At 42.5% G+C, this 242,038-nt stretch overlaps 6 protein-coding genes across 13 annotated transcripts; 3 read left to right on the top strand and 3 right to left on the bottom strand.

Annotated features, from left to right (window-relative positions):
- Positions 1-15,305: 15,305 nt before the first annotated feature.
- Positions 15,306-29,041, top strand: WNT2B (Wnt family member 2B). Its single transcript, XM_068965898.1, has 5 exons — positions 15,306-15,496; positions 21,393-21,613; positions 22,652-22,929; positions 23,605-23,869; positions 28,812-29,041. Exons 1-5 carry the CDS (start codon positions 15,306-15,308, stop codon positions 29,039-29,041), a joined length of 1,185 nt encoding a protein of 394 aa, XP_068821999.1.
- Positions 29,042-47,360: 18,319 nt separating this feature from the next.
- On the bottom strand, positions 47,361-113,088 carry ST7L (suppression of tumorigenicity 7 like). 4 transcript variants are annotated; one of them, XM_068963594.1, is made up of 15 exons: positions 112,881-113,088; positions 111,176-111,258; positions 107,266-107,428; positions 102,413-102,467; positions 98,187-98,302; positions 92,172-92,250; positions 83,906-84,060; positions 82,295-82,392; positions 81,797-81,911; positions 79,188-79,260; positions 78,174-78,276; positions 59,132-59,282; positions 55,647-55,739; positions 49,583-49,722; positions 47,361-47,482 (listed from the first exon to the last, which is right to left on the bottom strand). In XM_068963594.1, exons 1-15 carry the CDS (start codon positions 113,086-113,088, stop codon positions 47,453-47,455), a joined length of 1,662 nt encoding a protein of 553 aa, XP_068819695.1. In that variant the 3' UTR covers positions 47,361-47,452. The 4 variants fall into 4 exon arrangements, with proteins under 4 accessions (XP_068819695.1, XP_068819694.1, XP_068819696.1 ...); XM_068963593.1 differs by lacking the exon at positions 47,361-47,482 and having other exon boundaries at positions 49,234-49,722; XM_068963595.1 differs by lacking the exon at positions 47,361-47,482 and having other exon boundaries at positions 49,234-49,722; positions 111,176-111,207.
- Positions 113,089-113,847: 759 nt separating this feature from the next.
- CAPZA1 (capping actin protein of muscle Z-line subunit alpha 1) lies at positions 113,848-156,100 on the top strand. Its single transcript, XM_068963862.1, has 10 exons — positions 113,848-113,892; positions 135,957-136,020; positions 138,493-138,544; positions 139,728-139,791; positions 144,740-144,946; positions 148,146-148,225; positions 148,809-148,887; positions 151,625-151,696; positions 153,528-153,590; positions 154,518-156,100. Exons 1-10 carry the CDS (start codon positions 113,854-113,856, stop codon positions 154,656-154,658), a joined length of 861 nt encoding a protein of 286 aa, XP_068819963.1. The 5' UTR covers positions 113,848-113,853; the 3' UTR covers positions 154,659-156,100.
- Positions 156,101-161,786: 5,686 nt separating this feature from the next.
- On the top strand, positions 161,787-188,353 carry MOV10 (Mov10 RNA helicase). Of its 4 annotated transcripts, XM_068964405.1 has the most exons (21): positions 161,983-161,993; positions 174,800-174,883; positions 177,607-177,810; positions 178,093-178,328; positions 178,516-178,774; positions 180,063-180,197; positions 180,816-180,984; positions 181,967-182,121; positions 182,387-182,563; positions 182,671-182,818; positions 183,481-183,639; positions 183,885-183,988; positions 184,132-184,229; positions 184,319-184,535; positions 185,656-185,773; positions 185,979-186,170; positions 186,388-186,462; positions 187,318-187,443; positions 187,524-187,612; positions 187,991-188,112; positions 188,202-188,353. In XM_068964405.1, exons 2-21 carry the CDS (start codon positions 174,825-174,827, stop codon positions 188,291-188,293), a joined length of 2,934 nt encoding a protein of 977 aa, XP_068820506.1. In that variant the 5' UTR covers positions 161,983-161,993; positions 174,800-174,824; the 3' UTR covers positions 188,294-188,353. The 4 variants fall into 4 exon arrangements, with proteins under 4 accessions (XP_068820505.1, XP_068820504.1, XP_068820507.1 ...); XM_068964404.1 differs by lacking the exon at positions 174,800-174,883 and having other exon boundaries at positions 161,787-161,993; positions 177,607-177,780; XM_068964403.1 differs by lacking the exon at positions 174,800-174,883 and having other exon boundaries at positions 161,787-161,993.
- A 455-nt stretch (positions 188,354-188,808) lies between these two features.
- Positions 188,809-195,014, bottom strand: RHOC (ras homolog family member C). Of its 2 annotated transcripts, none has more exons than XM_068964056.1 (5): positions 194,943-195,014; positions 191,403-191,566; positions 190,738-190,858; positions 190,280-190,410; positions 188,809-189,402 (listed from the first exon to the last, which is right to left on the bottom strand). In XM_068964056.1, exons 2-5 carry the CDS (start codon positions 191,556-191,558, stop codon positions 189,229-189,231), a joined length of 582 nt encoding a protein of 193 aa, XP_068820157.1. In that variant the 5' UTR covers positions 191,559-191,566; positions 194,943-195,014; the 3' UTR covers positions 188,809-189,228. The 2 variants fall into 2 exon arrangements, with proteins under 2 accessions (XP_068820157.1, XP_068820158.1); XM_068964057.1 differs by lacking the exon at positions 194,943-195,014 and adding an exon at positions 194,382-194,720.
- Positions 195,015-198,036: 3,022 nt separating this feature from the next.
- PPM1J (protein phosphatase, Mg2+/Mn2+ dependent 1J) lies at positions 198,037-203,609 on the bottom strand. Its single transcript, XM_068966174.1, has 10 exons — positions 203,284-203,609; positions 201,570-201,684; positions 200,776-201,063; positions 200,374-200,486; positions 200,015-200,099; positions 199,126-199,244; positions 198,858-198,921; positions 198,595-198,702; positions 198,327-198,478; positions 198,037-198,184 (listed from the first exon to the last, which is right to left on the bottom strand). The coding sequence occupies exons 1-10, from the start codon at positions 203,607-203,609 to the stop codon at positions 198,037-198,039; spliced, it is 1,518 nt and encodes a 505-aa protein (XP_068822275.1).
- Positions 203,610-242,038: the final 38,429 nt, after the last annotated feature.

Below are 242,038 nucleotides of genomic sequence, written 5' to 3'. Positions count from 1 at the left end.
AGCGTATGGCACATCAGAACCAGGCAAGCCCTAGACTTCCGTTACCAATGGTCTCAGTCCCGAGGGGTCAGAAAATTTCCACCCCAGCGAGGATGTCATCCAGAACTTTGGGCCTTTGGAAAGAGAGAACAGGCTGAAGAGGAAGGATAAATCCAAACCAAGACTAAAGAACAACTGACAGCCTTGAAGAACACCATGAAGATGAGCTCACTCACCATATGAAGGAGACTGAGCACCTGCAGAGAGATGCTGAGCAGCACAAGCAAGGAACAGAGCAACTAAACATGATGAGATGATGAACCATACACAGTTCCCCACAAAACAGCTGCATACCACTGCCCACTTCTATGCAGACGTTCTGGTCTCATTAATATCTTTCTCTGTGCTGCCAACAGATTATAATGCCTTGTCATCAGTGAAAAAAAGGGTAATTATAAAAAGTAATCCAAAAAGAAAAAAGGGAGAGGAGAGAGAAGAGATGATAGACAAATAGTAAGATTGTTGATTGAAAACCAACCATCTCAATCACCACATGAAATGTAAATGATCTAAACACTCTAATTAAAGGAAGAGATTGCCTATAAAAAAGCAAGACCCAAATATGTGCTGCCTACAAGAAATCCGCTTTAAATATAAAGACACAAACAAGGTAAATTGTTACAGAAGTCTCCAACCAAATGGAGCAGAATCCATGTTTTATTTTTAGTGCACATAGAACATGTATTATGATAGACCATTAAAATGTCTCAATGTGTTTAAAAGAATTTAAATCATACAAAGCATATTTTCTGACTATGATGGAATTAAATTAGAAGTTAATAACAGAGGGAGCTCCTTGGTGACCTAGTGGTTAGGCTTCTGGGATTTCATTGCCATGCCTGGGTTCAGTCCCTGGTTGGGGAACTGAGATCCCACATGCCAGGCAGCATGGCAAAAAGAATAATAATGATAATAACAGAAAGATCTCTGGAGAATCCCAAAATATTTGGAAAATAACACAATTCTAAATAACCCATGGGTCAATAAGGAAATCAGAGAAAATTAGAAAATATTTGTAAATAAATGAAAATACAACATATCAATTCTTGCAGGATACAGATAAGGCAGTACATAGAGAGAAATTTATAACATTAAATGTCTACATTTAAAAAAAGGATTAAAGTCAGTTAAGTAGAAATACATGAGCAGAGGAAAAGGAACTGCAGAAATCAATGAAATGGAAAGCAAAAACAATAAAGAAAAATCAATGAAACCAAAAGCTGGTTCTTTAAGATCAATAAAATTGACAAACCTCTAACCAGAGTAATTAGGAATAGAATAGAAAAGACACAAATGGCTAACATCAGAAAAGAGAGGTGCCATTCATTACAGACTGCACAGATTTTAAAAGGAGAATAAGGAATATTATAAATTTTATATCAATAAATTTAATAACATATGAAATGACCAACTCCTTGAAAGACACGAATTAGACACAAATTACCTAAAGAAGAAATAGGTAACCAGAACAGCTCCACACCTATGAAAGAAACTGATTTCTTAGTTTAAAGCTTTTCTTCAAAAGGCCCAGATAGTTTCATTTATGAATCCTATAAGCATTTAAAGAGACAAAATACTAATTGTACAGAAATTTCTCCACTTTCCAACTCATTCTATGAGACCAAGCAATAACATGACAAAGAAAGGTACAAACCCAACTTCCCTCATGAACAAACATTCAAAACAAATCTTAGTAAAATTTTATCAAATCAAATCTAATAGTGTATAAAAATATAATACATAATAACCAAACAACCATAATGAGGTTTATCTCAGGAATGTAAGATTGGTTTAACATTTGAAAACCAAGCAATGTAATTCACCATATTAACAGTTCAAAAAATAAAAACTATATGATCAATGTCAATATTCCCAGGTGATACAACTCTGGTGATAACTGATTCCACCAATGAAAGAATTTCCTGATCAACATCATTGAAGATTACTTAAAATTTTCAAAGGCTTATGAGCCCAAGTTTGTTGCTGAATATATTTATTGAATGTATCTTCAGGAAAAGTAAGTTTAATACAGTTTACTCTCAATGAAAAAAAAAACAGATTTTTTAAAATGTATCTATTGTATTGAATAATTATAAATAAAGAAATCCAATGTCTGATGCAATTGGTTAGTCTTTAAATGTAATCATGTCAAAGCATTTGGTTTTGAGGAAAATAAATGCAGATTTTTAGTGAAAAATAGATTCAGAAAAAAACATCTAACAAAATCCAACCTCCATTTCAGATAAAAACATAGCAAACTAGAAATAGAAGGGAACTCCCTTAATCTAATAGTGGACATCAAAGAAAAAACCTACAACTTACATCAAATTTAATCATAAAAGACTAAATAATTTTCCCTAAGATTAGGAATATGTCTAGCTCTTTAGGCTCAGGTGGTGAAGAATCTGGCTGTGATGCGGGAGACCTGGGTTTGATCCCTGGGTAAGAAAGATCCCCTGGAGAAGGAATAGGCTACCCACTCCAGTATTCTTGCTTGGAGCCTGGTGGGCTGCAGTCCATGCGGTCACAAAGAGTCACACACAACTGACTAACACTTTAACTTTCACTTTTTCAAGATTAGGAAAAGGGCAATAGGGCCTCCTTTTACCACTTTCCTATTCAACTATTATATTGGAGGTATTAGCCAGTGCAGTAAAGCAAGAAAAAGACATAAATGCATTCAGCTTAGAAAGGGAGGAGTAAAACTGTATCTATTTGTAGAAAACATAATTGTCTAAGTAGAAAATGTAACTGATTCTATTTTTCTTTAAAAAGTTACCAGAGGGACTTTCCTGCTGGTCCAGTAGTTAAGACTCTGGGCTTCCACTGAAGCAGGTATGAGTTCCATCCCTGGTCAGGGAACTAAGATCCCACATGCCGTGCAATTCCACCCCCTAAAAGGCTACCTGGTGGCTCAGACAGTAAAGCGTCTGCCTGCAATGCGGGAGACCCAGGTTCGATCCCTGGTCTGGGAAGATCCCCTGGAGAAGGAAATGGCAACCCACTCCAGCACTCTTGCCTGGAAAATTCCATGGACAGAGGAGCCTTGTAGGCTACAAGAGTCAGACACGGCTGAGCGACTTCACTCACTCACTCAAAAAGCTACCAGAACTAATAAGTGAATTTAGCAAGATTACAAAATAGATCATTTGTCTTTATGCTAGCAATGGAGATAGTAATGAATAAATAGTACCATTTATAATAGCATCAACCATATGAAATACTTAAGGATAAAGCTGACCAAAAAATGTGCAAGACTCACACACTGAAAATGACAAAACATTGCTGGGAGAAACTGAAAAAGAAATCGAAGACTTATGATTCCCTGTATTTGTTGCAGCATTACTTACAATAGCCAAATACTGTGATCTCACTTATATGCGGAATCTAAAATCAAAACTAATGAACAAGCACAAGAAAACTGAAACAGAGTCACTGGCACAGAGAACAAATGGGTGGTTGGCAGAGGGGAGAGGAATGGGGGACGGGAAGAGCTAGGTGAGGGAGATTTAGAGGCACCAGCTTTCAGTTACAACATCAACAAGTGTGGCTATGAAACGTACAGTTGGGAATATAGTAAATAATTATGCCATATCTTTATACGGTGACAGATGCTAACTAGACTTATCATGGTAACTATTTTCCAATGCATAGAAATACTGAATCACTATGTTATGCACCAGGAACTTATACGGTATTGTAGGTCAACTGTACTTCAAAAACAAACAAACAAATCCATAGAAAGAGATCAGACTTGTGGCTACCAGAGGTGGATGGTGGAAGGAATTAGATCAGATGGTAAAAAGGTACAAACTTCCAAAGGTACAAACTTCCAATAAATACTAGGGATGTAATATACAACATAAAAATTAATGCTGTGATATGTTATATATGAAAGTTGTTTACAGAGTAAGTACTAAGAGGTCTCATCACTAGGAAAAAAATTTTTTTTCTCTATTTCTTTAATTTGGTGTCTGTATGAGATGATGGATTTCCATTAAACTTACTATGGTAATCATTTCAGGATGTACGTAAGTCAAATCATTATGCTGTACACCTTAAACTCAATGCTACATGCCAATTATATCTCAATAAAACTGGAATTTTTATATATGGTGTGAAGTCTGGATCAAATTTGGGGCTTCCCAGGTGGCACTAGTGGTAAAGAACCCGCCTGCCAATGCAGGACATGTAAGAGACGCAGGTTCGATCCCTGGGTCGGGAAGATCCCCTGGAGGAGGGCATGGCGACCCACGCCAGTATTCTTGCCTGGAAAATCCCATGGACAGAGGAGCCTGGTGGGCTATAGTCCATGGGGTCACAAAGAATCAGACATGACTGAGTGGCTAACACTTTCACTTATTTTTCATCCAAGTCTGGAGCCAACAGGCTGTTGGGTGGGGGCAGGTCCCAGCACTAATAAGCTAGAAGGAGGATTCCAAAATGGTGCTTGCCAGCTCCAGTGTCCTTGGAGTAGAATGAGCTCCCCCAAACGCCTGCCACAGTGTCTACGTCCCCAGAGTGAGCTCCAGTTCCCTCCTGCCTCTCCAAGAGGGAGGCTCAGCAGGAGGCTCTTCGAGACCAGCAAGTGTGTCTAACTCAGGCTTCTTTCAAATGACCACTTCCGCTCTTGGTCTCCGAGTGTGTGAGACATCATATGTGCTCTTTAAGAGAGAGTTCTCTGTTACCCGCTGGCTCTCCCCAAAGCAAGCCCCACTGACGTTAAAAGCCAAATGATCTGCAGGGTTCATCTTCCCAGTGCAGGACCCCCAGGCTGAGGAGCCTGATACAGTGCTTGAACCCCTCATTCCTTAGAGAGAAACTCTGCAGTTGTGATTATCTTCCTACTTGTGGGTCGCCAGCCTGGGTGTGTGGGTCTCGACTATACTGTGTCTCTGCCCCCTCTACCCATCTGGTTGTGGTTCCTTCTTCATACCTTTAGTTGCAGAAGATCTTTTTTTGCCAGTCTTCAGGTCATTCTTATCGACAGTTGTTCTGCAAACAGTTTTAATTTTGGTGTGCCCAGAGGAGGAGGTGAGCTTAGGGTCTTCCTACTTTACCATCTGGTTTACACCCCTCAGAGCATTTTTTAACATCGCCTGTCCTGAGGAGAAACTAATTTGCTTGAGCCTAAACTATTGGTGTTTCTTCAAAGCCTAACTGAACAGGGGAAAAGGAAATATGCATGCAGAAAAAATGGATAGAACTGCAAAGAGAAACAGACGGAGATGGATCCACCATTACAGAAGACTTCAAACACCTCTCTACCAGAAAATGGCTAAATCTAGCAGGCGGAAAATCAGTAAGAATATAACTGAACTCAGTCTGCAGTCAGACTCTTCTCCTCAGATGTCTGCCTTTATCACACTGCTCCATCATTAATAACCTTCATTAGTTTCCCACTGTCTGAATGGTGACACAGAAATTCCTGAGCATATCCAGTGGAGGTTTCTCCGATAGCTCAGGGAAGAGGGTCTAAGGACTGCTAGAGGGCAGAAGCTCTGGGAACAGAACAGCGTATGGGAGAGACATTGAAAGAATACCACATAATAAAATCTGAGGCACAAAAGCATGCAAGATGACTTAAAAAATGACGGTGGTATCTGGGTCATTTGGGAGACTGAAACCCAAAAGCTATTTGTCAAGTGGACTAACAATGCTCATTATTTGGGTGAGAGGACGGCAGCCTTTGTGGTTTGTATAACATTCTGTGGATGGAAACATCTCTGCTGAAACTGAATGCCCCAAACCTAATTTCTGAAGTCAGGAATCTGCCCTCAAGGTGTATCCCTTGTCCAAATTGGGTATTTTGGCCTGGCTATGGCAATGAGAGAAATTAATCTTTGCTAAATCAAAGTGGACATCAAACTTACTAAATCGCAGACTGTTATCGTCCACAGTGGAAACTCGGGCTGATATGCAGGGGCAAGAGGGAGACTTCATCAGAAGGAAAGAGCTCTGATTCTGGAATCATCTACAGTCATCCAACAATCACTTATTATGCGTTTGGTATTTTAGGGTTTGTGACACTTAGCTGTCTGGGAAAAACGAGAGAGGCAGCTGTCCCATCACTCAGTGATTTTGCACCACGGGATGGGAGCCGTGTTTTGCACATTGACTTCACAGAGCTACAGTGACCAGAGGGATGATGTGATCATGCTGACATGGACTGTGAAGTGTCTAAAGGGCAGATAATTGAGGGAGAGGGGAAGGCAAGGGTATAGAGACAAATGTGACCAGAGAACTCAACAGAGCTGTTTCGAAGCTGGGGATTCTGAACTGGGAATCTAGAGTCACAGGAATGGATGAAATCACTAAGGCGGCAGTTCTCAGGGAGGTTCATAATAATACTAAGATGTTACTTGACCTTTCCTGAGTGTACAGTGGAGTTTTCCAGACGCTATAAGACATGCAGTATCACAACTGGTCGAATGTAGAAGCAAATATGAGAATCCTGCTATTAAGCCAGATCTTAAAGATAGTTGCAAAAATGTTACATAATACCATTCTTCTGTTTTTTGTTTCGAAAATTATATTGGGTTGGCCCCAAAGTTCACTTGGGTTTTTCCATAACATCTTACGGAAAATCCCAAATGAAATTTTTGGCCAACCCAATAGTTATTTTTCATAAAAACATGACATTAATATTAGCAAGTATTGGGTTTATTATTAATTTTAAATTAATTAAAATATATAAATATTATAATCATTTAAAATAAACTATTTTTAGAAGTTTTATAGTTGTAGAAAAATTACAAAGATAGTAGAGTGCCCGTTTCCTCACATCCCCCTATTATTAACGTCTCACATTACAAATGTGTGATGCATTTGTCAAAATTAATTAACTAATATTGACACATTATTATTATTTACTCAAATCCATACCTTATACCTTATTCAAATTTCCTCAGTTTTCCCCTAATGTCCTTTATCTTTTCCAGGATCCCAACCAGGATACAACAGTATACGTGGTTGTCATGACTTCTTAGGTACCTCTTGGCCATGACAGTTTCTCAGATGTTTCTTAGTTTTTGTTTGTTTACATTTTTTGGCCATGAGACATGTGGAATTTTAGTTCCCCTTCAACAGATGGAACTTCCCCGCCCCCTGCATCGGAAGCACAAAGTCTTAACCACTGGCCACCAGGGAAGTCCGGGAGACTTTCCCTGTTTCTGAATGACCTTGACCGTTGAGGAGTACTTCCTGGTCAGGTATGTTGTAGAATGTCCCTCTGATGGAATTGGTCTGATGTGTTTCCTAGAAAGCGTGGGGACTTCCCTGGTGGTCCAGTGGCTAAGACTCTGCGCTCCCAATGCAGGGGGCCTGGGTTCCTTCCCTGGTCAGAGAACTAGATCTCACACCACTTGCTGCAACTAAAGATCCCACATGCCAAATAAATAAACAAGAAAGTGTGGGTTAAGGGGAGGAAAACCACAGAGGTGGTGTCATTTTCATCACATGTATCCAGGATACAACTAACAACACAACTTATCACTGTTGACGCTGATCTTGATACATGACTGAGGTTTGTCAGGTTTCTCCACTGTAAAGTTACTCCCTCCTCCACTCCCTGTCCCCTAACGCCCACACACCCTCTTTTTTTGTTCCGTACTCTGGAAGGAAGTCACAACCTGCAGCCCACACGTAGAAATGGGGAGTTGTACTTTACCTCCTTAAAGTGAAAAGAGTGAAGGTGTTAGTCACTCAGTCCTATTCCAGTCTTTGCCACCCCATGGACTGTAGCCCGTCAGGCTCCCCTCTCCATGGGAATTCTCTAGGCAAAAATACTGGAGTGTGTTGCTATTTCCTTCTCCAGGGGATCTTCCCAACCCAGGGATGGAACCTGTGTCTCCTGCATTGCAGGCAGATTCTTTACCATCTGAGCCACCAGGGACACCACCTCCCTTAAGGAAGCAAAGTAAATTATTTGGAATTCTGTATGGGAGATCCGTCTCTTCTCCCAATATATTTATTCAATCATTTATTTAGATCAGTATGGACTCATGCATATTTTATACTTTGGGTTACAATCTAAAACTATTCTGTTGCTCAAATTGTCCTGCTTTGGCCACTGGTGAAAGTCACTCAGTCGTGTCCATGGACCATATACAGTCCACGGAATTCTCCATGCCATACCACTGGAGTGGGTAGCTGCTCCCTTCTCCAGGGGAATCTTCCTGGGAACCCAGGGATCAAAACCGTGTCTCCCTCATTGCAGGCGGACTCTTTACCAGCTGAGCCACAAGGGAAACCCTTGGCCACTGGGACCACTTTCAACTTGGCGCTTGCGTTCATTTTAATTTTTAATATGAATAGATAGAATTCATATAAATAAAAGCTCTTTGGGGTCCTGGATAATTTTGAAGTTATCAAGAAGTATCAAAAGTTTCAAAGAAACACTTTTCTAAGAGACCCTCACCTGACCCCAGCACCGGGGTGTGGGCATGGTTCTTCTTTAGGAAGAGGCTGCAGACGGGGCCAAGGGAAAGCAGGCCACGCTCCCCGCACCCATGGGGCACCACTTCTCCGTGCCACCCATCCCCTCCTAAGGTTTTCTTCCAGTTTTAAACGCACGAGTCTCCACGGAGGCGAAACTCACGCCACCACGCCTTTCCAGAAAACGCCACTGCGGGGCGCACGGCTCACAGAATGAGTCGCCCACCCGAGAGTCAGGAAGGGGCCTGCATCTTGGCTCCCGCTCAGCGTTTTCCTCCGCGGACCCCGCGCCCTGGTCTGGCCTGGTGGCTCTCATCCCCGCGCCAGGCTGTGCTGGCGCGTCCTTCTGGGCCACATCGGGCGTGCAGGTGTGGCGCCCGCGGGAAAGAGCGCGCCTGCGGCACTGGCTGGGCGCGCAAGAAGGAGCTGGCCGGATCTCCAAACCTCAAAAGCGCACCCGCTAGGTTCTCCACCTACCCCTTCCCTGCCGAAAGAAGCCGGACAGCTCCCGGGGCCGCGGCCCTAGCCCTCCCCTCCCCGGCCTGGCTGGCTGCGCGGGGCTGGGCAGACCCTTTCTTCGGCAAGCGCACCACGAGAGACAGAGATAAACGGCTGCAGCTGGAGACCAGACTAATTGATACAATAAGTTCTATAATTGCCTCGAAAATAAGGTAATGATTTGGCAGAGGGAATGCTTTGATCTTATCAGCCAAGAAAGACCTCTCCAAATGAAATTTCAGAGAGGGGGCTGGAGGCCTCTGACTTCAAGTGTGAAATCCAAGGACTACCTACTTGCCTCCCCTCCTCCCCCATACACCCTGCTCCCTGACCAGACACCCAGACTCTTACAGAAGGGATGGAAAGACCCTTCTCAGACAATGACTAGAGAAGAATATATATGTGTAGAAGGGGTGGGGTTCTGGGCTGTTTAGGAAAAAGGGGATGGCTGGGATGATTTCTTGAGCCCTAAAGAGGCCGTAAAAGAAAAAAGAGATGAGGGCAGGGAAGGAGAGGAACCGACTGGGATTATGAAAGCCCTGATTTGGTTCAAGCCAGATGAGGTTTCTTATACAAGAGGGCTTAATTTGGGCTTTTCAGGCAGGAGGGAGTAACAGAAGGAAGAGAACCTTGGTTCTGCCTTCTCCAAGAATCTGCGCGTATGCAAGAACACACACACACACACACACACACACACACACAGAGTTGCTCTTCGCTGTGGGTGTCCCTGCCTGGCAGAGGCCCCAGCACAAAGAGGATTAGAGAGATGAGCTAATCTGGTTTGTATCCCAGACATGGCCCCAGAAAGGGACCTTGTCTACCCTGATGTTCAAGAGGGTGAAGAAGTGAGGGATCCTCCTCTGGGGGCCTGCTGGCTGACAGGATCTGAGGAGGCTGAAGTCCTAACTTCAGGGCGAAGTTTAGATAGCAGAGAAGCAGAACCCTCAGAAGACAGGATGGGCTGTGCTGCAAGAAACCAGAGACAAAGGCAGAAAGATAAAGACTGACAGAGGGGAACTAGATATCTGCCATATGTGTTTCACCAGTGAGGAAACTGAGGCCAGGAGTGGCAAAGTGCCTTACAGAGTCATGCATATTCTTGCGGGGGGGGGGGGGGGGGGCTGGGGGGCTGATTTCTTTCAGTGCTCTTGGTACTTACTGTGTTGGATGGACTGCAGAAGAAGGTGTGAAGCAGAGGGCAGGAGAGAGACAGACACAAAGAGAAATAAAGATACACACCGAGAAAAATAGGAACACAGACACAGCGCGAGAGAGAGAGTCAGAAAAGACACAGAAAGAGGGATGAGGCAAGTGAACGGAGCTTCAGAAGGAGACAGTTATACAGATTCTTAGAGAGAAAGATGGAGAGACAGAGATATCAAGAGATGAGTGACAGAGATGGATAGGGAGACAGCTTCCGACAGAAGAGGGAAGACTGCTGATATAGACACACAGACAAATGAAGACAAACACCAAGAGGAACAGACACAGAATGACAGAAATATGAGCCGGAGAGAGACAGACCCAGAGAGATGGAGACTCGGAAGAGAGACTGGGAAGCAGAGGCACAGTGAACCAAGGAAGGCAGAGAGGGAGGGAGGCAGACAGCAGGCTCTGCAAATTGTTCTACTGGAAGCAAACCTCACTTCCAGATTGTTCTGGGGCCCAGGACAGGTGGTGGGGAGAGAAAGAGAGCTCAGCGTAGCCTATCTGATACAGGGCGATGGGGGCGGGCGGCGCTGGGGGCAATGTGGGACCACCCTCCCTTGGGGTTAGGCTGGTCAGTGACCACCCAGGATCCCAGCAGCACACCCAGTGGCCTCACACAGAACCTGGGCCACCCGCCCAGGATGGCTGTCAGCCCGCCCACCGCCTGGCTCCAGTCTGATTACAGCCAAAGTGCTAAAAGGCTCCAGCCAACCCCCCCATGCCCCGCCCCATGGCCCCGCCTCCCCAGGCCTCCTCTTCCCCCATCTCCCTTGGCTCTCTTTTCCTCTCTCCAGGCCCCCTAGGGGAGCTGTCTACTCCCCTATTTGATCACCGGCTGGGAAGAAAAGGGTCTCAAGCCCTGCCCCACCAAGCCCCCTTCCCTGGTTTGGGGCTGGATGCTCCTTCCTCCAAAGCCCTCTTGGCCTGGCCTCTTTGAGACACGTTCCATGCCTCGCCTGGGAGCTCATAAATACCAAGGAGAGGCCGGGTCAGGCTGTGTACAAAGCATAGATCCCCACCCCACACCCCTTAATAGCCCCTGGGTTCTTCCCAAGTTCCCCACTCTTCCCCAGACACCTGCCTGGGGTGGCTGGAGAGGAAGAAATAGGAGGGGGGCGGGGGTTGGCGCTAGGGGCCTGGGTGAACCTGGCCCCATTTCAAATGAGATTTGCCTAGGTTTGCAAAGAAATCTCAGGAAAGGCGTCTCAGGGCCCCTTGTGCAAGCAGCAGGCTCAGGAATTCCTTGACTCCTATCCAAACCTCCCCCCAGCCCCTTCTCGGCCTTTCTCTCTGCTCGTTACCATCCACACCACCTCCCACCCACGGGGAAAGAGAGAAGGTCATCGCCAAAGGGGCCCAGGGAAGGGGGGCCTTTAAGGGGGGCAGGCCTGGGTGGAGAAAGAGCTGTTTACTCACACCCGAGCTCCCCTTAGCTCATCTCCTCTCCCATCCAAGGGCCAGTCAAAATTTAAAATCATTCAGCCACACACAGCTGAAAATCAAGTGGCTACTCACCGTTCTGAGTGGCCCCCTGGGGGAAGTGGAGCAGGGCGTAGGGTACAGGGGAGAGGGAGACCCTTTTCTATGGGGCACCCACTTTAGAGAGGGCAGGAGGCTCTGGTGCATCTTGAGGGAGGAGGAAAGTTTGGCTTTGCCAGCCTGGTGGAAGCAGTCCTGTTGGAGGCCCCAGGGAATCTAGAGGCCTGGGGCAAGGGGAGGTCAGCAGTGAAAGCCCAGCCTCCGAGGCCTCAGATGACTTTATTATTGTATTTGCGTGAAGATACCCTGGGGGTAAGACCCTTTCACTCCTTCGGTGTCATTTAGGAGGCCCTGGCCAGGCTGGGCACTCAGCACAGCAGGACCTCAGTGAGTGACCTGACTCCAGGCAGGACCCTGCAGAGCAGAACTTGACTCCCAAGCCGGTGACTCCTCCCCTGGCTCCCACTGTGGGGGAGTAGGGGTGGCGGTGGGAGGGAGGAGCAGGTCAGGCGCTAGCCTGAGCCTCTGGCCTTGACCCTCTGCCTGGAAGCCCCACAGCAGGCCCTTGCGTGAGGAGCTGAGCTCTCCAGTAGAGTCTAGGACCTTGAGACTGGAAGTTTATTTTGAGATTTGAACTCCAAAGTGGCAGATCCCAGAAAACCTCTTCTCTGACTCCGTATTTGTTCTCTAGTTAAGTGGCTGAGTGCAGCTCTTGCAGTCAGCTGGCTCCTGCAGCCTGGGGTTCCTCCTGGGGAACTAGGGGCTCAGAGGTGAGGGGGGAGAAGGAGAGAAGCCCCATCCTGGTTGTCCACTCTAGGGCAGAGGTAGCCTGTAAGCACTGGGGGAAAGTCTTGTCCCCTCACCCACTTCCCTCCCTCTTGGAGTTGCTGATGTTTCTGGGGCCCCCCTCAGTTCAGCAATATGCTTTAATAGTTGAGCATCTATGTTGTGCCAAGACACGGTCCCACTTGACTATGAGGACAGCTGAAGCCAAAGAAGGGGCCTCGTAAGTGAGTTTGGGGCCCATGTGGGCGAGTCCACCCAAGGTTAGGGTTGATGTGGTCATCTCCAGTTCCCCACCCCACAACCTCAGGCCCATATGTAGAAATAAATACAGGGCCAGAGTCACACCCAGGCCTCCGCACACAGGGGAGTCTAGGAGAGGCTGCCAGAGCTTGCAGACTGCTGCCCAGCATCAGGGTGGGGCTGGGCTGGGAGGAGGTGAAAGAAGGGTGGAAGGAAAGGGGTCTCGACAGGAAAGAGCCTGGGCCTACTCCTCTTTCACCTGCCCCTCTTAAGGAAGCTCAGGATAGAGTTGGCTTCTTTTCGGGGAAACAGAAGGATGGACTGGAGCTTCCCAGACTGACAGAGAGAAGAGAGGGGATGGGTCGGTTGGCAGGGAAGAATGTGGCTAGCATGCGGACCCTGCCTGGTCTCTGTATTCACCGTCAATCACTCCCATCCAATTCCTGTCCAGCCCCCATTTCCTACGTTCCCCCAGGGGTGGGCACCTTCTCTGTTGCATGAGGCTTTGAATGTCCCCTTAATGGGGCCTACCCTGAACAACTCTTGTTTCCCTACTTACCACTTTCTAACATGCTATATGTTTTACTTATAATGTTCACTGGTTATTGTCGATCTTCTTCCAATATAAGTGAAACTCCATACAGGCTGACATTGTTCGTTTTGCTTTGTTTCACTGATGTGCCTAGCACAGTCTGGCACATGGTAGGGAATAAATATTTGTTGAATTAATGAACTCACTCCGCCCCCTGCCGCAGAAAGTGAGGTGAAGGGGTGAGAGATGGCGAGAGGGGATAAAGGTCTCCCTGAGCCCTTCTCCCTCATGTCTGCCTCTGGGATGTCTGCAGCCTCTCTGCAGCCAGCTGCGCCCTGTCCGCTCACACTCCGGAGTCTCTAACACCGACTCCCCTTCCCCCCCAACCAAGAACTGACAATGAGTTTGCGGTTGAAGGGGCTGGGCAGTTTCCAGCGCGTTGTTTACACCAGGGCTTTATAGTTTAGATAAATCAAGGGGAGAGGCAGGAAAGACACCTGGGAATGAGGGGCTAGGCAGGAGAAACTGAGGCTGGAGAAGCGGTTGGGGCCAGACCCCAGGTGTACTCTGGAAGTTGAAGATCCAGGATTTTTCAAAAAGAATTTTTAGGTCTCAGTAAGGGCACCCTGTCTCCAGAAGCTCTACCTGCCAACCTAAGAAGTGTGGAGGGAAGGAGGGGGTCAGTTTCTACAGCTGCCAGCCCCCCAAGCCCTTCACAATTTACCACGCCTCCAGGCTGCTGGGGGGCTGGCGGGGGGCGGAGGAGGGAGGAAGGAAGGGAGCAGTGGGGAGGAGGAAGGGTGGAAAGGCGAAGGAGAGAAATGGCTCAGGGGCTCCCACTCTCTCAGCAGGACCCCCACCCTGGCCTCTGGTTCGGGAAAGCCGCCCAGCTGTTTCTGATTCTCTTGTACTCGCAGCCCCGCCCGAAGGGGTGGGGGACCGAAGCTTCGGGAGAGCTGGGAGCGACTGAGCTGTGCTGAACCCGGGCAGCAAAGGGCTGGGCGTTCGCGTCCGGCCCGCAGGTGTGCTTCTCGGCTTTGGTCATCGCCGGCCGGCAGGCGGGACCTGTGTCTAAACGGGGTGTGAGGGTGTGGGTGTGTGTGGGGGACCTATGTCTAAACGCTGTGTGTGTGTGTGTGTATACCAGGGGCAGCGGGTCGTCGACGAGAGAAGCCCCTACCTGAAGTCGGCTGTGTGTGTGTGTGTGAGAGATAGAGAGAGAGAACCAGGGGCAGCGGGTGGTCGATGAGAGAAGCCCTACCTGAGGTCGGCAGCCGGTGGCGCCCGCGTTGGCGGCGTTGGAAAGGGAATCAAGATTCTCCCGCAACTCCCCGCGGCCGAGCTTCTACCCATTTCACAGAAGCGCAAGACCCGAGGGAGAGAGAGCCCGAGGAAATGACCAAGTCCTCTGTGGCTCCCTCCAGTGTCACTGTAGGTTAGATGACTGTAGGGGAAAGCGTCTGCAGCTCCCCTCACCCGGCCCCCCTGGCCGTCACCCACGGAGGCTGGCGTTGCCGAATGCAGGGCGCTAGGACCCGGTGGCGGGGCGTGGGCAGAGACTGGGCGCTCCGGGCGCAGAAGGGCGCCGCTGCGCCCCGTCAGTCCCGGGCAGGTGGGGGCGCGGCGCGGTGCTAGGGGCGCCGAGGGGCGGAGGCGGCCGCCACACCTAGGGCGCCGCGGAGCGCCGGGAGCTGGCGCGGGCGGAGCCGCCCTGAGGGCCGCGCGTGTCCGGGGCTTCGGCCCCGCCCCGCGCCGTCCAATGAGAGCCCGCGGCCGGAGGGGCTGTCCGCACACTCTGTCCGCAGCCCCACTCCGCGCCGCCGACCCCCTGACACTGCAACCCTGCCTGGGCAGCTCGCCCCACATCCCGAGTTCGGCGCGGTGTCGTCGGCTTCCAGACACGGCTCCCTGTGCCCCTCTCCGGGACCTGGCGCCCCGGCTCCTGGACTCTAGGTGCCCTTGGGTCCCCGGCCGGCGGCGAGCCTTATGGCCCCCCAGGGGGGTGAAGTAGGAGCAGCCTGAGTACCCTCAGCCGGTGCCCCGTCCACGCCCCTCCGGGCCGCGTGGCGGGAGTCTTCGGGGAGCTATGCTGAGGCCGGGTGGTGCGGAGGAATCCGCGCAGCTACCCCCTCGACGCGTTCGCTCCCCTGTCCGCGAGTCGGCTGCCAGACCCACGGCCCCCGACGGCTCTCGGGCTTCGGCCCGCCTGAGTCTTGCCTGCCTTCTGTTGCTGCTACTGCTGCTGACGCTGCCGGCCCGCGTAGACACGTCCTGGTGGTGAGTGTGGCTCTCGGGGTTGGGAGGGTGAGGTCCTGGGTGAAAGAGGCCAGACGCGCCCAAAGGGAATATACAGCTCCCGGCACCCGCTGCTCAGGAGACCAGGTTGTCGCTGTAACGGGAATTAGAGACGATCCGGGCTCAACTGTCACTGAAGTCGCCAAGGGGCGCAGGGGCATGGGGAGGGGGTAAGGTGGCGTCGCTCCTTCCCCGTCCGGTGATGAGGGCGCTAGGTACTCGGAGCAGGGACGCGGGGTAATCGAGGCTTCTCAGACCTCCTCTATTTCAGCTCCGTTCTCGTAGGGCAAAAGCTACCTTACGAGTTTCTCTTAGGATGGATTCAAGGAACCAGTCGCCCATCTGGGGCCGCGGTGGCCGTCCAAGAGAACTCTCCGATCCCCTGAGGTTGTCCCCGCCTGCCCTCGGGAGGTGGGGAAAGAGGCAGCTGGCAAGCTTGGACAAGCCTCTCGTTGGTCGACCCTCACCCCACCACGCAGTAAGGCGCGGGTGAGGCAGCGGTACCCAGCGCAAGGTTTAGAAATGGAATTAAGGCAAAAACTACCCCATTAACTCCCACAACTAAAACAGATTACTTGGGTTTGCATACTTTAGACATTTTGTCTTCAGCCTGTTTTGCGGATCTCACTTCGAACCTTTATCTCCTTCTCTGCTTCCTTTTTCTTCTCTAGATGAGCCCATCTCCCATCTTTTCCCCTCTAAGAACTAGAGGCTTCTAGTCTCAAAGCATTAAAAGATCTTCTCCTCAGATTTCTTGCAGGCCTTAGACACCAGGCATTTCACATGAGGGCAAATGAGGCAGAAGGAATTACGAATCCACTGGGTATCTGTTCTTCTCTCCGCCCCCCCTCCCCCCTCCCCGGGTCTAGATAGCACCCATCTTTTTCTCACAGAACTGAGCTGCCCTCTCTCCTCCCCTACCTCCTAGGGGCTGAGCAGGGGGAGAGTGGGACTGAGAAATGACTTAGTAGTCTTGTCTTTCCTCTTCACCCCCCAATTAAACTGGCCTCTTTGACTAGGCTGTTACCCCTCTCTACCCATGCAATGCCCGCCTTCCTCTCCTTACTCTGCCCCTCCCCCCAGACCTCCACCTCCTCCACAGAGTGTGGTCTCTTTCCCCCTTGTACCCTGTGGCTTCTCTCTGGATTTGGAATCTTGGCTGAAGAAAGGTGAGGGGTAGCTGGCTGAAGGGCCAGCGAGCTTGGGCCGCAGATTCCTATCATTTCAAGATGCGTCTTTCTCCATCCCCATCTTCCCCCCGCCCTGCCCCCCTCCCTGCTTTCCTGTTTCAGAAAAATCTCTTCTTGGGATCTTTTTTATCTCTGCAGTGTTGGGGAAGGCAAGGAGGGGGGTTCTGGATGGGGGAGCAGGGAGGCCCATATCTTACATCTGGCTTGAAACATTCTTTTAGAAAAGGAAAAGGAAGAAGGGGATGAGGAGAAAAGCCCTTCAAAGTTCTGTGTGAGATCAAAGCTACCCTTTACTTTCATGGGCTCAGTTTTGGCTGGAGACTTGTGCCTTCGGTGGCCTTGTAGACGGAGAATGAAATGATCACTGTGCATCTTTATCCATCCCGGATAACAGTTTGCTTTTAGGGACTCTTGATTGCTTCTTACCAATTTGGGAGGCAGCCTTGGTCCACCTGCTGTTTAGGTGAGGAAGTGTCACTCTGGTAATTTCAGCATCCTGGTTAAGCAGCTCCTAAAGGCCTAACTGGGGCTCTTCCGAGCCTCCATTTTGTCCCCTTGGCTACCCTCTCTTTTCCTTTCTCCCTCTATTACTCTCCCCCCATGTGGTTCATATTAAAGATTTTGGAAAAACTCCTGGGTGAAAGAGCTAGCTAGGGAGGGAGGGAAGCAGATGAGTGGGTGATACGGAGGGATTCAGCAGTCCCTGTGAACTGGAGGAAGGCAGCAACAGGGCCAGGATGGGCAGTGAGTGTGAGGCCATTTCAGTCTGCTTGCCTCATAAGGGTCATAGCTGCAGGCCCCAGATGCCTGCCTCAGTAGTCATCACTTCTGGGATAAAGTAGAAAGCTGCTTTCCAAAGGCAGGTTAGGCCCCCAAGGTGATTCTCTTTCTCTTAGGAAACAAACAAAAAAATCAGCTAGATTGATATTCTGTACAACCCTCTGAAGAGACAGATGCCTGTTGACTCTGTGTGTATCCATGTTCCACTCAGGAGCAGAATGTCATCACTATCACTAGTTAACAATCTGATCTTCCTCACAGCCCTTCCCCTTACTCTCCAACCACTCCCTTCCTCTTCTGATCTTTAAGTGGAGGAGGAAACGGATGGTCTCTTCTAAGCAAGAAAAATAGAACAAGAAATGGGGGTCTCCTGGCATGTGCCTCCCTGTACTAGTCTGTATTCTGCAGGGGCTTGGATGTCAGGAATCACAAGAGCAGGACTGTATTCAGGACTGTGGTTCACAGAAAGAGGAACAAAGTGGTATCGCGACATTAATATTATTGGGTGTGTTTTTGGGGGCCTTGCCACCAGGCTTCTGGGATCTCAGTTCCCCAACCTGCACCCTCCCCACCCCTGGGGAATTCCTCAATATTAACATTAGTTATCAACAACTGCTATTTAATGAGCCCTTCCTAAGTTCCTGATACTATGGCCAAATGCTTATAAGCACAATCTTCTTCAATTCCTAAAATAATACAGCAAGACAGATAATATTATCCCCATTTCACACACGAAGAAACTGAAGGATAGGAGGGGCATAATAAGTAATTCAAGTTCACACCAATTTTGGAGCCTGATTGGTCTACGACTGGTTAAGCATTGTGTGCTTCTCTTATGGTTGGAATTGAAAATAAGCTTGGACTTTGGAGTCCGATGTCCTTGGTTCACCCCAGTTCTCCTTTGACTAGCCCTGATGGACAGCGCTGAGTATTGTTAATCTCCCAGACCTCAGTTTCTTCACCTGTAAAATGGAGCTCTCTCTCATAGGATTTTTGTGTAGACAAATGTTTTGTGAACTGTCAAGTATCATATAAATGATACTGTCTTAAGATATTCAGGGAGGATAATAGTTTTATCCTTGTGTTCAACGTCCAATATGGGCTGGGCTAAACCATGTACATACACTAAGGACTGTAAAAGAAAGGAAGTGAACAAAAAGAGGATCCCTGGCCTTATTCAAAAGATACAAACTTAAAACACCTGCAGTGTCAACAAGGAGTAAAGCTGTAGTTGAAATGATGCTTATGGCTAGCTAGGAGGAGTATGGAGTTGGGGAATAAATCAGAGCAGTCAGGTTTTGTTTTATTCAACAAATAGTTACTGAGTACCTGTTTTGTGCCAGACATTGTTCAAGGTACTGGAGATACTGAACAAAATAAATACAAATCCCTGCCTTCAAAGAGCAGCATGTCCTAATCATCTGGGGATGTTGGTAAAATGTCAGTTCAGTAGGCCTGGAATGGGGCCTGAGGCACTGAATTTCTAACAGGTTCCCAGGAGATGCTGATGCTGCTGTTCTGGGGAGCACACTTTGAGTAGCAAGGAGCTAGAGTAGGGTATGAGTCACTTTGTCAGAGGAAGGGATAGGAACTGGTCAAAGGCAGGCAAAGAGAGCATTCTGGAGCAGGAAGCTGAGAAGAAAGTAAAAACTTCTGGAAGGGGAACAGAGCTAGAGAGTCAGGGGCATTTCTACTGGCCCATCAGCTGGGAGATGCCTTAAATATCTTTCTGCCCCTAACAGCTGAACTCAGTGCTTAGCACATGGTTGGCATCTTTGTAGGCACATGCTGAATTTAGAGGAACATAGGGGTGGGTGGACCTCAAGCTGCTTTATTGGAGGCCCCCACACTGACTACAAGGTGTTGACCATTGGAAGTCCTCGTCTGCATATTCTCAAAGCAGCATATGCAGTGGGTTAAGAGTGGTAGTAGAGGAAATTATCTTCCCATAGGAGATACTGAGCAGATATTCCCACGCTCAGTGAGGATGTAACGAGGAAGAACCGATGTGGGCTGCAGCAGAATGGAGTTAAGTTAGACCACAGGAAGGACTTTTTACCAGAGTTTGGCCTGCCCTACTCCAGACTGTCTCATGAGGGCTGGATTACTGGTCTCCCATTCCCGTCCAACCCCCCTCTTCCCAAGCCCCAGTTAAAAAAACAAACACCCATTGCCTAGAGCAGTACTCAGGGCTGAACTGGGAAAGCAGAATGGTGGTGAGACAGGGACAGGCTCCAACTCCAACGGTCCTGATTCTCCAAACAAAGCACCGCGGCAGTGGGTGTAACTCCCGGCTGTGCGTCAGGCAGCCCTTTCCGGCCTGGCCCAGACCAGGGTGTTTATTTTGTTTGTTCCTGGAAGCTGTTGCCCTGATGGACAGTGCTGGGGACGCTGATTCCATGGGATTTGCTAGTGGTGGACCAGCCCTCTCACCCCTCCCCGGGACAGATGGGCCCCATCAGCCCTGCTGAGTTCCAGAAGAGGCAAGCATCAGCCCTCCTTGTGTTTGTTTGAGTTGGTGTCACCAGTGGTGATCCAGTCTGTGGGTGAGGGCTGGGTTTGCGAGTGCAGGGGGAGGGGGGAGTGTTGCAGAGGACACAGAGCCCAGGGCAGTCCAGCTTTTCCCTCTCCCCTCTGGCTGCCCTCCCTTCTCCTCACCCACTTCTAGGCCCATTCTGGGGCCTTTCCCAAACCACAGGCTCATTCACAGCTCAAATCGAATCTTTTCTGTCTGTAGCAGCAACAACCCTCCAGGGCCTCCACCTGTGCAGAAAAGGGGCATGAAGGCATCCCTTGATGTGTTAGGACAGGAGAATAAAGAATTCCCAGCAAATCAAGGGCGGTGCTGGAAACAGAGAAAGGGGGTGGGGAATGAGTGTATGGGTCAGATCTCATTTGATGGCCTTGTGGGGAGAAAAGGTGATGATGAACTCCTGCCTTCTCTCTGAAATGTTCTTCCTGAGGCTTGTGGTGGAGTCCAGGGCTAACTGTGTTTGAATGAAGAAAAAACACTTCCTAAGAAAATTAATAATGACTGTAGCAACCCACATATCTTTTAGTAGCTCTCCTAATCTAATTGATCTTCTTATAATTGTTCACCTAGGCAGACTGGGGACTGGAATATGGGGAGTGTCACTCTGTTGCTTAATCTTGGCCTTTGGTTTCCCACGGCAAACAGCCCCCTGCCCATGCACATTCATCCAGGACATTATGCCCTATAAATTGGGAAGGATGATTTTGAAAGACTCATTAGTTAAGAAAGGTCATGGGACATAGAAGTAAAGGGTATGGGGAAGAGAGTGGCATGGGGGTCTTCCTTCCCAGATCTCACCATTGGGAATGAGGACTTTTAGCTATATGGGTCTGACTGGAGCTGTAAACATCACTCAGAATTGCCCACTTATTTGTCTTCCCACTGGCCCCTCCCCACCTCCATCCTTCTTCCCCCAAACCATGCTATATGAACCAGTTTATGTAGGACATGCCTCTGACATGTGGGTGTAACAATGCTGTCTCAGACACTTAATTCTGCTATTTTTCCATGAGGCTCTTAACATTGATTAGGTAAACAGGCAATGGGGTTTGTGTGACATGCCCATAGCTTCTGTGTACGTGACACATGCCTGGCCTGTGTTTTGGGAGTGTGTGTCCCTTTGGTTTTTGGCTGGGGAACTGGTGATGGTGGGAGACCACTCAGTTACTCTCTCTGAAACAGAATGTTTCTTGAAGGCTTGTGGGGATTGGTTCTTCCCTGAGGCCTTGGGGAATATGGGTTGGAGGAGGGGGAAGGAACCTCTAAAGGTCTGAGTGCCAAGCCTTTCCCCTAGTTACTCCCCCCCACCCCGCCCCCTGCCCCTGGATTGCAGAATAAAGCCAGATGCTCTGACAGGGCCCTCTCCACCTTGCAGGTACATCGGGGCACTAGGGGCCCGTGTGATCTGTGACAATATCCCGGGGCTGGTGAGCCGGCAGCGGCAGCTGTGCCAGCGTTACCCAGACATCATGCGCTCCGTGGGCGAGGGTGCCCGAGAGTGGATCCGAGAGTGTCAGCACCAGTTCCGCCACCATCGCTGGAACTGCACCACCCTGGACCGGGACCACACTGTCTTTGGCCGTGTCATGCTCAGAAGTAGGGGCTTCTTCCAGTTCCTTCTCTTTCTGTGCTTGGTTGGGGTGGTGAGTGGGTAGTGGGTGGAGTGCCTCTTTCCTACATTCTGCCTCATAATTAAGAGTAAAAACTGTGGGCAGAGCCCAGGATACAGTTGGAAACAGACCCTCAGTACCTTTGATATGTAGTCAGTGGCCCTTCTAAATCCCAGGGTTCCAGGATGATGGGTCAGAGCAACAGCATTCCCTGGTAACCTCCATCCTTCATCCTCCCTTTTCCTTCCCTCCCCAACCCCCCAGCCTTCAGACTGCCATCCATGAACTGTAAGACTGAGGACTGGAAATGGCTGCTCTGTTCTTACCAACACCATCACTACCCTCAGCCCAACACTCCCAACATTATAGTAATGGGAGGGAGAGATAAACAGAAAGGTGATATGTAAATATTTGGGAAGTCAGCGGCTTGGACTTGGCTCAGCAGAAGAGCTAAGCCGAGCTAAACAGTAAACTAGGAGAAAGGGAATGAGACGAGATTCTGGAGGTGTCAGAGGGACAAGAGTGATGATTCATCAATCCCCAAGAGGAGAGAAGGAAGAAAGCTGGCTGGAGAAAGTAGCCTGTCTCTTCAAATAGGATGACCCCTGGGCTGGGGGCTCCACTGCAGGGGAACTGTCCAGCAGAGTGGGCCTGAAAAGGCCTGGAATGTGGACTGAGGCTGAGTTGGCTAAGCAGGGGTTGGCACTCAGTGGGAGGGAAAGATTCACTGTGAAAGTTTTCAATGGCTGGACCCAGGGAGTTTGGAAGGAAGCAGGAGTACAGGTCAGCCCAAGAGGTCAGATGTACAAAGAAGTAGATAGAGAGTTGTGAGGGCTGAGGGGAAGGGGGTAGACACTCTGGGGAACGTTCTCGGAAGGGAAGCGTACTCTGAATAAAGGAAGCATAGGGGTTTCCCTGGGAAAGAAAAGGAAAAGAGGTTTTAGAGTTGGAGGTTGTGTGGGCTGAAGAAGGAGACAGACGTGGGGCTCTTTCCTGAAACATGCTTCTCCTTTTCTCTCTCTAGGTAGCCGGGAGGCAGCATTTGTATATGCCATCTCATCAGCAGGGGTGGTCCATGCTATCACTCGTGCCTGTAGCCAGGGTGAACTGAGTGTGTGCAGCTGTGACCCCTATACCCGTGGCCGACACCATGACCAACGTGGGGACTTTGACTGGGGTGGCTGCAGTGACAACATCCACTATGGTGTTCGCTTTGCCAAAGCCTTCGTGGATGCCAAGGAGAAGAGGCTTAAGGATGCCCGGGCTCTCATGAACTTACATAACAATCGCTGTGGTCGCACGGTCAGTACTCATGTGTGTGCATGTACATGCGTATTTGCTGGGGATGGCCAGTACCTATGATCATGGAGTGAATGTGAAGGGAGAAGGGCTGAAGGCTTCTGGATTACTTCCAAAAGCCCCAACCCTTGGAAGAGGAGCAGGAAATGCAAGGGACCTTTGGGAATGCCAAGGTTCAACCTGGAGCATAAAGAGTCTTCACATAGGTGGGATTAAGGAAAGGTGGAGAAAAGAAGGGAAATAACTTTTAAAGAAATCACCTCCTAAAGTCTGAGGAGGATTAGAGCTTATTCCAGTCAGTGCACTGGCCTTTGAGCACCACCTATATGCCTAGCACTGTGCTGGAAAATGACATGCCACAAAAGCAGAAGGCATGGTACCTTGAACTCTGAGACATAAGAAAAACAGAGGATGTGCCATAGCTATGAACAGAATCCTGGGGCTTGAAAATTCAAATGGGCTTTCATGAAAATAAAAGCACTGTTGGTCTAGGAAGGTTTCCTGGAAGAATCTGGTCAGGAACAATGGGTGCGATCTGACTGGGGAGAGAACAGAAGAACCAGTGGCTCCACCAGCTGACCAGGGCCAGCAGACCTCAGGGCACTCATGCTTTTAGTCCTAGGGATGACCACAAAGTACCCTGACTGCTTTTCCCTTTGCTGCGTCCCCACCTTTCAGGCTGTGCGGCGGTTTCTGAAGCTGGAGTGTAAGTGCCATGGCGTGAGTGGCTCCTGTACTCTGCGCACCTGCTGGCGTGCGCTCTCAGATTTTCGCCGCACAGGTGATTACCTGCGGCGGCGCTATGACGGGGCTGTGCAAGTAACAGCCACCCAGGATGGCGCAAACTTCACGGCAGCTCGCCAAGGCTATCGCCGTGCTACCCGGACTGACCTGGTCTACTTTGACAACTCCCCAGACTACTGTGTCTTGGACAAGGCTGCAGGTGAGTAAGGAAAGCAGGTAGGGACATGGAGCCCCAGGTCTCAGTGCAGGCACCTCTAGTTAATCATGGTCCATTCAGCATCAGGAGTTAGGGATGGAAGTTGGAGGAGTCAGTCAGATGTGAGAATAATCTTGTAATAAGATTACTGATTTATGCCTCAGTCTGCCAGGCCCAAAGCTGCCTAGAGAGGAGAGGAGAGGTCTCCCTGAGACCTGAGGTCATCTAGCACTCCTTTACATTCCCAGCATCTGGGATACAGTAGTTACTGCTTGGTGAATGTTCAAATGATTCACCCATTTCAGTACCAAGCTAATGTATGGGCTATGCAGAGGCATAGGATGCAGACCGAGTTTTGGCTCTTTACAATCTAGCTAAATAAATGAGAGATAACAGGCAGATAATGCAACTGCAAAAGACAGCAAAAAAAGGTTTATTTGAAAATGTCGCCTTTTAAGTTGTTTCTTGAAATGTGGAGATTATCTGGATAGCTAGAGAGGACAATAGGTAGATATTCTCTACACGAGTAGAATGGTAGGTAGAAAAGCACGTGATCTGTTCCACAAGCAGAATGCAGGTTAACCTGACTGAGTAAGGTTTGGGGCAGGGGAGATGAAAGGTAGAAAGATAGGTGGGAAATAGACCATGAGTGACCCCGAGAGAGCTTATCCAATGTGCTGTCACTGAAAATTCTAAAATGGAATTGGGGAAGCAAGGAGAGAGGAGATCCCTAGCAGTGGCTGACCATCAGCAAATCATTTTTGAATCTGTCCCATGTATTTGTGGTGGAATTCTTGGGAATGCTGGAAGGTGATGTAGTATTCCCCTAGAAAAGTGGAAGTCACCATCATGGCTTGTATTTCAGCTTCAGATGAGTTAAACTAAACACAACCTGCAGTGGAACAGAACTGCTCTTCCCCTGGTTATTCTTACGGCTCTCAGGCTCATCTCTGCAGTATCAGCAGTCAGGACTTCAGTAAGGGGAAGCCAAAACCTTAGCTGTCTTCCACACTATTTGTTTTCACCTATCACTGTCATTCCCCGACAGGCAACTGGCTAGGAGCAAAACTGGGCACAGAAACAGGGTGGAGCTCTACCCAAGTCACAGAGAAAAGTAGCCTGTGTACTTTGAAGGGTGCTAGAGGCTTCCCTGTTGACTCAGACTGTAAAGAATCTGCCTGCAATGTAGGAGACCCAGGTTTGATCCCTGGGTTGGGAACATCTACTGGAGAAGGGAGTGGCTATCTACTCCAGTATTCTTGCCTGGAGAATCCCTTGGACAGAGGAGCCTGGCAGGCTATAGTCCATGGGGTTGCAAAGCATCAGAAATGACTTGAGTGACTAACACTTTCACTTGCAGGAGAAAAAAGGTCGAGGAAGCACTTCTGATTCTCCTAGTGATTTCCTGTCAGTTCAGTTCAGTTCAGTTACTCAGTCGTGTCCAACTCTTTGTGACCTCATGGACTACAGCATGCCAGGCTTCCTTGTCCATCACCAACTCCTGGAGCTTGCTCAAACTCATGTCCATCGAGTTGGTGATGCCATCCAACCATCTTATACTCTGTCGTCCCCTTCTCCTCCTGCCTTCTGTCTTTTCCAGCATCAGGGTCTTTTCCAAGGAGTCAGTTCTTCGCATCAGGTGGCCAAAGTATTGGAGTTTCAGCTTCAACATCAGCCCTTCCAGTGAATATTCAGGACTGATCTCCTTTAGGACTGACTGGTTGGATCTCCTTGTAGTCCAAGGGACTCTCAAGAGTCTTCTCCAACACCACAGTTCAAAAGCATCAATTCTTTGGTGCTCAGCTTTCTTTATAGTCCAACTCTCACATCCATACATGACCACTGGAACAATCATAGCCTTGACTGCTGCTGCTGCTAAGTTGCTTCAGTCGTGTCCGACTCTGTGCGACCCCATAGATAGCAGCCCACCAGGCTCCGCCGTCCCTGGGATTCTCCAGGCAAGAACACTGGAGTGGGTTGCCATTTCCTTCTCCAATGCACGAAAGTGAAAAGTGAAAGTGAAGTTGCTCAGTTGTGTCCAACTCTTAGCGACCCCATGGACTGCAGCCCACCAGGTTCCTCTGTCCATGGGATCTTCCAGGCAAGAGTATTGGAGTGGGGTGCCATTGCCTTCTCCAATAGCCTTGACTAGATGGACCTTTTTTGGCAAAGTAACATCTCTGCTTTTTAATACAATGTCTAGGTTGGTCATAGCTTTTCTTCAAAGGAGTAAGTCTTTTAATTTCATGGCTGCAGTCACCATCTGCAGTGATTTTGGAGTCCCCAAAAATAAAGTCTGTCACTGTTTCCATTGTTTCTCCATCTATTTGCCGTGAAGTGATGGGACCATATGCCATGACCTTAGTTTTATTAAAGTTGAGTTTTAAGCCAACTTTTTCACTCTCATCATCCTAAAATGCACCTTTGGAGAAGGATCTTTGGAGTCAGGAGGGAAGGTGACTCAAATGTATGTGGGGTGTTCTCAGAGGCATAAAATTAAATCTCATAAAACCCAGAGTGGGGCCTGGAATTTAAAGGGTATGAGTCATCCCAGAAGGGAGTATGGATCCAGGATTTCCCTCTAAAGCAGTACAGTCCTATTGAACTTTCTGTGATGATAGAAATACTCGACATCTGTGCTCTTCAATACAGTAACCATTTAGTTATGTGTGATTACTGAGCACGTGAAATATAGCTAGTGTGACTGAGGAACTAAATATTAAAATTTATGTGCTTTTAATTGTGGTTTAGTTACTATGTTGTGTCCCAACTCTTTGTGACCCCATGAACTTAGCCCGCTAGGCTCCTCTGTCCATGGAATTTTCCAGATAAGAATACTGGAGTGGATTGCCGTTTCCTTCTTCAGGGCACCTTCTTGACCCAGGGATCGAACCCAGGTCTCCTGAATTGCAGGCAGATTCTTTACTGACTGAGTCACCAGGGAAGCCCTAATTTTTTTTTTTTTTGTAGTTCCATGAGTTTTTTTTAAAATCTTAATTGGAAGCTAATTACTTTACAGTATTGTGGTGGTTTCTGCCATACATTGACATGAACCAGCCAAGGGTGTACATGTGTTCCCCATCCTGACCCTCCCTCCCACCTCCCTCCCCATCCCATCCCTCAGGGTCATCCCAGTGCACCAGCTCTGAGCACCCTGTCTCATGCATCGAACTTGGACTAGCAATCTATTTCACATATGATAATATACATGTTTCAATGCTATTCCCTCAAATCATCCCACCCTCGCCTTCTCCCACAGAGTCCAAAAGGCTGTTCTATACATCTGTGTCTCTTTCGCTGTCTCGCATATAAGGTCATCATTACCATCTTTCTAAATTCCAAATATATGTGTTTTTCTTTCTGGCTTACTTCACTCTGTATAATAGGCTCCAATTTCATCCACCTCATTAGAACCGAATCAAATGCATTCTTTTTAATGGCTGAGTAATATTCCATTGTGTACATGTACCACAGCTTTCTTATCCATTCATCTGCAGATGGACATCTAGGTTGGGGAAGCCCTAATTTTAATTAACTTAAATCTAAATGATCACAATTGGCTAATGGCTACTACATAGGCCAGCTCAGCTCCAGAGTATTGAAGAGGCTTCTGGTGTACAAGAGAGTTAGGACCTAACTCCTAGTCACTCCACACTCTAGAGCAGTGGTCCCTAATGTTTTGGTTTGTATACTCCTATGGTTAAAAAAAATTTGAGCATGTACATCCAATACATGTATATTTACTTATGAATTATGTCTATGTTTCACTGTACTAACATGTACACCATAAAACATACAAAGCAGATATTTTAAATTGATGAGATTAAAAAATATAGAAGTAAGAGTATTTTCTATCCATATTTAATGGCATGTGGAGACTACTAATAGAAACCAGTTAAGTTATTATACGTTTTTTGAACCCCCAGGCTAGTCACTTTCCCATCTCCAGGAAAGGGCTAAAGTAGATATTCTCTAGGATCCATCCTATCCAAAATTCTAGGATTTTGTGATCTGTTGGCAGGATCTCTTTGGCAAAAATCAGTCAGAATGAGGTTGTGAGCATTCTCTGGAAGGGGAGTAACACCATCCATACCCTTCAAGAGTACCTACCATAGGGGGTAAAGCAAGGGATATTCTTTAGGAATTCCTTAGGGAGAAGCCTCCTGCCAGAAATGCTTATCAGTTTGTCCCTTCAGATGATTAGATATTCTTGGGCTTCCCTTGTGGCTCAGCTGGTAAAGAATCTGCCTGCAATGCAGGAGACCTGGGTTTGATTCCTAGGTTGGGAAGATCCCCTGGAGAGGGGAAAGGCTACCCACTCCAGTGTTCTGGCCTAGAGAATTCCATGGACTATACAGTCCATGGGGTCACAAAGAGTTGGACACAACTGAGCAACTTTTACACACACACTTCATCTACTGAGTTAGGTGCTATTAACTAACTTGCTAGACCTCATAGCTAAGAAGTGTAGAATTGGGTTTTAATCCTAGATAATTTGACATTGGGCCTATGCTTTTAATTTTACTTTCTCATATAGTACAACTTAATGAAATATAAACCAAGTTGTAGCCAGACTTCTTAGAAAAGATAAATTATTGGCTAAGTTTTTTATTTTAACTTTTTATTATATAAAATTTCACACATCAAGTAGAGAACCTTCACCCAGCTTTAAGTTATGACATTTTCAGGCTAAGTCTTGAAGGGAATATGGAGATATGTATTGGTAGGGAGTGCACTGCAGGAAAAGTCAGTGGTCTTTGGGGAGCCTTGATGGTGGGAGGAAATAGGCCTGGTGCAGAGGGCAATGAGATGGTCATTTTGGCTAGTGGGTATATTTTCAGGAAATGAGATTCTTTATGGTTTCCTCATGAGGATGTGGGTAAGGGAACCCAGAGCAGCTGAAGGAAGAGGTAACTTGGTTCTCACTCTCTCTTCCCCAACCCAGGTTCCCTAGGCACTGCAGGCCGAGTCTGTAGCAAGACATCTAAAGGGACAGACGGTTGTGAAATCATGTGCTGCGGCCGAGGGTATGACACAACTCGAGTTACCCGTGTCACCCAGTGTGAGTGCAAATTCCACTGGTGCTGTGCTGTGCGGTGCAAGGAGTGCAGAAACACTGTGGACGTCCATACTTGCAAGGCCCCCAAGAAGGCAGAGTGGCTGGATCAGACCTGAACATAAAAATACCTCACTCATCCCTCCACTTCAAACCTCCTGATTCAAAAGCACAAGATCTTTGCATGCACACCTTCCTCCACCCTCAACCCTGGGCTGCGACAGCCTCTATTTAAGGACTTGGAGAACACTCCAGAGGGACCCTGGTGTCCTAGCTGGTTCCTTAGCCCTGGGAAGGAGTTGACAGGGGATGTATTATAAAAACAAAACAAAACAAAACCGAGCAGCTCCCTGACTCCCCACTCTGTGGAGGCTAGAAGGGAGAGTGGAAGAGGTAGGAGTCTTCAGAGCGATATGAGTTGCACTAAAGCACATGGTCAAGGCTCATTCTTCCCTTCCCTTGCATTGGCTTCCTGATACTTCTTGTGTGTGCAAGAGAAAGGGTACCTGGAGAGAACTTCTTTTCCTACCTGGCCGAGGGTAGATGACAGAGATGAAACCACGTATCTTTTCCCTGGGTTAGTGTTAGCTAACTGCCTGGTATCCCAAAAGAAATTCTGCAACATTCTTTCACTATCAAGAGCCTGGGATTGCTAGATATGAGTTAGCATAGTGGACAAGGTTCCATTTTCATGCTCATATGTTTGTAAACTGCTGTGTTTTGTAGGAGAAAAAAAAATTATACAACTATACAAACATACATTCTCTTCCAATCTTTCCTTTTTAACCTGTATCAGCCAGCACTGCCTCTTTTGCTCCCTTGCTGCCTGTATAAACTGAATGGCATGCAGTGTCAGCCTAACAGATCATTAGAACACTCCTAAGAAAAAGTAATTTGGTTACTCTTGGGATTTGTACTTTTTTAAAACTTTCCATGCATTATTCTGGTGGTCATCCAGGTTTCAGTTCAGTTCAGATCAGTCGCTCAGTCATGTCCGACTCTTTGCAACCCCATGAATTGCAGCACGCCAGGCCTCCCTGTCCATCACCAACTCCCAGAGTTCACTCAGACTCGCGTCCATCGAGTCAGTGATGCCATCCAGCCATCTCATCCTCTGTTGTCCCCTTCTCCTGCCCCCAATCCCTCCCAGCATCAAAGTCTTTTCCAATGAGTCAACTCTTCTCATTTGGGAAACACTAAATAAAAGATAACGTGACTCATCGAGGGTGGGAGAGGGTAACAAGACTGATCTCAAGGGCCACATGAGGCATCAGTGTAAACTAGGCAGGTAAACATCTCTGGCTTTAGCAATTTTTAGGAGAAGATCCTAGCCTTTGAAGCTGGGAGCAAAAACCAGTGGTTACAGAGGGAAGGAGAGCTGGGGTTTGGGGCCAAACAGCTTAGAAAGCAGCCTTTCCTCATTTATTCAACAAATCTTTATTTAGTGACTCTCCAAGTCTTGGTGATTATTATCCTTCAATCCACATTTGGCCTAAATAGCACAGTTCCTTCTAAGCTACTACCCACTGCCTAACTAAGCTTGCAGTAGTGGCATCTCCAGAGATAGCAGGCTTAGTAAGCCAGAGGAGGGTAGGACACCGAGTCCCCAAAATCACGATGTCCTATTTTTATGTGACTTGGACAGTGGTTGTCTCTTGCCTGTTGATATTTTAAGGGAGCAGAGTGGTGTAGAAATTTGGATTTATGATATACCTAGGCTAAAATCTCAGTTGTACCAGTTACGATATTTTGAGCAAGATTCCCAAATTCCTTGAGCCTCTATCTTCTCATCTCTAAAATGAGAGTGTAAACTTACCTCAGATACTGAGTTTTAATTCTGCCCCCAAATCCAGCTAATAGACCCTCTTACCAAAGCCCCTAGCTGGTCTAGCCCATCCTGACTCTCAGAATCTTCAGTTCAGTACTGTAAGGTACTGACAGCAGGCTGCAGATTAAGGAGACTGCACAGGGAATTCGGAATGCAGCACACACACACCCCTTTCCCTAATTCCTCTCTGGCACCCCTTGGGGTCCTCACATGTTTGTGGAGCAGCTTTCTCTGCACAGGCAGCAAGAGGATGGGGGAGCCATAGCTTTGGGCCGTGGGGGCAGATTTATTTGGATGATAGGACTAATATTTGTGTAACCTGCTGAGACCTGTGTGGGAGAGTTGAGGGTGGTTTTTCTTTTGGTGAGGGGGTTTGCTCCGGTTTCACATCCATTAACACAAAACATGAGCTAGTCAGGGCCCTTGTGGTCTGTGGTGAGGGGATTCCTGTGGAGAAATAGGACTGAGTGAGTCAGGCCAGGGGAATGTCTTCCTTGCAGAATGGAGTCAACTGGATAACTGATGAGCCAATGGTGGGATTAGGGAGGGGGAAGAAGGAGGGGAAAAGAAGAGCTTCTGACATCTTGAGCTGGGATTAAGAGGAAGAAAGCTTTAAGGTAGTGGAAAGGTAAGGGTCACAGACAGGCTGGACTCAAGAACAGAGCTGAATGAATTACAGAGGGAGGCTATCTGGTCTGCTGGGCCACTGGGAAGAGCTCTCAGGTCCCAGTCAGCTTCAGCTCTTGTAAGAATATCCAGGTTACCATATAAATGACAGCCTAGGCCTTCCATGGGAAACTAACCTGAGCTAAATCTACCTGTGCTCTGTTATCTTATCCTCTCTTTGCTTCTTACCCTGGGAGAGGAAGTGGACCTCTTCTGGCATCTCATACTGCTGTGTGCTTTTCCCTGGGCTCCAAGTTCTAGTTCATAAAGACCAAGTTTTGCTATTTCCTATAAATGGTTGAGAAGAGCAAGCTCTCCAGACAGTGAGGGGGCTGAAAAGTGTGGTGGATAGTGAGGGGGAAAAGGCCCATGTAGGCCCTATTACAGAGGCTAATGTGGCTCCAGAAAGGAATGATGCCCAAGCAATTAATTTCTCCTCTTATTCCTTAGCTTGCCTCTACATCCTGACTGACTTTACACAACTGGCGTCCATTCTGCACTATACAAACAAACTAATTTATTTGGAACAAGCAGCAAAATGAGAACTTGATTTGATGCAGTCAGAGCCTCTGTTAGTCCTGCTGGTACTCACTCACTGCCTTTAATCCCATCCCCCACCGCCACCCGCCACCCCCTGCCCATCTCTCTTCTGTTTAATAGGGGCCTGTCCCTCAGATCAGCAGCCTCTTAGCCTGCCTCCTGTCTTTCAGTCCTTCCTGTTGGTCTTCATTTCTTTTGACTTTTAATATTTAGGTATAATGCATTGTAGAAAACACTATTTGGATACAAAGTTAACTTAAAAGATATTATCCTTTAAGGACCTTAGAATCTTTTAGAGAAGGCACATGACTTAACACCTTACCTGCACAGCCTGTGGCCAGTTTCTCTTATGTAAAAGTAAGAATGCCAGCCTTAACATAGTCCTGCAGATAAAAGCCAAGGTGTATTATTGCTGGGCTTGATTAATAGCATGAATCCATACTCTATATGAGAGTATTCATATAGAAAAATGAAATCACGGACTTCAGATTATTTCAAAGAATCAAACATATCCTGGCCCTGAGGATCTGCTTGCAAAGTCATGACCACTCATGGCCTCATTTCTCCTCCTCCCTGTTACAGAGAGTACTTTCTTCTCAGTTCTTTCACCTCCCCTTAGTAAGCACATCAGCCACTAAGTTCTTCGCCAAATTCTCAGACCCACTCAGGACCTTATTATAAGAAAGATAACAAGGAATTTTTTTTTTCTCAGCCTTTCTGAGGTTTTATTTAAATGCCCTCAGTGGTCATAGGGCAGAAGCCCAAGGGAGGAAGCCGGAGAGAGTATGTTTCTCATCCCTGGGAGGCCTAGCTCCAGCAGCCAAATTACAGCACCAGTGAACAATGTAGTACATTCCTGGACAGGTCGGTGGGACCCTGGGCGCCTGGGCCTTGTGGAGAGAGGTGCCAGACACAGAGCTCTCCGTAAGCAATCCTGCAGAGCTGCTCCCTGGGTGCAGAAATGAAATACGGGAGAGCTTCACATTACACAGAGACCTGTAGCTCACACCTGGTTATTGATGGCCTTGGTGAGGCCTCTGCCTCCGCCCTCCACTTGGGAACTGCCTGCTACTATGGGGGTTGGGCGTCTTTGAAGCAGTGGTGGAAAACAAGAAAGAGATGTTTCCTTTTCTCTCTTTGCCCTATCAGCCTGCATACAATCATGAAGGTAAATACACACAAAATGCACAACTACAGCACATACACATAGCTTTTCTTAGGCTACATTCAGGTGTTCATCATCCTCCTTCTCCCCGACAATAAAAAAAAAAAAAAAAGCAACTAGATTTCAATCAAACACTTCAAAAATTATATCAACAACAGGGTGTTCAGCTGTAACCAAGAACATTTTTTAAATTATCAACATGCAAGCAGCTGTTGGCTTGGGACTGGTACCCCTCTAGGAGATGGCAGGGGAAGGATACAGAAAGGGCATGGAAAGAAGAGATCAACAGTGGGCAATTCCCACCCAGGCACTATGCCTGAGACTGTAGAACTTCCCATGGCTGTTCCACACTGCAGAGAGTGCAATTTGTATCCTCTGTGCTATGCTTGAGAGGGCAGTCTTCTATGACTGCTTGAGGTATGATTACTAAGCCTGCTGCTCATGAGCTTTTGTTGTCATTGTTTGTAATTCTTCCTGGATTAGAAAACAGGATAACTTTGGGTTCCAGAGATGATTTCCACAAGAGAAAGGCACTAGAGGGGAGCAAGCTGTGGCTTTACTAGGGTAAATATGTCACAGGTGCTGTACTAGACTGAGCTTTCCCAGAAGCTAGTGATTGGCTGGTTTCAGGCAGAGGCCAGTGAAGTGTCAGTAATATTCCTGTCCCTGCCCCCAAGGTCAAAGGGATAGAAGAGAGGAAGTCTATCGGTGTGTTTTCCCACTTTTCATTTATGGCTTAGGGCTTCCCAGATGGCACAGTGGTGAAGAATCCGCCTGCTAATGCAGGAGACGTGGGTTCAATCCCTGGGTCAGGAAGATCCCCTGGAAAAGGGAATGGCAACCCACTCCAGTATTCTTGCCTGGGAAATCCCATGGACAGAAGCCCGTCGGTCTACAGTCCATGAAGTCACAAACAGTCAGACACAACTGAGCACATATTTATGGCTTAAATGATCTCTGAACATCACTGGTTATTCCTCAGTTACTTGAGATGTTTTAGTCATCCTGAATTTGAGAAAGCAAGGTAAGCACTCTCCCTTTTGTCCTCTAACTCTGAACTGTTCTGTCTTAAAATTTGCCTTTGCTCACTTTTATTCCGCCTACGAGTTTACAGATGGATCATCTAGGCATTGGAGTCCTCTTTCTTTGGCCAGAACAAGCAGAAATAGGATGACTTTACATCAACCCCAGTAAGCAGACTTGACCAAACAGAAAAGCTCAACTGAGTGAATAAAAAGAAAGAGTTTAATCCACAGCTGTTCTTTTTTTGACAACTTTCAAGGTGAGGCTTCCCCAAGAATAACTGATAAAGGTTTCTTATGTATAAACGCTTTTGCTTATATGTAATTGTCTCACCAACCCTGTGATAGGAATTATGCTCATTGTGCAGGTGCTGTTCAGAGAGGCTCTGTGATTTGTCCAAAGTCCTGTGGATATTGAGTAGCTCAGCCAGAACTCAGACCAAGGGCTTCTGACTTCAAATCTTGTGTGTTCTGCTCAGAAACTGAGGGTGCCTATGCTGGAGGCAGGAGAATCCTAGCACCTTTAGGACAGAAATTGACACAAAATATCCTAGGAGAGTACACATGAGCAGAATTTACAAAAGCAACAGCTTAGGCCTTCCTTAATCTCATCAATGAATCCCTTTTTTGCCATTTCTATCACTAACACAACCACCACCGAATGATCACTATACTACATTTAGGCGGCCCATGTATAATCAGCTCTGGTTTCCAATTCTTTCTGTTCTCCTTTTTCCTTTTACAGATTAACAGTTCATCTTTTGTTTTAGTTTTATCTAGTCCTTTTAAAGATGCTAAATGTGTAGACGGAGCAGTAGTCACAAGAAGCCATGAGAGGAAGTTATTAAGGCTTTGGGCTTCTAAAGTATGTATTAGAATTTCCTTTAAGACTTCAATCTTTTTTAAACTACTGTCAACTCCTGGGCTAGGTAAGTAAGAACAGTGAATGAGAGTGCTAAACAAACAAAAACAAACAAACAAAAAAACCACACACACACACAAATGGTCTTATCCCAGATCAGATGCCTACTCACAGCCTAGTAAAAATCCTGAGACCTTGAACCAAGACAAGCTATTTATCTATACCAAGGTAAGGAGTATCTACCCTGCAGAGAAACCCTTAAAAGACGAGGCAGAAAAAAGATTTTCACTTGATCAAAAACTTTTGCTGCTGCCCTCAATCCCTCCTCCCACACTTATTCAAAATCAGACTTCTGTTTAGGTCCGAGACTGTGAGACAAAGCAGCTCTAAGAGATAATGTGTGCAAGAGGAACCCTTCCCTGCTCAACCCTGGAATGCATTCCATTAGAGACAGCATAAGCCCTTACATACCCTACCTATCCTACTCCTGTACCCCAACTGTGAAGGCAGAAGGGAAAACTGCAGGAATACAACATTCATCATTCATAGATCTGGGATGCTGCAGCTCCCTGACCCGGGCCCCAACTTGAGCTAGGGGAAGAACACCTCATGAAAACAATCTACCTATAGTTAAGATTCCTTTCAGGGCAAATCTTACTTTTTGGTCCATCGATCTTGGCGCTCTCTGCTTCCCACCCCCACTGCCTCTGCATGTGGGCTCAGAAGTCATCATCTAAAGAATTCCATTGCTCACCTCCTGCATAGCAGCACAGCCCCATGAGGCCACACACCAGATGGAGGGGATAAAAGTACGAGGTCATGGCTTCTAGCAAGAGGCTTTTTCTTAAACTAACCCTGACTCCTGGAAAAGAGGCAGAGCAGGAGAGTGTCGAGTGAGCTGCTGACGACAGCAGCTTCAGAAGTCTTGTATAAAGAGCTAACTTAGCTTTCAGTGGAAATTTCTCTACTTCTGGTCTCACATCTACGTTTTGAATGTGTTTGAATAGAATGCAGGGACTGTCAAACCAAAGGGTTAAATCTTGCCCAACTGTAGGAACCTATTCAACAGGTTGCCACACACATGGTAAGGTGGAGGCCAAACCCTGAACACGTACCCCGTTTCTCTAGGACTAACTATGAAGAAAGGGAAAGGGTATGGAAAGTGGACTAGAACTCAGGAGAAATTGAAAGGTTGTCAATAGGCCTTCAAAGTCTCTATGTATTAATATAATGTACACAAGGATGGGGATGCAGGAGGCACATCGTTCCTAGAACCATTAGGCTTACTGAGTGACAATGTATGGAATCAATAACTACAAAGAAACAAAACAGTTTAAGCAACAGACTGAGAGACAGAATTCTCAGAATAAAGGAATCAAGTGAATGAGATTAATCAGTCTTTCTACAGGAGGTGGCTTTTGAGCAGGACTTTTAAAAGATACAGTATGTTTTGGTTGAGAACAGACAGAGGAAAGCATTCTAAGTAGAAGGAATTGGTTTATGCTGAAACTTAGAAGCAAGAATGTGCAAGCAATATATAAGGAATTTCAAGCAAGTACATAGTATATACACTGGGGAATACAGAGAAATTAGAATGCTGAGATCAGGGCTTAAATAATGTGAGGTGACTACATGTGCCCAGATTGTCAAATGGCTCAGAGTTCCCTACAGAGCCACACAGCATCTTGATCTATGTCAGCAAACACCAGGGCAGCTATGGGAAAACACAAGGATGAGTCCATTTGTTACAGACAGAGGGACTAGAAGAGAGCTACACTGTGAAGCCCAACAAAATGCTAAATATTGTTCACTCTAGCTCCCTATCATTTGAGATTCTGGGCTAAATAAGAGCTATCAAATATCCTATCCAGAACTGTGATGCATTAATGTAGGCTTACAGGCCTAGAACTTGGTGTAAATCAAGCCAAACACTTATGAAATTAGAATATAAAAAAGAAATTCTTTAAAAATAGAAAATACATGCTTCTTTCCCTGACTCTCAAATTTGACTGGTCTCCTATACTGCATTTGGCATACTGGACTTTTGAGGCTAGCACATTCATCAGAGCTGAGTGAGCTGAGGCCATACTGGAAAGGAGGAGAGCTATGAAAGAGTTTTAGGGACTACAAAATCAATTCACTGAGTGACAGGATGGTTCTGGTGAGAGTTGGACCATAAAGAATGCTGAGTGCTGAAGAACTGAGGCTTTCATATTGTGGTGCTAGAGAAGACTCTTGCGAGTCCCTTGGACTGAAAGGTATTAAACCAGTCAATCCTAAAGGAGATCAACCCTGAATATTCACTGGAAGGACTGATGCTGAAGATCTAATACTTTGGCCACCTAATAAGAAGAGCTGACTCACTGGAAAAGACCTTGTTGCTGGGAAAGACTGAGGACAGGAGGAGAAGGGGGTGATAGAGGATGAGATGGTTGTATGGCATCACTGATTCAATGGACGTGAATTTGAGCCAACTCCAGAAAACAGTGGAGGACAGAGGAGCCTGGCATGCTGCACTCCAGGGGGTCACAAAGAGTCATACACAACTTAGCAACTGAACAACAGCAACAGGCTGCTAGAGCAACAACCAAAGATAAGATACAAATTCTCATTTCATAATCTTCAAATTAGGTCTCTGGCTTCTTGCACTTGTTGAAGGTAAAAACAGAGCTATTTATTGGGCTTCTGCCATTTTTTAACTGAACTTTGCTAAACTCTGAGGATAAAAACCGTAACGGCAACCCTGTTCTTCCATAGCACTTTTCTGGTGCCACTTTCAAAAACAGAATATTGAAATGTGTGTGTGTATACATATATACATTTGTGTGTGTGTGTGTGTGTGTGTGTGTGTGTATATATATATATATATATATATTTATGAACACTGAATAAGCCAAAAGGTGAGCAATGTATTAACTTTCTGCTTTACTTAACTGGCACAATTTAGTGCTGGAAGGGAAGCAACCACTTAACAGTGATAGCATTTGTTGGTATCATCTTAGTTTTTCCCTCCTCCCCTAAACAGTTTATTTATTGTGAAATTCTTCACAATAGAAAAGCTCAAGGGTTTACGTTCAACTGTGACACCACTATGAATTCATTAAGAAGCGTGTTTCAGGTTGCACTATAATTTCCCTATGTAACATAAACCCATGGAATCTGACATAAGCTGATTGCTCATGCTGGTTATTTTATTTACAGTTCTGAATGGAAGGGATTTCAATACCCATAAAATATCTAACTTATTATTTTTCATCTGTTCTCCCAGAGCAGCTATTATAAAACAGGCATAGAAACAGAAGTCTCAACTTGTATGACTGGCTAAGCAACCAGGGAAAAGTTACTGCTCAAAAGCAATGTTTAAAAAAAATAATTCAATATGGAACTTGAGACCAAATGTGATATTATTACTCTAAATACTATGAAAAGGATAAAAGTTTTTTGTTGTTGTTGTAAGTGTTCATTATGTTTGTTGAAGTCCTATAGGAGTAGGAGGTAGTCCATAGGAATTCAGGGGGCCTTAAGTCTACTTAAGTCTTTCTCTAGAGACCTAATGTGTTAGCAGACACAGCCTAATATAAATGGGAACACAGATGAATGGATAAGAGTGGGCTCCTTACAACCCAGAAACATGAATACACCTCCTTACCAGCAGGTTACAAATTAGACTTCTGAACTGGAAAATGCCATGAGGGATTTAACTCATTATTTGGAGATGTATGTTTTGTTCACCTACCCAAAGAATAATAATTTCCTCTTATTCCAGCAGATATAGCAAACTCAGATAAATTACTAGAGAAGTAATAATTACAAGTAAACACCAAAGCTGGATCTTCAGTCTTCTGCCTTTAAGTCTGTTCAAATCATTCCACTTTCTCCTGCTGCCTCACTGAGTTAAGTCAGTATACTCCTCGACCCTCCAGTACAACCTTAGGTCTCCTCTTCTACTCAAAAGACTGTCATCATTTTACCACATCTAATGATTACATGCCTAACAGTATAAATTCCCCAAGGACAGGTTCTGTGTCTGTTTTTAAAAATATTTTAATATGTATTCCAGGGTTATACCTCCAATTATCCAGTTAGCACATATACTGACTGAACCCAATAAATACAGGAAATCTTTTTCAGTTGCTTAGAAAATCTTGACAGTTCCGCTTATTAAAAGGTAGAATCATCCAGGATTCAGAATTGATCAGTAAAATTTAGCTTGGAAGAAAGGGAAAAGGCAGCTTATCTTAGTACCTTGACTCAATATCCTTTTATTTTTCTTAATTAACCTGATATATTTTGAGAATCAGTCACTGCAGGGTGCAGCTTTGACATGAACAGTGGGCTCTGGGAAATTCTGAGTGGTTCTTTTCCCTTCTTTCTCAAATGTCCACAGAGGCACATAATTTTAGTACTGACTCTTCGCTGTCCTATTCTGTTTCACAATGGCATCATACTGTTTCATTTTCTAAATCAGGATGGTCCTTAGCTCTTATTAATCTGTCATTATTAGGAATGAGAGGATATAGAAAACAAAGATAAAAATTAATGAGTATGGTAGGCTTTCAACAGTATGTGAACCATGAACTTCCAGATGTTCAAGCTGGTTTTAGAAAAGGCAGAGAAACCAGAGATCAAATTGCCAACATCCGTTGGATCATCGAAAAACAAGAGAGTTCCAGAAAAACATCTATTTCTGTTTTATTGACTATGCCAAAGTCTTTGAATGTGTGAATCACCACAGACTGTGGAAAATTCTGAAAGAAATAGGAATACCAGACCACCTGACCTACCTCTTCAGAAATCTGTATGCAGATCAGGAAGCAACAGTTAGAACTGGACATGGAACAACAGACTGGTTCCAAACTGGGAAAGGAGTACGTCAAGGCTGTATGTTGTCACCCTACTTATTTAAACTTATATGGCAGAGTATATCATGAGAAACGCTGGGCTAGATGAAGCACAAGCTGGAATCAAGACTGCCGAGAGAAATATCAATAACCTCAGATATGCAGATGACACCACCCTTATGGCAGAAAGCAAAGAAGAACTAGAGCCTCTTGATGAAAGTTAAAGAAGAGAGTGAAAAAGTTGGCTTAAAGCTCTACATTCAGAAAAGTAAGATCATGGCATCTGGTCCCATCACTTCATGGCAAATAGATGGGGAAACAGTGGAAACAGTGTCAGACTTTATTTTGGGGGGCTCCAAAATCACTGCAGATGGTGACTGCAGCCATGAAATTAAAAGACGCTCATTCCTTGGAAGAAAAGTTATGACCAACCTGGACAGCATATTAGAAAGCAGAGACATTACTTTGCAAACAAAAGTCCATCAAACTAGACAAAGGTCTAGTCAAAGCTATGGTTTTTCCAGTAATCATGTATGGATGTGAGAGTTGGACTATAAAGAAAGCTGAGCGCCAAAGAATTGATGCTTTTGAACTGTGGTGTTAGAGAAGACTCTTGAGAGTCCCTTGGACTGCAAGGAGGTCCAACCAGTCCATCCTAAAGGAAATCAGTCCTGAATATTCATTGGAAGGGCTGATGTTGAAGCTGAAACTCCAATACTTTGGCCACCTGATGTGAAGAACTGACTCATTTGAAAAAACCCTGATGCTGGGAAAGATTGAAGGCAGGAAGAGAAGGGAACAACAGAGGTTTAGATGGTTGGATGACATCGCTGACTCAATGGACATGAGTTTGAGTAAACACTGGGAGTTGGTGATGGACAGGGAGGCCTATCGTGCTGCAGTCCATAGGGTCGCAAAGAGTCGGACACAACTGAACAACTGAACTGAACTGATAATAGGCTTAATCTTACTGCAGCCACTATACATGAATCTGAGGGGTGACATTTCTTATTTCAATCTTGAGTTGTGGAGCACTTCATTTTTTAATAAATTCTAAACCTGGCGTGCTGCGATTCATGGGGTTGCAAAGAGTCGGACACGACTGAGCGACTGAACTGAACTGAAACTGTTTAAATGAACGTAATGAATACCACAGTTTACAAAAACATGAACTTCATCAGTTGGGTGTAATGACGAGTCTTTCATGTCTGATATTTGAAAAATAATAAAATAGAGAGACCTCTTTCTATTTACTCTTGTTTGACTGAAAGGAATCCTAACCAAATAAATTCTTCTAAAAGGAAAAAGCCTCTATCAGTCTAGATTGACTTTTTGGGTCACTAAACCTTATGTGAGGCATGTGAAAATATTAATAACTCATCAGTCACTTCCAGCCAAATGAATGAACCTGCAAGGATAAACTAATTTACTTATGCAGCAGAAGCCTCTGTCTTTTACATCTCTTGCCTACCTCAAACTCCCACCACTAGACTATGAGTTACTTGTGAACATGGGTTGCATTTTATATTTCAAAAAGGTATCCAATAAATATCTGCTCATTGAATGAATGAACAAATTTATTATTAGTAACATCTTAGTACAATGAATTCAACACTGAAAACTTATGGTATGTTACAGGATAATCATTACCATATTATAGTATGTTAAAGAGCAATAGTTAACATATTTTTACATGCTGAGACTCTTTAAAAACTAAACTTTGAAAACAAATTAAGATAAGCTCTATTGGAATCTTTTCATCCAATAAGCCAATACTGAAAGAAGAATCTTTTCAGGGTATCCAGGACACTGAACTGCATGTTCTAGTGCCATTTTTTGTTTTTTGTGAGTCAGTACTACAAAGCTAAAATACACCAAGAGTAAATTAATAAGAAAAATCTACACAGCTAGAGCTTTGTTGAATTAGAATTCCTGGGCTCCCAATAAGGGCTAAATCCCAAAGGGATCAGAGTCAAGTAAATAAAAAATCCATCTGAATTTTATCAGAGGGCAAAGTTTCAACTTTGAATACCCCAGCAACCAAGGATGAATTATGTATAAGATTAGTAAAGTGCCTTCATCCACGCCCCAGCCAGAGAACATTCTTCTATCTCACTGTGACTGAAGGAAAAGCAGCAGTGTATTCGCCTGCCAAAAATAGTTGTGGCTATACTCTAGATAGAAGTTTAACAACACTGAGGGATTAAAATTTAATAGTAGAGCTGCTGCTACCTGGGAGTAAAAGCTTGAACTCTGGCATCAGAAAGAAATAGGGACTTCAGCATGCTGAACAGATGAAAACAAGAGCTGGCAAGTGCCTAACAAAGACTATAAGAGTATGTTCCCTTCTTAAATTCTTCCCCAAACTGCTTCTTTCTCTGCATATCCTATTTATAATATGCAAGAGTGCTCAATGGGAATATAGCCCTTTTCTACACTTTGAATAGTACATATACATTTCATTTCCAGAATGCTTGAAATTACAGGATGAGATTAAAGGGTGATTATGTGGTCTGAATTCTCTGAATATCAGTTCTCTTAGTTTTGTTGAACATCACCTGAAGCCCAAATAATTTCTTTTCTTGAAGCTGGCAGTCAAGACAGACATAATGCAATCTTAATATTAATTAGAGAACTAACAGAGATTATTTTTTCCTCAAATTCAGACAGAATACCATTAATAGCTAATCTTTCACTGAGGCCTTATCAGCATTAAGGAACACATTGAAGTTTCCAATGTATTGTTACGACTGCTAGAAGTACATCTATTACCTAAAAATCTCACTTTAGAAAAACAAAACAAAAAAGCCCCATGAGTTATGTTATTTTAGACCAAAAGTTTATTCTGTTCAATTAAACTTCCCCTCACAATCCTTGACAAACTTCACCTTTGATTTTGAAAACAGATTGATGCTGGAACATAATATACAGCTTTTAGTTTATATTAAGCAATGAAATTAAAAGATGCTTACTCCTTGGAAGGAAAGTTATGACCAACCTAGACAGCATATTAAACAGCAGAGACATTACTTTGCCAATAAAAGTCTGTCTAGTCAAGGCTATGGTTTTTCCAGTGGTCATGTATGGATGTGAGAGTTGGACTATAAAGAAAGCTGAGCACCAAAGAATTGATGCTTTTGAACTGTGGTGTTGGAGAAGACTCTTGGACTGCAAGGAGGTCCAACCAGTCCATCCTAAAGGAAATCAGTCCTGGGTGTTCACTGGAAGGACTGATGTTGAGGCTGAAACTCCAATACTTTGGCCACCTGATGCGAAGAGCTGACTCATTGGAAAAGACCCTGATGCTGGGAAAGATTGACAGCAGGAGGAGAGGGGGACGACAGAGGATGAGATGGTTGGATAGCATCATGGTTGACTTGATGGACACGGGTTTGAGTGGACAAGGAGGCCTGGTGTCCTGCGGTTCATGGGGTCGCAAAGAGTTGGACATGACTGAGCGACTGAACTGAACTGAACTGAAGCTTTTCTTTTTCTTTTGTTTACTGTTTCAAAGAGTTAATTAAATTCCCTCTGAATCACTACAAATGAGTGCCTACTGTTTATTCAGTATTACTGCACATTTTAGACAATCAGAAAGGATGAAGTTCTTTTTACGGTTGTACGAGTATGTGATATAAATGATCAGTGTACTTTAAGTGATTTACTAACCAGAATAGGAATGAAATTAAAGTGAACCAGTTTAAAGACAAAAAAGCAAATGGGCATTCTTTATTCTAAAAGAGCAGACTTCATTAAATAGGCTTATACAATGAAGAACATTTCCAGGTAGTTTATTTGTCTACTTAGATCTTTTCAGTAAGCACTTCTGCAATCTAAGGGCCCTTTCTACTTTCTGACAATCCACACTGGCCTCTTTATTTAAAACTCTTCTCCAAATTCATCTCCTATAGGAAGACATTAATAAGACCACTTTACTGTCATCACTCTGTCAGTCTATAATTCCTTCAGGATTACTATATTTGGTTTGAAATTTATTCTTCTGTACTTGTTTTGGTATAAGTTGAGAGGTGACATATTTTTGAAACCAAATATATATGTGACTAAAGGACTATCTGTTGTGTGATTTCAAGGAACTCTTAACTTGACTGGCTCAAACTTCCTCATCTATTACATTGGAAGATCACAATCTGTCCTCCAATGTCTCTGGTAAGAACTAATGAGTGTAAGTATAAACTTTTAAAACAGAAAACTAATGAAGTCCACATTACTCCTTGTTTAGAATTATAATAAATTAATTAGTTGTACTAATTTAGTTCTTTTGAGCATTAAAAATTTGATTGGTGGGGGAAGGAGCAAAATTCCATTCAAGAAAAAAGCTAAAATAACTATTCCTCAAGATTTTAATTTTCCTCTGTACCCCATTATTCTTTCCATTTAGAGGACTATGCTAGGTCTGCAAAAACCTTTTCTAAAACAAAAATCAGCAGGTTTCCTAATATGAATTCTAATACCACTAGTGTTACAAATTTGGAATGAGTGATTTACATCAATATCCGGGCACAACTCTTCTACGTGCTATGCAGTCCATTTGCCTCAAGTGCTAATGAATAATAATAAATATATTCACAGCAGTTAGTGATAGAGTAACTTAGACTTTGGCACTGAGGCTTTCACTTTGAGGGGGGGCGAAGATGATTAAATATTCTGCCGAATGAATTCAGGGAGAGCTTTTATGAATTTCATATTTGTTAAGCACGTGTTATTAGGGAAAGAGGGTGCTTTCCACAAACTTCAAAACTGAATTAAATCCTGGGGAAAGGATATAGACATGCGTTAAAAAGTACACTGCCCTAGCTTTTATTCTTTCTCTTTCGTCTTTGAAGAGTTCAGTACTTAGAACATTTGGATGAAGAAGAACATTAGCAATTCCATAAATTTCTCATTCTGGTTCTTTTTGAAGGAGAACAATGAGGATGAAGTATGAGAAATTACCCTTATAAAAAGCGGAGAACAACTTTTCTCTTGCTACAAATATCCCAGTTTATTAAGAGAAAATCAAAATCGGAATATGCCAGACTGCCCAAATAAACTTTAGCGGCACTAACAATGGAACAAAAGTGTAAACATTTAAAATTTTTGACCTATTACAATAGATTCATTTTATTATCAGGATATTCTCTGGGAAATACCTCAGATATATTACTGTGGAAACAGCATGTTATAGAAGAGTATTTTCCCAGAATTTATGCTTAGTTACAATTCAAGATGTTTTTAAAACTGTATTAGTTCTTGAAAATAATTCATTTTCAAAGTGAAGAAACATTTTAATTTCAGTTTAATTTCTGGATGGGGTACTAGGTATTTAGAATGCAACTTCAGGGTTTTAGTAAAGTCAGATGAAGAATACAAAAAGCCTTTCACCTGTAGACAGATTTCATGTCACTGGCTGTGACAACAGTAAACTAGGAATCTTTAAACTGATGTATATCAATACATGGTTATAATTGTCTATCAACTCTCCTAGTTACGAAGACAATCTTTGTCCTGGAAAAAATTATAATAATGGACAAACCTTCTCAAAAGTTCTCGTTACTATTCAGTAAAAGACATTTGGCATTTATATCTGCTTATTACTTTTTAAAATGTAATTTAGGGACAGAAATGTTAATTATTTGGGGGAAGGGACTGAAGAAATCCCAGTGAGACATTCTGTAGAGAGGTCTTTTGTTAGTGTAACATCTGACCTTCTATATCTTTGGAAATCATGCAACTTGGCTAATGTAGTCCTTAAAGAATTAATCAAGCAGATTGTTAGGCCCTAGTTACAGTGAAGCCAGCCAATTATGAGTTGCTCAGAAATTCATCACTGGCATGTCCAACCACATTTTCCCACATAAAGATTAGTAGAAATATGTGGAAACGGGGCCCATTCCCACCCTAGCACAGCTACAATATGTGTTCAGTGAAACAAATTTTAACCAAGTTTTGCCTTAGTGAAACAAATAATTTATCTGGAAATCTTTTTAATTTCTGTCTTTACCCATAACATCTTATCTGCCAACATTGCAAATGCTGCCCCATTTAGTTAAAACCCAACTAGGGATTTTTATATTCAAACACAAAAGCACATGCCATAAGCCTGAATTTATCTGTAAGTTAATGAAATTTCCAAACACCATCTTCAGTCTTTTCACTGTTGTAATAACGCCCTCCCAAGGCTTACTAAGAAGAAAGCTTTTCTTGCAAGAGAGGAATGAAAGGAGTCAGAGTAGATGAAGATTGGTTCTCTAAGGAGAGGGCAGTGCTGCTCTTAAATAAAGAAGCGCCTTTCAGATAAGCAGAATCAGATTCCAGTTCATTGGTTTGCTGGCTACCCTTACTTTGAACTCTTATATTTAACCCAGCAGGCTTCAAAGCAGGTGAGAAAATGACCTACCACTTAAAAGCAATTTTTCCTTTTTCAGGAATTCTGGCCTTAAGAGACTATCAGCTCTGATATCAGCACATTCCACATCTCCAGGGATTTATGCAATTTTTTTTCCATTGCTCTATGTCTACTGTCAGGCTGTTTTCATCTCAGCCAGGAGAAAAATCAGGAGAAAGAGTCCTAATGTGCTGAAGATGAAATCTTTTTCCATATCTTTATATCATGCAAAAGAAGGGGTACTAAAACACTAACCATTCTAGTTCATTCCATTTATCTAAATCTGATGTTCAGTGAGGATCACTACAAATTACTAATCCCTAGCGCCTTGCTTCATGAAAAAGCAATTTTTGTAACAAATGCATTTTAACAAATTCAGACTGAATTTACTCTAGCATGAGAAATAATACAAGAGGTTATTAGATGAAGAAGAGACAATGGCAACAATGGAAGGAACTAGGAGATTTTCTTAAACCGCTTTGCCTTAGAAGAATAAATATGTTTCAAAGATTCTTCATTGATTTCTATATTTCATTGATACTGTAGTTGGCTATCAAATATCTGACTAAAAATTTTTAACACATGCAGTTTGCAACTTACCAATGGGTTCTGCTCCATAAGGCAATTTGCTAGTGCCTAGAATTTGAAACATTTCTTCACTTTCTGGTGCACATAATGTACCAGAAGTATAGTACTAAAAGTATTGTTTAAATGATACCTAACAGCCATTTCTACTACTATTTCTATGGAAAAATGCATTTTTGGTTTATTAGTAGGACATAGCTCTTCCAAACATGAAGGGGGTAGGGTTTCTCACTACAGCTGCACTTCCGTGATGATAATGACAATGACGATGACAACAACAGCTAACACCTACATTTTACTGTGGGCAGACACAATTCTAAATTCTTGATAAACTTTAAACTCATTTAGCCCTCACAAAAATCCAAGAGGTAGTACTATTCTCATTTTACAACTGGGGGGTGGGGAAGGTTAAGCAACTTACCCAAGGTTGCACAGCCAATAAGTATCACAGCTGAAATCCAAAGCGAAACAGTCTGGCTCCAGAGCCTCTGCTCATAACGACTCTACAATCTTGTCCCTTCTCCACTTTGATAAGGTGGCACCATCCAGGAATTCTAAATTCCTCTATTGGGGGTAGAGTAGAGCAAGGGCTTCTTAAGCTTTAAATGTATATAGAATCCTCTGAGGATCTTGCTTCTAACAAGGTCCTGGGTGATGGTAATGCTCCTGAGGCAGAGACCACAAAATATTAAGTGGTAAAAAGAATGTGAACCTCTAGTTCTCTTGCTGTCTGTCTACTAGGGTAATTGTTTATTGAGTTTATAAACTGGAGTCTGCCTATATTTTCATTTCCCATTAATTCTTAAATGGAAATAGCCCTTGGAACTGCTACATACCGTATATTGATCTGCAGGTACTTTGAGTAAATACTTAACTTTTAGGAATTTAAACTGTACATGTAAAGGCCATGGGGATAAAATCTAGCTGTAGTTGCTGTCAGGCACATTTTAAACACTACATACCAGCAACACATACCAAAAGACAGTAAACAAATGTCTGTTTATTGTTCATCAAATAGAATCACAGTAAATTAATAACTTTTGATCTAAAAAAGAAGATTCAACTTTCAAATGGATAATTATTTATTCTCAGACACTGCTAGGAGCTTGTGTTATGTAATCCTAAAGGCTCTTTTGGTGCATCAGAGATCTCTTAGGTAAAGGCAGACACTATATACTAACACTGATGGGTACAGCAGACAGTGAGTACACTCCACATTAATTTTAGCCAGTACTTCATGGAAGGACACTGCTAACAATTACTATATCTCTACTCCAGATTCTAGATCTCCCTCCTCTCTCTATTTTACCTCCTTCCCAATGCCCTGAGAGACCATCTCTCCCACTGCTTTTCTATGATCTCAAATACACAGCTGCCTATTTTTTTCTGCTTGTTAAATGGACGGGATTCTCTGTTTAGTCCATTTTTTTCCATGCCAGATTACACAGTGAGGTCATTTCAGTTTGAGACACACACACTCGCCAATCAGCACCACTGCGAGCAACAGAGTTATGGTGTGATCAGTAAGCTTTCTTTTTATACTAAAAGGAAGTAGAAGAGTCAGTTTCCAACCCAAATATCTATACTCCCTGAACAACAGTAAAAAGTCATCCTTCTTGAAGCCTGACCCAGAATCAACTGTAGTCTCAAACTCTTAGGCCTACAGCCAGTGGCAACTTAACACATTATAATAGTTGACCTTAAGGGAAAAAGAGAAACCAGTGCTCTCACTACTGGTGCCAGAAGAAAACCAGCTAATCTTGAAGGCACAAAATAAACTATTCTTAAGGCAGGAAAAGAAACTGTGAGGACACAGGGAGTTATAAAGGAGGCACATAGAGAAAAATATAGAAACTGCATTACTATAAAGGCTAATATTTCTATGGTTCTCAGTGCTTTTCTATTTGGGAGTATAATGAATTAACATTTTATTTTTGGGTTTGAACTCATTACTTGGTAAAAATGCAAAGATGTACAAGACATGTCTTTTTTATTAGGCTTAGAGACTTAAAGGGACTTCTCTTTGGTAATTTTGCTTTCAGTCAGTGACATTAATTAATAAGTTTATGTAGAAAAGTTAATAATCACAGGATATACTCTCTTTAAAATCAGTCCTCAAGTACTTTCTGGGCCTGGGTCTGGAAATAGGGAAGCAATTCAAAGCTAAAGGGTAAAAATGAAAATAAAGGTCTGTAGATGGTTTTACATCCAAGGTTGGGAAGATCAGTAAGAATATGCACATATAATAACAAGGAGGACTTTTGAGTGAAGGGGTACATTCTGAACCCAGGACAAATGTCTCAACTGTCCTATCTTACCTACTTATTCCCTAGCCTAGCTGCACTCTTGAATATAACATTCAGCAAATCCTTAGAACTAATGATTTCATTTAAACGGAAAAACCAAAAGGCTTTTGTACAAAACAAGGAATTTTTTTTTAAATGCCAAAGAAAATGCATTTAAAAGGGCTGGATTATTCTTTAACTAGTAACAAGGGTTAAGTTTACCACCAAAAGTGATCTACAAAGACCAGCTTTATAATTTATGACACTGTATTTTCAAAACTTCTAAGCAACAAAAATATAGCTCAAATCACCAAAAACTTATGTTTGACATATTTATGGCAGCAACTTTACAAATCAATTCCTGTAATTTACTTTATAACAAATATCTTCCACTGCTCAACTGGTTTAGCACAAAGAGATCAGAGATGGTTTCTTGTGTGTTTTACAAATATTCTACACAAGTCCTTGAGATCATACTTACAGCTTTAGCAAAAACACCCATGATTTCAGGAAACTGGTGTGTAAGAAAAGCTATCATTGCTGTAGAAGAACATAGTCCTGCTGTGAAATGGATGAAAAAAGGAATCTCCTTCTTTGGGTAAACAGAAACATGATGAAACGCTGGAAGATAGAAAAGATGGAAATGGATTTTATTTCAGAATATAGTGTAAGCCAGTTTTTATATTTTCACGTGAAATCATTTCTAAAAACTAAAAAGGAAAAATTAAAAGAAAAAACACAAGAAGTCTCTGGTCAAGCAAGGTAAAAGGAAGTTATCCATTATTTATAGCATCAAGAGCACATAGATGACTATTGGGAACTGGGAAAAGGATGGCACTGTGGGAAAGACCAGTAATTGTAGTCATGCTGAGGTGGTTTTGAAAAAGAGCTTTGTCACTTATAGGCTGTGTGATCTTGAATAAGCTGCTAAACCCTCTAGCAGTTGCCATGGAGTTGTTATGATGAACACTGTAAGCACTTTATGAAGGTGTTGTTTTAATTTTTGATCTTTGGGAGCTGAGACATGAGTACAGAGATCAAGAAATAGACGTGTGGTTGGAGATTTCCTAGAACAATCAGTTAATAATTTTACCCACTTATTAATAAGTGTCCTATATGTGGCATTTCATTGAGCACTGTAAAAATCTAACCAGAACATCAAAGTCCTAGATTCTGAACATAAATGGAGTCTATTGTCTTATTTTTACATTTACACATTTACAAAGGTTATTATTTTTCTAGTGATTAGATATTTAATTACCAATAGTATTCAAGTATTTTTATCTTATTTGAAATGTGAAAACACTTGAATAACAATGATGACCAGAGCCTATTACAATGATTGGTACACAGTAGGTGCTCAATAAACGTCTGTTAAACTGAGAGCTATTCTGGGACTTCAGTTGGCTGCTCACAGGGTTGGACACAGACCTAGGAATTCCTGATGTAATATCCTGCATAAGTAAAGAATGACTAATTCAGTGTTGAATCAAGGTCAACTATAAATTTAACGTTTTAAAACATAATGATTCACAGAGAAGATTACACCTAAGTTTCCTTCAGTAGCCAGGTTATTTTTTATGTATTATATACTATCTTCAGAAAGTACATACCAAAAAGCAAACTCATTAAAAATGCAGAAAATTTCCAGAGCCTTGTGTCATGTTTAAAGTAAAAGCACACCAAATCTGAAATTTTTTTAAGTTAGAAACATTAGAAGCTGTGAACAATACTGTGCTTTCAGTATCCCAAAAAAATCAGTCCCCTTTGCTCTGTCCTTCAGCCATGACAGGCCAACTTCTAGCAAATCAAAAGATAAAAACCATGGTATTTGCAAAGATAGGGAACAAATACTTACATATGCCAATGTTACTATAGTTGCTTTTGCATAAGACAGCAAAATTAATAATATTAACTAAACTATAGCATTCTGTGGCTTACAAAGTGCTTTTATTTATATTATTTTTTCAATAATCCTAGGAGATAGATAGTATTATTCCTACTTTATGAGGTAGAAAACTGTATAGCTTTAATAGGATAATTTTCTAAAATATGAAATTTTTATACTATAGGAGAGATTCAATTGTTTCTTTTTGGATTGCTTTCTGTAGATTCATTTGTCAGTCAATGTTTGGCTAATACATCAAAATAATGGATGACTAGTACAGAAACACTCCCTTAGAAGTAAAGTTCAAATTTCATCACTGACTTGTAGAGAAAAATTTATCAGGAGGCATAAAAGACAACTAAACAGCTATGTGAACTAAGGGAATAGTTCAAGTCTGAACTTATGAGGTTCATAAGCAAATTCCAGAATGCCTTAAGCCATATCAAGGTTGAAGGAGAATTGAAAGCAAAAAACCTTAAGTACTCTTGGGTATTACAGTTCCACATTAATAAAAATTTGTTCATTTTATCATAAAGACAGAAAAAATACTCTAAGGATATAATCAAACTAACCCCCCCAGAACATCCCTCCTCTCATAGCTCCTAGAATTTGCAAATGAGTAAACCCCTAGAAATAACAAAGTCCTGCCATTACACAAATTCTCTGTCTTATAGCCTGTGGCTCTGATAATACAAAATAATGACTTGATGATTTTATTCACACTGCAATGAAAGCTTGCCTTATATTATCAGGCAACTTCTGTAATGATTTGGGGGGCATTATTTTAGGTTAAATGTATTAGCCTAATGTAATACACTCTTGCATATTGATGTTCCACAATTAAAGATTCATTCCTCTGCCTCAAATATCCTTGTTCCCATTAAAATAGAAAAACAACACCTACTACCACCACCCTCTCCTGAGGAAGGAAAATATTTCTAACACTAATGACCTTCTAATTGCCAAAGTCAATGGATTCTTCTCAGTAATTACCTTACTTAATACTGTGGATACTCCTCCTCACTTGGAATTTCTTTTCTCCTTTTAGTTTCTAGGATATCTAGTTCTGGTTCTTGTCCTGTCTCAGACCACTCCTTCACTGAATCTTCTGACTCCTTATCGGCAACCCATTCCTTAGAAATTTTCACCATGGTTCACCCTTAATTTACATCTCACACCCTATACAGTCTCCCTTAGTGATCTCATTCACTCCCAGAAAATAACGACCCCTAAATCAGTTTTGTGATGTAGAGGGAAAGAGAGATTTTGGTAATTTTGTTTACACAACCTGATCCTGTTACTAGGCCTAGGCCGTAGAAGATTGGATTAGGGATGAACACCTGGGTAAATCTGATTTACTCTCCCAGAAGTTTTAGAAGCAGGATTGAGATATTCTTCATTCTATATTATCCTCCTGAATTGATGACATGTAAATTCAGAGCTGCACCGGAGAATCAAGCCTGGCTACATGTGTCTAAGAAAGGGAGAGCCAAACTGCAAAGAGAAAGATAAAAATGAAGCAGATACACTGAGAGAAGCAGAAATGAAAGTTCATACAAAGAAAAGATGGAGTTGAGGAATGAAAAAGGAAAGTAAGAATAGGAGAGACTGAAAAAGGCAGTCAGAGACAGAGATACACAGAGAACTGACTCCTGATAGAAATCCTGATAGCCTTCTGGTTCTGGTCTCTTCCAAGGTGCAACTATAATTGTTGCCTTTGTGTTTTTTGAGATAATTCAGGCTTCTTCCAACAAATTCTCTTTATTTTTAAGCTAACATGAAGTGGCTCTCTTATACCCAAAGAGTGCTTACAACATTTACTACTTATAAAACATATCTTTAATAATATACATATTATATAACTTACAAAGATATCTTAACCCCATGTATGTAGAGATATAAAATATAAAGGCTATGTATGCATATGTTAAAGATTACATAATGAAATATTTAAACATATAACACACACATGGATGTGTATATATGGTTGACATGTCACATATGCAACATACTCAAAAATTAAAATTGTGGGAGAAAAATATCAGCATACTCAACTTCCATAAGCTCTCCTAAGTTTTTATCTATCTGTTTGAACTTTTCAGCTCTTAAGTCTGATGGCTGTAAAACTGCAACTTTCCTTCCTAGACTTTAGTTCTAATGGACCCAGAAATGTAAAAACTGTGGTACAGATTTATATTATAAGAGGAAACTAGTGTTTATAACTGTTAGCATCCTTACGTATCAGTTAAATCATAGAAAGGATCAGTTCAATTCAGTTCAGTCGCTCAGTTGTGTCCAACTCTTTGCGACCCCATGAATCGCAGCACGCCAGGCCTCCCTGTCCATCACCATCTCCTGGAGTTCACTCAGATTCACGTCCATTGAGTCAGTGATGCCATCCAGCCATCTCATCCTCAGTCGTCCCCTTCTCCTCCTGCCCCCAATCCCTCCCAGCATCAAAGTCTTTTCTAATGAGTCAAATCTTTGCATTAGGTGGCCAAACTACTGGAATTTCAGCTTTAGCATCATTCCTTCCAAAGAAATCCCAGGGCTGATCTCCTTCAGAATGGACTGGTTGGATCTCCTTGCAGTCCAAGGGACTCTCAAGAGTCTTCTCCAACACCACAGTTCAAAAGCATCAATTCTTCGGCGCTCAGCCTTTTTCACAGTCCAACTCTCACATCCATACATGACTACTGGAAAAACCATAGCCTTGACTAGTCGGACCTTAGCTGGCAAAGTAATGTCTCTGCTTTTGAATATCTAGGTTGGTCATAACTTTTCTTCCAAGGAGTAAGCGTCTTTTAATTTCATGGCTGCAGTCAGCATCTGCAGTGATTTTGGAGCCCCAAAAAATAAAGTCTGACACTGTTTCTACTGTTTCCCCATCTATTTCCCATGAAGTGATGGGACCAGATGCCATGAATGTTGAGCTTGAAGCCAACTTTTTCACTCTCCACTTTCACTTTCATCAAGAGGCTTTTTAGCTCCTCTTCACTTTTCTGCCATAAGGGTAGTGTCATTTGCATATCTGAGGTTATTGATATTTCTCCCGGCAGTCTTGATTCCAGCTTGTGCTTCTTCCAGCCCAGCGTTTCTCATGATGTACTCTGCAACAAATTTACCAGCTCATACAGAAAAAGAGTGAGTGGATGATAAGGCAGCTGAGACAAAAAGCACAGACTATTCTTTTGAAAGTTTAGCTTCCTAAAAGCAGGAACTAGACAAAAACACTTTCCACAATCATAACCCTTATGTATTTCTTGTTCTCCTCTTGACTCTTTGATTATTTCTTTTTTTTTTTTTTTTAATATATTGGGAAGTACAGTCCCTCCGATTTCACTCTACTTTGTAAAGCTTATTTTGACTGTTCTGGGTCCTTTAACATGCCATATACATTTTGGGATCAGCTTATCAATTTGTAAGAACTGTATTGAATTAATAGATCAATTAGAAGAGAACTTTCATAAAAATAATACTGGGGCTTCCAATTCATAAACATGGACTATCTCTCTATTTAATTTTCTTTAATTCTTCTAAGCAGTATTTAGTGGATTTTAAAAATTTCACATTTCTTTTAATTTATTCCTAAATTGTTTGTTCTTTTTGATGCTACTCTCATTGGGTCTGTTTTCTAGTTTTCATTTGGATTATTCATTGCTGGTATATAAATATATGACTGAGTTATATATACATACACACACACACACACACACATACACACATACACATATATATCAATATTATATCCTGCAACCTTGCTAAACTAGTTTATTAGTTGTAATAGTATTTTTATGGAATTCATGAAGATTATGTCATCTGTGAATAAAAAGTTTTACTTCTTTCTTTAGAACATGAATGCCTTTTATTTCTTTTTCGTGCTTGATGGCATTAACTAGAACCTTTACTACAATGCTGAAGAGAAAAGAGCAGACATCCTTGTCTTGTTCCTGATCTTAGAGGGAAAGCATTCAATCTTTCATCATTAAGTAGGATGTTAGCTGTGGGTTTTTCGTAGAAGCTCTTTATCAGGTTGAGGAAGCTCCCTTTAATCCCAGTTTGTTCAGAATTCTTATCATCAATGGGTATAGGATTTTTGTCAAATGCTATTCTCCATCTATTGTCCTTTATTCTATTACATTTTCAGATGTTAAAGCAACCTCACATTTGTGAGGTAAATCCCAATTGGCCATGGAGCATAATTCTTTTTACATGTTGTTGGATTCAGTTTGCTAACATTTTGTTGAAGACATTTGTGTCTATGTTCATGAGAGATATTGTTCTATAGCTTTCTTGTAATGTTTTGTCTGACTGTGTTGTCAGGGTAATACTGGTCTCACAGAATGAGCTGAAGAGTGCTCCTTCTTCATTTTCTGAAAAGAGTTTGTGAAGGATTGGTATTATTTTTTCTTTAAGATGAGTGCTTATAAGAAAAGAAAAACAAAAACTTTCATCTATGTGTCCATCATTGCACCAAGTACAAGGTTTTACCACAAAAATATAAACTAAATTATGCAACTATATCCAAGAACTGGTTAAAATAGTATTTCAACAGTATCCTGAACTTCGACCAGAGGTACTTTTAAAATGGGAGAATACTATGAAAAATAATCTCACAACTAATTTTAAGTTTAGAAAAACTTGAATATTTACTTACGAGGTAAGAGCTCTCTATCAGCAGTCTCTGTGCAGCTGGGATAAGGATAAAATAGATGGCCTTTCTCTAATGGATATGGAATCATTCTAAAAGCTGAGGGAAAAAAATATACATTTGTTGACATGCAATTCAATCTCACTTTCATCATCTACTATAATCAAAGCTATTTTGGAGATGTATTTTTATTAAAATGTCTCACAGCATTTATAAAATTTATTAAAAAAAAATATTTGTTCAGTTGTACCCAGTCTTAGTTGCAGCATACGGGATCTTCAATCTTCAAGGCAGCATGGGGGATCTTTTTTCTTTTTTTGCGGCATGTGGAATCTAGTTCCTGGACTACAGGTGGAACGTGGGCCCCTGGCATTGGGAGCATAGAGTCTTAGACACTGGACCACCAGGGAAGTCCCCCACATAGCATTTTGTTTTCTTTTTTAGAGACACATTTTATAGGAAAGAAACAGAATATGCAGAGGAACAAATAAGAAGAATAAAGCTTATTTAGAGAATAGTGAATGTTCTAACTGAAATAAAACTAAAGGGAGTAGTGGAAGATAAGACTGGCTGTGTCCTTCTTGCCTCAGTCTCCTCATTACAAACACAAAATATTTAACTCTTCACATGTGAATTCCACTTCTAGGGAAATCACACAACTGTTGTAGTCATAACTTCTGTCAACCTAAGAGTTTTCAATGGATCCTAACTTCATATTTGAGCTGATACCACAGTTTTCTGTAAGCAGAGATTAACTTAGATCAGGGATCACCAAAGTACCTAAATTAAGTATCTAAAGGGGTCACCTTTGGTCAGACCTGGACCACTATCTGTTTTTGTAAACAAAATTATATTAGAATATAGCCATGTCTCCTCATTTATATATTATAAAAGGCTGCTTTCATGCTGTAAGAGTTGGGTAATTGTGACAGAGACTATGGCCCACAAAGACTAAATATTTACCAACTAGTCCTTTACAGAAAAAGTTTATGCATCCTTTATCTAGATTATCATCCATTCCTACAGACTTCTTAAAGAAGAAATCTTTATTGATCTACTCAACTATCAAAATTATAAGGTTTTTGTTTTTTCTTTAATGCTTGGATCTATGAACTTTTGTCAAAATACAGATTTTTGTTTTGCTACAATAAAATTCAGTGACTTGTCCAAAGTCACAGAACAAATTAAATCAGTGACACTAGGAGATCATTCATTAAATCACAAAATCAATCATATACTTATGGATAACTTCCTACGTACCAAGCAGGCTAGGCGTTGATGACACGTACAAAGGGATTAAGATAGGCTACATAGTTTTGAGAATCTTGCAAACTATTGGAGAAAAAGCAAAAGAAAATCTAAGTACCCCCAAACATCGAGCTCCTCAGTTTTAGTAGTTCTGCTTTCATTAATCTGTACATTGTCAGTATCAAGCACAGGGCCTAACGCTCAGCAAAAGTTAATACAGAGGTTCCCAAATTTTCTTGATTCAAGGACACATGGTGCCATTCATGTCTCAGTAATTTGCTATGATGCCCCCAGGGTGTAAGAAGTATTTAACAATTCCACTTATTAAGTAGTGGGTCTGATCAATTTCAAAAGCTTTTGCTCCAACAGCTTAGCAGCAAGTTGAAAAAAATACACATAAATTAAAGGAAAAAAGTTATTTCATTTTTAAATAACCATCATTTCTCCCTAATGGGATATATGAGCCTGTGGGACACCACATAATTTCTCAAACCTCAAAATCACTTTGGATAATACCATCCTCATTTCCTGTTCCACACTGAGTTTTGTGTGGTACTTCCTTTAATCATAGCAACTAACAAAAACCCAGCTTTGCAAAGCTATGACAACATTGAAAGAAAACAGAGAGTACTGTTGAAACCTTTAACTATCTAGAGCAACAGTTTGAATGGTGTATTGCTGCATTTCTATGAATAATTTAAAATCTCATGGCACTCTTGTGAATTTACTATAATATCCAAAAGTGCCTCAGTGCAATGTTTGAGAACTGAGGAGGTTAACAAGTTTTAGTTGTTATTTAGAATGTGCACTGAATTTATTTTTGAATTTTCATCTACAGCTAATTTTAAGAAGTTACAAATGAGAGACCTGGTAGTTAGTAGAAAATAATCCAATTTTCCAAAGAAATATACAAATGGCCAATTAACACATAAAAATATGTTCAACATTATTATTAGGGAAATGCAAATCAAAATGAGGTACTATTTCATACCCATTAGGGTGCTATTACCAAAAACCAGAAAATAATAAGTATTGGCAAGGATATACAGAAAGTGAAAGCCCTGTGCATTGCAAGTGGAATGTTAAATGGTTTAGCTACTATAGAAAATAGTACGGTGGTTCCTCAAAGAATTAAACACAAAATTATATGATCTAGCAATTCCACTTCTAGGAGTACACCCAAAAGAATTGAAAGCAAGAACCTGAACAGGTATTTATGTACCCATGTTCACAGCACCATTATCCACAATAGCCAAAAGGTGGAAACAGCCCAAATGTCCACTGATGGATGAATGGATAAACAAAATTTTGTATATACTTACAATGGAATATTATTCATCCTTAAAAAGAATAAAACTCTTACACATACTTCAACAATATGGTAAATGAAATAAGCCACATATCAAAGGACAAATGTATGATTTCACTTATATGAGATACCTAGAATAGTCAAACTCATAGAGACAAAAATAGAATGGTTACCAGGGGGCTGGGAAGGAGGAAAGAATGAGGAGTTATATTTCAGTTGGTACACAATTTCAGTTTGGGATGATGAAAAAACTCAGGATGGATGATGGTGATGGTTGCACAACAATGTACACGTATTTCACAGAACTGAGCATTTTAAAATGTTTAAAATGCTTTTATGTTATATATATTTTACCACAATTAAAAAATTGGGGAGGGATTTCCCTACTGATTCAGTAGTAGCTAAGACTCAAAGCTCTCAAAGCAGGGGGCATGGGTTCAAGCCCTGGTCAGGGAACTAGATTCTACATGCTACAACTAAGACCTGGCACAGTCATCAATTTTTGAAAATAAGTATTTTTATTTTAATTTTTAAAGAATTAAGTTGATTTCAGTAATGAAAAAAAAGTTTCATATTGTACACATCTCAAAACCAAAAAAAGTCCAATTTAAAAAATATTAGAGTAGCAAGCCACATTAAAAAATAAATGGATATAAATTTTAATTTTTTTTCCTTATAAATATTTAATTCAAGTGAACATAGAGCAGAATACCCAAGCAGTTTTTCATCCTGCTTTTCCTAAATGTGGTTTTAATATAAGCACATTACACATTTCTTCTACCAATAAACCAATGAACACCACAGAGTTCACTTTCAAACCAATCTGAACAATAAATCCTTAAGGAAACCCAGACAATCTCATTAAAAAAAGACTGCCTGTGAATGCAATGAATAGTCAGAAAGATTAGCATTGCATTTGGAAAAGAATACTTACTGCCTTCCCATGTGCACTGTAACAGATTAAGAGCACCTTCTATTCTCTTCCAGTGCTGAAGATGAAAGAAAGCATAGGCAATTGCTTCACTATCACCCCGTTTCAGAATGTGTTCTGGAGGTAAAATGAGACTTTTCATCTCTAGTAAATACTAGAAAAATAACATACACACATAGATACACCACACACACAAAAAGAAAAATTATGTTAAATTCAAACATCCACAAAAGTGTAGATTCAAATTTCATTAAGTTAACTTGATTTAAAAAACAAACATTAAGCTAGTTGAAATGACAAGAAGGTCTTACTGATAACGTGTATAAAATGCTTGTATATATGCAAATCCCAAAGATCAGAATACGCCTAAAGGTAAAAATAAGGTAATAAATGACTTATGCGCAACTTTAAATACAAAATGGAAACTAAGCTGAAGAAATAATATATGAGAAAATTATTTATTTTTCCAAAAAAGCATAAATGTAAAAAACTATAAAACACAATTTTGGAACAACATGTTGTGGCAATCTTTTTTTATTTCTCCTTTACAGTGTGTGTGTGTGTGTGTGTGTGTGTGTGTGACTCAGTCGCGTCGTGTGTGTGTGTGTGTGTGTGTGTGTGTGTGACTCAGTCGTGTCCAACTCTCTGTAATCCCATGGACTACAAGCCCACCAGGCTTCTCTGTCCATCGGATTCTCCAGGCAAGAGGATTCTCCAGGCAAGATACGGGAGTGGGTTGCCCTTTTTTTACAGTGAAGGAACTTAATTGTTAAGAAGTTCAATTCTTAAACATAGTGCAAAGCACTATGCTTGTTAGGGAATGCCAAGACACTATTCTCTGGAGCTTCCTAATGTAATGAGAGAGACAGATTTTGGGGTGGGGCAGGGAGGCCATGCTACACAGCTTCTGGGATCTTTGTTCCCTAACCTGGGATCTATTCTGGCCCCCTTGGCAGTTGAAAGCACAGATTCCCAACCAATGGACCACCAGGGAATTCCCAAGAAAGACAGATTTCTTAAATTAATTATAATCAGACTATGTGCTTTACTATAGGTATAGATACATATAGGAATATGGATAGGAGGTATTACTTTTTAATTTAGCTTTTAGTAACACTTCATTGAGATATAATTTATATACTTTACCATTCACCCATTTAAAGTACACAATTCAATAGTTTTTAGTACATTAACAGATATGTGCAACCATCACCACAATTTCAGAATATTTTTATCACTTCAAAAGGAAACCCAAATGTATATTAGGGTAGCCACTACAGAAAACAGGAGGTTCCTCAAAAAACTAAAGATAGAATTACTATATGATCTGGCAATCCTACTCCTAGGCATATATCTGCAGTAAACTATAATTTGAAAAGATTCATACACCTCAGTGTTCATTGTGGCAACATGTACAAAAACCAGTCTAAATGTCCACTGACAGATGAATGGATAAAGCTGTTGTGTATATATATAAAATATATATATATATGTGTATACATATAATGGAATACTACTCAGCCATAAGAAAGAGTGAAATAGTGTAGCAACATGGATGGACCTAGAGATGATCATACTTAAGGAACCAAGTTAGAAAGACAAATATCATATGATCTCACTTATATGTGGACCCTAAAATATGGCACAAATGAACTTTCATGAAACAGAAACAGACTCACAGACACAGAGAACAGACTTATGGAAGCCAGGGGAAGGGAGGTGGGAGAGGGATGAATTGGGAGTTTGAGATCAGCAGATGCAAACGATTATAGAGAGAATGGATAAACAACAAAGTTCGATTTAGCACAGGGAAATATATTTAATATCCTGTGATAAATCATAATGGAAAAGAATATGAAGAAGAATGTATATATATGTATAATGAAATCACTTTGCTCCACAGTAGAAATTAACACAACAATGTAAATGAATTAGACATCAATAAAATAAATTTAAAAAAAAAGAAACACCATACTCTTTAGTTATCACCCTCTCCACTCCCAACCTCCCTCAGCTCTAAGCAACCACTAATATACTTTCTGTCTCTAGATTTGCCCATTCCAGATATTTGATACAAACAGAATCATTTAATATATGGTCTTTTGTGACCGGTTTAATTCACTTAGCATATATCCATGTTGTAGCATGTATCAGGACACCATTCTTTTTGTGGAATAATATTATACAAAATAATATTCCATTGTATAATATAAATAATATTATAGATATAAATAATATTCCATTATATGTATACACTACATTTGTTTGTCCATTCATCATTTGATGGATATTTGGTTTTCACCTTTTGGCTACTGTGAATAGTACTACAATAAACATTGATGCTGTGAAAGTGTTAATATGTCAGCAAATCTGGAAAACTCAGCAGTGGCCACACGACTAGAAAAGGTCAGTTTTCGTTCCAATCCCAAAGAAAGGCAATACCACAGAATGCTCAACTACCACACAATTGCACTCCTCTCACACACGAGTAAAGTAATGCTCAAAATTCTCCAAGCCAGGCTTCAGTGATACATGAACCGTGAACTTCCAGATGTTCAAGCTGGTTTTAGAAAAGGCAGAGGAACCAGAGATCAAATTGCCAACATCCACTGGATCATCAAAAAAGCAAGAGAGTTCCAGAAAAACGTCTATTTCTGCTTTACTGACTATGCCAAAGGCTTTGACTGTGTAGATCACCACTAACTGTGGAAAATTCTGAAAGAGATGGGAATACCAGACCACCTGACCTGCCTCTTGAGAAACCTGTATGCAGGTCAGGAAGCAACAGTTAGAACTGGACATGGAACAACCAACAGACTGGTTCCAAATAGGAAAAGGAGTACGTGAAGGCTGTATATTGTCACCCTGCTTATTTAACTCATATGTAGAGTACATCATGAGAAACGCTGGGCTGGATAAAGCACAAGCTGGAATTAAGACTGCCGGGAGAAATATCAATAACCTCAGATATGCAGATGACACCACCCTTATGGCAGAAAGTGAAGAACTAAAGAGCCTCCTGATGAAAGTTAAAGAAGAAAGTGAAAAAGTTGGCTTAAAGCTCAACATTCAGAAAACTAAGATCATAGCATCCGGTCTCATCACTTCATGGGAAGTAGATGGGGAAACAGTGGCTGACTTTATTTTTGGGGACTCCAAAATCACTGCAGTCATGAAATTAAAAGACACTTAGTCCTTGCAGGAAAGTTATGACCAACCTAGACAGCATATTAAAAAGCAAGAGACATTACTTTGCCAAAAAAGATCCGTCTAATCAAGGCTATGGTTTTTCCAGTGATCATATATGGATGTGAGAGTTGGACTGTAAAGAAAGCTGAGCATTGAATAATTGATGCTTTTGAACTGTGGTGTTGGAGAAGACTCTTAAGAGTCCCTTGGACTGCAAGGAGATCCAACCAGTCCATCCTAAAGGAGATCAGTCCTGGGTGTTCATTCGAAGGACTGATGTTGAAGCTGAAACTCCAATACTTTGGCCACCTGATGCAAAGAGCTGACCCATATGAAAAGACCCTGATTCTGGGAAAGATTGAGGGCAGAAGGAGAAGGGGATGACAGAGGATGAGATGGTTGGATGGCATCACCGACTCTATGGACATGAGTTTGGGTAAACTCCGGGAGTTGGTGATGGACAGGGAGGCCTGGCATGCTGTGGTTCATGGGGTCACAAAGGGTCAGACACAACTGAATGACTGAACTAAACTGAACCATGTGTATGGATTTTTATGTAAACAAAGGTTTTCATCTCTCTTGGGTTACTAGGAGTAGAATTGCTATGTCATATGAAATTCTATGTTTAAGCGGTATTAATTATGTTTTAAACCACTGATGGGCTTCCCTGGTGGCTCAGCTGGTAAAGAATCTGCCTGCAATGTGGGAGACTTGGGTTTGATCCCTGGGTTGGGACGATCCCCTGGAGAAGGGAAAAGCTACCCACTCCAGTATTCTGGCCTGGAGAATTCTATAGATTGTATAGTCCATGGGGTTGCAAAGAGCTGGACTCAACTGAGCAAATTTCACTTTCGCTTTGCAGAAGTGGTGGAAAGGTGGAAAGTGGACAGCAGATTGAGAGGTGTGGTGGGGAGAAGAATAGGAAGACATATTCATTGTATAGGGCCAACTTGAATTCTTGAGCCTAAAGAGCATAGTACAAGATGCATTTAAGTAAGTGAGCATGCCTGTTAAAGTTATAACCTATCAATTCTTATTTACATATGAAATGAAATTCGATCTTAAACTCTTGAAGAAATGCTTCCCTTAATATTACAATCCATATCAAAAGCAGAATAATCACAGTTATTACACTAGTCAAATATACTAATTACATGAAGAAAGATGCAAAATTAACTACTTGTGGTGGGGGTCTTCCCAGGTGGCGCTAGTGAGGGTTCAATCCCTAGGTCGGGAAGATCCCCTGGAGAAGGGCATGGCAATCCACTCCAGTATTCTTGCCTGGAGAATCCCATGGGCAGAGGAGCCTAGTGGGCTACAGTCCATAGGATCGCAAAGAACTGGACACAACTGAAACAACTTAGCACACATGCACAGTGGTGGGTTAGTTGCTAAGTCATGTCCAATTCTTACAACCTCACGGACTATAGCCCTCCAGGCTCCCCGTCCATAGGATTTTCCGAGCAAGAATACTGGAGTGGGTTGCCATTTCCTTCTCCAGTGGATATTCCCATCCAAGGGATCGAACCCCGCTCTCCTGCAATGCAGGCAGATTCTTTACTGACTGAGCTACCAGGGAAGCCAACTTTTACACCATCTTTATTATTAAAGTAGTCAACTTAAAATCTTTTAAAAATAGCTAAAAAAAATAAATAAATAAATAAATAAAAATAGTTAGCTAGCTTCTTCTTCCAATGACTGAGACCACAGTACACCTCCTCAGTTAACTACTTCTTCCAAAGACTGAGGCCAGAGTACATCTCCCCTACTAGAACAGGTTTGAAACTACCTTTTTGGGTCTCAATAATTTGGTACCAAATTATGTGTCATATGGTGCAAACCACATTAATGAATATTATAAAATATAAAAAGAGAGACATTCCAAAGGTGTCTTAAAAGATATATCCTTACATTTCAATGAGATAAACAACATAAATTCAACAGTTGAATTTGTGAAATACTTTGTAAAAGTACTACAAACAGGAAGAATTAGAAAAATAAAAATTAGTAGTGCTTTCAAATTTTAAGACAAATTATTAATACATATGGACTCATGGCATTAATACATATAAAGTAATTTTTCTTTGTTTATGGAATGTGCCTTTCTAACACTTACTGGGCTGAGTGCTCATCTTTAATTACCCTTTATTCCTATAACCCAATAAAGCTGAAATTAAAAAGCAAAAAGATAAAAGAATAATTACTCTTAGTCTTGATGTCTCTGGCCCTCTCCTCAAAGTATAAGAATGCAGTCTGCTCATCAATTTATTTTAGTAGATGTCACAAGCTATGAGATTATTTACTAATCCAGTTTGGGGACTTAACATTTCCCATTCAGTTTCTTAAAGGAATGCAGCAGAGGTTGTGTCCTGGTCAAGCAAAGCCCATTTGCTGCCTGGCTGGGTTCTCTACTCTTAGTGCCTTGGACCTATATTCAGGAGGGTAATATTCTTTCTAATCCTCTTTAATCCTTGCCCATTTTTTTTAAAACACAGTAAAAGATCACTCACACCAGGAGGCTGTGGGAAAATGGACTCAAATACCTGACCTCTGACATGACTCCTTATGCTCTTTGCAAGTGCACCGAGAGCTTCTTCAGTAGGAAGCAAAGAAAATGAGGCAATCACAGTCGAATCTCCATCATAAAAAGAATATCTTATTTTCAGAGAGGTTCAATACTTAACCAAGTCCTTTCCATTAGAATTTTGCTTTATTTTACAGATTAAAACATTTCCAATTATTTTCAATCAGTTTTAGAATTCTGAAGCTTTAGACTAATGCCTATCTTTGCTAAGCCACTCAGCAATTATATTAACAATTATTCAGTAAAACTTATAAAAAGTATCAATTTAATATATATATAAATACTTTTAGCAATTATTAATATATATCTATACTTCTGAGCAATATTCTAGGTGACAATTCAGATAGTAATCAAATAGATATTATTAGAAAATGATACTTTAGGATTTTGTATTAAAAATTTTTATTATTTAATCATGAAAAAATTGTTTCCTTATGCTACCTTATTTTTACTATCATGTCTTACCTACCAGCAAATGTCCTTTACAATTTGACTTTAAAGCAAAGCAATTCTTATCTTTTAGTTTCCAATAGGATACTGAAATAAAATTTCACCCTCAAAATATAAAGAAAATTTTTCAGCTTAAAGAAAATATACTTAAAATAGCCAATTATAGGATTATTACTTATTTTATGTCCTCCACAAAGTACTGCTCAGGAATTTTTGCTACCCAGAAAAAGCTGTAAGTTATTACACAATAGAATCATATCCTTTATATTCTACTTCAGCATCTAGCATACTACACTATCCACCCAAAGCAGGCCTTAAGACAATTATTAACTGACTGGATCTGATATATATATATCAAAAATGTCTTCAAACTCATACCTGTATTTCAGTTTTTACTTAAAGATATTTTCTAACTTTCTGGGCAAACTTAAAACAAAATGAAAATAAATTCAAGACTTTATTTCTGTTTGAAGAATGAAGAATATGAAAGGTTAAAAACTGAGGAGTAATTTGGTTTGGCTGTTTTTTTGTTTTTTGTGTTTTTTTGCTTATGAAAGGACATACAGTACAAAACTGCAAACACTCCAGAGTAACACAGAAAAGAATATATTACAAGATTGGTGATAAAAGAAAATAAAGATAATAATCTGATTTATATTTGTCTGGATTTCTTTTTCTTAAGCATAACATAAAACACTACTTTTCTTAAATATAGTACCAAATTGTTACACAACTCCTTTTTACTTCACAATATGTCTTGTGTATCTTTTTCTGTCTCTATGTAGATCTAACTCATTATTTTAAAATATAGTACACTGTTCCATTAAAAGTTGAGTTCTTTTATAAGTTAAGAAATAAGGTCATGTTGAAATTGTGCTTCTGTCATTAAAAGGCCAAAAGTGACATAATGTAGTAAAATTTACAAAATATCAAATGGCTTAAAAATATGATGGGATCTAAAATTTTATATTCTTTACCTCAGATATAGGTCTTTATAGTAGTGCAAATCTAAATTATAAACATATCCATTTACCAAACATTTACTGAATGCCCATTATGTCCTAAGTAGAATATCAGACATAAAATGATGTTAAGACAAAAGTCCTGCTTTTTTAAAAAGCTCACAAATAACTAAGGGATAGACATATAAACAGACCAAATTATATATATACACATATATATATTTAATCATATACATATATGATTAAGGCACTAAACAAACAGAAGAAAGAACATTATCTCTGCTTGGAAAAAGTGGAAAAGACATCTCTATAAAGGAGGCATCAGATGAGCAGGATCTTGAAGAATGAGTAGACACCTGCCAAGTAGAAAAGAGATTAAGCATATATATAATGGTAGGGAGTCATAATGAGACCTAACTAATCCAGGGAATAGTAACGCTAGAGGTAAGCCACAAAGCAGAAGTGGCAAGGAGAGAGACTGGAGACAGGTACTGGGTCCAGACTATGAAGGGCTTCTATACACCCAATACTAAGGGGTTGGTCCTTATCCTATAGGCAATACAGAGTAAGCAGAGCTCTTTAGCAGAGTAAGGTTTTCTATTTAGATTGATAACTCTGGCAATAGCCAGAGTGGAGAGGGATGGATGGCATGGAGACCACTGAGGAATCTGTTTTAATAGACCAAGCAAAAGGAGGGGATATGCAGATAGATGATTCATTTTGCTGTTCAGTAAAAACTAACACAACATTGTAAAGCAGCTGTAATCCAATAAAAGTTAATTTTAAAAATGCAGAGAATGTCTGGCAACAAATACACCAGACAGAAACAGTGGTTACATGAGAGAAGTATAACTGAGAGAGGAAAAACAGGGGATTATTTTGCTTTATAACCTCTACAGAGTATGGATTAAAAAAAAATTCATTACTTTGATAACAATAATTTTTTAAAAGAACAAGCAGTAAAGGTGCACAATAAGCAGGGATGGAGTATATGACTAGATCTGAAAGACATTTTGAAGGATATGAGTGGGTAATTTGAAAAGGACAGAGTAAAGGTTAATTAGAGAAGAGAATAGTAAAGCCATAAATCAAAATATAGAAATAGAAAGGAGAGGCAAGTTGGAGAAAAAACTAAAAAAAATTTTTTTTAATCTACTTTGAGACACATTGAAATCTCTGAGGTACCTATCAGATATCCAGGTAAAATCTTCCACAACTAGATAGAAATGCAAGTCTCTTAGACAAGGAAGAAAGCCAGAGTTAAAAGAAATACATTTGGAAATTACCAGCAAATAAAACACAGTCAAAGACATAAACCAAAGCTAACATCTAGTATGTGCTACAGGGCCTTCCAGATTACCTTCAAATCACCTTCTCATTATATCGGGAATAAATCAGAAATTGCTGGGGCCAATTTTAACTAGTACTCAACTATGGACAAGATACTCAAATAACCACTCAAGTCTCTTGCTTTTCACTAAAAATAACAAAAATTAAAGCTACTTTGGGAGCCATAGTTAAAAAGACATAATGATGTATGGCCTGATGGTTTCTTTCATAACTCTATACCTATGCTTACACTCAAATTCACTTTAATTTTGAATTGCTTTGATCTTTATAATTTATCTCTAGATTACTTTGTTTCTATTACTTTGCAAATCTTACAACAGCTTTTGACCAAAAGCAATATAATTCTGACCCGAAGTAATGATAATGCTTTATAATCTTCCTCTTAAAAGCAGAGGTTGAAGAAAAATCTCTCTGAAGGCATCTGAAATTAAGGTACTTTGCTCTTGATCAGTCATGCACATCAAGAACCAATTTATCTCTGCAATTAGTTTTCTCAGTGCACATTCTATGAGATTGGACAGGCAGGCTGAATGCAAAGATTCCACATGGAGATGTACTATAGAGAGACTAAGAAAGTCCCTAGATAGAAAGTAAAAACAACTGCTATCTGAATAAACTGAAAAAACATGATACTACCTAACAGCCTCAGGAGCAAAGTGAAAGTGATCTTACATTAAAAATAGAGGGAATGGGGGCTAAACAGCACATCATCCTATGGAGCAACACCTCAAGAAATAAGCATTTGATATCTCATCCCTTCCAACCTGTCTCACAGTATAATATAATGGAAAGCAAAAGGCTCACTGTGCTCTAGGAACGGGTCACAGCCTTTAATACCACTTCCCTTTTCTCTCTGTACTCCTGCTATGCCACTCAGAATCTCAATCAAGTGCCCCTTCCCCTCCTATTTTACACATGCTGCTATAATATAGGCAGTATGGCCAAAGAAATGTAAGTCTGCTGCTAAAGACCCAGTAGCTTCTCTGATGGATGGGACTCATCCTATAGGCTTCAATTTCTGACCAGCCAGAATGGATTTTACCTTTTATGTATTATTTTTAAAATTCCCCTTATACTTACAAAGGCCACCTGGCATGGTCTACTTTCTTAGCAACACAATGCCAAAGCCAGTTTTAATATAAAATAAGAAATAATAACTTTAAAAAGCTACAGATTACATATTCCTAAATATGTACTCAATTTATAAAGATTTACTAAACAAGTTTTTGTCATTGTTTTGTTTTTAAATGTTCTATATCACTCTTCTCTCAAGGGCTTCTTCTGTAAGACAAAATAAATTGTCCTCAGGGTATTGAGTAATTCAAATTAGTTAACTCCTGTCTCACCTAACTATCTTCACCTTCACCTCTTCTCAACAGAGGAATCCCCAAATCTCATACATTCTAAAGTACTAAAATAATATTCAAAAGGAAAGAGGACAAACTGGAACAGCTTAAACAGGAAGAGAAAATGGTTAACAGAGCATAATAAAGCAACGATAGCTGTAATAATCAATACTGTTTTACTCAGACATTGTTAGTAGTAGTAGTAGTATCAGTCACTCAGTCATGTCCAACTCTTGGCGACCCTGACTCCTGGTGACCCCACAGACTGTATAGCTCACCAGGCTCCTCTGTCCGTGGGAGTCTCCAGGCAAGAAAACTAGAGTGGGTTGCCCTTCCTTTCTCCAGAGGATCTTCCCAACCCAGGGATCAAACTTTAAGAACTTCACAAATATCTCATTTTATTAGGAGGCATGATACTTTGACAGTGCTTTCCACATTGAGTCATATCTTTTTTTTTTCTTTATTGAGGTATAATTTAAAAACAGTAAAATGCACAGGCTTTAAGTTTGCAGTTCAATGACTTTTAAAAAAACACAGATAAGCAACACCATCACCCCAGAAAGTTTCCTTTCCAGTTAATACCTCTACGCTGACCACCTGAGGCAAACTACTGTGCTAATTTCTACCACAATAGATCACTTTTACCTTTTCTTGAATAGCACATAAACGGAATCATTCAGAATATAGTCCTTTGCACAATACTGTATGTTTAAGATTCATCCATGTTTTGCTGTATCAGTTGTTCTTTTCTTTTTACTGCTAAATAAATTCTCATTCTCTTGGATACATACCTTGGTGTAAAACTTCTGGGTGACAGGATGAGATATATGTTTAATTTTATAAGAAATTGCCAAAGTAGTTGTATCATTTTATACATTAAGGCAGCAATGTATTAGAGTTCTAAATATTCCACACTCTTGCCCATATTTTATAGTATTTTTAATTATAGCCATTCTGATAGGCATAATACCTTATTGTAATTTTATAATGCATTTTCCTGACAACCAAAGATGGTGAGCACCTCTTTGGGTGTTTATTGGACATTCCAATATCTTTTCTGAAGTATCTGTTCAAGGCTTTTGATTAAAGTTGTCATTTTATATTTATATATTCTGAATATGAGTCCTTTGGCAAATAAGCAAATTGGAGATACTTTTTTCCTGTTTGCAGTTTGCATTTTCATTTAAAAAGAAATGATGGTGAAGCACTTCCCTGGTGGTACAGTGGTAAGAATCTACCTGCCAATGCAGGGGACATGTGTTCACTCTCTGGTCCAGGAAGATTCCACATGCCACAGAGCAACTAAGCCCATGTGCGACAACTACTGAGCCCCCAAGCCACAACCACTGAGCCCGTGTGTTGCAACTACTGAAGCTTGTGTGCCTAGAGCCTGTGCTCTGCAACAAGAGAAGCCATCGCAATGAGAAGCCCATGCACCACAACTAGAGAAAGCAAGCACACAGCAACAAAGACCCAGTGCAACCAAAAATAAATAAATAAATAAATAAATAAATGTTAAGAATGATGGTAAAGATTTTATTTATTTATTTTGGCCACAATGCACAACTTATGGGACCTTAGTTCTCTGACCAGGGATAGAACTTGTACCCTCAGCAGTGAAATCACAGAGTTCTAACCACTTGACCACTGGGGAATTCCCTGCCTTTTCATTTTTAACACTGTCATCAGTGAGAAGAATTTTAAAGTTTTGAAAAGGCCAATATACAATTTTTTTTCTCTTACAGTTCAGTGCCTATACTGTCCTAGGAAATTTTTGTCTACCTGAAAATTTCAAAGATATTCTTAGATGTTTTCTTCTAAATGTATAGTTTTAGCTTTCGGTTCAGTTCAGTTCAGTTGCTCAGTCGTGTCCGACTCTTTGCGACCCCATGAATCGCAGCACGCCAGGCCTCCCTGTCCATCACCAACTCCCAGAATTCACTCAAACTCATGTCCATCAAGTTGGTGATGCCATTCAGCCATCTCATCCTCGACTGTCATCCCCTTCTCCTCCTTCCCCCAATCTCTCCCAGCATCAGTCTTTTCCAATGAGTCAACTCTTCGCATGAGGTGGCCAAAGTGCTGGAGCTTCAGCTTTAGCATCATTCCTTCCAAAGAAATCCCAGGGTTGATCTCCCTCAGAATGGACTGGTTGGATCTCCTTGCAGTCCAAGGGACTCTCAAGAGTATTCTCCAACACCACAGTTCAAAAGCATCAATTCTTCTGTGCTCAGCTTTCTTCACAGTCCAACTCTCACATCCATACATGACTACTGGAAAAACCATAGCCTTGACTAGATGGACCTTTGTTGGCAAAGTAATGTCTCTGATTTTCAATATGCTCTCTAGGTTGGTCATAACTTTCCTTCCAAGGAGTAAGTGTCTTTTAATTTCATGGCTGCAATCACCATCTGCAGTGATTTTGGAGCCCCCCAAAATGAAGTCTGACACTGTTTCCACTGTTTCCCCCATCTATTTCCCATGAAGTGATGGGACAAGATACCATGATCTTTGTTTTCTGAATGTTGAGCTTTAAGCCAACTTTTTCACTCTCCTCTTTCACTTTCATCAAGAGTCTTTTTAGCTCCTCTTCACTTTCTGCCATAAGGGTGGTGTCATCTGCATATCTGAGGTTATTGATATTTCTCTCTGCAATCTTGATTCCAGCTTATGCTTCTTCCAGCTTTACACTTAGGTAAATGGTCCATCTCAAATTATGCATGCTATGAGAATATTTCATGATTTTTTCCCCATTCAGACATCCAGATGTTCCATCACCATTTGTTGAAAAGCATTTCCTTTTCCCCACCGAACTGCACTGGTGCTTTTCTCAAAAATAAAATGATAAAATATATATGGATATATTTCTGGGCTTTTTAAGGCAACTATTTCAAATTTAAATCTAAAATTAATAAAATTTAGAGGAATTTGGTGGTAGTAAGCTAATAAAAACTCTCAATGAAATATTGCAGCAAACTATTGCTACATCCTAAATTAGACAATACTATTCTAACTGATGTGTAAAGTGTCATACTAAGAACTACCACATCTACAGTAAACCACTGATATCTGGGGATTCAATATTTAAGGTTTCAATCATCTGTGGTATCTCTAAATAGCCATGATGTATAAAGCTATAATTTTGTTAAGGCACAATCTGAATCATGTGCTCTGAGGCTTGTTTACACATAAGTAACTTACCAAAGGAATAACCCTAGCTGCCTCTTCGGTATCCACATCTCAGCAAGGTTCATGACCAATCTCATGATTTCATTTCATGGGTAAAATTATGTTACACTGGTATTTCTCAACTATGGAGATTCACAATGGTTTTGGATCATGTTGATCAAGAATGTCAATGGCAGAAAAATGTTAAAGAACACTTTTTATAAATGAGTTAAAAAATGCACAAAGGATTTGAACATTTACCCAAAGAAGATATACAATCCCATTCTTGGGCATATATCTGGAGAAAACCATAATTAGAAAAGATACATGCATCCCAATGTTCACTGCAGTACTAGTTACAATAGCTAAGACATGAAAGCAACCTACATGTTCATTGACATATGACTAGATAAAGAATATGTGGTACACATACACAATGGAATACTATTTAGCCATTAAAAAGAATGAAATAATGCCATTTGCAGCAACATGTCATACTAAGTGAAGTAAGTCAGACTGAGAAGGACAAATGTCATATAATATTACTTATATGTAAAATCGAAAAAGAAATGATACAGATGAACTTATTTGTAAAACAGAAATAGTCACAGGTGTGGAAAACAAATTGATTGTTACTGGGGAAACAGGGAGGAGGGATAAATTCAGAGATTGGGATGAGACATGTACACTACTACATATAAAATAAGTAACTAATAAGGGCCTACTGTATAGAATGGGGTACTCTACTCAATGTTCTGTAATGGCTTGTATGGGAAAATAATCTAAAAAAGAGTGTATATATGTATAACTGATTCACTTTGCTGTACAACTGAAAGTAACGCAACATTGTAAATCAGTTATATTCCAAGAAAGATTATTTTTAAAAATTTTCAAAAACAAACAGCCAATAAGCACATTAAAAGATGTTCAATGTCATTAGTCATTAAGGAAATGCACATTAAAATCACAGTGAGATGCCATTTCATACCTACTAGGACAACTATAGTCAAAAGACAGACAGTAACTGTTGGCACAGATGTATAGAAATTATACGCCATTCTTAACCACTCTGCAGCACGAGAGAGCAGAGCACTTCATAGAAAAGTATTTTTAGACCTCTGTTTCCAGTAATGGAACACTGGGTAACTCAGATAAAATCTACCAGATAACTAGAAAAGCTGTTGATTTTAAAAAATTGAATTAAATACATTAGAGAATTAACAAAAGGTAAAGAATTATGAGGCCACAGTCAAGCGAAGGCAGAAATCAAGATGTAAGCCACACTTAGGGCTTCTTTTACTATACGGACATTTGACAATTCTGGAAAAGATGCTTAGGAGGCTATTCAGCCTTTTTTATCAGTTTCATAAGACTAAAGGAACAAAATTCACAGTTCAAGGCCTGTCAAGAGTGAGGGCCCTGGCAAAACCCTCAGGATTAGTCTGGGGCTCTGAAGGCTACATCTTAGGAGTAAGAATGAACCAGAAACAAACTAAACATTTCATGACTGAAGTCAGTTTAGTCATCCAGGTAGACCATAAAATATCAATCCCTGAAAATGAACTACGGTGATCATGACCTGCCAGTGATTCTTCCAGGCATCTAAGGGCAAAGAAAATTCTCTCTGAAGAAATATAATATTACCTGAAGTTTTACGCTATTTCTACAATTTTTCAAATAGAATATCTGGCACATAGACAAAGAAAATGAGGCACAAGAGAAAAGGCAATATGAGTATGATGCAGCAGAAAAAAAGCAGATAATAAAAACAGATACAGAGAGGTTCTACATAACAGGATTATCAGAGAAAGAATTCAAGATAACTACTTTAAATTATTTTCAAAGAGACAGTAGATTGCATTAAAAATTTTGGCAGAGAATTCAAAACTACAAATAATGTAAGAAATGTGAAAAATAAACAGAAATTCAAGAATCAAAAAATGTTTTAAAGGAGTGAAATCACACAGAGTATATTTTCTGGCCAAAACGCAATTATGCCAGAAATCATTCATAAGAAGATAATCTTCATATGTCTGGAAGTTAAATACATCTCTAAATGGAATAAATATACCTCTAATCAAAGAGGAAGTCATAGAGGAAATTAGAAAATATTTTGAACTAAATTATATAAAAAGTAATGCTATACTATGCAGTTAAAATTATATTAATATTAGAGGCTAAGAGACTTAAATGGATATATTAGAAGAAAGACTAAAAATTAACAAGTTAAGTACCTTTAATAAGATACATGAAATAGAAAAAAATAAGATGGGGCCAAACAAAGTTGAAAGAAGACCATAAAGGGCAGAAATGGATGGACCAGAAAACAAACAGTAGAGAAGATCAACAGAACCAGAGCTTGGTTCTTTGCAAAGACTAATAAAAGTGACAAATCCCTGAGGAATCCAATGCGGGGGTTGGGGGAGGTGGGGGGCGAGTAACCAGTGCTATGAATTAAAAAGTGGATGTTAGAACTGATCCTGCACATATTAACAAGCTAATAAAAGGATTTTATGAAATCTTTACGCCAGTAAATTTAAAAATTTTGCATGAAATAAATTCCTAGAAAAATATATCTTACCAAAAACTAACATAAGAAAAAATTAAAAATGTGAATAGCTATGGAATGGTTAAGTAACTGAATTTGTAATTAATATGAAATTTGTAAAGAAAATCCTTCTAACAAAAATACAGAATCAGATGGCTTTATCAGCAAATTCTACCAATCACTGAAGGCAGAAATAATTCTAATTTTTACACAAATTATTCCTGAGAATGTTAACAAGGACCACTCCTTAACTTGGGGTTCCCTGGTAGGAAGACCTGGGTTTGATCCCTGGGTCGGGAAGATCCCCTGGAGAAGGAAATGGCAACCCACTTCCAGTATTCTTCCCTGGAAAATCCCATGGATGGAGAAGCCTGTAGGCTACAGTCTATGGTAGGCTACAGTCTATGGGGTCGCAAAGAGTCAGACATGACTGAGTGACTTCACTTTCTTCTTTCATTTTCACTACTTAATTTGGTTTATAAAGCCAGCAATAAAGGAAAAGTATTGATCAAAAATATAAGAAAAGAAGGAAGTGAACATAATGTCAGGATGGTGGTCACCCTCGTACACTATTAGTGGGAATGTAAATTGGTACATTTTGATGCCTTTGAACTGAGATGTTGGAGAAGACTCTTGAGAGTCCCTTAGACTGCAAGGAGATCAAACCAGTCAAACCTAAAGGAAATCAATCCTGAATACTGAGTACATTAGAAGGACTGACACTGAAGCTGAAACTTCAATACTTTGGCCACCTGATGCAAAGAGCTGACTCATTGGAAAAGACTCTGATGCCAGGAAAGACTGAAGGCAGGAGGAGGAGGGGACGACAGAGGATGAGATGGCTGGATGGCATCAGCGATGTCCTGGACATGAGTTTGAGCAAGTTCCAGGAGATGGTGAAGGACAAGGAGGCCTGGCATGCTGCAGTCCATGGGGTCACAAACAGTCGGATGTGACTGAGTGACTGAACAGCAACAAACTGGTACAGGCGCTACAGAGAACAGTATGGAGGTTCCTTAAAAAACTAAAAATAGAGATATCATAGGACCCTGCAATCCACTCCTGGGTGTATATGAAGAAAAATATGATCTGATAGGATACATATTTACCACATATATTCACCACCAATATTCACCACAGCACTGTTTACTATAGCCAAGACAAGGAAGCAACCTACATGTCCATTGACAAAGGAATGGATAAAAAAGATGTGGTACACATATATAATAGAATATTACCCAGCCATTAAAAACAATAAAATCATGCCATTTGCAGCAACATGGATGGACCTAGAAATCATCATACTGAGTGAAGCAAGTCAGATAGAGGAGAAATATCGTATGACATCCCTTATGTGAGTAATCTAAAAAGGAATGCTACAGATATACTTACTTACGAAACGGAGAGAGATTCACAGACTTAAGAGAATGAACTTGTGGTTGCAGTAGGAGGAATGGAAGGAAGGGATGGTTAGGGAGTTTGGGATGGACATGGACACTCTGTTACATTTAAAATGGATAACCAACAAGGACCTACTATCATAGCACATGGAACTCTACTCAATGTTATGTGGCAGCCTAGATGAGAGTAAATAGACAGAGAGGGAGAACAGGGGAGAATGGATACATGTATATGCATGGCTGAGTTCCCTCGCTGTTCACCTAAAACTGTCACAACATTGTTGACTGGCTATACCTCAATAACTCACTTCATGGCAAACAGATGGGAAAACAGTGGAAACAGTGACAGACTTTATTTCGGGGGGCTCCAAAATCACTGCAGATGGTAACTGCAGCCATGAAATTAAAAGACACTTACTCCTTGGAAGAAAAGCTATGACCAACCTAGACAGCATATTAAAAAGCAGAGACATTACTTTACCAACAAGGGTCCATCTGGTCAAAGCTATGGTTTTTCCAGTAGTCAGATATGGATGTGAGGGTTGCACTATAAAGAAAGCTAAGTGCCAAAGAATTGATACTTTTGAACTGTGGTGTTGGAGAAGACTCTTGAGAGTCCCTTGGACTGCAAGGCGAGCCAACCAGTCCATCCTAAGGGAAATCAGTCCTGAATATTCATTGGAAGGGCTGATGCTGAAGCTGAAACTCCAATACTCTGGCCACTTGATGTGAAGAACTGACTCATCAGAAAAGACCCTGATGCTGGGAAAGATTGAAGGCGGGAGGAGAAGGGGACGACAGAGGACAAGATAGTCGGATGGTATCACTGACTCAATGGACATGAGTTTGAGTAAGTTCCAGGAGCTGGCGATGGACAGGGAGGCCTGGTTTGCTGCAGTCCATAGGGTCGCAAAGAGTCGGACACAACTGAGCGACTGATATGAATTGAACCTCAACACACGATAAAAAGTTAAAATAAAGAAAAAAGAACAGTTGTTGCCTTTAGGCAGGAGGGAAGAAGCTGTAATTGGAAAAGGGCAGGTGGGTTTCTGGGGAATGACAATGTTGTTTCTTGACCTCAGTGGTAGTTCCCACTTATTTGCTTTATAATAAATCATTAAGATGCACATTCTGTTTTTTTATACTTTGCTTTTTATGTATTACAATTTATACTAAAATTTTTATTTAAATTTATGGAACCAGTTTCACTTAATGAGAGAACGGCATAAATATTGTTGACTTTCATTCTTAGATTTCAGTAATATTCTTGACTCTGTCTTTATTTACTCTAAACAGACTTACAACTCCTATTTCTTAGAGATTATCTTTTAGAGGTTAATCCTTTAATATTTGCTAGTTTCCAAATTCCACGAACACATTATACTGAAATCTACAATTACATTTTTAAATAAAATCATATTCTTGAATACACTATACTTTCTAATTTGAAACATTGTTTTTAAAACCCAAAATTTCACCTTAGGTGATAACACACATAGATTAACCAATAATCCGTATGTTTGCAAGGTATACAAAATAAAGACAAATGAGATGAGCACAGTTTTGTCTGGGACTAAATAAACATCAATTCAGCAGTTTACCGGAAACTTCCACATCTGTTTCCTAACACTGATTATTTTAATCTGTCTTCAATCTTTGTCTACCTAGGCCTCATTTAAAACCCAGGCATCTGCCTAGATATAAGAAGCTTTTAAAGTAACAGGAAATCTGATTTAATGACCTGAAATATGAATCATCTTTCAAAGGGCCAAGTCATTTTATTTCTTCTCTGTAACTATAGTAAAAGGAACAGCTAACTGAACATACTTCAAATTTTATTCTGACAGCGATTATAAAGCCTATAGTGAAATACTGGTCCTATCTACCTTTCTAATTACTTTTTAACATCCCCTTTAAGGCAAACATCAAAACATAGTGGACTAAAACAATTCTGCCTCAAATTATGGAGACCCAAAATTTGGTCTATACACTGTTATGAATCTGATTAACTTAAATAAAAGTAGTATTTTCATCATAAAATGTCTTACTTTTGGAACATGAGGATTAAATTCCACAGCTCTATGAATTGCTTCCACAGCATTAATTTCTGCTGTGCTTAACCCTCTTCTGGAGGCTGTTTCTGGAGAGAATCTATAAGAAAAGAACAAAATGAAGAAATAAATATTTAAATAGATAAATATTTTAATTAATTAATTAAGGTAATCTAGCCCCTGAATCAGAGGTTTCTGGTGACGGCAAATGTCAAAGTCAAATAGCTGCTCTACTTTGGTTCAACATATAAAAGGCGGCAGCATAAGAGATAGAAATCCTCAAAGTGAAGAAAGCCTTTAGAAGTCCATTAAAGTCACACTTTGGGCAAAGTAATGAAATAAGAAATGCTATACAAGGACATCTAGAAAGTCTCATGAAAATAGAAGTATTATATTCTTAGCAAATATTCACTGAGAGGAAAAAGTCTGTGAACATTTCATTCTAATTCACTTTAAGGCATAGTAATCTAAAGTGAAAGAAACATTTGCCATTTGGTTGGTTTCTGAGTATCTTACCTGTGGAACAAAGAGAAATTCATTAATGGCAGCCAAAAATACAAGGAAATCACAATAATTCAGAATTATAATCTTAGAACAGATAACATGAAACCTATTTCCCTATCATACAACCTTATCATTACTATCACAGCTACTATGTACTGAATATACTTTGTCTAGCAATGCTTTCAGCATTTAACACACATAATCTTCACACAACCACCCTATAGTATTATTCTTATTTTATAGATGAGGAAGAAACTCAAGGTAATTAATTTGACCAAAGTTCCACAGCTGGTATGTTGTAGACTTTTAATTTGCACCCAAGTTTATTTAGCTCTAAAAACCTTGCAGTTTCCACTGTTACAGATAGTAAGAATCTTCAAAGCCCCATAAGTTAAAGGTTATTCAACACAAAGTCGGGGGAAAAAAGCATTTTTAAAGTCAGTGAATGAAAAACATAATGTTGATTTTAGCAGTCTTTCTAAACTTGTAGTTTTCATAACTACTTACTTATCTGAAACAGTCCTTGTCTTCAATAGTGCTGCTGTATAACAGATGGCTGCTGACTTTGGAAGGCTTATATCTATAATAATAATTTTTAATTTAGGTAAGAAACACAAAAATATCTTGACAATTTTTAGTAAGAATATTTCATAGTTCAATTCAACAGATATGTTGATAATAAAGCAGTAAAAGCACATGGACATGAAATTGGAAGACCTGAGTTTGAAATCTTGATTCTACTATTTACCAACTATATATCTTTGAATTAGGCATAACTTCTTTAACCTCAGTTTTCTCAAAATGATAATTTTCTAGCAGAGATGTCTGTGAAAGTCCTCATACAATGTTAGAAAGTACTCAACAAATATTTATAATAGGCTGCTTGCTGCTGCTGCTAAGTCGCATCAGTTGTGTCTGACTCTGTATGACCCCATAGACAGCAGCCCACGAGGCTCCTCTGTCCCTGGGATTCTCCAGGCAAGAATACTGGAGTGGGTTGCCATTTCCTTCTCCAATGCATGTATGCATGCATGCAAAGTCACTTCAGTCGTGTCCAACTCTGTGCGAACCCATGGACAGCAGCCCACCAGGCTCCCCTGTCCACGGGATTCTCCAGGCAAGAATACTGGAGTGGGTTGCCATTTCCTTCTCCAAATAGGCTGCTTACAATAATACTATCCATGGAAAAGAGCACTGTATAGATAGAACTACATAAAACCTCCACCTATTCACAAAGAAAAAATAAGATTAAAAAAAATTATCAGTAGTTAAATCTAAGTGATATACCCATGGGTGATTTTCATTTTCTTCTTCCTATGTTTTTGCATTTTCTACATTTTCTTAAGTGATAGTCTTTTATAAAATAAAAAGAAACTGAGAACTATAATGAAATTATCTTAAAGAACGCCCCAAACAATGTTATCAGGAGAGTAAGACTACAGGACTCTCTTTCCAGATTCCAGAGTTACACTAGTAAATGGAGAACCAAAGAAGTAAACTTGCTTTTAACTTTCTCAGAACTCTGGAAGAGCAAAGACTGAGGACTCATAAAAATAACTGAAAACACAGAGGCATATCCAGGTTGCCAGCTTTATTTTATTTTTAATGAATAGGTCCATTCTGATTTTTCATATTCAGTCCTTAAGCTTGTTCATCATACGTATCATAAGCAGGCCATACATCTGATAAGTAACATATGGAAAGAATTTCTCACAAATTTCTCCACGAGCCTATATTAACTAAAGCACTTCCTAAGAATTCCAGATGTTTAAAAGAAATAAACTTCTCTTTCCAAGTGTAATACATTTGAAACTTTCTAAGTCATGGGGATTCCTAAGCTAATGGGTAGGAGCTTACAACAGGACAGTATGAATAAGTGACTTATATGTGTTCTGATATAGTGAAAGATATGACAAGAAATATTATGCTAGTTAGGATGTTCTCAGTTTCAGGTTAAAAGCCGATGCCTCACTTAGAATGAGGAGAAAGACTATGCTTCTTAAAAATTATCTCAACTCCATTTGTGATAAACTGGCACTGTTATAGTACAATAATAAAAACAGCCAACATATATTGACTTCTTACTTTGGGGAAACTAGTAAAGAAATCGAATACCTAAATTTAAGTTCAGGCTTGTCACGTACTGGCTAGGAGACCTTACCCAATTACTTAGCCTTCTTCAACTCCAGTTTCCTTATTTATTAACTGGAAACAGTAAAATACTTGTCCTACCATCTCTCAAAATTGTTGTAAGCATCAGATGAGATAATAAATTACACTTTTTAACTAAAAAGCATCGTAAAATGTTGTTCTGAGTTACTCATATACACTGCTAAGCAACTTCCGTTAGCTTTCTCCATCACTCCAAAAGAAATGAAGTGTATAACGCTCCATACTTTCCCAATTACCTCACCTAACATACTATGCTTCAATATAACTACTATTCATTTGTCTGTATGTTCTGCCAAACTGCAAATCCTATAAGGGTTAAGTCCACGTTTTCTTGTTTACCACTGTATCCCAAGTGCCTCACACAGGCACTAAAACAAATGAATATACTTTGACAGAAGGAAAATTTCTCCTTGCAGACTTTTGCTATCAAAAGTATTGATAAAGAAGATACTTAGGGGCTTCCCTGGTGGTCCAGTGGTTAAGAATCTGCCTTGCAATTCAAGGGGACGTGGGTTCAACCCCTGGTCAGGGAACTAAGATTCCACATGCTACAGAGCAACTAAACCTGCGTGCCACAACTACTGAGCCCTCCCACCACAACTAGAGAGTCTCTGCACAGCAACAAAAGGTCTGCACGATGCAGCAAAGATCCTGCACACAGCAACAAACACGACCATGCGGCAACAAAGACCTGATGTGGCCAAATAAGTAAACATTTACAAAAAGAAGAAGAAACCTAATAGTAATTTGTGTCCACAGATTCTAAATACTGACTGGAAAGAATGCAAAGAGAAAGTCACAGAAATACCAGAGTAGGATACCATTTGTGATCACTTTATATTGAAAAAAAGAAAAAAAAAAAACACTTTAACTATGCTATCAACTAAGAGGGGCTTCCCTGGTAGCTCAGCTGTAAAGAATCAACTAAGAAAATTATCACTCACCATCATATTTTGCTAGAACTGCTTGGACATCTGCATAGGCCTGTAATTCTAAAAGTGATTCTAGGAGATTTTCATGGATGTTCAACATGGTAAGAGGAGGACATTCTTTCATTAACTGTATATTAAAAGGAGAAAAAGATTAAAATTATCGCAAATGAACTCAATACAGAAGTAGAAATTCTTTATTAAAATTTTGGAGACTCAGCCTCTAAGAAATTTGTGTATATTAAGTATCTTGTTACAAAACTATCAATTAAAAAAAAAAGATTCTGGGGAATTCCCTAGTAGTCCAGTGGTTGGCACTTCCTCTGCCAGGGCCTGAAGTTTGATCCCTGGTTGGGGAGCTAAGATGCAACAAGACGCATGGTACCGCCAATAAATAAATGTTACAAAATAAAAAGCCACACAGTGATTATGCATTAACTTAACCAGCAACTTAAAACATATTTTCAGTTTTGAAAGAATAAAGGTAAAGGCTAAGTCATCAAATTTACTTACATCTCTCATTATCTTTACTGCCTCTCTTATTCTTCCCAATTTTCTTGCACACATTGCCAGTCTTCTTTTAATATACACCAGTACATTGGTATCTCTCCCTATTTGAAAAAAATAACAAATGACCCAAAGCTATCACTTTTATATTATGACCAGCTATTTCCTTAATATATTTATCTATCAATTTTATTTGCCTGGAAGGCAAATAATTTTATATACCCTGGAAGGTTCAATTAAAATTAAATTGTGTCAGAATGGAAGAATATTAATAATTACTGAATTTGCGTAATGAACAATGAATGAAAGTTAATTATATTGCTCTATTTTTATAGATGTTTGAAGTTTTTATATTAAAAGCTTAAAATATATATATGTATATATATACATATAGGATTACTTTTGACTCTAAGTAATCTGAGTACAGTATATATAAAGTAATTTGTATACACTAGGCAAGTAGATTTTACTATTAAAATAAAAGACATACATTAATAGGAAGAAATAACATGAATCTATTAAGTTTCTGTATAAACAATCTACTATTTTAATATTATCTATTATCTTAACTGACAAAAGATATTCAAAACAAAATTTATATACTAGTGTAAATTTTTGCTCAAGGGCAAAATTACTTCTACAAAGGGATAACAAATATTTCTGAACCTATCCCATAACTAAATTTGAGATTATACAAGGACAAATGGCATGACTTTTTTACAGATGAAACAGATGAAACTGTTTCATTAGTTCCAGACTTCAAGATTATATATTCCCACAGTTATGTGTTATAACAACATGCATTAATGAAACATCCTATATACATCAATATTTAGTTTAGAGAGAAAACATCCAAATTTTAATTTCCACAAACAAAAGATTTAAAACTTATCTCCCAACAGATAATGTATTATATAAACATATTTCAATTTATTGCCCACTCTCTGCCAAAATCACGAAATTAAACCCTCTGGCCACACAATATAGCAGGAAGCAACAACATTACAGATTCTAACATCTTTGGTAAGTGTCTCAATCACAACTGGGAGAGTATGCCTAAGAGTGGAAAGAAAGGATGTCAGTTGCTATGGCCCATGTGATCTCAAACATACTGTAGAGAAAAAACCACCAGAGAAAGAGTCAATACCAAGTGTAAGGCTGGTTTCTGTGCTAAAGAGCCACTCCCTGGCACTATATGGAGATGTTTTTACAGCCTGAAGAGCAAACCAAATGATATATATACCTCTACTACTGCTTAGGTAAGGGTGGATAAAAGTAACAGCTGTTTATCATTATTAGAAGCTTCTCTTGAATCTTGAATATTTTTGAGTTGTGTTTCTCCAATGACCAGCCCAATTCTTGCATGAAATAAATTACTGTTAAGTTTCAGAGCAGCACACCTCTCAATAACCAGAACAGATCCATTCTCTTCCACAAACATTCTCTAGCTAATACACATTTCTGTCTTGCTGACTTGAACAGATTTGTTGTATCTCATGCAAAGCAGCTAACTTTTAAGTATTAAGTTTTTTAGAATTTATTGTTTTGTGTTTTGCACATAAAGGAGGCAACTGCAGGAACTAAAAGACAGGTGAAAATTAGTTCATAGTCACTTACTCAGTTGAGCTTCATGCTGAGGACTTTGGTGCTGGCACTGTTGTGACCGCTTATAAATTGTTTCTCCTGCCTTGAGTGCCTGTTTAAATAACCTTTCAGCATCTACAATAGTTGTTGCTTCTTCCTCAGCCAGTAGAACATATGCAGTGGCACAGCTTTAAAGAAAGCAAGCAAGACAATTTTAAGGAAAATGGTAAAGCAAGTAGTTTCTTTCAGTTCAGTTCAGTCGCTCAGTCATGTCCAACTCTGCAACCCCATGAACTGTAGCATGCCAGGCCTCCCTGTCCATCACCAACTCCCCAAACCCATGTCCATTGAATCGGTGATGCCATCCAACCATCTCACCCTCTGTCATCCCCTTCTCCTCCTGCCTTCAATCTTTCCCAGCATCAGGGTCTTTTCCAATGAGTCAGCTCTTCGCATCAGGTGGCCAAAGTATTGGTGTTTGAGCTTCAACATTTGTCCTTCCAAGGAACATCCAGGACACATCTCCCTTAGTATGGAGTGGTTGGATCTCCTTGTAGTCCAAGGGACTCTCAAGAGTCTTCTCCAACACCACAGTTCAACAGCATCAATTCTTTGGCGCTCAGCGTTCCTTATAGTCCAACTCTCACATCTATACATGACCCCTGGAAAAACCATAGAGTTGACTAGACGGACCTTTGTCTGTAGTTTTTTTTGGGTATGTCTATTTACATAACATTTCCCTATCTTTACCTAAACTTTCTGTAATAGGGAAGAAAATTTTCTATTCTACTACAAGTTAATCACTAAAGGGATGTTGCCTATAAACTTAAATTATACATAATAATACAACTCTCAGAATTCTGCCTCCCAGGATATGAGCATTATGCTAAAAGACTTTTATTTAGCTCACAGGAAATATCTTGGCCAGGCCCACCTGGGAGGAAGAAATTAACACACTCCTCCAGAGGTGGATGGGAACCAGGAAATATTTGACTTCACTCCTTCCCCTTTTAGTATAAAAGAAGATTGAATTCTAACTCAGGTAAGAGAGTTCTTTGTAAGCATAAATGCACAATCTTCTCGATTTTCTGGCTTTCAGAATAAAGCTGTTACTCCTTGCCCCAACAACTCATCGCTCAATTATTGGCCTGTCATATGGCAAGCACTCACTACGAGGTCGGATTTGGTAATAAATTTCAGTTATTCATAAACACTTGCTATTTTTTGTTTCTGTTCTATTACTGTTGTTATACCCCTCTTGTAAAGAGGTATTAAATTGTGTTTTTCATTTTTATTTCTCTTATGATGAGTGACATTGAGCACCTTTTTATGTACTTTTTGGTCATTTATATATCTTCCTTGAAAAAAATGTCTATTCAAATCCTTTGCCCATTTTTAATTGGGTTGTCTTTGTTACTGAGTTGTAAGAGTTCTTTCTATGTTCCGAATACTAGGCCCTTATTAAATATGACTTGCAAATATTTTCTCTCAACCTGTGGTTTGCATTTTCACTTTTTGGACAATATCCTTTGATTGCACAAAAGCTTTTAATTTTGATGAAATCTAATTTATCAAACCATCCCCAAGAAAAAGAAATGCAAAAGGCAAAACAGTTGTCTGCGGAAGCCTTAAAAATTAGTTGAGAAAAGAAGAGAAGTTAAAGACAAAGGAGAAAAGGAAAGATATACCCATTTGAATACAAAGTTCCAAAGAATAGCAAGAAGAGATAAGAAAGCCTTCCTCAGTGATCAATGCAAAGAAATAGAGGAAAACAATAGAATGGGAAAGACTAGAGATTTCTTCAAGAAAATTAGAGATATCAAGGGAACATTTCATGCAAAGATGGGCAAAATAAAGGACAAAAATGGTATGGACCTAACAGAAGCAGAAGATATTAAGAAGGGGTGGCAAGAATACACAGAAGAACTATACAAAAAAGATCTTCACGACCCAGATAACCACGATGGTGTGATCACTCACCTAGAGCCAGACATCCTGGAATGTGAAGTCAAGTGGGCCTTGATGCTTAGAAAGCATCACTGTGAATAAAGCAACTGGAAGTGATGGAGTTCCAGTTGAGCTATTTCAAATCCTAAAAGATGATGCTGTGAAAGTGCTGCACTCAATATGCCAACAAATTTGGAAAACTCAGCAGTGGCCATGGGACTGGAAAAGGTCAGTTTTCATTTCAATCCCAAAGAAGACAATGCCAAAGAATGCTCAAACTACCATACAATTCCACTCATCTCACATGCTAGCAAAGTACTGCTCAAAATTCTCCAAGTCAGGCTTCAATAGTACGTGAACCATGAGCTTCCAGATGTTCAAGCTGGATTTAGAAAAGGCAGAGGAACCAGAGATCAAATTGCCACCAGTTGGAAAAAGCAAGAGAGTTCCAGAAAAACATCTACTTCTGTTTTATTGATTATGCCAAAGCCTTTGACTGTGTAGATCACAACAAACTGGAAAATTCTTCAAGAGATGGAAATACCAGACCGCCTGACCTGCCTCCTGAGAAGTCTGTATGCAGGCAAGAAGCAACAGTTAGAACTGGACATGGAACAACAGACTGGTTCCAAATTGGGAAAGGAGTATGTCAAGGCTGTATATTGTCACCCTGCTTATTCAACTTATATGCAGAGTACATCATGCAAAATGCCAGGCTGGATAAAGCACAAGCTGGGATCAAGATTGCTGGGAGAAATATCAATAACCTCAGATACACAGATGACACCACGCTTATGGCAGAAAGCAAAGAACTAAACAACCTCTTGATTAAAATGAAAGAGGAGGGTCAAAAAGCTGGCTTAAAACTCGACATTCAAAAAACTAAGATCATGACATCCGTTCCCATCACTTCATGGCAAATAGATGGGGAAACAATGGAAACAGAGAGAGACTATTTTCTTGGGCTCCAAAATCACTGCAGATGGTGACTGCAGCCATGAAATTAAAAAGACGCTTGCTCCTTGGAAGAAAAGCTATGATCAACCTAGACAGCATATTAAAAAGCAGAGACATTACTTTACCAACAAAGGTCCATCTAATCAAAGCAATGGTTTTTCCAGTAGTCATGTATGGATGTGAGAGTTGGACTATAATGAAAGCTGAGTGCTGAAGAATTGATGCTTTTGAACTGTGGTGTTGGAGAAGACTCTTGAGAGTCCCTTGGACTGCAAGATCCAAACAGTCAATCTTAAAGGAAATCAATCCTGAATATTCACTGAAAGAACTGATGCTGAAGCTGAAACTCCAATACTTTGGCCACCTGATGCAAAGAACTGACTCCTTGCAAAAGACCTTGATGCTGGGAAAGATTGAAGGCAGGAGGAAAAGGGGACGACAGAGGATGAGATTGTTGAATGGCATCAGTGACTTGATGGACATCAGTTTGAGCAAGCTCCAGGAGCTGGTGACGGACAGGGAAGCCTGGTATGCTGCAGTCCATGGGGTCGCAGAGTCGGACATGACTGAGCAACTGAAATGAACTGAATCTCTATCACTCCCTCCCTTCTGCCTCGAGTTTAGTTGGCTCTTCATTTTCTAACTCCTTGCTAAGTCCTTGATTTACGATCTTTTTTCTTTATTAATGTAGGTATTTACAGCTATAAATTTTTCTCTGAGCATGTACTGCTTTTGTTGTATTTCACGATTTTTGATATGTTATGTTTTCATTTTCACTCATCCCAAAGCATTTTTCTAATTTATCTTGTGATTTCTCCTTTGACATTATTTGTCTATAGAGTTTGTTGTTTAATTTCCACAGATTCCAATATGGTAAATTTCTGAACTTTCTTCTGTTACTGACTTCTAGTTTCATTTCATGGTAGTGAGGGTAGATAGTTTATATGATTTCAATCATTTTAAGTTTATTGAGAATTATTTATGTCCTAACTACAATATATCCTGGAGAATGTTCCATGTACACTTTGGGTATATGGAAATGTTGGGTAGATATCTGTTAGATACAGTTGGTTTAGAGTATTGTTTTTTCAAGTCTTCTTTGTGTATCTTTTTCTAGTTATTCTATCCATTATTGAAAATGAGGTATTGATGTCTTCAACTATTGTTGTTGAACTCTTTATTTCTCCCTCAATTCTGTCAGTTTTTGGTTCATACACTTTGGGGCTCTCTTATTAGATGTATACAAGTTTATAATTGTAGTATCTTCTTGATAAATTGAACTTTTGTCATTATATAATGTCAAACTTCATCTTGTAAAAATTTTTGTCTTAAAGTCTATTTTGTCTGGTATTAGTTTAACCACTCCATTTTTCTTTGGTTACTATCTGCATGGAATATTTTTTTCTACACTTTCACTTTGTACTTGTGTCTTTGAATCTAAAGAATGAATCTCTTATAGATAGCATATAGTTGGACTACTTTTTTTCCCTATCCATTCTGCTAATCAATGCCTCTTAACTGAAGAACTTAATCTATTTACCTTTAAGTAATTAGTGATAAGGAAAAAATTGTTTCCTCCATTTTCCTATTTGTTTTCTATATAGCCTGTCATTTTTGTTGTTATTGTTCTCATTTCCTGCATCATTGCCTTCTTTTGTGCTAGATATTTTCTAGTATACCATTTTGATTCCCTTATTTCTTTTTATCGTATTTTTTATTTCTTAGTGGTTAACAGTTAACAATTGTATTTAACAACTTACAAAAACCAAGAATGAATTAATAATAATTTAGTTTCAATAGTTTCAAAACTTTGCTCCTATATAGCTCCTCCCCCTTTATGTTGTTATGGTCACAAATTGCAACTATATAAACTGTACATCCATCAACATAGATTTACAAGGACTGTTTTACACAGCTGTCTTTTAAATCATATAGATAAAAAGAACTTCGAACCAAAAAAAAATTAATATTGACTTCATTTCCCTCTGTAGTTACACTTCTGGTGTTCTTTACCACTTTGTGTGGACTCAAGACTGTCTAGTATCATTTTATTTCAGCCTGAAGGCCTCCTTGTAGGTTTCCTGTAGGAGGAGTTCAGGTCTACTAGCACTGAACTCTGTTTTTGTTTACCTGGGAATGTCGTTGTCTTCTTTTTTTTTTTTTTTTGAAGGACAGGGTTGCTGGACACAGAATCCTGAGCTAACAAGCTTTTTCTTCCTGAACTTTATATTATCCCACTGCCTTATATGCTTTCTGATGAGAAATTAGCTGTTAATCGTTTTTAGGATTACTTATACGTGATGAGTTGCTTCTTTCTTGCTGCTTTCAGGTATCTGCCCTTATTTCTGGCTTTTGAAAGCTTGATTATAATGTATCTCATTGTGGATATCTTTGAGTATGTCTTCTGTGGGGTGCATTGAGCTTCTTTGATGTGTAGATTCATACCTTTCATCAAACTTGGGATCCTTTCAGCCAGTATTTCTTCAAATAGTCTTTTTTGCCTCTTTCTATCTTTCTGGGACTCCATTATGCATAGGTAAGTATGTTTAACAGTGTCCCACAGGTTTCTTAGGCTCTGTTCTCTTTGCTTCATTCTTTTATTTTTGACCAAAATCAAGTTTGCTAATTCCTTCTTCTGCCTGTTTAGATCTGCTGCTGAACCCCAATAGGAAAATTTAAATTGCAGTTAAACTTTCAACTCTAGAATTTCTATTTAGCTTTTATTATTTCTACCTCTTTACTGATATTCTCTAATCTGAAACAGATTCTCATGGTTTCCTTTAATTCTTTGTATATGGCTTCCTTTACCTCCTTGAGCATATTTTAAAAAGTTGATTTAAAGTTTTTGTCTAGAAAGTCCAAAGTCTGGGCTTCCTCAAAGGCAGTTTCTATTTATTTCCTTGTCTCTGTGAAAGGCATATTTTGCTGCTTTGTATGTCTTATAATTTTTTTTGTTGAAAACTGGAAATTTAAAATAACATAATCTAGCAACTCTAGAAATCAGATTTCCTATCCTCCCCAGGGATTGTTGTTGCTGTTTATAGTTGTTTGTTTAATAACTTCTGAACTAATTTTGTAGTTTATATTCTCTATCATGAATGACTAATGAAGTCTCTGCTCTTTTAGCATAATGGTTAGTTAGTGACTTGATAGAGATTGCCTAAACCCCTGAAATCACAAACAAAACAAAAAACAAGTCTTTGCAGATGGGTTCTGTTAAACGGGGCATGCCTTCAACATTCAGTCAGGCAGTTTACAACTCTACCTTAGCTTTCACTTTCTGTTTGTGCAGAACCTGAAAGTTAGACAGACATGAGAGCTTAGGGACTTAAGTCTTTTCTGAGCAAGTGCCCAAACTTGGGCATGTGTGTAGCTGTTGAGATTCCTAGGAATACATGGAAGCTTTTAAAAATCTTTATTTCTCAGTTTCTCATTCCTCAGCCTTTCCTCCCAAGCTTTCTAGTTTGTCTATTGTTTGCCTGTTGTTACCCCTTGCTCCTGGCAGCAGGCCCTAATACATTTGCCGTTAAATATTTTCAACAAATGCCAGCCCACTCACCCCACTAACTGCACCGCCTCCCCTAGTATAGCTGTGTCAGTGCTGGGAGAGTTTCAAATTAACCAAAGTAAAAAAGGCAAGCCCTCAGAGCTGGTCCTTCATAGGTTCATCAGGCCAATCAGACCATTTTAGACCACAGTTCTTTGAGAATATGATCCAGTCTGCTTCCATTGATAGACGGAATTATACCCAGAAGGGTGATTGTTATCTTCAAGGCTACCACTGAGCTAGGGGGTGGACGATGGGGTTCAGTTCAGTTCAGTTACTCAGTCGTGTCCGACTCTTTGCGATCCCATGAATCACAGCACACCAGGCCTCCCTGTCCATCACCAACTCCCGGAGTTCACTCACACTCACGTCCATCGAGTCAGCGAGGCCATCCAGCCATCTCATCCTCGGTCGTCCCCTTCTCCTCCTGCCCCCAATCCTTCCCAGCATCAGAGTCCTTTCCCGTGAGTCAACTCTTCGCATGAGGTGGCCAAAGTACTGGAGTTTCAGCTTTAGCATCATTCCTTCCAAAGAAATCCCAGGGCTGATCTCCTTCAGAATGGACTGGTTGGATCTCCTTGCAGCCCAAGGGACTCTCAAGAGTCTTCTCCAACACCACAGTTCAAAAGCATCAATTCTTCGGTGCTCAGCCTTCATCACAGTCCAACTCTCACATCCATACATGACCACAGGAAAAACCATAGCCTTGACTAGACGGACCTTAGTCGGCAAAGTAATGTCTCTGCCTTTGAATATGCTATCTAGGTTGGTCATAACTTTTCTTTCAAGGAGTAAGCGTCTTTTAATTTCATGGCTGCAGTCACCATCTGCAGTGATTTTGGAGCCCCAAAAAATAAAGTCTGACACTGTTTCTACTGTTTCTCCATCAATTTGCCATGAAGTGATGGGACCAGATGCCATGATCTTCATTTTCTGAATGTTGAGGTTTAAGCCAACTTTTTCACTCTCCACTTAAGTTAAAAACATCAAAAATAAATAAATAAATAAGGATCTCTTAAAGAAATTCAGTTATTTCTTAAAATTGATTAAGCATTCTCCAGGTTGCAATAAACTTTTGATTAGTTTTCAGAGTCTCAATAAACTTGATTCACTGCTTGTTGAGTTCCCTACACTGACATTTCTGTTCTACCTTGGGTAAGTCTTCTTAATAAGGATTAATATATCTGTAGTATGGAAGAAAGGAAGAGTATGGGGACAATGCTAAATTCACATTATTCAGGAGGCATTCCTTGATAATCCCAACTGGGCCCATTTTTCACTCTTGGCATTTATTTAATATTAGATCAATATTTATTGATCTGTTTTATTTAAATATTAAGTTCACTTATACTTTTTAAAATATAAAGTTGATAAAAGGAACTTTAAAAAAATAAATGCTGCTAACATTAAAAATAATAATGTTAGAGCCATGTTTTTCTTATTTTGTATTCCCTTCCCAATCCTCCAATCCTACTAGCAACTACAGGTCTTAGGACTGAATGAATGCTTTCAGTGAATGATATAAATGAAAAACAAAATTAAAATGGGTGGCATAAGTATTTTAGTACTCTAACTATCAAGTATTATCATCAACTAGATCAGTATTCTCCTTTTTGAAAAATATTTCTACATAATTTCTATTCAAAAGCATAGAAGATAAGTTTACAATTTCAGAAGCAAAAAACAAATGTGAATGAACACTGCAAATTTTGTCCCTAGTATGCAAAAAGGGAAAGGGGACTATTAATGACTCCAAATGTCTTAAGGATAGAAAAAAGGAAACAAAATCATTTGCCTGGGTTTCCTTCAAAACAAACTTATTTTCCATATATTATATTTCAAACTTACTCATTGTTTAATTCTAAAGCTTGATAGGCTGCTTTGATTCGAGCTGGAGGATTCCTTTCTCTCCATGCCTTCTGCATAACTGTAGGAAAAACATTTCAAAAAGTAGATGAGATGCAAACATAAATTATCATATGCAAAACATACAAAGAATGATTTAGAAAAATAAACAAAGATTTAAATAACATGTTCTTAAACATAAACAACAAACTGGGGTGATGGCTCACATTAACCTTAAGTTTACACTAAATTTGAGAGCTTCACATAATAGAAATTAATTTCTCTGATTTATATGAATAATAACATAGGCGGTACTCAATCAAGTTAACTATATCATTATTATACATGAACATTTATATATCTAAATGTATATTAAAATTGACATCAGATTATAATTAATGAAATATTCTTGTTCTTTTATCCTTTTGGAAAGGTTCTATGGAACTGCTAAAAATACACAAAAACCTTAAAAACCAAAGTTTTTATCTAATCAAAGATTCAGTCCACAAAGAACGCTTGAATTTGTATTTTATATTAAAGGGGGAGAAATGAATTAATTTAGGATATAGTACATTCATGGAAAATATGAGTCTCTACTAAGAGTCAAGAAAAGCCTGAATTAGGATCTCTCTGGAATAACAATATTAGTTTTGTTATCATTTACTATACCAAATTGAAAATTTCACATTAAGCAAAGTTTCTTTAAAATTAAACAAACAAATAAAGAAGATCCATGAAACTATTTGGTCTATTTCAAGTTTGATAAGAAAAATAGAGAATCTATGAATGTTGCTTTTGGAAGGAAACCTACAACTGTCCAGAAAGAATAATGTGGAAAACGTTTGAGTTTTCCTTTGGAAACAAAATATTAGTCTTGGCTTAGAAAAGGAGATAATATATTCTACTTGTGTAACAAAAATACATTTCTCATATCAAATATGTCACTAGCTAGCTGACAGCTAATGCTTCCTGAACTTGACAAACTGATGCAAGTCAGCACCCATATGATAATAACCAGGTAAAGAATAGCATTTTGCTTAAACATTAAAATATTACCTAAAAATCAAATATAATACTTAACTTGCCATTTTTAATGATGAGGCTCTGTTCCATAAGTTACATAATATTTTCAGGTCCAATTTTGACACTGAATTTTTTATTAACAATTTAAATGGTTACCTGGTACTCTAGCATATTAAGTATACATAGTAGTTTATTTAACCAGTTCTCTTCTGATGGATAATTAATTTTTTGCTAATATAAAAATACTATGATAACCATCTTTTAACATCTATCTTTGTATACCTGGCCAAATATTTCATTTTTAGAAGTGGAATGGTTAAAAACGTATGCATCTTTTAAAAGACTTTGGATATATATTCCCAAATTCCTCTCAATGAGATTGTATTAATTCACATTTTTTCAGGCAGTGCAGGAGAGTGACTATTTCCCTACTTCCTTAATAACACTGAGTAGTGTCAATCTTTGCTAATTTAATACGTGAAAACGATCTCAGTTTCATTTGTATTTCTTCTATTCCTAGTAAAGTCATCTAATCTACCATTAAGCATTTATTTTTTGTTATTCATATGTTTTCAAATGCTCTATCCAACCTTATTATCCCTCACAACCAATGCAATTCTAAGCTAAAGAGGAAACAGGAAATAAAGAAGAGGAAGGAAAATATTTACTTCCCTCTAAAATAAGGTTTAGAAATCATTTAGTATTCAAGTTGATTTAGTACTTAACTGCTAATTTATTATAGTCTTCAAAAGTTCTGAACTGTGTTAAGAATTTGTGATATGCTTAAGAAATAACACTAGCCATTAACAATTTAATCAAATTTATCTATTTTTCAAGTTAAATACTATTCTAATACGCTAACAAGCAGAAGGGACTACCATTCAATCTAAGACCAGAGTCAGAAACAGAAATGCCTTGAGACCTTGCAGAACTAAAAGCACACGCATTGTCTAAAAGAAAGAATCACAGTTCAGGTCTAACTGATTACTGCCAAGTGGAAACATGAGTCCATATTTTCCAACTTAAAATTGTAAATCTGGAGTTTAACGTTAAATAGCCTCTTGATTATGTCTGTTCACTACCTAAATAAATCAATAGAGTAAGAACAAAAATCTACTAAGTTAGTAATTACTAATGACAACAGTCCGTCTAGTCCAGTGGTCATGTATGGATGTGAGAGTCGGACTGTGAAGAAGGCTGAGCGCCGAAGAATTGATGCATTTGAACTGTGGTGTTGGAGAAGACTCTTAGAGTCCCTTGGACTGCAAAGGAGGCCTAACCAGTCCATCCTAAAGGAGATCAGCCCTGGGTTTTCATTGGAAGGAGTGATGTTGAAGCTGAAACTCCGATACTTTGGCCACCTCATGTGAAGAGTTGACTCATTGGAAAGGACCCTGATGCTGGGAGGGATTGGGGGCAGGAGAAGAAGGGGATGACAGAGGATGAGATGGCTGGCCGGCATCACCAACTCGATGGACATGAGTTTGAGTGAACTCTGGGAGTTGGTGATGGACAGGGAGGCCTGGCGTGCTGCGATTCATGGGGTCGCAAAGAGTCGGACACGAATGAGTGACTGAACTGAACTGACAATAGTCAAGAAAAATTTCTCACATCACACATACAGACACATTTTTCCTTTTTTAATATAAAACTTTAGACATAAATCATTATATTTATATAAGTATCTGTAAAGATCAATATGGAACCAGTAGTCCATTTCTGGATTACCATTCACGGATAAAGTCTAGTTCAGTCTTTAATGGGGATTTTTCATACCTCTAGAAGTACTACATAAAACTTTGCAATGACCAAAATGGGACACATAATTTTAAGAGAATCAACCTCTAAAGCTTCAACTTTATATGACTCTTTCCTGTGTCTGATCTAATTGAAGAATGTTCCTCTGATTAGTCTATGTGTTACGCTGGTTTCTCTTTCCTACCCAACACAGGCTCCTTGCCTCACCCTCCTCCTTTAAAGATATATTACCTATCCCTACTTCATTAAAAAAAGCTTACTTTTCACCCATCCTGAATCTTTCCAAGGTGCATTGCCCTAGAGTGTAAAAATGTACAGGTGCCTCAGGAACTAGTTTGGGTTTCAGAGCAACTGTTTTTAATCAAGAAACCTATAATAGAGATTTGTGCCATTCACTTATTTAACAGGGAAGCTCAGTATTAGAAATACAAGGGGCTACCCTCATGGCTCAGCTGGTAAAGAACCCACCTGCCAATGCAGAAACCGCGTACTCTGGCTGCTAGAAGTTCTGAATTCAAGTATATTGTAGAGTGGGGAGGGAGTAATAATTTTTACCAGTTCCATTTATCAGCACCCTTTCTCCTCTTACTATCAAGCATGCCCTGTCCCTAAGGGAAGGTTCTCTCATAGTAAGGCAAAGAAAGCATTAGTAAGGGATAATAAAGGCAGCGGAATCTTGTTTTGGCCAAGTGATAAGCTCAAGGCAAGGCTCCAAGACTTACCTATCTTTTCATCTTAGAATCTGAATTCAGAAGAGAGATGGTTGTCATAGGGATGAATGCTAACATGTCTATTTGAATTTAAAAAATGAAGTCAGACTTCTCTGTCAGAAAATATGTCTGATTTGGTTGACAGGAATGACAATGAGAACTCACCCAGCCAAATAAGTTATATGGAGGACCTTTTTCAAAGCTGAAAGAGCCAAATATGGAGCTCTACGAATTTGACAAAAATATAAAGTACAAGATTCCATTTAGAACTATGTGGTCAAAAGAAACTTACATTTTTAACAAAAAAATTACACAAAACTGTTCAGGACTGGGGGAAACAGAGACTCTTGGAGGGCACAAACAAAATCTTGTGTGCACCAGAACCCAGGGGAAAGGAGCACTGACCTCACAAGGCTGAGCCAGACGTGCCTGTCAGTGTTTGAGACTCTCCTGCAGAGGCATAGGTCAGAAGTGGCCTACTGAGGGGATGGGGCACTGGCAGCAGCTAACTGTGGCTCAGATCATCAGCTCCTTACTGAAAAATTCAGGCTTAAATTGAAGAAAATAGGGAAACCATTAGACCATTCAGGTTATGATTAGACAGTGCTCAGTTGTGTCTGACTCTTTGCTACCTCATAGACTGTAGTCTTCCAGGCTCCTCTGTCCATAGGATCTTCCAGGTAAGAATACTGGACTGGATTGCCATTTCCTTCTCCACCTGGATCTTCCCAACCCTGGTGTCAAACCCAGGTCTCCTGTGTGTACTGCACTGCAAATGGATTCTTTACCTCTGAGCCACAGGGGAAGCCCCAGTGAAAGTGACAGAGTCAAGGGATTAGATCTGGTAGACAAGAGTACCTGAAGAACTACGGACAGAGGCTCATAACACTGTACAGAACATAGAGACCAAAACCAACCCCAAGAAAAAGAAATGCAAAAGAAGAGAAGTGGAAAGAGAAAGGAAAAGAGAAAAGGAAGTGGAAAAGTGGAAAAGAGAAAAGGAAAGATATATCCAACTGAATGCAGAGTTCCAGAGAATAGCAAGGAGAGATGAGAAAGCCTTAAGTGAACAATGCAAAGAAATAGAGGAAAATGATAGGATGGGAAAGACTAAAGATCTTTTCATGAAAATTAGAGATAGCAAGGGAACATTTCATGCAAAGATAAGTACAATAAAAGGCAGAAGAGACAAAGAAGTGGCAAGATCTTAATGACCCAGATAACCACGATGGTGTGGTCACTCACCTAGAGCCAGACACTCTGGAGTGTGAAAGTGCCAACTCACTGGAAAAGACCCTGAAGCTGGGAAAGATTCATGGCAAGAAGAGAAGGGGGCAACAAAGAATAAAATGGTTGGACAGCATCACTGACTCAATGGATGTAGTTTGAACAAACTCCAGAAGATAGTAAAGGACGGGGAAGCCTGGCGTGGTGCAGTTTATGGGGTCACAAACAGTCGGACATGACTTAGCAACTGAACAACATAAAGTGACTGGGAAGATTAAATTAGTATCTTTATATAAATTGCTTAGAACAGTGCTTCATATATAATAAGTATTATACAATTGTTGGCTATTATTAATGAAACTGCTTAAGACATCTGCAACATCAAAGCTATTCAATTACTTATATTTCCATCAAAGAACAAATATTAATATTTACAGTACACCAGGCAGTGTGTTAGATGATAAGGATTCAAAGATGACAAGTATAGTCTCTTATTTCCAAAGTTTCACACATTATTAGGGAGGACAAACATTAAAGCAACATCATAATATTAACAGATAAGTGTTTACAATTGAATAAACTAACTAAAATTATTTTACTGAGGTTTGGACCAAGTCCTGTTGAACTGCAGAGAAGATCAGAGAAGGCTTCCCAAAAAATAAGACTTTTAATTTTGAATGATAAAAGTAGAAGCATAGATAAGGTGGAAGAGGGCAAAATAGTTGTGATAAAGATCCCTGTCAATCAGTTGGACATGATTCAGCAACAAAATAACAACTTTAAGCCAAATATTTAAGAGTCTCCATACTCACTTCTACAGAAAAGATTAGAGAGAACTAAACTCAGACACTTCTATGATATTGCACAACTTTACAATGTTTCTCTGAATTATGACTGGAATAAAATATACCCAATTTTTCTCTGCATGCTGTGCCCCAATGTTTAACTCTGCCTTACTCTTTTTTTTTTTTTTAGTGTAGGATTTCAGGTGTTAATTTCCCCAACCAAAACTGGGTACACTATTCTCTGCATAAGCAATTGTTGGATTTGATCTGAAAGGTTTTTTAAGTTGTAAAAGAAGCAACTAAATTTGTATAAAATAATTTAAATTCTGTATAAGACAAAAGAGTATAATAATAACCTAGTTTACAATCATAATTAGTTTCAACTTATTCTGGGTTTCTTATCAATGATACAAACAACTCCAAACCAAATAACTCTGTATAATAAATTACTCTAAAAAACTTTGAAAATAATTTTAATGACTACTATTTACCCCAAAAACAGATATGACACATACCTGTATCTGAAGGACGTAAAAAGTCTGTGTCACAGGTGAAAAAGGTCTGATGGTCCTGAGCTGACAAATTCATGTCATAGTAAGTAAGTGGCTCTTTACCAGTCACCCAAGTGTATCTTTACCAAAACACAAGAAAATATGTAAATTGAACGTGAGAGAGCATCAATCAGCTACAATAGACACTACTTAAAATTCAAAATTTATTACTACAAATTTTATTTAAGGATATTTCAAAAGCTTATTGTAATCAATAAAACAAAAGAGACAACCTACACAAACTACTTAGAGTACAATAATAAAACATCTAAAACCAAAAGGGAAAGGGCTAGATTATTCAACAAACAGTGCTTCAAAATTGAATCTGAATGGATAAAACAATTTGACTGAAACATATACCTCATTAAGTATACTTAAATTCTCAGTGAATTAGAATTAAATATGAGAAGTAAAACTACAAAGAAGCTATAAGAAAACATCCTAAAACCCTCAGGAATTAATAGCAGATAACAACCTGGCTAATAAATTAAAATAACTGATCTTTACTTTTCACCTATAAAATTGGCAAATCTATGTCATCAAGAGTGAAGTGGGATATCGATTCACACATATTCCTGTTATAAATTGGTATATACATTTCTCTTTCCAGAAATCAATTATATAGTATCAAGAGTCTTAGCGCCACAACTACTGAAGCCTGCATGCCTAGAGCCTATGCTCCACAAGAGAAGCGACAGCAATGAACAGCCTGTGCACGGCAAGGAAGAGTGGCCCCCACTTGCCACAATTAGCCTGGACGCAGCTATGAAGACTCAGCGTAACCAAAAACTAATTAATTAATTAGTTTTAAAAGAGGCTTAAAAATAGTCACACCTAGTTAGAGGATGGGCAAATGGAATTCCATTTTACCACTCTACTTTTATTTTTGAAATTTTTCAACATCAAAAGAAGAAAAAATTCAAAGGGAAGAAAAAAACTGTTCACACCTTTCGATTCAGTAATCCTAGTGCTACAAATCAACCCTAAGAAAATAATCATATATGTGAAAAAATATTTGTATCTAAAGATATCCTTCTAGAGTAAGTGTTAACAGTGAACTATATAATCTGTGATCTGGAGAGGGGAGCAGTAGGTAAATTATATATGTTACCTCTACAATAAGATATAGTACAACTGTCAAAATTCATGTTTTGAAGAAATTCTGTGGGAAATTCACATATGGTAAATTTCATATATTATGATGCTCAAGTTCTGTTTCCATATATGCATATATAGAAGAGAGTCTGGATGAAAACACTAATAGCAGTTGTCTCTTCATGGTAGAAAAAGGTGATTTTTTTTTTACTTTCTTTCTATACATCTCTTTATTTTCCAACTTTCTATGAATAGGTATATATTTTGCAATCAGAAAAGGTATTTTAAAAGCACATTATATATACATGATCAAAGATTTTTTAAGTTATTTAATAAGTTGTCTTGCTATTTAAAGTTTTTAGCTATTTTGCAAGAAATTATCATGAAGAAAAAAGAAAAAGCAAGTATTTGTTCACTTAGCAAAGTTTGGTACACATTCTAAAATAATAAAAAATTTTAACAATCTATATTAATCCCAAAATGATTTGAAGCAGTTAAAAAATACATGTATAGTATCAACAACTTAGGGATTCCCTGGTGGCTCAGTGGTAAAGAATCCACTTGTAGTGCAGTATATGGATTCAATCCCTGGGTCAGGAAGATCCCCTGGAGAAGGAAATGGCAACCCAGCCCAGTATTCTTCCCTGGAAAATCTCAGGGACAGAGGAGACTGGCGGGCTACAGTCCATGAGGTCACAAAAATCAGATACAACTTAGCAACTACACAACAAAACAACAAATCAATAATCTAAATTAGAAGCAAATTTTAAAATTCTCAATAAAGTAAAACAAGGATTGGGCCATAAAATGGCCCACAGCAAAGAGTTCTATAAATTTGCTAAAGATGGGCTATAATACAAGTCTAAGGAGTGCATCAAGGCTGTATATTGTCACCCTGCTTATTTAACTTATATGCAGAGTACATCATGAGAAACGCTGGACTGGAAGAAACACAAGCTGGAATCAAGATTGCCCAGAGAAATATCAACAACCTCACATATGCAGATGACACCACCCTTATGGCAGAAAGTGAAGAGGAACTCAAAAGCCTCTTGATGAAAGTGAAAGAGGAGAGTGAAAAAGTTGGCTTAAAGCTCAATATTCAGAAAACAAAGATCATGGCATCCAGTCCCATCACTTCATGGGAAATAGATGGGGAAACAGTGGAAACAGTGTCAGACTTTATTTTGGGGAGCTCCAAAATCACTGCAGATGGTGATTGCAACCATGAAATTAAAAGACGCTTACTCCTTGGAAGAAAAGTTATGACCAACCTAGACAGCATATTCAAAAGCAGAGACATTACTTTGCCGACTAAGGTCCATCTAGTCAAGGCTATGGTTTTTCCTGTGGTCATGTATGGATGTGAGAGTTGGACTGTGATGAAGGCTGAGCACTGAAGAACTGATGCTTTTGAACTGTGGTGTTGGAGAAGACTCTTGAGAGTTCCTTGGACTGCAAGGAGATCCAACCAGTCCATTCTGAAGGAGATAGCTCTGGGATATCTTTGGAAGGAATGATGCTAAAGCTGAAACTCCAGTACTTTGGCCACCTCATGCAAAGAGTTGACTCATTGGAAAAGACTCTGATGCTGGGAGGGATTGGGGGCAGGAGAAGAAGGGGACGACAGAGGATGAGATGGCTGGATGGCATCACTGACTCGATGGACATGAATCTGAGTGAACTCCGGGAGTTGGTGATGGACAGGGAGCCCTGGCATGCTGTGATTCATGGGGTCGCAAAAAGTCGGACACGACTGAGCAACTGAACTGAACTGAAGCTTCCCAGAACCACACAATAATTACCAATGCATTTTAGACTTTCACATTAAGACAAACTAATCATTCAAAAAGAAGCATTAAGAGTTCCTTATCCTGGGCTTCCCTGGTGGTTCACTGGTCAAGAATCCGCCTGCCAATGCAGGCATGGGTTCAATCCCTGATCCGGGAAGATCCCGCAGGCTGCAGAACAACAAAGCCTGTGTACCACAACAGTTGAGCCTTTGTTCTAGATCCCAGGAACCACAGCTACTGAGCCCATGTGCCACAATTATTGAAGCTTGTGCGCCTAGAGCCTGTGTTCCACAACAAGAGAAGCCATGACAATGAGAAGCCAGCACACCACAACTAGAGAAAAGCCCACACAGCAACAAAGACCCAGCACAGCCAAAAATAAACAAATAAGTAAAATTATAAGAAGAGTTCCTTATACTAAGATAAGAAATTTCTCTTTAAGATTTTCATGAAGTAGGTACTATAAGATAACAAGAATAACAGCCTAAAAGCTTTTTAATAAACACAGTGAGAAGTTCAAGGACCTGTTTCTTGCAGAATCCCTTAATATAGGCTAATTGCATCTATCAGAAAAGGCTAGCTTTGGCTTCCCAGGATGTGACTGTCCTACACTATCAAGTACTTAGGCACAGGGATTACTGCTTAATCATTTTGCATCCCCGTCATTTTGTACAATGTCCACATACAGTAGACATAAACTATTCCTTGTTCAATGAATTAAATGACATACCCCATGCTATCCCCAGGTAAAACACAGCCCCTTTCCAAACAAATAAAGTTATCTTTTGTCATAAGTTTCAAAAGTTTTCTCATTTAGAGTAAAAACCAGAAGAACAATGGACACAATAGTGTAACCAGGGAATGGCAATATAAAATACAATATAAAAATGGCATACCCTGTACTGTTGCACAAATGAAATTTATATTCACATTCAGATTGATATCTTCTAGTAAACTGTCAAATAACTGTCAAATTTGAAATTGAGCACATATGCACAGGAATATGCTGACATTTATAATTTTTCTTAACCTCATGAATTCTTTGAAAAGGCTTTCTGTCATAAACCAAGGACCAAATGTACACTTATTATATATCACAAACATGGCTTGAAGCAATGTTTCTCATGATAAAAGTAAACATATTCAAGATGCAGAAACTTAAACTCTGGGCTAATCATTTTACCTTATTATATATCCATAACTCCAACTAGAAGAGCTGATATATCTGTAAAAATAAATGTTTCCATAATACATTTACTCTAAAACCAATGCCATAATTATACTGAAAGCAAAATGTAATACCTTCTATATTCTGCTCCTCTGAAAAGATTTAGAGGATTTCTCCATACTTTACATTCTAAAAAAAACAAAGAGAGAAAGGGGGGAATTAAGACAGTTTAATGTAGTTAAATACTAATTTAGCCAACATGGTAAACACAGTGCTGGCCACATATAACACAAAGAAGAATAAGGCATGGATCATCCCTGCTGTCACACAGCATGTAATCAAATCTAGTTATTCCCTTATTTCTGCCTCCGTGACCTTTGGTCCACAATTCAAGTACAGCGCTTACCATATTACAAAGTGACTGTTTGGTTTACAGTTTCTCCCTTTAAAATATAAGCTTTTAAAACTTTGCTCATTTTTGCATTTCTAGAACCTACCAGAGAATCTGAACTAACTTGTTTAACTGAATTACATGTGGCATGAGAATCAGTTATGTAAAGTATCACCTAAACTGTGTGAAAAGTGCTATGGTAGAGAGCTGTTTTGGTCTAAGAATAAAAAGGAAGTGATTAAGTTTGCTCTAGAGAAATAACAGGAGACTTTAGAAAGGAGATGACAGTTAAACTTGTTTTTGTTGTTGTTTAGTCATTCGATGGACATGAGTCTGAGCAAGCTTCGGGAGCTGGTGAAGGACAGGGAAGCCTGGCATGCTGAGCTCCATGGGGTTGTAAAGAGTCAGACGTGACCGAGCAACTGAACTGAACTTAGTCACTAGGTCATGTCTGATTCCTTGCAACCTCATGGACTGCAGTGCGCCAGGCTTTAAACTTGAACCACTGTAAAAAATGAGTAGATTGTTGCCAGATGAAGAACATTCTAAGCAGAAGTAGTATTAGAAAATCACACACCATAGTTCAATTAGAGTACATGGGGGAAGATTAAAGTACACAGAAGAAGGTGAGAGGGCTTCCGTGATGGCTCAGATGGTAAAGAACCTGCCTGCGATGTGGGAGACCTGAGTTCAATCCCTGGTTTGGGAAGATGCCCTGGAGAATGGAAGGCCAACCCATTTCGGTATTCTTGCTTGGAGAATTCCAGAGACAGAGAAGCCTGGCAAGCTATAGCCCATGGGTTGCAAATAGTCGGAGATGACTGAGTAACACCTAAGAAGGTGAGGAGAGATGTAAATAAGGCTACAGAACAGACTAGGGGAAACTGATGAAGGAGCTTATACACTACATAAAGAGCTTAGATATTATTCTTAGTAAGAAGCCATCAAATGTTTATAAATAGAAAGATAACAAATATCAGGTCTTTGTTTAGATCAGTAGTTGTCAAAGTACCATTCATGGAACTACAAAGTAACAACACATTTCATAATAAATGAGAAGGCATTATTTGCCTTTTTAACTTTTTGAGTGAGTGAAGTCGCTTAGTCATGTCTGACTCTTTGCAACCCCATGTACTGTAGCCTACCAGGCTCCTCTGTCCATGGGATTTTCCAGGCAAGAATATTGGAGTGGGTTGTCATTTCCTTCTCCAGAAGATCTTCCTGACCAGGGATTGAACCCAGGTGTCCCTCATTGTGGGTAGACGCTTTACCGTCTGAGCCACCCTGAGAGCGAGGGCGTCCTTAAATTTTGTGCCCCAAGCATCTGACTTGCCTCACACTAGTGCAAGTCCTGCAAAGTTGGGCTGATGGTACAAAATCAATGGTTTGTAAAACTGCTGGTATTTTTTTTTTTTTAACTGCTGGTATTTTAAACTAGTAGTCATTGGATTCCTCACCCCTAATCTAGTAAACAGGCAAACAAATATGAAAGTTGTCTTCAATATAAGCAATTGTTTTTTGAGCTGAACTAACTTTTTTTTTCTGTGGAGTATCACTTTTATCTGAAAGAATCACCAAGAGACAACTTTATGATTATTCAGATAAATACCTGGCAGACATTTTTCTCAATGAACAAAGTAGGTCTGCCAAATTCAAGGAAGAAAAAACAGTACTTGCTGCTGATGATAAAATTTGAACTTTCAAGTACATATTAGAATTTTGAAAAACTTATATTAGTTACCATGAACTTGACAATTTCCCAATACTTACAGGCTTTTCTGTGAAATTAGTGGAGATATTAATAAATCTCATTTTAAAAAACTAACAATGAATCAATATTTGGAAGACATACATAACTCATTGAATGAGTATTTTCTAAATGAACAATGAAAGACCCATTCAAAATGGGACACCAAGGGATTTTAATGTAACAGAACATGCAGAGTTACTTGGTATAGCATCAGATTCCATACTGCAACTAAACTTTAAGAAAGTATCTCTCAGTAAATTTTGCTGTTGTATTAAAAAAGAATATCCACAACTTTCTGAAAAGGTTATTAAACTATTTTTCCCTTTTCCAACTATGCATCTGTGTGAAAACAGATTTTCTTCATAGATGTCAACCAGAACATTTCACAACAGGCAATGCCAGAAGCAGATATGAGAATAAGCTATTTTTTTTAAATTAAGCTAGATAATAAAGAGATTTAAATGAATGTAAAGCAATGGCAGTCTTCTGATTAAAATTTCCTATTTGGGGAAATGTAATTATTTTTCATGATATGTGTATTAGCTCAGGCTACCATAACTAAATACCATAGATTGGGTATAGTTATATTAGAGGTTAGAGCTTCAACACATGAATTTGAGGTGGGAGAGAGTTCAGTTCATAGAAATATGTTAACATGCAATGGGTTTCTGTTATTTTTAAAATAATTAATATTGTTAAAATTTGTTTCAATTTCTAATATGGTAAATATTGGGCATATAATCACTATTTAAACAAAAGCTCTGTGAGGTACTCAATCATTTTGAAGAGTATAAAGATTCCTAGATCTAAAAAGTTTTTGAGAACCACTTTCTTATAGTAAGGGGAGAGAATGTGCTAAAAGGAGAAGTATCATAGGCAAGGAAACTAGTTAGGATGCACAGCAATAATCCAGGAAAGAGATATTTAAGGCCCAGATATGGGCAATGAATGCTGAACTAAAAGGTAGAACAGAGTCAAGATAATTTTTGAGGGGAAAACAATGAGGATCAATAGTCTGGAGAAGGAAGGGGAAATAAAAGAGATATTATCTAAAACAATTCAAAGGTTTCTCTTATGGAAATTAATAGATTTTAGGATTATGGAGAGTATCTATTGACAGAAAATTAGCGGCTTCACTTTGGACTGTAAGCTTAGGATTGCTGAGGGCCATCAAAGGTGAAGATTTCTAGCAGAGTTAGAAATGTGGGTCTAGAATATAAAAGAGATCTTGAGGGCAGAAATTTAAAATTGGCTCTCCCAATATATACGTCTATGGAAGACAATATTATAGAGTAAAATGCAGATACCCAGGGAGAAAAAGTGGAACCAAAGAACTTTGACTCAGTCTCATAATAGGGTGTAAGATTGTATAATGCATTATTGTTATAATTATTTACAACTGGACCATGAGCTTCCTTATGACAGATCTATGTCATATTCATTTTAACATGCCTTATTCTTGAGAGCTTGTTTGGAGGTTCTAGCAGGGCAGCGCAGCTACTCGTATATCCTTGACCAAAGACTGGTCCTCCTCTCTCGGGGATGGTCATACTCTTCCACCAAGCGCGCAGCTTTGGGAGGGATGCACATGGAGCAGTAAGGGAGGAAGGGGACACCTGCCTAGACAGCCAGATGAGCCGAATCAACCCTGGCAATCAACAGGGTGACAGATGTCACAACCAGATCACCCTCACATCCAATATGCCTTATTCTTAAGAGTTCTATAATTATTTTATGAAAGGGGAGAAAGGAGAAGAGGAAAGAAAATTACCATTGTTCCTTCCCGTACTTCCTGAATGGCTGTCAATCCCATCCCTACTAATCCTGGTTAACTCCCACTCATGCTTTATGGCTCAGTTTAAATGGTTCTTTCTCAGAGAACTTCCCTGACCACACATAAAAAGTGCCATCAATTTCACTCAGGTAGTATTTTTCTACTAAACTAATATAAATTTCATGTCTAGTTTACTGAACAAATGAAACATTATGGCATTCTACAGAATTAACTCATTTGTATTATTACCATATGATTATAACCTATACCAAATGAAAGTGAAAGTGAAGTCACTCAGTCCTGTCCAACTCTTTGAGACCCCATGGACTGTAGCCTACCAGGCTCCTCTGTCCATGGGATTTTCATACCAAATGAAAGGAACAATAATCCAAAAATGTCACTTCTATTTGGCTTCAAAGATTTTACTTTCCTAATTGTATAATTACTAGATACATATAGAAGAATGGTCTACAATTTAAGTATGACAACAGAATATTCATACATTGATAACAGATTTTGATGTCTTTGTAAATATACTGACAAGAAAAAATATTTTTCCTAACTTTGCTCTCTTGGCAGAGATGGCTAATTGTCTCTGTTCTTTCCTTTATCAGTAATAAAATCCCCTTATCACCTGGGCACATGTACACTGAGAAAATGATTACAATTTCTAACCTCCCTTACAGCTAGTTCTAGCCATTTGATAAAGATCTGACCAGTAGAAAGTAAGTCAAAATAGTATGTAATGCTTCTGGGAAGTATCCTTGGCTGCTGTGGGGAAAGTGTCTTTCTCCTGGCCTGTTCTCCTTCCTGCTGACTAGAATGTGGACTTAATGGCTGAAGCCAGAGCAACTGTCTGGGAACACAAGGAAAAACTGCACAGGAGCTGGCAGGCTAATAAAACAGAAGGAGTAAAAAAAAAAAAAAAAAATAGGCCTCTGATGATCATTGCTCTCCATATCAGCCATTAAACCTATATTTAAAGGACAAACTTCTATTGTTAAACGTTTTCTATCTGCCATGGTCAAACACAATCTTAACTATACAGCTCTGAAAACACATTTCATTTCACCTGACAAATTCTGCCTGCTGGTTTCACTCTCTCTGTTGTTGGAAGGAGAACCTGGCTCTGAAATGCTGCTTTCTGTTCCTCCCATCAATGGTCGCAAATGGCTTACAGAAACTTGCTCAATAAAAGATGTGCCATGCTTATGAAAGTACCACCATTCAAATATCTGTGACAAAGAGAAAACATCTTTCATTTAAAACAGAACTGATCAGCAGATATGAGCTCAAGTCAAAACATTCTCTCAAGACATTCCTGTTTAATTCAGTCTTTTAAATGTACTTTCCTTTCAAAAAACAAGCCAAACACAAGATTCCCTGATAACACATACCAAGCTGAGGTAAAATGCCTTTTTATAGCTTTGTCATAAAATTCAGACAAGCTTAGGCAACACTAGAAGAAATAGGCCTGTAAATAAAGCATTTTAAAAACAGTGTCTAAGCTATTAATAATATGTTATGTTACAATGTCATTTTAGTCTATCTGTAGCACAACTAAAAGAAAAATAATTTTGAAACAACTAGTATGATGTGCTTTGGAGAAGGCGATGGCACCCCACTCCAGTACTCTTGCCTGGAAAACCCCATGGATGGAGGAGCCTGGTAGGCTGCGGTCCCTGGGGTCGCAAAGAGTCTGACACAACTGAGCGACTTCCCTTTCACTTTTCACTTTCATGCATTGGAGAAGGAAATGGCAACCCACTCCAGTGTTCTTGCCTGGAGAATCCCAGGGACGGGGAAGCCTGGTGGGCTGCCGTCTATGGGGTCACACAGAGTCAGACACGACTGAAGTGACTCAGCAGCAGCAGCAGCAGTATGATGTGCTTAACCACTCGACTAGGGTTAGAATGCCCACAGTGACTCCCAATTCAGCCATACTTTAGCTGTGTGTTTTGTGTAAGTCACTTAAATTCTCAGAGCCTCAATGTCCTATCGAGCAAATGGGGTTGACAAGAATTAGAAGTTCTTCTGAACAATAAAGTACTAATCCAGTATTTGGCAGTACTATTAATGTAGGTTAAGAGTCAGGTTGTTTCCCATACTGAACTACTTAAAAATCAGGATATTCCTTTCTTTCTGTTTCCACAGTTTATCACTATTATAAGAGGCAATCGAAAGCAGCTCTCTGTGTTGAATTAGCAGAGTGTTTCATATTTGGATATTCCAGCCTTTTCAACTCCCTTTGCTGGCTTCTTTGGGTGTGAGCTTAAACGACATGTCCAAAGGGAATTTTTCCTGATTCCACAGAATGGAAAACTATTTTATGCACTCCCATAGGCTCTTTTTTTCTTTTCAGAGTAATCTTTGTACTCATAATAACTAAACAACTGGCTTTGCTGCTGTTCTTCAAGCTCCCAAGCATACAACCTCTTCAGGTAGAAATAACACAGCACAACTAGCCTCCTCATTTCAGGTGGTAAAAGAAATTATAAATAAACTTTGCTAATAAAAACTCATCAATATTTCAAGGGTAATGACACAGTTCAACCTTTAAAATGTTACTTGAATTCCTAATTTTTATAAATTTAAAACTCTGATTTGAAAAAAGTAACAAATTTTAAAAATTGATTACATATTATGTTATGAATCAATATTATATATATATGTGTGTGTGTGTGTGTGTGTGTCTAAGTTTTCTCCCCTCCTTATAAATGAGAAAATTAGGACTCAATTCATGTTACTTGCCCAAATGGCAGAGTCAAGACTCAAAACTACATGGGCTGGTTCCAAGACCAGTGCTTTTTCCACTATATCAGCTGTTTAAATATAGTTTATCTCCTTTATTTAGATTTTTATCAGTTCAGTTCAGTCACTCAGTCGTGTCCCACTCTTTGCGACCCCATGGACTGCAGCATGCCAGGCCTCCCTGTCCCTCACAAACTTCCAGGGTTTACTCAAACTCATGTACATTGAGTCAGCGATATTATCCAACCATCTCATCCTCTGTCATCCCCTTCTCCTCCCGCCTTCAATCTTTCCTAGCATCAGGGTCTTTTCAAATGAGTCAGTTCTTTCCATCAGGTGGCCAAAGTATTGGAGTTTCAGCTTCAACATCAGTCCTTCCAATGAATATTCAGGACTGATTTCTTTTAGGATGGACTGGTTAGATCTCCTTGCAGTTTATTCTATGGCAAAATATGCTAAATTATGAAAAGGTTTCATCCAGAATTCAACAATTTTTTTTAAGTCAAGAGAAAAGTCTCTTTTTCATCTGGCATTTCTCTTTAACAAAATAGTAAAGTGTCCCTATAGGAAAAAAAAAACAAACCTCCAATACAAATGCTATTATTTTTACATTTCTACTATAGTTACAGAGCACCACCTAGAGATGAGAAAAAATTCAGAAAAATTTCATTCGCCATGCATGCCATAATACTTCCTAAGATTTTTATCTGTAGCAGTATTTTTCCAGAGTTGATAATAGGAAACACTAGCTCCTAAAGATATTAATAAAGATTACAAAATTTTTAAAAATCTTTTTAAATTAAAAATGATACCATGGTTAAATAAAGCAAGAGGATACATTTGAATCAGTTCTGTTGAGATGGATGAAACTGGAGCCGATTATACAGAGTGAAGTAAGCCAGAAAGAAAAACACCAATACAGTATACTAACACATATATATGGAATTTAGAAAGATGGCAATGACGACCCTGTATGCAAGACAGGAAAAAAGACACAGCTGTGTATAATGGACTTTTGGACTCAGAGGGAGAGGGAGAGGGTGGGATGATTTTGGAGAATGGCATTCTATCATGTATACTATCATGTAAGAATTGAATTGCCAGTCTATGTCTGACGCAGGATACAGCATGCTTGGGGTTGGTGCATGGGGATGACTCACTGAGATGTTATGGGGAGGGAGGTGGGAGGGGGGTTCATGTTTGGGAACACATGTAAAAATTAAAGATTTTAAAATTAAAAAAAAAAAAAAGTAAAAATAAAAAAAAATAAAAAAAATAAAAAAATAAAGCAAGAGGAAACTGAATTAAACAGGTTTTTGTGTAACTTCTTAGAATAACATGGCCAAAATTCATCAAGTGCTACTATGTTGTTGCCAGTTTTCACACACATTATCTCATTTAATCCTCATAACTGTGAAACTGATACTATTTTTTTTTTGCCAAGTCAGGCAGCTCATGGGATTTTAAAGGTTCTGGACCCGGGATCCAACCTGGCCTTCAGCAGTCAAACCAGGGAGCCCTAAACCAATGGACCACAAGGGAATTCCCAAGTTGATACTATTATAATCCCCAATGTATAGATGAGGAAATTGGAGCTTTAGAAAAGTTAACTCACTTGCTTGAAGTCACACAACTAAAGTGATGGTTAGTCTAGTTTCCAAACTCTACTCTTAAGGACTCTAGAGAGATAAAACACTCTAGGCAGGTAGACTATAAGCCCAACTCAAGACACATATAAATTTTTAGTCTGCTCAATGTTGCCAGCATTAAAGTACTGGAAGACTTAAGATAAAAACTTTACATCCAGGTTTTCTTGAAATCATTTGAAAAAACTGAAAATTCTAGTAATACGGTCTGCAAATCTACATGGCAACAATTATCTTTAGCCTTTTCTAGAAGGAACATGTCCTGTCCAGATTATCGAGTCTTCAAAGTAAATAAAAATTTTATTTTTTACACTCTGCCCATTTTACTCATTTTTGTTACTAAGCCAAGCTTATGAGCATTTAGTTGGAGAATTTGCCTCCCGCTACACTCCCCACAACATACAGTCTTTTATATACAAATGAATACTACCAATCTCTAAAAGTAGAGAGGAAGTTGCAGTGTTTTTTAAAATGTTTTCACATTTTAAGAATGCTAATCTATAAGTATTTATAATTATTATAACCATTTAAAGAGATTTGATTTTTAGATAAACACCAAAGCATGAAGGAAATGAAACTACTTACAAATATTAGTCCTGATATTAGAGAAGATGTCCCTGTAAGTGCCACATAGAATCTGGGTGTCAATGAATTTAAAAATACTGTCACTGCCAAAAAAAAAAAAAACAAATCAACGTTTAAAAGTATTGAAGTTACAAATATGTAGGTGTCTTTATGAGTGGAGGAATATAAGTAGATTAATATCTAGTATGAGATTCATTTGAAAAAGTTGTAATTTTTTAAAATGCTACTTTGCATTCTCATTGTATCATATCTTAAAAATGCCTTCACACATGTAAGGAGATCATTTAGCTTGCTGTTGAGAATAAAACCAAGAACATCATAATTTAGACAAGAACTTTTGCAGTTCCACCACATATATTACAAAGGATTAAAACTATTTTCTAATTATTTTGGTGACATCCAAATCAGTGTTTCAAATTAGAGAGAAGGAAATAGTGTAGTATTTGACAGGTCACCTAGAGAGGCAAAATAGCCCAAAGAGAACAGCACACTAAATGGTTCCTATATCTGATTCACTGAAAACCTGGACCAGACTCTTCACTTCAAATAACAGTCTCATAAATACTTTGGGTTTTAGAAAGAAATAAAATCTGTAAAGTCATTGACTCTCAGCTGAATGGCATATCTAATTAATATGTAAAAAAAAAAAAGAACTCAATGAGTAACATTTCACTGAGTGTACAAACCACTAGTAAACACTTCATTAACCTGTAACAGAAACACCAAATTAGCTTTTTCAAACAGTCTAGGAAGGTCAATTTATCTAGCTTGTTTTAGTGTGTTAGTTGTATCTGGATTTACATACTCAGTTCTTAAAAAGTCCAAATATTTCAGAATATTATCTCAGTCTTTCATGTTATCTCACAGAATAGAAAACGGAACACTTGCCTCCTCTTTCTACAGAAAAATAAAACAGCACTGACAGGCAAAATCGTCACATAATAAAAATACTTTCATTTTAATCTGAGGTTGCCGATTTGTAATGACATAGTAAGAGGCCCTGGCTCCCATCCACTCTGACCCGGCTACAGCTAAAGGATATTTGCAGAATCCAAGGGATCGTCACCTCTTAGATGTCTTTGGGTCTTCAGCCCACACTACACAGCAAGCTCTCTACGAATGTTGAAAGAAAGAACTAAGGAAAGTACCCACTAGTGTTTGTGGCTCTCTTTCTCTTTACTTCCCGTATTGTTCTATTTTATTACTCAAGATAAAGCCTAAAACAGAAAACGGACAAAAATATATCGGAAACTATTTCTTGACAACGCTATTTTAAAACATAAGAATAGTTGGCTACGATCGTGTTTTCTGTTAGATGTTTTGTTGTCTGGGTGTGGGTTCTCTCAGCTGAGTGGCAGGAGACTCAAAGGGTGTACGTAAATTCTGCATCCAGGTCTGAAATTGCTCTCATCTGCCCTATCACCTGAAGCTTACAGCTTGTCAGGTGGTTTCTCTTAGGGCGCAAGAGGGCACACGAGAGAGGGCGGATCTTAAGAGTTCCGGGAGGAGCCAGCGGCTGCAGCTCAAGTTTGACAATCAGCTGCGGCCTCAGAGAAAAAGAATCCACTGGGTCCCTTAAACTAACTCATTCTCCGAGGCCCTCCAGTGATAAGGAAGTCTCAGCGCTTTGGCCTTTGCCCCCGACACCTCTAACTGCCCCCTACCCGGACCGCCGCCCGTCCCCGGGGAGCTCTGGGCCTCTCACCCGCTGCCAAATTCTCACACAGCCTCAGCGGGACCCTCAGAGCGTAAAGCAGCCCCAGCCCCGCCACGAACCACAGTGAGGCCCCAGTGCCCGCCAGACCAGCCCGCAGCCGCTCCCTCCAGCCCAGCGGCGGGCTTAAGCCGGGAACAGGGGCAGAAGGAGACGCTGCAGCAATCGCTGCTTCACCTAAGCCGTCACTGTCCGCCATCTTGCCGCTCCCGCTGGCGCCGGGAGTTGGGAGGGGAGAAGAGCAGGAAAGCGGGAGTCGGGAATCCTGGGATAGTGGCGGACCTAAAGTTGGTCTCCGTGAAAACTGATAGTCCCAGGGAACGGGGACGAAGACCTGGAAACTGGAGGAGCGCCCCAGGACTGAGCTACCTATTCCTTCCGAGGGAGGGAAAGGGCGGATGGCGGCACCTATTCTGGAGGAACTGAACTGTGACCCCCGGAGTGAAGTGTTTTAGCCTCCAGACGAATGAGGGTCGCCTTCCACCCCATTCCTAGGGTTGAAAAACCCACCAACCGTTCCAGAGTCCGAGCAGCACTAAGCCCTTTGGGCTCGGCTATCATGGAGAGCACTGATACTGGGAAAATCTACAGGAGTAGCGACAGCAATTTGGTCGGCTGGAGCTCGGGCGCCAATACCAGTCAAAACACTCTCCCAACGTCCCATAGATGAATAGAGAAATGGCTGCAGCTCTGGCAATTCCAGTCGAAACACGCTCCCAACGTCCCCAAAATAAGTGGGGAAATGAATGTAACTCAGTGAGAGAGATAGATTTAAAATTAAAGTTAGCCGACTTCCTTGGGCGCCGAGGCCCGGGGCCATCACCCCCGCCCGTAACTGACATGGCGCTCTCGCGGTCGGCGTTTCCGGGCGGGTCCTTCCGACGCCCCTCGCTGTGATTCCATCACTCGGCTTTCTTCCCAGCCTCCCTCGCGCCAGGGCCGGGCTGGGCCAGAGCAGCCCAAGATGGCCGACTTCGAGGATCGGGTGTCGGATGAGGAGAAGGTAAGGGGTTCGCCTCTCTCTCTTGCCTCTTCCCGGGACAGGGCAGGGAGGCCCGACCTGACTGGGGTGGGAACCCCGGCAGTGCACCCAGGAGAAGAAAGCTTCTCGGTCTGTGCCGGCATACGCTCTCCGCAGTCGGGACGCTTCGCTGCCCTTTTAGGGGCTTTCCTCTGCCTCACGGTGGCCCCAGTTCCCCATTCCTCAACTCTCTTTTACTCCTGGGCCTGAGGCACAACCTGGTGACCTTCCTGCGAGAGAAGAGACCTTCCGTTATTGAACTGTGACTGTGGACCTTTTTTGTATTTGAGAAAGGGGGCGATGATGATGTCGCGACGAATCAAGAAGCAATTATTTTACCGCCTTTAGCGGTTGGGGCTCACCCCATCCCCCCATTTTTAGATATGATTGGGGCTAGTTTAGGGCGAGTCACTTCCTGGTCAGGGTGGCCTCTTAACTTCCCTTTTGCTCCTCCTTCCTCAGGAAGTGATTTTGCTGTCACGACTCCTCGACAGGGAGAGGTCTTTAATATATCGGCCACCTATCCTCCTACACCTCTTTTCCCACATACTACCGGCTAAACTAACTCGCGGTAATTAATGTGTAAGGCTCAGGGACATTGGCTTCAGAATCTGAACACGCTTTTCTCTGTAACACTCCTTTGATTGTACGTATACGGCCCCCGCGGTGACTCTGTCCCTTGCGTCTTTTAACGATAATTTTTGAAAAACAGTTTTCGACTTTTTTCTTAACAAGATTAGCCAACGAATTCTTTCTTTTTTAACTCCAGAAAGGTTTTATGTCGCACATAAACAATATTAACACATGCAAGTCTGGACAAAGCTTCCTGCTTTCTTTGGTGCTGCACTGTGATATCTTTGATTATAGTTGAACTTGTCAGTGTGTAATTTGTATGCTTTTTTTTTTTTTCTGTATGCTTATTTCTTTAAGAGTGTCTTAAGTACAAGAGAATATTCCACCTTAGGTGGAATAATTTTTTTCCTGACAACTGCAAACTTTTCATAACAGTTTGTCAGGCTTTTCAGTAAATAGGTTAAAGATTTTAGAACTTGTGAATATTACAGTGATTTCACAACATAATTCGTAGTAGGACAAGGAATTTCCCACAGTGACTCTTAAAAAATGTATACCTCTGAATGCTCTGTAAATGTATCTGGGTTTTCTTGGACTGTTTATGATCCGAGAGTCCTCTGTGTGGAATAACTTGATATATCATATACACCATGCCATTTTGAAATGCTGAAGAAAGCGCTGAACATTCACAAGCCATTGAACACTTCAGAATTAGATTTTCTCTTACTTGGAAATTGATTCTCATAAATGTAAGATATAGCGGGGCAAGGACATTTTATACTGTATGTGAACTTACGCTAGAGAGAAAACTGTTAACATAATAAAGTTTATTCTAAAGGCAAAAAGTTATAATTCAGATGAAGTTAAATTACAGTGGAAATCATGGGATAGCAAAGCATTTGTGAGCCTAACTGATGGCCCTCTTAAGCAAAATTTCACTAGGAATTTAAGATAATAAACTTTGAAGTTTACCAGTGTTGGGTTTTTGTTTTTGACAGGGTTAGAATGCCTTTTTAATTAAACTTGGAGAAAAAATACATACTTCAAAGTGTAAATTAAGATGTCTCTGGATATTGACAGTGTTGAAATTAGTGACATTAAAAAAATAGCCTTAATTTTATAGCAGCAGATGTGTGACCAGTTTTCTCTTATCGCCCAGCATACTTCTTTTGTAGTTTAATTTTAATAATGACATAGGAAACAAATCATAATTAGTAAGGTAAATCTACTGCCCAAAAAATGTTGATGAATTTTATATTCAGTAAACAGGTTTTAGATTAACTGCATTGTCTTCATTGGAGTAGATAACTAAGAATAGCTGATATAAAAAAAAATCTCATATAATAAATCCATATGACTGAGATTACTGAAATTTTGTTAGAGTCTTTATTCCTAGAGATGAACTGATATGTATTTCTCTATTGTGGATCAGTAGGTGAAAATAAAGGGCTTTGACTTCAAAGATTACTTCCATTTTCCTTCAACTTTATATTTGACCTCTTTTCCTCCAGGCCTTTTAACTGAATTCAAGAACTGAAGAAGTATTTTTCTGAAAAGACTTGTTGATATGACTACCTTAGCATTCATAAACAAAAAGTTACCTTTAAGCAAGATGCTTGTTGTACAAAACTTTCACAACCAAGGCACTATTACAAAAAAGATATTTTCAGCCTTAGTTTGTATATTGATTCTTCCTTGAGTGTACTGTAAAATTTTCATTTTTTTCTTTTATTAACTAAGATCTCAACTGCATTTGATTTTATTTTTTGTAGCACACGTGTGTCATGATGCCAAATATATTTTAATACTGCTTTTTATCTTTGTTATATTTTCTGAAAACAGTGAACCCAGAGCTGAATTTGGTGGTGAGGGCCTCTGATTTCCTTGCAAATATTTCTGTAAAAGCTAGTAAGATCAACCATTCTCATAACTAACTGCTGAAGTTTTTGTCACTTTATAAAGAGGAAGTTGGGTTTTTTAACTTCTGCATTGTTACCTGAAATGGTCATGATGAGCTGCCTAAATAAAACAGGAAGTTGAAAGTGTAATAACTTGCAGAAATAAATACTTTTAGTTTTATCCCAGAGTTCAGTTTCTGAGAATGAGCTCTACTTATCTAGTACTTAGAGTCTTCAGTTACATGGTTCCAAATGCTTTACAAGACCAAAATGAAAAGATGCCATAATTAGGACATTTAGGTATGAGATAAACTACTTGTTTGGATTCTTTGCACTGACTGTTTCCTTTAATTCATGATTCAGCATTTTAAACACATAAATGCACACAGAATTTTAGGGTTGAAAAAAGTGCCACTGGTACATTTTTTTCTTCAACCTAACAAGTGTAATGTTTGTGTATAGCTTCAAAAGTACCATAACTGAAAATTGGATTTCTATGCTTTAAGTTTAGATAATACCATCTTTAAGACACTTTTTGAGAAATGGGTTTGTCAAAATTATATAGGAGAGATGTGGAAAATGTTGTAAATAGGTGATGAAATTTGAAGGCTTTGTTAGAGATCATGAAGATACTTACACTTTTAAAGTAGATTTCCTTGATTATGTGTTACCTCCTGAGTGATTATTCTTTAGAGTAAAGTAAACCCTAAAGCTTAATGGCCATGGCTGTTTTGTAACAAGTCATTCATTAGAATTAATACTAGTTTTTAAATCTTATGTTGGCTTTGCTGAGTAGTATTCATATAATCTGTTACAAAATCTTGGACAGGAGCACAAAGCCTAAGCAGGTACAAACTCAGGCACCCATTTTTGGTGAAGAGTGTAGGTTTATTATATTTCTTCAAGAACATCTAGCTATTTTATTAGGGCTAGTCTTAAGGCTAAGCAAAGCATTTGTCAAATAATTGAGACCCCAGGTAAGTCTGATTCAGAAGCCATGCTTTTCTCACTATACTATTTTTAACATATCCATGAATGAAAAAAAATCAGAGTAATTCATTTAATGAATTAGATTCTTTTTTTGGGGGGCGTGGGGTGTGTGTGTTCTGGGTCTTTGTTGCAGCACATAGCCTTCTCTAGTTGTGGCACAGAGGCTTAGTTGCCCTGCAGCATGTGGGATCTTAGTTCCCCAACCAGGGATCCAACCTGAGTTCCCTGCATTGGAAGGCAGATCCTTAACCACTGGACTACCATGGAAGTCCCCTATTTAAAGAACTATAAATGAGGTATTGTGGGGTAGTGGGCAAGAATAAGCCTCAGGATATTTGGTCTCTTCCTGCTGTGCTGTTAGCTACCAATGTGATTTTGGAAAAATCACTTATCTCTGAGCCTTGAAAGTTTTCTTCTAAAATAGGTGGACCTCAAAAGTTTTCTTTTAATACAGGTAAGGGGAATTGGATCAAACTGACTGAACAAAGTTTAATGAACTTTTCAAACTCTTTAAATTAAAACAAACTCTGTTTTAAAAACTGAAATGTTAAAATGTTCCAGGAGTCTCTGTCATTATCTGCTTTGGCACATCTGCCCTGATAACGAAGCTGTGAAATCCTTGGTTACTGCAAATCTAGTGCCTAGCAGAGCACCAGGTACATAGTGTAGGCCCAAGCTATTGGCATGAAAGACACCAATCAATCACAGCTTCATTCATTTTGGTATTTCCCCGGCTCATGCTCCCTCATTCCCCTTCCCCAACTATTTCTGGTAATCTGTAGATATTTCTTGTGTTCAGGAATATGTCCACACTATGGGTGCCTCTTTGGGCATACATAGTGCCTAAGCATCTACTGCAATTACTCTGTCATGGTGCTCTGTCACAGCACTGCTAAGAATCTTTGATCCCCCTGGGAGCATTTTCCTAGTAAACTCAATAAAGTTTTGAAGCCTTATTGCATATCAAAATTAGTATCTATACAGTTGTCCCTAGGTATCTCGGGGAGTAGTTTCAGGGACCGCACGCCGCCCCCCCATGCCAAAACCTGCGGATGTTCAAGTCCCTTATATAAGAAGTAGTAAGGTTAGTTCTCTGTTTCTGCACTCATGGATACAGAGGGCTGACTATGTATACCTTGCAAAACTCCTAATAAAAGTTTTTCCTTCATATGTCCTTTCCTTTAGAGCTCAGAAAAACACATAGAATTAGGTTTCATTACTCTTGTCTGTCTCAAGTGCACAAATTCCTTCATCTTTTTGGAAAAAAAAGTCCTTATGTGGAGCAGTTCCTGAAAGTAAAAACCTTGGACAGAGGAAACTTGTCATGATAATTTTTTGATAAGCCAGTTTTACTACTTGGGGATTTCTGAACTAGGTGATGATTTGAATATATACCTACAGTTATTTCCCCTTCTCCCTTTATCAGAACCTCCTGCCAGCCTCTGCATTTCTGTTCTTTCCACCATTATTCTCGTTTAGTCACATGGACGCAGGACATTGTCATCATCTTTTTCACTCATAACCTCTCCTCTCATGTTCAGTTAGTATTTCAGTCTTGTAAATTCTTATCATTAGACTTTATTCTTCTATTTCCATGAGTCTTTTAAAAATTATTTTGAGTATATAGGAGCTATAATCAGATGCATAAAATTAAAATGGTAGAAAAGGACATGAGTAAAAAGTCCCCTCCCACTCACTTTCCAGCCACCAAGTTCCCCTGAGCGGCAGCCAATATTACCAGTCTCTTTTCTGTTTTATTTATTTATTTCAGTTTTATTTACCAGTGGTTAAGACTCTGTGCTTTCACTACTGTGGGCCCAGGTTCAGTCCCTGGTCTGGGAACTAAGATCCTGCAAGTGTGTGGCACAGCCCAAAAAAAATTACTACCACATTTGCATAGTGCTCTTTTGGGCATCTACAAATACGCCACTAAGAATTTTAGTATTTAAAATGTGTTATAAAACCAAGGTGTTAAAAAAAACCAAGGTGTTGAGAAACATAACTTTAAAAGTTTAAAGATCTTGAAAGTCCTCATGACAAGGCTGAGGGCACTGTCTTCTTCAGAACCTCAACATTATTGTCTACAGCAGCAACGCTTACATGTTTCTTTCAAAAGCAAGATTTCTGGGTTCTTTTCAGACCAGCTGCATCAGAATTTGGAGGGGTAAATTCTTAGGAATCTATTTTTAATAAGCTTCCCAATAATTATTGTGCAACTCCAGAGCTACTCTCCATATCTTAATCCTTTGCCGGATAAGGGAGAAGCTTGATTCATCAGAATAGTAAGGACAAACGTTTATTAGCTAGGCTGATGAAACTAGTGTTTAAGAAGAGGGTAGCAACTAATTTAATAAATACAGGAGGGGCTAGATTATTTTTTAAGTAGATCAGGTACCTAAGAAATCAAATTACCATTTTTTCAGTTTAAGCATGGAATCAAGCCAGAGAAGTTAACTATACAGTCTAACATTTTAATGGCATTTTCTCCTATTGTAGGGATATATACCCAACACCCAGACCATGTCCAATCTTTGTGTAGGGTGCCTTCTGACTTTTAACAGCAGTGGACAGATTGTACGAGACTGGAAGGAAGCCCATGTATATCAAAATTTGGCATATCACAGTTTCTCCTCCAGTTGTAATCCCTTCTTAGTTAATGGCATTTCATTCTTTAGTTGCTCAGGCCAAAAAGTTTAGTGTCTTTGATTCCTGTTTGTGTCACAGTACACATAGGTCCATTAGCAAATCCTTTAGGCTATGCCTTCAAAACATACCTATAACTTGACTGTTTTTTACCATACCCTAATTTCAACCACTCTGGAAGAAAAGTCAAAGTCACTCAGTCGTGTCTGACTGTTTGTGACCCCGTAGACTGTGCAGTCCATGGAATTCTCCAGGCCAGAATACTGGAGTGGGTAGCCTTTCCCTTCTCCAGAGGATCTTCCCAAGCCAAGGATCGAACCCAGGTCTCCCACATTGCAGGCAAACTCTTTACCAGCTGAGCCACAAAGGACACACTGTGATTTCCCAAATAGTTGATTGCACTGGCCTTGTCTCTAGTCTGCTTCTGCTTTTGTCTCTCTGTAGGCAGTCTATCCTCAAGGAACCACTCTGGGTGATCTGGTTAAAAAAATATAAGGGAGAATGTGTCGCTCTTCTGCTCAAAATCCTCCAATTGCTTCCCATGTTCTTCAGAATGAAAGTTACTCTGCCTGCCTGCAGTTTTATCTCTTTAGTGCTTATTTCTCTGACTTTATCTCCTACCTATTCTCATCTGGCCAAACACATCCTGACTTAATACAGCTTTGCATTTGCTGTGTTCTTTGGTGTTCTCTTCCTTCTTTATCCCTCACTTCTTCAGATATTTCATCAAAAGTTACCTTCTTAGTGAAGCCCTCTGTGATCACCCTGTCCAATTCCAATCTACCATTTCATATCCCCTTTCCCTGCTTTATAATTATTTCTTAACATTTATCACTAGCTAGCATACCATGTAGTTTAGTTGTTTAATCTTATCTGTTGTCTCTTTACCCACTAGAATGTAGCTCTGTAAGGATCATGTGCTGTTGAATAACCATTGCCTAAAACAGTGCCTTCATAGTAGTCCTTCAGATATTTGATGAATAAAGAAATGAATGTATCTTGCTTTGATAGTACCTGTCTTAATTTCACAGTTGACGAACTCTTAGAGGACAGACTGATTTCCAAGTTTTGTGAACCCATATTGAGGACTCCTGTACTTCCAGATTAATTTTTGTTAATGGAGCTTCCCACACAGAAGGCTTTGGCAGTTCTCCATCACCTACAGAGTAAAACCAGATTTGATGTTAACTGCTACCATCTGACTCATCTTACTCTTCCTTTCTCTTTTATTATCCACAGATAAATCTGTGTCTGCCAAACTGACAAAACAATTTTTTCTCCTACCCTTTTTCCTTCTTAACCAGTTCCCTTATTTGTAATAGCCTCTTTCTTTCTCCCCCTACTATTTAAAGCACTTTGTAGAGCATAGCTTAGATCCCGCCTTCCCCTTCCTTGTAGTTGTCTTTAACCAACCCAACCCATATCCATCTCCTTCTCAAATTCTGTGTTGTATGTTGTCTGTAATTCTGACTTGGCAGTTTTGCTGCTTTGAATTATAGTTATTTTTAAATGATTGACATCTTTGTTGAGGGCTATTGTTTGTATAAGTTGTTTTGCTAACACTGGTAAAATTTACAAAAATTGAAAAGCTAGGATGCTGACTATGTGCATGTCTTACATTATTTGTGTCCACCATGAAGATGTGCACTTCATATTAGCTAAGGTAGTGGCTTTCAACCTTGACAGGGCCTGAGAATCACCCTAGAATCTTTAAAAAAATTCCGGTGCCCAAGCTGTCCTCCAAATCGATTACATCAGAAGGTCTGTGAGTGGAACCCAGGCGTTAGTCATTTGAACCTACCAGGCTCCACGTTCCATGGCATTTTCCAGGCAAGAATACTGGAGTGGGCTGCCATTTCCTTCTCCAGGGGATCTTCCCAACCCAGGGATCGAACCCGGGTCTCCCGCGTTGCAGACAGACGCTTTACCGTCTGAGCCACTAGGGAAGCCATAAAACTTGCCCAGGTGATTCTAATTGTATAGCTGTTGTTCACAACCAAGGATTAAGGCAAAAGGGAATTTGTTAGCTTACTTCTTTGGCCATTCTCCTTTTTGTCCGAGTGAATGAATTAATTGGTAAACATAAAGACTTGATGATATCTAGGTGTTTGCTTGGAGAAGGCAATGGCAACCCACTCCAGTACTCTTACCTGGAAAATCCCATGGACGGAGGAGCCTGGTAGGCTGCCGTCCATGGGGTCGCGAAGAGTCAGACACGACTGAGCGACTTCACTTTCACTTTTCACTTTCATGCATTGGAGAAGGAAATGGCAACCCACTGCAGCATTCTTGCCTGGAGAATCCCAGGGACGGGAGAGCCTGGTGGGCTGCTGTCTGTGGGGTCGCACAGAGTCAGACACGACTGAAGCGACTTAGCAGCAGTAGCAGCAGCAGCAGCAGGTGTTTGCTTAGGGAAAGAGAGTTAAGTATCTGCTATGTCTGTCTCATGTTACTTCACTGGATTCTTAAAATGCGTGCGTGCTCAGTCACTTAAGTCGTGTCCAACCAACTTTGTGCGACCCATGGACCACGACCCGTCAGGCTCCTCTGTCCATGGGATTCTCCAGGCAAAGTAGTGCTAGATATATGAGCAGGTATTATACTCACAGATGAAGAAACTAAGACCCAAGTAATTAAGTGCTAAAGCCAGCATGTGAAACCATGTCTGACTCCCAGTGATTTAAAAAAAAAAAAAAAAAAAGTTGGTTTAAAAAAAGACACACCTTTAAGATAGAAATACACTAAAATACCAGGTGCACCATCTCTTAAAGGGGAAATGTTTCTTGTTTCTGACTGCATCAGTTTCCAAGCCAGTGTGGTGTCTCACTGCCGAACTCTACCTTTTTGGACTTGGTATTTGCATCATTGCTTTCTGGCGTGTGAAACTCAAGGCATTCAGTGTGGATTTCCCATTATTTCTTAATTTGGTCCTGATTATTTACAAAACAATACTCGTTGTATCTGGCCATTGTACTTGGAAATTTTTACCTGTCTGCCCAGTCACCTCGGGTTGGGGGTTTTAACAAATTTAAGCTCCTCAGCAACATGTTGCTTATGTGATCTTTGCACTCACTTTAATCTTTCTTCCTGACTCATTAGAACATTATATCTCAGACTTCTATATTTCCTCAGTTATTGATCTAGACATTCAGGCAGATTCTCTAATTAGGCCAAGTAGAGTTCTTTCCCTCCTTTCATATATATATATCAATGTTGTTTTGGAGTTTAGATAAGACAGTTTTTTTTAATCTTGACTAAGATTGGGCCAATTCTTTTTTTTTTTTAATGGTGACTTAAGGCTTTATCACTTACAGTGAACTTCTAAATGACCAATTAAGGTATATACTTGGAAATCTTTTTATTGACATCTTGGGTGTTGTTTATTAGGAAAGTCCAGAATGAGGACTAAGGAATAAGGATATCCTTCTAATTTGGTGCATAGAGAAGTTGTAAATTAAAAGGGAATGGATGGGAAAGATAACGAGAAAATAAAATAGCTATTTTTTGGTTTTTAAATGTAAATTTTATGATGAAGTATGTTTTACTTACTATTATACAGTGTAAAATAACAGTGCTGACTTCTGTTAAGGAAAACCAATCTGATACTTGCTAGAATGATACGAGGCCTTAATTTTATACTTTTGTATTAGGGGGAGAGAGATTGAGATCAGCTCCAAATAAGCAAAGACCGATGGAGATTTATAGCCAACAAGCAATTGCGTGGCTGGGGCGGGGCAGGGGGGCATAAATGGAAAAGTACTAAGAGGAGACATCAGAGTAGAAGGATTCTTGCTCACTGGCAGATCGAGGACTTATACATCAGAGATTGGGGGTGTAGAACTTGATCATATATCCAGAGTTGGAGAATTCTCTTTAAACTGACAGCAGGGTTCTTGCTAAGACTGGGCTAGGCAGGCCATAGACAAGAGGGGCCCGAGATAAAGGCCTAGTTGAGAAGAGGGCTCAGAGGAGCCTGACTAAAGTTTGGACAAGGAGGAGCTCTTATGCGTGTTACATTATTACTTTAGTAAATCTTCAAGCAATTTTCCTTAGTGTTGGTAGAATTTTTTTTTAATGAAATTTCTTTAAACGTGTCTGCCTTCCCTACCTATTTGTCTACATATACCCAAACTTATAATTGGTTACTACTAGAACAGTTTCTAAGAAATACTTGAAATGACTTTTTGAAGAGTAAGCATGGAACAAATTATTTGAAAGTGTCTTTTATAATGTTGATTATAATTTAGACATATCTATCCTTTTAAACCTTAGCCTTTATGGATAATGATAAATCAAAATCACTATATATGTCTAAAATTTTCTCTCTTTTTTGTTGGGGGGTATGCCACACAGCTTGTGAGATCGTAGTTGCCCAACCAGGGATCGATCCCAGGCCCCTGATAGTAAGAGCACAGAGTCCTAACCACTTGACTGCCAGGGAATTCCCCTAATCACATTCTGAATCTTTGTAGTATCTCCAGATCTAAACTGGAAAGGTAACATTTAGCTTATTTGGAATTTAGTGAAATCTTTATTCCACTTCCTGGAGATCACTGAAAATGTATTTTTTTTCCCCTCAACTTATACCCCAAATTAAATTCTCACTAGCCTCCGGGGACTCTTAGCTAGCAGGGATTTTGTTTGATAAAGGCAGTGAAACTGGAATTCTGGAGCTAGTTTGATACTGAAATATTTGCGTGTCAGCAGTTTGGAACTTGCATCTATTAAATAATTGACCCAGTGAGTTTATTGTTGATATTCTGAAAACCTTAGAACCAGACCCAGAAAATGAACTACACAAGGTGTATTAAAGAAAAAAACAAAAACATAACATCCTGGGGGAGAGAAATGAATAGGCAAAGCACAGAGGGTTTTTTTGTTTGTTTGTTTTGTTTTGTTTTAAAGCACAGAGGTTTTTTAGGAAATACTCTGTATGATGCTATAATGGTGGATATGTTTTCCATACCCATAGAGTGTGCACCCCAAAGAGTGAACCCTAATGTAGGCTTTGGGTGATAATGATGTGTCAGTGTAGATTCATCAGTTGTAGCAGATGTGCCACTCTGGTGGGGATCTTAATAATGGGGAAGACTGTGGGGGCACAGTATTGGGCTTCCTGGGGGCTCAGGTGATAAAGAGTCTGCCTGCAATGCAGGAGACCTGGGTTCCATCCCTGGGTTGGGAAGATCCCCTGGAGAAGGGAATAACAACCAACTCCAGTATTCTCGCCTGGAGAATTCCATGGACAGAGGAGCCTGGTGGGCTACAGTCCATGGGGTTGCAAGAGTCGGACAGAGTATGCTGGCAGGGGAAGGGGGACAGGGTATATGGGAAATCCCTGTATGTTCCTCTCAGTGTTGCTGTGAACCTGAAACTGTCCTTAGAAAAAACAGTCTTACAATCCAAAATAATGACAACAATAGCAATGACATCCTAAATATCTTCAAATGGGAAAAACTCTCTTAAGAAATAACATTGACTTCTGTACAGATAGACCTTTCTTTCTAGGATAAAATAGAATAGTATCTCTTTCTGGAGGAGGAATGCAGCTACTTATCCTTCAATAGTTCTGGAACGTTGTAGAATAAAAATAAGTAAACATTTACGAAAGCACAATTTACTATTTTTTTGAAGTATAGTCTAATTGAGAACATGAGGAAACTTTGAAAGATGATCAAAGTAAACTTTGAAAGATCAGTTTAAATGGAAGCAGAATAGTCACTTTGAAAAACTTTCGGTCAAGAAAAAGTTGTTTCTGTTTATCAGTACTGATGAAGATTGTAGTGATGGGGAACATTAAATGAGTAAGACCCAAAGAACTTCTGAAAGAGAGGAATGATTTTCTCAGTAATTTGAAGGGTTTGTTCAGTTTGATAACTTAAAGCATAGTTGTCTTGCTAGCAGTCTTGTCTAGCTGATGTTTACTGAGCATCCATGTTGTATTTTAAATGTTTTGCCACAATCTTGACATAGGTGCTGTGATAAATGTTCAAAAGTATGGTAGAAGGAACAGGATTCTTGAGGCTTTAGTAATGGAGAAAATATCTTTGAAAGAAACGGATGGCCCAGCTTTATTTTTATTTTTATTTTTTTCAGGAAAGGCAGAAGACCACCCAAGAGTGGAGATTTTTTTTTCATTTACAATTTTTATTTTATTTTATTTTTTAATTGGTTATATTGTCTATATTTAGTTTTACAATTCATATTTTTTTTGGAGGTTAATTACTTTACAATATTGTATTGGTTGGCCCAGCTTTAAAAAGTAGGACTGATTTAGACAGAGATGGAAAGAGAGGCACAAGGACAGTGTGAGTAAAGGCCCAGAAACAAAGTCGTTAATACACTTAATAGACTAATGAAGGAGACAGAGGTTACTCGCTGACAGTGATTTCATTCCTGAAGTATACAAAATTTGGGCAGTATAAACTGACCTGAGTCTTGTGGATAACTGGAATATGGATATTATCTAGTGAAAAATTTCTTCATTGCCTGTCTGGAATTACTTTCCCAACATTGACAGTTGTTAAATATTCAACTTGATATTCTTTTGTTAAGGAAATTATTTTAAAAGGTGGTTATGAATAGATGGGGGTGGTTATGAATAGTATGGGGTCTGTTATTAAAAGATTGTTTAGGGGAATTCCTCAGCAGTCCAGTGGTTAGGAGTCTGCTTTTACTGCTGAGGGTTTGGGTGCAGTCCCTGGTCAGGGAACTAAGGTCCCACAAACTGTATGGCACAGCCAAGGAAAAAAAAGATTATTTAGTAAGCTAAAATTTTGAGTTTTATAAAAATTTCATAAATTTATTTTTCTAATAATTTTCTAAAGTTTCTTACTAAAACTAGCAGCTTCTGGGAAACAATAGGATATATTACCTTCTTGGTTTGATTGTTAAACTTCAGTACAAATATTAGCAATAAAAAAATGAAATTTTGAATCTTCAAAGTTCGATTGAATATTTTGCTTTATTTTCCTTTTTGGAAAAGTAAGATGTAAGGAAAATGAGAAGAAACTGAAATATAAGAAAACTTATCTTTGATTGATACTTACAGACTTTAAATTCCCCCTGTTTAGGTTAGAAATACAATGCATTCCATGGAATTCACATTATTAGAATCTTTAAATATATGAAGGGATGGAATTGTATATGAGACTTGAGCTTCTCCCCCTTTAAAATACACGCTTTACTGCAGATACTATCATATGAATGTTATGTACAGTGAAACTTACTTTATGAAACAAGGACTTAAATTTGTATTTACTTATTATTGTCTGTGCTGGGTCTTGGTTGCTGCGTGGGCTTTTCTCTAGTTGTGAGTGGGGGCTCCTCCCTAGTTGTGGTGTACAGGCTTCTCGTTGCCGCGGCTTCTCTCGTCGCAGAGCACAGGCTGTGGGCGCATGGGCTCCCGTAGCTGCACCGCGTGTGCTCCTGGGCTCTAGAACACAGGCTCAGTAGTTACGGGGGGCTTAGCTGCCCCACGGCATGTGGGATCTTCCTGGACCAGGGGTCAAACCCATGTTCCCTGCGTTGGCAGGCACATACTTAACCACTGGACCACCAGGGAGGTCCCATCCCTCATCTGTATTGCAGCAAAAATATTTTTGCAGTTACCAGCTGCTCTGCCATTTCTTTTTCTTCTTCTGCTTGTTCCCATGATTTTGTTTATCTCTCTTAAATTTCATCTTGTTAGTTTTGACTCAGTTTTGAGACTGGATGATAAAATTTGGACTTTTAAAGTTGTTTAACATTCTGTTTATCCCTCCCAACTTTGTGACAACTGCAGCTTTCACACACAAAGTTTTGTCTCAATTCTTGGTTTAAAGAAATTCTAAAAGGATTAGGCAAACCCACGAGATCTCACTATATATAAATTCTCAATTTTAATAACCTGTTAGTATTGCATAATATAGTCAGTTGTCTAGTGCATTGCCGCCCCTTTTTTAAGTATGTGACCTTGGACAAGGAACTTCTGAACCTGTTCCTTCATTTACAATGGAGATAATAGTCTCTTCACTGCCTATTTTAACAAACTATTTTAAGATCAAAAGGGAGGTTATGAAAGCGTTTTGTAAACAATAAATAGTATTCATTAATTTACATTCTTTGTATGTGCCAGGTCTTAGTCCTAGGTATACAGTAATTAACAAACAACAAATTCTTATGCTTTATGCCAAGAGGTGGCAAATCTCGCCCATTGCCTGCTTTTTTAAGGCCTAGGGGGAATAAACCAAAAGAATATTTCATGATGTGAAAATTACATGAAATACAAATTGCAGTATCTAAAATAATGTTAGTTAACCCAGTAGGGGTAAACCTTTCACACTATAGATGTGTGTTTGTGTGTGTGTGTATATACGTATATATATATATATATATTACATATATATATATATATATATATCAGAAACATTCACCCTTTAATTATTTTATATCTTTGTCAGTTGAACCTCAGTTAAAAAGTCTTATTGGAACATGGGCTCACTTAGTTTACAGTTGGGACAGAGATCATGTGGTCCACACAGCTCTGAAACATTTATTGTCTGGCCCTTTAGCACTTTGCAGACCTCTGCTCTACGTTCTTGGAATTCTTTTAGAGGTCTTGAGCAATAACCATATGTTCAGTGGCAAATTCTTTGAAGAAATTTAAAGCAAGTAAAGGGACAAGAATTATGAAGGGTATGGAGGGTACATTAGGTAATTTATAGAAGTCAGGAAGTCAGAGAAGGGTACTTTAGTGGGTGATATTTGAATGAAGAGGGAAGTGAACTCTGATAGAAAAGCATTTCTGGCAAAAGAAATGAAAATTGCAATAGCCCTAAGGTGGGAGTGTAGCTGTAGGTCTAGGAACTAAACAGTAGAAGAATGAGAGGAAAAGAGACCCATGGAGCACACTTTAGAGTTCACAGTGATTATATGAATGTGTCATGACTACTTACGTTACACCTGTACCTTCAAGGTGTTTTTATGGTACTGTTACATTGACAGAACAGCTCAATACTTCAAAGCCGTCTTCAGAGACTGTCAGATGTTTATCTAATACTGAGTATGGTCATCTCATGTAGGGGGATTGGTTCAAGGACCCCCATAGATCACAAAATACAAGAATGCTCAAGTTCTCTATGTGAAATGGTGTAGGATTTGTATATAACTTACATCCTGTCATATATTTTAAATCATCTCTAGATTACTTGTAATGTCTAATATAAATACTGTGTAAATAGTTAATAGTGTGTAGCAGATTCAAGCTTTGACTTTTGGAACTTTCTGGAATTTTTTTCCCCAAAATATTTTCAATCCTTGTATGCTGAACCCACAAATACAGAGTTGACTGTAATCTGTCTTTTTTGCTAACTTCCAGAAATAAAAAGGGGGGTCATTTACAATGACAGTGAAAGGACCCCATGTTGGCATCTAATGATAACTACATTTCTTTTAACTGCTCATTTAAAACTTCACCTTACCATAGTATATATATCTTCAAGTCTCCCCAATTTAGTTTAAAAATTAGGAGATGTTTTGTTTTCTTTAATTGGACATTTCTCCTGTTCTTGATATTCTCAGATAATTTTTTAAATTATTTATTGTATAGGAAATGTTGGCATGCCCCTTTTTTGCTTTTTAAAAAATTACTTTTCATACAAATAATTTCTAGTATACGATTTTTTGAACATAGGAATGAGGTTAAAATTGAAAGAAAAAAAGCTTTTGTAATACTACTGTCAGAGGTGGTCCCAGTTACAAGTTAGTAGCCATACATTTATGTAAATATATATACTTCAAAAAAAAGATAGGAATACAACATTTTGCAACCCTTTTCACTCAACAGCATGGTAAGTAATCAACCCATGTTATCAACAGAACACTTCTCAAATGTTTTTGCTTTCAGAACTCATTTACACTCTTAGAAATCAAGTTGTTGTTCCCCCAGTGTTATTGAGATATAATTGACATACAGCACTAGAAGTTTAAGGTGTACAGTGTATGATTTGACTCATATACATCATGAAATGATTATTATAGTAAGTTTCATGAATATCTATCATCTGACAGATACAAAAGTAAAGAATTAGTTTTTTAAAAACTCTGCCTATGATGAGAACTCTTAGGACCTATTCTCTTTAACAGCTTTCATATATAAAATACAGCAGTTAATTATATGTATTATCTTATACATTACATCCCTAGTACTTACTTACCTTGTTAACAAGAAATTTGTACCTTTTGACTATCTTTCCCCACCCCTAAATTCTTTTTCTATGAGTTTGTTTTTGAAGTGTAATTGACATATAACACTGAGTTAGTTCCTGTTATACAACATAGTGATTTGATATTTCTATACATTTCAAAATAATTACCACAGTAAGTCAGTTAAGGTATGTGACAAAGATGCTACATAGTTATTGACTATTATTCCCCACACTGTACGTTTCATACCAGTCACTTAATTTATTTTGCAACTAGAGGTTGTCCTCTTAATTTCCCTTACTTATTTATTTCCTCCATGCAAACCTCTCCCTCTGGCAACTGCCTTTTTGTTCTCTGTCTCCATTATTGATTGTTTTTTAGATTCCACATGTAAGTGAAATTATATAGTATTTGTCTTTTTATGAGTTATTCACTAAACATAATACCCTCTATATCCATTCATGTTGCAAATGGCAGATTTTCATTCTTTTTTTTTTCTCAAGTAGTATATCAATTTGGTTTACGTCTTATATGTTTGTTCAGAGTACCAGAGCTTTGTAATGACTTGAGCATTTGCTTTGTGGCACTTAGTCCTGGTAATTTTTTTTTTAATTGAAGGACTTCCCTTTCACTTTTCACTTTCATGCATTGGAGAAGGAAATGGCAACCCACTCCAGTGTTCTTGCCTGGAGAATCCCAGGGACGGGGGAGCCTGGTGGGCTGCCGTCTATGGGGTCACACAGAGTCAGACATGACTGAAGTGACGCAGCAGCAGCAATTGCTTTACAGAATTTTGTTGTCTGTCAAACTTCAACATAAATCAGCCACAGGTGTACATATGTCCCCTCCTTTTTGAACCTCCCTCCCATCCCCCTCCCCATCCCACTCCTCTAGGTTGATACAGAGCCCCTGTTTGAGTTTTCTTTTACATAGAGCAAATTCCCGTTGGCTATCTATTTTACATATGGTAATGTAAGTTTCCATGTTACTCTCTCCATACATCTCACCCTCCCCTCCCCTCTCCCCATGTCCATAAGTCTAATATTCCCTTGTGTTTATATGTGTACACACATACTCCACATCACTTCTTTATCCGTTCATTTAGATTATTTCCATATTTTGGCTGTTGTAAATAATGCTGGAGTGAATATAGAGGTGCATTTATCTTTTATATTTAGTGTTTACATAGAAATTGAGGGGGTTTTGGTTTGTTTTTTTTTTTTGGTTTGTATTTGACTGCACCATATGGCATGTCAGATCTTACTTCCCTGACCAGGAATCAAACCCTGCCCCATGCAGTGAAATTGAATTTTTACTTATGTGGCTTCTGAGTATTGTGTGTATGTGCTCAGTCGCTTCAGTAGTGTCTGGCTCTTTGCAACACCTATAGTCCAGTGGGCTATGGACTGTAGCCCACTGGCTCATTTGTCCGTGGGATTCTCCAGGTGAGAATGCTGTAGTGGATTGCCATGTCTTCCTCCAGGGGATCTTCCCGACTCAAGGATCCAAGCTGCACCTGCCACGTCTGCTGCATTGCAGGCAGAGTTTTTACTACTGGGCCACTAAGGAAGCCCTGATATGTATTGTATTAGATATTAAAACTTAAAAGGAGTTTTTCAAACAACTCATTTTTATCATAATGATAATAAAAATTTATTGCATTTTGACATAAATGATTAGTATACATATGTATTTTTTAAAACCTTTATTTTTGAAAATGCAAAAAGAATCTGTGGGAAAAAATAGTGTTGTTTTACGTTATGCATATCTTTTAAATATCTCCATTCAGTTTGTCGAGCTATATTGTCTTAGTTTGTACCTACTGTTCGCTCTGCATGGGATGCTCACCTTGGTATCTACTCATCCTCCAATCCGGCTGAAACATCATTGCCTTTGAAAGTCACTCCAAGCCCTCCTTAAATACCTACGTAGAATTGACAGCATCTTCCTTTGTGCTTCACTGTACCTTTTAATGCTTGCTATATTACTATCTGGGTGACAGATCCCTTGAGGACAGCGACAGTGTCTTAACAGTATTTAATCTTTATTTACTGACTCTTCCTGGCTCTTCAGTAAATGTTTGTTGAATAGATAAACCACTGCTTTTTTACATGCACTGTCAGTTTCTCCATTATCCAAATCACTTTTTCAGTTATGGCATTTCCATCAGATTTTGTAACTTTTGAAAATTTGTAGGTAACTTTAGAAATATGAGTAATGTGAATTTTCAGTTTGGTAACTTCTACTTTTATGTATTCAAACATTAATAAGTAATATGTAAAATATAGTGGTAGCTTTATTCTTTTAAAGGAAGTTGCTTTTGGGGTAGTATATGAATATATTTTTGAATTGCACGCACTTAATTTTTCGTGACTGAGGGGAGTTTCTTAATTATGTAAGGATTGTGGGAAATGCACCTTGACAGAAAGACCATAGCTGCTCAACAGACTTACCACAAATAGGCTAAAAAAATAGGTTTGCTTTTCAAAATACATTTTCTAATTTCTTAAATAAGTGCTTGATAACAACAGTTAACAAGTACAGTGATATGATTAAGTGCACTTGGAAAGCACATATACACAATTGGAAATCCATATTAGAACTCTTAGTCCTGTATAGTGTAATTCTCATGAGTTGAGAGGCACTTCTTCCTTATTAGAAACTCTATCTTTTTATTGTTGTTGCTTAGTTAATATAAGAGCTTTATGGAGTATTTCGTCTTAATCTCCACTATTTTTCATTGGAGGGTATCTACAATTACTCCGCAACATCAGAGTTCTGAAACTGTACGTGCCTGCATAAGAATATCTTAAGGTGTTTGTGTTACGGATTCCTCAATCCTGCTTCCAGGTGATCAATATACAAGTTTGTCGTCTAAGTCTTAAAGATACAGAGAGTTTTATAGGTCAGAAAAGTTTTGCAGATCTCCTAATCTCTTTTAGGAGTTGGATTATTATGAGGAAATTCAGAACCAAAAAAAGTTAACAAAGTTTCCAGAATCACAAATCTAGTTAGTTGATGGACCAGCAGATCCAGTCATTAGAATCCAGGGTTTTCATTCTGCCTTGCTGCATGAATCAGTCAGCCTTTCTTGCCTGAACAAATAATTTTAGTTATGGAACAGCTTTTCTTTTACTTTTTTTAGAATAAGAGCAAAGTCATATAAGATCTTCCATATAAACCTAGGGATGCTAAAGTTGTAAACTATTTCCATGTTTTTTAAATTCTCAACCCCAGCTTTATTTTCCAAAGACTTTAGTGTCTTTTTTTCTCTGCCTTAAGAATGGTTTGACTTTCGTAACTTTAATTTTATTTTAGTCAACAGGAATTTAAAGTTGTTTGAAGGAAATGGAAGAAATCAACAGAGCATGCCTAACTGGAAAGTAGAGCTCAGTTTATTGTTAGATATACATGTTCCTCTTTGCCCCTTGTCAGTAAGTTGAATCAGCTTTATATTCATCACATGAGATATTAGGGAATTTTTAGTAGCCTCATAATGTGTTAGAATTATATGAGAGAGCCTTTGCGGTCAGTCCTATTTCATTGCTAACATCATTATTACACACACACTTACACATATATAGATATCACTAAATGTTACTCCAGATTGTTGAGTGGTTTTCTTTCTATTATATAGGATCTTATATTCCTTGTTAAGATTCTCAAACAGCATTTACTTGTTAAGAAATGAGAGGTTGATTTATATACCAGATTAAATACATGGTTTTACCTTACCTTTTATGACAGAACTTTTTAAATGAAAATGTAGGGGAAAAAGGGAATGGGAAGAGACATAAACTAGTAGTAGTTTAAGTTAGTAAGCGTGTCATCAGTGGACCAAAAGTGGTTTTTTTTTGCCAATTAAAAAAATGATACAGCGTTAATTTTTCATTCGTATTATTTTTTAAATTTTGTTTATTTTATTTGGCTGTGCTGGATCTTTGTTGCTGCAAGCGAGATTTCTCTAATTGCAGTAAGCAGGGTAGGGGGCTACTCTCCAATTGAAGTGTGCAGGCTTCACATTGCAGTGGCTTCTCTTAATGCAAACCACAGACTCTAGGGCACAGGCTCAGTAGTTGTGGTGCATAGGCTTAGTTGCCCTGTGGCATGTGGAATCTTTCAGGACCAGGGATTGAACCCTTGTCCCCTACATTGGCAGGCAGATTCTTAACCACTAGACCACCAGAGAGGTCCTTAATCAGTTCTTGAAAAAAGGTGAAATGGTTCAAAAACATGAAAAAAAGTAAGATCAGAGGAAACCCAAAACACATTGAAGAAGAAAACTGTTGTGGAAGTAGGGGCTTTTCTGGAGGACATCAATTTAAGGAGAAAGAAGGGAAGAACTCAGAACAACCTTGGAGTGGATTAGTTGCGGAATTGTTGTCTAAGCTTTCTGGACCACATGACTCCTCTTCTCATTCCCATTTGGGCTAAGTTGCAGACAATAGCATTAGCCCTCAGAATATAGCATTGAGAATGAGCTTTGGGAGCATAGAGTCAGGGCAGTGCCCCAGGTAACCTATGACCATAGGGTGCTCACTCAGAAGAAAATCTGCTCACACAGTCTCAACACCAAGTCTACTGTTTCCCTCCCCTACAATCAAGGAGATAAACTGCAGCTAAACAGAACAGGCAAACTAAAATAAATTCAAAGGGAAGCAACAGTACCATGAAAGAGAAGTACAAAAATCAACAGTATATCTAAATTCTTAGGAAACAGTCCATAGAACAAGACTTTAAAATAAGTATAGTTAATATCCTCAAGGAGACACAAGAGATTATTGCATGCACACACACAAAATATAAGTCTTGGAAGTTAAAATAGAATTGAATAGCAAAATGGACTCAACTGAAGAGCATGCTAATGAGGTGAAAAATGGAGCTGAGGAATTCTCCCTACACAGGCATAAAATGACGGAAAAGATAAAACAGAGAAAAAATTAGATATTCAGGTTAGATCCTAACATTTCAGCATCCATCTCTAATCAGAGTCCCAGTAACAGATTGGCAGTAGTGGGCAGGAGAGAAATTTAAAATGAATAATAGAATAAATATTTTCCACAGCATTCTTTAGGATGTTTAGTATAGTGTTGAATAGTTTAGGTGACAAGAATCATCTTTGTCTTACTTTTAAAATTAGTGACACTGCTTACATTTCATCATTATTGAGTATGCTATGGAATTTTGGTAGATAACCCTTTATAAAGTAAGTTCTATTCCTACTAAAAACTAGTAGTTGTGTTGTTGTATTATATTTGAACGGGTATTGAATTTTGTTTTTTCCAGCATGAGGTAAGATGATCACGGGGTTTTGCTTCTTTAATTTGTAAGTTATATTGATTTATTAGTATTGAATCATCCTTGTATTGGGGTAAACACCATAAACATAAATCGGTATAAACCAATTTGCTAATGTTTTATTTAGTTTTGCTTAAGGGTTTATAAATGAAATAGGATTGTAGCTTTCTATTTTTGTGACTATAGTATATTTTGACCAAAATTGATTTTTCAGCTTTTTAAAAAAGAAAAATTCAGAAGTAGCAGCATGTATATCCCCAAATTAGAAAAAATCTGTATGGATAATAAACACTTTGAGATGTCTTATGAAAGGAGAATCTGAAGGCTGCTAACCAGTAGGATTTAAACAGGAAATTATATTTCAGGGGATGTGATAAAAATTTTGTTGTCTGTTAATTCCTTCCCATCTTATATGCTACTCTTCATAATTCTTTTCCTGTAAATTTTATTTCTCTTTAGGTACGCATAGCTGCTAAATTTATCACTCATGCACCGCCAGGGGAATTCAATGAAGTGTTCAACGGTGAGTAAAGATTAGTACTTAGTTATTTCAGACCCTCTTTAATCACTTACAAGCACTTATTGAGTGTTTGCTATCTCTCTTAATCCTTACAACATTATAGCTATAGCTAAGGAAATCAGAATTCAAAGAGGTTAAAATAACTTATTCAATATTACCCTATTACCCAGCTGGTAAGTGTCAGAGCAGGGATTTAAACCCAGGTCTGCATCAAAAGCATGCTCTTAAGACCCTAGTATATTAGGATACCTATCTTACATGAAAAAGATTTAAAGTAGTTCAGTATTGATCAATGTAGAAACAATATTAAATTTCATAGCTTCATATCTATCATTATAGATCATAGCTTAAATCTCTTCAGTGCTTTTACTCAAGAAGTACCATAGTTTAGGACAGTTTTTAGAGCCATTGGGGCCAAACTGACTGTATCCAGAAAGCTTGTTAAATATACAGATTCCAGTGTTGTCGTCATCCTAAGATTAGTTAGATCTTGGTTGGAATGGGTAATCTGCTTTATCAGGTCCTTCAGGTGATTCTGAGTCACAGCCAATTTGAGAACCACTATTCCAGTATATTTACAACCTTCCATACTGTTTACTGTCTTAACACAGCTTACAGAATAAAAAATGTAAATGAGGCATTATAACTGTGTTAATGTCAATCATCATAATCCCATTTTAAGTTGTAAACTGATTCATCTTAAAATTCCCCTTGAGTAAAACTATCATCTTTGTGCATCTTGGTTCAGTTTCAGTTCAGTTCAGTCGCTCAGTCGTGTCCAACTCTTTGCCACCCCATGAATCGCAGCACGCCAGGCCTCCCTGTCCATCACCAACTCCCAGAGGTCACTCAGACTCGCGTCCATTGAGTCAGTGATGCCATCCAGCCATCTCATTCTGGGTCGTCCCCTTCTCCTCCTGCCCCCAATCCCTCCCAGCATTAGAGTCTTTTCCAATGAGTCAGCTCTTCGCATGAGGTGGCCAAAGTACTGGAGTTTCAGCTTTAGCATCATTCCTTCCAAAGAAATCCCAGGGCCAAACATTTATTTTGAAATTCTACTTTTACATTAAAAGGTTACGTCCTTAGTTAGGGGAACTGTATGATGTTCATTTGCACCTGGCTCAGAGCTCCACAAATTGTGGAACAATCAATAATCTCCACTGGTAAAATTAATGATGCAGAGGAAAAACAACTAAGAGAAATATGAATGTTATTTACAAGGAGTAAAATAACACAAAAGAAGTAAATCAAGACTTTCTTCTTTATGACTTGTTTTGAATATTTGAGCACTAACAAGGAAAACAAATGCAGCCTTTCTTTGCCTAGTCTGTCTTTCCATATTGACCAAGTGTAAATTTTCAACAACAGAGCTTTTAGAAATTCTCCAGCAACTTGAACTTTAACTGATTAACTCAGATAAATTCTTGACTTAAAAATTAGTGGCCTTTATAAAACAAGTACTTTGTTTTACTTCTGACAAATGTACTTTATAGGAATATCATAAGAATAATTGATACCAAAGCATTAGATTAAGAATTGGCAAGCTACTTATGACATGACAGCTGGTTTTTATTGGAATGCTACACATTGACCTCTGCCAGCCCCTTCTTTCAGAAGCTCTAAGAGTCAATTGCCTTTGCCTTATAATTAGCCTTCTCTCTTGGCGGACTACAGTGCATGTTTTTGCAAAGAGTCGAATGTGACTGAGCAACTGAAAACACACACACACACACACTTGGAGTTAATTCTTGGTAGTTTCTTAGTAACAAGAACCCTCCTCTTCCAAAGGAGAAGTGACTGGACTCTTGACACAGAGCTTTTTGAAAAGATTGTAGGCCCTGCATTAGATGCTCCGAGGAAAATATGTTCAGCAGTTTCGCTGCCACTGACTGAATTGTGCCCAGCTCTTTTGGTCTGTTACAGAAAAGCCTACAATTAATCTATTTTAAAAGGATTCTTTAGATATAAATTATCAGTCCTAACTTTAACTTTCTATAAACCATGTTTTTCATTTGCTATAATCAAACTCCACGAGAGTTTATTGTTGGATTATTATATCACAAATCTATGCAAAGCTGTGAACATTATTAACATCTGTTTGTGTGTGTATATTTTTAGAATTTCAACATGTATAGTGATACATACATAAATAGTGAAGTCGCTCAGTCATGTCCGACTCTCTGCGACCCCATGGACAGTAGCCAATCAAGCTCCTCCATTCATGGGATTCTCAAAGCAAGAATACTGGATTGCCATTTCCTTCTCCAGGGGATCTTCCCAACCCAGGGATTGAACCCAATTCTCCTGCATTATAGGCAGACGCTTTACTGTCAGAGCCACCAGGGGGTATCCATAACTAATCTTGCGAAGCCTGATTTTCTGGAAATCTAATCTAGAAATCTGCTAAAATTTCTCAAGTTTGCCTTCTATTGAACATTTGAATTTTAACATCTTTAACATTGTTTTCCTCCTCAGATGTCCGGCTACTACTTAATAATGATAATCTCCTCAGGGAAGGGGCGGCACAGTATGTATCTTTCTAAATCCACTTACTTGTTATTGTAATATTGGGTAAACTATGTTGATAATAAACTAGTACCCTGAAAACAGTTTAAAATACTTCAAAATAAAGCAATTGTTTTATTTTGGTTTTTTTTTTTTTAGTTGTTTTTCTCCCCCTTGGAGAAAACATGTTCCCTCTAAACATTATTTCTTTAAAGTTTATTATGTTTGGTCTTATTTTGATTTTTGCTCAGATATTTTTTCTCTGCTCAACAGAATTTAATGTTAGCTATTACATTTTCTTCTGTAGTTCTTTTTGTTCATGCTGAATTTTTTTTATAACTGCCAGTTGTAGAAAGATTAGGCTGGTACTAAGTGATGTTTCTCACATTGCCAAGAATAGCAGATGCTGAGAAAGTACCTTAATAGAGTTAACCAAAGAATAATTACATGATTATTCTATCCAATCATTGATTTAGAATATCATTTTCATTTTGTCCTTGTCCTCAAAAACATTAAATTTGGTGGTTGGTTGGTTGATTTTCTTGTCTCTTTTAAATCTTAAACACTGTCTAGCTTTTAGGGCCTCCTGTTCTCTGGCTTTATCACTACTCTGCTTTACTCCTCAGTACAGAGTGCTCTTTCAGTTACTGTCTATCCACCTGGCCCACAATTCCTTCGTAAAGAAGAAACCAGAGTTGGATAATGACTGAGCAGAGGTGGGGTGGGGAGATGGAACAAGTGTTTTTTTGATGCAGAGCAACAAATAATTGTCATAAAGACATTTGGTGTGATATATAATTGGTTTAGATTTTAGCTGTAGAAAATATTTTAAGAACTGCTGCTTGGGAAATAATCTGCTCGGTCCAATAATGTTTTTTTTTTTTTAATTCATTTTGGGACCAGATTCTGCAAACCTAAAATTTGCACAGAATCACTATAATTTCCATAATGAATGATAGCCCAGTTACATATTCTCTTTCACTGTTCTGTGAACTACCTTCCCCTCATCCCCCACCCACCCCCGCTGTGCCACATGGCATGCAGGATTGTAGTTCCCCAACTGGGGATCGAACCCATGTCCCCTGCAGTGGAAGCATGGAGTCCTAACCACTGGACTGCCAGGGAATTCCCTGAACTACCTTTTATATTTACTTATGTATAATTGGTTTCTCTCCCTCTTCTTCCTTTTAAAAAAACCAAAACAGTGCATTTGCCCAGTATAACATGGATCAGTTCACGCCTGTGAAGATAGAAGGATATGAAGATCAGGTAACAATTATTTCTGTTAGATAGACTGTGCCGGGAAGGTAGTAGAAATACTGTAAAACAGATGTCTGAAGATAAGATGCTGAGTAAACTCGTCTTAGCTTTTGTAAATATTCTACATATTAGGAAATTCTTCCTCCCTCTGAAAATAGTTTATTTGAAGAGAGAATTGTCCTTAACAAAAGAACAATGCAAGTAAAAGGAATTAAGTTTTACATAAGCTTTCCAGCTGTCCCTAATTCTCCTTGGTAAGAATAACAGAAGACATTATATTTAATAGGAAAACAAGGATTCCTGTTCAGATATAGGAACAAAGTAAAGACATATTCCCCTTTTTTCCCACAGTTATTAACATTACATGACAGGGCTTTTCAGATTCATTAATGTACACTCCAAAGGTAGTATGGCATCAAATGACAGATGCCTTTTCACAGTCTGAATCCCCTTTGAACCCACAAGTCCAAAGAATTTATCTTAGGAAATAAGTATATAAATGTGTAAAAAAGATTATTTGAAGCAAGGTTTATGATAGTGAAAAATTGGGAGCAGTCTAAATGTCCAATATTAAATTAAATATCTGTAGGCCAAAATCCTGTGTAACCATCAAAAACTGATAGAAATACTGAACTGGAAATATGTTTATGATATATAAAGCTAAAACATGAAGCAGCAGGTAGTGTTGTGCTAGTTTATTTTTTAAATAAATATTTAAATGAACAATTGTATTAGAATTTGCATCTTAAATTTTGTGAAAGGTACATCTTACTTTATGTGCCATTAAGAAAGTGAAAATACTGTCAATTAAATTATGACAGTTTTAAGATGCTGTCACTATAAGATACATCCCATTTTATGAAATGTTAAATCATGAGGGGAATGTATACATCTTAAGACTCAGAAATAAAAGTAATAAGAAAGAAAAGAAATAAAGTATTATATAGATGTGCATAGAAATTGAAATGTGGGAAAATACATACCAAAATGTTAACTCTCTACGTTGGGATCACAGGATTACTATAATTTGTTTTGTTTGTTGTTTTTTATTTATTTTGGTTTATATTTGTGCTTATCTTTTTCAGTGAAAATAGATTAATTATAAGTATAAAAGACAAGAAAATACTAGTTTTTTTACTTTACAAGTATACTTTACAACTTTACAAGTTTACAAGTTTTTTTACTTTACAAGTATTTACTTTATACTTTAGAAGTATAAAGACAAGAAAAGACAAGAAAAATAAATGATAAATATTTCTTATAGTTGATATTGTATACTTTACTAATAACGGCAGAATTATTGAAATAATAAATAAGGTCTGTTTGCAGATACATGATATAAGAACAGTCCCATATACATGTGGTAGCCAGCTTAAAAATGTAGTCAAAAAGAGATCACATTCTTAGCCACAACAACACATTACCTAGACATAAAAGGAAAATGTGGAAAGACATTTGAGTTAATAAAGTAGATGCCATCACTGCATATAATAGGAAATCAGCTGCAGTGGGTTAACGTAATAGAGATTTTTTGTCACATAAGAAGACCAGAGGTAATATTTAGAGATGTTATGGCAGCTCCCTCCTGAAGGAGGGCATGGCAACCCACTCCAGTATTCTTGCCTGGAGAATCCTATGGACAGAAGAGCCGGGTGGGCTAGAGTCCATATGGCCACACAGAGTTGGACATGACTGAAGCAACTTAGCATGCATGCAGGCACACACAGCGGCTCCCTATCATCGGAGACCCAAGTTGCTTCTAGCTCTCTATTGTGCCATCCTTATGTATGGTTTTCATTATTGTGGTCTCAAAATAGCTAATCCATCTCTGCTGTCTGAATCCAAGTTCCAGGAAGGAAGAAGGAGGAAGGTGCAAGAGGTGCTGTTTTCTGTTCCAGAAGCAACTTCCACTGATAAATTATTGCCAGAATGCATATCACTTTATCATTTTGAGAAGTGTTGTCTTTTTAGTTGGACACATGGCCTTGAAAAACCTTTAAGATTCTGTTAGTAAGGAAAAGGGAGATGAATGGATATTGGATAGGAACTAGCAAGAGTCTGTCATACGGTTTATATATACCCACCCCCACACATTTTAATCAGAGAAATAAATGGAAAATTAAATAGACTTAAATGCCACATTTCAGAAAAAATATAAAAAGTTTATCTGAATAAGAAAAATAATATGGGAAGCTTTTTCAAATAGATTCCATACAATTCCTATGAAAATTGTTATAGACCATACAGGATTGTTCTGATCAAGAACAACAACGAAGGTAGATTAATGCCAGCAAACATAAAGACATAAAGAAATGATAGTAGAGCCTTAATCTAGGTACTGTAAAACAGAAAAGGAAATAATTGATTAAATGTATAAGATTAACCTTAAGTTTGATTTCCAAAGCCAACTATATACCTAGATTAATTCCAAATGTAGTTTAAAGGTTAACTAATTTTTTTAAAATTATTTATTTATTTATTTTTGGCTGTGATTGGTTGTCATTGCTGTGCCAGGGCTTTCTCTAGTTGTGGAAAGTGGGGGCTTCTGTCTAGTTGCAGTGTGCAGGCTTCTTGTGGTGGCTTCTCTTGTTTTGGAGCACAGGCTCTAGGCACTTGGGCTTCAGTAGTTGTGGCACACAGGCTTAGTTGCCCTGAGGCATGTGGGACCTTCCTGGACCAGGGATCGAACCAGTGTCCCCTGCATTGCAAGGTGGATTCTCAACCACTAGACCTCTGCTGCTGCTAAGTCGCTTCAGTCGTGTCCGACTCTGTGCGACCCCATAGACGGCAGCCCATCAGGCTCCCTCGTCCCTGGGATTCTCCAGGCAAGAACACTGGAGTGGGTTGCCATTTCCTTCTCCAGTGCATAAAAGTGAAAAGTGAAAGTGAAGTTGCTCAGTCATGTCCGACTTTTGGCGACCCCGTGGACTGCAGCCTACCAGGCTCCTCCATCCATGGGATTTTCCAGGCAAGAATACTGGAGTGGGGTGCCATTGCCTTCTCCACTAGGGAATCCTAAAGGTTAACTAATTTTTAAACATAAAAATTTAGTAGGAAATGACAAGAGATTCATAACTTGAATAATGATGAAATATTTTAAAAGTTAGAAAGTATTTTTTACTTCTACAAAATAAAAAGGTTTTAAAAATAAATTTTTAAAGGGAGAAAATACATACCTTAAACATTAATAAAAAGGTTATTCAAGTACCCTAGGATGATGTCAAGAGTTCAGTAGATAAATGAGCAACAAATATGAACCAGCTTAACTCAACTGGAAAATACAAAGCAAACTTTAAAAGTGTTAAATCATCTACTAATAGTAATTAAGGAAGTACAAATTAAAATTTCAGTGTGAATGTGTTTGCCTTTGAGTTACAAAAGTTGTAAAATTGTAATGAGAAAGCTTTATGATGGTAAGACTAAGGAAATTGTCTTATGTATGGTTCCTGCTATTATAAACAAGGTTTTTTAAAGATAGGTTGGTGATAAGGATAGAAATCTCAAGACTAGGAATTATTTTCAAATAATTTTCTTTTTTTAAAGAGACTTTATTTTTAAATAGCAACTGTGTCAGAAGACAAATTAGGGGGAAATATGTGGAATTCAAAACCCAGGCAAAAGGATAATCTCCCTGTAGTTCAACTAGAAAAAGACAAAGACTCGGTAGAAAAGTGGACAAAGGTTAGGTACAAATAGTTCACCAAAGTGGAAATACAAAAGACCTCTTTTTTAAGGGGAAAAGAAATGCAGGTTAAGATTTCTACTGATGATGAGCTTGTAACTTGGTACAGCATTCTGTGATAGAGGGCAGTTTGTCAGTCTCTATCAAAATTATGAATGTGTTTACCCTTGACCCAGTTGTCCTGTTTCAGGGAATTTATAGCACAGGTTTGCTTGGCACATGTACATAACTTGTACATAAAAGGACATTTGTTGCAGTATTGTTCATAACAGCAAAAGATTAGAAACTACCCAAGCTATCCATTAATAGGAGACTAGTTGAATACATTTTTGTATATCTATACAATGGAATCATACATAGCTGTAACAAAAAACAAGGAAGTTCCATAAGCACTAATATGGAAAGATTGCCTAGATACATCAAATTTAAAAAGAGAAAGTACAGTATAGTATTCTAGTTTTGTTTAAAAGAAAGGGGTAGAGAATTAGCATACACTTGTATTCATTAAAAACTGAAAGAAACACCGAAAGAATCATCTAAATCAGAACTTGGCAAATTTTTTCTGTGAAGGGTCAGAGAGTAAATATTTCAGCCTTGCAGGAAAGAGTCAGGCTAGACTACTCAGCACTGCTATTGCGGCAGGAAAGCAGCCATAGATAATACAAAAAAAAAAACAACACAAGCTGGGCTGTACTCAACAAACTTTATTTACAAAAACAAATGGCACCTCATACATAGCTAGCCAAAGAACTCTTGCTCTAAATTAATAAAATCAGTTACCTTTGTGGGGAAGGGGGAATATGTTGGGAATTTGGTGAATGGTAGATAGAGGTGAGAAAAAGATTTCACTTTATATTAATTTTTTTTTCACTTTTGAATCATATGATTGATTGTATTACCTATTTTAAATGCTAAGTGTAATGACCGGAAGAAATTCATGAAATACGTGAAAAACAAATGCAGAAGTGTACTTTTAAGTTATTATTAGTTGTGTGTATGCATAGGTTGTATATTAATTATATAGATTGTATATTATAGAAACCAAAATGTGAAGGATATTGTTAGGATGGGGGAAATGTCAGTTTAGAGTTGACTTACCCCAAAGATCATATTTTTACAAAAATAAAAATACAGGTTGATTGAAAAATTTATGAAAAAGCAATCTGACTAAACGAAGAGTTAATCGCCTCTAGAATTTTTGTTTGTTTTGTAAAGTGTGACAAGAACTGTCTTTTTTTTTTACAGTTACTTAACTTTGTAATTATTCTTTGGAAGGTCTTAATTACAGAACATGGTGACCTGGGTAATAGCAGATTTTTAGATCCAAGAAACAAAATTTCCTTTAAGTTTGATCACTTACGGAAAGAAGCAAGTGACCCCCAGCCAGAAGAAGTAGACGGAGGTCTGAAGTCTTGGAGAGAATCCTGTGACAGTGCTTTAAGGGCCTATGTGAAAGATCATTATTCCAACGGCTTCTGTACTGTTAAGTATCTGCCTGCTTCATTGTTAGAGTTTTATTTCTTATATTTACCTTATCATTTGGAGGCTTTGGCCAGCCACAGACATCTCTTCTTAGTTACAGTCTCTTCTGCATTTTATTCCCTAAATTATTTTTGAAAGGAGTATAAATAGGACATTTTATATGGAAAATTCTTTCTTAAAATCCTAGTGCATAAAAATTTATTTATTTACTTATTTTTAATTTTTTTGGCCATGCCACAATACTTGCAAGATCTTAGTTCTCCCACCAGGGATTGAACCCAGACCACGCCAGTGAAAGCACCAGGTCCTAACCACTGGACCACCAGGGAGTTCCCTAGTGCATAAAAATTTTAAATGTCAGTGAATCCTATTTCACATCTGTCTTATTTAAGAAATAGCCTTACACTCATCAAAAAGAACTTTTTACAAAGCTACTTCTACATAAGTGATTTAATTGGATAGTCAAAACTATTTGAACCAAACAGCTCTTTAGAAATTAAAGGTAATTTTAACTTTCTTTTAATATCTTTTGATGGGGAAAAAAAGATAAATTTTGTTCTAACAATTTTTCCTTTGTAAAATTTTGACATTTTTAAGAAAAATGTTGGTTAGATTATTAATGCATAATGCTGTACATAAATGCTGGTTATCATTATGATTGTTTTTCTTATTTTTTTGTTTTTAAAAAATAGAAAAAACACATTATGATAGATAAGCACAGAACTCAATTTTGGAACCTAGTATGGCAAGGAGAGACATGACACACACACTTTTTTAGAAAATTGGCTTTTCATTCTTAATATACTTTCAACTTATCATTTGTTACCTATTCAAAATTTTTCACTACTCATTTCTTAACTTGGAGAGCTTCCACACTGAGTTAACCCCACCATGTACTTGTCTCACTTCTCTTAGCTAAAAAATGAGCTACAGAAAGTATTCTAACAGTGTGTACTGTTTTATATCCTCAGCTGTTCTGCTTAGAAATTCTTAATTTTATCTCGATAGTCCTTGGTATTTTTCTGTATGCAGCTGACCCTTGAACAGTGCAGTGGTTGGGATAACCAACCTGTTGTGCAGTTGAAAATTTGAGTATAATTTATAGGAGGCCTTCCATGTCCAGGGTCCTTTTGTATCCACAGTTCTTCATCCCACCACAGATTCAACCAATGGTGGATTATGTAACACTGTAGTATTTACTGTTGAATAAAATAGTAGTTCAAACCCATGTTGTTCAAGGATCAGTGGTACTGTGTTCCAAAACTTTCCTGTTGTCCTTAGACAGGCATCTCCTCCCTCACATTTTAAAAGGATTAAGAATTACATGAAATCTTTCTGTTTCTCTTCTTTTCCACATTCAGAAATCTTTCTTTCATGTACTTCCATCTGAGGAAGAAGGATCCGTGTTCTTGATTTCATACAGTCCTGTCTACTTCAAGATGTCTAATTGTAACTTCATTTTCTCTTCTGATAAATAGTTCTCTTTACCTAGAAATATTTTTATTTCTCCTGTGCTTAAGTAGGGTGGGAGGGAGGACATTTCTTTAGTCAAAATAGTAATTCCTGCAAGTTACTTCTCTTCCTTCTCTTTCCACTTTCCCCTTCCTCCCTTTCTTCTATCTCTCCCTTCCCTCATCTCTCTCCCTCTCTGCCGTACAAGCAAACCAGGGAGCATTCTGCTCCGACTAGTGCCATCCTCATTACTTAGCCACTTCCTGACTTTATGAATTTTGACTTCAGTCCCTACTCTACAGAAACTGCTGTCCGAGGTGGACTAATGGTTCCTGAATTACCTGACCCAGTGTCCTTTTCTTGGTCCTTGACTTTTGTATGGCATTTCACACTGAGGCCAGTCAGCTACTTCTAGAAATTATCTTTCCTTAGACTGCTATGTCAGTACCTTCTAATTATTCCTTTTTTTAAAAAGTTTCTATTTATTTATTTTTTGGCTACACTGGGTCCTAGTTGTGGTACGCAGGATCTTCAGTTGCGGCATGTGGAATCTGGTTCCCTGACAAAGGATTGGCCCCAGGCCCCCTGTATTGGGAGCAGAAGTCTTAGCCAGTGGTCCACCAGGGAAGTCTCCCTATAGTTATTCTTATTCTGTCTCTACTTATATCTTGTCCTCCCCCTTACGTTTGTAAATGTAGACGTTCCCCATCACTGTATTTCTCTTTCTCAAAAACTTATAGTTTATTTAATGTAGGGGAGGTTGTAGAATTTGGTGTCAGACAGCCTGTGAATTTGGGTTCTACCTTAGCCACTTTCTGAATGACCTTGGGCAAGAAGCTCTACGAACTTCAGTTTTATCATCTAAACATAACAGTGTGTTCCACTATATTTATTAGAGCAAAAGGAAAATAAATATAAAAATGTTTTGTGAACTGTAAAAAAGGCTTTTATTGTTTCTTTTCCTTGGTGATCACATTTTTGTTCATTTCTCCTACACTAAGGAACAGTTGGTGTTTCCAACTCCTAGCTGGACATCTCCATCTGAACTTTCCAATCTGTTAATGACACCAGTCTTTCTCTAGGCATCCAAGCATACAAATAGTTTGGTACTTTCCTTTCTCTTGCCCTTGATTTGCAATATATTGCCAGAGTTTTGACTTGTGCATCCTTATATTCATTGATAGGACCCTAATTTAATGCCTAAATTAATTCTGTGGCCGCCTAACTTTGAACTTTTCTCAGGTTTTACCCTGTTTGCCAATATTGATTATTCTCCCAAAATAACAGTTCTGGTCATGTTGTTTTGGTTTCTGTCCACTGCATGTAGAATAAAGTCCAGTCTTCTTACCTTACATCTACTACCACATGACTTAAGTCTAATCCTGTATTATCTCCCACAGTTCCACCTCATACACACCCTCTGACCTGATGGAACCAGTTACCATTTAGTCATTCATGGATCAGCCCTGTTTCCTCCCTGAACTGCTTATTCATCTTTATTCTCCGTCTCTCCTTATCATAATCTCATCTGTCTTGTAAGGCCCATTCTAACTGGCACCTCTCTTGTACCCTAAACCAGGAGTAGTATTTCCTTCTGTATTCATTGTATCACTGTCTGCCCTAGACCTTAGCATGTGGTTTGTGTTCCTATTCCATGAATTCTTGTGAGTATGTAAGCTCATTGCTTTTGTATAGTATTTGTTGCTTAAATATGTTTTCAAGAATCTAACTTTTTTTTTAACAATAGGTTTATGCTAAAACTATAGATGGGCAACAGACCATTATTGCATGTATTGAAAGCCACCAGTTTCAGCCTAAAAACTTCTGGTAAGAAAGTAGATATTCTCTTCTTTTTTAATCTGTATGTTTATATAGAAAGGAAACCAAACCAGCAGATGAGACTTGGTTTTATAATCTAACTAGATTAGAATAAGTTATTTGTTCCCTACCGCAGAGTGAGGCATTTGGATGTGATCATTTAGATTTCTTTTAATTCTAAGATTTTATAATTTATCTTTTAAATATTGCTGTTACATTGAGTGAAAATAACTGATTAATAAAGTAGCCTGTGGAAAGTCTGACTTTTACTTGGGTTTGTTTAATAATATTTGAGTTATTGCATAACTCAGTGGCCTATCCATGTGTTTGTGGAAAAGCTTCCCATGAGCAGAATAGGCATGGTTTTCTACTCCCAAGATAAAAAGAATGAAAAGTGAAAGTCAAATAACTTAGGGAAAGCTTATGATCAGGCCACTTGGATACAAAACTTACATTTGAGTGGATAGAGCCTTGGATTTATCAAACTGGAAATGACTTGTTTCTGTTTTTCTTCTTTCCCAAATTCTCTGCCTCAGTGTCAGACCACCTCTTTCTTACTGCTAATTCTACAGTTGTGTGTGTGTTTCCATAGGAATGGTCGCTGGAGATCAGAATGGAAGTTCACCATCACACCACCTACAGCCCAGGTGGTTGGAGTACTTAAGATTCAGGTGAGATCCAAATATGTTAATAGGCCATGTTAAAACATGACGTCTTTAAAACAAACATGGAAGTTGATATTTGCTCTGACATTAGAAATAAGGAACAACTATCGGTAGATGCAAAGGGAGCTCGATGGTAAATAGAAACGGAGGTCTCCTTCCCGGGGAAGTGCTATAGTTAAACAGAGCTCTTCTGGCTTGATAAAGGACAGTCATGTGACATATACTGCTCGCTTGTTTTTTTTGTCTTTCAAAAGTAACCTAAGATCTTCCCAAGAATTATCAAATAGCAGTTCTAGAAAAGAAGAAAATAACTAGTTATTAAGAAATGACTATATAGCAGCTACTGTAACTTACTTAGAGTCTTTTATGTAGCTCTAAATGTCTACATATATTTGCTAACTCTTAGCTCTGAAGAAAGCTTCATAAATGGACTTGTTTTATTTATTTATTTACATTTATAGTTACTATAGGTTTTCAACCAAATAAATAAAACAGGAATAGAGAGAATGGCCAAGTGTGATTAACCAAGCAGAGTAGGGTTCTAATGCTGGTGTCGGGACATGCCCCCAGGTGAAGAAGGAGCTTATTACCTCATTTGATACCTAGCTAGATTGAAGTCTTCTGATCCTAAAAGATTTGACTTTCAGAATTCATGGTGATTTAATTCTTGAGCCTAACTAAAGTCAGATTAAACAGTTACTGATAACTAAGAAAGTCAATACCTAATTTAGCTGTATTACAACTCTTGCTTTAATAACAGTTAGCAGGAGTTGCCTTTTTTAATGGTATAATTTAATCAAAACATACATGGTAGATGTAATCTATAACCACTTTTTTCATACATACCTATTACTTCCTGCTACAAGTAGCTGCACCTCTCTTCTTGGGAGATTTTCATAACTGCAGGACCATGTCCAACTCAGCTAAGGCAAGCTGGAAGTGTTATGCAGCTCTGGCACAGCCCTTAGTGCCATTCAAAAGTTGTCGGGAAATATGCCAGCTTCTTCACCCCTCAGGTGGGACAGCTCTAAAGCATGTTCTGCATAGTCTTCCAAAATCCAGTGCTTGGCAGCTGTGATGTGCTCATTAGTGCACCTGATACTTCCTTGCCTTCTGTATCTCACTTCCTCAGTCCTTACTAGTGCTTCCTGAGACTACCCGAAATAAACTATTAACTCTCAGATCTTTATCCTGGGGTCTGCTGCTGGGGAACCCAACCTAAGATAATACATTGTTCTATATCTGTTGACTGTGTCTATGCTCTAGACTTCTTGTAAGTATGGCATCAGCATTATTAACCTGGCAGCTTACTATAAATTTATACAAGGAAATTTATTTTCCTTCTAGAAGCAAATAAATTACTTGTGTTTCAGTTTTGCCAAGGCAAACCTGTAAACTAAGAGCACACATCACAAAAGTTTCTGATAAAACTTTTACAGTAGGACCCAGTACCCAGACCTGATTTAAGCCTTTTTTTTTCTTTTTCTTTAATGAATGAGTCTGTGCATTTTATTGTATTTATTTTTTGGCCACACCGTGCCACAGGTGGGACTTAGTTCCCTGACCAGGGATCAAACCCATGCCGCCTGTACTAGGAGCATAGAGTCTTAACCACTGGACCACCGGGGCACTCCAGGACTTCATCTATACCTTTTAACCATGAGCTCTCTGATCACACTTTGAGGAAAGGCTTATTACTTCATTTATGTCTTTTAAAAATCAGAGTGAGAGTTATTTGGACATGTCATTAGGATATTTAACCCTTGGTTATTCTATAAGCAAAAGAATAGCTCCGGGAAGACAGTTTCTAAGGATTTAAGTTGATGATAGTCATGTTGACATTTTTATTAGCAGATGAAACCTAGAAAAGGTTTTGTTAATTTTGGTGACTGTGACTGAACCTGTCTTGTAAATTCCTAAAACTTCCCAAGCCATACATCTAGTTGAATTGTTAGTTTGTCTCTTGGATAACCCTCTTTTTTGCTAATTGTTATCATAATTGTAGTATCCACTTTGCCTTACATCCTCAGGACTGCCTTTAAAAAAAAAAAAAAGCTTTTAATTTTATATTGGAGTATAGCTGATTAACAGTGTTGTGATAGTTTCAGGTGTACAACTGAAGGGACTCAGCCATACATATTACATGTATCTATTCCCCCCCAAACTTCCCTTCCATCCAGGCTGCCACATAACACTGAGCAGAGTTCACTGTGCTATACAGTAGGTTCAGGACTGCTTTTGTCTTACTTATTTTTGTAGCCTGATTTACCAATAGAATATTTGTTTTTCAATCCTGTCTTTAATCCTCAGTTTCCTGTACCTGGTCAGATCTGCTTAATCAAAACTGATGATATTATATATGGAGAGATGTGTAAAAGATTAGGACCCATTAAAATTTCTTGGTTTTCACACAAAAAAACTAATGTTAAATGACTTTAATACTTTTCAGAGCATAATCTTATTTATGATCTTTCTATTCACAATGCCAAGCACAGTGTCTGAAATGCAATAAGCACCTAGTAAATGTTTATTAACTAATAATCAGTTTTTCCTGCTAAGTAAAAAGAATTCTTAAATTTAAGTGTTCTGTGAATTTTAAGCACCATTTTAAATTACCATTGGCCATATTAATTGTTTGCTCAGAGTTGGTGAAATTGAGGGTGACTGAAGGCATGGATTTGTGCTCTAAGCAGTAAGTTTCTATGTGCTCTAACCACTTACATTTCTTAACTTTCTTGCACAGGTTCACTATTATGAAGATGGCAATGTTCAGTTGGTTAGTCATAAAGATGTACAGGATTCAGTAACTGTTTCGGTGAGTGTGGAATATTTAATATATGTCTCACTTGTGTCTAGTTTCTCTTTTAGAGCTTTTGATCCTGAGTACTGATTCTGCGACTAGAAATGTAGGTTGTTTTCATTGCTTTGATTTTGGCAGCTTGTTTTTTTTTAAGAACTTTATAAAAGACCTTATTTTCTTGTTTTTAATTTTTATTGAGTATAGTTGATTTACAATGTTGTGTTCAAGTATATAGCAAAGTTATTCATATATATATACACACACACACACATATATATATACACACCTACTTATATTTTTTAGATTCTTTTCCATTATAGATTATTAAAAGATATTGAATACAATTCCCTGTGCTACTCAGTAGGTCCTTATTTTTGGCAGCTTATAATTGTTAGTATATAACCAACCAGTTTTGTTGGTTAGTTGATGATAGTTCACAGACTTTGACTGAGAATAGTGATAATGGCTTTAGAGAATTCATGCTGCTTTTTCATTCTCTCTTGTGAGATTTGCTCAAGGACAGTAATATCTTCAATTGATAAATACCAGGAGGAAAGAAAGTTTGCCAAATTAAACCCTATAGGATTTATCATTCATATCATTAGAGAAACTGAACATTTTTAGAAATGTTCAATAATAGTATTGTGCACTATATCTGGAAAGAAGGGACATAATTTTTCATGCATTTATAGTACTTCTTAATATTCCTAGGAATTACTGAGCTTTTGTTTATGTGTGTTATATCTATCTACCTTAGTAGAAATTAAAATTGAAGAGTATTAAAAATATGTATTTTTTAATTTAAAAATAACAGGGATTTCCCTGGTACTCCAGTGGTTAAGACACCGTGCTTCCACTGCAGGAGGCCTGGGTTCAATCCCCTGATGGTAAACTGAGATCCCTGGTATGGCCAAAAAAAATCTAAAGCAAAATATAGCATTAACAAACCCATTACTTCTTAACTTTACTTTCATGAAAAACAGCTGTATTTTTCTGAGTTAAAAAAAGTTAGTGGAAAGAATATCATTAATTTACATTTTCACAAAGTGTGTAATGTCTAACTAATGAAAGACAGCTGGATATGTGCTTCACACATTAGCTCTCAAAAAGTAATGAAGTAGTCACACATTACATAGCTTCTATGAAACTACATGCACACATTTGAAAGTAAAAACGGCAAGTAACTATGTCTTAGTATTATTATGAATAAAAAGTAGTTTTGACTCTTTTGAAAGAATCTTGGGGCATGGCCCTAGACATTAAATCTCACCCTCTCTAATTCTGTTTACTTAAAATTGCGAAAGGAAGTGTGAGATTAAATTCATTTTGTACCCAAATCATGTAAAGTGAAATGTGATTGGTTGTCTCAACATCATAAGTAGCAAATAGAGGAGCCTATGAACTTAGAAGATATAATTGATATGTCTGAGGTCATTGTTTATATCAATTAAACCAGAGATACTGTCAAGGCATAAAAATTTCAAGACATTGTGTTATCTTTTGGGCATACTGTGGTAGATTGGAAAGAAATGTGGATTGTTTTGATGAGGACCTACCTAGATTTGGATCCCATCTTTATGATTCAAAGGCTGTATAATTTTGGTCATTATTTGAAAGAATTCTGTTTTCTTGTCTGCAAAATGGAGGTGGCAATAATAACGTGTATTTCACAGGGTTGTTTTAAAAATCAAAGAAGATAATGTGCACAGGAAAACTTGAAAAACTAGATTGTTATACAAATGTTAGTTAAGATGGACTTATTCTTTAGTATCTTTTTTATTCACTACTTACTGAATTTTATTCACTGCTTAAGATTTTTTAAAATTCTTATTATGCCCTCCATTAGAATGAAGCCCAGACTGCCAAGGAGTTTATTAAAATCATAGAGCATGCAGAAAATGAGTATCAGGTAAGATAACTTGAAACTGTTATTTATAGATCTATATAGATTTTGCTTTTAACACATTTTGTTGTACTTCTCTATCCTTTGAACATAAATATACATAATTATTCAGTGATACTAAGTATGGAGACTTTGCAGACCTTGCAACTTTACATTCTGCTTACAGTCAAGGTTTTGGCATTGGAAGGTACTGCAGATATATCCCCATTACCCCAAAGTAGAGCATCCCTATGAAACCTTTCCAAGGCCAAATGGTGTAAAGCGGAGAAGCATTTACCTTAGAACACATCTTGCTATCAGATGTACAGAATGATTGAGATACTCCTCAGATCCTCACAGACACAGTTCACAGCTCTGGCTTGCTTGATGGTGAGATGCTGAGTGTAGTTCCCAAGGAAGGAGCTTGGTGGGGCCACTATTACTGCTCAGGGTGCACCCTGTCCCTGTAACAGCTTCACTGCCAAACAAATGCTAAACTCTTATTTATTTTTTGCTTTGGTAAAAGCAAAGTGAAAGTGGTAGTCACTCAGTTGTGACCGACTCTGCGACCCCATGGACTACAGCCTGCCAGGCTCCTTTGTCCATGGAATTCTCCAGGCAAGAATACTGGAGTGGGTTGCCATTCCCTTTTCCAGGGTATCTTTCCAACCCAGGGTTTGAACCCAGGTCTCCTTCACTGCAGGTAGATTTGCTACCTCTCTACCATCTGAGCTACCAGGGAAGCAAAGTGACATACAGCAAACTTTGGAAAAGCAGGGGATTACCTGTATAGCCCTAGTTTTAGAAATAATAGAGGTGGGCTTCTTAACCTGCTTCAAAGATTGGAGAGGTGCTCACTAGAAATCTTCCAGCCTGTAAGTCCTTAGGGGACTGAAGCATGCCCTTTAACTAAATCTAGTTTCTGTTCAACTTATTTTCAATTATCTATTGCAGACAGCAATTAGTGAAAACTATCAAACAATGTCAGACACCACATTCAAAGCCTTGCGCCGGCAACTTCCTGTTACCCGCACCAAAGTCGACTGGAACAAGATACTCAGCTACAAGATTGGCAAAGAAATGCAGAATGCTTAAAGGCTGAATGTAGGATTCTTCAGTACATGGAAAGAAAGGATTCAACGTGTGGTCATATGATAAATAAGTGATTTATAAACAAGAGTGATATTTTGCTAGGGCTTTCAAAAGTTAACAGGTTTTCTAGCCTAATGGAATACTGTTGAACCTAGAGCATTGTCTTGATTCTTTTGTGTTTTCTGCCTTGTAATTTTGTTTTCACTATATCTACTTTTAATTTTTTTTTTTTAATTCTGCCACATTTAATGATGGAGAGAGATATCTACCCTGGAGTCATTTTACTGTTTAGAAAATTTTCCTAGCCATGAAGCCCTGTTACTGACATAGACAGGTAATATATTCAGTACTTTTCCACCCCATCCTTCAAAGTACTTCTGGTGTTCAGTGGTTTTTACTGATTGACCAACAGCTAAAGAGGCTGTGCTGCAAACTGTAGCTGAATGGAAGACACATTCATCCTTCTCCCTCCAGTTGCTTTGATCATCATTTATAACATCTCTTAACTGTAGTTTCGTATGTTTGGATTGGGGCTTTTCGGGTTCATTTTGGAGGCCAAGGAAGTTTTCTGGAAATTCCATCATAGCCAACTTCTCTGGGGAAGTTGTTTTTAAATCCAAAGACTTGAACCACATTCCCTACATCAACATGTTTGCTTTTTCCCTTTCCCTCATTGTCTCCTTCCCACCTAGTACCATTATAGTTACAGATGTGCATTTTTAGAAGAGTGTTATCCATTTTTATTACTGTTTTTTTAATATTCGAAAACTGCTGACATACTAGGGGTATAGTAGAGTATAAAACTTGAAGAAATGCAGATGTTGAAGGAATAATAGGTATCTTGTGCTTTAATACTTTGTGGCAGGATTGTTCTATAAGTGAATGAATCAAACAACTATGTTAATCACAAACAAAAAACTAAAAATGAACCAAAGTGAAAAGGATAACTTTCAGGCAGTATCTTTCTATTGTAACCTGTTACTTAAGGGAATACTAGTGATTTGTTCTAAATAGGATGTAATACTTATTCCAAATTACTCTTCCTCAGTCCTGCCTGCCAACTCAAATAAAACTGTGATATAGCAACCCTTCCCAGGTTTATTGGCAGGTACAGGTGTGATCTCAGAATACACAGGTGACATAGATATGATATGACAACTGGTAATGGTGGATTCATTTACATTGTTTACACTTCTATGACCAGGCCTTAAGGGAAGGTCAGTTTTTTAAAAACCGAGTAGTGTCTTCCTCCAAACACACGTCAAAAAAGAAGGGTGTTTGTGTTTTGGCTTTGTTTCTGCTGAGTAATACAGTCAAGCAAGAGTTTATTTTTAAGTGACCTGTTGATTTGTGTAAGCATTTTTGTTTATTTCAAATAAAATATATTTGTATTACTTGTCATTCATACTATCCATCCATACTACACTATCCTCTGTATCAGGTAGTCCAATAGAAATACACCTGTTTTGTTCTTAAATTGTCTGAGTCTCTCCTTTTTGAGCCATCTCTTCAGCCTTTGTTCTCAGGGTAAGATGTTCTCAGGGAATTGCTCTTATTTGATGATAATGTTCAGGGTTTCAACTACTGTAGATTCAGTGACTATCCGAAAACCAGCTTTTTGTGTGTGTGTGGCCATGACTTGCAAACCTTAGTTCCCCAACCAGGAATTGAACCTGTGTCCACTGTGTTGGGAGCAAGCAGTCTTAACCACTGGGCCACCAGAGAAGTTCCCCACCCCCCACCCCGCCCCCCGCTTTTTTTTTAAGTTTTAGGAATTTCTCTATGGATCATACTGCTTTACCGTCACTGGCTACTGGTGTTTTCAAAGGTTTTGTTTAGGGTTTTCCATTTCTGTCAGAAAAATCTAGTTATCTTCTCTACTTGTCATTCAGAAAGCAAGGCCCAAGTAGTTATAGTTACTAGGTTGTTGTTCAGTTTCTCAGTTGTGTCCAACTCTGCGACCCCATGGACTGCAGCATGCCAGGCTACCCTGTCCTTCATTGTCTCCTGGAGTTTGATCAAATTCATGTCTATTGAATCAGTGATGCCATCCTACCATCTCATCCTTTGTTGTCCCCTTCTCCCCCTGTCTTCAATTTCTCCCGGCATCAAGGTCTTTGCCAGTGAGTCAGCTCTTTGCATCAGGTGGCCAAAGGATTGGAGCTTCAGCTATATTCAGGGTTGATTTCCTTTATGATTGACTGGTTTGATCTTTTTGCTGTCCAAGGGACTCTCAAGAGATTTCCAGCACCACAGTTCGAAAGCATTAATTCTTCAGCGCTCAGCTTCTTTATGATCCAACTCTCACATCTGTACATGACTACTGGAAAAACCATAGCTTTTGACTATACGGACCTTTGTCAACAAAGTGATGTCTCTGCTTTTTAATATGCTGTCTAGGTTTGCCATAGTTTTTAGAAGTGAAAGAATCCCTGTACCATGAACATGGGTACTATTTCACATCAACTGTAAAGACTGCTTTCCTTCGGTATAAGTCTGCCTTACAGACCTATGGAAGGACTTTTATCCTGTTTCCCAGTTGATCTAAGCCCTCAGAGGAGTTTCAATGCTTCATCTTCCATTCATGGCCAGTTCACATTCCCACCCTTCTGAGGGACATTTAGGTATGCTACCCTATGTCCTTATAGTACAGATTCAAGCATTCTGGCCTTTGCCTTTAACTTATTAACCTCATCAGCCTGCCTCATTGATTTCTTTAGCTCATACACTTTTGTAAAGACTTAATTTCTTGGCCATCTAAAGTCCTTGGTTTCTTGTAGAATTGGGCAGAAGTCAACCCTCCTTGCCAAGTCCTGCAGAGACTTCCTTAACCTCCTTCAGCAGAATATTTGCTTGAATTGTGACTCTTATCACACTGCTGAAATCAGCCTATCCTAGGACAATGGTTTCCCAGCCAAAAGGAGTCTCCTCTGAGGCCTCACTCCTGTAGTTGAAATTACACTACTGAAGACTTTTCCATCTATCTGTGCCTGGGCAGTTGTGCTTCTGTTGGCCTAGTTCTAGTGCCTGTTCTGTTGTATAATCTCGAATGTTTGACCCTAGATTCATCTTGGTTCATGAGATACATAGCAAGCCTTGGCACATTCTCTCCAAACTCACAAAAGACTGATACAATTTGAATGCCAATACATGAATTTATAATTTAAATAGAACTACCAAGCCACTTCTTAGAAAGTCAAAGAAAAGACTGGTAAATATAGAAAACTGGCTAGTCCCATACAATAAACTGAGCTAACTAAAATTCTCCCTTGAACAGAGTATATGTTAAAAAACAGGGTAGCGAATTCCCAGGCAGTCCAGCTGTTAGGACTCCTCACTGCCATTGCAGGGGGGCATGCCTGGGTTCATTCCCTGGGTGGGAAACTAAGATCCTGCAAGCTGCACAGCACAGCCAAAAACAAAACAGAGCTGACCTAAGCCCTCTGAGAGCAGAAACCAAATGTATCCAAAAGCATTCTGCTATGGGTGTTAATCCTCATTTACTGTGGTTATGTTCTGTAAAATTGCCAGCAAACATTGAATTAGCACATATTGAAACATTGCTCCAGGGTTAGGTTCCTGCATGCTTCACGTCACAACATTTTTGTCAACTGATCAATACATAATCTTGGTTTATGTATTTTTATTTAAATCACTATTTAATATTCATTTTTTATTCTTTAACGTTGAACTCATAGCTGACAGCAACTCATGCCTAAGTTAACAAAGCTTATCTAACATGGGGATTCTCTCTCTAAGGAACATCAGTCTTAGGAACGCTGCTTAGGAACATCAGACAGCATTTCAGCACTACATAGGTTTGGTGGCCATTTTAAGCAGTGACAAAAAGCACACAAAATGTGACCACAAAATAGACCACAAAAAGGATTTTATTACATGAGCTGAAACAAAGCAGGAAGGACATGGCCTTGTTCTACTTCAGCTGGGAACAGGCACATTGGGCAACCCAAGATTTTTCTTTTTGCCACTCTGTACATCCATGGATGACTACAAAAGTTCTGCAAGTGTTGATTTGGGGGTTACTGATTTTAGTGAGTAGGTGAATTTGCAAATACAGAATCTGCAAATAATGAGGATTAACTCTTACCTGCCACAGCCATTCCTTTGGTCAACAGTAGGCTGACCAATTAAAGCATTTCAGTCAGTTTTAGTGCTGTTGCCTTGGGGAGTACAGTCTTAGTGGAAAACATAAAGTTAGAGACAATTCAGAACTGAATTGTAGACTCCAAGTAACTACGGAGTAATGAGAATTACGGGAAAAAAAAAAAAGGCTCTTAACATTCTTCTCCAAAGCAGTTACCTTAGAAGGCTCTAGGTTTGTTCCAATAATGTCCTTGGCCAGAGTTAACTTTCAGATTGCCTTCAGTGCTATGGGGTCACAAAGAGTCAGACAGGACTGAAACAACTTAGTATGCACGTATGCAAAATCAACCTTATTGGGCTTCCCAAGTGGCACTAGTAAAGAACCTGCCTGGTGCAGGAGACGCCGGAGACCCAGTTTTGTTCCCTGGGTAGGGAAAATACCCTGGAGGAGGGCATGGCAACCCACTCTACAGCCCATAGCGTTGCAAAGAGACAACTGAGAGACAGCGCACACATAAAATCAACCTGATTACTTAGTAGTGAGATTTTTCTAAGTACAGAAGGATTTTGGGAGGAAAGTGAGACCTGAGCTAGTTGTGAAAGGTAGGAAGATCATTCTAGGTATCTAGACAGCCACATGTGAAAATAACTCCTAGGGGAAGAAGAGAGTGAAAAGCCTGGCTTGAAACTCAACATTCAAAAAAGTAAGATCATGGCATCCGGTCCCATCACTTCAAGGGAAATAGATGGGGAAACAATGGAAACAGTGAGACTTAATTTGGGGGGGCTCCAAAATCACTGCAGATGGTGACTGCAGCCGTGAAATTAAAAGACGCTTACTCCTTGGAAGAAAAGCTATGACCAACCTAGACAGCATACTAAAAAGCAGAGACATTAATTACTTTGCCAACAAAGGTCCGTCTAGTCAAAGCTATGGTTTTGCCAGTAGTCATGTATGGATGTGAGAGTTGGACTATAAAAGCTGAGCACCGAAGAACTGACGCTTTTGAACTAGGGTGTTGGAGAAGACTCTTGAGAGTCCCTTGGACAGCAAGGAGATCCAACCAGTCAAAGGAAGTCAGTCCTGAATATTCATTGAAAAGACTGATGCTGAAGCTGAAACTCCAATACTTTGGCCACCTGTTGTGAAGAACTGACTCATTGGAAAAGACCCTGATGCTGGGAAAGTGTGAAGGCAGGAGAAGGGGATGACAGAGGATGAGATGGTTGGATGGCATCACCGACTCACTGGGCATGAGTTTGAGCAAGCTCCAGGAGTTGGTGTTAGACAGGGAAGCCTAGCCGTGCTGCAGTCCATGGGGTCACACAGAGTCAGACACGACTGAGTGACTGAAATGAGCTGAACTAAGGGACATGGATTTTTCCAGATGAAACTGGTTTAGAGGTTTGCTTGTCACAAAAGCCACATAAGATCACATTTTCACCCATGTTTTTACTATACTATAGCTATTTCGTGTATGTTTTGAGAACATCCAGGAAACAGGCATACTTCGAGAAGGGGGAGGTTATGTATCCAGGAATAATGGAGGCTTAGATTTCTGATCAGAATAGAGCCAGATATTCAGTTTGGGTATGGTGGGTGGTAGGTTTTTGAAGTGGTTAAGTAATAGTGCAGTTCTGAGGAGTTCACTCTTTATACTCAGGCCTCACTGGATAATTGGGGGAGAAAAAAGATAAAATCTTTGGCCACATTCCTAGTTTTTCCCCTCCACTTTGCATAAGCAATTTCTAAGAACATATTCCCCTGTTCTGTTCTCCCCCTCTCCCTGTAGCTTTGGTTCCCACTGACACTGAATTTCCTGTTGCTAAAGCCTGTTTTTCTTGGCTTTAGTTGGTTGTTGGCCTCAGAAAAGGTACAGGGTAGCCCAGCTGGAGCATGACCTGGGTTCTGAGCATTCTTCACACTAGGTTAGATAGCGTGTGGCCTCCTACAGGGAATGACTTTGGAGAACACCACCACCTTGGATATATTGGGAACCGGTATTTTTGTTTAAAGATTTTTTAAATGTAACTTTTATGATCTTTGTCCGATCCTAGTCAGTGTGTTTTCCTTACTCCAGGTGATAAGTAGATGATGAGGCTTTTTCTAGGTTTGTTGTACCCCCACCCCCTTTAGTTTGTCTTAACTATCCGTCTTCAGAAGTTTCTTTTATTAATACTTCTCTTCCTGGTACCGATGCTGTAGCTATTAACCATTTATTGCCTAACCTAACAGTCTCTTGCTCTCCAGAAGCTAATATTTTGATGAATGGGGCAACCCTTAGCTAAACACTAGTAACAAGAGTAATCCAGCCTGGGGTGCATTAAGTGCCCAAATATGTGGCTTAAGACTAGGGATCGCGAGCCTTTCCACATAACGAAGGCTTTGTGACAGAAAAAGTAATGAACTGTTCGTCCCGGCAAAGCCCCTTGTTCCTCCCTCCCACGCGTACACACCTTTATCAGAGACACTCGGTCTTCCCCCAAACTTCTTGGCTCTTACGCCTTCCTCCCACCGTCGGCAAGCCGGAGAAGGGAAAATGGGGGAGGGGGCGTGCCTCTCGCTTCCGTACTTGCCTGTGTCCCAGGCTGTCTGGGGGAGGTGTTGGATGAGCTGCCCCAGTCCAGCTGCAGCCGACCCAGGTCCCAGTCCCTGCCCTTTGCTCCCCTGCTTTTCAATAAGTCGCGAAGCCCTGCTAAGTGGGCGTGGGAGTTGTCCAAACTGAGGCTAGGAAGTCCTCCCGGACTGTTCAGGGGGCCCCAGGCGATAGCCACGTTCAGTCTCTGGCTGAAAGCCAGGGGAGGGAGCTTGGGGTAAGGGGAGGGCCCTGAGGGAGGGGTCAGACTCCTTAGCAAAGAGTTAATAGGAAGAGGGGGAGGGGATAGGACGAAGAGACCGAAGGGAAGGCTCAGGTAGGACAAGAACCCAGGAGGGAAACCTGGTCGGGGGAGAAGGGATCCAGCCGGATCTGGGGTCGGAGTTGGGGCTTTCTACCCTACAGCACCCTCACCCTAAAACCGCCAACTTCCAGCCGCGGCGGCGACTTTCAGTTTCATTTCTACGAACCCTCCTGCCTGGGCCGCAGTCGCCGCCGCGATGCCCAGTAAGTTCAGCTGCCGGCAGCTCCGGGAGACGGGCCAGAGATTCGAGAATTTCCTGGTCGATCGGGGACAGGACAGGGAGACAGATCGCGAGCGGCTGAGGACCATTTATAACCAGGACTTCAAGACCAGGTACGGGCCGGCCCACTCCCCGGCCCCGAAACGCGGGCCCAGCTTACCGCCGCTACCCCCGCGGTGGGGCCACCCTTCCCGCCCCGGGGCGCGGGAGAACGGCAGCTCCCCCAGTGGCTCCGGCGGGTCCCAGGGCCGCGCAGCGCCCCCTCCTGCGCGGTGCCCACGCCCCGCCCGCGCCGCCAGCGCCGCCGGCGCCGCCAGCATCCCACCCGCTCTGCCCCTGCCGGGCCCCTGCGCCGAGTCCGGCGGAGAACCTCCCCCACAGCCTGCTCCCCCGGCGGCGGCGCTGGACATGTCTGGGGGAGCCGGGTGCTGCGCCCACGCGCCTCTCGCGGGGGTTGGGGGCTGACGGTGGGAAGCGCTCGGCGTGGGGGAAGGGAGCTCGGGAGGGAGCCCAGGCTTTGCAGAAGAGCGGGGAACGAGCTTCCTGCTGGGGGCTGCCCACCCTGGCGCGAGCTTTGCGAGGACCTCCGCCCCTTCATTGAGAGGCTGCTTCCTCGGGGGTTCACTATTCCACAGAGCTGAAGAGACCCAGTGTAGGAAGGAGAGTCTCAGGGAGCTCGGGGAAGAAGGAAAGGGCACCAACTGCGTACGTACCAAACCTCCATTAGCACCTGTGGCTTCTCCATGGAGACCCGCGGGGGGCCGGTCTCCTCGAGGCCCCTTCTCATCCTGTGGCTGAAGGCTGTTTGGTCCTTCTTTCCTTTTCCCATTCAAGTGAAAAGCAAAGAGACTTCTCCCTGTCAAGCCACGGAATTGTGCTTCAAAAAACACCTCTATCAACAGGCTGCAGTCTTGGGGTCTTGGGCCGAAGACCAAGAAACAGTTTAACAGGGATAAACGTAAAGACTTAAATAAATACTGGGTGGTGGGAATTGAGGCTTACTCACAGAAGTCTTGAAAAAGACCTTGGGTTTCAGTAGACCAAAAGGCGGGTATGGCTGCTTAAAGAGCCGAAGAAGTGTTAGACTGTGTTTATAGAAGTGTGGTTTGGGGTGGGGGGCAGGAGGTAAGTGACTTTCCAGGTTTACCGGATCATTTCTGGAATATTGTTTTCAGTACTGAGTGTCACGTTTTAAGAGGGGCATTTAATGGGTTTGAGTAGCACCTGAAGGAGCAAAGACGCTGACCTGTTTTATGTCCCCACACTGTGCTGGACACTGTGGGGAATATAATAATGCCAGGGGAGCAGGAGAGGCTGTGATAAACATACAGTGTGCTGTAATAAATAGTAAAATAGCATGAGGACTGTAATACAGATAATAAGAAAAATGCTGGAGGAAAAATAAAAAGAGAACAATTACCATTGAGTCACACCATCAATACTGCACATCCATGAATTCACCTGTGTCCAAAAAAAATAGGTACAACGCGACTGAACAAAAGTCGACTACTTCTTTTGGCTCTGTTAAAGAGACTATCATTCTTAATGCTTGTTTAGATGGTGAGGAAGACTGTTGGAGACTATTACAGTAGGTACTGCCATGGGAGGAGCTCTTGCTCAATCTCTCAATATAGCAAAGACAGCTGGGATTTATAGCCAACAGCAGAGTGAGGGGTTCTTAAATGAAGAATCACTCAGAGACAGCATTAAGGGTTTGGGGGTGGGGCAATGTTAAAGCCTAAGGCAGAAGAGGGTTCAGAGGGGCCTGACTGAAGTTTCTTCAAGGAGAGTCTTTGTCATTTCTACATCAAAGTTAGACAATATGTTCCAAAACTGGGGGGGAAACAGGCTTTGTCAGATAGCCACAAACAGGCATATAGGAAACCACATATACCATACATTATGAGTGAATCTAAGGGATTTCAAAATAATTTTTTTAGTATATACTTGTTTTTAGGCAACTAAGATACAACTCCCCTGTAGTTATTAGGGAATTCGATGGAGAGGGTGGCATTGACCTTGTCCTTTGCTTTGAAGGCTAGATAGCATTTTAGTACTTGGAGGAGGAGGAAAGGCTTCTATGTTGATTCATTCTTTTTGTGAAACCCAGTCAACGAAATGGAGAAATGTTGGCCTTGCAAAGAGAAAAATTGGAGAGGACAAGGTAGTTATTGGTGAATATTTTAAAGACTGTCCTGAGGGGAAAGGATTATGCTTTGGTGTCATTCCAGAAGGCAGAGCTGGGTTCACTCAACATGGCCCCTCGGGGAATTCCTTGGTGACCTAGTAGTTAGGATTCCAGGCTTTCACCACACTTGCTCGGTTTTGGTCCCTGGTTGCTTAAGTGAGATGCCACAGACTGAGTGAATTAAGTGACATAGCCAAAAAAAAAAAAACCCACCAGGTGGAAGAGATTTCTGTTCTGATTAGAGGGAACTTTCTTATGCTATGACCTCAACCCTCATCCACCCAATGGAAGTTTATTGCTTCTTCTCTGGGCTCTCATTGCTCCTTCTTCGAAGCCTGGTTATAGCTGGATGACACCCTACCTTGTGTTAGAGCTAGCGTCTCTCCACCAGAGAGACTCTCCACTGTAGAGCCTCTGAACACAGGGACAAGCCTTTCATCATGTTGGAGCTTTCCCTCAGTCTCCAGCGTAGAGCCTTGTATGTATTAGATGCTCAATAAATGCTTCCCAGAATCTAAAAGAGTTAGTAAGTAGAGTTGATCTACAAGGGAAGAGGTTGTAGGGAGCTATAGCAAGTCACCCTGTATCAGGAGTTCTGGGCACTTCCTCCACTGAGAAGAATAGGTCCCTTCAAGCTATTAATCGGTTATTTTATAATTTTATGAAGTACCCTGCTCTCAACTCTTACTAACTTTTCCCACCTCTTGTTATTCATTTGGCAAATATATTTAATGGGGGCTCTACCATTTGCCTGTGCCCTGGTTCCTGCCTCTAAAGAGTGTAGGCTGGTAGGGAGTGGCAGATGTATAGATAAACATGTCATTCTGAGCTTCAGGAGCCTGGATTGTGTTTCCATAGCTGGAGTTCAAATTCTGACTCTGCCACTTACTAGTTGCATTTGATTTAACCACGTATCTAAATTTCCCTAACTGTTAAGTGTGTAAAATACTGCCTTTCTCTCAGTTGTGTGAGGCCAAAATAAAATATCATAGGTAAGCCATTTCCCTTGGGTAACAGAGTGCATGGGCTTTGGAAGTGGCAGCTATCATTAACATTGCTGGTTAGGAGTCCATTATGGAATAAGCATTGGCCTCATGAAAAAGTTTCTGAGAGATGATTCCTGCCTTGGGCAAGAGGCTCATTCTTTTATTTAACAAATATTGACTGAATGCCTTCTATGAGCAAAGCAAAACTGTGAGTTGCTGTAGATACACAGAAGGAACCTAACTAAGGAAGAAGGAGGCAATTAAAGACAAATACTTAAAAAAAAAAAAAAAAAAACACTTATTTAACAACTGTTCTGATAACTGCTTGTGAGAAAAAGCCCAGGATGTTCAAGACTATGACTTGGAGACCTGACGAGTCTAGGAACCAGAAGTTTCTGGAGAAAGTGATGTTTGAGCAGAATCTCGAATGATAAATGGAGTTAGCAGATGTAAGACAAGGGGAGGGCAGTTCAGGCCGTTGGAGGAAGTAGCGCCTCCAAGGCTGGGGGTGAACTCCTGTGAACAGGTGACATGAGGTCAGAGGGAGGCAGGGGCTGGATTGGGTGGGCCATTGTAGGCCATGGGGAGGTGATGTGGGGTTTTTGTTTTTAATCTTAACAGAAACAGGAAAGCACAAAAAGTTGCAAAGTAGGACACTGAGAGAATCAGTGTTTTTAGAAAGCTCATTCTGGACCTCTATCCACAGTAAAAGTTTACATTTTACTTTCAGTCACTTAGTTCAGTTGCTTGGTCATGTCTGACTCTTTGCAACCCCATGGACTGCAGCACGCCAGGCTTCCCTGTCTTTCACTATCTCCCGGAGTTTGTTCAAACTCCTGTCCATTGAGTCGGTGATGCCATCCAACCACCTCATCCTCTGTCGTCCCCTTTTCCTCCTGCTTTCAATCTTTCCCAGCATCAGGGTCTTTCCCAATGAGTCAGCTCTTCACATCTGGTGGCCAAAGTATTGGAGTTCAACATCAGTCCTTCCAATGAATATTCAGGACTGATTTCCTTTACGATTGACTGGGTGGACCTCCTTGCTGTCCAAGGGACTCTCTAGAGTCTTCTGCAACACCACCGTTCAAAAGCATCAATTCTTCATCACTCAGCTTTTATAGTCCAACTCTCACATCCGTATATGACTGCTGGCAAAACCATAGCTTTGACTAGATGGACCTTTGTTGGCACAGTAATGTCTCTGCTTTTTAATATGGGGTCTGGTATATACAGCTTTCACAGAACAGTATGTATCCTTAAAACAAAGCTTAGCCTCATTCCCTACCTTCTGATATTTTTTATTCTAGTTTACTTCAATTGTACAAAAGCCTTGGTCTGGTCTTTACCCATTGAGAGTTGCAATCCAGTTTGTAAAACATAGAACTAGAAGTCCCGTTAAGATCACTTCTTAGGTAGCTAGTCAGACAAGAGCAGGTCCTGCCCCATTCTGGACAGGGCCATCTTTCCCCCTCCCCCCATACCTGGACACTGGTGACCAGAACACACCCAGACATCCTCCCTTTTTTCGTTAGGAACCTCTAAGTTTCCAGCCAGTTTCAGGACCAAGCAAGATGTCAGGAACACAGTAGGGCTTTTCAAACCACCATCACCAGTTGGCTCAGGTGCACCCAGGCCTAAGAGGTGACTCAGTAATCCAAGGTTCATTATGCTATCTTTATAATAAATCAGCATTGCAATTTTTTGTACCTCCCCCTCCCCCCTGTAGGTTTTGCTTGGGTGCTTATGGGTAAGCACCTGCACAGGAGAAAAGTTAAATAACCTAAAGCTGTCAATCAGTTTGTCAGTCAGATAACTCAGGACACCAGGAAGGACTTTCCACCCTTCTACCCTGCCCTCACTGCGGGGCTGCTTCTGGTTCCCAGACAGCCGACTCTCCTCTCTTCTCAAGAGTATACTTTTGCTTCACCTAAAAACTCCTGCTGCTTGAAACTGCTTTGTGTCTCTCAGTTGAATTCTTTGCCTCGAGAGGCCAAGAACTGAGGAATGGCTGTTCTGCCAGTAACAATCTGATATTGTATTTTGAAATACCATTCCTCAGGCTAGTAGGCTTTCCTGAACCAGGTCTAAAAAATTAGTCATCTTCCACCTAACAAACAACGGGGACCAGGGTCAGGGCGTTACACACCCAGGATATCCAACTGTGGCAGAAAAGTCTGGAGGGGGAGTGTGGTGGTACAATAGCTGGGATGGCTGAGCTGCCATTTGGAATGGGTGTGGGGTAGGGACCTGTTCTTCAGTTTCTTCCCTAAAATGGAATGATAATAGTTGCTGCCTCAAAGGGTTGTTGTGAGGAGTAAACGAGATAATGCAAGTAGCTTCTTAGGACAGCACATAGTAAGTGCTTAATAAACGTTTTCTGTTTTTGTTGATGTGTCGTTTTTAATGTTGGAGCGATCAGGAGAGCCATATTAAAGGGTTAGACTTAGTCCTGTAGTCTGTGGAGTCATAAGTTGGGGGAAATGATCTGATTTGTGTTTGGTGATAACTCCTGTGGACTCTAGAGCTTCCCTGGTGGCTCAGATGGTAAAGAATCTGCTTGCAGTGCAGGAGACCCAGGCTTGATCCCTGGGTCACGAAGATACCCTGGAGAAGGGAATGGCAACCCACTGCAGTATTCTTGCCTAAGAAATCCCATGGCTACAGTCCATGGAGTTGCAAAGGAGTTGACATGACTGAGTGACTAACACTTTCACTTTCACTTCCTGCTGACTCCTAAGGGATGGACCATTAGAGAGGTGTGGAGTCAGAAGCAGGAGGAACAGTTCATAGGGCTTGGGAAAATGATGAGATCATCAAGCAGTTCACAGAGGAAATATGAATGACTAATAAACAGAAGGAAAGATACTTGATTATGGTCGTGATCAGGGAAATGAAAATGTAAACAAAGTGCCATTCATTTGAGCAAGCTCCGGGAGCTGGTGGTGGACAGAGAGGCCTGGCTTGCTACAGTTCATGGGGTCGCAAAGAGTCAGACACAGCTGAGCAGCTGAACTGAACTGAACCATTCATTTGCTTATCAGATTGTCAAAAATTTAAAGGATTGAAGGTTTCTGATGTTAGGGTCTAGGAAAGGGATTTTCTCAAATTCTTTTCAGTGAGAATGTAAGTTTGTACAACTTGTTTAGAGGACAATTTGGCAGAACTTATCAAAGTAAAGGGGGCTTCCCAGCTGTCTCAGCGGGAAAGAATCTGCTTGCCAACGCAGGAGCCACAGGAGACCTGGGTCTGATACCTGGGCTCGGAAGATCCTCTGGAGGAGGAAATGGCAATCCACTCTAGTATTCTGACTTGGAAAATTCCATAGATAGAGGAGCCTGGCAGGCTACAGTCCATGGGGTCCCAAAGAGTCAGACACAACTAAGCGACTAATAACATCAATACTGTTTCTTATGTGAATACAAATCTCGAGGACTTTGCTGGTGGTCCAGTGGTTGACCACAGTTTAAATGCAGGGGCGCACACACATCAAAGTAAAGCTTCATTCTCTTTGACCCAGAGGGATGGTTATTGTAACATTTGAAACAGCCAAAAATTGTTGGCAACCTAGCTATCTATTGCTGAACAAATAGTTAAACCCATCACAGTGCATTCATACTGTGCTATCCTTTGCCACCATTCAAAAGAGCTAGGTGGCTTGGTAAAATGTCATGGTGTCCATGATGGTGAAAGAAGCCTGTTGCAGAATAGTATGTGTAGCACACACAAAAAATATGTGTACTTAAAATATATATATATATAATGCAAGGAAAAGAGCCTGGAGAAGTATACATCCAACAGTTAAAGTGAAAGTGTTAGTCGCTGAATCGTGTCTGACTCTTTGACACCCCATGGACAGTAGCTCGCCAGGCTCCTCTGTCCATGAATTCTCCAGGCAAGAATACTGGAGTGGGTAGCCATTCCCTTCTACAGAAGGTCTTCCCAACCCAGGGACCAAACCCAGGTCTCCCGCTTTGCAAGCAGATTCTTTACTGTCAAACAGTTAAGCAGGTAGTTGAGAGTGAAAGAGTGGGAACCCTTAATGTTTTGTCAGGTAATGAAGGCAAAAGGAAAAGGGGTGGCAAAGGACGAGATGATTAGATAGCATCATCAACCCAATGGACATGAATCTGAACAAACTCCAGGAGATAGTGAAGGACAGGGGAGCCTGGCATGCTGCAATCCTTCAGGGTCGCAGAGTCAGACACAACTTTGAAACTGAGCACACAGGTACCCCCCATATCAGCATCCCACCTACATTGCCACATTTTGTTCCACACTAAGGTATCTCAGATCAATTAGGGTATTTTTGTTATTGTTTTATTTTAAAAGGATCATGTTTTATACATTTTCCATCTCCTGATTTTCTTACTCATCAATACATCATGGAAATGACTCCTAATTGTCTGGTATATTCTAATTGCATTATTGGGTTTTTTCCTCAACATCTTATTATGACAAATTTCAAACATAATGAAAAGTTGAAATAATGTGACATTTAACAACCATATACCCTTGTTACTGAACACAAATTGGTGTGCCCCACGCATGCTGCTACTGCTAAGTCGCGTCAGTCGTGTCCAACTCCATGCAACCCCATAGACGGAAGCCCACCAGATTCCCCCGTCCCTGGGATTCTCCAGGCAAGAACACTGGAGTGGGTTGCCATTTCCTTCTCCAATGCATGAAAGTGAGAAGTGCCCCACGCATATATGACACCAAATAGACCAAACTGTCAGTCAGGAGCAGAGAAAGTGTTATTACGGGGCCAAGCAAAGAAAACAGATGATTAAGGCAGCTCCCTGAGGGTTTTCTAGGAAAAGTTGTTATAGGCAAAATTTGGAATGAGGGCTGCAGGGTGTGTGACTTTCTTCTGATTGGTTGGTGGTGAGGTAACAGGGTGGGGCTCCGGGAATATTGTGCTCTGCCTGAAATTACTGTCATCCACCTGGGTGGTGGCCTTAGTTCCTAGCATGCAAAGCTATTGTTATGTGTATTCCTTGAGGAGGAAATAGGACCCTGCCCCAAGGCTGCACTATTGTTTCTTGACTGCAAACCCCCCACATCCCCCTTCCCCACCTTGTTTCTGTATTTCCCTCTGTTCCCTGATTAGCAGCTGTTTGCATCTGCCCCTTGGAACTCTGGGAAGGTCAAGGAGGTGGAATGAAGTCTATTTCTACAAAGAAGCAGTAAGGGACACAGATAGGCTTTTGTGCCCTGGAGGGCCCCCACAGGGTCATGCTTGGTTTCACCTCACCTGGATTTCTTTTTTTTTTTTGAATTGCACTGAATTTTAATTGAAAACATTTAAACAGCCTGGCTACTTATAATGAATTATAAAACTTTGATAGTTAAATTGTACTATCATTTATGAAGCTTCTATCCTTCATTATTTTGTAGACCTGAAAGGAACTTTGCATACTTGTGTTTTCAGTTCTCCATTTCAGAGGAAGTTTGTGAAGACAAGGTCCAAACTATTTATAAATTAAAACCCAACAGAGAAATGAAATAGAGGGAGAACAAAATCTATACACAGCTGAGCATAGGTGTTTTTTAAGCTCGTGTTTTGTATAGGAAAAGGTAAGAACTAAAAAATGTAAAGTGATGCATTTTCAAAAACAGCTAGCTTTGAGTGACAGCTTGTGGGTGTAACAGCCATAAGGAACTGTTAGCCATGCAAAACTGGAAAGCTGACAAACAAAGGGAAGGTGGGATGCCTAGGCTTTCTCACCCAGGGTTCATTCTATTGGTGAATTCAAAACATAAGGGTTTCACGTGGGCTCACCCAATTGGTGAATTCAAAACATAAACGAAACGGAAAGAGGTGCACAGGAAAGGAGGAAACAAGATGTCAGGGAGGGGCCAGCCCATAAAGGGGGAAAGAACAAACCTAGGTGACTTCCGGGAAGATTATTCACCGCATAGTACTCCAGTGAGAAACTGGGAGAGGGGCTTGCATGCTAGGATAACTTTATGTAAGGACTGTGGGTGTGCCTGCTCATCAGACACCTGATTTTGCAAGACCACAAAGCTTCGCTTTCTGCTATACCTCATGTCTCCGAGTGCATTCTTGAGTTTGGCTGGTGAGCATGTTTCTCAAAACAAAAGCAAGTGCAGTAGTAAAAACTGAGTCATGAAGATCCCAATCAGAGGCACTTTTAGCACGCCTCTTTTCTTTCCCCTGGTTTCTTCTATGATTGAGTCTTGAACCAGGTATCCACTTGAGGGGGTGCTGGCGATAAATAGGCCACGGAGGAAGTGTCAGCAAATCTGGCCGTAACTGTAGACAGTCCACCCTAACTGTTCAGCCAGGTACCTGTAGATAAATCCAACTATTGCAGGAAAAAAAGAAAATTCCCTGGAACATCTGTTGGGCTAGCTTCTGGCCCTTGTAATGCATTTGCAGAGGCAGCAAGCACGGATGCTCCAACAAGTCTGGCTCTGAAGGCGGGTGGCAGAGTGAGGGCAGCCAAGACTCAGAGTCGGTAGGGTCCGAGGTCAGCTTCTGAGCACAGCTCTGCGGCCCTGCAGAGCAGGGCGTTGCAATGGCCACTCATCTAGATTTCTTAATTAGTATTTGACACTTGCCTGCCCATCCATCTGTCTTGCTATATTTATCTTGCACCATGTGGGCATGTGAGGATCTTAGTTCCCTGACCAGGGGTGAACTAGTGCCCCCTGCAGTGAAACTGTGGAGTCTTAACCATTGAACCAACAGGGATGTCCCCATCTAGCTATCTTAAATTTTTTTGATGCATTTCATAATAAGTTACAGATACCAGCACAGTTCACCCCTGAACACTTCAGCATGATTGTTGTTATTACAACAATTGATCTAAGAGTTCAAAATTTGTTTACAATGGGGTATTTTTTTTTGGACCACTCCGCACAGCTTGTGGGATCTTAGTGCCCAGAACAGGGACTGAACCCACTCTGTAGGCAGTAAGAAGGCAAAATCCTAACCACTGGACCGCCAGGGAATTCACATGTTTACCTCCTTTTTTTTTTTTAAGTAAAATTTACCTACAGTGAAATAGACAAGATTTCAAGTGTCGCATTCTGTGAGTTTTAATGAATCCATATACCTGTGTGCAACACTCTATCAAGATATAAAACATAACATCACCCCAAAAAGTTCCTTCATCTCCTGTCCTATTTAGTTCTCACCTTTACCCACCCAAAATCCACTGCTCTGATCTATTTTTTTTTTTTTTGAGATACTATCCATTCTAGAACTTTATTTAATGGAATCAGATAGTATGTACTCTTTTATGTAAGGCGTCTTTTGTTCGGCATAACGTGTTTGAGATTCACACATGTTATTCTCTGTATCAGTGGTTTCTTTTTACCGCCAATATTTTACTGCCAACTCTTTTGGTATTCTTTTACCACCAATATTTCTTATGGGCTTTCCTGGTGGCTCAGTGATAAGGAATCAGCCTGCCAAGCAGGAGACTTGAATTCAATCCATGGGTCAGGAAGTTTCCCTGGAGAAGGAAATGGCAACCCATTCCAGTATTCTTGCCTGAAGAATCCCCACGGACAGAGGAGTCTGGCGGGCTACAGTCCATGAGGTTGCAAAGAGTTGGACTTAGCAACTAAACAACAACAACAGTATATCTTATATGAATATAAATCACAGGGACTTCTCTGGCAGTCCAGTGGTTAAGACTCCACACTTGCAATGCAAAGGGCTTGGGTTAGATCCTTGGTCCAGGACCCACATGCAGCTAGCTTGGCCAAGGTGAGGGGGGGTGCGGAATATATATATATATGCACCCATGCATGCTAAGTCGCTTCCATCATGTCTGACTCTTGGTGACCCTATGGACTGTATAGCCTGCCAGGCTCCTCTGTCCATGGGATTCTCCAGGCACGAATACTGGAGTGGGTTGCCGTGCTGACCCAGGAATTAAACCCCATAGCTCATACATTGTAGGCAGATTCTTTACGGCTAAGCCAACATGGAAACATATGTGTGTGTTTGTGTATGTATATATATATATCAGTTTTATTCAAAATAGCCCCAAACTGAAAACAGTGACCTTGAAACCCTGATATATATACATGTCCTAGAAACTGTGATCTTGGGCAGATTGCTTAACCTCTTTTTTGGTAGTTGGCAGCAAAGTCTTCTTTAGACTGGTCTTGTGGTGTGACCTTGCCTGCGGTTGGACTGTCCAAATTTGTGCAATACATATAACCTGACACTTGATATTCCGGGCCATCACACAGCATTGCTGGCAGCCAGAGGTTCAGTGTTTGCATTGTTAACCTGTTTCGTGTATAAAATAACGGTCTGGAATTGCTTGATACTTCTTCACCCATTCTCCCAGCAAGTCCTTATTGAATAATTACCAGTGGTAGGTCTACTCTAGATGTTATAGTCATGTTACATTTTTTATGAATTTTTATTTCATGAACAATATAATAATATTTTTATTAAAAAGTCAGAGTATTATGTTTGGCTTTACAAGAAACCATCAGACCTTTTTCTAAAGTGATTGTACCATTTTATAGTCCATCCAACAATGCACGAGCATTCTGGTGTTTTTGTATCCTTGTCAACATTTGGTGTTGACAACCTTTTACGTTTTAGTCTTTCAAATGGATGTGATGCAATCTTTTAAATAGCTGTCTGATATTCTGTGGTATGAGTGTTTACAGCTTATTCAGCTATCTCCCTTTGGATGGACATTTGTTTTTAATTCTTGGCCAATGTGAAGGACTTTACAATAGGCCTCCTTGCACATATGTTCTTATATGTTGTTATGTTTATTTTCCATGGATACATTCCCATGAGTTAAAGGATACCTCCATATCAAATGTTAGGAGATGTTGCTGGATTGTTTTCCAAATGGCTGTAATATTTCCCCCTTCTACCAGCAATGTATGAGAGTTTTCTTTCCCACATAGTAATACCTGTTGTGACTGTCTTCTTTTTTGTCAGTCTCATGGAAACAAAATGATACTTCATTTTTACTTTAATTTGCATTTCTCTATTTTTGGAGTATCTTTTCATACCCCTGATCAGAGTTTGCTCTTTAAGTTGAATATTCTGTTTTTCTATTGAATTGTTCATCTTTTTTCCTCTTGAAACGCAAATGACTAGATGTATAATGCAAGAATTGGTGCTTTTTTCCAACAAGTATGTACTAAGTTTGTGATTTTAAAAAAAAGTTGTTGTTGTTTTTTTTTAAATTTTTATGAATGTCACCTTAAACCAAGTGAACTTGGATAGTGGTAATAGATATGAAGAATAATTTGAAAGCTGTTGATACTTAGGTGGTAGTACCTTTCTCCTAGAGGAGGGCATGGCAACCTACTCCAGTATTCTTGCCTGGAGGATCCCTTGGAGAGAGGAGCCTGGCAGGCTACAGTCAGTGAGGTTGCAAAGAGTCAGACACATGTAAAGTGACTTAGCACACAGGTATAGCACCTATCATAGACGCTGCAAAGCTTGCAGAGTTCCTCCTGCTGACGTCAATGCAGAAGCTTCCAAAGATGGAAGATTTCACCTTAAAATTGTACTTTGGGTTTCTCTTAAAAGCCAGATCTGGCCATCTTGGGCCTGGTGACCTCTTTCTAGAGATGAGTAGCGTTTCCTCCTTTTAGACGGGATTTGTACTCCTGGCTTTGCTCAGTCCCCTCAGGGTCCTGTTTTCTCTCTACCACTAAGCTGAGAGCTCCAGGGTGTTTCAGGGCACATGAGCTTTTGTTTATTTAGACTTGTTGTTTATTCCCTTAGTCGCATCTGGCTCTTCTGTGACCCCATGGACTGTGACCCACCAGACTCCTCTGTCCACAGGATTTTCCAGGCAAGAATACTGGAGTGGGTTGCCATTTCATTCAGGGGATCTTTCCAACCCAGGGATCAAACCCGTGTTTCCTGCATTGCAGCTGGTTTCTTTACCACTGAGCCACCAGGGAAGCCCCTGGTTAGAGTAGTAGATCATAGAATATTCACGTAAGAAGGATATGGGTAATCCTTCTTATACTAATGACTCAAAAGTAGGACCTGAGATGGCTGCAGGTATCAAATATACCTGTGGAGTCTGGCATCTGTTGGCATTTGAGTGTGTGCCGATTCATGGAACTTAGTGACTCACTGACCAAGTTACCAGGGTTGATTTCAATCCCTTTGCCTCAGCCCCTCAGCAGCAGTTGAGCCTGATACCTGATTGTGAGCCTTCCTCCTGATTCTCTTCCCTCTCCAGGAACTTCCTGCTCTGTTTTCTATTCCTCCCTGGGTTGTGCTAACCTCAGTGGTTCTCAGACGACTCACTCCCTGGGAAGATCCTGAACACTTCCATATTTGTAAATGCTATTGACGTCTCCTTATTATTAGGTTCTGCTTTGCTTTGGCCTGAGTCCTCAGCTTCTGATTCATGGAGCTAGCTGCCTGTGGACCATGGGGGTATCAGATGGACCATGTCCAGATCCATACGTCCCTCCAGCCTCCCCCTCCTCCTGTGTCTCCCTCCTATCTCAGGAATAGTCCCTGAAGCCAAGCCACTGCTTTCGGTATTGTCCTTGACTCCTCCCTCTTCCCAGCCTACGTTTGCTCTCCTGTCCGAAACCAAAATCTGCTAATTTTTTATTCTAAATATCAGATCTGTCTCCTCTTCCATCCTGACCACTGCCTTGTTCGGACCCTTGTCAACTTTGAATTGGACGGTTGCAATGGCCTTCTTCTAACTGGTCTCCCTGCCTACAGTCTTGCCTCCAGCAAATCCATCCTCCATTCCTGATGCCTGGGTGATCTGAAATGCAAATATGATCTTGCCACTCCCCTGCTTAAAACCCACCAACATGGGGTGGTTGTGTAACCACAGTGTAGCCTCTGGTGCAGGCTGGAAGTAAGTTACTACTCTTAACTACTACTGCTGCTACTAGTACTACTATTACTACTAATAGGATACTAATAATAGTAGCTAACATTTCTTGAGCATTTTCTGTTGTGTTTTCACATGATTTAGTATCTTTTTTAAGACAAATGAGAGCCAATTCAAAGTTTTCTGAATGGTATCACTCACTTGCATGGGGGGAGGGAGAGGGGCAGAGTTATAGGCAGAGGGCACCAGGGAAATGTCCATAACCATGAATGATCTTATTTTGTGCTGGTGAGCCTTAATAGTTCAACAGAGATGGCCATGGTTCCTAGGAACTAGGATTTGCTTTCATTCCCCTCAAAGCATGGAGGGAGGGTGGTCAGCTGTCCAGAGCGTGAATGTGTCTGTGACGTGTCACATTTGAGGTTGTCCTCTGGCCCTTAAGTGCCAGTAAAGGAGGAGAGCTGCTGGCCTTCAGGGTCAGGTGCAGGCTTCATGGCTTGGCATGCAAAACTATGCGAGACCTGGTCCCTGCCCACCTCTGCTGCCTCCTGCCAATCCCTCCTTGCACTCTTCACTCTAGTACAACCAGACTGGATGTGATACTAATCATAGTGCACCTTACTGAGATCTTATGTGCCAAGCACTGGGCTAGGTGGACACCACAGTGTCGGTCTCCCTGTGGTCCACACAACCACCCCGGGCGATAGGTCTGCTGTTACCCCCATTTTATAGAGGAGCAAAGTGAGGCTCTGCGAGGTACAGTGACCCAAGGTGACCCAGCTAGTGTCAGAGAGGCTGGTCCCCCCAGCTTCCCCCACTCACGCCCCCACACTTCGGCTCACACTCTGTGCTCCATCCTGCGCCTGAATGACACCCATTCATCCTTCAGGACTCAATTCTGACGCTGTTTCCTGGGGAAGCCGCCAAGTCTGAGCTCCTCCCCTCTGAGCTCCAGGCAGGGGCTGGAATTATGTGTTCCCTCCGTGCTCCTCAAGGCCTCTTTGAACCTCCAGCCTCTAGCACAGTGTCTGGCACATAACAGGTCTCTGTAAGTGTTTGTCGAGTTGACTAAACTGAAATCCAGGCACTGAACCTTGGGGTTATTGTCCTTCTGACCAGTTTTCCCTGTCTTCACCTTCTCTAGGCCCAAACAAGCTATTTGATCTCTGGAGAAGGATCCTTTCCCTTCCTGCTTGGGTTCTACCTGCACCCTCTGACTTCGGGGGGACACTGCTGTCTGATCAGCCACCTTGCCCACATACCCTGGACACCTGCACTCTCTGCCCCCTCTCACTCCACCAGCGGGCTGGACCTGGGATCCACTCCCCACCACCACCCTACCAATCAGCTTCTTCGGCTTCCCCCTCTGCCTTAACTCTTTCTGCTTCAGTGTTTATATCTTTTCTGTCCCAAATTGCCCCCACCCTGCCCTAGCTCTTCATTTCTTACTCTCTTCCCTTAGTCCTCCATCTCAACAGCCCACCATTGGACTTTTCTCCTCAGAAGTGCAACCTCCACCACCTGCTGCTTATTTAAAACAATCGTATTTAGTCTTGGGGAGGGTCCCCTTGCCTTCCCTGAAAACATTAAGAAGTCCTGCCGTCCCGGCCCGAGTCTCTGTCCCCAGCCCCATCCTGTCCCGCACAGAGTGGCTCTCAGACGCCCTCCCCAGCTTGCCACCCCCTGGCCCTCACTCCCCAGTCTCCTCTGCTCCCGGCAGCTTTGGGACCCCTGCCCCTGGCTTCTCCTCCATGCTGTATGGAATGAAGATTGCCAATCTGGCCTACGTCACCAAGACCCGAGTCAGGTTCTTCGGGCTCGACCGCTGGGCCGACGTGTGGTTCCCAGAAAAGAGGAGAATGAAGCCGGGGCTGGAAATGAGCAAACACCACAGGTCACTGCTAGCCACTATCTTTCATGACAGGTGTGCTTGTGTGTGACAGGGTGTGCAAGAGGGGCCTGGGCGTGTGGGAAACCGTGTGACTGGGGCTTGCCTGGGCTTGGCGGGGGTGGGGTGGGGGCTCCCTCCTGCAAGGACTGAGGGAAGGGCAGGGAAGGAGCTAATTGGCTTGAGTTGAGGGGTGGGTTTCCTGAGCATGGCTGGCACTTGGCCATCCTCCCCATTCTGTGACTTTCCCGAGGGCAACCCCCAGTCCTGTCTGCTCCTGCTGCAGCCCTGCCCGCCCTTGACTCCCGCTCTCCCCAGGGCTGAGTATATGCATGGGAAACATGGGGTGAATGTGGAAGTCCAGGGGCCCCACGAAGCCCGAGATGGACAGCTCCTTATCCGCCTGGATTTGAACCGCAAGGAGGTGCTGACCCTCAGGCTTCGGAATGGAGGAACCCAGCCTGTCACCCTCACCCACCTCTTCCCATTCTGCCGGACCCCCCAGTTTTCCTTCTGCAATGGAGACCGGGAGCTGCCCTGCCTCCTGGGCCCAGGTGAGTGGGCTCTCAAAGAGCCTCTGGTGGCCGGAGGCCTGCCCTAGGAGGGTCTGTTGCTTCGAGAATGTGCTGTTGCAGGCTGGTGGGGCTTGCCTTGGGTAGGGGCTATCTGGGGGATGTCAAGGTTGGGATGCTCCTGGGCAGCTCCCTCCCCAACCCGACTCACTTAGCTGTCTTCTCCTAGGTGAATGCTATGAGCTCCATGTTCACTGTAAGACCAGCTTTGTGGGCTACTTCCCAGCCACAGTGCTCTGGGAGCTGCTGGGCCCTGGAGAGCCAGGCTCAGAAGGAGCTGGCACGTTCTACATCGCCCGCTTCTTAGCCGCCGTGGCCCACAGTCCCCTGGCAGCACAGCTGAAACCCACAACTCCCTTCAAGCGGACCCAGGTCGCTCGCAACCCTGTGGTGACCAGCCGGATAGAGGAAGGAGAGAGACCCGACCGGTAAGTCCTCCGTCCGGCCCAGTTCAGGCTGGGGGGCCCTCCCCACATCACCGTGTGGGCCCCTTTCCTGATGGTGAGTTCTTAACTCCTCCAGACCTCAGAGCCCTTTTCTAAGAAGAAAAGCGGATATGAGGACAGTGTGGAAGTTTCAAGTATTTTTGACTGTATGATGGATTATCAGACAGCTGGGGTGGTCGTGTTTCTCTCTCTTCCTCTCCCCCTCTCCATCATAACAGCTTTCATACTACACAATTCATTCCTTTAAAGTGTACAATCTGTGATTTCCTTAGCATATTCACAGTTAGGCCCTACCATCGTCACAATCCATTTTGGAACATTTCATCACCCCCAAAAGGAGCCCATACCCTTTAGTTGTCACCCGTTTTGTGCCCCGGCCCCCTCGCCTCCTAGCCCTCACCAACCACTCATGTACTTCTTTCAATTTCCCTCTTCTGGACATGTCATGTGAATGGAATCATAGGTGTAGACATCTCTTTTTAATATGTCCAGGTGTTCACAAAATACTGAGCTATAAAAGCAAACTGTGAGACCACTGTGCTCTTTCTGCTACAAATATATGTATAGGGGAATTCCTTGAGGGTCCAGTGGTTAGAACTTCAAGCTTTCACTGCAGGGGGCACAAGTTCTATCCCTCATAGGCAACTAAGATCCCACAAACCATGCAGGGCAGCCAAGAAGTTAATTAATTTATTGGCTAATTAATTTAAAATATATTTGTATAATACATATTGACAAAGAAAAATGTCTGGAAGGCTACATATCAAAAAGTTAACAGTGGTTATCCCTGGATGGTAAGCATGTTTGTTTATTTACCCATTTATTTATTAATTACCTATTTTCTGATTTTTTTTTCTCTAATGAACATGTATTGTTTGTATATGTATATGTATATAGATAACCTCACAGCTTGTGGGATCCTAGTTCCCCAACTAGGAATCAAAGACAGACCCCCTCTGCCATGGAAGTATAGGGTCCTAACCACTGGACTGCCAGGGAATTCCATATAGTATATATATATATTTTTTGTTTTTTTTTCTTTTAATGCTTTCAAGTATCATGCTTTCTAAAAATGAAAATGGTCCAGCCTTGGCATGAGCAGCCTCGTGAGACAATGAGTCCTCTCTTCTAGGGCAAAGGCTGCTGACCCCTTTCAGCAATAGTATCGAAGCGGGGCTTTGTGCCTAGCCCAGGGAAGGGCCTTCTCAGAGTCTTTGAAGGCGAAGGGTCTCTGTGTTTGTAATAGCTTTTCTTGTCCCCCCTCCTGCAGTGCTAAGAACTATGACCTGGAGTTCAGTTTGCCACTGGGAACATACTACCCACCCCTCCGCCTCAGACAGCTGCTCCCCATCCTTCTTCGGGGAACAAGTATTTTCACTGCCCCGAAGGAGATTGCTGAGATCAAGTAAGTACCATCCGTCTGCACCCTTCACACTGCTTTATATGTTTCTTCTTTGCTCACTTCTTATTTCTGCCCCATGCCTCTGTCCTCAGCCTCCCATGCTCAGTTCATTCATCCCCTGACTGGCCAACACACCATGTGTCAGGCTGCATTCAAGGTGAATCACTCACATGAAGGCCCTGACATTGTAGCTGGGGAAAGTGAGCATTTCTCATCTTATGTAGTGATGAGGACTATGAAGAACTAACCAACGTTAAAGCAGGGTAAGGGGTGGGCTATGCTGTTCTGCAGAGGACAGCTAGTCCTGGCCTCTTCGAGGAGGTGACATTTGAGCAGAGAATGACATTTGAATGAGGTGAGGGTGCGAGTCATGGGAGGATCTTTGAGAGAGAGTGTTTCCGGCTCCAGGATCCACAATGCAGGTCTGAGGTTGGCGGGCAGGGACTCTCTTCTTAGAGGCTTCTGACCCCCATCTGCTTCTCTGCTCTTCTAGTCTCTCCTGATTCCTGACGTTTTCATAGTCTCAGGGCTGCAGGGGGAGAGGTGCTCCGGGACATGGGGTTTGCCTGACCCATCCTGTTCCTATCCCTCCCCTCCCATCTCCCCACCCGTCACTGCCAGGGCCCAGCTTCAGACAGCCCTGAAGTGGAGGAACTATGAGGTGAAGCTCCGGCTGCTGCTGCACCTGGAGGAGCTGCAGATGGAGCATGACATCCGGCACTATGACCTGGAGTCAGTGCCCATGACCTGGGACCCCATAGACCGGAACCCCCGTCTGCTCACCTTGGAGGTCAGGGCCTGGGTTGGTAGTAGGGAGGATGGACTCAAGTTAGCCATCCCACAGACTGTGGGTAGAACAAAAGGATAACGACGCTGTTCCTGTCCCAGAGGGCTCAGCAAGGAGCAGAATAGGCATCTAGGCCCCCGAAAGAGGCATCAGAGCAGGGTAATAGGGAAGAGGGGGGTTTTAGCCCAGACTTGGCTATCACTTGGCTCTGTAACCTTGGGCAAGTCTTTCGCTATCTCTGGGCCTTAGTTCGCTCACCTGAAAAGCATGGAGCTGAACTAGATGATTCGTGTTCTTTTTTGTTTATCTGTTTGGGGTTTTTTTGGCTGCACTGGATCTTCACTGCAGTGTGCAGGCTTTTCTTGTTGCAGCGTGCAGGCTTAGTTGCCCTGCAGCATGTGAGATCCTCGTTCCCCCCACTGGGGATCGAACCCGAGTCCCCTGCATTGGAAGGTAGATTCTTAACCACTAGACCACCAGGGAAGTCTGGAAGATAATTCTTAGAGACCTCTCCAGCTCTCAGATGTTGAATGTGTATACATAAGTCCAGAATTGCACACGAGAACGGATTCCTGCACCCATGTTCTGAGAAAGGCACCAAGTGAGAAGAGACAGCAAGTAAGGACGATCAGGGAATGTTTCCTGCAGAAACTGAGTTTTGAACAAGGTTTTAAAGGCAGAGTAGAAACTGAACTGGCCAAGAGGGCAGCTGGACTTACTGGGAAGCTGACCCCTGGCTCTTGAAATCGTGCCCTGGAGGGTTGCCAGGACTCCTGGACTCAGCATCTCTGAGCAGCTTGGGCAAACTTGTCCCTTCCCCATCTCCCCTGATTCTTGCCCTGCCTGGTGGAAGAGGAAAGAAGCAAAGCTCCCTGAACCCCAGGGTAGATGTGGCTCGTCAGATCTTGTGTTTCAGGAGGGGGTCTCAGTGGGCCCTCCACTGGTCATCTTGGGCTAGAAGCTTGCTGGTGCTTTTGCTTCCTAGGTTCCTGGGGTAGCTGAGAGCCGCCCCTCAGTGCTGCGGGGTGACCACCTATTTGCCCTTTTGTCCTCTGAGACATATCACGAGGACGCTGTCACCTATAAGGGCTTTGTGCACAAGGTGGAATTGGACCGGGTCAAGCTGAGTTTTTCCACCAGGTAGGTGTTGAGGGAACCCTGAGCTGTAGGAACGTCTACAGATGGCCCAAAGGCCAAGGGAGGAGGGTGTTTCTCACCACAGTGAGTGGGACCCCAGGGACAGACCAGGGGGCGACCCTGAGGTGCCTCAGCAGCTTCCTTTCCTAGAGAATTGCTTGGAGGTCTGGGAAAGGGTGTGGGCTTGGGGTAGATGGAGAGAGTCCTGGCCTTTTATTGCCCACCCCTCCTTATTGGAATGCTTCCCCTTTTTTTTCCCTTGCCAAAGCCTCCTGAGCCGCTTTGTGGATGGGATGACTTTCAAGGTGAACTTCACTTTCAACCGCCAGCCCCTGCGGGTGCAGCACCGTGCCCTGGAGCTGACAGGGCGCTGGCCACTTGGGCCCATGCTCTTCCCTGTGGCCTCTCGTGGAGTCCCGCTGCTGCCCTCGGATGTGAAGCTCAAGTGAGACTGTGGGCAGGGGGTCCAGGCCACTTGAAGTATGGGTGCAGGGGATGCGGTCAGGGAGGCTTCTGGGACTCAACAACATCGTGTTTGTGGCACTTTGCCAGGCTGTACGACCGGAGTCTGGAGTCAAACCCGGAGCAGCTGCAGGCCATGAAGCACATCGTTATGGGCACCACCCGCCCCGCCCCCTACATCATCTTTGGGCCTCCGGGGACTGGCAAGACTGTCACCCTAGTGGAAGCCATCAAGCAGGTGGGGCCTGAGCCTGTGGCCTACACTCTGAGTCCCCCTGGAACCAAGCAGCTGGCCCCAGGTTCTGCTTCCTTCCAGCTCCCCAAACACACTCCCCTGAGCTGGCACCGAGGGCCAGTGTGGCTCTGAGCACTGTGTGCACGTTGAGTATTGCACTACTCCACACTGCAGTTCGTGTCTTAGTCATGATTGCTGTGTTCAGTCGCTCAGTCGTGTAAGACTCTGTGACCCCCTGGACTGCAGCACACCAAGCTTCCCTATCCTTCACCGTCTCCCAGAGCTTGCTCAAACTTGTGTCCATTGGTCAGTGATGCCATCCAACCATCTCATCCTCTGTCGTCCCCTTCTCCTGCCTTCTGTCTTTCCCAGCATCAGGGTCTTTTCCAATGAATCAGCTCTTCGCCTCAGGTGGCCAAAGTGTTGGAGCTTCAGCATCAGTCATGGTAGCCTTTTATATTTACTGCAGCAGTTTTCTAGCATAAAGTCCTGCTTGGACTGCAGTGGGCTGGGGATCAGAACTTGCCTTTTTAGTCACTCCCTCCCCTAGCAATGGGAGAGAGATGCCACACTGCGCCAGCCTGAGTCACAACCACACTTCTGTGCACCACCCCCCACCTGGAGACCAGAAGCCGCTTCCCACACTGTGCTTATCCCCACCCCAGGTGGTGAAGCACTTGCCCAAAGCCCATATCCTGGCCTGCGCTCCGTCCAACTCAGGGGCTGACCTCCTCTGTCAGCGCCTCCGGGTCCACCTACCCAGCTCCATCTACCGCCTCCTGGCCCCCAGCAGGGATATCCACCTGGTCCCTGAGGACATCAAGGTACCTAGGGAAGGCAAGCGGCCAACGGACAGTGGGTGCTGCTCTGGGTCAGGAAACCAGGAGACCCTCATTCTGAGATACTCACTGTGTGACCTTGGGTGGGTCAGGTGCCCTCTCTGGGTTTTAGTTTCAGTTGTGTGTAAAGTGAGAGAAAATAAATAAAATTGCCTGGGGGCCCTGGAGCCAGAGTGAGGGTGAAATCGGCGGTGAAGCCAAGCTGACTCCTTTCCCTGCCCAACCCTCAGCCCTGTTGTAACTGGGATGCAAAGAACGGCGATTTTGTATTTCCTTCCAAGAAGAAGCTGCAGGAATATCGCGTCTTGATTACCACGCTCATCACTGCCAGCAGGTGGGAAGTGTGTGTGTGTGCATCTCTTAATATTGTGTTAGTAAAGAGGTAGCAGGCTGGGGAGTTGAGGGGAGGGCTGGCCTAGGTGAGCATTCAGGTTTGACAGTCTGGGTGTGACCCCTGCCTGGCCTGACACCTCCCAGGTTGGTCTCGGCCCAGTTTCCCATCGATCACTTCACACACATCTTCATCGACGAGGCTGGCCATGCCATGGAGCCAGAGAGCCTGGTGGCCATAGCAGGTGAGGGGTTTTGAGGGGGCTGCAAGTATGCCCCATATGATGTCAGGCCCCACCATATGCCTTTCTCCCCATCACTCCCCACTTTCCAGGGTTGATGGAAGTCAAAGAAACAGACAACCCAGGAGGGCAGCTGGTGCTGGCAGGGGACCCTCGGCAGCTGGGGCCTGTGCTGCGCTGCCCGCTGGCCCAGAAGCACGGGCTGGGGTACTCACTGCTGGAGCGGCTGCTCACCTTCAATGGCCTATACAAGAAGGGCCCGGATGGCTATAACCCCCAGTTCATAACCAAGCTACTGCGCAACTACAGGTACCCCACACCCTCCGCCAGCCCAGCTGTAGCCTCCATCCCACAGTCCTGTTGCTCAGAGACTATACAGAGCAAAAAGACTGTAAACTGGAAGGTCTCCTCTGCAGTCCCATCACTGCTGTTTGTAGATAGTGTGACTTAGCAAGTGCCCTCACTCTAGAGCAGTTCGCCTATTTGTATATCAGGGGATGGTCAGTGGTTCCCAGACACTGAAATATGTCTGAGGCAGGTCCCGGGTGAAGTTTCTAGGCAATCCAAGGAGAAATGAGAATAATACAGACAATTAATGATTATTCAAGTTAAAGAGCTGTATACTTCCTTTAGTCAGAGAATTCTTGCATCTGAAATGCTCAGTTGAGTTCCTAGGTGGGAACTAGTTCCTTAGATGAGTCCACTAAGAATGCAAATAAATGTTAGCTGTTGTGTTAGTACTGCTTGTATTTTTGGATTTTTTTTTTTTTTTTTTTTTAGTTCTACCAGTTTAATGCTACCAACCCATCTCCCTCCACCTTCATGCACACACGCTCAGTCATGTAACCCCATGGACTGCAGCCCGCCAGGCTCCTCTGTCCATGGACTTTTCCAAGCAAGAATACTGGAGTGGGTTGCCATTTCCTTCTCCATATTTTTGGATTTAAACACATTATCTCATCCAGTAATGGTGATAGTCAGTGATATGTGTTTTTGTATTATCCTTCCTTGGCAAAATTGAGACTTGAGAGTGGGTCCCTAATTTCTTGGTGTTTTCTTTTAAATTTGAAATCTGTGGATTGGATGCTTTCTGGAGCCACATTTGGTTCTGCTTTCTGTGGTTAACTGTGCATGTGTTAGTTGCTCAGTCATGTCCGACTCTTTGCGACCCCATGAGCTGCAGCCCACCAGGCTCCTCTCTCTGTGGGATTCCCCAGGCAAGAATACTGGAGAGGGTTGCCATTTCATGCTCCAGGGTATCTTCCCGACCCAGGGATTGAACCCAGGTCTCTTAGTGCCCAGCTGCAAAAGCTGTAACTGAATGAGTCTGCTATGCAGTGGGCAGGACAGGATAGTGTGTGAGTGGGTGGAGGGGTGCCTGCCCCTGTCTGGTCTTGCTCTTCCTTCCTCCTCCTCCTCCTCCTCCTAGGTCTCACCCCACCATCCTGGACGTTCCTAACCGGCTGTATTACGATGGGGAGCTGCAGGCCTGTGCGGATGTTGTTGACCGAGAGCGCTTCTGCCGCTGGGAGGGTCTGCCTCGACAGGTGAGGCTGAGCGGGGCTGGGGCTCAGGCTCCCCACACCTGTACCCCAGCCTCCCTCTTACCGAGGGTCTGGGTAGCAGGAGTCTCTGAGTGGAAGGCACAAGCCCTGCCCTTAGTTACCTGGGATCCCCCATTCCCTGGAAGGGTTTGGGGGTGGAAGGGAAGGGAGTCAGGGAGGTCCAACTGAAGGTTTCCCCTGTGTCCAGGATTTTCCAATCATCTTTCACGGTGTAATGGGCAAGGATGAGCGTGAGGGCAACAGCCCGTCCTTCTTCAACCCAGAAGAGGCTGCCACAGTGACTTCCTACCTGAAGCAGCTCCTGGCCCCCTCCTCCAAGAAGGGCAAAGCCCGTCTGAGCCCCCGAAATGTGGGCGTCATCTCCCCATACCGGAAGCAGGTCAGGCCCTCAGTTCCCATCAAGGGAACATTCCCATACCTAGCCAGACCGCTAGGCAGAGGCTCCAGCTCAGGCCTCTCTGCTGGCCCCATATCTCAGAAGAGCTCAGAGGTCAGTTGTACCTCCTCTTTGCCCCCCAGCTCCCTGGCCTCCTGCCTGGCTCCCTCTTGTGCTGGGGTAATGGCAGGAGAGAAAGGCACCTGTCCCCATCTTCCAGGTGGAAAAAATCCGTTATTGCATCACCAAACTTGACAAGCAGCTTCGGGGACTAGACGACATCAAGGACTTGAAGGTGACCCTCACCACTGTTTCACACTCCCCCCCTGACTTCTGTTTCCCTCGCTACCCCACTTCCAGACACCTCCTTGGGTCCCTGCCCTACTGCTCCTGGGACAGCCCCAGTCCCTGCCCCACCCTCGCTGCCTGAGACAGACTTGGGCTTTCCCCTGGCTTCTCACTGCTGGAGATCCCAAGTTGTAGGTCTGGGCTGGGGCCAGGAAGCCTGTGTGTTTAGCAGTTACCCCGAAGGATTCTTAGGATCAGGCTGATTTAAAGTCTCTACCCTAAGGATAAAGTCCAGTCTCCCTAGCCAGCCCGACCTGTCGTGTGATGATGTCTCCACTCACCTCTCTCCCCGAGTCAGTTGACAGCTAGCTCTACTCTTTCTCAGATAAGAATCACCTGGAGAGCTTTTAGTGCTGCCAGGGCCAGGGTTCCACCCAACCAATTAACACAGCTATCTGGGGGCAGAGCCAGGGCAGCTGTTCTTTATGGCTCCTCAGGTGATCTGCGATCTGCGCAGCCAGGGTTGAAAATGGGTACTTTATAGGAATTAGAGGCCTCTCCGGTGGAAATTCTGATTCAGGCGGTCTGGGTTAGGGCCTAGAGTTACTTAAACAAGTGCTGAGTGAAAGTCTGAAAAACTCTGCTGAGTTAGTGTTCTTTGGAATCCTGTTTTCTTTGCTTAGAAGCCTTTCCAGTTCCCACCACTAACTGGATTCACTTTTCAGGTTTCAGCTAGCACAGCATAGTCCTGTCCTCCTTCCTGGCTCCCTCCACTGTGACAACTGTCCTCAGGCTCTGGCAGGCGGGGCTGGTTCCTGGGTCCCCTGCTGAGTGCCCCGGGCCCTGCCTCCCTCCCCTCTAGGTGGGCTCTGTGGAAGAGTTTCAAGGCCAGGAACGCAGCGTCATCCTCATCTCCACCGTTCGGAGCAGCCAGAGCTTTGTGCAGCTGGATCTGGACTTTAACCTGGGTTTCCTCAAGAACCCCAAGGTTGGAGGGCTGGTGGGCTGGTGGGTACTCCTCCCAGGGGACCCTTCCCTGCTGTGACCCCCACCACCTCTTCTCTCCAGAGGTTCAATGTGGCAGTAACTCGGGCCAAGGCTTTGCTCATCGTGGTGGGCAACCCGCTCCTGCTGGGCCACGACCCCGACTGGAAAGTGTGAGCATCCCACCCTCCGTCCCTCTTGATGGCTACAAGCTTTGTTCAGTCACTAAGTTGTGTCCGATTCTTTGAGACCCCCTGGACTGCAGCACACCAGGCTTCCCTGTCCTTCACTATTTCCCAGAGTCTGCTCAAACTCATGTCCACTGAGTCAGTAACACCACCCCCTAGCCTAGGAGAGCTGTAGTTTTATGAAGCACCCTTGGGGCTCAGGTAATCTTCCCATCTGTTTTATCTTAACATCTCCATTTGCCAAGGTTAAGCAACTTGCCCCCAGGCATAGGCCAGTGTGCAGGACCCAGGCTGGGCCTCCAGCCTCTGCAGGCACTCGGTCAGCCCTGTGCAGCTGTGTATGAATGCTTCTGTACCCCACAGATTCCTGGAGTTCTGTAAAGAAAACGGGGGGTATACTGGGTGCCCCTTCCCTGCCAAACTGGACCTGCAGCAGGGGCAGAACTTACTCCAAGGTCTGAGCAAACTCAGCCCCTCTACCTCAGGTATGGCTGGGCCAGGGTGGGCCAGAAGAGGGGCAGTACTGAGGGATGAGGTAAGTGACTAAGACAAAGCTCACCCCCTCTCTTTCTAGGACCCAAAAATCACGACTACCTCCCCCAGGAGCGGGAGGGTGAAGGGGGCCTGTCCCTGCAAGTGGAGCCGGAGTGGAGAAATGAGCTCTGAGCACCGCCCACCTGACCCCGTCCCCTGCTGCTCACAACAGGCTGCTAACAATTGGGGGAAGGGGGAGGAAGTACCACTGAAAAAAAAAAAAATGTTATTCTTTGCCAAAGTCTCTTGTCTCCTCAACCAGGCCCCAGCTTTCTAAACTCCCAAGATGACCCCAGAGGGGAAGGTGGAACTGTCACACCCTGCCCAAGGCCAAACCCACCCCCCTTCCAGGGGAGGAAAGCCAGTGGGAGGCGACAGAAGCCACCCACAGGCTTCTAAGTTTAGCCTGTTCTCCAGACCACTCCCCTCACCCGCCTCCAAGGCCCAGAGCCAGGAATGACCTCATCCTTTTCTCCAAGACTCCACCCTGCGGGCTGGGAGTCCTGCTTTTGCAAACCTGGGGCTGGCCCCTGGTGAGCACCTCAAGAGAGATGGGACTCCAGGCTCACAGCTAAGACAGGGACCTGAAGAGAAAGACAGGAAGACAGACACACACATTTTGGAGCCTGTGGCCTTTATTCATGCCCCACACCAAGAATAGCCAGAGACAAGGCTCCTGCCCAAAGCAGAAACACCAGGGGCCTGGGACTCGGTTACACCTGCCAAGTCCCCTACCCTAGATCTGTTGTGAGTAGGAAGTGTATAAAGTGCTGGTGTGATGATCCTCTGGGGAAGGCCAAAGGGATCAAGAGCCCCACCCCAGGACGGAGGCAACAGGAGGAGGGGCTGTGCTCTGAGGGGCAGGATGTACCCCTCTGTTCCCAGGGTGCTTGTGGGAGGGGGTGTGCCTACGGCCACCACTGTCAGGGCTGGGGAAACTCAATGCAGTCCTGGGCAGGAGGGAACTGGGAAAGGGAGCCTTCAAGGATCCCTGATACACTGGGGTCACAGAGCGCAGAGGGAGTTTCTGCAACCCCCTGGAGGAAGGAGGGGAGGTCTTGGGGATCTCAGAGAATGGGGCAGCCCCTCCGGCGCTTATTCTTGCGGACCTGAAGGCCAGCCCTAGTGGCCATCTCAAATACCTCCCGCACCCCCTCCTTGGTCTTGGCTGAGCACTCAAGGTAGCCAAAGGCACTGATCCGGTTCGCCATGTCCCGGCCTTCCTCAGATCGAACAGGTTCCTGGGAAGGTAGACAGACAGTGGTCAAAGAAAGCTGCTGGTTAGGTGCACCTCATCTGTATTTACAACTAAAATAATTACTCCAGCCCCCTTCCCTCAAAGCACCCAAGCCTCAGCCACCATGGGCAACTTCTAAGCAAGAAACCCAAGACTCCTGTTTACCTTCAAATTTCTACCAGCCAGCCCTATATCCCACGGTACTCCCTTCTCTTGACTGAATGCAGATCTACGGTCTCCTGACTCATCTCCCTGCCTCCATTCTCACCTTCCAATCCATCCTCTACGGCTGCCAGAATCATTTTTCTAACATGCTGACCTGACCATATCTGTCCCCAGTTTAAAATCTTGCCATAATTATCCTCAAAGTATTCTTTTCATTCTATTTGTCCATATTCCTATCCTGGCAGCTCATCCTAATTAACTCATCCTATGGCTGGAAAGCCACTTCTAGGTGCACAAATTAGCCAGCTCCCTGTCTGGGCCTGGCCTTCCCCAACCACTTCCAACACCCTCCCCGTCCCATGCCCCCATCAGTTCACACCTCCTGACGTGAACGCAGGAGACCCCAGGCAAAGCATCTACCGTAGGAACCCAGTTCCCTGAGGGTGGCAGTTTTCTTACTCATCTTAATAGCCCCGATGCCAAACTGGACAACAGACAAAAAAAACGCCAAGTGACCTTAGACAAGTCACTTTGCCCACGTCACTTTCATCAAATATCACTGGTTCTCTCACCAAGGTGCAGATGCAAGGGGGTAGGAAGTGGACCCCACCATCACCTCTAACACAGTCAGTAGGAGGGAGGCTCCTTTACCAGCCTGCACGCCCCCAGGGGGTGCCTTCCTCTGCAAGGGCCCCCAGCCTGGCGGTGGCACCCACCTGCTTCATCTTGGCCAGCTCTCTCCGAGTATGCTCATCTTGCCTCAGGTCCTTCTTATTCCCCACCAGGATGATAGGCACATTGGGGCAGAAGTGCTTCACTTCTGGGGTCCACTTCTCAGGAATGTTTTCTGCACAGACATGTCCCAACAGTGGACGATAGATAAACCTAAGTTTGTGCCTCCACTTAGGCTAGAAGGCTCCCCCTGAGTCCTATCTTCCCCATGGCCGAGTCTTAGAGACTCTTCAGCATGAGAGTCCCTTTCACAGCTCAAAACCCCTCCCCATCACAGTACACATGTTCCCAAGTCCTCCAAGGGCCGGAGTTACCACAGAGGCTAAAGGGGCTCCCAGTACCCACCCCCACAGCCTCTGAAGATGACTGAGAGGAGCCCAGGCAAGAGCTCCCTCTGGTTGGTTCCAAGAGGTTCTCAGTCCCCTCCTTCCAACACCCTCACCCAGACTGTCGGGGCTGTCGATGGAGAAGCACATGAGGATGACATCAGTGTCCGGGTAGGAGAGAGGCCGCAGGCGATCGTAGTCTTCCTGCCCTGCTGTGTCCCACAGGGCCAGTTCCACCTGACACACAGGACCAGTGCTTAGCCAGCCTGAGGGCCCCAGTCATACACAGCCTCGCCACCCAGAGGCCCTCTCCGAAATCACCATCCCTTAGGTTCACTGAGCGTCTACCTATTGAGCACCTACTGTGTGCTAGGGACAGTGCTCATCCTTGTCACACAACACAAATAAGGTGAGTCTTTTAAATCCTGAGACAAACTGATCTTTGTGCAGTTTGAGTTGCCATTGTGAGCATCACTATTTTAATTAATCTTCATAAAAACATTTTGAAGAAGACCTTACCATTTCCCCATTTTACATTTGGGGGAACTTAAGCCCAGAGGCAAAGGAATTGGGCCGATTACAGAGCCAGTGTGTTAAAAAAAACCAGGAGGTTATCCGGATTTTCTAAAACTGCAACTTCACTACCTAAGTTTCACTGGTTCCAGCAGGGAGAGTAAAACCAGGACATGGGTAGGTGGTAAGGACAGACATTCTAGGTCCCTAAGTGATGGCGGCTGGTGGGGTTCCAAGGTGAGACGGGAAGGGGGCTGTTAGCCTTTACCTGCTTGCCATCCACCTCTATGTCTGCGATGTAGTTCTCAAAGACAGTAGGGACGTAGACCTCTGGGAACTGGTCCTTGCTGAAGACGATGAGGAGGCAGGTCTTTCCACAGGCCCCATCCCCCACGATCACCAGCTTCTTTCGGATGGCAGCCATGGTCAGGGCTGGCAGGGAAGAGGCAGCAGGGATGTTGGGAAAAGCCAGTGAATCCAAAAACACTTCTCTGGGGCCCGCAAGACCTCTCTGGAAACCGAGGCATCCGACAAAAGGAGGGGAGGGAGGGAGGGAAAGGAGCTTGCTCAGGCATGTTCTTGCCAAGAACCAATTGTTCAGGCAACTGAGCTTGAAATTCCTAATCTCAAGGTCAGGGACAGGTCTCCCCCATGGGTTAGAATGCACAAGTAGAATACACAAGAAGAACCACCCACTTCGGAGCCAGGAAAGCATGAGTTCTAATCTAATCCACTCACCAACTGTGGGCCCCTGAACACCTTGAAGGGTGCTCAGGAATCAGGGGTATCTCCAGAAAAGCCAGTTTTTATCTATTCTACATATCAGAGTTTAAAGTCAGACTTATTTGTTACCAGGATTTCAATACTTTCAAAAGATTAATAATTACAAAGGTCCAATCTGGAACACATTGAACACATTGTCCCTCACTCAGCACAAATCATGCCTGCCCACTGCAAAACAAAGAGTCCTACTGATACGGGTGGGTAAGGAAAGACTATTTATCATAACCTAGATGCCAGGTAGGGCTTCCCAGGTGGTTCAGTGGTAAAGAATCTGCCTGCAATGCAGGAGACTGGGGTTCGATCCCTGGGTCAGGAAGATCCCCTGGAGAAGGAAGTGGCTACCTACTCCAGAGGTAGGAGTAGACAGAGGAGCCTGGCGGGCTATAGTCCATGGGGTCACAAAACAGTCCAATACATCCTTGCAACCAAACAACAGGTGCTAGGTTCTATGTTGGACATTTTGACAAAAATCACTCCCTCTGTCCCCAGAAGCCTAGAAGGTAGTGAGCTTCCCTGTTTTGACAAACTAGGAAAGTGAGACTCATGGAAGCTAAGAGGAATTCGGAGTCATGGCAGGGAAGGCACTCAGAGTAGGGCTGGGTGACTACAGTCTGTTGCTTTTCTACGTTATCACCCCAGAGGTGGGAAGGAGAGCAGAGCAAGGGGAACCCAGACGGAGGGCAGCAGCAGCGGCCAGCCAGCTTCCCTGGCCCACCCCATCCCAGTCCCCAGGTCCCCGCATACACAAAGGAGGCTCAGTCCAGGCAGTGCCCACAGCCCACACTTGGGCAGGCTGCCTGCCTCCCCCTTCCTCCTGGGCCTGGCAGCAACACTGGGTCACTCAGCCCCAGGCAGGGGACAATGACCACACTGTAGGGAGCCACACATCTACCGCAGCAGAGCGACCGAGAATAATCCACTAGGGAATCACCTCCACCCACTCCGTGGGACGGCCCCTTCCTCCTCTCTGTCCAGCTCACCCTGAGGCCCTGCCCACCCCTCCCTGTGACTCAGGGCCAGGAGTCAGCTTCCCGGGGTTTTCATGTGTCCCCTGCCCCCAACACACACGGAAGGGCAGCTGCACAGTTCATCACACCTTGCCAGCTTCTTTTTGCCCCTGAAGCTGAGCCTCACTTCCTCCTTCCCTGGGGAGAAGAGCTGACCTCCAGCCGGCTGGAGTTCCCAGGCCCCCAGCCTGGGAGGAAGAGAGGGCGGGCTTCGGGCCTGAGATGAAGTCGAGGCTGTGGGGAGGAGCGGGAGCTGGAGCCGGCGCTGGGAGGAACTCCAAAAGGGAGACAAATGAAGGCCAATTCCAGCGCCAGCCACACAGGGAGTGGTTAAGAAAGAAGGGGACGGTAACCTGATCTCGGCCCCAAACCTGGCTTTTTCTCTCAGTCCCACATCCTGTCAAACTAGGCTGAACTCCCTCACTCCCCACACACCACCACCACCTCACAGCCCGGCCCTGGTCTGCCTTTTTGGAAGCGAATATTACAGCCCAAGGCAAGTTCTCTTCAACAGTGGGATCCCGGGTGGCCTCCCTCCCCTCCACACACACAGGCACAACACTGGGATGAGGGGAAGCGGATGTGAATCAGATGGAATTTATAGGAGCTGAGCGCACGGCCACTCTCTAACACCACAACAGGGGCTTTCTGATATCCCAAAAGGCAAGCAAGAAGGCATTCACCCTGCCAGCTGATTTCCTCCACAAATGGAAACCATCCTTCAGAAAAGGGGGTCTCCTGAAAATTCTACCCAAGTGACCAACACCCTCTCACATTCCCACAAGTCCATTGGGTCCAACTGAGGGAAGACAGGCTGCAGTAGCCCCAACCTGGCACAGGCAGCATTGATGGACAGATGGAGGGCATTAACCATCAGGGTGAATACCAGTTGCCTAGCTCTGAGTTTGCCACTGCCCTCTCCCACTCCAGCAGGGCAGTTTAGGTAGCACCAGATGGTGCAGGTCAGAGGCCAGAACTCTAGGGCAGGGGCATGCTGGAATGATCTGGAGCACACCCTCCCCCAGCTCAATTAACACTTTCCCTTCAAGCTCAGAGGAGTCCTAGATCCAGCCCAGGCCAAGACACCAGGCCCAAGGCCAAGACAGCAAGGACAACAGCTCCCTGTGAGAGGCAACCCCTGAGGAACTGCCCCACTGACTTCAAGAGGGGCAACCAAACCCCACAGGACGTGGTATGAGTCGAACTCCCGGGGCCTTCCCTGGGATGAAACAGCTCCTCAATCATCTCAAGCTTTCCAGATGAACCAGGGGCTGACGACCACCCCTGATGTCTAGGGAAGAAATCAGATACCTCCTCCTGGACTTGAAAACCAGAAGTGACTTGGCCTCGGGTCCCCCAGGCCAAACCCCCAGGATACTCTTTAGCCAGGTTGGGGAGTGTGAAGGAACACACACACACACACACAAACGGCTTGAATCCTTCCCAATTTCCCGTACCTCCACTGCAGGCCGGCTCCAGAAACCATCCTGGCCGAGGTCCAGACCCCGGAGCAGTGGCAGCCCCCGCGGTCACACCCCACCCTTATTCCTGCCACTTCACAGGCCCGGCGGGGGGGAATTCCCACCTCAAGCCGGATCGGGCCCCAACTCACACCCCAGCCAAGGTCCACCGCGGGCCGCCAGACTTGGGAGCTGAGCATCTGCGCGGGAGCTCCCTCGCGGAGACCCAAGTTGCCCCCTCTCCTCCTCGCCCTGCCAAGCAGGTTCTGGGAAGCCGAGAGAAGGGAATGGACTTCGACTCGGACACCTAGAGGCGAGAGGCCCTGCGGGACAATTCCCGGCGCCCCCACGGTAGCCCAGGAGGGCAGGGAGGGGCCCAGCCGTCCGGATCCCCGCGCCGCCCAGACGCCGCGTACGAGGGGAGGGAAGGGGCCCGCGCTCGGGCCAAAGCCCCTCCCCGGCCGGCGCCCCGAGCTCCAGCCAAGTGGAGAAGAGGGAAAGTGCTCTGCCGGGAACCAATGCCCAGGACTCCACCGCCCACAGCCCCAACCCGGGTACCTTCCGCTCCGCCGCTTCCAGCTGCGCTGCGGGCGCGGGAGGCAGAGAGTGACCCGCGGGGCCCCGCCGCCCCGCCCTCCTCCAGCGCCGCGGCGGGGAGGGGCGACTGGCCCGGAGGGGCGGGCCGGGCGGCTCTTGGCTCCGCCCGCCCCCGGCCCCCGCCCACGGCCCCAGGCGGTAGCCCAGCGCTGGCCCGCGGGGTCCGGGAGATGCCTGGACTGCGGAGGAGCGGGCGGCGGGGCTAGGCGCGGCGAACTGGACCCGGGAGGACTCTGCCTCAGCGCCACCTTCCAGCTCTTACGGGCGGACCGGCGTCGGGAAAGTTGAGAGGCGCCCGGGGTGGGGTCAGGAAAGGGCCGCTGCTGCCCTCCCGTGGCTGAGCGGCCACCCGCGCCTACACCACCTGGGTGGTGTCCCGTGGGAGGCGGGACTGGGAAAAGCGGCTTCTGGACGCCGGAGGAAGGGGCTGCGGGAAATCCCCACCCTCTTAGAATCGTTGCGCAGTAAGTACAGCCCAGCATCATTCCCCAGCCTCGGAGACCTTTCAGAACCTTTGAGATTCAGGGGCACTTGGTTCCACCTTGCAATTACCTTCCATCTCCCTACCCGGAATTTCCAACTCCTACCCATCCTTCAAAGGGCATTCTTGGAAATCTTTCTGGATTCCCCAGCTAAGAATTCAGTTCCCACCTGCACTGTCTTATTTCTGTGCTTCTAGGGACACCTCCCAGGTGCTCTAGAGGCCTCCCAGGTGGCTCAAGTGATAAAGAATTCGCCTGCCAATGCAGGAGACACAGGCAGGAGAGGCCGGTTCAATCCCTAGGTCAGGAAGATCCCCTGAAGGAGGAAATGGTAACCCACTGTAGTATTCTTGCTTGGGGAAATCCCATGGACAGAGGAGTCTGGTGGGCTACAGTCCATGGGGTCACAAAGAGCCAGACAGGACAGAGCACAGTTCACACGTAGCACAGGGACACCTAGCTTGCTTTGACTTGTGTGTTGAGTATTTACCAACACGTGTATCTTTTTCCCTGAAAGGTACATGAGGAAGTGAATGGAGGATGAGGAGTCTACTTACATTTTATTAGCTTGTGCAGGGCACACTACATAGCTTCTAATAGTCATCACAGATTTTTGGGTTAAGTATACACATCCCCTTTTACCTGTAAGGAAACTGAGGCTCAAGAAGTCAGTGACTTGTCCAAATTTTGCCATATGTACATGGCAGAGCAAAATCTCAGAGTCAGGCCTGTCTGGCTCCAAAGCTGGTCTCTCTCCCTGCTGCCCACTGTGATCCTTCACTCTGTCCCTTCTCACTTTCTGGCACAATGTGTGGCACATAATAGGTTTTCAACAAATATTTGCTGAATGAATGAATGTTACAAGTCATACAGACTTTAAAGATCTGACAAGCAACCCACACATCTGCTAAATGAGGAAACTGAGGTCCACAGTAGTTTGGTCCCAATCCTCTTAAGTGGCTCAATAGACCTAGCTATGTACTCAGTTCAAATCAGTTTCTATCTTCAAAGAACTTGTGATCTAAATCCAGAATACAGACAAATTAAAGATAAGTAATAGTTATTGAACCCTTATTACATAGACCGGGCTATGCATACATGAACTACTTTAGTCCTATAACCACCTCGTGAGGTAGTAATGTAATGCCCATTTTTCCAAAAAGCAAGTTGAGGCTCAGAGAGATTGCACACTTCTTAGTTGGATTTTTGGCACCAGGACCCAAACAGCAGGACTTTCAGCCCCCTGCTCCTTCACTGCTACTCTGTACCAAGTCCTCATATAGACAGTTACAGTACAAGAGGCGAGCACTGTAGTGCAGGCATGCATGGGCTGTGGAAGAACAGAAGTGTTCAAGTTGCAGTAATGCATTGATTTTAAATGTGTTGGAGCTGCGCTAGACCCACAGAGTTGTGGAAATCCCAAGAGGGTGGTGGTGGAGAAAGACAGGACTGGAGAAGGAAGCAGTGGCCCCATCAAGAGCTGAGGGTTAGGGTTAGGGTTAGCTGAGTGTCCGTTTTGATCTAGGTGCAGTAAGGAGCCACTGAAGTGCTCTCTCAGAGGAATCACCAACTTAGATTCACGTGGTAGAAACGGCTCCTTGGCTGCCGTGTGTAATCTTTACTGGGTAAACAGGGAAGTGGCTTGGGAATGAAATCAGCAGGTAAGTTAGGAAGCTTGTATACTAAAGGACTACAGTAGTGACTTTGTGTGTGTGCTCAGTCGTTCAGTCGTGTCTGACTCTTTGCGACCCCATGGAGTGTAGCCCGTCAGGCTCCTCTGTCCATGGGATTTCCCAGGCAAGAATACTGGGGTGGGTTGCCATTTCCTTCCTTCTCCAGGGGCTCTTCTTGACCCAGGGATCAGACCCAGGGATGGAACCCACATCTCTTGTGTCTCCTGTATTGGCAGGTGGATTCTTTACCACTGGGCCACCTAATAGAAATATGTTTTTAAATATTTAATCATCAATACTTTATGATTGGTTAGCTTGATGAGGGAGAAAGAGAAACCAAAGGTGATCAGCTCCAAGAATTCTAATTTGAGTAGCTGAGCTGGTGCCCCCTGAGATAGAGCCAGGAGAAGGATGTATTTGTGGGAGAAATGATGGATTCATTTGGAGGAATGGAGAGTTGAAGTGCTTGTGGGATATCTAGGGGATGTTTGGAAGACCACTGGGATATGTAGGTCTAAGGTTCAGGAAAAGTCTGGACTGGAAAGGGTGCCTTGGAAGACGCCAGCTCTAGGATGAAGCCACAGAACAGGATAAGAGTGTGTGGAGTAGGAAGAGCAGAGCAAAGAGCCTAGGAACATTACATTTTTAGGGCTCTTCTGGCGTTCTTTCCACCACCCCAAAGACTTAAAACTTCAGTTTTAAGTCAAAGTAAATAAAGACACACATCTTTATTCATCTGGTTTATTTGCCAAGAGCTATAACTGTAGATCTAACTGGCACCCCTTCTTCAGTTAAGTTGCCACTAAAGAAGGTGGGGGAGACAACTTCAGAATTTGGGTTGGGAGAGGCATAAGCATGGAGAGGCTGGGATGGTGGTGGGAGGTTCAGGGCTTGAGCCTCTCAGGAGTAACTGCCTGGCCCTCCCAGGGGGATGACGAAGACTGAGATATCATCCCCGGAACCCAGCTTGTTGTTGGGGAGACGCCAACCACGGTCCCGGGGTGTGCCCCGGGCCCCCAGGACCAGAGCTTGGGCCAGAGCTGTGTACCTGCCAGGAGCACATGTGCACATTCATGTACCAACACATCTATGGGAAGGTGGGTACACAGGCCCTCACGTGGGTCTCCCAGCATCGCTTCCCTATCCCTTCCTTCCCCATCGTCATCCCCTTGCCACCATACAACCCCTACCTGCTGGGGTCATTGGGCTCATAGGCTGACAGCACCCTGTCCACAGTGGCAGCTACCGCACAGTCACTGGTGACGTCCCACAGCCCATCTGTTCCCAGGACTAGCACGTCATCTGGACAGTGCTCGTACTGCGTCAGGTCATACACTCGCACCTGGTGGGGCAAGAGGGTGCAGAGGGAGCCTGGTGATAAAGCAACCTCGGGTGAAAGCTAGCCCAAGACCCCCAGAGGAGGGAGGGCATGGCTAAGGAGGTGCCCGTGCAGCTCACCTCAGGGAAACAGGAGAGGAAGGGCTTGATGGGCAGGGTGGAACTGCAGACCCTGAGGTTGTGGTCTCCCAAGCCCCGGGTCACCCCAATGGTGGCCATCACTCGAGCCTAAAGAAAATGAGGAGGGGGTGCTGCTCTAGCCCTCTCCCGAGTCTCTGGGACCATGGACCCTCTCCACCCCGACCCTCAGGTAGAACCTCCACCTCCCTAGACAAGTTGTGGTGGGTCCTCCTGCCCTCTCCCGCCTCTACCATGGAGTTTACCTTTTTGCCCTCCCCACAGACCAGAGGAAACCTGAGATCCTCCAGCTCGATCTTTTTGTAGGCCCTGGGGAGGGGGAGTAGAGGAGGCATCACCCAGGCATCAAAGCCCCTCTCCCCTAGGAGCCACACCCCTTATACAAACCCCTTAAGAAGGGGCACACACCCCCCAACTCCCAGCCTAGCCCGGCCTCCAGCCTCCACCTTGCTGCTGGCCATGGACTGGTTGTGTTGCCATGGAAATGGGCCCCAGCTCTGAGGGAAGTGTTACCAGCCAGTCATGTTCTGGTCCCGGTACAGCATCCTCTGCCCCAGCTCCTTAGGCTGAACTCTGCGGGGGAACTCGAGGTGGGTGAATTCACCACCCAGCAGCTCTGGTTTCAGGAAGCCCTGGGGTTGGGAGTGACCAGAGAGAGCAGAGGGCCAGGGGGCATTAGGTTTACAGGACATACTGGTGTACAGATGATGTTAATTATAGCAGACCTTTAAGTGGAGTTCGGGTGGGAGACCCGGGTTCAATCCCTGGGTCAGGAAGATCCCCTGGAGAAGGAAATGGCAACCCACTCCAGTATTCTTGCCTGGAGAATCCCATGGACAGAAGAGCCTGGTGGGCTACAGTCCACGGGGTCCCAAAGAGTTGGACATGACTGAACGACTAACACTTTTTACTTTAAGTGGAGTTTATTCTGTAACATGTACTGTTCTCATATTAACATATACTAACTCATTTACCCTCATAACAGCCTTTACGGTAGGAACTCCTGATGCATGGAGAAGCTAAGGGAGTTGTCAAAGATCACACAATTAGCAAAGTCCTGAAACCAAGGCTTGGCAGCCCAGCTCCTAAGCCATTGCTTTAAAGCACCAAGCCATCCTGTTCCTTAGGGGCCTTGCTGTTTCCCTTCCCCACCTCTGACTGCTCTTCCTTCCTCAGTGGAGGCCACAGTGGGAGCTTTGGGGCAGCCCACGTTCCTTCCTGTTGTGTCCTCCACTCCAGCCCAGCCAGGCACTCCTTAGTCTGTGAAGGGGCCTTCCCAGTAAGCTCCAGTAAGGAGCTGTCTGTCTGTATGGTGGGGGTGGGAGAGTCCTTGGGACCTGGCAGTACAGAGAGGCACAAGATTCCACAAGGAATGAGAGCAGAGGGTTTGGTTCTTACTTACAAGCAGCTGAAGACGCTGGCGCTCAGTCTCCGGGGTGAACTCCCGGGACATTGGAATGATTTCACCATTCCGGACAATGATGGCTCTGCCCAGAGAAAGAAAAGGTTTGGACTTGGCTCTCCTCAGCACCCTCACATGAAGAATTCCAAAAAGACAAGGCCTGCCCTCACAGCCCCTCACCCAGACCTCATTTTTTTCCCCTCATAGTTACCTCAAGCCATTTCTTGTCTGTGATCCCTCCTGACCCCGTCTAGTCTGATTTTTAACACCCACCACTTCATTCTCTTCTATTCCTCCATCCCAGAAAGTTGACCGCCGCCCCCCCCGCCACAGCCTTTTTAAAAGCTCCCACCTCATACCTGCTGTCACCTGCGTTGGCCACGTACACCTTGCCTAGCAAGTAGACCACAACCAGTGCACAGCAGCCCCCTTCCACTTGTTGGCCACGCCGCTCCCGGGCCATCTGCCCATCCTGCCATATGAGGAAGGGTCAAAGCGGGGTGGATGAAGAAGAGACTCAATACACACAGCCACCCGGCCCACATCTGCAGAAATAAACTGGCCCAGGCCAGCCACACTGGTGGAGAGGAAGGAAGACATCTGTATAACACACCCTCCCTCCCCGCCTCTGAACCAAGTTCTGCTCAGGTTTTCGAAGCTGTTATGGGTTCTCAGAGTCACCTTCTCAGGCCACCTGACTCCTATACATAGTTGACCAGAGTGTTAGCCTGGCAGGCCCTTGGCCTGGGCCACCCACTTACCATGAGCTGGAAGGCATTCTCAATGGCACCCACTACCAGGCTCTCATGAGTCACTTCCTTCTGTGAAGACCAGCAGGATTGAGGACCAACCAACTGAGAGGAATCAGAGGAACCTGGAGCCCCCGGGGTGGACGGGAGGCAGAGTGGGGGCGGTAAGGGGTCCTGGAGTATCTCTACCAGGTCTTTTAGCTGCTCCCGAATGTGGCGATGCAGAAGCCTAGAGGCCATTTCAGCAGCCCCGCCCCCTGCATGCCCGTCAAACAGACCCCAGTAGTAGAAGCAGAGACCCTGGGGAAGGAAAAGTTGGAGGTGAGTGAGTGAGTGAGTGAGAGTGTGTGTGTGTGTGTGTGTGTGTGTGTGTGTGTGTGTGTGTTTTATGCAGGGAGAAAAGCAAGACTCTGGGCATCCATATAAACATCAGAGAGGAAGTCAGAGTTTGGTATTAAAGGCAAATTAGATTTATTCATTCATTCACCAAGGGCCTACAATGTGTCTAAAAGCAAAGTATCAAAAGAGTCAAACTCAAAGGATAAAGATGCAAACATAAGCAATGGTAATTATTTAAATCATCAATAAATACATGAGCATCTACATTTTAGGTGAAAAACTAAATATTCATACTGACATGGTAGAATCTAACTGAGCAATGTCAGATAAAGGTTCTGTGCCATAGGCAGAAAGCTAGTGATTTAGGAGGTATTGCGTGGCTCAGATGAAAAACTAAATGCCTAGAATCCCTGGGGAGAGGTGTTTCCCATGTCTCTGGAGGCTAGAAAAGGGGGTGGGGGGCTTACCTGGCCTCGGCTAGGCTCCCTAGGTGCCCCTGAAACACTCCTCCGGCCTTCCACATACACCACTTCACAGCAAGCCTGGTCCTCATTGTGCCGGCTCTTGCCAGCGTTGATGACCCTATCAGGCCAGAGTGACCACATCAGGTTGGATACCAGGCCAGGTCCTGGAATAACTCCCACCTTAGACACACATACCCTCTCTGGCCTGCTGGCCAAGCTGAGAAAGGTCACAGCCACCTGGGAACCAGGCCAGAGGGAGGAGGAGAAGGGAGGCAGGGCAAGTCACAAGGAGCACAGTCTGGGTGTCAGGCTCCACCGCTTCTAGAAAGGCCACAGCCACAGCAGCACTTTCCCACCTCAGTCCTCCCACCTCTGGCTAAGGGGACATCCTGATGGTGCTACTGGGGGAAGGCCTGTATGAAGGGGAGGAGGTTTTAATTCCTGGCTTGCCAAGATCCTACATCCACCCTGGTGCACCTCCCCCCAAACTGTTCTAGTGCCCTATCCACAAGACCCCACTCTACCCTCACGAGTACACCCACCTTTATCCTAAAATCATCCAGTGAAAGTTTCTGCTGCTTTGTTTTTTTGTTTTTGTTTTTTGACCGCTTGTGGGGTCTTAGTTTCCCAACCAGGGATGGAACCCGAGCGCCCTGTGTTGGAAGCTTGGCGTCTTAACATGGAAGTCCCAGTTTCTGCTGCTTTGGCAAAGAGTAAGTGTACCAGCCCATATCAGGAAAGAGGAATTGAAATAGGGTAGGAGTGGAAGACCCCATGGACTGTGCTGGAGCCACACAACCCCAAACTCTTTCCAAATAGGAAGTTAAAGGAGCTGATAGTGGGGCCACAGGTCCACCAGCCACCACCCTCAGCCCCTGGGCACCCTCAGCTTCCTAAGTGCTCTGCTTTCCCAGCAGATGCATTAAAAATCCACGGGCCCTATGGGAATTCCCTGGCTGTCCAGTGGTTAGGTGCTTTCACCTCCAGTCCCGGATCCCTGGTCAGGGAACTAAGATCCCTCCTGACATACAGACAGACAAACAAAACCCAGGTGGCCTTGGAGCAAGCCGCCTGCTCCTGCCACTCTGACCGCTCTGGCCCGAGGGTCCACTTCCTTGCCTGGCCAGGGCAAGTCCACCCACCAAAGGGTGTTCAAGGGGGCCTTCCCGCTTCCCCCGGGCACCCCCCCCCCCAACCTTCCGCCCCTGGGAAAGCCGGCGGCAGCCTGGTGTCGAGGGCTATTTCTGGGTGTGGAGGGGGAGGGGAACGGTAAGAGGGACAGGGAACTGGGGCGCTGGGGTCGGGAAGCCCAAGGAATTTTTCCAGCTGCCATCTCCTATGTTGCAAGGGACCCCCGGCCCTTGACACCTCCCCTGTCTTGGCCGCTAAACTACTGGGCCGCGGCTGAGAACTGGCCAGCTCATCGCTCACGGGCCCTTCGCCCTCCCGGCTCTGGGAGAGAACAAGGTTCTGAAGCGGCGCGGGTGAGGACAGTCAGCGAGCTAGAAGATCCCGAGAAAAAGCTGCACCCGACTTGAGAAAGGGCTGGGAGCGGGTGCGGCCCGAAGCCCAGGGAAAGCAAAGGTCCTGGGAAAAGGGAGCCCCCTGGCACCGAGCGCGGCGAGGGGGATGCATCCCAGGGCCGGGAATGCCGAGGTGGGGAGGAGGTTGGGAGGGGGAGTCCCATCCTGGTTAGGGTGCCCCTGGGGGCGCTCACTCGGCGTAGCCCGTGCTCCAAGGCAGGCGACGGCCGGTGTCCGGAGGGCTTTGCACAGCCCGGCCAGCGTGGTCGTCGGCGCGTCGCAGCCCCCCGGGGCTCAGCTGCAGAAAAGTCGGTCGGGAGAAGCTTGCTCGAGCCTCTACTGTCCTCGCTGGCGCCGCACCCCCGCTCCCAGCCCTGGCCGGAGGACTCCTAGGAGCTTGTGGAGGGGCAGCGGGTGGCGCCGAGGTCGCGTTGGGCAGGTCTGGCGACTTGGGGCGCGAAGGCGGGGCGCCCCCAGAGCTCACCAGGTGCGCCACGGCCGAGCGCACCCGGTTTAGCATGCTGCCTCCCTGCCCCGCCCTCGGCCGTGGCCCCGCCCCAGAGCAGGCCCCGCCCCCTAGGGCTCGCGAGGGGCGGTGCTCGCTCTGGTCGGTTCGGTCCCTCCATTGGCTCCCCGCCCCCAGGCAGGTCCCTGGCAAAACTTCCCGGCTCCCGGACCCGCCCCGCGGGCTAGTGGCCTCTACCCACCCCGTCCGGCTTCTCCGGCCTCCGTTTTTTAGGGGAAGAAGGGTCTGCTGTTGTAGGGAGGGAACAGAGAGAAGGAAATCTTACTTCAGCCTTGCTCTACATTAGACATCAGCTAGAACTTCCCCATTGTGACGGGAAGGTGGTGTCTCCTTGACCTCGGTTCGTTGTGGCCAGGCTGCCCAGAGGTTGGTGGAGCTGATGACTTCCATCGAAGAAGCTCTGGTGTGATAACACCTCTGGCTTGGTCTGCCAGAGTGAGAATGAGGGCGAGCGAACTGTTGCTGGGTTGCTGTGGAGATGGTAACAAGGGAGCCTGGAGCCAGTCATCCTGCACTGGGGAGCTGGGTAAGTTCCTGGATTCCTAGAGGCACTGTTCCCCGTGAAGACCACCTCTAGATCCGTCAGAGCGGTTGCCACTCCATTTTTCTTCAGGACCCAATTTCTTCCCATATTTCCGTATTTAAAACACCTTCCCTGGTGGTTCAGATGGTAAAGCGTCTGCCCGCAAAGCGGGAGACCCGGGTTCGATCCCTGGGTTGGGAAGATCCCCTGGAGAAGGAAATGGCAACCCACTCCAGTACTCTTGCCTGGAAACTTCCATGGACAGAGGAGCCTGGTAGGCTACAGTCCATAGGGTTACAAAGAGTCAGACATGACTGAGCAACTTCACTTTCTTTCTTTACCACAGAATTAGGTAGTAAGAATAACAACAATGACTACCATTTATTGAGGACTAACTACATAATGGTCCCTCTGCAAAGCGCTTTCTGTACTTCAGGCCCTTTACACTGCACACTAACCCTACCTAGGTTTTTGTTATGTTCTTTTTATGGATGAGGCATGTCTGGACGCTCCTGTTATTTTACATGACTTATTCCAGGAGGTCAACCACCCCGTGTGAAATTTATGCCTGTGTCCATTTCCCAACCACCTAAACTGATACTATCTTAAGAATCTATATCAGAGAAGAAGAGTTAAGAAGAGATAGGTGAAGAGCAGAAAAGTGGGGGTTCCTTTTCTCCCACCCTCTTTCTCAACACAGAGACTGAGAGCAATCCAGGTGCACAACTTCTGTGATTGCCACCGGGGGGAGACAGAGGCCAGGCTAAGTGCCTAGCTGAGAGGGGAGGGCAGAACTGACAGGCTGCTGAAAGAGCTATGGTCCCTAAGCCTGGGAATTGATTGGGCTTCCAGAGACACCTCCTTCCCCATGCATGGTTCAAATGGGGACAAGGCCCTTAAGGTCCTAATGCAAGTTAGGGTAGTTCTCAGAGGTCACTGGCACCCAGTTCATGATGGGTATTCCACCTCTGGACTCTGTCTGGTGGGTGCTTCCTGACCACGACTCTGTTCCTGGCTACCCTGTAGCCCCAGAAGGGGTGACTTTCCTGGTAGCTTCCAAATGAAAATATCACAATGGTCATTCAGGTTGGTAGACTTCTGTAATTACACCTACACCCTGGGCAGAGAGAAATAAAAAAGAAGTCACAAGAAAAGAAAAAACAAAAGTCAGACCCAAAGGCACACAGAGTGGCAAGGCAGATGGAGATAAAGGACTTGCTGCTGCTGCTGCTAAGGATATTTCCCTCCTGTTTGAGAAAAACTGAAACAAGCTCACAGATAAATGGCATAAACAGCCACAGCAAGCTAAAGACAGAAGAAAAAAATACAACATCCTGGCTATTTTTATTATTCAGTGTTTCTGGGACAGTTTGCTTACCACTTCTCTGTGTCACTCAGCTCCGTAATTCCTTTTTTTCCCCTCAGCTCCGTAATTCTTGCTCTTCACAACATCCATCATGATGTGACTGCAAGTGGGCTACAGAGCCAGGGCCCAAAGGCCTCCTAGTTTCAGCACCAGATGGTCAACAGGGATGTCAACAGTTTCCTTGGGCTTCAGAACAGCCTCCTGACCATACCCAAATCCTAAGGATACCCAAATCCTAAGGATCTCCTCTCCCTGAAGCTCTCACCAGCTATTCCTGGCATCATCACACCTCCTCCATCCTCAGACTGCCCCAGAACCTGGTGAGAAGGTCACCACCTCTGTTCATCCCCAGGGCAGCACAGAGTGAAAGGGAAAAGCAGGCATGCAGTGGGAAGAAGCAATCGTGTAGGTTATTCTTCTCTGCTGAGAACTGTTCAGAGGCTGGTCCTGCCAGGAGTGTGCAAGGCCTCGGCTAGGGGTGGGAACTGGGCATCCTTAAGAGAAGTCCCTCTGTCCTGAGCAATGGCTCAGAGTCCAGAACTGGGCTTCTTCCCCTTGCCTCTGCCCTCCCCATTACTCCAACCCGAAAGTCCTCTTTAACTAGGAGGAATAGCCTTCAATTAAGAGGCAAATTCACACACCAACCACCACTTCCCTCTCTCATTTGTCTAATACTTTCGCGTCCAGATCACCTGTAATGAATTACACGCTGTACAATGGCAATTACATTGCGGTTTTTACAGTGATGAAGAAACTGGGTCTCAAGAGTTCCCAACTTGAGGTCACCCACAGGCCTACCAAAGCCCTCCTGCCTGCTGGGCTCCTACCCTCATACCTCTCCTGGTCCTTCCTGCCGCAGAGGACACCACTCCTGAAGCAGAGATCGTTTGTTATTTCCTCCTGGATTTTTAACATTTTAACATGGAAGGGATAACATATCTATCCAGAAGAACACTGTCAAATAGAATTTTGTGCAGTGTGGGCATGTTCTATATCTTTTCTGCCCAATCCAGTAGTCCCTAGCTACATGTGGCAACTGAGCACTTTAAATGTCATGAGTGTAAATGAGAAAATTATATTTAGATTTAAACAATCACATACGACTAATGGTTACCTTATTAGACAGTGCAAGTTCGGAAATCTTCAAGGCCCAAAGTCTCTGAGTGCCTGAGCTTTCCTCACACTCAGCACCCGCACCCCAAGCTCTAAGACGTCCAGAGTTTTGAGGGACCTTTCTGAATTACTCCAGCCTACACCAGGGACCGCATTGCGGGACTGGCTTCTTTTCCCCTCTTCCCTAGTCTTGCCTCGACCGCCAGGGGTCGCTGTGCCCGCCGGGCGGGCGCGGGAGGCGGAGGCGACAACCGCTCTGGGCTGGGGAAGCGAGAGCGGCCCCAGGTGAGGAGGAGGCGGCGGCGGCGGCGGCCGCGTACTTCCCCAGCCTGCGGGCGGGAGCATCGGAGGGACCCCGGCTGAGCTCTGCAGAGCTGGCCGGGCGGGCCCGGAGCTCCCCGGTGCCCGGAGCTGGCCCCGCCTGACCGTGATGCCACTTTGACCAGAGCCCCACAGCAACTTGGTGAGGGGAACAGAGCTCCGGACTAGACAGCACCCGAGCTGGCCTCAGTCCCCCTTTCGGGTCTCCATCCTGGGCTCAGAGGTGAAGAGAACCTCAGGCCAGTAGAACCAGCCGGCACCGCCTGGGGCAGGTAGGTCCTGGACTTGGGGGCTCAGAATTGGGAGGACTGAGTCGGCGTGGGGCGGGAGAGGTGGAGAAAGATGGATCTTGTAGTTCACATTCTCAACCCTATGCTGGCATGCAGGGGCTTGGGGGAAACAGCCTGGGAAACTGAGGCAGGTGTGTGGAAGCCCGAGAACAAATCCCAGAAGCTTCTCTCTCTAGCTCTAAGGGAGGGAATAGAATGCCGGAGAACCCACCTAATACACTCCTAGGTCTTTTGGATTTTGAGGTTCATTAAGAGAGATGAAAACGTTAGATTGGAGGATGTGGCAGCTCAGAGAGAAATGGGATGTGGGGGCTGCCTTTGTAATTATCAAAACAAATATTCCCGAAGAGGGCGGGGAGAAGAGATACCAACTCAGGAAAGAGGTGCTTCTAGAATCTCCTTGCTTTTGGAGCACACCTATTCCAGGGGGGCTTGGCACCACTTCCTCCATCTGCCCCCACAGTCCCTTCTGGGCTCTCACTCTTGGGGAGCCACGACAGGAGGCTCTCCATCCTCCTTGAGCCCCACCATCTGACCTGCCCCAGTTCCACCTCCCTTTAGAGGCTGAGAGAGGGGAGGTCTTAAACAGACCTTTGGAGCTGAAGCCTCTGGGGCTCGAAAACCTGGAGGGGGAATGGGGGTGAGGGTGGTGGAGCTGAGCCAGCTCCTGGGCAGTCCAGGAAGCAGGTGCGAAGCAGGATGAGGGGAGGGGACAGCAAAGAGGATTCAGGACCTCGGGGCTGTTACTCTCAGGAGCCTCTCCCCAGCAGCAGTCTGTCAGATACTGCGCAGAAACACTTCTCTGGCCTTCATCCTCTTCCCAAGACCAGAGAGGTGATAGTGTTGGTTCGTAGACACCTCCTACCATCTCCCACTTCTCTTTTCAGGCTTACCACCCTACACTGCAAGGCCCTCGGCGAATTCCCAAGGCAGAGGAGGTACTTTACCCCCTGTCCTGGCACCTTGGGGAACAGCCTCAGAATTAGGTTCTACTTCAGTGCCCAGTCCACCCACTAGCCCTCACCCAGGCCCTCTTCCACCTCATGGAGGGCCACAGGCTCCCTCTGTCCCTTGCAAAGCACAAGAATCTCTCCTGCTTGTCTAGGTAGAGTCTGAAGCCAGTGGATGAACAGACAGAAGTTAAAGGATTCCAAAAAGGTGAGTTGAAGAGGGGAAGTTGGGGGGGGTGGCGCATGGGTAGACATAGATCAATCACTGTTTCCAAAAGGAGCAGGGGAGCAACTTCGTCTCCTGGTTTGGCCTCTGGTGTTCCCAGCACCAACCTGGCACCTGAGGGAGCCCTTGATGCCCCAAGGGACCAGCAGTGCAGCAGAAAGGGTGGTTCAGGCCTCTTCTGCGCTTGGTGTCTCCCAGCTGCTCTGTGCCTCTGCTTCCCTGGGATTCCCTCCATTTCTATTCCACTGTCTGGGAAAGATTTGGGAGATGTGAACCAACAAGGATGAAGGAGGAGAAGGAAAGGGAAGAGAGCAAAAACAAAGTGGTCCATTGGAAACAGGGAAGGTTTCTGGGCTCAGGGCTTTTCGATCCACATGCTGCCTGGCCTTGGGCAAGTTATTTGACTTCTCTGAGCCTCCATTCCATTTCTTCCTTTTTATATTTAATTTTTGTTTAAGTTGAATTGCTAGCAGATTGCTATGGTTCAGAATCCAAAAGATTAAAGAGCAATAGGAAGAAAAAATGTCTTTTCTCCCTTTGCTTCTCAGTCAACCAGTTTCTCAGACCACTACTTTCTCTTCTTGGTGGCAAACAACATTATTAGGGTCTTTTGGTACATTTTCCAGAGTGAGCTAGCTTACTCATATTTGAGCAACATATATAATCCCTCCCTTTTACACACTGAACACACATCACCCTGCACTTTGCTTTTTTTCCCCCCTAAATGATGGGTTATCCTTGGAGACCGTTGCATGCCTCAGTACATACAGCATTTCCTCATTCTTTAACAGCTTTCTGTATGGGACTGTATTTGCACAGATGGCCCGTAATGTATTTTGCCAGTCCTTTTTTGATGGTTGTGTAGATTGTGTCCAGACTTTTTTGAGTATCAGTTTGCTCATCTGTAAAATGGGTACAAATAATTCTACATTGTAGGACAGTTGTGAAGGACTCAAGCATGGTTGCAGAGTATGTGGGTCAGGTGCTCAACACATGGGAGTTAGCATTATTATCCCTCCCATGTCACAGCCTTCCATGGGACCATGTCCACGTCATTCTTTAAGACACTTCCTAAGTGTCCTCTCCCACAGAGCTTTCCATGCTATTCCCAACAGAACGTGTCCTCTCCTACTCCCCTTTCTTACTCCGGCACTCACCACTTTCTACAGTGAGTGTGTGCTAGGCCGAGGGCTGCCTGGGGACAAAGTGGGGGTCTTGCCCCCCTCTGTGCTTCCCAGAGCATGTGGCACAGCAGTGCTGGGACTGGGCACTGGGGTGGCTGGGGCGGCGGGGGGGGGGGGGGGGGGGGGGGGGGCGCGGCTCCTGTCTGGAGTCAAGCAGGGCATGTGCTTCTTTCTGCAGGATGCGTGAGAGGGCCACGCAAACCTGGAACACAGGTGGCTGGCTGCTGGCACTTTGCCTGGCCTGGCTGTGGACCCGCCTGGCCTCAGCTTCCTTGCAGCCTCCAACTCCCACAGGTTTGGGGGAGGTGGTGGGACCGACCCCTGGGGGCACACGATTTTCCAGGATGCCTGGAAATCTGGACACTAACCACCCCACTCCGTTCCACAGCAGGCAGATCTCTGAGGCAGAGTAAAGCCCTCAGATTCTAGGGGTTCTGGCACCTGTTCTTTACCTGGGAACTCTGCCCTCTCTGCTATCCCAGCCCAAGAAGTCACCACTAGACCCATTCTCGCCTTCCCTTCCAGCCCGGAAGGTGTTCTGCAGGGAGAGGAGCCCCCGGGTCAGGGCTTAAGTCTAGCCTCCCGGCCTAATTCTGTGGTTTTCCTTCTGGGATGGCTAAAGCTGTGTAAGCGGATCATCCTCCCCCACGCATTGTAAGCCCTGAGGCCCTTGGCCTCACCCGGAGGAGGCCAGGAGGTGGGGGCTGGTGTGGACTCCATCTTTCTCCTGTGCAAGGGCTAGACTCTGCCAGGGTGATGAGTGTAGCCTCGCTGGGGAGGAAGGAAGGACAGGAGCCCTGGGACATGGCAGGGAGATTTCATCCACTTCCTCCTCCCCTGCAATTGGAAATCTCTTACCTACCCCTGCCCCGAGCTGGGAGGAGGAGGGGCGGAGGGCATGGAGTTGCGGGAAAGGGGAGGAGGGTCGCTGGCCCGGGCTGGCCACCCGATCTGGATCTGTGCTGGCCCCTGCAGTCCCCGTGAAGCAGGGCACCTGCGAGGTGATCGCCACCCACCGCTGCTGTAACCGGAACCACATCGAGGAGCGCTCCCAGACCGTTAAATGCTCTTGCTTTTCCGGCCAGGTGGCCGGCACCACCCGGGCAAAGCCCTCCTGTGTGGATGGTGAGTGAGAAGCTGGGACCCAGCGGGGAGGGCCTGGTCAGAGAGATAAGAAGGTCTGTCCAGGCTTCGCCATCTGCTGGGGATACAATTTCATGCCCATCTCAGGGCTTTCACTCTGGGAGTCTCAAATGAAGGGGCCTCCTGGGGGGGAGGGGCACAGATGTGACCATCCCCATCCGAGAGGTGAGGAAAGTGCCGTCACGTGCGCATGCCCTCCCTCCAGACCGCACCTACTGCCCGACATGGGCACCGATCCATTTCCTCAGGTGGATCCTCTCAGCCTTCCGGCAGGCTCATCACTTCACACCCACTCCTGCAGACGCTGACTTCTTCACCCACGGCTCCTTCCCAGGCCTCTCACAGCCCCTCTCACCCTCAAGCCCGCCTTTACCCTCCACACACTTCGCTCAGCAGTGGATTCCTTCCTATTCATGCCTTTCCCGCAGCCCTGCCCATGTTCATTTTTTTTTATGCTCACTTGGGAGCACTACAAACACGCCCACTTGTGCTCTCTCCCTCCCTCTCACACACATGTGCCTACTTGTGCACTCCTGGCCTGTGGCCCCCTCAGATGACTTGCACACTTGCTCACTTATCCTAAAGTATATGTCAAAGGCTCTGCCTCTCTGCTATTAACCAGGTGGCTCAAGTCAAGGGTTGCCTTAGAGACCACTTCCCCATCACCCTACCCTGGCTTTGGTGAGATGGAAGGTCAGTAGGCTTGAGGTTGGTGTGGTTGTGTCCCCAGGCCTCAGCCTGAATACTGCCTTGCAGGCAGCTTAGAGTCGGGAAAGACAAGAGAAATGCGGGGCTCAGAGCCAGGGTGTGTGGGAACGTGCCCTTCATTCTGCACAGACCAGCCCCCCCCCCCACCACTGCATGCAGAGACCTTAGATCTGCCCTCACTGCCTCCTGCTCCCACAGCCTCCATAATCCTGCAGAAGTGGTGGTGTCACATGGAGCCCTGCCTGCCAGGGGAGGAGTGTAAAGTGCTCCCGGACCTGTCGGGGTGGAGTTGCAGCAGTGGACACAAAGTCAGAACCACTAAGGTATCCAGGGGTGGACACTGCATCCCACCCCTGCTCTTCTGCCTTCACGGGGGGTGGGACAAGGGGCACAGAGCCCTGAGATCTAGGATGCTTGTTTCCCACAGCCAGAGCAGCAGACCCTCTGGGCTCATTGCATGGCCGTCTCTGCTGGGTTTGTCTAGACTTTAGGGACTGGAGTCAGGTCTTCTGGATTTGAAATCCAGTGTGTCCTTCTGGTGCAGTTTCAGTCCCTGGGTTGGGAAGATCCCCTGGAGGAGGGAATGGCAACCCTCTCCAGGATTCTCTTGTCTGGAGAATCCCATGGACAGAGGAGCGTGACAGGCTACAGTCCACAGGGTTGTGAAGAGTTAGACTGAAGCAACTTAGCCTGCACGCATGCATGCATGTCCTTCTGGGCAGATTCCATTGCTCCCTAAGCCTTGGTTCCCCCCTCTGCCTTGAGTGAGTTTTCCTCCCAGAAAATGTCAGGTCCTTAGAACAAAGTAAAGAATTGAGGAAATAATCTTGATAATTCCAAGTGGAATCTCTGCAGTGGACATTCTTCCCACCCCTGCCACAGGCCCCACTCCACGCTCCCATGATTCAGTCCTTACAGCTGACACCTGCCTTCTTCTGGTTGAATTGCTATGCTGACACGACCGGAGAGGGTGGTTATTTTCATGGTTTGCTGCCCGCCCCACAGAGCAAGGGATCATTAAAATTTTATTGAACTCTTAGCAGTTCCATGCGTGGCACAGTTAATTAGTTGTATCACTCCGTCACAGCCATTTCTATAGATGAGTGACACTGCGGGGGAGGCCAGAACTCTGCCTTCTGCCTTCCCTCTTCACCATCACACCCAGCAAACAAACATGCAAACAAGACAACAGAGAAGGAAAGGCCGGCTCTGGAGTTCTGAAGAGAGCAACATTTTCACAGGGCATTGAACAGGAGCCACAGCAAAGTAAGGTGTGGCCAGACCTAAAGTCTATCTTCAGGCATGCAAGGGACACAGTCATGCTGAGTAGATTTAAGACTAGAAGAGACCCACCCCAGAGCTTCTGACGTTGGTCACTAGTTTATAGATTTGGGTTTGTAGCCTGTAGATCACTGTGCTTGCCATTTGTTAGCTACTCTGAAGGAAACAGCAGTGACATGTGAGTGATTTCAGTTTGCCTGGGCCACCAGGCTGTGCTTTCCCAGTCTGGACTGCTTCAGGAGAAGGAATCAGCAGCAATGACCTCTACATGACCTGCATATCCAGGGGAATCTCTGGCATGCTGGGATGGCACAAGCATTCCCTTCTTTAACCTTCTTGCATCACTTGCTCTCTAGGTGACACGATAGCTCTTGGGGTCGTGACCTGACAGCTTGATTGAGCCACGGACGAGAGAAAGGTGTCCAGATATCAGCCAGGAAATATTGGGATTTGCTTACCTGGACCCATACCCTGTGCCCAGTACACAGGACTCTTTCCAGGGCATTGCAGTCAAACTTCTCAGCAGGTCCAGACCTCATATCTCCAGGCCCATCTCCAGTCACATACCTGTGATGCTGGGCTCTCCTGGGAGACAGAAGAAGGTCAAGATACAATCCCTACCCTTAAGGAATGTTCAGTCAAGTTGGAGAGCTGACGAAAGGCAATCTCGATAATTTAGACTAAAGTGTGTGGTGTCAGACTGTGGTTTCTGGACCATATGCTGTGAGCATGTTGGGTTTGGGGAGGGGACTCCCACAGCTTGTCGGCCACCCTCTAGCCACAGGGCACAAAGACAAGAGGTCATATTCACCACCCACTACTTTCCTACTTCATGTCCCTCTGAATCCCCAGCAAGTGCTGACCTGCTAAAGGAAAATTTTCCCCTGATGCCTGACTAGCTGTATCTCATTTGAATGGGACTGAATTGACTTGAGAAGGGAAAGCCGAGATGAAGCCAAACAACTTTCCTGAAGAGCTTCTGCAGGGACCTTGCCTGCTTTGGGCATGTTGAGTATGGGCTGGACAGGACTGTAAAACCACCCCCACCCAGGCACCCCAAGTTTTTGTTTGTTTGCTCATTCTAATAGATGACAAAACTGAGTCCCACAGAGATGAGATGACTGGCCCAAGGCCCTAAATCTCTAAGACTGCTAACCTTTCACTTGGCCTGGATATTAGGATTACAGCCTGGGTCTTCCATGCTGTTTTTAGCTCAAGAACAGGAATCTGCAAAGATCTGGCCGGACAGCAAAATGATTCTGAGCAAGAACTTTTACGAAGGTGACTCCTCTCTGAAATAATCCAGAACATCTACCCACCAGGATGTGGGGCCACTGGATCTCCACTCTGCCCTCAAACCCAAAACCTCCACACAGAGCCCTGACAGTCCAGTTATGGGTTGGCATTCTGAGCTGGCAGCCTCATTGTCCTCTCAAACCTGTCTCTCCTGAAGAGTCCTTAGGAGTCTGCACCTCTAAGAGGCTCTGGCTCCAAGACAGGGTCTAGGTAGCATCCAGGGCTGGCTGCTCAGAGTCCTCTTCCTTCTAAGGTCCTTCTGGGCAGCAGGGGAGCCCTTGGTGGTCTGGATAGAGATTCTATCCAGGCCTGAGGGTCAGCCAGTGAGGTTGGCACCCTAGATACTTTGGAGATGACCGATACACAGGCCTCAGAGATGCAAATTACTTGGATGTCTCATCAGTAAGAAAATCACAGACAGCCTCAGTGACTACTGGCATCAGCTGGGATCGGCTAGGATCACCAGGACTGCAGGATGTGATAGGCCTTGAGGGGAAAGATGTCAGTAGAGACCAGCTGGGACAGTTCTGAATTCTGACTCTCAGAGAAGACAAATCAGGGTTGGGGCTTAGTCTCAGCCCCTCCTGCTACTCTCTCTCCCTCCCTCCCTCCCCATGTCGGAAAATCAAGAACATTCACCCCACTCCAGGGTTTATCTTCTTGTTTTTGCCTTTTCATTGCTCTTGGTAACAGGATGAACAAGGATGCTGGCTTCATGCTAGACTGTTACTGTCAGAATTCTGACAACTTTGAATCTCTCTGCACACAGTGGGGTCATAAGGATGGGGTAGTCAAAGAGTAGGTCAAAGGTGGTCATTGCTTCCTTCAAGGTTTTGGAATGAATTAAAGGATTGGCATACTTTCTGGAAAGGATAGTAAATATTCACAGGCCACAGACAGTCTCTGTGGCATATTCATCTTTGTTGTTTATTTTGTTTCATGTTGTTTTTTTTTTAAAAAAAACCTTTTAGAATGTGAAAACCATTCTCAGTTCAAGGGCTATACAAAACCAGGCCCCAGGCAATTTTTGGAAGATTACCAGCCCCAGTGAACCTTTGAAAGCAGGCCATCTCTGCAGCTTGGGTCTGCCTCCCAGCCTGCCTTCAGTCCAGTGGGAACCTGAGCTAGATGGCTGGGTCGGGTTTTGTTTTTCTTCTAATGTTCCTTGAGAGATTGGCGAGTGAATTATTTAGGCTACAAATGAGACAGCTTTAACTGAGTCGGAGAGTAAGAGCCTGCTCTGCTCAAAGCCAGGATGCGGGCTTCTCTACTCCCTTCCCATCCCTCGAGACTGTGTCCGGGAGGGAGAAGGTTCCAGTCTCCTGCCCACAGCCACTGGGCTGTGAGCTGGGGGATGATACTATACCCGAGCTGCCATCCACCACAGCCCCTGCCTCATCCAGGCTCCTTGGTCCTCCCTGATCTTGCTCATCCTTGCTTCAGGGAAGACTGCTTTCCTTTGGCACATGCTGGAGTTTGCTCATTCATTTTTTTTAACTCCTCAAAGCCTCCGTTTCCTCTTGACCCATTCATATGTTTATTTGGTGGGCTTTGAGGGGTATTCTTTATATGGCCAGGAGAGCTCCATACAACAGGATCTGGTGGAGACGGAAAAGCATGCCATCTCCTAACAGAAGCTCCCTTGGATCCTGCTTCCAACTAAGTCAATATTTGTGCACATTTTGTAGCTATCTCAATGGCAGTATAGAAATGCAAATAAATTTTCCTGGAGCACAGAGGTCCTGGAGTCATTTTATGTTCCTTTTCTCCCTTAAGTGGAATGGGCTCTCAGATTTCCTGAAGTTGGCTGGTAACTCTACCCACCCAGCTTTGGAAGGAAGGTTGCCAACTGCAGAAGGTCATGTGGCTAATTTCTGTGGGCTCCTGGCAGTTTCATTAAGGTCTGTGAGTGACATCCTAATTAATGGCCCCTGACAGTTGGCTGGAGTTGAAGCCGCCACTTCCTAAAATCACAGTCTTAGAGCTAGGAGTGATTTTAGAGATCATTAACCAACACCCTCATTTGACGGATGAGAAAAGGAAGGCTCAGAGAGGTAAGGTAATTTGCTCAAAATCACACAGCAAGCTGGTGGCAGATCCTGCCCAGTGATCCAGACAAGTGCTCTTTATCCTACTGCACATTGCCTCTTACCCTAGTATAGGTGAGGAATCTGAAAAGAAGCCAGAATGTTAGCAAGGATGAATGTGAAAGAGCCTCACTCTAAAATCGCTTGACCCTGTAAGTTCAAAAGGACAGAATGAAGAAGAATGGGAAGCACTTAGAGATGTATACACAGAAAGAGAGGAGATGGGATAAAAGGGGGGATTGAGATCACTCATTCAGAAGAACATCAAAACACCAAAGCATTACACAAAATAATTAAAATAAAACTTGATTTCTGTCCTTCTTGGAGGAGACAGAATGGAGCCCTTATCAGTCTTTGGGAGACCTGTGCAGCCAGTTTTGATGGCTTAAGGCTTCTATAGAGCCTAGTGCAGGGGTCTGCAAATCTGGTCCACCACCTGTTTTTGTAAATAAAGTTGTATTGGAATATAACCATGCTCATTTGTTTGTTATTGTCTGTGACTACTCTTTCCTGCTATGATAGCGGAGCAGGTCATTGCAGAGAAACCATATAGCCAATAAGACTTGTTGTTCTGTGCTTGTTCTGTATAGAAGATAGATCTTGAAAATGACAGCGAGTTACCGTAAACTTAACCAACTTAAACTTAACCGACTCTATTTTCAGTTTCTGTCCAGACATGGTTTCTTTACTGGAGCAGACATCCTTTGACACCTAATATGAGCTATTGATCTGAACATGAGTTTTCCTTCCTTGCTCACCTGCTTCTGCCAAAACTACCATCTATGGACTTCTAGAATGTCTTATTCATTCTCACAGCATTCCACCGAGCATAGTGTCTGACCAAGGAACTCATTTAAAAGTAAATGAGATAAATATGGTAAAGGGCTCAGGATCATAGAATTCATCGGTCTTATATGTCTGATCACCTTGAATTAAATGGCCTGAAAGAAAGGTGTATTTCTTTTTTTTTTTTTGAGAGTTACAACACAAGCTGAGTGCCAACACTAGGGAGGGCTTAGGTAATGTCCCCAGGATGCTGTATATGCCCTGAATCAGTGACCAATATATAGTGCTGTTTCTCGCATAGCTGGGATTCATGAGTCTGAAAATTAAGGGGCTGGAATGGGAATGGCTCCTTTATTGTTACTCTTAGTGATCCCCAGGGGAATTTTTCCTTCCCAGACTCACAATTTTGGGCTCTTCCAGCTTAGAAATTAATTTGTCTGCCTAGATTAGTTATACATAAATAAAATATGATATATATGTGTCTTTTAGTGACTATATTAGCTGAGGTATTTGCTGAAAGCAAAAGGAATATGGAGTGAATAGCAGAGTAGTTAAAAATGCCAACTTTTGACTACATGGCCCATTATAGAAATGAACACTAGTAGTTGTATTTCTTCCTTACATTAATATGAATGTATTAATGTAAATATTAACCAATTATTTTCTTCAATTTTCCCACTCATGAAAGTTATCAGGACTATTTATTACTTGAAGGTAAACATGAAAATATACAGAAACTGCCTGAAGTTTCATCCAGGACCACAAAAAATTAGTCCATGTGTTGAGGTCAAAGGTGAAGGTATGATAAAGAATAAAAGTGTTTTCTGCTTGGGTCCTACCATGTCATTTTAATTCAATAAACTGGTTTCATATACCTTGAATCATCTCATCCCCATAAATCCCTGTAAGGTAAATGTTATCAACAACTGTTTGTAGATGCAGATGCTCAGAGAGGAAAAAAAATGTCTAAGGACCTTCAATAGCTGTCTCACTAGCCAGGTCATCAGAACAAGGAAAAGCACATGTAAGTGAGAATTGAGGAGCAGACACTTTTAATATGAATTGTCTCATTTAATGCTCACAATAATTCCATGAGGTGGGTATTATTATTCTGATTTTACAGAGAAGGAATCTGAAGATTCAGAGAGGTTAAGTAAATTGCTAAAAATTGCACAGCAAAAAAAGTTGGAAGTTTGAACCCAAGTCCACTTAGTTCTAAAGCTCATATCCTTTCACTACACATGAAGTGTTTTCTTGTCATCTCCTCAGGGACTGAGCTGCTCAGAGTCCAAATACTTTACAATTAATACTTAGGGAAGGTGAAAGGGGCCAGAGGACAGACTGGATAGTAAGTGCCATCATAGAAGTGCGTCCTTTGTGCTACAGGAGGAACTGTCTAGAAAAGAAACTAGGTCCAGCACAGGGAAGGCATCCTGAGGACCGAGTCTTTAGAGTTGCGTGGGAATCAACCATGTAAAAGGTGTGTGTGTGTGTGTGTGTGTGTGTGTGTGTGTGTTGGAAGGAAAAGAGGAGTAAAGGCTGAGGGAAAGTATTTGCAAAGGAGGAAAGCTTGAGACAAGTTCAAGTAAATAGCTAGCTGTGGCTGGAATATAGCGGGTAAGTAGAGATGGTGAGAAATGTGGCTGAAGGTCGGCCAAGGGGAAGCTCAGAAAGAAGCTGGACACCGTGTGGTTTGAGTTCTATTTCAAGACAATGGAGGAGCTTACTAGGACCCAGGGACAAGGGAAGAGGCAGATTGCCACTTTAGAGACAGATGCAAGACCAGATGACAGTGTGAATATGCAGACAGGGAAATCAGTTACCAGTTTTGGCAATAATTCAGGTAAGAAATAATAACACTTTGAATCAAAAGCAGTGGTTGGCTCGGGGTGCAGCAGAAGGAGGAAGAGGGTGGAAGAGGAATATATTTTCAAACTCTGAAATCTTTCTCCATTCCCTAATGGATGCTTACTTTCTTCTTTCCCGCTGCTGTCATAGAGATCTCAGCGCCAGCCCTGACCCCATGCATAAGGCAGTGACTGCCAATATACTGCTTGAAAGATACTAAAAGCCCAGCATACCAACATGCTGCCCCCTCCAGGTCTGCAGCCCCTTCACTGGCGTCTCTTTTTTGGGCTGTGCTCAGTCACTTAAGTCATGTCCAACTCTGTGGACCCCTATGGACTGTAGTCCGCCAGGCTCCTGTGTCCTTGGGATTCTCCAGGCAAGAATATTGGGGTGGGTTGCCCTGCACTCCTCCAGGGGATCTTCCGCACCCAAAGATCTTTAACTCCCACCCTGCACTAAGGACTAGCCAAAGACTAAATCTAGAGGCACTGATGACCGAGAGGATGGGATGCTGAATTTTCCTCCTTGAGTGTGATACTCAGGACAGCTCTCTAAGCTGGAGGGTGGAGGTTCTCACCATCGCTCTGAACAGGAAGGTCGATGTTACCCTAATGTTCACACAAGCGCCCGCAGGGTAGCCAGCCACCAGTAAATGAGACGCGCAAATGCTGTTTTCTCTTAGTCACTGATTTTTAAAAATTAAGCTGCTTGTTAGTAAGCCTATTGAACATCAACAATCTTTCCAGGAAAATCTTTTAATTAAGTTTACACGGAAACAATTGGTTGCAATTGTAGACAACAGTCAATTAGAAGATGTAAAAGAGGGACGGGGGCGAGAGGTAATGAGGGGAAGGTAGTGTGTGTGTGCTTGTGTGTGTGTTGTGTCGGGGAGACTGAGGGTTGTGTGCAAGATGTGGGGAGGGAGGTGTGTCTCTGCGGGCACTGGTGCCGGAATGGGAAGGACGTGCCGGTGCCCCTGCTGGAAACCCTGAACCTGCAGGAGGCGGTCGGCAGGCAGCGATTCTGAGAGGGCGAGCCGCTGCATCCCTGCGAGTCGCCCCAGAGGGCGAGCCGTGGAGCGCGGAGGGCCCAGAAGACTGCTGGCTACTCTCAGCAGAGGTCAGGTCCCGAGTGAGGGCTTTGCCTCCGGGAAGGGGGCCCGCGGAGAGGCGACCTCACCACAGAAGGCGGAGGGCTGAGCCCCAGTGCCGATTAGCGGGACTCGACGGGTCAGAGCGCTCTCAGGTATCCTCTCGAGGCGGAGGCTTCTCCTTCCTACAACCCGCTCGGGCAACCGCACTCGGCTTCCCGGTTAGGCGGCGCCCGCCCGCCTGACTCCTGCCGGTCCCCTTCGCCCCCACCCCTACCCGCCACCCCCCAACGCCCCCGGCGCCGGGGAGCCCGCGGCGGACAGCGTCCTGCTCGCGTCCCGCCGAGTCAGAGCAACCCAGGTGTGGGGACGCGACGGTGCAATCCCGAGGCCTCGGGACGCTCGGAGTCCTCGGCGTCCCGCCCACGTCCGCGGCGTCGCGGGGACAGGTACCTGGAGACGTCTGCGTTCCTGCTGAGCGGTGTGCGACTCGGGTTGCACGCGCAACTCCCGCTCCGCCCTCGCAACTCCCGCTCCGCCCTCGCAACTCCCGCTCCGCCCTCGCAACTCCCGCTCCGCCCTCGCAACTCCCGCTCCGCCCGCGCAAACTCCCGCTCCGCACGCGCAACTCCCGCTCCGCACGCGCAACTCCCGCTCCGCACGCGCAACTCCCGCTCCGCACTCGCGGCGGGATTGGCCTGGGCACCACTAGCCCCACGTCCGCCGAGGATGCGGCAGTGAAAGCCCTCGCCCACTCCCTTTCCCGGCCCGGGAGTACACCAGAGCTGCCAAGGGTTGTTAACCCGTGGATTCCTCCCGGTGGCGGGCTGAGGCGCTCGTGGGGTCTCCTGGCAGGAAAAGACCAGGGCCTAGTGGGTGCCAGCGGAGAGGTAAACAGATGCTGTCTGTTCAAATTGAAGCCCAATTAAATGCTGTGCCTCCTACTTTTATAAGTCATCTTTACTGAGGTAGAGTTTATATATAATAAAAGCATCCGTTTTAGGTGGACTTTTTGATGAGGTTCAACACGTTTTTAACCCCCTACCATGATCAGGATACAGAGCGTTTCCATCTCCTCAGACGTGCCTTTGTCCCCTGTCCCCAGGCTACCCTCCCCGACACGTCTCTTCCCACCCCCACCCCCCGCCTCCACCTCGCCCACCCCGTCCCCGCCCCCACCTCGCCATCCCCACACCTGGGCTCCAGGCAACCATTGGACTACTTTCTGTCACCACATATTTTCGTACTTTCTAGAATTTCATATACATGGACTCATACAGTATGAACTGTTTTGTGTATGACTTCTTATACTTAGCATAATGTTGTTGAGAACCCATACTGTTGGAAGGATCTGTTGTTTACTCCTTTTTATTGCTGAGTAATGTTGTGTTACCTGGTTACACTGCAATTGGTTTATCCTTTCTCTTATCCGTGGACATTGGATTTTTCCCCCGTTTTTGGTTATTTTTAATTAAGCTGTTACGAACATTTGAACAAGTCTGTGTGGATATATAATTTCACTTTTCTAGGTAAATATCTAGAAATGGAATTCCTAGGTTATATGAAAAGTGAATTTTTAATTTTATAAGGAAGTGTCGAACTGTTTTTCCAAAGTGGTTGAATCATTTTACGCTATAACCAATAGTATATCAAAGTTCCAATCATCTCCACAAATTCACCAACATTTGGTATTGTTAGTCTTTTAAATTTTAGTTATCTAGTAAATGTCCAGTTGTATCTCATTACATTTTAAAATTTCATTTCTCTAATAATGTATGATGTTGAACAACTTTTCATGTGGTCATGTTTTTAAAAATTCATATACCTTCTTTAGTGTAATGTCTGTTCAAATCTTTTGTTCATTTTTTTCAGGTTATTTCTTTTATATTATTGAGCTGTAAAAGTTCTTTATGTATTTCAGGTATAAGTCCTTTTTCTGTTATGTTTTGCGTATATTTTCTCATGATATGTGGCTTGCCGTTACATTTTCTTTTTCTTTTTTAGTTTATTTATTTATTTTGGCTGTGTTGAACCTTCCTTGCTGCGTGAGGGTTTTCTCTAGTTGCTGTGCGCAGAGGCTACTCTTTGTTGAGGTGCACAGGTTTCTCATTGCGGAGGCTTCTCGTTGTGGAGCACAGGCTCTAGGCACACAGGCTTCAGTAGTTGTGGCACGTGGTCTCAATAGTTGCACCGTGGCACATGGTGCACAGGCTTAGTTGCTCCGAGGCATGTGGGATTTTCCCTGACTGGGGATCAAACCGATGTAGGTGTCTCCTACATTGGCAAACCGATCTTTATCCATTGTACCACCAGGTGAGTCTTACATTTTGTTAATTATGTTTCAGAGTGTCTCATTTTTGATGAAGTCCAATGATCAGAATTTTCTTTCATGGCTTGTGATTTTGGGGTGTTCCTTAAGAAACCTTTACCTCATGCAAGGCTGCACAGATTTTCTCCTTTGTTTTCCTATCCTAAACATAAGAGTTTTAGCTTTATGGTTCATTTCAAGTTAAATGTGGTGTGAAGAGCTGAAGTTCATTTTTTTCTGTATGGGGAAACAGTGGAAACAGTGGCTGACTTTATTTTTCTGGGCTCCAAAATCACTGCAGATGGTGATTGCAGCCATGAAATTAAAAGATGCTTAATCCTTGGAAGGAAAGTTATGACCAACCTAGACAGCATATTAAAAAGCAGAGACATTACTTTGCCAATAAAGGTCTGTCTAGTCAAGGCTATGGTTTTTCCAGGGGTCATGTATGGATGTGAGAGTTGGACTATAAAGAAAGGTGAGCGCCGAAGAATTGATGCTTTTGAACTGTGGTGTTGGAGAAGACTCTTGAGAGTCCCTTGGAGTGCAAGGAGATCCAACCAGTCCACCCTAAAGGATATCAGCCCTGAGTATTCATTGGAAGAATTGATGTTGAAGCTGAAACTCCAATCCTTTGGCCACCTGATGCAAAGCACTGACTCATTTGAAGAGACCCCGATGCTGGGAAAGATTGAGGGCAGGAGGAGAAGGGGACAACAGAGGGTGAGATTGTTGGATGGCATCACCAACTCAATGGACATGGGTTTGGGTGGACTCCGGAAGTTGGTGATGGACAGAGAGGCCTGGCGTGCTGCAGTTCATGGGATTGCAAAGAGTTGGACATGACTGAGTGACTGAACTGAACTGATCTCACTATTCTGGCGCTATTCAGGCACTATTCATGGAATAGACTATCCTTTCCCTGTTCAATTACCTTGGCACTTGTGGTATCCTGCATTTAAGATGGCACCTAATGAAAACCTTTTTTATTTAGGCCCCCTCTTTCATATAGAATATGACTGATCTATGCAACCAATATCACATTTGTCTTGTTTGGGCTACTGAAACGAAAATATCGTAGACTGTGTGGCTTAAACAACAGAAATTTGTTTCTCACAGTTTTGGAGGCTGGATAGGCAAAGATAAAGCTCCCAGTCAGTTCAGTTCCTGATGAGGACCCTCTTCCTGGTTTGAAGATGGATGCCTTCTTGCTGTATCCTCATGTGATGGGGAGAGGTATCATCTCTCTTGTGTCTCTTCTTATCAGAGCACTAATCTCTTTCATGAAGGCTCCACCCTCAGGACTGAATTATCTCCCAAAGACTCTACTTCCAAATATCATTACATTGAGGATTATGGCTTCAATATATAAATTTTGGGGGAACACAAGTTTTCATAGCAGTATTGCAGAAACCAGGGAGTGTAACTTATATTAAGTCATAAAAGCATTGCCTTTCACCTTCTCCCTTGGATCACTCATCTAGGGGAAACCAGCTGGATGCTTATGCCACTCTGTGGAAAATTTTAGCAGATGAATTTTATGGGGATACAGTTCAGTCCATGGCAGGCGATCTAGTCTTCCCACTCCTCTGGCAGGGAAGACAAAGACTGAAGAACTCACGGATTTGCTGACACTCTGTAGAAAAGGCTTTATACAGACTTGGACACGCATTTAATGTTTGCAAAACACCTGGCCATGGTCAAAGCATTTCTATGTGCTTTGTCCTTTTTGTCTAAACAACAGTGTGGGTCAGGGAGAGAGGGCAGTGGGCTGAGGAAGTTCTACATACTTGGGTATAAAGGATCACAAGCTGACTAACTCTTGGTTGACAGGCCACTGGGAATAAGGAATGGGATAGAGAGACTGACATGGAGAAGGATGGAAGGGAGAGGACTTACCATTTTTCACAATCAATGTCAGCACCTATTTTTCTTTGAGGAAAGAATTATTACAATCCTATCATTCAGATAAAGGAATAGAACTCGTTCACAAACCATAGCTATTATAAGTGGCTGGATCCATAACCTGGTGCTCAGTCATCAGGCCTTGGGCATAGCTGCAGACCTGAGTCTTGTGAAAATCACAGACCTGAACTATAAGTCAACACAGACCAAGGAACCCAAGGTATTCCACTTGTAATGTGATTCTCTCTCTGATCCCCAAGTTCCAAGGCCTCCTGGGCTGAGGTCCTGCCAAGTCTCTCAGTAGGTTGGTCTGGCTGCAGCCTGGTTCTTCCTTAACCTCCCAGCCTGCCAGGCATCTCAGATCTCAGTCAGCCTCGTTGCCCTGAGAAGTCAAAGTGGTCCAGGGTGGAGACTGGAGGGCAGAAAGGACAGCTGTCCCATTTGGCAGAGCTACTCTCTAGGGAAGGGAAGTACCAAGAGGTGCAGAGAGAGCAGTGGGCATGCGAGCAGAAGTCAGAGAGGATCATGGCAGCCCAGAGCCACATTGCCTAGAGTCATCCTTGTCCCTGTGTTGGGCAACCTTGGGTAGATCAGTTGTGCTCTGGACTGAGAGTCCTGTCTGAGAAGTGAAAGCCAGAAGGAATGGCTCCTATATCTCCTCTAGGCTGATTTCCCATGGTTAGTGCCTCACAGCTGCTGGTGGTTCTGAGTTCACTTGCTCCAGATCCCTCACCATCCTTTAAAATATATTTTTTTAATTTTATATTGGAGTATAGTTCATTTACAATGTTGCATTAGTTTCAGGTGTACAGAAAAGTACACCTTTTTCCAATTCCTTTCCCATTTATGTTGTTATAGACAGTCCCCCTCCACTCTTGTACTTGTCACTCAAAGTGCCTTGAACCAAACCCTGGCCTCCACCAGCCCCTGACAAGGGTTCCTGGAACTGCCTAGGCCCCAGGCTTCCAGAGATGCCTTTGCTGTGACTGCTTTATGTAGAGAAAATAGACTGTGGCTCATCCAAGAGACTGTGATACCCAGTGGTTCACACTGTGACCTTGAAATCAGGTCTCTAGACTTTGAACCAGGTCCCATCAATTACTAGCTGAGTGCCTTTGGGAAGATCACTTAACCTCACCGTGTGGCTCAGATGGTAAAAAATCTGCCTGCAATGGAGGAGACTTGAGTTCTGTCCCTGGGTTGGGAAGATCCCCTGGAGGAGGGCATGGCAATCCACTCCAGTATTCTTGCCTGGAGAATCCCCATGGACAGAGGAGCCTGGCGGGTTGCAAAGAGTTGGACACGATTGATCGACTAAGCACACACACAGCATAGAGTTACTAACAGTATGTTCGCTGTGGTGTTACAAGGAACACATGAGTCTGTATAGGGCAACTGGCATGAAAGAAACATTTGCTGTTCTGATCTCCTGGGATAGGAGAAGGTAGGGTGGGAACATGGGCTGAAGGCAGGGTGCTATTCGCCAGAGAATAAATACCGCATTTGGGTTGCTGTCCTGCTGTATTTCCTCCTGTCCCTGGATCAGGGAAAGCTAAATTGCTCTGAAATTAACACAGATGAAGGCTCTAAGAGTGAGTTTCCTTTGAGGAGAAGTTAATCGTTGGCAAACATGTCATTATGGGAGATGCAGACGCAGCAGAGCTACCCCATTCATCCTACCTGAGTCTCCCCATCCCTCCCATGCCCCTCTTCCTCCAGCACTGGCCCCCCACCCCGCCACGTCAGGCTAGTGTCCTGGGTTGATGCTGCCCTCCAACACATGCTGGCCCAATATCTACTGTATACATTCCTGCATGGCCTCTGGGTCCTTAGATGTGTGCTTAGAGGTAAGCATTTGTCCCCCGTCAGACCAGGAGGACCTGGGAAGAAGACCCTCTTTTCTTTCCCTCCCTGGGTCACTCATGGCACAGGAAGAGGGGTACTCATGGGAGCATAGGAATCTTTACCACTGAACCACCAGGGAAGCCCCCATCATCTTAATCTGATGATGAGAGAGGAGAGAAGAAAGTGAGCTCTGGTGGGAAGATGTAGAAACCATTAAACCTGAAACAGGTAAACAAGCAGGCTCAGCCTCTGAAATGTCACTGTGCCTGTAATTACAGGCAACACCCAGGTGGCGCTAGGGGTAAAGAACCCACCTCGCCAATGCAGGCGACATAAAAGACACCGGTTCGATCCCTGGGTTGGGAAGATCCCCTGGAGGAGGGCATAGCAACCCACTCCAGTATTCTTGCCTAGAGGAGCCTGGCGGTCTACAGTCCATCGGGTCGCATAGAATTGTTCACAACTGAAGCAGCTTAGTACAGCACAAAGGACACAGAGCTCCAGGTGCCCCTGCTCACCTGGGCAACACCCAACCTTGGGCTGGGGTAAGGAGCTTAAAGCATTCGCCCCCTCCAGCTGATGGGAGGCCCCACCCCTGTCCTTCTGCTCCCCCACTTCATTAATCTGGGATAGGGACTGGAAGGGTGATGGGTGGATTCCACTGGTGACATTTACCAAAGTCACAAACTCAGTGAACATTGTAATTTGCCAACTAACAATTTAATCCTTGTCCTAAGGTCAGAAGACATCAGAAAATATCAAACATTGGATGTAGAGAAGTTGACAGAAATGTAGGGAAGAAGTGAAGCAAGCAAGGCTGCTTTAGTGCAGAGAGGTTTGTCAGGCTGCTGGGGGCAGTTAGGGCTGGGGAGCGGAGGATAAGGAGAAAGTGGAGAGAGCTGCCTGCCGGGATGCGGTAGGACACACACCCTCCAAAGGGAGTTGGCTGGGGGTGGGGGGTTGGGGGGTGGACACTCCCAGTTGGTTCCTGGGGTGGGAAGGTAGAAAAGGCTTGAACTTAGAGTGAGGCTGAGCTGGGCTAGCATCTGGTGGCATGACCTTGAGGATAAGGAACTTGCCTAATCAGAAGGATTACAACACAGTAACATTTCTCTCCACCAAAGTGCAGATTGGAATGGATCTAAGACCTGGTGTGGAAGTCTGCCCCACCCCCCAAAAAAGGGAAAGGAAAAGAAAAGAAATCTCCATTCCCTAACCCCCCTCTTTTCTTTACCCTTCCTCACTCCCTCCTCTTCTCCCTCCTCTTCCCCATCTTCCTTGCCTGATTCCTGGGGAAAGACAAATCAGGGTGGAGGGGATTGGGCACTGGGCAGATCAGAAGAAAGATGGACTCAGAGCAGATGGGATGGGAGTGAGAAAGTCGGTAACCACTGTTCTAAGCACTTGACTTACAGCAACTGTTTAGTCCCGCCACCGCCCTAGCCCTAGGAGGTACGACATTTATCCCCACAGTGCAGGCAAGAATTCAGCAGCACAGAGCGGTTGATGGTGACGACCATAACTGTGCCCCCTTACAGCTGGCCCAATTCAGAGACACGGCTTCTCAGAGCTGTGAGAAAACACTGTTGCTGTTCAGTCGCTCAGTTGTGTCTGACTCTGCGACCCCAGGGACTCCAGAACACCAGGCTTCCGTCCTTCACTATCTCCCAGAGTTTCCTCAAACTCAGGTCCATTGAGTCAATGATGCTATCTAGCCATCCCATCCTCTGTCTCCCCCTTCTCCTCCTGCCCTCAGTCTTTCCTGGCATCAAGAGTCTTTTCCATTGAGTCAGCTCTTTGCATCAGGTGGCCAAAGCATTGGACTTTCAGCTTCAGCATAAGTCCTTCCAATGAATGTTCAGGGTTGATTCCCTTTAGGATTGACTGCCTAGACCTCCTTGCTGTCCAGGGGACTCTCAAAAGTGTTCTCCAGCTAGCCATTATCTTATTTTCCCCTGCTCTGAAGCACAGAGACACAGCTAGCTGGAGATAGAAACAGAACAGAATCCCAGACTATGGCATGGCACGCCATGTAATCTCTTCTCTCAACGACCGCTCACATTCCACCTCCCAGGCGCACTTGACGCCAAGACCACAGTGTCTTGATTGCCTTAGTTGTATAATAAGTATTGAAATCAGGTTGGTTTTCCAGTTTTGTTCTTCTTTTTAAAGTTGTTTGGCTATTCTAGGCTATTCCAGGTCCTTTACTTTTCCGTATGAATTTTGTAATTCAGCTTGTCAATGTCTATGAAAAGCCCTGCTGGGATGTTGCTTGGGACTGTGTGTGATTTGTAAATCAATCTAGGGACAAGAAGGTGGAATGTACGCCTGAACAGAGTTGAGGTTACAGCATCTATCACAGGGGTTTGAAGTTGCCTTCTTACCTGTTTTTCTCTCCCAGCAGGCCCTAAGCACACTGAGGCCAGGGGCTCTGCTTTATTTACCATTTATTGTTTGCTGTCTAGCTCCAGCCTCCAAACACTGTGCCTGGCATGTAGCAGCTGCTCAATATGTATCTGTTACAGGAACAAATATTTATTTGATCATTTGTCTGTTTATTCAACAAAAATGGATTTTTGTTTGCTTTCATTCTATTTTCTGTCTTTCTTACAGACGGAGTCTAATCTTGTTGAATTGCTGCCATGTTCTGAGGAATATGCCCAAGGCTCTGCATGTCTTTTTGAAGTATGTGTATGTGCGCATGTGTGTGTACACACACATACACATGCACACAGGTCTGCATGTGATGAGTACGTTTAGCGTCACAGGAGACCTTCCTCTAACAGCCCACGTTAATAGATGCCTTTCTATTCTTCCATTCTAGGATTTGCAGAGGGGTGGCTGTGGCAGACTAGGTGTTAAAAACATGTTAGATGTGTTTCTCCTTCCTCTGATAATTTTAAACTTCATTTAATTAGAAAATAAATCAAATAATTATGTCTGTTCCTTCATCTCTGAATCATGACTTTCCCCAAGTCTGGAGCAGGAGGAAACAACATCGACTTCTGTTTAATGTAGCTGCTGCCAGCTGCTGGAGGCTGTGGCTCTTCTGAAGTCGTGGAGGTCCCTGCTCCACGGATGCTGTAGGAGCTGCTCCCGGGCTGGACAAGGGGCTGAAGGAAGTGGCTCAGCTCCGCATTTCTCTCTGGGTATTTTCTCTGCCATTTGACTGAAATGATTTCTAGTCACTAATTAAGTGCATGTTTAAAGCTTATTTTTCAATTAAAATTCAATTCCAGCAAATATTAAGAGGAGGAGGAGGAGGGAGAGAGAGAAAACATTGATGAAGCTTATTTAAGCACCAGGCTTCCTTTCTGCAGAAAATCAAATTGTCTGACAGGAGAAAAACGGCTTCTTCCCATCAAGACCTATAAGCTTGTGTGTTCTTTACACTAACTAATCTGTGTTAGAGCCCAGCTTTGAGCCAGAAGGCAATGCAGCACAGCGGAAGATCCAGACCGACTTGAGATTAGGGTCTAGTGAGTCGGGAAGATCCCCTGGAGAAGGAAATGGCAACCCACTCCAGCACTCTCGCCTGAAAAATCCCACGGACAGAGGAGCCTACCGTGCTACACCCCGTGCGTAGGTGCTAAGTCACTTCAGCCATGTCCACCTTTTTATGATGCTATGGCCTGTAGTTTGCCATGCCCCTCTGACCACGGGATTATCAGGCAAGAATACTGGAGTGGCTTGCTATGCCCTTCTCCAAGGGATCTTCCTTCCTGACCCAGGGATCGAACCCACATCTTTTCCATCTCCAGCAAAGACAGGTGGGTTCTTTACCACTAGCGCCACCTAGGAAACCCATGCTACAGTCCATGGTGTTGCAAAGAGTCAGACATAGCTGAGTGAATGAGCACACACAAGCACACGCTGCAGTTTTCCAGTTCTGTGACTTCAGGCAAGTGACTTCACATTTCTGAGCCTGTTTCCTCATCCAGGAAAAGGTAGTTAATAATTCCTACTGCATACAATTTGTATAATGATTTGAGAACAATGTGTATCACACAGCAAATAGCTATTGTATATCTCTGGTTTGGGGACTGAGTGTGAGCACAGACCTGTATGTGACATGCTGGGAGCAGGGTAAGTGCATGGTATGGGAGAGAGTGAGCATGTGGAATGTAGCTCTGTCTCAGTGGAGCTCTGAGAATCTGTGTGGCCGTGATCTCTCTGTAGGTGAGGTCTGCATTCTCCATCCTTCTTGCAGAGGTCTCCAGAAAGCTTGGGAGGAAGCCTCAGAGGGGATTGCTCAAGGTTTGTCTGAGAATTGTAGGGCATGGCACCCTTCATCAGCCACAGCTCTCAGATCCTGTCTCAGTATTCTAGACATCACTTCTACGCCTTCATCAGTCCCTGGTGACTTGTTAAAAGACTTCAAAGGAGAAACTTTAGACTAGAAACCTCACTTGCCATTCACATTTTTTAAACATTGAAGATATAGCTATAAAGAACACATCTGTGAATGCTAATTAGCCTCCAGAGAGGGAGAAAGACGAGGGAGGAAGAGAGACACAGACACAGAGCTGTAGAGGCCAGAAAAATGCTTCAGGGATGGCAGGGGGAAAGGGAGTAACTCTGTGAATTCTGTAAAATTACCTTAAGGATACACATACTTCATGAAGGTGAAAAAGACCAAGTATCAACAACTAAGGGATCTGATCCCGCAGATGAGTGAGACTAAAGATGCAGGTGGAGTGGCATTTCCCTTTTCAAAGAGGCTCGTGAAGTGGGCTGGGCTGTCTGCTTCAGAGACAGCAGAGACTACCCAGAATGAGTCGTAGTAGGCACTAGGAGTATGGGGTGTGATTTCACGGTAGCTGTTCAGGCTCTTATCCGCAATCTTTCATTCCTATACCCACTAACCCCCAGTCTCTTATATCTAACTCCCTCTTTAATAGGAAGCACAAAAAGTGAATCTTTATTTACACCAGGTACATTTATAAACACTGTCTTATTTAATCCTAACTATATCCATATGAAGTAGATACTTAGGAAATGTTATCTCCACTTTTTAAATAAGGTTACATCTGAGACTGACGGAGAAGGCAAGGCAACCCACTCCAGTACGCTTGCCTGGAAAATCCCATGGACAGAGGAGCCTGGCGGGTTGCTGTCCATGGGGTCGCGAAGAGTCGGACATGACTGAGCGACTTCACTTTCAATTTTCACTTTCATGCATTGGAGAAGGAAATGGCAACCCACTGCAGTGTTCTTGCCTGGAGAATCCCAGGGACTGGGGAGCCTGGTGGGCTGCTGTCTATGGGGTCGCACAGAGTCGGACACGACTGAAGTGACTTAGTTGCAGCAGCAGCAGCTGAAACTAACTCCTGACTATGGATCAGGCTGCTTCTAGCCTTTGGGTCTTGAAAGTTTGGTTTGTTGCTTTCTAATTATTTCAATCTTCATTTTTCCCTCAGATTACCTAAATACATACCTCAGTCAGTCAGTTCAGTCTCTCAGTCATGTCCAACTCTTTGTGACCCCATGAATTGCAGCACGCCAGGCCTCTCTGTCCATCACCGTCTCCCGGAATTCACTCAAACTCATGTCCATCGAGTCAGTGATGCCATCCAGCTATCTCATCCTTTGTCGTCCCCTTCTCCTCCTGCCCCCAATCCCTCCCAGCATCAGAGTCTTCTCCAATGAGTAAACTCTTTGCATGGGGTGGCCAAAGTACTGGAGTTTCAGCTTTAACATCATTCCTTCCAAAGAACACCCAGGACTGATCTCCTTTAGAATGGACTGGTTGGATCTCCTTGCAGTCCAAGGGACTCTCAAGAGTCTTCTCCAACACCACACTTCAAAATCATCAATTCTTCAGCGCTCAGCCTTCTTCACAGGCCAACTCTCACATCCATACACGACTACTGGAAAAACCACATCCTTGACCGGACCTTTGTTGGCAAAGTAATGTCTCTGCTTTTCAATATGCTATCTATATTGGTCATAACTTTTCTTCCAAGGAGTAAGCGTCTTTAAATTTCATGGCTGCAGTCACCGTCTGCAGTGATTTTAGAGCCCAAAAAAATACAGTATGACCCTGTTTCCACTGTTTCCCCATCTATTTGCCATGAAGTGATGGGACCAGATGCCATGATCTTTGTTTTCTGAATGTTGAGCTTTAAGCCAACCTTTTCACTCTCCTCTTTCACTTTCATCAAGAGGCTTTTTAGTTCCTCTTCACTTTCTGCCATAAGGGTGGTATCATCTGCATATCTGAGGTCATTGATATTTCTCCCGGCAATCTTGATTCCAGCCTGTGCTTCTTCCAGTCCAGCATTTCTCATGATGTCCTCTGCATAGAAGTTAAATAAGCAGGGTGACAATATACAGCCTTGACCTACTCCTTTTCCTATTTGGAACCAGTCTGTTGTTCCATGTCCAGTTCTAACTGTTGCTTCCTGACCTGCATACAGATTTCTCAAGAGGCAGGTCAGGTGGTCTGGTGTTCCCATCTCTTTCAGAATTTTCCACAGTTTATTGTGATCCATGCAGTCAAAGGCTTTGGCATAGTCAATAAAGCAGAAATAGATGTTTTTCTGGAACTGTCTTGCTTTTTCCATGATCCAGCGGATGTTGGCAATTTGATCTCTGGTTCCTCTGCCTTTTCTAAAACCAGCCTGAACATCTGGAAGTTCACGGTTCACATATTGGTGAAGCCTGGCTTGGAGAATTTTGAGCATGATTTTACTAGCATGTGAGATGAGTGCAATTGTGCGGTAGTTTGAGCATTCTTTGGCATTGCCTTTCTTTGGGATTGGAATGAAAACCAACCTTTTCCAGTCCTGTGGCCACTGTTGAGTTTTCCAAATTTGCTGGCATATTGAGTGCAGCACTTTCACAGCATCATCTTTCAGGATTTGAAATAGCTCAACTGGGATTCCATCACCTCCCCTAGCTTTGTTCATAGTGATACTTTCTAAGGCCCACTTGACTTCACATTCCAGGATGTCTGGCTCCAGGTAAGTGATCACACCATCGTGATTATCTTGGTCATGAAGATCTTTTTTGTACAGTTCTTCTGTGTATTCTTGCCACCTCTTCTTAATATCTTCTGCTTCTGGTAGGTCCCTACCATTTCTGTCCTTTATTGAGCCTATCCTTCCATGAAACGTTCCCTTGGAATCTCTAATTTTCTTGAAGAGATTTCTAGTCTTTCCCATTCTGTTGTTTTCCTCTATTTCTTTGCATTGATCGCTGAGGAAAGCTTTCATATCTCTCCTTGCTATTCTTTGGAACTCTGCATTCAGATGCTTATATTTTTCCTTTTCTCCTTTGCTTTTCACTTCTCTTCTTTTCACAGCCATTTGTAAGGCCTCCCCAGACAGCCACTTTGCTTTTTTGCATTTCTTTTCCATGGGGTTGGTGTTGATCCCTGTCTTCTGTACAATGTCACAAACTTCCGTCCATAGATCATCAGGCACTCTATCTATCAGATCTTGTCCCTTAAATCTATTTCTCACTTCCACTGTATAATCATAAGGGATTTCATTTAGGTCATACCTGAATGGTCTAGTGGTTTCCCCTACTTTCTTCAATTTAAGTCTGAATTTGGCAATAAGGAGTTCATGATCTGAGCCACAGTCAGCTCCTGGTCTTGTTTTTGCTGACTGTATAGAGTTTCTCCATCTTTGGTTGCAAAGAATATAATCAATCTGATTTTGGTGTTGACCATCTGGTGATGTCCATGTGTAGAGTCTTCTCTTGTGTTGTTGGAAGAGGGTGTTTGCTATGACCAGTGCATTTTCTTGGCAAAACTCTATTAGCCTTTGCCTTGCTTCATTCCGTATTCCAAGGCCAAATTTGGCTGTTACTCCAGGTGTTTCTTGACTTCCTACTTTTGCATTTCAGTCCTCTATAATGAAAAGGACATCTTTTTTGGGTGTTCGTTCTAAAAAGTCTTGTAGGTCTTCATAGAACCGTTCAACTTCAGCTTCTTCAGCGTTACTGTTTGGGGCATAGACTTGGATTACTGTGATACTGAATGGTTTGCCTTGGAAAAGAACAGAGATCATTCTGTCATTTTTGATATTGCATCCAAGTACTGCATTTCAGACTTTTTAGTTGACCATGATGGCTACTCCATTTCTTCTATGGTATTCCTGCCCACAGTAGTAGATAGAATGGTCATCTGAGTTAAATTCACCCATTCCAGTCCATTTTAGTTAGCTGATTCCTGAAATGTCGACGTTCACTCTTGCCATCTCCTGTTTGACCACTTCCACAGTGCCTTGATTCATGGACCTAACATTTTAGGTTCCTATGGAACTCAATGAAACTAAGCTATGCCGTGTGGGGGCACCCAAGACGTGCGGGTCATGGTGGAGAGATCTGACAGAATGTGGTCCACTGGAGAAGGGAATGGCAAACCACTTCAGTATTCTTGCCTTGAGAACCCCATGAACAGTATGAAAAGGCAAAATGATAGGATACTGAAAGAGGAACTCCCCAGGTCTGTAGGTGCCCAATATGTTACTGGAGATCAGTGGAGAAATAACTCCAGAAAGAATGAAGGGATGGAGCCAAAGCAAAAAAATACATGCCTACTAAAAGCTTATTTAAAATACTGAAACTTACAAAGAAGACTATAAAAATCATTAGTAATACATAGTGATCTCTATTTTCTTTATGGCTTTGATAATTATTGCCATTAGTTAAGATGCTATGTTAGAAATGCATTTAGCTGTAAGCAACAGAGAACTTGACTACCAGCACAAAGATAGGAGGTTTAAAAAATAGGCAGCTTTTCTATGTGTTTGTTTTTTTGTGTATTAGGACGTGGGAACAATTGCCACTGTTGATTTAGTGGTTCAGCAATGGATTGACATTTGAAAATATTCTTAGCCTTTGCCTCATGGTTATAAAATGTCTGCTGCAGCTCCAAAAATCATAGGCAGGTTTGAGGCAATAAGAAGAGAAGACAAGGCATTAATATCAAATGTTCCTGTATGAGAAAAGAAAAAGCTTTCCCCAAAGTTCCTGGCAGATTTCTTCTGTCTAAAATTTATGGGCCATATGTTCACGCATGCTCAGTTGCTTCAGTCATATCCAACTCTTTGCAACCCTGTGGACTGTAGCCTGCCAGGCTCCTTTGTCCATGGGATTCTCCAGGCAAGAATACTGAAGTGGTTTCCATGCCCTCCTCCAGAGGGCAGGAAATTGAACCTGGGTCTTCTGCATTGCAGGCAGGTTCTTTACTGCTGAGCCACCAGGGAAGCCCCTGTGGGCCCTAACTGGGTTACAAAACTACTCCTACTTTTAAGGAAGGCTGGGAAAAATATTTTGCTCTTCCAGACTCTAACTGAAGTGGGTTAGGGAGAAGGGGATTGGGAATGGGAGTTGAGGTTTGCCAATGGTGTCAGCCCCAGATGCAATGCTCTGCTTGGCCAAGCCTGGTTCACATATCTATCTATGGAACTACAATAGACTGCCCTCCCACAATCACAGGGACTGCAGTCGGTAGAAGAAAAATGGGTGCTTGTAAACATAAAAGGAAAATGGATGCTAGGGAGGCAAGAATGAAAGATGCCCATTATATTTGTATCAGTTAACTTTTTCTGTACAGCAAATCATCTTCAAACTCACTGGCTAAACATCAGCACATGATTCCTCACAAGTCTGTGGGTCGTTTGAGCAGTTCTTCTGTCCTAGGTCTGCTTAGATGACTCCTTAGGTCCCTTTCAACCCTCAGAAGTGAAATAATACTAGATCCTATTGACTGGATAGCTTGGATGTCTTAGATAGTGACCCTAGTCTTCTTATGTACTTCCTCATACCTTCCTCATTCCCCTACTCCTGGTATCTGTTAGTGTATTTCAAAGGCTTTGTGTCCTATTGGGGTATATCTTGGTACAAGTAATGATTTTTAAAGGTACTTTTTTTGTTTTTAATTTATTTTATTTATTTGGCCATGCCAGATCTTTGTTGCAGCATGTGGGATCTTTAGTTGCAGCAGGGGAACTCTTAGTTGTGGCATGCGGGATCTAATACCCTGACCAGGGGTTGAACCTGGGCCCCTGCATTGGGAGTCTTAGCCACTGGACCACCAGGGATGTTCCAATATTTTTTTACTTGAAATATAATTGATTTATAATGTTGTGTTAATTTCTACTGTACAGCAAAGTAATTCAGTTGCATGTAAACTCCGGGAGTTGGTGATGTACAGGGAGGCCTGGCATGCTGGAGTCCTTGGGGTCACAAAGAGTCAGACACGACTGAGCGACTGAACTGAATTGATATATATACACATTCTTTTTTTATGTTCTTTTCCATTATCACAGAATATTGAATATAGTTCCCTGTGCCTGGGAAATCCTATGGACAGAAGAGGCTGACGGGCTAATGTCCATGGAGTCACAAGAGTCTGACATGACTCAGCAACTAAACAACAAAGCTATACAGTAGGACTTTGTTGCTTATCCATTCTAGATATAAGAGTTTGCATCTGCTAACCCCAACCTTGAGATTAAGTAATAATTTTTGAGGTTCAGCATTAGGTACTCTACGTACATAGTTCTGTAAGATCCTTACCACAACCTGCAAGTTACTGCATCCATTTACAGATGAGAAAACCTCGGCTCTAAGAGGCCAGGTGTCTTGTTCGGTCTCCCTGTTAAGGGGCTCCTTGAGTACTCAGTCATGTCCAGCTCTTGCAACCCAATGGACTGTAGCCCTCCAGACTCCTCTGTCCATTGAATTTTCCAGGCAAGAATACTAGAGTGGGTTGCCATTTCCTACTCCAGGGGATTTTCCCAACGCGGGGATCAAACCCATGTCTCTTGCTTCCCTTGTGTTGGCAGTCGGATGCTTTACCACCAGCACCCCCTGGAAGCCAAGGGACTCCTTATTCTGAGCTTAGTGCTCTTCTCACCACACCTCAGTTGTCTACTGGCTTCCTCAGAATAGACTGGGTCCACCCATCAATTTAAGCTGCTATTGCAAATTGTTACATTGATTCTCTTTGAAGGAAAATCCTCTACTCTTCTTTGAGACTTCTGTAATAAGAGATTTAAAGAGGACCCTAAAATCGCTAAATTTGCAACACTCCTGCTATTTGCAACTACTAATGTTTGTGAATTAAGATTTGTATTCTGTGTGACAAAATAAAGTTGAGAAATAAACAGGATACATGAGATTGCAACTATTGCCCAATATCTCAATTTAAAATCTTTCTATTCATCAAAGAAATCTCTTGATTATTATAGTTATTGACTTTAATAAGTTAATATATATTTTTTTAAATTTTAAATTTTTATTTAAAAGTTTTTAAAGGTTTATAAGATTTTTAAAGGTTATTTTCCATTTACAAAGTTATTGCAAAGTGTACAATACATCCTTGAACTTATCTTACACCCACTCATATATTGCCCCTCCCCCCACTGGTAATCCCTAGTTTGTTCTCTATATCTGTGTTAGCATCTTTTATATTATATTCACTAGTTTCACTTTATATTAAGTAGTTTTATGTTATATTCACTAATATTCATTGCAGTTTGTTGTGTTTTTTAGATTCCACATATGGGCAATATCATACAGTATTTCTCTTTCTCTGTCTGATTTATTTCACTTAGCATAATGCCCTCCAAGTCCACCCATGTTGGTACAAATGGCTTTTTTATGGCCGAGTAGTATTCCATTGTGTATATATATTATATCTTCTTTATCCATTCATCTGCTGATGGACACAGGTTGTTTCCATCTCTTGGCAATTGTAAGTAATGCTGCTATGAACATTGGGGTACCTGTATCTTTTTAAATTAGTGGTTTGGGGGTTTGGGGGGATATATACCCAAAAGTGGAATTGCTGGGTCTATGTTAGTTCTATTTTTAGTCTTTTGAGACACCTTCATAACTGTTTTCCTCAGCGGATACCCCAATTTGCATCTGCGTCAATAGTGTGTAAGTATTTCTTTTTCTTCACGTCCTTGCATACATTTTGTTATTTGCAGACTTTTGATAATAGCCATCTGACAGGTGTGAGGTGATATCTCAGGGTGATTTTCATCATCCTGATTATTAGCCACGTTGAGCATCTTTTCATATCCCTGTTGTCAACTGCATTTCCTCTTTGGAAAAAACCTATTGGGTTTGTTGGGTAAGAGAGTTAGAGAAGGCAAGGTTCAGAAAAAGAACGAGACTGGCACTTTAGAGGAACAGATCACCTTTAATGAGGTGAGAAGAGGCAGCAGTCAGATTAGCGAGCTGCTGCACTAACCCAAGCAAAAAGTATATATAGACATATATGTGGAAATCTACTGTCTTAAGGGGGCCTGTTCTTCTCCATGGTTGTTCGGAGTAGTTATCTCTTAAAGGGTGGGGCAAGGAATTCTGCAGATGGGCCAGAGGCTGGACTGGCTGGGAGCTGGTGTAATCAACCTTAATGTCCATTTTTTTCTTTGGGTGAGAGAGTTCTTTGTTTTGCATAGAATAGTGGGGAGGATCTGGAGGGGAGTTTTTTTTAACTCCAGGCTATTTTGAGCCCTGTAACTTTCCTTCACAGTTCTGCCTACTTTAAAACTGGGTTGTTTGTTTTTTAATGTTGAGCTGTATAAGCTATTTATATATGCTGGATATAAATCCTTTATCAGTCATATCATTTGCAAATATTTTCTCCCATTCAGTAGGTTGTCTTTTGGTTTTGTTGATGATTTCCTTTGCTGTGCAAAAGTTTGTAAGTTTAATAAGGTTCTATTTGTTTATTTTTGGTTTTATTTCTTTTACTTTAGAAGAGGTATCCAAAAAGATATTGCTTCAATCTATGTCAAAGAGTGTTCTTCCTGTGTTTTCCTCAGGGAGTTTTATAGTATCCAGTCTTACATTTAGGTCTTTAACCTATTTTGAGTTTATTTTTATATATGATATTAGAGAATGTTCTAATTTCATTCTTTTATGTGTAGCTGTCCAGTTTTCCCAGCACCACTTACTGAAAAGACTGTGCTTTCTTCTTTCTTCTTTGCTGCTTCCTTTGTCATAGATTAATTGACCCTAAATGTGTATTAATATTATAAACCTTAACTTATAAAGCACATATATTTTTATAAAATGTAAAACTATGGATTCATATAAATTATATGAACAACCACAGGTATTCATGTAAGCAGTCTATTTTGTATTGGGGCTCTGCATAAAATTAAATTTTGAAAAGAGCTCCTCTGCTCTCCCATTATCTCACTTGATCTCACAGAAGCCATAGGTAGTCAAGGTTTCATTATTGTTCCCATTTTACAAATAAGAAAACAGGCTCAGAGGGGTTTACTGACTTTTCCAAGGAAAAAAACAAATGAGTAAATAAGCAATTAGGAGGCAGAGCTAGGACTTGAAACCAGTTTGCCCAACTGCAAAGTCACACTTCTTGCCATTGTCCCACACTGTTCTCTTCATTCCCAAGCTCCTGGAAATGTGTGTATCAAGGCTGGTGCTCACCCAGAAGGCACTCAAGTCCAGGAGAGACTGAAAATGATCAGTTTGGGGTGAAAGGTGAGAAAAAACAGCAGCAGTTGCCTCACCTCACCGGAGAATTCTCTTAAGAGCCCAGCAGGCTGTTTGAGGAAGTGTTAGTAAGTTTTCTCCCCAGAATCTAGCAAAGGGCTTTCCAGATTACGCTAAAGCCATTCTACAAAAGCTGTTCTCACTTGGACTAAGTGTCTTGAGTGTGCTGGGGAGGAACTAAAACATAAACTTCTTTTTCAGGGTGGGGCATTAATGCCTCCTTTGGTTTCAGAGGCTCGAGAGGAAGCAGAAATATATACAGTTGGTCTTATAAGCTTTTTGAAATGTGTGCACCACTCGTCTTGCAGAACGAGTCATTAGAAGCAGCATGAGGGGCCTCACTTACAGCCATTCGCAGCGACAGTCACCAGCAGGGCCTCACTCCTGACTACATGCTGCAGCTGATGCCCAACCCCTGGAGTCCCCTGTGGCAGTTGCAGAGAAAGAAATACTAGCCTTTGCTTCCCCACTTCTCTCCCTGGCGCTCTCCAAGGGACACTCGGGAAACCTCGGGGCTCTGCTTCACCCTCCCTCCCACAGTGCATTGGTGAGTATCTTCTGCGTCTTTCCTGGTGGTGAAGCGCACCTCCTCTGCAAATGTTTCATCTGCCCAGTACTACACTTGCCTTCCCTCTGTGTCTTTTTTTTAAGATAACTTTTTTGTTGACCATTTTTTAAGTCTTTACTGAATTTGTTACCATATTGCCTTTGCTTTGTGGTTTAGTTTTTCGGCTGCAAGGCATGTGGGATCTCAGCTCCCTGACCAGGGATTGAACCCACATGCCATGCATTGGAAGGGGAAGCCTTAACCACTGGGCCACCACAAAGTGGGGGGAGAGTCCCCACGTTCCTTCTCTTGAGATAACCATTCCCTGAGCACTGCTTGCTCTTCACTTAGCCATTCCAGAGACAGCTGCCGCATGCGTACTGAGCCTCACCCCCAAGTCGCATTTGATTGGTCCAGAGGTCAGCATTCCCAGCGTGTAGTACATTGGACCTCTCTTCAGTGGAATACTAATAGCTAATTCTACTGAGCACTGTTCTAAACACTTTACTGATATTAACTGCTTAATCCTTATGAATTCCAACCTTATGAATTACGCACTGTTATTAGACTACTTTGCAGATGGAAAAACATGGAAAGAGTTAAAGTCACTTATTCAGTTTTACTCAGCTAGAAAGTCCCAGAGCCAAGATTCAAACCCAGGTAGTCTGGTGTCCCCCTTCCCCCTCACTCCTTCTCCCCCTCCTCCTTCCCCTTTTTCCTCTTATAAAACTTTGGACAGATGGAAAAATAGGTGTACTGGTATAATGAATTTCCATACTCATCACCTGTATTTAATAACTGCTAACATTTTGCCATATTTGCTTCAGCTATTTTAAAAATCTCTAACAGATAAGGAGTTAAAAAATAACATTGCCACCATTCCTGAATCACAGTCAATTAAATTAACAGTCATGTCTTCATATCATCTAATAGTCAGTCTATGCTCAATTTTTTTCTGATCCTAGCAAAAATGTCTTTTTACAGTTTTTTTATGTAAATGAGGATCCAAAGTTTACACATTGTATTTGGTTGTTACAAATCTTAAGTCTCTTTTCCTCTATACCACTCCCCTGGGTTTTTATTTTATTTTTTTATTTTTTGTGAGCACAAATATTTATTCCATCCAACAAAGTCACGAAGAAAAGTTCCAACATATTTTACTTTCTCAATTACTAATAAAAGACTCACATTTTATCATAGACACACACCTGGCAAATGAATATAAGAATGAATCATTCGGGAACTGCAATCAGCATAGTGAGATACAGCTACATTTTATTTTTGGCTTCACTGGGTCTTCACTGCTGCACAATCTTTCTCTAGTTTGAGAGAGGAAGGGCCACTCTTGAGCTGTAAGAGCTTCTCACGTTGCAGAGGACAGGCTCCAGGTGCGTGGGCTTCAATAATTGCAGCAAACATGCTCAGTAGTTGCATCACGTGGGCCCTAGAGCATGCGAGCCTCAGTAGCAGTGGTGCACTGGATTTAGTTGCCCCACATGAACAATATTCCCAGGTGAGGGATCAAACTCATGTTCCCTACACTGGTAAGCTGACTCAACCACCAGACTACCAGGGAAGTCTACCTCTACACTTTTTAATGAAAGTGAAAGTGAAGTCGCTCAGTCTTTGCAACCGCATGGACTGTAGCCTACCAGGCTTCTCTGTCCATGGGATTTTCCAGGCAAGAATACTGGAGTGGGTTGCCGTTTCCTTCTCCATCCCCTGGGTTTTTAAAAAATAGAAACATAGTTGATTTACAGTGTTGCGTTAGTTTTTGCTGTACAGCAAAGTGATTCAGCTTATATATATATGTATATCAATCTATATCTATATTCTGCTTTTATTCTTTTCTACTATGGTTTGTCACAGAATATTGAATATAGCTGCCTGTGCTTTACAGCAGGACCCTGTTGTTCACCCATTCTATATGTAATAGTTTTCATCTACTAACCCCAAACTCCCACTCCATCCCACTCCCACCACCCCCTGGCAACCACAAGTCTGTTCTAAATGTCTTTGACCACTCCCCCATTTTTTAAGGCCATTAATTTGAGGAAGAAGCACAGAATTTCTAGACACAGAGTCAGGAAGGAGTGAGTTTATTTAGAACAAAAA

This window comes from Capricornis sumatraensis, chromosome 2 (genome assembly GCF_032405125.1).
Source record: "Capricornis sumatraensis isolate serow.1 chromosome 2, serow.2, whole genome shotgun sequence".
In the NCBI taxonomy this organism is placed as follows: domain Eukaryota; kingdom Metazoa; phylum Chordata; class Mammalia; order Artiodactyla; family Bovidae; genus Capricornis; species Capricornis sumatraensis.
This window is presented reverse-complemented; position numbering and strand designations above follow the sequence as displayed.

Bases quoted from the DNA above. Each gene is read 5' to 3' on its own strand.
- WNT2B (XM_068965898.1), top strand. From the start codon at position 15,306: ATGCTGAGGCCGGGTGGTGCGGAGGAATCCGCGCAGCTACCCCCTCGA. The intron at 21,614-22,651 runs GTAGGGGCTTCT...TTCTCTCTCTAG, and splicing joins TGGCCGTGTCATGCTCAGAA to GTAGCCGGGAGGCAGCATTT. The intron at 23,870-28,811 runs GTGAGTAAGGAA...TCCCCAACCCAG, and splicing joins TGTCTTGGACAAGGCTGCAG to GTTCCCTAGGCACTGCAGGC.
- ST7L (XM_068963593.1), bottom strand. From the start codon at position 113,088: ATGGCGGACAGTGACGGCTTAGGTGAAGCAGCGATTGCTGCAGCGTCT. The intron at 98,303-102,412 runs GTATTACATTTT...GTTTTGGTAAAG, and splicing joins AGAGGAGCAGAATATAGAAG to ATACACTTGGGTGACTGGTA. The intron at 49,723-55,646 runs GTAAGTAAATAT...TCTATCTTCCAG, and splicing joins TGATAGAGAGCTCTTACCTC to CGTTTCATCATGTTTCTGTT.
- CAPZA1 (XM_068963862.1), top strand. From the start codon at position 113,854: ATGGCCGACTTCGAGGATCGGGTGTCGGATGAGGAGAAG. The intron at 139,792-144,739 runs GTAACAATTATT...ATTCTTTGGAAG, and splicing joins TAGAAGGATATGAAGATCAG to GTCTTAATTACAGAACATGG. The intron at 151,697-153,527 runs GTGAGTGTGGAA...GCCCTCCATTAG, and splicing joins AGGATTCAGTAACTGTTTCG to AATGAAGCCCAGACTGCCAA.
- MOV10 (XM_068964403.1), top strand. From the start codon at position 161,857: ATGCCCAGTAAGTTCAGCTGCCGGCAGCTCCGGGAGACGGGCCAGAGA. The intron at 182,564-182,670 runs GTGAGACTGTGG...GCACTTTGCCAG, and splicing joins CCCTCGGATGTGAAGCTCAA to GCTGTACGACCGGAGTCTGG. The intron at 188,113-188,201 runs GTATGGCTGGGC...CTCTCTTTCTAG, and splicing joins ACTCAGCCCCTCTACCTCAG to GACCCAAAAATCACGACTAC.
- RHOC (XM_068964056.1), bottom strand. From the start codon at position 191,558: ATGGCTGCCATCCGAAAGAAGCTGGTGATCGTGGGGGATGGGGCCTGT. The intron at 190,859-191,402 runs GTAAAGGCTAAC...CCTGTGTGTCAG, and splicing joins TAGAGGTGGATGGCAAGCAG to GTGGAACTGGCCCTGTGGGA. The intron at 190,411-190,737 runs GTGAGGGTGTTG...ATGTCTGTGCAG, and splicing joins CGACAGCCCCGACAGTCTGG to AAAACATTCCTGAGAAGTGG.
- PPM1J (XM_068966174.1), bottom strand. From the start codon at position 203,609: ATGCTAAACCGGGTGCGCTCGGCCGTGGCGCACCTGGTGAGCTCTGGG. The intron at 201,685-203,283 runs GTGAGCGCCCCC...CTGGCCTGATAG, and splicing joins TGGAGCACGGGCTACGCCGA to GGTCATCAACGCTGGCAAGA. The intron at 199,245-200,014 runs GTAAGTAAGAAC...TCCCAACCCCAG, and splicing joins GCCAGCGTCTTCAGCTGCTT to GGCTTCCTGAAACCAGAGCT.